The sequence below is a fragment of the Solea solea genome, chromosome 11 (genome assembly GCF_958295425.1).
Source record: "Solea solea chromosome 11, fSolSol10.1, whole genome shotgun sequence".
Taxonomy (NCBI): Eukaryota; Metazoa; Chordata; class Actinopteri; order Pleuronectiformes; family Soleidae; genus Solea; species Solea solea.
In genome coordinates, this window is record NC_081144.1 from 4,048,039 (window position 1) to 4,336,396 (window position 288,358).

Below are 288,358 nucleotides of genomic sequence, written 5' to 3' on the forward strand. Positions count from 1 at the left end.
AATGAACCACCTGTAATGATTATGAATTATCAAATTTTTTTTTTACCTGTTGGTAAAGTTTGGTTCAACTGATTATCTTAGTATTTAATGCAATTTAGAATTAGTCAAAGGTTATTACAAAAACCTGATCCATTCCATTCCAAATGTTGGCACCCTTCTGTTGGGGTACCTAGCACAGTCGACAGAGAATCATCACTTTTGAATCAGCTTAGGTTTTTTTTAGCTGTCCAGACTGCCAAAAGAAATCAAGCTAGATACAATCTGGTTATTCTTAAAAAACTATTTGAGCTGCAGTCCCAAATTGTCCCATCAGAAATGTAATTCTCTCTCTCCGGCCCTGGAACTCCGGTGTAGCTGCGTAGCTGTACCCTGTCCCTGTCAACTTCTGTTGTGTTAGAAAACATTTTGCATATAACCATATTTTTCTGTCCCCACTGTCGCAAAATTGAATTCTCATTAGCTTCATTAGCTTTATCACACTTTTGTGTGATAAAAGGAATGCAATGAGAAAAACCCCCAAACTGTGCCACCTTGCATTTCGACATAAAGACGATTCAGGGTTATTCCAAACGGCAACGTTCAGTAGAGCTCCCCCCAGTGTTTGTTCATTGAGCCATTTTGATATGTTTTAACAGGAAAACACTGGTGTAGAGGATCTCATTAGCGAGGGCTCTGTTCAGCTCACGTGAGTCAAGACAGTGGAACAGAGCAACGACAGTGGAACTCAGCCATCCTTAATGTACTATTAACACCTGTGATGTTTCCTTCTGTGACCTGTCAAAAACATTTCAGACTCTAAATTGAACATAGGTGTGAATGTGAGTGTTAAATGGTTGTTTGTCTCTGTATGATGGTAATTTGGAATTTCCGGACACACACACACGACAGTATTTTCTTAATTTCCCTCACTGGGCTCTGCTCAACTTTTATGTGATGATTTACTGCGTTAAAGAGTTGGTTATCAGTCTTATCATGCGATAAGAACAGATGGATACGTATCCCCAACAGAGATAGTTAGATAACATCATGAAAAAAAGATGCGCTTACCTGTTTTGCAGAAATCCCCCGTGGTGCAACACCACTGCTTGTTTTTGTTTCTGACTTTCCTCTGTCAGATGATATCAGGAGGCATCCTGAAAGGGTTTTGGCCTTGCAACTGTGAGCTGATCTATATTTTGTAAATCTGCTCCCATCAGTGGGGGAAATGGGATGTTAGGGGAAAAGGTGTGGATGGAGCTCCAGCTCCAGCTCAGGGAGGGGATGCCTTTTATGCCCTGTGAATAAAACATCAAGTTTAAAGCAACAGTCAACACCAACTAGAAAACAAAATGGAAATGAAGAGATTCAAAATCAAACCCTGCCTGACAAGGTGAGCGGAGAGCACTATTTCTAAGCTTTATTGCTGGAGAGTAAGATTTTCTTATAGCTGGAAAACGTACATTTTTCTCTAGAGATTTGAATATTTACAACTGGAATTAAAGGCAGTTAAATACAATATTGTGCTTCCCTTATCTAAATTTAAGGAAAATAAACAATTGATAACTAAATTCTTGATACAATGATTGTCTATTGAAAAGAACTCCCAGTTAAAGATGTTATGGCACATACACAGACTGCCTGCCAAGCAGAAAAAGCCCAGACCATCATCATTTTGAAGCCAAGGAATTTATAATAAACACTCGTCAAGATATATTATCTTACTTTCCAAAGTGATAATTTGGGAAACGACTCGGGTCAGACTTGACTGTGTGCAGCTGTCAGATCTGAAGGTTTGGTTTTTGGATTAAAATGAGAAACATTCAGGCCTTTGAATACTTCCACAAATGTATTTTTGATCTTGGAAAACAGAGACAAAGGCACAATTAACAACAGCCACAGTTATCGGCTGTACTGATTGAGGTGTTGATTGTGTTTTTAAAGCACTCAATCATTTGCAAAACCTTTCAACATGTTTTTCTTCGTTTGCTTTTAAACAACAACAACTGTTTTTTTTAAAGTCAATGGTGTCATTGACTTAAAGGGGACATATTATGCAAAATCAACTTTTTAACCATTCCAATACTTATATTTAGGACTCTGGAGGCCCTAGCAGTCGCCAAAGTGTGGAAAAAGAATACTTAGTCATGTTTTCGTGGTCCCCCTTAGTGTAAGTATAGGCGATAGAACACGCGATGTTGAATTCCCTGCGCTTATGACGGCAGCATGCGCATTTCACCGCGAATGTTACCACCCCACCAGTAAGTTTACCTCGAGAGCTCCACCTTAGCTCCACCTTAGCTCCACCTTGTCCCTGCGAGAGTGCAGGCGAGGGAGGAAGAGCGGTATTATGTCAATGCGGAGGGACAAGTGTGCTGTTGGTGGCTGCACAGTGGAGCACAGTGTTTTACACAAACTTCCAGCCTCAGAGGATTTTATATATGAAGCTAATGTGGCGGATAAAGTCAGCAAACGTGTGTTCGCACCACTTCGCATCAGACTGCGGCCAGCGGTCGCCGTATTTAGTCAGTGACCGTATTTCACTGACGTACAAACACATTTTTAAGAAAAGGTCACATAGAGCTCATAACTGACCATTCTGACACGTCCTAATTAAACATATTTGTTCAGTACGTCCTCCATGACCGGAGCACACACTCAGTCTGATACAGTCACATACAGCGGCAGTTTATGCAGCTCGCCGTTTGCCGCTGGCGGTGCTGTCCCTAAGTGTTTTTAAAGGCGACATAGACCGGAAGCTCCAATTAACGCTGCGTTTGTGTGTGTATCTGCGTCATTACCTCGTTTATGAAACCCTAAAGTCTCAGAACAAACAGTTCAGCCACTGCTGAGAAAATAGTGTTGTATTGTTTTCCTGGGCTCTGCGAAGCGGATCGGCACTTCCCTACGCTGATGATGTCATCAGAAAACCTCACCACTCCTCTCACCACCGTAGCGCCTCCTGGTGCGGGCACTAGTCCGGGCACATCCGGTTGCGTACATTCAACCGCAGAAGAAGAAGAACTACTCTCGTTGTAGCTGCTGAGATGCAGAGCATCCACCGTGCCAGAGGGGGAGCTGTGTATCTGAGAGCTGGCCTACCAATTACGTCACTTCCAGGTACCTGGCCAATCACAGGACAGTGGGAAAGCTCTCGTTGGCTGGCCAATCACAACACAGTCCACGTTCTGGGGGTGTGATTTTGGTCTGAAACAGCGTGGCTGACGAGAGCGTCAGTGAGGAGATATTTTGATCAGCTCGTTTGCAGCGATTAGGAGGATTTTAACCATGAAAACAAGTTAATATATGTAAGTAGACCTCCATAACTAACATATATGTGCTATACCAGCATTCGATGTCACCTTTAACTGATTTACAGTTCGGCACTGTTCGGCTTGATCCTTGTGTCGGACGTCTCTTCCTGTGACGGCACTCTCGCTGTTGGAGGAATGGAGCGGAGGGAACACGAGCTGAGCGAGTGAGCGCAGTAAAAAGGACAAATCAGAAACCCCCTGGAAGAAGTGGGTGTGTGTTTGCCTGTGGCCATTTGCATATAAAGGGACCACACACAAAACCGAGCGTTCTAAAAGGGGCGGTTTTGGCAGGGTTATTGAACTGCTATGGTGCTTCATCCTTATGGTATTTTGACCAAAGCATGTCACAGACATGTTCATTAGGACACCAGGGAACTATTTTAACTTGGGGAAATAGGGTATAATATGTCTCCTTTAAAAAGTCCGGATTACCAAGTGCTCTGACTTGGCATCTGTGGCAGGAGGTGGGTTCCCAAATCAAATTCTTTCTCCAAAAGGTCAGCGTGAAACCACGCTGTAGAGGAAACTTCACGGCATTCATTCAATCAATCTGGGGCTAAACAGGCTCTCAGCTAACAATAACATTACAATTCTGAGTGATGACCATCATCCCATAATGCATTTCTCGAGTTTATTGGATGACATTACCGCTTTCAGCAAGGCAGCAATGGTTATCCAGTGGTTTCATGATGAACGTGTCACTGCTGGACGTATGATGCCGTGTTCTCATAAGCCTGGTCACGGTTGATCATTTATAAGGGAAAACCTCACATGAGACAGCATTTCCAACCTGCAGCCCAATGATCACTCAAAGTAATTATTCTGTCAGTTGATTAGCACGGATTTTCTTCTCTGACAAATATCAGAAACATCCGGTATCATCATAGAGCCCAGTGTTTTTTCCCCCCTGCTTTTACAACATGCTTTATGTGTTAGATATGGATTTTCATTACTTAGCTCACTCTGGAAGCACTGGGAGAGAAAAAGGAGGTCCCTCAGGACCAAGGAACAACCTCTGCCTGCATCCTCTGCGCATAATTGAGCAAATTAGCTATGAGCAGCTGTTACCTGTTAAAATGACCCGCATTCATTTTTATCATCGAGGACAAGAGATCTGATAGCGTGTGCGCGCTACAGCTGACAGCCATTCTGATTAGCTTTCCCATTCTCGCTTTCACTATACGATGACAAACACAATTATCTCAACATCTAATTTTATGGATTCTGCAAATCGCTGGGCGCACAAAGCATGCCAAGTGCGTATCAATTACAGCTATCGTCTGCCTGTAGCCTTTCCAAATGGCTGCTTCAGCTTTGTTAAACCACATTCTCTTTACAAGAGAAAAGGTCTCTAACAGCAGCACGGTTCCTGTCCGGGCTCTGGTTACATTTGGAACCTTGTTGCTCTCAACAAAACTACACAACTTTCACAGCTGTTTGCGATTTTGAAAAGACTTGGGAGTTCACGCTCATCGACTGGTATTAGCAGGTTTTTTTTATGACGGCCGAAAGACTGGGGATCACACGTTTAATGACTTAGGGATCACAGGCTACATGATTTTGTCAAACCAACTGAAGCCAAGTGAACGCATCGAACTCTCGCGAGACTTTTGATATTTTCGGTTACTTCCTGTCATCTTCTAACAGTGTTTCCTGTTGCACACAGTTGTGGTTTGTTTTGGGTCGGGTGATGCCGGTGATGTTTAAATGCAAAAAAACAGTGTTTCCATTACACGTTTGCAATAAACTTTTAGATCGACACGTCTGAAGAACCACCTCATGAGAGGTTAAATGTGTTAGCGATATTTGAGACGTTTTCCCGAAATGTAGCTGTTTCCATTACCTGTTTTTTTTATTGCGATATTTAGGTTCTATGCAATTGGAGGGGTAATGGAAACCCAACTATTGAATACGACATCCCCTGCCGTGGCAAAACTCAGTAAACATTACTGTAATGTCTTTTTTCTACGGACACCTTGTCCTCCAAAATGTTAAAAGCAAGTGTGATGCATTAGCGTGCAGTGCTAATAAAGAGCTAACACTGTCACATAAGAAAAAAAAAAAAAAGATACACACACATTAAACCATAAAACACTACAACATGCTCATGTGTTTCCAAAGGTTGTGAAGAGAATGAAAGTTGACATTTGTAATCCATTTCTACTACGGGCACCGCAACAACACGGCAGTGATTAATGTTGTAATTTACACAATTGAGAATTGTTTGCAGTCTGAGGTCCGTTTGCGTCACGACCGTTTCCTCGCAGCTCGCGTAATTTCACACAACGAGTAAAGGAGGGCATATGGAACGGGTTTGGAAAAAATGTGATATACTGCACCCTATTCCCTGACTCAAATGGTGTCTCTTCTCGCAGAGCAAATCATCCACCTCCTTGATTATGTGGTCACACAGTGCAGTGCACCAATCAACAGCTGACCTTTTACTGCAGACGCAGCCATAAACACAGCAGGGGGGAGGGGGGGGATATGGATTTGATGCACATCTTCATCAAGGAGTGGGGGAGATTTGGAATAGATACGTGGATAAAAAAAAACAAAGCCGAAACTTCGTGTCCTAGAGGCCGCAGTGATTACACAAACCATCATGAAATTTAGTTAACTCAGTAGAAATATAAAACAAGCCAAAGGAAGATAGAGACGCAATTTGTCAAGTCCCTCATGAGGGAGACTGTAAACTCTTGAGGCGTCATCTTGCATGGTAATGAGGAAAATGGAAGATTTGGAGCCGAGTGTGAGAATACAGAGGGGATTTGCATGTGAGACAATTCATACCCGGCAAAACAATAAGAACATTTTTAACTGTCGTGGGTCCTCCCAGTCTGTCTTTTGCAAAGTACTTCTCCAATTGTGAACACTGTATCTCCAGATTAATGTTTCAGATTTTCGTCATGAAAGCAAAGCATTTATTCGGGCGCTAAGATCTCATAAATCAAGCGTGTCACTTTAATGGGGGAATAAATCGTCTAGATGTGGATTGTTTTATTTATTATTAATACTACTGTGTGTGTGTGTGTGTATGTGTGTTGACGCAGAGGCGATGTCGGAGCAATACTGTAGCTGCGGCAGTGGCTCCATCGGGGCAATATCTTGAAGGTCTGTCGAGGTAAGTACTGACAGATGGTCGGATCATGTTGACAGTGTATGTGTCTGTGTGAGTGATAGATAGATACTCTGTGAATAGCTGTGGAGTGTAATATGATTTCGGTGTTGGAATGGAATCTAAATCTGATTTCAGGGAGTACTATGGGCCCAGAGCTTCACTCCTTTATCTTTGTCCCTCGCCAGCTATAATGTGGTCAGCTGCAGTTGTTCTCTCTGGGGTGTGGTCTCACTGACCCAGAAGGAAACATTATCACTTCCAATCCCGGCTTTTAGATGCCTCTCTGCCTCTTTGAAACGACTCCGCTCACATCATTCCACTCATCATCCCTACCTGCCCCTGCCAACCAAACTGTGGGCTCTTTACAAAGCTCCGTATGAATCAGATATCTTTTGTTGACGCGGTGACCCGTGGAACGACCAGTGCACAGTTCCAGGATTGTTTCCCTGCATGGTTTTGTGGTTCTCTTGACTGTTTGAACCCTCTCTCATTTCTCCGGAGAGCCCACTCCTCCCCTGCAGTACGGTTACTCTCTGTGAAAGGATTAGACGACGAGTTCACCACAGGGGCATCGGGCAATCTACATACAATAGCCCACCGTGGCGGAAAATAAATCACAATTGCTGTGAGACCATAAAGCCAATGTGGTGAGGCTGTTTGTTTATTCTTATCGCACTTTGGTTCATTTGGAGTAAATATGTTGCTTTCAGATGACTCACGACACAGACCGCCCCTGCTATTTCTACAGCACACAGCTATATACAGTATGTGCGCTATGCACGGGTCCAGAGGCAGCCCAGCAGTCCACTAAAGCTGCCATTAGATGGTTTTCCAGACAGTCAGACCTGGACCATTCAGTCTTTCCCGCATCCTCTTCTGTCCCTCACATCCTCAGGCTATAATAGAGGAAATGAAAGTCACTGATGGAGAATATAAGGATATCATATGGGTAGATGGATGACTGGTCGTACTGTGTCTACAGAGTCCCCAGAGGCAAGATGCATAATAGTATATATACCCTCACCTGTGCATATGCAAACATTAGATCAAACATCTAAGTGCAAATCTGTGAAGTTTATAAAACTCCTACAAAAGTGTTGAAAAACAAAATCGTCTACACGGCCTCTCCAATACATTTTGTCATCCATCCAGACTCTGGGAATAACTGAGTCTAATATTATCTTGTCTGGTAAATAAATGATAAATGCATGCATTTGGGGATAAACTACAAATATTGGATCGTTGGACTGAAGCAACTTGCATAAACATGCAGGCAATGTTTTCATTGCACCGCCATGTGACTCCCTTGGCGTTTATGTGCAATAATTCAATATTCAGATCCTAAAACACACATATCCAATGGTGGAAGCAGGCTAAGCATATTTACCGAAGTTTGGTCAGACAACTAACGTTTGGGTCCCAGCCAACGATTCTGAATGTCGGCTGTTTGCTTGTTAGAGAGCGTATGCGTTATGTGGCATGACTACTTTTACTTAAGTAAAATGGTACTTCTGGAGTTAGGAGAAGAAGAAAAGAAAATTTATCTCAGCTGTATTTATTTATTTATTTTTTTGCTGACTGTGCCCCTTTTTAATCCACACACATCATATTTAATTGAATCCACCACTTGATATGACAGATTTCCCCTTGTAGGCATCATTTGGTCTCAGGTTTAGATCCATTACGCTAACACATGGAGTTTCATATAAGTACCACTCGTGTGTTTTATGATGATAAGTATGTTGACAGAGAGATTAGGGCATTATGTAGCTTAATTAATGATGTCATTAGCATAGCCCGCTATGTTTAATTAATCAATGTGACTGTGGTGGGGACACGGACTAACCCAAACTTATAGCTTGATTCATGGACGCACGGTTCTGATTCAAAGCATTTGTGGTCCCTGATCAATCTGTGACAACTTCAAATAATGACTTGTGTCATTCACAGGGGAAGAAAAGGACTTAAGATAAGGGAAATAAGATAAGGCCAATATATTCTACCACTTTATCCTCCACATGAGGGTCACAGGGAGCTGGAGACAATCCCAGCTGACGTAGGGTGAAAGACCAACGTACAGAGACCAACAACCTTTCACTCTCACATTCACACCTACACACAATTTATTTACACTGTCTAATTAACCGTTTCATGTTTTTGGGCTGTGCGAGGATGATGGAGTCGAGAAAACACAAGCGTACGGTCTGGGCCGAACCAGGCCGTGAGGCGACAGTGCTCACCACTACACCACAGCGAGTGTCGTCACTGGAAGAGCCATGAGCACGGCGTCCGACACAGGAATCAAACCGAACAATGCCAAACTGTAGATCATTTAGAAAGACTTAAAAATGTGTTAATTCTCCCTATTAACATATTTAGTATTATAGTATTAGTATAACTTGCCAAATATACAGTATTTAAGTCATAATTCATAGCAGGACATTATTCATCGGCGTCAACAACGTGATGCAACAGTGCTCTGTATTTCTCTAAATAATAATACATTTAAATAAATAACTTGACTCTTTTGGTGTCACTTACAGACAATAGCTGTGTCTCGGGTCCTCACAAGTGTGGATTTGTCATCCAGATGTTGACATGGGCTGTCCCAGCTGTCATGTGAATCGTCAGCTCCTTCGAATGCCACCGACCACGTCCCAATTCAGGGGCAGAGCAAAAAAAGGCGGTGGAAATGCACCTTACAGCCATGGAAACCTAACAAAGAAGAATTTTTTTTCAACAACAACAACAACAACAACTTACTAAGTAATTTAATTTTTCACGTTATTTAAACAGGGTTTAGTTGTGCATAATCGTTTGTTGAAGAAGAATTTGACCTAATCAAACCTGTATTTGTTCTCATACTTCATGTTGAAAATGAATGATTAATAATAATTACCGCGTGGACTGCATTGGTTGAATAGTTTGAATAGAATAGAATTAAATAAAGTCATACTATTACGAGAATAAAGTTGTAATATTATGAGAATAAAGTTTCTATTTTATCATTATCTAATGTATTATCATTATTATTATTATTATTATTAATAAATAGCAGCAGCACGCAGATATAACCAGCGTTATCCACCAGAAAAAGATGATTTGTGTCATTCTGATGCCAATGATAATGTGGTGCCAAAAAGATTAAAAAGTATTTCTTTAATTGTGAAGTCCCAATCAAAATAACTTCACGAAATACTCCGCATCATACATCTTGATGTAGGTTGCAGCTGATCATCTGAGATTTTGCTTCAATATTAATTACGACTTTATTCTCAACAAATTTGGCCCTAAAACTCAAGGGGCAGGAAGAACTGTGACCTTTGAACTGTGGAGATTATCATAAAACGGTAAATCGGTGTACAACCTGCTGACATATATTAGGAGAAGAAGAAGAAGAAGAAAGGGAATTTGTGAGTCGTCTCGTCTCCGCCGATGGAGTGGCCTCTTCTGTCGACTTCACACTCGTGAAGATCCCGCCCTTGGATTGAGACACAGCTCATTACAGTGGAGCGAAAACAGAACAAACACAGGAAGCAAAAACTATACATGCAACTACAAAATAAAACAAGACACAGGGAAAACAGAAAAGCAGCAAAAAGCAGGACAAAAAGAACTGAAAAGCCTCAATTCATGAAAACAACAAATCCTGCAGAAGTCGAAAACTGAATAAATGTCATCCAGGACCTGAGGTCAGAGATCATGACAGCATGTGCAGGAAAACAGACTTCCTGAACTTCCACTATAAGCTTCATTTCCCTCTCTGCAAGAAAGCAAATAAACACATCAAACCTGCCGACACATGGCAAACTGCTTTTCAGACAAGTCTGGCATTTTAAATGGAATTAACTTCAAGTGCAGAAAGTAGCTGTGCAGAGAAACAGGTAACTTCACCTCGCTCCCCACACCCCACGTCTTTAACACGGGTTCAAATTTCAGCACGGGGTTCTCCCAATAACCACGTGACAGCGAGTAGAATGAATCCATTTGACTCGTGCTGTCGACCGCACGGTGCGGAAAGCGAGAGGGCAGGTTTTCTTGTTGTTCGACGAGAGCGATTTCTGCATTCATCTGTGCTCGTGTGAGCGGTGTGTAACAGCGGGGCTCGTTCTGTCTGCGTGTGCACTCACATGCTCCGACAGGTTAATCAATGAGGAGGAGACGCAGGCCGCTCCTGGTTCATTGACCCGCTGTGCTTAAATAGATCAAGTAAGGGTTGACTCATCCGCCCGCCTTCCACCACGCTGTCTTTACGGCCAGATTTATTTCCTATGTTTCCACATTTTACCCCTATTTCTTCAGCGGCCATTGCTGAAGGAAATGTCAGTAAAGTACAGAATGTGCCAATCAAGGTGAAGTAGCTACGGTGGCCCTGAAGTCCAAATCACCAACACGGCAACAAATAACTAAACACAACTGCCCATCGCAAAACACATTGTGGTTGTGTTTTATTGTTTTTTTCAAGTTTTCTACTTTTGTCATTGTGTGTTTTCTGCTTTAGTATTTTGTTTTGTGACTTTTCTGCTTTTGTCGTTGTGTTTATTTGTTGTTCTCCTGTTTTCTGTGTTTGTTGCGTTTTCTGTTTGCGGTGTGTGTTTTGCAATTTTGCAGTTGTGTTTAGTTTGCGTGTGCGTTTTGTTATTTGTTGTTGTGTTTTCCTATTTGTGGCAATTCAGGGCCACCGTAAAGGACAGTTGGTTTCATGATACCAACTGTCCTTTATCATGTATCGTGCATAATTAATAAAAAATGTGTTACCACAAAAAGGGAGTTCCAGGATTTCTCAGTCAAGGCTCTATATTTATAAATGTGGGCGTGTCATTATAAAAACCTTTAGTATTGGTCCAGTAGATTGGTTCGGTGTGCGTTAACTGCTATATCCTCTGTTACGTCCACTAAAAGAGCTTGTTTTCAGGTAAATGAGTGTCACTCATCTCTCGCCCAAGTCTTGCTTCATGAAAAACAGCCTAACAAGTTTGAATCCAGTTCACGACAGCAGCTGCACACATTATACTGCACAGAAACGCAGCCGTGCGCCTCTGTTTTAAATGTGCGTGGTTGACATTTGCAGCACAACATTCTTAATACAGATGGCATTGAAGCAAAATAAAAAAAAGCAGGAAAGTAGGAAATTAAATTCACCTCTTGTCTATTTTCACACTGACTTCTTCAGTCAGCTTAAAAAACCCACACACATACACACACATCAGTTATTTACAAGGTGACAAATAAACAGCTTTAATTCAGTTGATCATTTACGCTTGTGTTTGTTCATGGCTGCTATTACCATGTAATTCTCCACGTATAAACAGAGGCACAAAACAATTTCCAACACTCTGCATTTCTTCCCTCATGGAAAACATTGGATTAATGGACGGATGGACATTTTTACACAGCACAAAGTTACCTGACCTGAAAAAGAAGAGACAGGAGCCAGTGTTCTTATAAGGAGGGGAAATGTTTATTTATAACACATGGTGCTGACAGGGAGTCTCCAGCTCAGCGTCTATTTTACAAGGTTGATCTGCAAGGCTGCGCATGTACTGTACGGTATTTGGAAACCAAGATTGCAGTGGCACTAAAAACACGCTCGAAACAACAGACTCTTTCCATTTTTCTCTTTTTTTCTCTATCTTTTCTTACAAAACGGTACAAACAACAATACAAAATATTTGTGCTGTTGACAATTTACAAAAGAAGTCTTTTGATAACTGTGCAATTTTTTTTTCCACTTTTTTTTATTATTTATTTATATATATATTTATATATATATATATATATATATATAGCCTCCATTTTAAACTATGTGAGTATGGTAAACCGGAATCCCTTCTGAACTGCAACCTCGGTCATGCGGGCTGCGACACATTTTAAACTGTTGTATGATTACTGATTACTGCAGAACTCTGTCTGTCCATTATAAAAAGACACATGCAAAAAGCTCCAATTGTACAGTTACAGTTTGCCTAACTCAGTCTGTTCAGCTTCAAGCAAAAACTACATTATGTACACTTGGACTGGAGCAGTATTGGGAGAACTCGTACGAAACACTGCCGACTGTCGTCGTCGTTCTGGCCCAAACGGGACAAAAGTCTGGCTTCTGCTGGAGCCTCCCGTCATGTGCGTGTCCACGGTCAGGCAGTGAGTGTCCAGAGTGAGACCAAGCGTCCTTTAACTAACACCAGTCCGAGAAGCAAAAGGAGCCGTCGTCGACGCGGCCACAAAAACAGGGGCGGACAACAACAGTGCAATAGTTCCTCCTTCGTTCTCCCCTCGCGTTATGCAATCGAGCATCAATAAGACAAGTGGACCAAATACGGGACCAGTAATGAACAACCTGCCTCCGTTTCCACGCACAAATTGCATTTTAATGGGGGTCAAATTTGACCGACTCCACTGGTGATTTGCTGCCGTGTGTCACTGCGAGTCTGCAATAACATTCAGTACAATAATGGCATTGTGTCATGTATGTGTGACACAGTTTAGAAAGGTCAGTTTACACTGTGTGTGTGTGTGTGTGTGTGTGGAGCCTCCTCCCACGTATGGCCCTGAATCTGGTCTAAACGTTTAATAAAGGAGAAGGAACCTTTCATGAGGCGTGTCTTTATCCTGTGAATGCTGGACGGCCTTCAGTAATGCACGAGCTCTGAAAGGGCTCCGACATTATAGAACACTCACGTATATACAGTAAGGCCTAAAGGAGTGAGTGTGTGCTCATGTTGACTGTACAAGTTGCTCTGCAATGGAACGCTTCACCACGACAAACATGAACAGAGACGCGACTGACTATGGCTCTAAGCTCATTTAGAATCGCACAGATTCCCTTGAACGCTCATGGCTTTCTGCGGCGATATATTCCATACGATAGTTTTCAAAAAGAAAGAAAAGAAAAGAGCGAAAGAAAAGGGAGAGACCACACAGACATCATTTCACCTCATGTATATAAAAGAAAAAGTTCCGTTTATACAACATTTATATGTCAGAAATAATCACAAATAGTAGAAAGTAACAGCTGTGTTTATTTTGTGAAGATATTCTGTGACGGGAGAGATAAAAACGTATCCAGCTGAGAGCAGTGAAACCCAGCTCGTGTCTTCTGTCTCTGCTCTCAGCCTGAAAAATCACTGTTTCTTTACTGCAAGGTGCAACTTCAAGCCATTTGTCTGTGAAACTAAATCAAGAGATTCCTACCCTGTTCGCCTTATGAATCGCACTCTGACCTTCCCTTTCCTTGTTTATAGTCACCTCACACTTTCATCCTCATCTCTTTTTAATGGCATGATGAATATTTACATTTGTATCCTGTCGATATCTCCCCCCCCCCCCCCCCCCCCACAGTTGGCTCATTTTGACCACTTGTGTGACGACGTACAGCACATGGGGAAACTACAGATTGTTTAAACGGAAACCCTCGCAGGTGGGGAACAGTTGAAAAGCTGCGGGATACAAAAGGAGGGGGAGCGGGGGAACTCCTCTCATCACATCATCTGAAGAACATTTTCATTATGCACATTTCCTCCACTTATTCATATTCATATTCATAATTAATAGAAGATCTGGTCAATCCACATCAAGATGAAACTGGCTACCACCGTGAAGTATTTCAATGGGCACTCAGAAGATCAGGAATGATTAAATCATTCTATCACTCACAGCATCTCCCTGGTCCCTTCATGAAATGGTTTGCATATTTAAATAATTTAACACAAAGTCTACAGCTCTTTTTCCCCCCTCCAGTTCTCTGTGTATGTGTCGTCCTGGGAGCCTGAAATATGATTAAAAAAAGCCCACGGAAGTGGTGCTTTTTTCCTCATTAAGTCAAAACACAACTGTCCTTCTAAACGTCTGTCCTTTAAAGCACAATTACTGAAGCTTTAGCTGTTTTTCCAGTCTGCTCTGATAAAGTGCGGCACTTCATAACAGACTTTTCCCCCCTTCCGTCTAACTTCTTTTTTAAAAACCTCTTCAACTTGCAGCCAAAAATTTCAGGAGAAAATTTCCGATGAATGAAATGCTGCCTGAAGAGAGACAGATTGTGAAGGCGCTAAATCCCTGGCTGAGGCTTATTTTCCCCTCCTCTCCGTGACAACGACCGGCACCGAAGTTCTGTACGTTACAAAAGTTGGTGGAGAAACAACAGCGAGTCAACAAAAAGGGAAAAAAGAGAGAAAAAGAAACAGAGCAAAAGAGGAAGGGTCTCAAAACGAGGCTCAGAGCAGCTCACAATTCTGTGTGCAATGATATTAACATCATCTAGTGTTTTGTTTTCCCTCGTTTGTTTGTACAGATTAAATATTTCCCCTTTGACACATTCACCACACAATAACTGGTGCCATGTTAATAACCGTCGGGCGCAGGAGTAAACATGCAAACCTTAAAGCTGCAGTGCGTAACCTTTGGCGACTTTCTGCCTCGGTTTGGTCTCGGTCACGGACGGAAACAATGTTAAAACATTATTTTTGCGACTATCATCTGAAAACAACACTATCAGTCCCGACTGAGGGAGCATCCGTGTGTATACAGAAGTCTTCATCCCGTCAAACTACTTCAACGACAACAATCGCTCCCGGAACGTTTGTGTTTGCAGTGAGACTCCGGCCTGCAGCCGTCTCGCTACACTGGCACAAAGAGTTGCTGTTGTCTCATGAAACAAATTGTTTCCTGTGTGCAGGGCAGGAATGTTGCTGAGCGCTCTATGTTGAGAAACTCAGAGGGAGTGGCGTGGAGCTGATAGACTCCATGTCAAAGTCACGCACTACAGCTTTACAATGATCTTCAAAGGTAAAGTCTCCTTGAATCACCCTCATATGAACGTCATATACAGTAACATAATAGAGGTAACACACTCGTTACACCTTAAATCCAGTAACGAGCCTTTATGTGCAAATACTGATCGCTCAAAACAAACACAGCTGCTATCGAAGCCACGACAAACAAAGACACGCGATGCATTTCTTCTCTCGACACAGTCCCGTCGCGTATTTCTTGTGATTCTCAGAAACCACATTCCGGTTGGCTGTGACCTGGGAGCACACATAAGCCCGACTTGAAGAGATAATGATTTTGTCCATAACTTACAGACTCACTCTCGGCCTATATACAGTACGTCTACGTAAAGCGCCCTGCTAAGCCAGTCAATGCTCCTCTGAAGCCCACCGACGACACCTCGCACAGCTACCGCAGCTCTGCAGAATGACATAAATGACAAGGGAAGGTCTGAGTTAAAGGGTCAGGGGTCATGTGGGGGCATGTAAGCCCGGACAATGGCAACCAATCCTGAGTTAGCGGGAGTCTGCTAAGATACGCACCACTGAAGGCACTTTTTAAACAACAGTGCTTCTGTTCTAAGTAATTCAAGTTCAAGAAAGAATAAACCAGGGCCCTCCGTGCAGGAAGGGCTTTCATATCTGTGTTGTTCCGTTTTTTTTTTCTTTTCTCCTTTTGTTCCTCTCAGACAAAGCAAGAAGCTCAACCTAAAGCTTCTGCAGAGAGGCAGGCGGGGGCTGACAGCGAGGGAGAAGTGAAAACCCCTTAGGAATCGACTCGACTCAAAAGGGAGTGAGGACAGAAAAAAAAGCTGCAAAAAAAAAAAAGCTGCAAAAACTTAAAAGAAACCAAATCAGACGGAAGTTACTTGAACTTACATTGAGCATAAACCCTAAACTGAAACAGCCTGAAAATACAAACTAGGAGACGCCTGAAATTCAGGGCTTCTGTTTCAGTGTAAGACAGACTTAGAGCAGGTGACCTGTGGACTCTGTGGTGACTAATTTGATCGGTCGGTCGGTCGGTTGGTCGGTGTGAAGTAGTCATTGTTAACGTGTGTTCAATAAGGGTGTCGTAGCCCCCGGACATAAGCGGGATAGAGCATGGCAGGCCAGCTGACGGGACAAGCTTGTGTTTATGTACGTGTGTGTGTGTGCGTGTGTTTGTGTGTGTGTGTGTGTGTGTGTGAGAGAGAGAGTGTGTGTAACCGGGCAGATTTAGTCCTCATCCCCGCCGCCGTACATGTCGGCGAGCTTCTTGAAGCGCGGGCCCCAGTCATTGAGGTAGTCATAGTCCTGGTCCCCTGTGCTGGAGGAGTTGAGTGAGCTGACGGAGCCGGCGGTGGAGCCGCTGCCCTCGTAGTCAAACACCAGCAGGGAGTCGTAAGGAGGAGCAGTGGGGTCGTTGTCTGCCGCTCGCAGACCCTGCACAGGACGAAGGACAAGGAAGACCATGGTCATGTCAACAGAGGGAAAAATAGTAAAAAGTTTGTTTGTCCGGTCACAAGATGTTGGAAACTTCCTTCACATTAAAAATGACAGTTCAAACATGTCCATCCGTCCATTTATGAGGGTTGTGAGGGATGCTGGTGCTAATCCCAGCTGACATAGGGCAAATTACATTACCTAGTCCCCCAAAATCTGCATTTTTTTGGACTGCCAGACATTAAAACATTTTTTCTGATCATGAACTACCTCGTCCTGCCTACAGGTGTGTTGTAACAATGTTAGTTCAGTGTGTAACCATGGCATTTTGTGTTAAAGTTGTTGTTAGCAAGCCCCGGAAGGAAAATCCACGCAGATGACACATCACTATGACATCATCCTAATCTGACTGTTATAACCCATGTGCATATACAGTATTGGTTTGTTTGAGGGTGAAGGAGGAGGGCGTATGTTTGCTTCAAAATAAAAAATTATTTGGGTTTCGTGGCCAAATTGGAATCTGTTTTTTTTACACATACGTTCGGTAAAGGCCATGCTTTTTTATGGATGCTGTCGTCTTGCATTGCCATATTTCTACAGCAGCTGGGACAGATGTACATTAAGTGCTCTGGAAAGGATGCTTTCCACACAAAAGACGGACTCCATCAACATAAACCTGAACAAGCAGGAAATGACAGAGAGAGTGGGAGAGAGGAACAGGGTTGTTTCGCAACGGTTTGTGCTATCGGAATGATTCCAACGGTTTCTGAAAGCTGAGAAGTTGCAAGTCAAAGCCAACATGTGGTTATTACAGTAATTTCCCTTGTCCTGTTGCAGGAAACTGGTAAATCAGCATACATAGTTTCCATTTTTTGGCCTGTTTTTGCATATTGAGGCAAAGACTCAGACAAATGTTACTTTAATTATGTTTTACACTGGAAAAATGGGCAAAAATGGGCAAAAACACATACTCACAGGACATTTTATGGTTTCACTTGTATGGTTATGGTTAAAATAAGCACAAAAGTACAGATGCACATTTTGAGGCTTCGGCGTTAAAGGGTTAAGATTTCACGATCTGCATTTTTTTTTGTCTACGAGGGTTGATTGAATTTAAGGGGACGGCTGGGTTTTAACAGAGCTGTGTGCTCTCCAGCCACAAGTACGTGTGTGTTTTGATACACACTTGTGTGGGTATTTGAAAAGTCTAAAACAATGCATCATCTTTCACAAGTTGACATTATCACGAGGTCGACAGTGTTATACGTGCACGGCGCTAAAGTGGTGCCGTGCTATTTTAAGTCAAGTACTTCAACAAATGCACTTGGAGCAGTTGTTTGCTGCCGCTGACATTTATCAGTTCTGTCTCTCTTATAACCCCCCGAAAAGCATATATGCGCTCTAAAATAAGAAAAACACACTGTGCATAGAAATACATTATGTAAAATGTTTTGCTCATGTTTAATGAAAAAGAATAGCGTGTTATTTTTGTCGCTGTATACTTCAGGTTTCAGAAATCACATGTGCGAGTATTTCTGCATTACATCGTCCCTTTAAAGGCAGGAGGCGCAGTGTCTGCATAAATTGTCCCGGCTCACGTATATAGATTCATAAATAAAGAGCTCCATTCGCTCACGTTCTTGTTAATAATGTGTGATCAAACCTGCATCAATATTTTATTACTGTTTTACGAACGAGATGTAAAGTGGTGCGCGCGTCGTCTGTCTCCCACTATGACAAATGAATGCCATTGACCCGGAGGTTGGGAAACTAGAGGGGGGAATTTGACTTTATCCACTTCACTGGAAAACGGGGGGAGATGATGCTACAGATGGAAAGCGAGAAAGAGCCTCAGCCCCCAGGGGTGTAGTGTGTGGCAGGCAGGAACACCGTGTGTTCGCCGTGTTTGTGTTTCACCGGGCTGCTGCAGCGCTATCAGGTGAGTACATGTGTGAGTGAGGGGGGGGGGGGGGGGGGGAGGGGGAGGGGGAGAGGGAGAGAGGGAAAGAGGAAAGTCAAGGCTGGATGGATCAAAGCTGAACAGCTGCTGACACCCCTCGAGTGTGAATGTGTTGTCATGAGTCTGTCAATCAGCATTTTCTAGCATCACTGTGCCAACGCTGTAGTTGTACGTGTGACAGGTGTGTGTGTGTGTGTGTGTGTGTGTGTGTGTAAATAAACCTGACACAGTGAGAGCAAAAGGGACAAGAAAACACTGTTTCCATCACCTTACATATCAAACAGCCTGCACAAATTAGTAATCATATTACATATCAGATCGAAGAGAAGCGAAAGCGAGAGGCCACCATCTCACCGGCTGAGCCGTAATATAATGTGAGGTGGAACACGTGTGCTTGTATGTGTAATATCACCTCATGGATAAAGTCCCCGATGTCTCCAGGATGGGGAACGACAGGTCTAATTGGATACTGGGACTCGGGGATTATGGGACGCTCGTCCACCCTGCGCACGCCAGGCGGTTTGCTGATGATGTGCTCCAAGGAGTCGGGCTGCTGCAACTGGCTGAGGTCGTAGTCCTACACAGACACAGGGGCACACAGAGGCGACGTGAGCGGGACAACAGGTCGACAGAGAAGGAGTGCATGCACCACACACGCGGGTGTCTCTTGAGACGTCACCTGGTCCTCTTCTCCTCCTCCCTCTTCATCGTATTTGAGGATGTTGTCCCTGACATCGTCCTCGGGGTCGATGAGCAGCTGCTTTGTCTGCCTCTCCTTCTCTCTGCGCTTGATCCACACCACGAACAATAGCACCATGCCTGCAGCGCGCGCACACACACACACACACACACAAACAAAAATGCATCAAAACTCAATAAGAACACAGAACAACAAGTGCAAGTTTTAACATTGGTCATAAAGTAATAGAAAGATCACATATTTTACCCCAAAAGACAATAACTAGTGTGAAATGTGAGACATTTCCGTACCTTGAGACATGAGCACTCAACAGGAAACTGTACACGTGAGTAAACTAAGATGCAAATTTACGCCAACAAGATTTGCAATCAGCACAATCTATAACAGGACTTTTTAAGACCATTTAAGAGCAACATTAAGCACAAGAGACAGAAAGCAATATCCAAGAATAATGTTGTTTTAAATGAATTCACCTAAGCTGTATTAATAAATCCTAAATAAATAAGTATATGTGTATATATGAATACATTAAACGTTGAAATGAATGTATCCACATATCCCAAACCACTCTCCTTTTGCACATTATGCACTTGGCTTAATAACTTTAAGCGGCTGCTAAATGTGTTATTTCCCAGCAAAGAATTCCCCATAACTGGAGAGAGGGTAGAAAGTAGTAGAAATCGTGACCTGGCTGTTAACAGGCTCCGTTTATAAGTTCCATGTTGGGGTTTTCAGGTTTCCATGTCCTTCCCTTGTTTCTTGCTACCCCAGTGTTGCCTCACACTGCTGCTTTCCTAGATCAGAGTCTAACAGGCTCCAAATGTTTTTCAGTGTTTAATTATGACGAGTTTTCCTGACTGAAGTAGAGTTAAATGAGGTCCAGTGTTTAAGAATTTCAATAAAATCCACTGGTCGCAGTACCGCGAGTCGGGCTGGCTCAGTTGCGGAAGGTCGTAGTGGATACGCAGCATGTAAATTGGTGTAGCTGTGCGGACTGTGGTGGCCTTTGCATACCAGAAAGGATGTTGTTCTTCCTCACAGTTGTGAGTTAGCCACTAAAAATGGCTAACTCACACTCTTTTTGTCCATTTGGGCTACTGTAGAATCATGGTAGTGCAAGATTGTGGCCTCCATCAAGGCTGTAGAGAATGGCCTTTACCTATAGTACACATAAGAGGCGTTTTCCAACGCTTCTAAAACATTACACCTATTATTTTAACCAAAATAATTCTTCTTAAATCCCAAGCAGAAACCCTGCTGTATTTATTTTTGCTGACTGTGAATAGGTGGCAGTAACATGATGTCACTATAACAGACACTGAGACACTGCTTCTCATATTCTGATTTTAGTCATCAGTAAAGTAAACCTCAGCAAAATATGAACTATTTCTGCTTCCGCACGTCACAGCTGCAGCTCTATTCGTCTGCGGGACTTGTCGGTGTGCGTGAACAATGCGGCTCAAAGCAACCAAATAAGCCAGCGGCATGAATCAGCGGCTGGATGGATGGCAGCGGAGATTTATTCTACGAGGAAAAGAAGACAAAAACACCTTGTTGAAAGATGGCGGAGAAGAGTCCAGCAGTCGAGACATTCATCCATTATACTATTGTGCACGGTGTTGTATTACAGCATAGCCAGTGTTGAATGGCTGCGCCCTAAACGGCACTTGGTATGGTCGAGAGGAAATTCACATATAAGTGTGTGTGTGTGTGTGTGTGTCACGTGAAATGCCTCTTTTGCACTAAGTAGTTGTTTTTTTCACTCCTGTGTGTGACATGTGACATCACATATGAGGTTAGAGGAAGAGGAAAACCGTGATGTCGTTTTTTTTACGCACAACACAAACGAGCAAAGCAGTTCTTTTCAATTTTTAGAATCATTAGAATCAGTTAACTAAAAAGATGTGTTCAGTATTTCCTGCATGACCGGAGTCACTGAGCTAAAATAAGGTGAAAGGGGTTTGTGATGCGACTCACGATCGCCGACTGTCAGCAGTTCTGTCGCAAAAATACACCAGACACTCTTCTTGAATTTTTGTTTCGATGTTAGAAATGCTCAATGTCTGAGATGAACGCATATTTTCGTGATTTTTAACTGATCTACAGTCCGGCATTGTCGGAACAACATGGCGTCACATTTTAGTATTGGCTCAGCTCGCTTGGAACCTCACTAGAACAGGTACTAAAAAAGTACCAGGTACTAGGCACTAGGGAAAATAAACCGAGTAGAGTCGAGCCGTGCTGTGCCGAGTCGGGCCGAACCCAGGTCTTGCTTTCACACCTATGCCGATAAAACCCCACAAGCGTTGCAGTCATTTGATTTGGGAGTAAATGCCACATAAACACATTCCCACTGATCAAAATCCTGTTTTTTGATGGTGTGGTAATAGGGTATTAGAGTCGTAAAGTGTCAGTGGAGGAACTTGATACTTACAAAGCAGTATGATGATACAGATCAGGATGGAGATAATGGCTCCAGTTCCCAGGCCCGCGGCTGCGACTGCACCGAGAGTGGTGCAGTCTCCATTTTCATCGCAGGGACACACCTTCACTTTGATGACTGACTTATTGGACAGTGGAGGGTTCCCTGAATCTGACACAACCACAGGGACCTCATACACCCCCGGCTCCAAATAGATCTGGTACCGCAAGCCCAGTCGGGCATAGTTGCCTGTGTCAAGAGGAAAGAAGAAAGGTGGGATGTTATTAATAGAGGTTTGAGCTCGTGTTTTTTGTTGCACCACATCCTTTAAAAACATTCACTTCTCTCCTCACCACTGATCCGGGAGATTGTCCAGTTGCGTCGGATGGTGGCGGGGAAGTTGGGGAGCTCGAAGACGAAAGGTCCAGCGTTGGGTTCGGTGTCGGCATCGGCAGCGGTGATGTTGACACCGTTGATGTTTCTGTTCACCCGCTCGCAGATCTGCGACTCCTTGGGTAAGAGCGCTGGAGGGTTGTCGTTAATATCTATGAGATAGATCTGCAACGTGCCTGTGCCGCTGGCTGCAGGGAAGCCTGGGAGTAAGGAGAGAGAAAAAGAAAGGATCATGATGATGTAAGAAATGAAAGGGACACTAGAGAGGGGACTAGGGATAAGAATTCAAGGCCCAAAAGAGGGGAGGCAAATAATGAAAGAATAAAAATAAGAGAAGGAATATAAGAATAGTGTTTATTTAGAGTGTGAGAGGTGATTTTGTTGAAGCGCCGGAGGAGAATTCCAGCTGTTGACAGAAAATACTTCAGGCATTTGTGCTTTCCTGCTCTTCCTTTAGCCTCACAGACAAACCCCAAACCAGCTCAGTCAATCCAGACGCATTGCACGGCACATCCAATCACCAAGAGAGCGGCTGTAAGGAACAGTAATGATGACTGTAATACAATCAAACTAATCCTTGTCTGAGTGTATTTATGCCGTTCCATGAGAGCCACATGTATGATTCAGTAGCTAAAGGCTCATGTCTCTGCAATATGAACTATTTATTTGTGGAGAGGAGAACTGGGCTTTCTCATCAGACATCTAGTCTCTCACATACACAGTCAACGCACACATTGTTTTGTTGGTGTTGTTGTTGTTGTTGTTGTTGTTGTGTGTTCAAAGCATTACTCTCTTTTTCCCACGTAATGAATCACTCTTAAGAGTGAGTTACTCTGTTGTTAAATGTGTGAGGGAAACAGCAGTTGTGGATTTCCCCCTCAGTGCAGAATAGTGTCCAATTATGTAGAGTATATTTTATACTTTAGCTGCTGTTTGACCAGCTACTGCATTCACTGGCTTTTTTAGTCCTCTCTTGTTTCACTGGTACATTTTGTCACGCTCTTGTCTAATTAGCGCGAGGTTCATTCTCTCCATTTAATAAACACTGGTGATGGATGGAAAATCAGGCAGTGGGCGGAGTTCCTCTCAGAGGAGAGTGTTTAGTCATTCTTTAAGCACCATTTTTTAACATTTAACAAACACAGTTAATGTGTATTACTAGAGTTTTATTAACCCTGAGAACACAGAGCATTTAGGCTGCTTTTTTCCCCCATTACAGTGTTCAAACGTATATACAGAGGCTATAAGAATGTACAATATAGAGTGTCTTATATGTAACCTGGAGGCATTCTGATTTTGTTTTCATTCTCACCAATTCACAATTGTGAAATTTGGAAAAACATCACAGTTTAAAGTTTTTATGTTTTTATGAACAAAAGTAAAAGAAAAATGTTACTCCTGGTTTATAAGAAAAAAAGGTAACAATATAAAAGTAATCATAGCTTTGACTCAGCATCACATAAGACGACAAAAAAATGCATTTAAAGATGTGACCTATAAACACCGCCGGAGTTGTGTATTATTCCCTCGGTAATTTATCAAGGGTTTACCAAGTAGGGCACTTTGTAATTCACCAATACTGATGATCAGCAAAATGCCGAATATCGGACTCCAATAATGAACCAGGTTGAAAACTGGTCGACCCCTAACGGGTTCATTCTGTGGTAATAGAAACAACAATTCATGCGTTGAGGTGATTGAACACAACAAAAACATCGATATGATTATTTTATATTCCATTTCAGCCAAATGGAAATCATTTCATTTAACTCCTACAGTACACAATGTACCTTCAAAACAACCCGAGAGCAAACTAGCAGTGTGGGGAGAAGAATGCATGTCTGTGTTTGTGTGGCACGGTGCTGTGACACAAATGTGAAATCTGGAAGAGGAAAAAAATAAAGAGTACTTCGTAGTATAAAGCTCAGAGCTGTTTATGGAGTGTGTGTCAAGGGGTGATGACACTTAGCTGCCTCCAATTACGACTCATTTCCCCGCCATGCCCCACTGGCTGAACCATTGGAATCAAACGCCCCAAGGGCCCATCTCTGGGATGAGATAAGGGCGATGTAATTTACAAAGATTTATGCAAAGCTGACAGATCTGCCAATTAAACATGGCAACAGAGCAAGACATTTGCCACACGAAGAGAGAGACAGAGAAAGAGAGACTGAGTTTAGGTTCCTTTCCTGGCATTTATTATAAACTCATCGCTCTTCCTTAAAATTATACATTTAAGAGGTTTGTTTTTTTCCAGTTGAAAAAATAACGTCATCGTCTTAAAATGGCATAGCTTTACCTCATGTGACATTCGTCATTATATTGAATTGAATTGAATTGAATTGAATTGAATTGAATTGAATTGAATTGAATTGAACTATAGTCCTCCCCCAGGGGGGAAACACACATTCACAACAGCTCAGTTAAGAAATGAGAATAGAATAAAAAATAAAATAAAATAAAATAAAATAAAATAAAATAAAATAAAATAAAATAAAATAAAATAAAATAAAATAAAATAAAATAAAAATAAAAATAAAAATAAGAATAAAAAATAAAAATAAAAATAAAAATAAAATACAATACAATACAATACAATACAATAGTGAGAAAATTACAAAAAATAAAGGTAAAAAAGATAAAATGACACTTAGGACCCACAAACCCCTCATTTCTTGAATACATGGTTGAAACGTACACTAACTCTGAAGATGGAAAAGAAGAGCAGGGTTTGCCTGGGAACACATACTGCTGTTGTATTTTGTGTGTCACAAAGATTAAAACACGGTAACGTGAGCCTACGGATTGAATGACTAATAGCGTGTTGCTAATATTGCATAAATCTTTGCCACAGCTCTCCAGCGCTGACTTAGCTCTACAAGATAACCGGGCTTGCAAATTACAGATTAGCTGCTACACCTGGCTTCTCGTGTAATACCCTTTATAATGCTGCAGAGGTTCTGGATGTAATATACAAAACGTCACTGCAGCTGCAGCTTCAAACACTCACATACTCTGACCATGTGTTCTCATACTGATGCCCATAAAATGGCTGAATGAATGTATACTATGATAACCTTGATTTACAAAAGGGGGAGTGTGTTTTGTCTAGTCATGTGTTAAACAAATGTCAAGAAAACAATACAGTTTCTAAGATGATCGCCATAGAAGGTGACATTAGTGTCAGCAGACTTTAACATGAAATATTAGATTCATATGATAAAACAATGTAGTGCTTTAATTACATTTACAAACAGTTTCCTTGACACTATCTTTTTATCATCTCAGGAATAGATTTTGTTCCTGTGGCTACATTGGTCTGAACTAACAGTATGTGCTTATTTATCATTAAAACATCTCTTACATTGAAGTCTAACATAATTTAGGTTGTCACAACATGTATAATACGTTGGACTGCACACACACACACACACACACACACACACATCGAGGCTTCACTCCACTTTCGCTCATACCATGCTAATCCTAGCCATGTATGGGGGACATGTGGAAGCAGCTTGCCACAGCTGATAGGAGAATTATGTGGGTTTTAACCAGCTAAATAAATAATTATGTTTGTGTAAGTTCCTCAAAAGGATTTGTATTAACTCCATTTTTTAAACGCTGGCTCAAAGATGCGGAGCACGGAGGAAAAGACTTGCTCCAAACCTACCGTATGTTCTTTGAATAGCGCTCACAGACACATAAACAACCACCAAAGGTGTCTGAAATGGGAAAGTGTGTGTCCGACGCGGAGAGCACGTGTTGGAGGGCAACATAAAAGTATGGCCGTTGCATCATGTCAATTCCTTTCTCTACTATACGACACCATCGCTATTAAGTCTCACACTTGAGCTGCTTGTGCCTCATCTTTGAGACTTTCTGCAGTCCATCAAACCTATGCAGGCCGAGAGAAGAAGAGGTGAATGCTGCTTCAAGGAAGAAGGTAACACAGTGAAATGATTGTGAAAACCGGGGAACTGCAAGGGAGATCAACAACAAGGGTGTAAATGAGATGTTTACTGGGTCTAAACAACCTCTAATCATGCCGCCGCTTCCATCCAATCATCGCGGCAGGTTACGCATCACGGTGTCTGACATCAGTCGACGCAAATTCATGTAGAGAAACACGCACACATGTGTTAGAAATAGGTGAATTTATACATGCTCACACACCTATAAATAACTTAATGTCACCCTACAGTAAACACACTAGTGTTCTGCATGTCACTGATAAGGCAAGTATTCTTGTTCTTTACTTGAGAAAACTTTTTCACTTCTACTTGGGAAAACAGGGACTTATTTGTTTGCCGTGATCGAGTTTGTGCTCAGTTAAGCTTGATTTTTGTTTTTTTTACTTTGAAGCAGAGCAAATAATAGATGTTGGACGAATTCAGAAAACGGGAGGGGAGGAGAGGAGAGGAGAGGGGAGGGGAGGGGAGGCCGGCTGCATTGCGCTTGAATGCTGTTTCCTTGGTCTCACAACCTTATAAAGTCATGCAAATGTCTTCATTTTTATGAAGCACTTTCAAGAAGCTCAAGTTAAAGATCATATTTTAGAAAATCTAGAGGTTTTCAGGCTTCATAATCCCCGAGCGTGAGATGCATCCACACAATATGCTTCAAAGTTAATTAGAGCAACTTCCAGCATGATTCATGAAACGCTCTGTTTGTGCATTACATAACAATGTTGTGCCAAATAAGGGTTTGAACAAATCCGAATAGTTTTGAGAATGACGACTAAGAAACGAGTGTAATAACAACAGGTGGCCGTTTAAAAACTGTGAAAATATCTCATACATGACGCATGATCAGCACAACAATGAGTAAAATACGTGGATGGATTCAGGGCAAATAAATGATATAATTATATAATCTTTATAAAAAAAACTAATATATATAATTAATATTTTTAATGAATGAATGTTATTTAATTTATAATTTAAATCATTTTCAGCATCATGTTTTTGAGGCTATAAAATGTATGTTTGAACACATTAGATATGAAGATAATAACATTTTAATAACAGCACATGTGACACAGGAATCAATTTAAAAGGTCCAGTGTGAAAATGTAAGTTGAAGAATTGTTGTTTTTCTTATTACCCATGTTTTTCTATAATACATATGTATATATATACATATATATATATATATATATATAACTATTTTGGACGCCCACAATAGACAAACTAAACATCTTTTGGTGATCACTGAAGGCAACATAAAGTCTCCTGTGTTCTGCTGTAACATGCAAACTCCACCAATACATGTTATAGATTTTACACACTGTAAAAAAAAAAAAGAAAAGAAAAGAAAAGAAAAGAAAAGAAAAGAATAAAAAACTCTTACCATTATCTGTTGCCAGGAACGTGGCTTCATAAATATTGTTTTTGACGTATATGGACTCCCGGTCGAGTATTGCGGTGGTCACTATCTGACCGTTGGTTCTGTTGATGGACAACCAGTCAGCCGGGTCGTTCAGCTTTGCATACCTAAAGACACAAGGACGGATCGATGAAGAAGTTAGAGCCATGGCTTTCCGTGTTTACAAGCACTTATAAATTTTCTCCTGCGTCCGTGCATACTTAGATTGCCTGCACATACACACCTGCACAAAATCACAACAGCCTGACCTTCACACAGTTTAATTCTTCATTGACTTCTCCTCCAGAGCCTGCAGCCTACAGTCAATTTCACCTCATTTTTCACTCCTGTGTACCAGGCACTGAAGTCAATTACCTCCCTTGTTAAGCATTGCCTGTGTGTGTGTGTGTGTGTGTGTGTTTGTGTGTTTGTGTGTCACATGCACATACAGCATAATGCAGAAAACTCCCTGACAGTTAGACACACGGATGTGTTAGTCCATGCATGTTTGCAAACGTTTCTGCGGGTCTATAAGACATCAGTGTATCTGCTGTAGACAGGATGATAGCATCTTAGAACTGATCGTCACACAGGAAAGTGGATGTGGTAGCAGGTGGCGACCCTCCCCTGGGATAAAGGACAGGGAAGGAAAAGGGGATCATCGCCAGCATTGAGTCTCAATCTCACTCGGATCTAACCATTCTCGTTTCTCTGGCGCTTGTCTCGTTCGCCTCGTTCTGCACTTTCGATTTTTATCTGATCTCGCTCACCCCGCGCCGCCTCGCCTAATCTCGCTGTGCTTTTGTATTCATACATTTTCTTATCCCCCGTCTGTGTCATCTCATTCCCTCTGTGACACGGAGTTCATAAACTGCCACCTATTCCCACTTTCGAATGTGAAACATCATCCGCGGACATGCGACTCCTTGGCCTTACACACCGAGGGTTCTCCAACAATCCAAATTCATTTACTGAATGTCAGTTTGGGCAATAAGGCCATGTTATTATATGGCATACACTCCAAGCTTTTAAATCCATCCAAATTGAAATGGATTTGCCCTTAACCCTGCTTTTATAGTTATTGAATCGTTGTGTACTTACTGGCAGTATACAGCCCACCTGTTTATTTGTGTTTGATTAAATACCGGATGCACATTTCTACTTACAGTACATGCTGGAGAATAGAAGCCTAGAGGGTTTGGTGGCGATTGGGGGGGGGACGGGGTTGACAGAGAGTATAATCTCTCTCCTGCAGTGAAGGAGGTGGGATTTTCCCAGCAGGCAGTGGGCATGATCCCAGGCATAGCACAGAGCAGGGAAAGGGATCACAGAGATGACATTCCCACACTCTAGATGGTTTCACATAAACTCGCCAAAAAACCTTCAGCCACTAACGGGCGGACTGTGAAATCACCATGAGGACTCCAGTGCAGTCCATCACAGTGGGAGGGCGCGATGAAAGGGTGAGAGAGGAGAGAGGAGCTGGGAGAGGCGGCATTTGGATGTAGGAGCGTGGCGGTATGATCTGGTTTGAAGGTCCTCATTAAGACTGACTTGATACCGACAGATATTCAGTGTCCAACTGCTTCTCAGTTGGCCAAATGGACTCTCACGGTCTCCACTAAAAGAAAAGACTGTCTCTCTGTCTTTTTTTGGTGGACATCAGAGGGATATAAAAGGGTCAATTTACCCAAATCCCAAGAAAACGGTTTGAAATAATAGTCTGACCTTTTGTGACACGTGTTAAACCTTCAGGAGTCCAAAATAAAAGAACCTGCCAACCGACCAGCGCCTGTAAAAGTCACTGACACAGCATAATGTGTTTTGTTTGCTTAAAATTGTACAGAAATTGTAGTGTGAAGCCAACAGTCTGGACGTTCTGCACATTGCTTGGCAGCCTCACCGTCATGGCAATCCAACCACTGCACTGACCACCTCGCATGTCTCGCGCCTCCTGTTGCGCAAAGTAAATTCAAAACCTCTTTCTTCACAATTATATCAACGACTTCATGAAATATATTGATTTTCAGTAGATGTAGATGCAAACAAACAAGCTGTCAGAAGGATAAACTGATCAGGATGACACAGGCTGGATGGAGGTGGACGGTGGTGCATGGTTGGTTGCCACGGAAACAAGGGAAAGCTTCCGTTGCAACATATGTATTGAAAATGTGTAAATTGATATGTTTTGTTGGGCAACAAGTACGAAAAGTATAAATAAGGCTTAGAGACGTGCTCCCCAGAAGACACTGATTTAGGGCGAATTTAAACTAGTTTGATTGGGCGGGAAATGACGAAAAACGTCACCCTTTATTTGATTTGGTTCACTTTTGTGGACCAAACCGCCCAGACAATGTCACACAATCACAACGGATGCTCGTATCGCCCGCAAAGCATGAGGAAGAAGAAGAAAACCCGACTCATCCATTGTCCAGGACTGAAAACAGAAAAAATCTAGTATTTTTCCTCAGCAATAGTCTCTAAACTACCACTGGAAACTTTCCCTCTCCTTTGCATTAAGCCCAATAACACGAGCGATGCACAAAAGCAGTGTCACAACCAGACTTTAATGAAGTCTCCTAAACAGCCCCTCAGCGCAAATGTAATAAACTTGATACGAACAAAAGGAATGAACCGACCATGCAGCTGAGCTCGTTTCCAACGCTCTGACGACACATCACCTCGATATTATCCGTTTAAACTCTCGTCTTTGAAGCTCCAAATTGACAGATGGTTTGGTTCATACACTGGAGTTCTCTATGTATGGCTCATGCAGTTCTTCTGCACCCTGTAGAGGACGGAGCTTTTTTGGTCATTAGAATGTTCCTGCAAAAGAACCCAGTGTTTTTGTTTACACGTCCCAACTGTCATCAGCATTACTGGTGGCAATTGGCAGTCCCTAACGCTAACTTTTTAATGAAGTGTTGTGCCAATATTTTCTCTAGTTGGAAGGGTTCTTTCTGTTTACTCCAGTGAGTTTGGGATCATAATAAAACAAATATAAATGTAAATGATATACTGTACGTTATCTCTTTCTGTGTCGTGTTTTCTGTGCTTTACCGAGAGCTCATCTTCTTGAAGGTTGCTCTCATTTGGGTGTTGGATGGTGTGTGAGTACAGCTGAATATATGATTAGGGCTGGCAGGTTAGTGATCTTAGCAAGCAGCAGGGAGCAGGATGACATTTATTTTTTAAACCCCCCCCCGACCCTGAGGATGAAAAATGCATGTCTCAGGCTTAGCCAAGGCGGTTTGGGTAATCATTTATGCCAGTGTCTCCAGTCCCATGTTTCGACCTTACTGTTTGGGTGTCTGACAGGTGATGCATGATTCCTCGCTCCCGCTCCCCTGGCCCTTATTCCTGTCCACATTCCCTCCTCCCACACTCAAACAGGATGCTGCTGGACTGTCTCTCCTTTGATGAGCACCTGTCAGGTTCAAACCTTGACCCGGAGTCAGCTCGCCATCCACAGTTCCCATCTGCCCTCCCTCCACAGTCTTTCCTCGCCTTACTTGTGACTCTTACAGCTCCCTCTTATGTATGTCTCCTCCATGTCTCTCTTCATGTTTCCCTGCGAACCATTTACAAAGACATACAGCTCTTTGTCATGCGCAAAGACGTGAATAATAGATCACGTATGAGACATGCAGTAACGTCAAACAGAAAAGTCTAGATCTTTCACAGATCTTTGCATGGGGCAAATATCTGTGAAAGGAGTTTTCGGCTTTACTACATTGGTTTTAGCTGATTGGAAAGCAAGAGTCTCTGAATAAACCCCTGACTTTCTACTGGTTCTTTTGAGTACGGGAGATTCAAGAGATGGCTGTGATTAGTATTCTTGCACCGCAGTCGTGAGAAGACACCTCTTATAGAACGGGTAAAGCCGGGGGATTGATGGTGATCCTGCCCAGATGGATCCAAATGACTGAGGTGGTGGTTTGCCATCTCTCTAAAATCCTCCTTCCTCTGATGGTGAGAGCGGAGGAAGGAGATTTGGTCCGTGTTGATGGAGAACACGATAGACCAAACTTAATGCCAAGAATTTACAGACAGCACTAGAGCCTCGCACAGTTCATGGCAAAACAAAGGAGGAAACCAAAGAGGTCAAAGTGAACTCAACAGGGAGTGAGGATGAGAGCGAAAGAGGGGGTGGGGCCCACGCTGGTGACTTTGTCGTCTATCTAAATTAAAACTTACACCCAATTTACTCTAATTTGCTGTGAAATTAGCTGGGAAATTTGTTTAGACCATTTCCCCCGAGAAAATTAGAAGGAAGGGGCTGCTGAAGTGTGAGGTGGTTGGAGGAAGGTTGTGTTAATGTCACATTGAGAAAGTCACGTTATCAACTCAAATATATATATATATATATATATATATATACAGCATTAATACATGTACTAAGCATTCCATTCAACTACATTCTATTTCTTTTGTATGTGGTTTTAAACATCAACATATTTTCATAGTTTTAACTCCACAACTCTTTACTCTAAACATGTCATGTTTGTGTTCTCAGCTCTCAGCCACTATTTTCCAACATATAAAATGTGTGAAGACATTCAGAAACGCTGCATTTGCATTATGGGATCTGTAATGAAAATGTTAATCTGGCACTTTGACGAGGAAGCTTCACTTATATTGTAACCAATGGAAACGTGGTAATCTAAAATAATAGAGACATAATGACCACATTGTTACATACATGGAATTTGAATTATATTTTCAACGGTACTTTGATATACTTACAGCAAGTCGATATATTGTGATTTATTATGAAGTGGTAAAAATAACCATTTATATAAAATGCTGTCAAGAACATATCCATATTGATACGGCGCTTCGGAGCATCAATACAGTGTCACGCCATGAAATCTTCCCAAACTGTAGTGCATCCATATTTCCCCGCACCCCTCGATGCGAGTATTTGTTTATTTAAAACAGCTACCGTGACTGACACGCTGCCATATAAACCAAACAATGCTGACAATTTCTTCCACGCTGGCAGTCGGAAACACAGCCCTCTGCACTCTCCATTGTATTCATTTGCATTAAACGCGGTGACAAGTTTACGCCCCTGTAGTGCCACAACGACAGCAGGACTGTGGAAAGGTCTGCTCGTCATTTAAAGGTTGGTTTACATTTCAAATCCGGAGAGGCTTAGCAGAGAGTAAGAACACTGCAGGTGGACATTATGCTGTGTCAGGCATTTGATCTTGAGCCAGCTGTTCTCTTTGTCCTCCCTCTGTGTATGTGTGTACCTGCATGCATGTGTTCATGCAAACTCCTATACACCACAGACACACCTCTGATTACCCAGAGGCTATTGCTCCCTATTAACCTTCTTACCCTCCTTAGACAAGAGTTCTCTGCTGGCTCATAATATTTCACACAGCAGGACTTTGAGAGATGGGTAATGCCAAAATATAGTTCCCTTGTTGAACTTTGACTTCTAACTACTGACATGGAACCTATCCAAGAGGTGCTTTTAGTCCAATTCTGGTGCACATGAGGGGGGGATTCCTGCCAAGCTTGTACTTACAATGCACTGAGCAAGACTTATTTGCCCCAATTACCCCCATTAGGCCTTTCACACAGTACCTGATTATCTGCTGCATCTGCAGTCGGTCAGGATCTGAGGCGGAGAAGGTCGTCAGGCTGGTGCCGGCAGGAACGCCCTCCTCGAAGCGGATGTGTTTTGGATTCGTGGGGAAATACGGGGGTTCGTTGACGTCCTGGACGGATATGGTGACACCCGCCGTGGACTGGAGCGAAGACTGGATGCCACTGGCCAGATGGGCCTGGTTGGAGACGACCACTGTCAGCATGAAGGCGCGGTTCATCTCAAAGTCGACAGGCTGGAGAAAGAAAGGACATGTGAGCGGTAGGTAAAAAACACTAGAACTCAAGCGGTTTAGACATTATTTTTATTTTTATTGTATGACTTGTTTATTTGTGTGTTGATGTCTTTTTTTTCTTCTTTCTATTGTATTTTATTGTTTGTTTGTTTTTCGGTCTTTGTTTTACTTATCTCTGATGCGCAGCACTTTGTTTGAGCCGTTGTTGTTTTTTAAAGTGCTTTATAAATAAAGTTGGACTGGATTGGTAAGTAACGACGCACAAGTGATCTATAAATATGATGTTAATTTCAGTGTTAAAACCCTCTGTCAACATGTTTCTCCCGCAGGCTCAGGACTCTGTGTTGAGCCGTGTTGACGATGGAGGACATGAAGAATAAACAGATATCGTGTCATGTGGAGCAACACACGTGCAAACACACACGCACACACACAGCATGTCTACATGGCTCTGCCTTTTTGAATGAGTGCACTTACAGTATATGTCTTCTCTGCCAGATGAGCCTAAACCAGCCTGACAGTTCCGTGCTCTCCTAATGAAGACTACGCAGCCGCGTTCAGATGACAACGACGCCAAGCAAGGAAATGAAAAAGGCAACAATTACACCGCTTGTAGGTACGGCTGTCCCGTTTCTGCACAAGCAAGATGACGCTTAGTGCTGCGAGGCTTGTGTCTCTCGTGTTTGACTGTGATGTTAATGACAGTGAGCACGTCTCCATGTTGCGTTGCCTCATGCACAGTTAAGTTGAGCTCGAGTATAGGCCATTTAATGGGACTGCTGTCTTTGCCCAAGCAGACAAGCAGTAATGGGGGAATCAGTTTATTGAGTTAAGTGCGTCTGACCCCGCTACACTAGGTGGCGATACGTCCGCTTGCAGCTTGTTAATATCAGGCAGTTTCTGGTTTAGATAGCAGCTCGTGAAGTCATTCCAGGTCACGATGCATGGATTTGAAAATATTAAATTCTTTAAGCTGACAGACAAATCTGTATCCTCATCAGTCCAACAAATGGACCAGTTTTTGTCACTGTTGTTTTATTTCTTCTTCTACTGCTCTACATGCACAGAGCACCCAACCCGGCTTAGGTCCAACTGAACGTATACAGGCAATAGTCATTTCATTCACAATCTCGTTATGTGTGTGTGTTAGTTTGACTCAAAGACATTCAATTAAGTACACACCAACATTTTTACATGTAACAAATAACTAGGTTTTCTTGTGTTATCCATGAACAGTGATGCACCAAACAGCAGCACAGGAGTGGATACTCCATGTCTGTGATATTTTCTATGCACATAGGTTTAAATGAAATCACATGAGTGTGGATTCGTGTATGACCCCATGATGCACTGGGGAACCCATTTACAAGCTAACCACACTCAGGGCTCTTTGATCTACTGCCAGCGGTATTCGGAGCACAGGGAGGTCTAGAGTATAGCTGTAGGCTAAGTGAAACACACATGCATGTCTACCTCGAGGGAAACCAGGGGAGTGAGAGGTCAATAACATGGTTTCCATCTTTTGCTCATGAGCCATCACATTTTGCATCTCCTCACTGCATTCATTTGTCTCTTTCCCTTTTACCTAATTTGTTCCGCCATACTCCATACTTACTCCAAACTCCTCCCCCCTCTGCAAACTAGTCTCTCTGCAGTCTGCAGCTCTCCATCCATGGAAATCTTGTCTTTCTGTCGCCTCTCTTCACTCCCCCCCCCCCCCCCTGTCATCGTCAGTGTTTATCATAAGCAGTGATTTCCATATCCTAATGACTCAAGCGAGTCTGTTTGTGTGTTTTCTCTCCACGCTTGTTTGCCAACCGGCTTTATTAACACGGAGCGGAATGAGACTACATCGCTTAAATTCCCCAGAGAGAGAGAATCCCCCAGTAAACGTGTGACATGTTCTGGTTAAGACCTCAGCCCTTGTTTACAGAGGAGCCCAGGTCCCTTCTGGGAAACTGCGGCAAACCCGGGTGTCAATGTGTCTGCGCTAGTCGCCGCGGATATCTTGTTAAAAAATAAGAACACCGGGGTAACATGTTTTTTGTACGGCTTCATGATTTTACCTATCGGATTTTGTCAGATGTGAACCGTTGTGGGTCTCTTTCCCTGGAGCAAGCTTAAGCCACTCTGTTTACATGTTGAGACAGTCTATTTCATATTTCTTCCCAGGAGGTGTCCTGTCTCTTATTTTCTGATTTCCTGATAACCTCCCATGGGTCTCTGTGAAAGCTTACGGCTACCCGGCTGCCTGCTGACTTTTACATAAGGGTGTCAGAGGAACGGATTATGAAAGGCAGTCATCTAGAGATAATGAAGAGAAGCAAAATGCCAATGCTTGGTGCTCTTGGGGTACTGTGGGAATTACAAGGAGATGTTATTTAAAGCGTAGCCTTATTGTAGCTGTGGTTTTGCAGGAGTCAGACACACGAGGATAATACACCTGGGTCATCAGGGTCACAAAAATAAACAAGTTATTTCAGCAAAGCCCCCCCGTATGCAACATGATGACCACATTCACTGAGCACACAAACACACACCGTTCAACAGCATGTGTATTACACACAGCAAACAAGATGAACATCACATTGTGTTTTTTTTCTCTCTTGTCCATTTCCAGTGTATTGCGCTGAATGTTTTAATAAAAACCCTGAACAAGCTCAGTCTGAGAGGTTAAACACGAACACAGAAGGTTGTTACAAGACATAGCTTTGTTGTTGCTGTCATTTACCACAGCAGCGAGCACATTATGAGTGTATAAAACCCGCTGCCTTTGTAATTGAGGAATCAATATGTAATTTGCTACAGCCATTGTGTTTAAGGCTGTGTGTGAGTGTATGAGCCGTTTCTGAAGGGTGCAGCGGCCTACAATCCCTCATTTGGACATAAAGGGGCACATGAAAGGCAAACACCTCCGTCTGTCCCCATTTAACTCGGTTGTCTTATGCTTACGCTTTAAACCCAGAGGCTATCGGACATTCAACGGGAAAAAAACTGAACATTTAAACTGAACATTCCTCCGTACTGAGCTCCATGAAGCGACAGGATGAGCACGTTTTAAAAGGTACAGCGCCGTCATAATCACCACGTTCTGCATCTGCGGAGAGCCGCTTAGTGTTTTTTTATGTGCCCACAATGCCGTTCAAACCTGAAAGAGGCCCAGAGTCAGCGTGGCCTTCCATGCAAGAGTACGCGATGTCATATTCCATCCAACTCGTGCCCATTTCACAATTCTGTGTGTGGGACTTCCAGCTTCCTAACATCACATGACTCGAACCCTACGAACCCCCATAATGACCGGACTGTGGCTGGATTTAACCTGTCACAGTTCACTGTGCACTTTAAATCCACGGAGATCGGCCAATACATCGCAAAACTTGACAGACTGAGTATATCTGATGCTTATACTGTCCCTGCATGCTTTTTACGAGTATGGAAACAGCCAGAGAGGACATTACTCCGGACGCACAGTATCCTGACATCTTCAACTTCCTGATTAACTTCCCTTTATCTCACTCCAGAGAGTCACTAAAAGTTTACAAGAGCCTGGAGGGGAAACAAATGAACGCGATTTCTAAAGATAGCGTTGTTGTCACCGTCATCAACCATGATAAACGATGAAATCTGTTTCTGGTTCCCATCACTCCATCTTCTTCTGCTCGACGTGAGCATGTTTCCTCCTCCACCGTCTCTCAGGATCTGCTGGGATCTGGTAAAACTTTCTCCCGTTAGCCTGTCTCTGGCTGTTTTGGCACAACATCTATCCACCATGTTATCTTTTATGATGAAAACAGCAACGAGCTGAGCAACAATAGAAGTGAACGGTGTAGAATCCTGCCAGAGGGCATTGTGTGATGTCAGCTACCAGAGTTCTACTGGACTTGGAGAGTGTTGAGCAGTTGGTGCATACGATCCACAGGTATGTGTCAATTCATCCATGGAGGCTCCCCGTGGACAAAACTTACCTCCTTATTCATGGAATGTTAGACCTGGCCCTCAGACTCCAGCCATTTCCCACGCCTGTCACTATACAGTGGTTGCATACCATAAAGGTTGTTTGTATAATATGTTTCCGCTTCAAAATATGAAAAAAACAAACTTCCTTGGGGTAGCATATTCAGTTTATACCAATGAATCCTCCTAAATGCCGGAAGCTGGACCTTTAAATGTGAAATTTTCCATAATGTGCACAAATATACGTCATATTTACACATGGACACAGTGTAATATACACATTTGTCCTAACCACTGAAACGTTAAGAGAATGGCGTCTGACCTTAACCACGGTGACCATGCCATCATTGGTGACAGGGTCAGTGCGGATGGTGAAGTGTCCAGACGGGTCTCCGCTGATGATTCTGTAGATTGCGTTCCAGTTCGGCGAGTGTGGTTGATCGGCGTCCACCACCGTCAGGTTCGCCACCACGACACCCACTCGATTCTCTGGGACCTCGCCTGAAAACTGCAGAATTAAGAGGGAAAAAAAAAAAGTTACTTTGTAAAATGCTGCTGCAAAACATCTTTATTTCCACTCTCGCTGACATTCTGTGGGATCCATTGAGCTGTATGAGTGCAGCAATTTTAGCAAAAAGCCACTGAGTGCCTATCATTATTTTTTTTATTTATTTGTGTTTTTACAGAGCCGGTGATACTTTTTATGGTTTTCAGGTAGAGTAAGTTTAATGCTCCTGCTCTTACCACGACAGAGTTGTAAACAAGAAGTAAAACCATTTGCGCACCAGCAAGCACATCCACACAGGGGCAACAGTTCCATTTTCAATTACTTTTTTCCTGCATTGCCCATGTGAGCAACATTTCCTTTCTCTCCTTTGAAATCCAGAGTGACAAAGGAGGACAGAAGGACACCAGCAGTGGGGACAGTTAAAACAATAGATTGAGCACTGTCTCCATGCTGCAAAAAACACATGTGCTTTGTCCCGATAAGCCTGATGAGGAGGGAGCTGCTGCCTGTCATGTGTCTCTCACGGTGGGGATTGATCAAAGCAGAGGCTCAGGGGATGAGACCCACAAAAACAAGAGCCAACAACAGAAATAATGCACCGCTTCACTGTTAAACACGAGCTGCCAACTGCTCCACGTACACAGACAACCAGTCAACTCGTGCGGGGGGTCAGAGGGGGCGTTGATACGTCTTCACCTGATCCCGAGGCAACAGGCATGTAGCACAGTACACAGTCACTGTGTCACCACGGGTAACAGGCATGGAATAGCCTCTGAGCCGCTTATGTGGGTGTAGGATATCAAAGAGCAAAGCCCCAGACCAAACACTCCAACAGACCATAATACCCTGCCTGGCACCCATCGCATCCTCCAGCCAGCGGCAGCAGGCTGATTAGGGGGCTGCGTCAGGAGAGCTGTTCAGAGACTAAGTGACATTCTTAAGACAACAGACAAGTCGGGGTGGTCCTGCTGCACTGCCTACACTGGATAAGTAGGCAGGCTGTTGTATGTCTGTGCCAGAGTAAATGTGTTTATGTGCATGTGTGTGCATGTGTGTTTTATTCCAATTCAATAGAATAAACAGAAGGAGACCCTTGCAGCTCTGATTATCAGGATTCATTCTCTCATCATTTCCTTGTAAAGTGTGAGGGCTGGATGGGATTACACCAGGTATCCGACATTTAGGTGAGAAATAACAAAAAAAATGTAATAGGCATCCGGTTTTAATTCCCTACACATAATCTTCAGGAAGAAGAAGAAGAGCTGAGATTTAAAGTCACATCAGTCACCCTGTCCAGTGCCAAAGCTCCTCCCTCGAATCTCACCACAGAAGAGAGGGTGCGGGGCGCTGACATAATCTCCAGATTATCACATCGTACTGTCCATCGTACTTGACACTCGAGACTGACTAGTCTTCTCGGTGATACAGCCACTTAACCAGTAACTAACTAAACTTGTGGTTCCCAGTCATCTTATAGGACAAACAATCACAACTTAATTCATAATATAAATGGGATGAAACATAAAGTTTCTGATGATTTTTACAGCCATTTTTGTAACACCTAGTATTATTACAGACACATGAAACACAACTTCATTTTATACTTGTTCTTGACAGAAATCTTCAATTAAAAGCTGCAAAAATCAGCCACGGCTCATCTGTGGGTCCCAAGTGGAACCTCATTCACTGTCATTTGATATCAAATTATGGAATTATGCCACATTTGCTGCTCTAATCTGCTGTGTTGCAGTAATAAGGCCGTGCTCCCTAACTTTTAAACAGGAAAATAATCTGTATAATTCTGAGTAAGGTGTAGTTTTCCAAACTTGTGTCACCCGGTAACATTCCCATGCTCCACGACATGGATGTGCAGCAGTCTGATGGAATAAAATGCTTATTGCATCTGCGTAGTGGAGGGGTGGGAGTTTCAACGTCACCGAGGCATACGTCATGTCGAGGCACAGTCACAGTTCATAATTCCTCGGGGGGGGGCCACAGAAGTTACACGGTGGAAATGAAAAATGTCTTTCAATATAACAACATAAAAACTGAAAGTGGAAATATTTTACCTGTTCCCCTAATTCTAATTCTTCAGTTGCCTTTCCTTTCTCTTAGAGACCGTTATTTTTATAAACTGTCGGAGTCAATATTGCACCATGATGAATCTTTTGTGAGTTCTAACAGCAGAGCATTAGCATCTCTTTTTGAAGGCTGTTCTCTTCCTTTCACTTCTTGCCTGGATACTGTATGGAATTAGATGTGTGTCACTACTTTCAAACAACACTTTTCACTAAGCAAACGATGATTCAATCATTCAAAACTATTGTATTTTACTGTTTGAAAATGGATTGTTCTTTGAACTCCGTGATTTGTTCTCTGCGCCATGGTTTTTTGTTTGCGATTCTGACCATGGGCGGGCCTTAGGAAGCTGCCCGCCTTATAATCTGACCAATGTTAGATAATTAAAATGATAAGTTCCAGGCAGACAGCGACTAAAGCCCGTGACTACTTCCGGTCCATTGGGCTGTCGCTCCAAAAATCAGTAGCCAATCAGCAGGCAGCTTCCTAAGGCCCGCCCATGGTCAGAATCACAAACAAAAAACCACGGCGCAAAGAACAAGTGTATTTTAAGACAATAAAATACAATATTTTTGAATGATTAAATCAACTGCTGCCTCTTAGTGCAGACTCAGACTGATCCGGTATATTTTCCTCTCTCTTATACTGTATCTGTATCCATCTGGTGACTGAAGGAGGTGGGAGCTCTTTGTGATTGTGACTGGCACAGAGTGCAGTTGACTTTCTCACAGCACTTGACAAAACACCTCTTGCCAACACCCTCACCCTCCTGTCACAGTTTTGGCAGTCGGGAGAGACTAAAGCCGGCAAGGGGAGGTGAGAGGAGAGAGAGGAGAAGTGACAGGATACTTCATCATAGCAACTTTGCAGGGACGGTAAAGGAAGGAGAGCACTGCAGTAAATTCACCGTGGCGGCTCCTCTATTCATAATTACAAAACATCATGTTAAAAATATGAGACACAGTGCAGTCATTGCTTCAGTAGACTGAACTGTATGCCTAAACAAACAGAGGGGAGAAAGAAGTTATTCGCTTTATTTCAACCCTCTGCGTCCCAGAACTAATGCGACGCAGCCCCTGAATAAGCACCCGCTGCCTTCTTATCTGAACTTACACGCCAGCATTTGCCGCCTTGGAAAAAAAATAGGCCAACCTCTGATAGGCATGATGAAATATTAATCATCAACATTAAAGACAAATTCCCCAAACTTTATATTTCTGGGACACATTGAAAGATCTATGTGGTTTATTGCAAACACTAAGTATCTGCATAATGGCTCGCATTCTCAACAAAATAGCTTTTATGTTATCCCGCCACTGAAATGGCTGATTTATGAAAGGACTGGATAAAAGTGCTCGGCTCATCCTGACTCTAAAACCTCCACCAAAATGTATCATTAATATCCATGATGTGCCAATGGAAGCGCACTTAAACACGGTGGAATACAGTTAGGGGATATTAATCTGGTACTGGCTGCTATCATCAATACACCGCCATCAGTAGAGAATCCTAATGCAGGAGGGGATGCCAAGACAGGAAAGGCCTCTGATTTACAACGGGACATGTCGATGCTTTATCACGGCTGTGGTAGAAAATAGCTCCTTTGACTAAATAATCCTTCATTCTTCCTTCTCTACCCATCATTCACCCCCTCTCCATTTTTCATCTCGGAGTCTGGTGGTGGTCCAGACACCGACCCCTCTCTCTTTGTTGCTCACCCTCCCTCCTCGTACACGCGATGCTCCATTGATAACTCATCATGATCAGGGATCTTAATGGTTCCCAGGGCAAATGCTAATGCTAATGCTAAGTGCTCTCATTTAAAGTGGCACGTCGACAGCGCTTCGTCTGCTTCCCGTGCAGTTACAGAGCGGCGGCACTGAAGCTACCCAAGAGGACTGCGCTCTCATCACTCCTGATCGGAGAGCACACACGCTGAATAAATACCGACACCTGAAGCCATACTGACACATGGGTAGATTTTTCTTACACTGAAACTAAACTGAAGACAAACACACTCACCTTTTGACCATCTCAAGGGCGCTGCATCAATTCAGGCAAAGCAAACTATTGCCCGGGGCCCTGGATGGCTGAGGAGTTAGTCCACAGCTGTGGTGGTTTCATGTACATGAGATTGCAACAACACCATGGGTCAGAGAACCGGCCGGGTTCAGACCTGGTACTAATATCTGTCTACAGTTGGCACCATCTGGTGTCCTCTGTCCTCCTTTATCCAAATGCACAATGACGTCACAGTGCTTGTCCACGAGAACAATCATTTTAATTGATTTAATTTAATTGTACAGACGTGTGTGATGTCAACGCGTGACTTAAAGCTCTACTCATGCTGCTGCAATATGAAACCACGTGGCAATCACTTTACAAATAAATGAATGTATTTAGTGTAAAAATAACTGTAAAACTGCATCCTCTGAGGATGCATTCAGGATTGATTGAGAGTGTTCAAACCTGAACTTCACTCAGGATTCAGTCACCTGAATCTGAATTTCGACACAATGTCACAACACTACAATCATGGGTTGTGTTGAATCCCCTAAAGCACTTTCCCTCCTCAACAAACATACAGACTTAGCGCCTTCAATTAAAGCTTGACCTTTAAACCGCGCAAATAATCAAAACAAAACAAACAAAGAGAGTCAGAGTGGAGTAAAGTTTGTTTAGTGATGATGGTGCTGAATTCCAAAACCAGTGATATGATACATTATATTCAGTACATTACGCCGGGCATTTAAATTTAACTCTGCTCTTATTAATGACCTTCTGTGATGCAATCATCGCTCTAAATATCACAGTCACGACAACAATCATTAACGAATTGCTGGCTCTTGTGTTTTCTGCTGATGAAAGTCAATGATATGGATTCATTTGTCTGTGTGTGTGTGTGTGTGTGTGTGAGATATTTTGTGCATTCCCTACAAGGAAATTAAAACGTGCCCTTTGCACTTCATAACCCTCCCTCGCTGTCCTTGTGTAAATCTTCCTGCGTAACAACACAAGCGTTATAATCCTTTCCTCATTTCATTGCTCTCTCTCTCCCTCTCTTTCACTCTTCCCCACCACTCACTTCAACCTTCTTTAGTGCTTTTCTCTCTCTCTACCCTTTCATAAAAAAAGAAGTTGTTACTCTTGTCATAGTCATAATTTTAATAATTTCCCTCTTCTCTGAACCAAAACCCTCTCCTTCGAGATGCAGTCACCCTTTCCCCTCCACCCTCCACCGCCCTTATGTGTAGTGACTCACAGTTCTGGAGGTCAGCATGGGAGGGTTGTCGTTGATGTCCGTGACAGTGATGATGGCGGTGGCCGTGTTGGAGAGGCCGAAGTTCAGGTTGCCTTCCATGTCTGTGGCCTGCACAATGATGGTATACTGGGACACTTTCTGTAAACAGTAGACACAGAAAAAGACAACAGCGTGCAGTTATTGGTCAGCTCAGCAGAAAGCTTTCATTTTTCCCCCGAGTCTGCAGCAGCAGCAGCAGCAGCAGCAGCAGCAGCAGCAGCAGCAGCAGCAGCAGCAGCAGCAGCAGCACCAGTTAGGGAGTGTGATTCCCACAGGGAGAAGAGACCAAGCCTGTGTTGTGTTCCATTGTCACCATCCATGGACTTATGTGAAGTCTTTTATTCGACTGAGTTGTGCGACATATCCAGACTTCACACCATCTGCAGAGGCTGCCCTTTATGGGTGTGGCAATCAAAGATATCACTTATATGCTCCTGATGGACAGATGTGAAGACAATGATCCAGCTGACAGAGATTAATAAGACCATCGATGGGGAAATAATATGAGACGATGACAAATGACATCTTTTCAAAAATGACACAGTGTTGCTTCACTGGAAGCTGAAAAATGGTTCTCTTTTTTTTTTTAAATCTTGTACTTCTGAGTGCGTCTAGCTCGTCCACCTTTCCTCCACGGCTCCTCTCTCTTCTCTGGCATCCCCTGTCACATCCTCTGTCCCAGGGTGCAGTTAATGGGCTGCAGGGAGGGACGGAGCCCAGGAGCCGCCTGTCTGGATAATGCGTCCCATCACTGAGATTCCCAATTACATTCCCAGTCTCTCCCTAACACTCACCTGCTAATTACCACGTAAATATCCCAATTAGACGAGGATGCCACATCAGGGGGGGGGGGGGGTAAAAAGCTCCTCTCTGTACCTCTCATCTCGACGCGAGACAAGATGGTGAACTTCGACCTCGCACACACTCTCATTAACACCCATAGTCACACACCACATAAACACACCCACACGTGTGCACGTCTCTCCCCCCCCTCCCCCCCCGCCTCCATATCTTGTTTAAAAGCAGCACTCGCCTGACTGTCCCATCAGCCCGTGTACAGCGTGTACACAACACTCTCGCTAATTAGACAAGGGAGTAATTATGGAGAGCTCCTCTGAACCTCTCAGCATTGCAACAACACCACAGCGTAACCAGGTTCCTCTGGAGAACTGAGGTCTGCTGCTGTCAACAAGCCTTTTAAAAGTCCAGCGGAAAACCTTCAGAAGAGAACCAGTGTGGGAGTTTATAAAGGAGAGGAAGAAGACATTTCAAAAGTAAAGAACAGAGAGACAGCAGGGGATGCAGCCGAGGCACGAGGGAGGAGGGTTACCAAAAATAGACGTGTGTTTTTATGTTTTTTTTTTGGAGCAACTTAATACCTCTGACACCCCTGCTTGAAGAGACAAGGGAGATGCAGAAACTCTCAAAGTTACCGAGGTGCATAATGCTGACTAAGGAAGAACTGCAGAGAGCTGCATCCTCCTGTTAAGTTTATGTGCAACAATCAAGGTTTTAATTTAAAGGTGTTACAAGAAAAGAGAGGGATGTGTATTTTCTGTAGTTTCTTTAGTTGAAGAAAGTAACATCTTTTTTTTTGGAAAACCGGTCTTTATTACGAGTCAGATTTTTATTACAATCAACTTCCATTATAATGAATTCAATTCATTTCAAAAAGTTAATTTATCCCCAGGTATACTGTATATTATTCTGGAAACTGTCTATAATCTCCTTTTTATAGTCATATTGTTAATATCTTTCTGTATTGTACTTTCTTGGAAACACACGTTTATTATTTATTAAAAAAATATCTATCTGACTAGATTATCTTATATGACATTTAAGAACATTTAAGATTAATGATTTTAACAAGCACTTAACAAATTCCTCTTCTTTTCTTCAATTTCTGCCAAATGAAAATAATTTCACCTACATTTTACACACTGGACTATATACTGTCAATCCCTCGCTGTCATTTGCCAGGGTGTCAATGGTGTGATCAAAGACTCTATAATGACTATTATTCTATTATTATTCTATAATACATCATTTTTTTGTCTCTCCTGACTAAAACAAAATGTTAGAATAAATCCCATATAAATTCCTAGTATAGCCACACTCAATGTCCAAATGGTTAAAAACACAGAAGTCTGTGAATTCTTAAGTCGACAGATGAATTAATGATTCAGTAAAACACTTTTAAAGTGTTGATTCCAGCTTCACTGAAATGAGAAAGACGATTTATGAAAAGATTTTATTAAAGACGTCGCGTGTCTGATTTCATTTGTTTGGATGCTCCGATCCCAAAGGCTCAATCACTCTGAGTGATCGCAGTGTTAATGCATTTTAGAGTAGCAGAAGCACAGTTTCACTTCTCCACCACTTGATAAATAAACCATTTGCACCTGTTATTAACACGTGTTCATTAAGGTAATGACATCTGTTCATGTCAAGCATCCTCTCCGTATTGTGACCTGACCTCAAAGTGCAAATTCTGTAGGTGCAGGAGCATCTTTGCACATCTCGAAATTAAATTCTTTCTAAGAATATTTCCCATCTGTCCTACAATTACAACATGCACAGACATGGAGCTGAGCCTCAACAACATGACAACTGTCATGTCCATCAGTATAACCCGAGTTTCCCTCATCTCTCTCTCCGGCTCTCCAATGTCACTCACCCGATCTTCTTCTTTTTGCAAAGCTCACACACACACACACACACACACATAGACACACACTTACTCCAGCTTCATTGTAATATACAACTACCACCAGCTCAGTTTTCCTTCTATTGCTCCCTTTACAGTTTTCTTTCTTCACAACTTGCCTGTGCTTTATCGAGTGTAGATGTGATTATATGGGCTTTTGTGTTTGTCTGACAGGCGTCAAGGGCATTCTGTCTTATATACTTCCTCTCTATCTTTAACACACACACACACGTGCGCACACACACACACACACACACTCTTCGAGGTGAGCAGCCCATTGATGTGTTGTTAATGGGTCTGTCAGTGGTGACAGTTTGGGATGATGATTTGTCTGTGAGATTTCTTTGGCATGTCCATGTCGCATGAATACACACATTTGGATCTTGTCACAACTTTTTTAAAGCTCCATAAACAAGGTGACCGAAGACGGCGGTAATTTTATTTAAAAAAAAAAAAAATAAAATAAAATAAATAGCCTGATCTGATGTGTGTGTGTGTGTGAGTTTCAAGTCATCAAAGCTACACCATACAGATATCGACTAACCCCAGATGTACCAACATGTTGGTGCCCATTTAGATGGAAATTTTGTCGCAGTGTGTTTCTGACACAGTGTTAGTATAAAACGGGAAACAGGAAAACTGTGTGTGAGTGAACAATTCATTGTTTTAAAATGCAATTTCGAAACAATGCAATTAGCAAAACGCAAAGGCTGCAAATGAATCCTACTTTCTTTGATTGTTCTGCGGTCCGTGCCAATTTAAAAAATAAAATAAAAAATAAAAAAATGCAATACATAAATGTGGAGGGTATGGGAAAGCAGGAGGAAACGCGCCGTAAGCCATTGATTCTGAATCCTCTTGTGTTTCATGCAGCAGTTGTAATCCAGGTAGAGAGTTTGACTGTCACACCTCACTAGAGGTTTGTGGGCATGTGGTTTGTGTCGTGATCGGCGAGCAAAAACTTAACGCTTTGGAGTGGAAATAAGAACCCACCTCTCGGTCAAGACCGGGCGCCACCGTGATGATGTCCCCCGTCTCACTGTTGATCGTGAACATGTTGGGGATGGGGCTGTGCGGCGTCTGGGACAGGATTCGATAGCGCACCATTCCGTTCGCAGTGGTGTTGTCGTCGGCATCGAACGCCGACAGGTGCATCACATACGTTCCTGGGAGAGAAAAGAAAGCGGTTCACGACGTATGAACACAGGCAAACTCAGTGTGTAACTTTTGGTGACTTATGCTGTTGATGTTATTTCTCTGCCTCTGCTTTAGTCTGTTTAGTCATCTGAAAACTGGCTCCGTCAACCAATACGACCTGATATCACACCTGAATAAGGGAGTGTTGGTGTGTATAATACATCAGCAGCTCAGGGGCAGGTGGGGACAGAAACGCATTTATCCAGTCAACCCGCTGAATGAGTTGTATTTAGGAGACGTTTCAGAATTCACCGGGGACGACCCAGGACACGACCCAGGACACGACCCAGGACACGACCCAGGACACGACCCAGGACACGCTATCTCTCAGCTGGCCTGGGAACGCCCTGGAATCCCCCCAGAGGAGCTAGTAGAAGTGGCCAGGGATAAGGTTGTCAGGGTTTCCTTGCTAAGGCTGCTGCCCCCGTGACCCGGACCCGGATAAGCGGAAGAAAACAGCACCTTATTCCTCAACATGCTTGTGCACAAAGTGCAATGCTGTTGTTGTCTTACTTCCTGTGTGCAGCGTGGGGACGTCATTGGACGATGCACGACCTGAAACTAAACTGAGGAACACAGAGAGAGCTGTGTGGAGCTGAGTCAGCATCGTGTGAACTCATCTGACAACGGTTGGACTGTAACATTTTACATTTATTTAAATTTAAAAGTTTTAATAAACGCAGAGCGGATTCCTCTGAATGCCGATTGTTTCATTACAATAATCCCATCCCTGAAATAAATGACCCAGTCTCGACTTAGTGAACTGATCATTTTGTGCATGACAGTTTTTAACGGCACAGTTCCACCGCCGTGCTCTCCTTAACCGACCGTCCTCGGAACAGGATTTAATAACATTCATCAGCAATAAAACACACTGACGCTGAGTAACGTGTTGATGCAAGTGGCAAATGAACCAATAACATGTTCCACAACACTGTGACAACACTTCGCATGGCGTTAATTAACCTCTAAAGATTTGTGGCAGCAGAGAAACGCTGGCCGTCGCAGAATATGTCGCGCGTAATATCATCATCAACATGCAGCGGCAAGCACAGACGTATAGTTAATGCAGATATAAGATCAATCGCACATAACGCCGTATTTTGCATTATTCCGGCGACAGGCGTCGATGATGTTAATCACATTTTGATATTGATCGACGCGCGAGTGACGAATCAGGATGCTTGATAACACTTGTTTACATGCATCTATGTAGATTTATGGCAAACAGTTGGGAACACACTCTGCAAAAGACAAGCGGAAAGTGTAGATGCAGATCTGTGGCAAAAAAAAATCGCCTCTCTAGTGAAGGCACCGCTGCATAAACACCCAATCTCTCCATCCATCTCTCTCTCTCTCTCTCTCCCTCTTGCTCTCCTTCCCTTGTGGCTGATTGTAATTGCTGGAGATAGTGATATCATCCCAGTGACAGCCCCTGTCCGAGGATAATTGTAACCGCAGCTCCCATTTCAAACTTCATTACATTTCAAAGCAGCATTTGTCAATGACTCGGCCAGAGGGAGCACTCTGAAGGCCTCTCAGCGAGGAGAGAAATAAAAGCCAGCAGCAGGAGCGAGGGAGAGGGAGAGGGAGAGGGAGAAAAAGAAAAAGAAAAGCAGAGGACAGACTCCATATTTGGTTTGCTTCCAAGTGACTACCAGTCCTCCAGCTATCACTTTTTCTTTCTTTTCCTTTTTTACTAGATGGAGGGATAGAAAGGGAGGTGAAGAATCAGAATGGCATCACATCAACGGGGGTAATTTCATTACGCTGCACTCTTAGGGGGCTTAAAGTGGACCCTTTGTGCAGGCGTCCTAAGCTGTGCCTGACAGGATTAGGTCCATAATGACTCTTTAATTTGCAAACTAATTCAAGTCTGTAATTGGCCTTCCACAGAAACTACTGGAGCTCCTAATTCCAGCACACCCATTTTAAACAAAAAAATATTATTATTGTTTAGTAGGATGTCATGCTGTTCGTGGGAGACAAAGAAAAGGAAGAAAGAATGAAAGAAAGAGAGAGTAAGTTCTTTATTGTGCCCCCGGCGCAATAAACTTGGGCTCATCATCAGGCTCACACACATGCGCGCACACCGTGAGCTCGTCTTCGAGAGTCTTTCGCTCTGAGGTTGGACATAAAGTGACCCAGTGGTGCGACAGCATGGTACATTTAATCCTCAATCTCCTCTCCAGCCTGAACACCCTCTTTGGTTTATGGCCACGGCTGCAGCCGGCTAAATGAAAAGCCGCTGCAGGAGACAGAATCTCTGTCTCTATGATTCTCACTCTTTACGGATAAACAAGTCATTATCAGTCCACTCCCATCATCACCGCACCCCTTTAAATCTTCTAAATCCTTAATGACGTCCACCCTGTAATTGCATCCGTGTCACATGACGCATTTTCGCTCTTCTTCTTCTTTATCATCTTCTTCTCCTTCTAATAATCCATGTGTGAATACCTGGTTTGGAGCCTTCGTCCACAGAGCCGTTGTAGATCTGGTTTTTGAACTCGGGCCTGTTGTCGTTCATGTCGATGACGAAGATGTACAGGTCGATGGGGTTCTCAACCTGGTTCCCGTTCATGTCCACGGCATGGGCGCGCAACTGGGGAACATAAAAAAAAAACCACAACAACAATTAAAGCCATGGTTATTATTGCAGGAGCGGAGAGTGAATGAATATATTAATAATTCATAATGAGCTTGATGAGATCTTGTAATGGTTACATGGAGAAAACATTAAGGTAAAATTAAAAACGTTGCACGACAGAATGATTAAATCTATCCGTCTCATAACGCTTGTTTCTCTTCCAAATCTTGAAGGGATAAGTTAATAAAAATGTTTATGATGATGATGTTTGTGCCGTGTCGAGCACATGAGACGTTATATGCACTGAATGGTAGTGGAAACTACTTTAGGGCTTTAGGTATAAGACAATGTTTGTGGAACAAAGACTGATTTTGGTGGCTCGAATTAAAGTTCACTACGTAGTGTACTCTGTTTTAGTTAAACAAAAAGTCTACATGAGAATAAAATAACTCTCACAGGCATTTAGACCATGTTTTTGTCTTTCGATAGACATCTAAAGTGCCAGGTTAAGGGGTTATTATTGATTTTCAACATGGATAATTGTTCATAAAATAATAAAACGTCACTTCAATAAACCTGTTATTTCTCTTAAATGTAATTTTCTTTAAAAAGCATCAACAATACTACAAAAAACAAGTTTCTGAAAGTCAACATGTGGTTATTACGGTCATTTCAGTCGAGCTGTTGCAGGAAGCCAGAGAATCAGCGTCCTGACCCTAACCCATTTTGTTTTATACTATTGAAATTTGAAATTTAACACCCAAAATCTGGTGTTTCTTCTCAATGAGAACGTTTTTCTTCATTTTAAATTGCTAATAAACTATTTTAACATGCGTTTCATTGTAAATAACTGCCAGATATTGAAAGTTATTCTGGGAAAATGGGCAAAAGCACTCACTCACAGGAGAGTTTCATGGTTAAAATAAGCAAAAAAAAGTCCAGATGGACATTTTGAGGCTTAGGTGTTAAAGGGTTAAAATGTGAAAATCAATTCTGGCATATACACCCTCATCTTTATATTGTCTCTGAACTCAAAAAATAAAAAAATAAAATAAAACACCAACAAGAGAATAGTTTTTATGCTTCCAAGTGAATACTTTCAAAGCACCTCTAAAGCTAAAATATCTACACAGCGTTCTTTGAATCTATCATTTAACCGTGCTCCATTATTTAATTACACGGTACTAAAGCGTCAAAAAGACAGAAACGACCCGTGCTATTATAAACTTTCTCCACACTTCTTATCGCTATCTCCACTTTGTCCCCCAGAAATGTTTATAATAGCAGGAAACAAAACTGGAGACATTTTATTGCAAAGGCGAGGCGTCTGCTCCAGCATCGCAACGTTCAATCCCAGGCCAACATTCTGTTTGATTTCATTCGAGGCAGAAGTCTTGAAATCTCTTCACTTCTCTCCGACTCTTCACTAAAACACCGAGCACTTTCAAATTCAACGGCGCTGTGCTCACACGAGACGAATCACCAAACAGGATTTCTCACAAAAGTTTGGACATGAAGTTATTACTGGAATCGATATGTGATATAAAAACCAGCGCCGACTGCTTTTCTCTCGTTAGGTCAAAGAGGGAAAAATAAAGAAAGTGAGCGAATGAAAACAGGGGCTGAGAAAACGACTAAATTATCAATGAAATGTGGAGTTTAAATAAATATTTGCGGTTTGTTTTTTTCACCCTCCCCATTCGCGAAGGTCAGAAACAGACTTATGTGGCATCTTAAAATGAACCGCTCGCTTCAGTTTAAGGCTGTTTTGATTTCCTTCACCTTACCTGGGAATGTTTATATCCCCGAACATGACTTATTCAGTGATATACCTGTCAGGTGGAAGCACTGGGGATATGTTTAGTTCACACTGAGAAGGAGAAAAAAGATAATTCAGATACCATCTAGATCGTGCTCCTCACAATACGAGGCTGATAAATATTTATTCCATTAAAATGTCAGCAATCAATTTCAAGCCATGGACCATCCGACCTCTTTGACACTAAGGAGATCCATCTGTGGGGAGGATGGGGGAGAGAGGGGAGATACAAACATTCGAGAAACAGACTGTAACGCGAGCGGCGTGTACGGAGAACGGACACGACGGTGGTCTTCTGAACCGCTGTGAGCCTAATGGGAAACATGCAACCTGGCCACTGCAACAGCATGAGAGTCAGATAAGTGAAAAGGCCTCCAGGCTCATTTTAGCAGGAAATAGAATAAAAAGCATTCTCTATCGACTTCTGCTCCTCAGAGAGGTGAAGATCTTCTCCGCTGCCGTCTGCCCCTCTCCTCTCCACCAGCTACTTCCACTCCACACCTCTCCACTCTTGCTGAAATTGTGTTTTCAGATCTCCCTGAGGTTAATTTGACTTCACTTTTTCCCCCACCCCATTGTCTGATCTGTCCTGCACCCAATATCCGCGCGCGGTAACAGGCTCCGAAACCAGGTGCCTTATCTCCACAGACCCCCCCTCATCCCTCAATCCCGCGTGCACCAGCACCCTAATTCAATAACAGCAGGAGTCAGAGATTACCGCCATGTTTAAAGAAGGCAAAATGTAATTGTGGGTCCACATTAAAGTTATTATCTTGAAAGGCAGGGGGAGAGAAAACACAGTGTACCACGCAGTGCTCTGCATTTGGCAAAGATGAAGCATCCTGATAGAGATAAGAGCAGACCAGATGCTCCCAGGTTTTTCTTCTTCATCTTCTCCCTCTTCCTCCCTCACAAGAATGTGTCTTGGTGCTTGGCTAGTTTTGAATTTCAGAGAGCTCGTTCTTTTTTAAAGAACCAGACCATAACTTTTGCTCCGTCCTTGCATGAAATATGAAGTAAACAAATGAAAGAACACAACTTTGGCTTTTTTAGGTAAAGTTGCATAAGTACACATAATGCCTAACTTTTGGCGATTTTCGATGTTACTCTTCCGCCTCTGTTAAGTTGTTGTGAACTCTTTATGCTGCGTTCGTCATCTGAAAACTTGCTGTACACATGCCGAGGGCAAGAGGCATGTATCCCATTAAAGGGCTTTGTTTATGCAACAGAATTCCCTTTCTGTGAAACTTTGTTGTGGATGCGTGTGTTGTGTTTTCAGTCACATTCCAGCCTGCCGCCATCTGTTTTGACGTAAAACAAATCACTTCCCATGTGTAGCTCGCTATTATTGTTGCCAGGCGACACAAAATCTAAACAGCGCTCTACTGAGAAACACAGAGAGAGTCAGGTGAAGCTGACAGGGTTCGTGAGCACTGTGTGAACTGATGCTGCCTTCACGTGCATGTGCGGCCCTGTGTGAACTGATGCTGCCTTCACGTGCATGTGCGGCCCTGTGTGAACTGATGCTGCCTTCACGTGCATGTGCGGCCCTGTGTGAACTGATGCTGCCTTCACGTGCATGTGCGGCCCTGTGAGAACTGATGCTGCCTTCACGTGCATGTGCGGCACTGTGTGAACTGATGCTGCCTTCACGTGCATGTGCGGCACTGTGAGAACTGATGCTGCCTTCACGTGCGTGTGCGGCACTGTGAGAACTGATGCTGCCTTCACGTGCATGTGCGGCACTGTGTGAACTGATGCTGCCTTCACGTGCATGTGCGGCACTGTGTGAACTGGTGCTGCCTTCACGTGCATGTGCGGCCCTGTGTGAACTGATGCTGCCTTCACGTGCATGTGCGGCCCTGTGTGAACTGGTGCTGCCTTCACGTGCGTGTGCGGCACTGTGTGAACTGATGCTGCCTTCACGTGTGTGTGCTTAATCGGAAAGACGGAAACTATGAGGGCGTAACGTTCAAGTGCTTTCGTTGTTTCGAGCAAAATAGAAAATGTCTGACACATGGTTAACTCTTACCTGCTTCTTGTGTAAACCAATATTTATGAATTAAACACTATAATTATTGTGGCAATTGTATAAATATTATAATAATTATAAAATACACTAAACAAACTACACTCATCCTCACTTTATTGCTAACTATAGTATATATTTCCAGATTCTCTACTTTATTATTGTATTATTATTTTTATCTAATATTTTATTTCATTCCACCTTACTTCCTATTTTACTGTTTTTATATCCATATCTTATGCCTTGTTTCCACTGCTGTATTTCTATTTCTTTGCACGGAGCATCTGGAACAAAAACAATTTCCCCCCGGGGATTAATAAAGTATTCTGATCTTGATTCTGATAATTATAATAAAGGAATTATTTACCGCACTCTTGCCTTTGCAGCAAGAAAACCTGTGTTTGAGACCCGGTCAGAACAGTGGGCCTTTAGTTTGCATGTCCTCCCTGTGTGTGCGTGGGTTTCCTCCCACTATCCAAAAACATGCAGATTTGGGGATTAGGTCAATTGGACACTCGTAGGTTGCAAGTGACTGTAGGTGTGAATGTGAGAGTCAGTGGTTGTTTGTCTCTATGTGTCCCTGTGATTGACTGCCGACCTGTCACCTGTCCAGGCTCTACCCCGCCTATCGCCCTACGTCATGAGATTGTGCCCTGAGAGGCAGAATGTGTGTGCAGGTCAAAGAGAAAGTTGTTATTGTTGCTGTTTTGACCTCGTTTCTATTTCACCATCACCATCACCAGGTGTGAAGTTTCATTGGCTACACACCTGGTGAGTAAAGAGCCTGTCCCGTCACCTGTGCCAGTGGATCTGGGTGTGTGGGAGAGAGAGTGGGCAGAGGAGAGAGCTGCAGGGATGGATGGTGTTGGAGGGTGCTATCCAAGTCTCAGTGAGAGCAAGGAAGGTCTAAGCATTGCTCTGTAGCAAATTGGCTCCTTGTCTCAGGAGCTTTTGATACTCGGAAAATTATCCCACTGGAAATCACGACGTGATCTGGCGTTCATGTGCATTTTGCACGTCGGGAACTCATATTTACCATAATTCCGATGAAACGCGTGAAGAGAGCATAATTCTACACTGTTGAATGAATCTAACGGACACTTAAATGTTTGAAGGTAATTCAATACAGCGTTACATTTCTCAGACACTGACAGTAGTGTGAAAGGACTTTGTCTCCTCATCGTTCCTGCCTTTGGTTTGTTTCCCAACACTTTACAACAAACACAGAGTTTAACGAGAGCACCCTTTAGAAAGCTTTTATTAACAAATCACCCCAATCGACCGCAGCTTCTCATGAGCATCAATCTGCTCAGCTCCCAATAAAAGATTTGACTTAACATTTCTGCATTTGGATTTGGAAAGAAATCAGATGCAGAGAGTTAAGTGACTAATCCAAATGTAGAGACTCGTGGAAAAACAAGCTCAAACCGAAATGCTATAAATTGGCACTTTATTAAATTTTAAACGCGCTTTGCCTGACTGCTTGACATTTCCATTCTAAAAAAGTGCACACACTGTGCAAACGCAAGAGAGGAAGTGGAGAGCGATGGCGGCTTTATTCAAATGAAGTGGAGCCGTGATGACAGGTGATGGGAAAATTGTTTTAGACCTACACGGTATGCTTCGAGCAAAGACGGCCATGTATGTTACAAGAGGACAGAAACCTTATTACGTTTCAATTTATATTCAGGTTGAGGAAACGGTGGAAGAAGAAGGAGTGTTCATTCATCATCTGAGCGGCAGTTTTTTTTTTTTCAGACCGTATTAAAAAAAAGGTAATGTGACTGGCCGTGAAGTCAATGATTAATCATCACATTGTCTGACGCCGTACTTCACTTCATCCAGATGCTTTGCACACATCGTGCCGCCACACCTTATAAAAAAAAAAAAAAAGAGATGCCGCAAATTGGAAATTCCATCATTCATCCTGACATCAAGTGCGATAAAAAAAGTGTAATTGGTCCTCGCGGCGATCAAAGCGCAAGAACGCACGGGGAACGATTTTAGCTCACTGTGATTCAGTGAGTTCATGCTTAATAATGTAGCGCGATATCATTATGTAATGTTTATTGGTCGGGCTTAATTAAATGGTTTGTAAAGCTGATTTGCCCGACCGTAATTTGCTCTCCAACATCTATTATGCAGAACTACACTAATTCCGCTCTGACCCGCTCTCTGTTGTGGGAGTAAAGGAACCGGATGGACGTGTCAAAGGGATAAACACAGCTGTGCGATAACGTTCATGGGCTTCAGCGCAAAGGTCAGAGCTGTTGTGTGTGAATGAGTGAGAGAGACACAGAGAGAGTGTGTGTGTGTGTGTACTCGTGAACCAGTAGAACAGGGGACTTCGGTGTCGTTACACACTCACAAAGAGGGGACTCCACGTTGAACAGGGGACATTTTTCAGGTCCCCTCTTTGTCATGCTTTAAATCAACCTAAAATCATGTCTAAGATGCACTGGTGAATTTTTTTTTAATATTAAGCAAAGTGGGGACTTGGAAGTGTGTGAGTGTTAAAGTTCATACTCAGCAGCGCTCCTGCTGGCTGGAGCAGGGATATTAACACCTCATTCACACACGTGTGTGTGTGCTTGTGTGTGCTGGACACTCACGTGGTACGAAGAGCGATGTTCTCGATCAAGAGGTTTGGTGACAAACATCTTCCCGAGCACCGGGTCGATATTGAACACCTCATTGGGCGGTTGATCTGCTCCCACCCCAGTGATGCTGTACCGGATTGAGATGTCCTGGTCCTGGTCTGAACGAATCTGCATCAAATCAGACGGAGAAACACACAAATCAATCATAATACTTCTATGAGAAAATGCACTCGTACATCGAAACGTGACACAAACACATTGATCTCGTGGCCGATTTGATGTTTTAAGAAGCAGACTGCGAAATACAAAACACAAACGTGGAATCATTTCGACCATAAGCAATGTTTACTTTTATTTTTTTACCGCCACAACCACCGTGTGTACCCAAAAACAGACGCTGCACCTTTAAATCTCTAAATGTGCACTTTTCTACGGGTGTTTTGATAAAAAAAATGTGAGCTAATCTAAAAATGTCATTCAGTGGAAACATGCACAAGCACACACACACGCATGGAAACCAGGCACCCACACATCACTCACATCACAGCTTTGCATTTCTAGGTAGCACATACTCAAGGATTCCATTAGTGCTGCCACAGGGAGCACTATACATTCTGTTTAGGCAGAATTGGAAAGAGAGAAAGTGGAATTCAATATTTCTGCAAGGGAGACCCTGGATCAACATATTTACTGTTCATTTTAACAGTTTGGGACTGATTTATATGGACTTAAAAGGAACTGGGGATACAGACAAATGTGACAATTAAGTAGGTGAGTGAGAATATGATGCAATAAGAGTGTAATAAGATATATTATAATAACATACTGCCAAAATGTTGTTTTTTCGGGGGGGAAAAATAAGCCAGGGGAAATAGGTTTTCAATTTTGGTTCAGCTTTATTTGCCATTAGTCAGGAAATAGAATACTCTACGACTGATTTAGTCTCAAGCATATATTGGAAAATATTGTGAAGGAGTTTTTCCAAATTAGTGGCCAAATAGTCCAAACCCCCTGAAGCATACTATCTCTTTCCGGTAACTACATGACAACCCATGAACATCAGCTGGTGTATGAAAACGATTCAATCATACAACAGTATACGCGGACATGCACGCTACACCGCCTGTCTGTTAAATGACTGTTTCAGTGGAGATCCGGAGTGCACCGGGAGAGGAAGACTGTCCAAAGTTGTCTCCATCTTTCACCACTCTTGGAACCAATTTAGCTCCACTTTTGACACACCAGAAAATCTGCCCTGCTGAGAGAACTGCTGCAGCGATGAACAAGGACAAGATAAGGACATACACTATTAGACAGGTGTCACCCCGACTCTTCCTACTGGTGGAACCATAAAAAAAGAGAGAAGAAAAACTGTCACCGTCACAACACTGCCATTATGACAATTCTCCTTCTGTTGTCTTAACATCACCATCAGCTCCCTCTCTTAGACGCGCACTGTCAAGGTGTGTCTTAATAATCAAACAAGAACAATCACTTATAGACACTTCAGCTGTGAGAATGCAAAGAGAAGCTGTCACAACAGCTCACTAATGCTATTTGTGCTTGTCTCTATGTTTGTGTTTTCTTTGGGGAATAGCGGGAGAAGAATGTCAGCGTGCGCCGCACATATCTCTGCAAATTACCGCTGACAACTATGATAATTAACGAGCTGCAGGCATCGACTGCTATTACTTCAAAGAAGATCTACCAGTTAAACACCAACAAACAAACACATATCCAGCTCGCAGCTCTGCTGAACCCCTAATGTTCTGCCATTAGCCTCCTGTACAGGCACAGCAGCGAGAGCGCGGCACGGTGACTCTGTCTGCCGCTCCTGTCGCATTAGAAAACACAAGCCATTTCTTCACATCCGCCTGCCAAACTATCTCCCTTTCTCCCCCCCCCCCCCCTCCTTGTCTCTTCCTTCCTCTACCTCTACCCTCCCTTCTCCTTGCCTCTCATCTTCACTCCTCCCCTTTCCTCTCATCTCCCCACCCACCTCTCTCTTTCTTCGCTTCAGGTCTCTGTGGGGACAGAAGTCATGCATAAGAAATGAAATTACTTCAATCCGTTGGCCCTGGCAGTGGTGTCTAACTCCTCACCAGTTAGGAAGTGATCGCTCTCCATAATTCCATTTGGGTTTTCCCCGCCCCTCAGCTTTCCCACCCATTTCCATGTTGTTCTGGTGGTGGGTGGGTGGGTGGGGGGCAATTCAGTTCAATTTTTCCACAGTCTTTCCGCCATTTAGCCCTCATTCCCACCATGTTCACGTATACATTTTTTCCTCATCCAGTTTCCTCTATTTTTACCAAATATTAATGCATGGCTGCATGTGTACACATTCACTTATGCAAAATGTGGTCAAAACATTTTATTTTTATATACAGGGGTGTCAAACTCATTTTAGTTCAGGGAGCACAATTTGATGTCATGTGGGCCGGACCACTCAAATCATAGCATAATAACCTATAAACAACAAGATCTCCAAGATTTTTCCCTTTGTTTTAAACTTAATGAAGTATCTTTTTCTGAAATGTATTGAGAAAAATGAGTGAAATTTCAACAACATTTTGTCAAACTTAACATTTACATGTGCATAACAACCAGATTGGACCGTTGCGTGGGGCCAGTTCTGGCCCACGGGCTGTATGTTTGACACTGTATTAAAGCACAGCATCAAGTCTATTTGCATACAGAACATGGAATAAAAAGAAACATGATAAATAAACAGAAGGTTTTGCAAACAGAAAAATAAACCACTTCAAATTGTGATTCCATTAAAATGATCATTGAATATACACAGTACGTATATACACTTTTATCACAGGGCAATTCATTTCAGTGCTGAGTAGCTTTCAATGTCATTTTGCCACATTTTTAGCTTCTGAGTGGGAAGTAAGTGGTGAAATCGCATGACATGAACATGGAGAGCTTCTCAACTGCATCACTGCCTTTTATTTCCTGTAATGAAGAGAGGGGACTTCTCTCTGTTCCGCCACTATCTTCAGCTCCATATGCAAAACAGCACATTTCAAAATGTCTCCTCTGGGTGATGAATAATGAAGAAATTCACTCTCAAAATGCCAATAATGATGTCTGTTTCTAGTTTTTCCTTTGGTCCTTTTCCGTTTTTCGACTGTCTCTGATTTCTTTTGTTGATTGTCTTGATAATGTGTGTGTATGCGAGTCTGTGGGGGAAAGAGACTGGACGAGAAGCAACCGAGAGGAACGAGAGAAGGAAACACACAGAGAGAGAGAGAGAGAGAGAATCTCTGTCTGTATCATTTGGCATCAGAAACTCGACACTGTCTAAACGACCTATTTGTCAACAGATCAGAGTAATTCCCGTTGTTACTGACAACTTGTCTCACTTCTTAAGAGGATCTTATCAGTGAGCTTAGCTCCGTTTCCACCTGGCAAAACTAACTCGGGTGATGAACGACCGTGCCACTGGGTCTACGGGGAAACACTGAGACGTGGAAATGGAGCAAAGGGAGGCTCCGTTCTACCGACACAGTCACTGGGGTGCAAAATGATCACTCAAGAATTCATGTTAAATAACACTAACTAAGTACTCAAACCACATGACTGCAATGCATGTCGAGATTAACTCATCGTATGAATAAAATATGTAGTACAGTAGGCAACATACATATATTTTAATCATGTATAATTTAATAATAGACTACATATTAAATATAGTGCTCACTTTATTAGGTACATCTGTTAAACTACTTTTAAATGCATATATCCAATCAACAAACCAAGCAAATTTTGTTTTAAAGTCTTTTGGGATTTGCCTCGACAACCATGTCTAGGCTTTTTACCGTAAATGTGTCCCAAATACGAGGGAAAATATCATGTAAGCATCTGTACTCTGGGTGAATAATGACCATAGAAATGCAACAGTATAACTGAAATAACCACTCCTTGAAACTATAAAGAAGAGCATCAATGAAAACACTTCGATCAGCTCTACGGAGAGATTACAAAGATACTGAGAGATGAAGTTTGAGTTAAGTGCTTTTTACGCATTTGGCACTCGTTCCCACAACATTTACCTTTAAGCTGAATGAATATAATTTTCCCTTTTTCACCGTTCTGCTGGGAGCGTCTGCCCTTTAACATGCAAATATTAATTTTAATTGCCTACACTATGGGCCCAAGGCTGTGCCAAACAGCTGCCACAGCAGTATGAAGTTGGGGGAATAGGTTGAGGTACTTTTGCTTGTGTGTATTTAAGTTCATTTTGCAGGTTGTTTTGATGCAGTTTTTGGAGCCATTTCATACACTCCAATGTTTAGCAGTGGCTCATTTTGTAGAGCACCCCTTACATTGCACTTAGTGCTGTTATGTTCCAACATTGTACTGTTATTACCTTTAAGGCCACATTTAATTCATTTCTAACACATGGGTCCAATTTCTCTTTTTCAGGAGGTAAAGAAAATGTGTATGTCCCGTTTCTCCCATTCTGCCTCCTGTATCGCAGATTCAGGCAGCGCTACTTGGAGTCAGCGTGGCTCATCTCGGCTCGCTCGATTTTCCAGGTGTTTCAAATTGAAAGTGAGGCAACGCTGGCTCTTTCTGCTTTATTAAAACTGCTTTTCTTTGCCTTCGAATTGAAGCTTTTCTTCTGTCCACACAACTCCTGCCATGGCAAATTAGGAAAGAAGGCACTTTACTGTCTGTAAACAAAACAGAGGCAAAATGTTGATGCTGTGAGCTCCAGTACACACAATTGAAAATAGAATTGGCTGCGTTCACTGGCACCATCGCGACAACTACATTCATTATGTTTGTCGGCCTATCCTCCACACTAGAGGGTATGAGAAGTGAAAAAAGAATGTTGGATCTAAACCATGTCACAGACAGAATGTAGATTCAGCAAACCTACGGGAGGAGACTGTAGTTTTATTGGAGTCTACAGAGATTAAAGTGTATCAGTCACATTGATTATCTTATATAATAAATAGTCACCTTTTTTTTTCTTCCTTTTTTTAAAACTTGCCATCCATCCATCCATCCATCCATCAAGCTTATGCTCAAAAGCTGTCATAAAACATTTCACTCTGGATTATTAAAATCAAACATCCCAATGTCGTCATGGATACGGTACATTAAAGAGAAAAGAGACGCTGACCACTGACAACTCACAGCAAAAAACGTCATCTAACATTAAAAGACCAATAAATATGGTGTGTGACACAGTGTCTATAGTGGACTACACTGTTAAGTGTATGGAACAGTTACAATAAGGCATAAATAATACTTAGTCGGGTTTAGAACATGATTTGTTGACCTATGACCTATAATCTATCCATATCCATCAACCTAATAGCTCTTTACACGCCCCGATTTTACTTCCTCATAAATTCTGTGGCTGACATTAAATTGTAACTACAAGTTGCTTCTACAGAGAACCTTTGCGTGACTTTTTAAAGGACAGTCTCTTAAAATCAATGCATTGTGCGTCACATGTAGTACAAAAAAACAGTGTCTATATAAAGTACAGAAACAGATTTGAACCGGGATCTTTTCTTACTGTAAGGCACCAGAGGCTCCTACACCACGCTGTCCACTTGATTTTTTCCGCACCACAGTTTAAGTCTAAGTGAAGTCACTCATGATTTATTCACTTCCCCAAATTTGCATTTAGCAGCGAAACACTGACGCAGCAGATACAGCTGTCTCTGGTGCTCAGCGAGTTCAAAGTCTGAGGATGTTTCTGTTGTTGCACTCAGCTGGTGTCACAATGGCTCTTTTATTTTTTTATCAAGAAGCAATTTAAATCGCAGTTAGAGCGGAAACATATGCCTCATAGACAAAAGCGCCGAGCGATAATATCTACAGACCGTCTTGTGATGGGATCACACAGCTGCCGCGCCCACCGCCACGTTGTTGTCCCAACCTAAAGGTGAACTCAGAACATTATGACACGAATAAAACAATGGGTGGGAATGGGTAGGGGAAAAAAAACCCAAAAACATCTGGTCAAACTGCTTATCTAGTGGTGACAATTTGGAGTCATGTCCTCAGGATTTGGCACGCGTACTTCTCATTACCGTACACTCCACAGCACCCCACCCCCCCCGCGCGATCCTCGCGTGGAGGATAAAGCCGTAGGAGTAGAAGACGGATGGATAGAAAAGCAGAGAAATACAGCTTTGCGCCCATATACTTGTCATTACGGTAGAACCTCTGGACTTCCACGGAACGACCGTCCAATCACAGACGTCAGCTTCTCAGCGCCATAATTCCTAAACGGTTGAATAACTGCCAGATATCGAAATTGAAAGTCATCTTGGGGGAAAAGGGGAAGAAGCACTCACTTTTTTGACAATTCTACAGCCATAATATCTAAATAAATGTCATGATTTGACTCCAATTTCCTGAAAAACACGGTTACCACATAACATAAAATAGAAGACATATCAGATATGGCGCAAATGTGTCAGACATTGGTTTTAACGTGGAAATAAATGAGCTTCATGTTAATGGTCGTGCCAGAGAATGGTGCACTTTAGAAACACGGTTCAATACCATGTCTCTAAATCATTTTGCATTAAGCTGAATAAAAACCTAGATCTCTAAAACATTAAATGGAAGGTGTTCTTTCAGCTCGACTCGTCACAGAGTTCTCTGCATTATATTTTTTTATACACCTTGAAATGGTTGGCAGGCTGCCTCTGTGCGGAAGACACCAAGGATTTATAGATGAATGAAAATCATTTTTACTGCACACGGTTCAACAAAAAAATAAAACAAAGCACATGGCAGGAGGATACGACTATACATATATCTATGTATCTGGCATCCTTATACATTTATGTATGAATACGGTTAACACAACACAAACAAACCCCACTATCTTGAGGTGGAGAGAAAAAAAATGTGACTCAAAGATGCTTCGAGTAAGTGAGTTCCAGAGAAAAGGCTTGAAGGAAAAATGATCAATATCTGCACACAGGAAAACACAACTCCCACACAAACACACAGAGGCCACACGCGTGAGTTAGGGGCGGAGACGTGTGACCGGAGAATGACACTGATGCCAGCGAGGAGTTTGTCACTTTCAGACGGCACAGCGAGAGCCAGCGAGCGAGCGAGCGCCTAAAGAGGTGAAAGCCGGGCATTTTGCAGCCAAACACGGAGGCATCGTTTCTCCAAACCAAACGCAGACAAACCAACGAGAGACGCTGCCTGTTCTTTCAGCAGTGAAGCCAAACTGCTGTCGGCTAACAGGTCACAAACCCTCAAGAGGAAAACACTACAAGAGAAAGCTTTTTAGGTGGCATTACTTATCTCACACACAGTCCATCTGTCAAATGCTCTCCGCTGTAAACACAAAGACACCTTGTATGTTTTGCTGTGAGTCAGTAAAGGTGCTTGCATTAAGAGCTTTCCTGTGGCCTTTCAAAGGTAAAGAATGTTGCTCAGACTTTAATGTTGTGCACTGTATCTCTTCAAAAAGGAATTGTGGGATTGATGTTGACTTATCGGAGCGTATGAATGTGTGGGGCTTTTCAAAGGTGCTCTTACTTACTCACTTATGTACTTACATAAAACATAAAGCACTCGTTGCATCACATCTCGTATTAATTAGCTGGTGAGGAATGCACAGTCTGCGCGAACAGATGTACACGCTCTGTATTTAAGAATAATGGCATGTGACTGTGTCTCTTTTAAGTCGAATGAATATGAAAATGTTTATGAACAATGAACATTGGGGCCAGATGTAGACACAGGCATGGGGGAAATGTCCCAACTGATCATTCTGCTGCTAAATTAAAAACATAACTGAGAAGTGCTTGGTGCATTATTAGCTTATAGATAAAACAGTACATGTTTTTCTCTGGGAGTAGTTTGGCAGTAAGGGACCAAGGAAATGTAAAAACCATCCTCCCTAGAAAATAAAAGGTGAGTTTGTCACTGAGATACATGGAAATAAAGGATTTCAAACACCTAAGTCACAAAATGACACATTTAAATTTGCTGGTGGAGGCAGCGGTGGTTAAAGAAAAATACTTCTCAACTGATTCTGGCGAGGAGAGTGACGCAAGCTTCAATTTACCGTTGAAAAATGCCGTCTATAGCAGCGAGACAAAGCAGTACACGGTTCTTTTTCATCAGCGTACTGCGTCTGCGTTTCCTACTTCATCTGCCATGAGCCGAAGAATAACACCTTGAACGTCGACAGGGTTCGTTTACTCCACTCTCATATCAACGCGAACATATAGTCAGCGACGACAGATAATGCAGTGTAAAAAAAATCAAGTTACATCGCAGAACCACATAAAAATAAGACATAAAACAGATCATAAAGGGTAGTGACATAATCTATACATCAGAAATGATATATGTGGATGATAACATAAACTTAACACGTACACTTAAAGCTATAGTGCAACACTTTTAGATACAAACAAATGTCCATTACATTCCAGAGCCCTCTAATAGGCTTGAGAAGTGAATGTTCTGCTCAAAAACCAGGTGGTTCAGCAGTTTGCACCTGCACCTGCACCTGCCCCTGCACCTGCACCTGCACCTGCACCTGCCACGTCACACTCTCGCTGACACAGCCACCGGGGCACACCGCACAGGGCTTTACTGTTCCAAACCCCACTGTACTGTAAGTTCAGGGGGCACGCTCAGTGTGAGGTGTGCACAAGACACTGGATATATCACACACTTCAAATAATATGAACTACTATACCTTTCAGGCTAATTAGTAAGTATAGCACAGTAAGACACAAACAAATAAGCCTGCTTAACATCTGTGTAGTACCGATGTCAGCATTTACCTCAAAGCACCGCTGTGCCTAAGAAGCCTCACGACGGACTTCTGAGGTGATTACTCACGTCAAAGCCTCTTCTTTCTCCTCTTTTGGGTTCACCAACAACAAATTTATGTTCTGCAGTATATTAAACGGCTGGAACTGCGATGGCCGAACCTCATTGTGTCCTCAACGGTGTCTGCAGTCACCTCTATTGTGTTTTCGATATAAACAAACACTTGATTTAGTTGTTTTTGAGTCCTTTTTTTTTGTCTGATAAATCGTCCGGCAGGAATAACAACTTTTACGGTGGCTCATAAACGCTGTGCGGCAACATTAATCTTAGAGCACTATTGTATGATTGCGAAAATTGAAAAAAATAAAATAAAAATAAATATATATATACAGTAGTTTTGACAAAAATGTAATTATAAACGCATGATAAAAAAGAAGCTTTTAAACTGTTGCCGAGCGAACATGCTTTACATCATTACACTTTGAATGTGACATGATTTAGATTTTAAAGTGAACTCATTTTTTAAAATGTATCCATCTTAATGTACGTTATGGGCTAAATGAGAGCTGGAAGTGATGCTGATGAGATTACAGAAGATAATCCACACAGTGGAACATTAGCGAGAATAACGTCCTAAGGTAAGTTAAGCAGTGATTATTGCAGTGTTACAGGAGTCTGGTGTTTAATAGTGCAATCTTATGGCAAATTAGAGGTGCTGTTCTCCCCGGAGGTAACAATGAAATGATTTGCCCTATATGCACTCCCTTATTCTAGGCAGGGAGAATGAAAATAAGGCAGCTATTGAAGAGGAGTCCCACCCCTTGGCTTTGGCTTGGCAGTGAGAAGGTGTGAGGCTGCCATGTCACAATTACCCCTGACTTCCTCGCACTTTCTGTCTTTTGTGAGGTGATTGATTAAATTGTGAAATCGGGAGTGTGATGGATGCATGAATGACTAATCCAAGTCGCTCCCTCAGGCTTTTGAAAAAGGACAACATCAAGGACCCGATGGTATTCCCCTCTTCCACCCTCGTACCCTCATCCCCAGGAAGCTCAATCTGGGTAATTAGAGTGAAGAGTGTTGGAGATTTGTAAAGGACAGAGAAGTTGGGTGAGAAAGAGAAAGTGTCACAAAATCTGCTGTGACAGCAATTTTCCTCGCCATTTACCCGACCAGCCAAACTACATACACACACACACACACACACACACACAATATTTTGCAACGTCCGCCTGTCACACGCCACCATCTCCTTCCACCCTCTCGCTCTTTTTTTCTCCTCACTTTCTAAAACCATCAGGCTGCAGTGGAGATGAGAAATGCAGACGAGAGGGAAAATGAAGGGAAGAAAAAAGAAAGATGAGAGCAAAAAATGAAAAAAAAGTGGCTGTGAATTCACTGCATCAGCAGACACTCTGCAGCAGAGCACGAGCTTTTTGGATGGAAACCTGGAAACAGGAAGTGCGGCGGGGCGGCCAGGAGTTGTTTGACTGGACATCCGTTTGGCAGGATGGATCTACAGTATAGCGCAAAAAAAGAAGATAGAGTTTTATTCCCAATTCACCAGACACGTGACCTTTGTGGGATCCTGTTCCACCGGAGGGGAAAAAAAAACTAAAAACTACCCTGCACTGTCTGTAGTCAGAGAAACATCCAGTTACATCATTGTTGGGAGACACATTCGCAGTGGACACAGCTGAAGGGCTGTTTGGAAAGAAAGGCATACAGTGCATCCCCTCCCAGCCTGCAGGGACAAACACTTTGGAAGCATTGCGAGGTAAACAGATGTCTAAGGACCCAGATGTGAGTGCAAAGGCGAAGGAGGAAAGGTGCTGTTGGTGGAGGCGGGCGCAGTATGCACGTTTGATGTTGACTGGAAGCCTGACAAAATGGGCTGCTCCCTGCCAAGCCTGTCCCTGCCAAGCACAGGCAGAAACTGAAGAGGGGCTGGACCTTGCCATGCTGCTGCTGGCTGTTTTAAAAAGTTGCACACACACACATATGTGCACACACACCAGCACGAACACACACATGTACATGCGCATACGCACACACACACTCACACACAGACCCACTGCCGCCTCTAAGTGTGTGTCAGAATGTTTCCCAGGATGTTCTGGCTCCCACTAACCAAGCGAGGGATTCAGCTTGGCAAACTCCACCTCAGCAAGAGTCCAGCTGTCATTTTGACAAATGAACCTTGGAAGAGTGAGGCGGTGTGTGTGTGCATGTGTGTGTGTGTGTGCATGTGTGTGTGTGTTTGTGCAGCCCAGCCATGCATGTGTGTCTGCGGATACAAGCCTGTGTAATTTCTGCTGGATCATAAGCATATGTGTTATAAGAATGACATACAGATGGTCGATGTACATGTGTTTTGTGTGTGTTTTTAGAGGCAGCAGATTTGCCATTTGATCCATACAGATCAGGAAAAAGATCTGAATTTTCAATTTTGAAACGGTTCATTCCTTTGTCTGGTTCTGGAAGTCATCAAGAAAACATTACTGAAAAATCAGAAAAATCCCCTGCCTGCTCAAACCACTTGGCTTATTTTAAAGTGACACATTCAGAAAGCAGGACAAATCACCTCACATAAAGAAATGTTTTGCGCAGCCTCAGATGAACCGTAGACTAATCCCCTGTATACCGCAATGCCAGGTGCTGTGCAAAGAGCTATGCATCACTGTGGTTTTATTAACAGTGTGGGGTGTTAAAGCTTTTATAGAACATTAGTAGGAAATGTTCTTTTCTACTGAAAACGAAGAGCCAATAAAAATGTGTGAAGCAGCATAGGGGAATATTGGTGGGGGATGTCTTTCACTTACACATGAGTAGCAATAAGAAGTCCACATAAATAATACACTCATTTAAAAAAATACTGACAGCTCTTAATTTGGTGCTTTATTGTTTATCGTTGTCGTGTTGTGAGCCTAATAGTTTTAGGTTTGTTTGGACTTCACTTCCAAACTTTACCTAGTTATAGTCTCTGACACGATGCATTTGTTTTCCTTAGCGTCCATTCTGTCGCATCTGTCATTTCCACGGGAGCAGAGTCAAACACTGTTTGCGTTCCGCTCTTAGTCAACACCTGTGATTGCTGGCATGAATCCAGGCGGCATCCATTCGGGTACAGTGGGCGCGCACGTGATGCTGCTCGACAGGGAGTTGATTCTCTCCTTTGCTGTTGTTTGCTAAGTTCTAAAAACGAGATTCAACAATTGTGGGAAAAGAACAGGGATTTGAAAGTGAAAGTATATTTTTTAATGGAGCTTTTCATTCGTAGCAAGTAGGCAAGCTGTGGCCAAAAAAAAAACCCAAACCAGTGCATTTCTGCTGGTCCAGACTAAAATGAAGCCAGTTGTGTTTTCAAGCTTCCTAAAATGCTGTGGTAATGTGGACAGTCAGAGTATTAGGAGCAGAATGCAGGCATGCAGAGCCAATATGACATTCAGCGTCGGTATACACTGGTCACAATCACTGGATCACATAAAAGAAGGAGAAAAGAACTCCTAAAACTCTAAATGTGACATACATGGTTCACAAAGCACAGCCTGTGAAGACAGACATGCAGTCATGTGACCAGAATGTCAGTTAGACATGTCTGCCACACTGCACTGAACATCAGCTGCATATGTATTGGTACTCAAGGATGTGATATTGGTATCGAACCATCTTGAGGAGGTTTAAATTCCATACAGCTTTCACCATACGCCATGCCTGCCGAGCACGAATGCAAAAAGAAATAATCAAATACACGTCTCCTACCAGTGCTGCACTGCTTGTGTCCAATGTTTGTCTGCGCTAGTGCATGTGGGAGTGAGCGTGTTGAGGTTCGTTCGGCAATATATAAAAACACAATCATTTTTTCTTACATGAATAGATTCTGAACGAGGCCTTTCATTGTACACGACACAGTAAACGGGATCAGATTATTCTGGTGCAGGCCTCATTTTTGATTTGCCTCACATTTTACCTCCAGGAATGAAAGAACCAAAGAGGTGGAAAGAGAGGGAAAAAAAAAATAGAAGCACATTAAAGCCAGATTAGAATTTACATCACATGACTTGCATTCAAGTGCTTCAATTCAATCTCACGCCCTAAGACTTTCACCCCCAAAATGACTCTTTTCTTCCATTTTCTCTGTAACGCTCCTGCCCTTGCATTGAATCACATTGTATTTTTTTAAAGTCTTGTCTCTCAGGGCAAACATGAAGACATTAGTGGCAAGGTGGGAGGACAGGATCACCTGGCGGGGCGACAGCAATATCTGCGTGTCTTCTCCGTCTGGTTGATCTACTTTAGTTTTGTCCTGCCGTCTGTCTGACTGCCAACTTGTCCGTCAACCCGTCCTTTCTGTTTGACCGACCTTGTCTCATACCGCCAACAATCACTGCCACCCACAGCCCCTCACTTCATCACCGGTCCCCACTTCCCCGAGTCCCCGTCCGAAAATCTTTCTTCCAATTTCACTGCACATTATTTTTTCATGTCTACAGAGGAATAGATTCTTGGCTCTCCTTCATACTGATCCACAGGGTCGCTGAGGCCAACCTCCAGGGGACCAGACAGAGGCTGTTTGTTAAGCTGTTATTTATCTCCTTCATAAAGTCCTCCTCATCTCCTATTAAGGAGCCCAGAACTGTTGCCCTTGACTCACACATAACTCTTGTGTCTTTTGGTGAGATGATTTACTGTTTAATTTAACACCAACTGAACCCAGGAGGGAAGCCGCCTGATGCTGCCTGATGTCATATCAGAGAGGGATGTGTTGAGGGGGGGATTTGTGAACGTGAATGTGTGAATGTGCGTGTGTATGAGTGAGTGGGTGTTTAAGGCAAGTTTTTTTTTGTTGTTGTTTATTTTGTTACTCTAAAGCCTAAGTAGCTCCGGGCCTGCTTGTAAGCAGCAAGGCCACATTTTTTTTCCCTCTCTTGATAAAGAAACCTAAAGAGCCCCATCCACGACATGGGAAATACTAATACGTTCCCATGCAATACTAATTCATAACCACGAAATAGGCAAAATGTGTGCATGAAATACTAATTCGCTCCCATGAAATAGGTAAAACGTGAGAACAAAATACTAATTAGTTCCCACGAAATAGGTAAAACGTGACCACAAAATAGGTAAAACGTGTGTAAGAAATACTAATTCGTTCCCACAAAATACTACTTCATTCCCACGAAATAGATAAAATGTGTGAAGGAAATACTAATTTGTTCAGACAAAATACTAATTTGTTCCCACGAAATAGGTAAAACGTCCCTGTGTGTGTGTGTGTGTGTGGGATTTCTCCTGGTTCTCCAGTTTCTTCCCACAGACCAAAAACATGCAATATGGGGATTAGGCAAATTGGACGGTCAACCTATGGAATGCCTACACACCTGTGGTTGACCATAGGTGTGAATGTGAGAGTGGATGGTTGTTTGTCTCTATGAGGTCCTGTGATGGACTGAGACCTGATCTGTTAAGGGTGTGACCCTGCCTATCGCCCCATGTCAGCTGAGACTGGCACAGTGCCCCCCGCGACCATCATGTGGAGGATAAAGCAGTAGGGTTAGCGCTATTTTCTCCCATGTCATATATGGGGCTCCGTAGAAACCGCAGTATGCCAGATAGATGAACATTTTAACCAAGACTTCACGCAACTAATTTAAGAAAAAAGAAAACAAGATATTAAACAGTGAAAATTACATTTCAGTCTCACTTCCCTGAACATGTGAGGAAACAAAGGCCAAACACTGTTGACTAATATATGTAGTAACAATTTATTTTTCTCATCAATACCAGGAGATTAGGAGACTCCATTTCCTGAGCCTGATAAGATGTAATTATATTGACCTTGCTAATTTCATTAGAGTAAAGGAAATGCAGTTCATGAATGATTTGTTATTTGCCAAGACAAGGGTGTGGCTCTTTGGAAAATGGCAGATGCTTAAAAGGGGAAACCAAGAGTCAGGATTAATACAGAAATGGAACTGTCAAAGAAAAGAATGAAAAGCTATCCCCTTCATAATTCATGAATGCCCTTGATCACCTCCTTGCGTGAGATATTAATGTTCCCTCAGATGCTCACCTCTTATCTTAAATACCTGAGTCGAACACTATTCAGAAAATTGTCAAATGTTTTATTAATTATCTGACCTGTCAAAAACCGACAGAAGCGCTCTATGCTTCACCGTCACAAAGACTCAATTAGATGGAGTAACATAGTAAAGCACTCTCAACTTCATCCCACCAGCTATTCAGCCTTTATCCCAGTTTTTACAAGAACTGGAATCTTTTGGAAAAAGAAATCAATGAGTAGTCAGTACACGTGAATACTTCTTTTTTCTTTACACTTGAGAGCTCTAACGCAGGACCAAAGCAGGTCATAAATGAGCTTTTTTTTATGAGGTTATTTTTACTCCACAAAACCACTACACTCGTCAATATCTGTTATAAAATTCATGGCATTAAATGCAATAGTTGTAATACTATATTAGACAACCATTCCGCCATCATTCATTGAAAACAGATCTTTGTTTCAGCTGTTGTTGCTTTTTAACATGCTTTATAACCCTGAGAACACAGAGGGTTTTGGCTGCTTTTTTCCATTCCTATGTTTAAACGTACGTTATATACAGAGGCTATAAGATGATGGATGGAACACAACTATATAAACCATCTATATAAACACACCTGAGCAAAAAAGTACTCAATAGGTGTAAAATTGGATTGAATTTGTGAAATTTGGAAATATGTCAAAATTGACTTCTGCACAATTATTGTTACTTTATATCACTACTAAAAATGTGATTAATAATTAATAATCATGACTTTAACAAAAAACCAAAACATTTTTGTGACTTATATGGATTATTCTCACGGCAAATTACCATGGGTGCACCTGCGGCATAGATCCATGCCGCATTAGCACTAAGGGATAAATAAAGTTGGATTGGATTCATTACTTTTTATCAGTGGGAGGAGCGGGGTGTAGTGGAAAAAAGGACAGTGGGGATATCAATCTCAAACGGTTTGTTTCTAATTTACAACACTAAGTGCAACAACAAATATGTCGACACACTACATTTAACATCCTTTCAACATGGCATAAACTGTTGATTCAGTTGACCACCCTTCCTCTCTACGCCAACAAACACCAATCTATAAATCAAAACAGCTCAAGGTCACAAATGTTGCGAGTCTCTCCCGACAGGAACCGAAAGACCAATCTCAAAATATCAGAGACTTTCCAGTTTGTTCTCCTTTGCATGGTTTCCAAGGTGATGGACAAGAGAGAGTGATGAGGCAGTTATTTACACGTTTGTTTCCACGTTTAACTGCACTTCAAAACCTGCTGGATGTGCTAAAAAATGTAGAGCTGTAAGAAACCCCCGGGGTAATACCAGTTATTGAGTAAATGTGACCAGCCACCAGAAAACCAGCACACGTTTCGTATTTTGCAGAATATGCAAGTTGAAATCCTGAAGAAGCCACTCCATGCTTCAAAAAGCAGTATTAAAGGTGGCATCGAATGCAGGTATAGCACTTATATGTTAGTTATGGAGGTCTACTTGCATATATTAACTTGTTTTCATGGTTAAAAACCTCCTAGTCGCTGCAAACAAGCCGATCAAAATATCTCCTCACTGACGTTCTCGTCAGCTGCGCTGTTTCAGACCAAAATCACACCCCCAGAACGTGGACTGTGTTGTGATTGGCCAGCCAACGAGAGCTTTCGCACTGTCCTGTGATTGGCCAGGGACCTGGAAGTGACGTAATTAGTAGGCCAGCTCTCAGATACACAGCTCCCCCTCTGGCACGATGGATGCTCTGCATCTCAGCAGCTACAACGAGAGTAGTTCTTCTTCTTCTGCGGTTGAATGTACGCAACCGGATGTGCCCGGACTAGTGTCCGCACCAGGAGGCGCTACGGTGGTGAGAGGAGTGGTGAGGTTTTCTGATGACATCATCAGCATAGGGAAGTGCCGATCCCAGGAAAACAATACAACACTATTTTCTCAGCAGTGGCTGAACTGTTTGTTCTGAAACTTTAGGGTTTCATAAACGAGGTAATGACGCAGATACACACACAAACTTCCGGTCTATGTCGCCTTTAAGGGTTCTTAAAACCATACACTTTGTACTGTACTGAGTTTCGTTGGCTATTCAAGTGATTTTGTTCTTTTTTTTTTGGCCGATCAGCTGCACGCCAAAGAGGTACCACATGGCTACTTTACATGCAGCTGCCCGTGCATATAAAGTAGGCTAGTAACTGTTACTGCTAGTTCTAGAAGCTGCGTGCGTTTGCATCACTGAATGAAGATGGAGCAGGAAAAATGCATCGCAGAACTAAATTGTGGCTGTTACAGCGCATATAACACAGCGCCTCACTTCTGATTCTTTTTGATTGATCTTCAGGTGGCTTCCTTCACTCCTCTTTCAAAGGATCCATGTTAACCTGGGGTAACCATCACTCAACAGAGGAGGTGGACCTTAGACACAAACTATCAGCCACCTACAATGCTGGGCTGAGCTCTCTTCCAAAAAGAATCGACAAGCAAACACAGAACGACAACAGTGAAGTCCAACACCTACACAACAGAAGACCGGTGACCCCCTAACAACCTTGTCTCAGGTGAAACCCATAACCTGAAACTAGGAGGGGTGGACGATCTGCATCGTTCAACTTCATAAATCTAGACCGGTATCAGCCTCAGAGGTTAAATAACTGGTTCTTCTCACTAGATAGTCAGGACTGAAGAAGCCTCTTCTCAAGCAAGTCCAGGCGCCCACAGCGAACTACTGAAGAAGATCATGACCTGGATGACTGAGAACCTTCACCGACACTTCCGATTCTGAACCAGAAATAGAAGTAATGGTATGAGGGTTATTAATCTCATGTTAATCTGAATGACGACAGACTAATAGTGCAGCTATAGAGCAGTGCAGCGAGCACGGTTGGCCAGCGGATCTAGAACGTCTGCTGGAATAAAAGTCAAGGGAAACCAAGCAAAAAAAAAAAGGAGCGTAAAGTGGCCGAGGCATGTTTTCTAAAGCGAATAAAGCGCTGACATGACTGTTTGTGCTCTCTCTCCCCATCCATTTTTTTTCCACCCCCTTCATACTTAACAGTAGGTCCACCCAGTCCTCAAAGAAGTTTATTTTGTCTTTTATTTACTGCCCTTGCTAGTGTGAAGCGAGCGCATGTATGTTGCGGATGTTTCGCCTGCCAAGAGAGAGAGGACTTTGGCAGCGCACAAGAACCTCGAAAGAATGCGAGGAAAAAAAAAACCCACCCAAAACATCGCCCCAAACCAAAATACGCCTGAACACATACACAGCAGTGCACATCCAGCACAGTTTATGTTTGATAGACTTAGTGTATCCACACAGTTAAGTGTTATAACAGCAATGATTTTTTCTTTTTTTTAAGTTGCAGCTCAACATTCATGAAACGTTCCATATGGGCAGCGGAGTGGTTTCCCACTGACCGAGCTCTGGATTGGACCGTGAGCCTTAAATACTCACATCCCTTGGTTTCACCATCCTGCGGTTTCTCTGGTGGACGAGGTTAAAAAAAAACAAAACACACACTCATAAACACACACACACACACACATAAAATGGAGTCCTATTTTCTCTTCTTTGTTCAGGGATAAAGCAGAAATGTGACCAAACAATGAGCACGTACACAGGCAACAATGCAGCACATGCGCTTTACAGATCCTTTGTTTGTCGCCTGTGTAGGACAAGTCGTTTCTCTCTGTGCCTGTGTGTGCATATGCAAGTTTGTTTGTCATACGTGTGTGTGTGTGTGTGTTTGTTTGTGTCTCAGCAAGAGTAAGTGGAGAGGATGAAGGGGGCAGACTGGAGCTGCGGTGCTGGGGTGGGCAGATGCCAGAAGGCTTCATTAGACTCAAAGGAAGAGGCTGTGAACGACATTTCTGCGGGAGACACGTCTGTAATCCCAGTGTAGCCCTGCATTCCCCTCTCTTGCTCCCTTCTTTTCTCTTCTTCTCCCTAAATCATACTCTTTGTCCCGCCCACAAATTCATCTCCAGCTCACATGTGCAATTATTTATATATTTATTTTTATTTTGTCAGTCTTTTCGGGTGTTTTTTTGTTGACGCCGTGTCTGTCAGCGAAGCGGAGCAGTCGTTAATCACCAGTAAACATACGCAGAGGAGAAAGCAGACACTCCCGAGGGGCGAGTTCTCACATTCTGCTCAAAAAAAAAAGAAAAAAGAAGAAGCTTTCTGCAATGTTCATGCTCAATGGAGAAAGATTTAAATATGGGAGCACAGGTGTTGCAGAAAGTACAATAAACACAACCAGATGCACAGCAACAAATACCGTAACGGATACTTTTTTGAAAAAAAGAATTTTGCGCTCCGCTTAACTTGCTGCCTCCAACGCTTCTAGAAGGAAATAAATACCTTCTACACATTATAGGAACAAATGGCTTGTCGATAAAAGTGCAGGGTATCAAATAGAATTCTTTCTCTTCATATCGGTCAATAAAGAGCTTAGAGACAAGTACCCATTTATTTGGCTTATTGCTCTCACTGCTGCTGTGTCACACTATGGTATTCCCGTCGATATAATGTCCTGTGATTATTGAAGAAAGCCGCTGCACTTTATTGAAATATCTGGCCTCTCACACTCAAGAACAGCCAAAAGGCAAAAGAGAAATTCCTCTAAAGAGATACTGTCCAATGAAACACTAAAGCTGAAATTGCAGTGCTTTCCACATCCCTTTTTTCAGCTCTTAAAATAAATGTGCTTTTTTAAAAAAAAAAAAAAAGAAATGTTTTTACTCTAAATAATATCTTTCTTAGACAACACTAAAGTAGCATTATACGAAGAAGGAAAGGAAAATGGAACAAGGGGACGGTTAGAAAATTGATGGTGAGAAAGAAGAGAGTAAAAGTTGCCGGGAAATAGCTGTAGATGTTTAACACAAACATCGGCTATTACAATGTGACGGAAATGGAAATATAAGTGTAGTTTATTCACTTTCTCAGAAGTTAAGAGAGAACAACTGATGTTTTCTTTATAAACATGTCCATTAGATATAACATTAGAAAGCAGTCTGAAGCAGGGGTGTCAAACTACTCATTTTAGTTCAGGGGTCACAAACAGCACAATTTGACCCCAGAAATAATAGCATCATAACCTATAAACAACAAGAACTCCAAATCTTTCCCTTTGTTTTACATTTTGAATGAAGTATCTTTTCACAAAACATATTAGGAACAACTTGAAGTTGAATATTTTTTTACTAAGCCTGTTTACTATGCACACACGTGGATTACAACTTCTAGCCACAAGTATCTGGAACTGAAAAATATAGTATTTTCACCTTTTTTTCATCCTGCGGACCGGATTTGACCCTCCGGAGGACAGATTCTACGTTTGTCACTCCTGGTCTAAAGCTCACTTTTGTAATGTTAATTAAGAAGAAAGATATAACGTGTTAAACAGAGAGCTTTTTGGTAGATTGGTTTATTTATTTAGGTAATAAATCACTGCGTGTCTATACTTGTGTCAGTTGTTAGATTTTGATATTTACTCTTAGTTTAAATGACATTAAAGGGGATAGATGAAAGATTTGTAAGGAGAGTAAAAGACACTGAAGAGTGTTGTTACAGTTTATTGACAACACTTACCCTTCATCTCCACGGACTTGACATTGCCAGATACTTTAAAGATCCTCTCACACATGAACCAAAAGACGAGGAGCTACAATTATACATTTAACTTTTTCCACAACATAAACCTAAACGGACTTTACATGCATGCTGTAAATTCAATTTGAAATTGTGAATATAGTGGCTGTACTGTTGTTTTCACGTTTCCTTAATCTCTGATGACCTGATATCTTGGTCATTTTATGACAGCACCTTGAATAATTACACATTCAAAAGGTATTTAATAGTAATATAGTGATACAAAGATGTTTACCACATCTCTTACTGTGTCGTGTTCTCACAGCTGGTCCAGTGTCATTGAAAAGTGCAACGGCAAAGGTGATTTACAGGACAAACATTTATTCATACTCCATTTTGTTCCCTGGCTAAATAGTCGTTTCATCAGGGTTTTGTTCATTCTTTTTCTTTTTTTCTGCTGATGCTTGTTCTAAAAGGGGGTTAAGGGAGTTGGGTGGTGATGGGGGACGGCTACGTTGAGTCTTTATTTACCCGAGCAAAAGAAATCGATGTGTCTCTGCCGTAGGAGAAGTGTGCGGATCAATGTAAGGTTTCAAAAAGCCTCTGTGAAAAATCAATGTGCCTTACATTGTATTGATGGCTGTTTGGCTGCAGAAGAAAGAGAACGACAAAAAAAACACCTGTTTATTGTGAAAAATGACTCCCTGCACTTTTGGCTTCAGTCTCTCTGCATCTCCTCTTCTCTTTGTTGTCTCTAAAACGATCAACTTGCTCTCTTTGCTATAGAATCACATTTAAACGTATCTATTTATTTTTACTATTTTGTAAAAAGTAATAGTGTTGTAGTGCTGAAATGGATGCTGCTACAGTCAGTTAAACAAATAATAATCATAAAAAAACCACGTTTAATATAAATCTTTGCACGATACGTGGCATGGGAGGATATGAAAATGAACTGTTGGGATTTTTCGTGACCAAAATGCAAAAATGCACCTTTAAATGTTGATTTTTTTTTTTCTTTAGTGCCAATTTTCTGAAAGCTTATGGATTTCTAATAGGCTAACAATCTCATAGGCTATTACCTTTATGACTTCCTAACATCTGTTCAAGGACTACAGATGAAAAATAGGCTAATTTACACACATTTACAGTTATGTTTATTAATATCCATTGTACCCTAACCAATAAAATAAAAAAAAAACCTAATATTACAAGCTACAAGCTAATAAGATACTCAGTCCTACAGTGGTTAGAATCACTCGATAAAGGAAAGGAAAATCTGTTCCATAATTCCTAAATATCACATAATAATATATTGGTATAAATTCAAGATATCAGAAAAAAAGTAGTATCTATTCAAACCTTACTCCCATTACTGGCTAAATGTAGTAATATTAGTATATTAGTAATATTACAAAACAATTGTGTCTAAGGACACATACTGTTGTTTGCTATTGAACATTTTAAAATAGTAATAAATCAGAGTTTTTAAAGCACAGTGTGTTATTTCCGCAAATACACAATACAAAAATACAGAAACAAAACAATTATAGGGGAGTCGAGTGCACGTGTTGTTCCCTGTTGTGACGCTCGTTAATAACACTCAAAGTTCTGTAAAACCTCCGTGGTCATTTCACGATAGCGACGGGGAAAGCAGATGACGTCATTAATAGGAGAACAAAATAATCAATCTGCCTGTTAGAATGAATATAAATACGAATTTCGATTGATGTAAAGAGTCTTGGAAACAGTTTGGCCAAGACTTGAGAAAATACAGCAAAGGTCTTTTTGTTTATTTGACATTTCAATGTATAAATGTTACATATTATATCTTCAAATCTGATTTTCTCCATTGATGATCAATATAAACACAATACGATCATCAAAATAGTATGTTTGTGCCATCTGTGCTGCACACTAACGTTGGTGTGGAGCCGTTATTTCAACGCTGCTATTAATATACAGCAGTCAATAAAACCTCACTGAGGACTCTGACACCGTCTTGGCTTCAGAGAACGGTGGCAGTACAGTTCTGCCAAGACTTTACTGGAGCAGTCAACATTTCCCTCGAGCCATGTCAGGCTGCGAGCTCAGAGGCCAGTCAGCGGGGGCCTCTGTCCTGACATCTGCCTGATCCCGTGCCGGCCTGATCAAAGTGACAGTGCTGCAGACCTGCGGAGATGCAGGTGAGGGCTGCTGTCACCCCGCCTGTCCAACTGACGGCAGCGCGGTCCGGGCAGGGAGAAAAGTGGTGGGAGGGATGGCGAGTAGAGCCGCTGCTTGCATGTCACTCATCGCCGCACCGGATGACAGGACAGCCCATTAGGGACGGAACTGACTTCACAGGCCATTAGTGGGAGGCGCCGTGCAGCCACAGCGCACAGAGCACTGAGCAGAAGCACTGCAAGCTCCACTTTGAAAGAAGTTAAAATAGCAATTAACGTATTAAACGTCAGACGAATTCAAGCCACAGTCCAAATAAACGAGAGGTTATAAAATTTGACTCGACACAAAAAAACAATAGCGAATGACCAACTCATCCACCTGTCATTCACCCCCCGCCCCCCAGAGCTGTCTCCTTGTTAAAATCAGCAGCTCTCCGTAAGGCCCTGCCTGCCCTCCAGTCATCATTAAAGGAAAAGACAGGAACCTGAGAGCTCAACCGAAGACTCATCACGCATCGCTTCTCCGCCGCTTCTAAACACCCACTCTGACCAGTCCACCAGCCCCTGACCAACTTACTTACTGCACTAAGTGGATCGTGTTTAGTTGAACACAATACTTCCAAATGTTTCTTTGATACGCTCCCTTTTTTCCTCCCTTGTCCAGTCGCTCGGCCTCGCTTCTGTCTGAAACAGCAGGACTGTCTGGCCAGTTTATGGCTGGGTGAAGGGTAGTGCTCATGAATGGCTCAGTGGGTTCACAAAAACCAAATGCCACGCTGTAGCAGGCTAATGGGATGAATTCCAGCTGTAGACAAACTCCAAAAACAAAGACGTATAAACTCGGTCCTTTCTGACTTGATGTTTTTGGATGTTTTGTTTTGCCAAAAAAAGAAAGGGCATATAAAGAAGAAAAAGTTTTCCTTTAAGCAGCTCCACAGGCATTTCCCTGGGGTTTTGGATGAAACCCGGCTGAAAAACAGAAAACCGTTACAAAAAAAAGGTTGTTTTGCACAATTTAGGACCCAAAAGAGATAAACTGTGAGAGTTTTGTAAACAGCAAGGAAAGGCTGATGGCTACATATTTCGGATAAAGGAGAAAATCCAAGTGGGAGCAAGGAACGAAGCAGCATTCTCCTGGAATGATGTTCTTTTTTTTTTTTGATGAATTACAGAATTCAGCTCATTCTGTTCCCACAGAAGCTCAGAATTTTAAGGCTTTTACACAACAGCACATTTACACTCAAACTCGTTCTCTAATATTCCCCATGTTGTGTTTAATATCTTGCACTGATCAAAACTAGTGGTTTTGCAGAAATGGAATTTGCTCGTCGTCACGTTTCAAATGAGAACAGGTTTGTGGAATAATACTCGGGCATCTGCAGTTGTGCGAGTTACTACTGCCGACATGGTCCACACATACATGCAGGACGAGGCTGCTGTAGTCGGGTCATTTGTCACGTTGTAAACTCTGATTTATTTAAGTAGTAAAGTCTTTAGTGGGGCACAGAGGAGTGAACCACAGCGAAGAGAATAGCAGCTTTCACGCTTTCTCCTTCTATTTTACAGGAGTATAATTTCAGCAATGGTTAGAGAGCAGCCGTTCATAAATGTCTGATAAAGGAATTAACCATTTGTTTCAGTGTAAACCCACACGGAGCACACGCCGTGGGAGAATTTAGCTGAATCCCGCCTGCTCTATGTATGAAGGGTAAACTTCCCGGCGCCAATCAGGACAGTTTAAATACCCCAGGATTGACTGTAGCTGTAATTACAACAGCATAACACAGGAATGTGGAGAGCAAACTGTTTATGTTAATGCATTTCTGTTCTTCATCAACGTCCATCACACGAGCCCCCAACCGCCCAACCAGCGTTAGCCGTGAAGTGCCCCCAAGACATCCCCAGCTGTAAATTCAGAACAAATCAGCGATGCGGCTCATCAAAGCTGTCACTTACGCTGACGAGCATCTGAGGGAATGGTCCTCGGGAGTTTTCCGCCACGTTGATTGGTGGGATCACCCAGTCCCTCTTCTGCCTCCGTAGCCCCCTGGAGCCGTTCACGCCAGACCCAGAGAACTTGATGACGAGAGGCGGCGCTTGGAACGCGTCGCTCTTCTCGTCTCTCGCGGTGTCTTTCCCGTCTTCCTTTGTGACCTTGAAGACAACACAGGGCTTTATTTAGAAACAGTGGAAGTGCTAGTTATGATAACAAATAAATTAAAAAAAAACTCCCAAACACTTGATATATCGTTCTTCAGGTTAAACTGACACGTCTAAATCACCTTTGTGACTTCCTTTTTCGCAGTTGGGCGATTACAAATGAGTGTTTAGGCTCATTAAAATAATTAGTGGCTGAAGCACCTAGTGAAGTCAAGTGGTCTGTTTTTTTTTTTAATGGCAGGAAGCAACAGCAACTGTCGCTGCTCGGGCTGAGCGATCAAAACTGTAATCACAGTTTAAAACAAGGCAATTAGCAGATTCACAAAGCTGCACTGAGGATCCACCTTATCTGACCCAAGTCATCATTTTCTCATCCTCACATTAGAATACAGAGTGGTATCTCATGTGGTTCTGGAGTTATGATGCTATAACACAACGACTATTCAAATAACTGACTTATCATACCTCAAATCAAACTGAAATATCAGGCAGAAAAAAATCACAGCTAAATATTTTCTATAGATATATGGAACAGTGATATAGGGAGTAACTTTTCCAGTTGTCCAGTATTTCATCTCTACAGACGATGTGTGATGTTACTATGGAAACATAAAAGACCTAATAGAACCCACTCTCACACAGATTCTCTCACTTGGCTACCTGACAGACTCTCCGCTTGTTTCCTTCTCTTCCTGCAACTAAAAAAGAACGACACAGACGTACAGGGCTGGATAAAAAAGCAACGCGAAATATGAAGATTCAAGATTTTATTTTAAAAAATACCACGTAGAGACATCATTCTTATTTATCATTCTGATGAGACCCCCTCGCAAATCCCTGTAGCTGTAGGTTTAAGGTAATTGCATGAAGTTAATGGTCTATTGACTGAACAAGAGCAAAGACGGTTTTCAAAAATTATATAATTGGAGAGCCGGACAAAGTGCACATAATTGATGGTCTAGTTTAATAATTCAAAGTTACTTAGATTTGTGGAGGGAAGCTCTAAGACCCAGGCATTTTTTCCCACATGAAATAATTTTAAAAGCATTATATTTTCTATTTCATTGTCTTATGATGAGTTTTGAGATGACAGAATGTTTTCAACAAACGGCAGAGTTGGGGAGTTGTTTAATATGAATTAAAGTGGGGTTTACTGTGATAATTCCAAGATCCTGATTTACTCACACAGTTGATATCATACGTCATACAAACCGACAAATGGGAAACACCTAATAGTAAAAGTGGGGAGTTACCTAAGGTAGTTTCATTCCTGCTCTCATGCATCACAGCTGAGCAGGACACAGTTGTAAAAGTACCAGCGCAGACTGTACGTGTAAAGTCGGTGAATTATTTGTATATATATGCATGTGTGTGTGAATATATACTGTACTGAAGAGACCATCAACTTCAGACTTTGTCATTTACACCAGATATAAAAATCCTATTAACAGAGAGCAAGTCTGAGGCTTTCGGATTTACAGGCGCTTTCAATATACAGTGACAGCTGAGTCACAGGCACATACTTCAATCATACAGTATTCTCCCATCATGCACTTCCCTCACACGCTCCCCTGCAGCCAAAGAGAAATTACCAACACAAACCTGTCCTTTTGACAGATGCTCAAATAAAGAATTTGAAAGAGCCCATTTTCAATCTCCTCATGAACATTAACTCACCCATGAGTCACAGGAGCTACATCAAACACTGAACCTATCAAGCGTATCACCTGCCTAACATAATGTCCTTATTTGGAAATAGTGCAAAACACATTCAAGTGAACTACGGAGAGTCGCGGACGCTTGCAGGGTCAGCAGAGACCAGAGGTGGAAAGATGACTCTACTCACATAAAAGTACTTTATTGGAGTAAAAGTGGTTTTTTTTTTAACAGCAGGTGAGTAGGTGTCTTCTTTTAGGACAGTGGCTCACATTAACATTTAAAATAGACAACATTTAGGGCCGGGTCATTCTTTCCGCACCCACAGAAGTCTGCTAGGGTCTGCATGATGTAAATGTATGATCTCATAAAGGAGAAAAAACAGCATTTCATTGTGTTTCCTGTCCAACATTATGCTGGTCCATGCTGGTCTGTGCTGGTCCAGCAGCATCATTATACTGGTCTATGCGGGTCCATGCTGGTCTATGCTGGTCTATGCTGGTCTTTACTGGTCTGTGCTAGTCCAGCAGCATCATTATACTGGTCATTGCTGGTCTATGCGGGTCCATACTGGTCTATGCTGGTCTATGCTGGTCTATGCTGGTCCATACTGGTCTTTGCTGGTTCATGCTGGTCTATGTTGGTCTATGCTGGTCTATGCTAGTCCAGCAGCACCATTATACTGGTCTTTGCTGGTTCATGCTGATCTACGTTGGTCTATGCTGGTATATGCTGGTCTATGCTGGTCCAGCAGCATCATTATACTGGTCTTTGCTGGTTAATGCTGGTCTATGTTGGTCTATGCTGGTATATGCTGGTCCATGCTGGTCTATGCTGGTCTATGCTGGTCCAGAAGCATCATTATACAGGTATTTGCTGGTCTATGCTGGTCCAGCAGCATCATTATACAGGTATTTGCTGGTCCATGCTGGTCTTTGCTGGTCTATGTTGGTCTATGCTGGTCTATGCTAGTCCAGCAGCACCATTATACTGGTCTTTGCTGGTTCATGCTGATCTACGTTGGTCTATGCTGGTATATGCTGGTCTATGCTGGTCCAGCAGCATCATTATACATGTATTTGCTGGTCTATGCTGGTCCAGCAGCATCATTATACAGGTATTTGCTGGTCCATGCTAGTATATGCTGGTCCATGCTGGTCTATGCTGGTCTATGCTGGTCCAGCAGCATCATTATGCTGGTCAATGCTGGTCTATGCTGATCCATGCTGGTGCCAACACCCCACACAAGACAATCCAGACTTTTTTGTACGCTGGTGGAATGACGTACCGAGCACTACCTGTGCATCTTCAAGAAGCTCTTGAAGACCCAGCTCTTCCAAGAGCATCTCATGCCCTAGCACCTTACCTTTACCCCCTCCCCTACATGATCTCCTTCTGCACTTGAATCCACATCTGCACTCTCACTCTCTGTCAGTCCACTGTTCCTATCTATCCAAGACTTCTTCTATCTATCTTCTATGTAGCTATTTCCTCTTTTGTATGTGACACCTTTCAGTCCAGTTGATGGTGCCTTCTCCCTTCTCCCACACATGTGTAGCCCATCACTACAAAAATACCCACAAATGAGGGTGAACTTAAGGTGTGAAACTGCAGCTAATGAAATGGAATGTGAGAATTACGCCTGAGAAAAAAACATCTGACTGACGCGGAGCCTCACCTGACGATGACAAAGAACTTCAAAGGGCAAATTCTGTTTTCACCCAACCAGTGAAACGTCTGCCACAGGCATCTTCTGACATATGAAGAATCAACATTCTTGTCAGCCAACACACACCGAAGCATAACCTGGCGACTGTATTTTGTTGGACACACCAAAAGCACAGCATTTTTGTTATTTATTGAAATTGTCATTGATATTTAGTTTTATGCACCGACTTCTTGACACATTTAATGACAATCTAAATGTACAAGTTGGCAAAATGTGTCACTTAAGTCCCATTTTGAGTGATTGAGGAGTTATGAGCTAAATATTACAATCAATCGATGCTGTGAACATCACTAACATCTTTTTGTATTTATATTTACTGAAATCATAATGAATTCATTTAGGGTTTAATTTGTTTGCATTTTTTTTTTCCATTTCACACACACACTATATATATATATATATATATATATATATATATATATATATATAAATGTATATATGTATGTATATATATATACGTACATACGTATGTATAACTACCTCTCCACCTCTGACAGAGAGAAACATATGTCAATGAAAATACAGTGAGTATACAGTAAGCTTTAATTGTATGGCCCAGGGCTAGTTAAAGCAATGAAGTCTCGATAATCAGACTTGCTACTTTGAACATATTACACATACAAGGTTACACGGGGTCCTTCATTTCACTGGGCTTAGTACTTAACCACCACGTTGGGTGTCCCAGGGGCTCCGGTCGATGGGCTGTATATCGTCATCTTAAGGTTATGTTAAATTGACATTCTGGAGAGTTGTTCTACACTAAGTTTACCAACATATCTCAAGGTCACAAGCCAGAACAAACATGTCAGGAATTCAGTCACGAACATCATCGCTGTAGCCTGTACACCAGTTGCCCTCTCTGTCTCCCATCACTTTTCCCTTAGCTATCCCTTGCTCCCATGCTTTTCTCCTCCAGTGTTATTGTTTCTCTTCGATTCCTCTCCCAGTGAGGACTGAAAACCTGTCCCCCTTTAACCTTGATTCCTCATGAAATGGGCTTTAGGGTGATGGTGCAGGAGGAGGAAGGTAAGACAGCAGCGCACAGAAGTTCACCGACAGTACAAAACACTGCCAGCATCCCAACATTCTTAATTCATGTCTCTGTCTTGTCTGCTTCAGGGAAAGGGATTGAAATAATATTCAACCAGATCTATGGTTGGGTCAAAAACAACATTTCACTTTCTCATTTTAATAAACATTGAAATATTGCGATAAAACACAAGAGGTTTAATAGCGTGGTCAAATCGGCAGTGAAGTTTGAATCCAGCCATATTTACTTAAAGTCTAGTCAATGTCAAACATTCAAACATCATTCATAAGGCCAATGTTTATCCAATTAATTTTTTAATCTGGCAGAGACATCAGGTGATCCAGATTCAATTTCATAAAGGTTATTTTATTAGAGTGGAGCCAAAGCATTTACACAGCAATGTCCGGTTCAGGCCCAGTAAACCAGGGAGAAGAAGTCTGCAATAGAGATGATGCAACTGCATAAATATCATAAATATTTTCTACATCATAGAACCATTGTCCTTTCCTCTACTTGATGTTCTGTCTTTGACCCTCTTGTGACCATAATTATAACCAGGTCGTCTGGATTTATTTTGATTTTATGGCTGTAGAATTATCAAAAAAAAAATGTTCAATGAGTGAGTGCTTCTGCCCCTTTTTCCAAGATAATTTCAACCTTCAATATCAGGCAGTTATTCAATATGACTGTGCAATAACGGTTTAAAGGAATAAAAGACAAGTAACAGATTTGGATGTTTCAAGTTCAGAACTAAATAGGAACTCTAAAATGACGTAAACAAACAATTTCACATTTACAATTTGAACTTTCAACTATTTTACATATGTACAAACATTTCTATCAGTCCTGGACTTCTAGTTTTCAAGTTTCTGACAGTTTCTCTGCTGTCCGGTAGTTTTTGAACCGTCTAGGACAGGGGTGTCAAACATACGGCCCGGGGGCCAGAACCGGCCCGCCAGAGGGTCCAATCCGGCCCACAGGATGAATTTGTTAAAATTTCACACTACGATTACAATCTAAACGTAATGTCAAATACCATATTTTTCTCTTCCAGATGCCTGTGACTAAATGTTTGTGCCTTTTTAGATCCAGTGTAATGTGTAAATAGTACATTTAGGCACGATATTGTTGAAATTGCACTTATATTTCTCAAGAAATGTCATGTTTTGTAAAAAATATCCTTCATTAAATGTAAAACAAAGGAGAAAAAAAGCAAGGAGTTCTTGTTGTTCATAGGTTATTATGCTATTATTTTTACTATTTTTACTGGTCCGGCCCACTTGAGATCAAATTGTGCTGTATGTGGCCCCTGAACAAAAATGAGTTTGACACCTCTGGTCTAGGAGCATTGTAAATGGTAGATGGTCACAGAAGGGTTAAAGATGTGTTAAAAAAGAAAAACGTTTAAAGGAAACAGAACATCTTATATATGAACTCAAACACAAAAACACTCCGTCACCTTACAGCGAAAAGACCCTGGTTTGCGAGTGTGTGGGTTTTTTGTTCTCCAGTTTCCTCCCGCAGTTCGAAAACATGCAGCGGTTAATTGGACACACAGGTGTGAATGTGAATGGTTTGCTCGTCTCTGTGTGTGTGTGTGTGTGTTGGCCCTGCGATGCACTGGCAACCTGCCCAGGGTGTGACCCCACCTTTTGCCCTCTGTCAGCTGGGATTGGCTCCAGCAGCCTCACAACCCTCACGTGAAGGCTACAGCAAATGTGAATGAATAAATGAAAAAAAAAAAAAAATGCAATTACAACCAAGTGCTAAAAAACATCTCTCCTGTCTAGATAATAAGTCTTTAAAAGAGTGTGTGCAGCCTATGTATTTAATTACCTGAGCGGTTGTGGGCCGTAAATCAGTGGGTGGACCAGAAGTGATTTATGTTTACATGTAACTATGAGAAAAGGGGTTGGACCTGGAATGGAGGGGGAAAAAAAGGGTTTGGCACTCAAATATGAGAATAGTGCTGGTGTTACTGTGTGCCTTCACAGAACACAATGGAGAAAAACAACAGCGCAAAATATGCTGCGATGGAAACAAAAGACACAAAACAATGTTTGGATTGGAAAGCACTCAACGGCGCTGACGAAAAACAGTTACATTTCATTGTGGCTAAGAGACGAAACAGTGTAAACAGAATGGAGTTTATACAGATATATATGCATGCAATCATGTCTTTATGTGTTTGCTTGATATCACTGTATGTGTATGTGTAAGAAAGAGAGAGAGAGGTTGGGTGATGATGCCAGAGAATAAGAAATATCTGAATTCAGAAGCACAAGAAAAAAAAAGTTCAATCATACATTTACATATAAAGAGGTTAGTGTTTTTAATACTTCTTCCACTTTTTCCATTTTCTATTACTTATACGCAATATTATGTACCCACACAGTTCCTCACTATAGCAGCTGACATTTAAGAGTAAAAATAAAACACAACACAGGGGCAGGCTACAGTACAGTTGGGAAGACGGCAATGGCTTCTGGCACATGCTGAAAGTTGAGGGTTTCTGTACAATGCGGTCTATAAAAAGGGTTTTCTCTTTGTCTCTCTCCGCCTGGTCAAGGTCCCCCCCGAGAGTTGGCTTGTATCTGCCAGCGGAAACAATGCTTTCAAGGCTGACTTCATTAGATAGATGCCCAGGAGAAAAGCTTTTAAGGCTGCTTTAAAGGAAATGTGTCAAGCAACTTGGCATACTGTACGTTCTCCTCGTGTTTGCGTGGGTGGGTTGGCCCGAGCGGCATGGGCGAGGATGTCATGTTCAGTTTCATTAACCCAGCGCTACGTTTCAGACAATGTACCGCGCGGCGCGGGACACCGGAGAGGTGGTTACACTTGCAGGTAGATGTATGAGAGATGAAAGGAGAAACGATGGGGTTTTTTTTCTTCGTGACATAGGAAACACATCTTGGTCTCGCAGAAAACAAACCAAAATAAACAGAAAACCAAAAATCTCTTGACATTTTACTTTTCTCTGAACTCTGGGAAACATTACATTTACATGACTTCTCCCGTGTTGTGTATCAGTGTGAGGTTATTTCATATCTGTCATATCAGCTTTTGTAAACTGATGCTTTTCACTAGTATTTAGGGCAAAATGTTCAAATATGGAAAGATGACTGCTGAGACAAAGTGTCAGGAGAGGAGGACAGATGCCTTTTGTGTCTTTTCTGTAACGTGTAAAACGTATTCTTTGCTTCTTGGTGTAACGTTGTTAAATGATGCCGTCTTTACGGGGAAACTTTTAGAAAACGGAAAAAGAAAGAGATCCTTTACGTTTCGTGCCGTTTCCTTGTTGTCACAAAGTTTGACAAGGGCATCTACATATCTAAGAAAATATAAATAGTGAAATTTCATTTGCCGCATAAAAAAATACTACATTGGTTGTTACTAGTAAACAGTTAATTGTTCACCCATTAAACAGATAGTGAAGCTGAGTAATAATTTGGACTAAAAGTCCACTATTCACTCTCCTCTTAGCTCTGTTTTTGGTCTCCACAAACTCTGAGGGGAAATATCTACCTCTTAAATGCTCCACTATGTTCCATCAGCCAGTCAATAATGTATTCTGTTTGGTATTGGGCAGCGCACAGTATAGCAGCTTTGAAAATATCTATTATTTCAGTCTCCAGATGCAGTGACTTTAGGCTACAATTAAGTTAATGAAATTGCACACGAAAATCTTCTACTATCAACAATTGCAACTGTGAAGACCCAGATGATCATGTGATGCAATCAAAAACTTCAGAACGGACCTTGCGCAGATATCAAAAAATAAATGTAATCTTATTTTGAAAAAAAAACACAGTAGAGTAGAGAGAAATCAAAGGTTTTAGTACAACACCTACAAAGTAGGATTATAATTATTATGCTGTCATGTCCATGAAATGTGGATTTATTATTAAAATACAAGTTGATGAAATTCACAAGTTCTCTGATTACTGCTTGAGGGAATGAAGCACCTCTTAACGTGGCCACTAGGGGCTCTATAACCTCTGCAACAGACAAAACCTACAGTCCTGAGCCAACGGCAGCTTGTTTTCTCGCTCATGGCTGAAAAAGCATCCGTGCCGTGCTACCAGTCTGCACGAGAAGCCGTCCATCCAAACACACACACACACACACGTTGCATGATCACTGTACTATGTGACAGCTGGGTCACTGAAACATGCACATGATCCTTTGCATGTGTCCATATTCAGAAGAGCGGCCTTGGCCAAGTGCAACATGCCCGTGTGCACAAACAGGGTTTGTCAGCAGAGCAGGAAGAGACAGATGTGAGGCTGCTTTTGGACAAATGTATTCTTTTTCTTCTGAGGGAGGGAGGCTTAGTGGGGCTGACTGCAGGGGATGGCTGCTCCACATCTCACCCAGCGTTGTGAGGGGAGGCAGAGGTGGAGTGAGGCATGTTTGGGATGGAGTGAGGGGGATGAAGAGAGAGGCTGTCAGTGGCAGATGTGCGCCCCACCCCCCCCCCACCTAAATAAGTCATGCTCCACATCCTTTTATCTACACATGCTAACAGGTAATAGTGAGTTCCCCCGAGGAGAGATGTAAAAGAGAGAATGGTGCGGAGGAATAAAAACAGAGAAAGGGAAACAGACAAGAGATGGAGAAAGATCTGTGCCCTTCACTGCTCCAAAGGGCTTAAGTGGGCTTTTCTCAAGTCATGGAGTAATTCTGAATGCCGCAGCTTTTGGTTCGCTCTCTTATATTCACACCCACATAGAGAAAGACGATGGAAGGCGATGAAATTAGAAATAAAAAAAGGTTACGCAAAGTTGTCCGCACACTTATTCAAACTATTATAAAAGATAGAGGATAAGGAGCCCAACCAAAGCGGATTAGGATATAATAATTTATTTCAAAAACCTTCACAAATTCAACAGATTTTAAGATTGTGTTACAGCCCGTAATCCCTCACAGAGTGGGCATTTTTTTTTGATATGCAGCCTTGTGCTGGTTTAACCTGAAGGCTCCATGCATTAGACACTTCACACCCTAAAGGAGAAAACCACACAGACCATTCACAATAATTAAAACGTTACGCATATTTAGCATAGTTCACACTTGATCCAGCATAATCTCCTTCGGAAAAATCTAAAAAATCCTACACACACAGAGATCCATATGCATGCTTAAGCACACTAACACTATGTGAACAGGAATCAGTGAGTGTGAAATGGATGCAGCCCCCCAACCCTGGTGCCATCAGCCTCAGCCAGCTGGCAGTCGTCCCAGCTCTACCCCTCCATGCTACTGCCTCCCAAAAATCCTGCATGCTTTGATATCAGCCAGCCCTTGGCTACCCAGACATCTGGAAGTTATTATTCAACAGAGCACGCCACAAAGCACCATTTCCATAATGAAACAACACATTTTGTTTCAGAACCCGACTCTCTACTTCTGCCCTGCCTATATATACACACGTTTGAGTGGGAGCAGAGCATGTTTCTAACCTCTTTCCTCAGCAATCAGGTTATCACTGATTCAACACTTCATACGTTATAACCTGTGAATCACTTGAACCTGAATTATAAAAGTGTCAAAATGAAAGGCCAAGCTATTCAGAGCCAGAAAAAAAACATAGACTACTTTATACACCCTCTCTCCGAATAACAGATGCTTTATTAGCTGATGTTCTACTCCAAATCTCTATTCGGTTCCAAAAGAACAAAAACAACAATCCGAAAACAAATTATGTTCTGATTCTAAATAAAGCCAGCACTAGAAGTTTGAATAACGTGGAAAAGTCAGAAAAAGTCAGTTTTTTAAATCTTCAGGGGAACAGGGAAATTTTATACTCATTTTATTTTTTTGTTTTGCTTTCAAAGAAATCCTAGGTTCACATTTAAGAAGCTAAAAAAAAACCCAACTTTTATTATTTATAACATATTTACCTGGAACAGTTAGAATGGAAACGCAGCCACTGGGCAAATGACGAGGACTTACAGGCCACCGTAGTTCCCTGACAATCTTGGGCATAGGAGCGGTTTGTCTCACCAAAACTTTTAAACACTTGACTTTTAATCCAATTAACACAAATTCTCTTTTTTAAACAGAAACAGTTCAAACTTTTATTAAGCTGATTTCTTTGCCACACAGCTGCCGCTTATACGTCCAACATCAACAGAGTACAATTAGTACACAAAAGTCTTACATTTACTGTTGTGTTAACTATTTTTTGTGTTTGTTTTTTTTTAACCAACTCCTAAAGGAAATATCTGGCTCCTTAAATGTTCCACTTTTTTCACCAACTGGCTGTGAAATCTCTTTGCCAGTGCTGGCCAACTTAGTGTGCTGTGGGTTTATAGAACTGCTGCAGCCAAAAGCAACACTACGAGAGTGGGAGAATTAATCAACACATTTAAGTTGTGTGCCACAAAACCAACAATGTAATGAAAGACACTATGAAAGCCTGTGGAGTCGGGTTGTAATTCTTCATGTGTTTGTCCGTAAAGGAACACCTTAAATAGATATTTGATTCATGCATACATTATTACCTTACAGTATTATACTGTGCTTAATCCTGAGTGAGGTGAGGTCAAATGGTGAATGTGTTAAATCAGCGTTCACTCGCAGATGCAAATGACTGATAAAGGTGACGTAGGGGTGAAAGAAACACTGTTAATCACCACTTTGTTCTCCTAAAAATCCTGGCTACACCTGCTAATTCTAGCGTGAACGCAGCTTTAGGAATAGCACCTTGAAGTGTAACTGTTTAAACTTTGTCAGCTGATTTCCAAGAGTTTTATTCCGTTTCCACGCCCGTGAAGAGACATCCGACGCCTCTCCAAAAAAGAAAAACTAACTACATAAATAAATAAATAATTGCCTAACGAGGCTCAGTTCATTTTGTCTCGTGTCCCCTGCATGTCCCGCATTATCTGCAGATTCGGTGTGTTACCGAATCGGATTAACGTGTGCTGATAGTGACGATGTTGCCCAGTGTGGTTCTGCAGTCATGGGGCCAATTGAGTTAAAGGCTGCTTCATCCTTCTCTGACCACTGACAGCTTTTAAATAGATGAGGAAGAGTCAAGGACCCCTGGGTTATCCAAGGCACAGGATGTTTTCCAATAACAGCTTATGGCTTAAGGGAATCGCACCCTCCCCTTGCGGCAATGTGATTCTATCATATTTTTTTTTAACCATGTGCTGTACCCGTACATCTCTGTGCTTTCTATCTCTCTCTCCCTCTTCAAAACCCCATCGAGGTTTGACCTAATTCTTGGCTGTTTCTATCACCAGACCACTAGAGAAATTGTGGTAGGAGGACGGAACTCTGGGATCATAATTGAAATTTGAAGCATGATATTTGTGCTTGCGCCCACCAAGTGCGTCACTCACCTCATTTTCATTTTGTTGAGTTGTTGGCGGGTCAATCAGTGCCAGCTGCACCACAGTCTCCCAGACGTGTGTCTGTGGGCCACTTGCTGTCAGTTTAAACTGGACCGGTTCTTCCAGGCTAGCGCCGTCTCCCTGGGCGAAGATGGACCCATCTGTCCGCACGGTGAAGACGGGGTTGCTGCTGTGGAAAACCACCGCCTCGTTCCCCATGCAGTCATCAAACTTCACTGTAGACGAGGAGAAGGGAGGAGATTTTAATATAAAGTTCATCAAAGCAGCTGGTTACAGTGATAATGGAATAGGCACGGAGTACACGGCGGCCTGTGGGACTGTAAGTGACACAGTCACAGTACATATATAGTGAGTGCACACATCTCATAAGCAGCAATATAGGTTTTTGGTTTGATAATGTTCAATTTCCATGGGACTCCTGAGAGTTGTTGTGAAAAGCTCCATACTGAACAAAAAACCCATTTATTCTGGCGTTATTAAACACGTTCTAAATAGAATATGTTTCACGACACACAATTAACTTCTATAATTATATATTATGGCGTTTTTTAAGAAAGCAAAGGGAATTAATGTAACTGCACAAATGCGGCTCATTGACGATGATTCCTCAAGTTTACAAGTGTGTTAACGACATGAACTTGAACTTTTTCTGCAAATACAGAGTCAACCACTGGGTTCTGAAGGTTTGATCTTTACAATGATCTCTGCTTTGCAAGCCAATGCCAAATCATCACAGATTTTCTCATTTTCTCAACCATGACTTCATCCTGGCCATGATTGCCTCACATGTCATCACATCCTCTTCTTTTCACAGTTTTTGGATTCACCGAGACATAAACCACAGACGAATACTGTGGCGCGGTGCTTTAATGTCACATCATTGTCTCAAACAATATATATATATATATATATATTAGGAGAATGGCTTGAAGTCAGGTTCATTGTGTTCCATTTTCATCACCGTACATACTTTTGTACTGCCCTCAACATTTACCGGATCTGAATCCAATAAAACACTTTTGGAATCCGGGTAGAACTGAACAACGCTGCTCACGTTATGTGACGCAATCATGTCAACATCTACTGGAATCCATACCATACCAGCAATGTAAACATAAAATGTCCCAAAACACACATTTGTATTCAATTTCTCAAAATAATGTTCATCACTATCCATTTTAAACCCCTTTTTTTCTTGGAAAAACAATATCTCCGCTTTGTCTATATAAGGTTACACCAATTAGGCTGAAAATAAAAGTCTGCTGGGATGAACCGAAAAAGGAAACTGGAGTCTCAATCTTCAGAGCATCCTTGCATCCTGCAACGATTAGAGCTAAAGATCGGAAACTGGGCCTAATGTGCAGCAACTGAAATAAAACATGTCCCCGTGTGCTCGTATGTAATTGGAATGAGTTATAGTAAGTTACGGTGAGAGCGCGGTCAGCACGGAAACAAGGCTTGTGTTCTGTGGCATATATTAAATACTGTCACATTAAGAAGGACGTGCTTTACACTACAGAGATACGGCGCTTCCTGCTTTGTTGTCTATGAAAACTGAGCTTCATGGAAAGACACAGTGTGTGTCAGTCGTCCCTATGTGGGATTACGATGCCTTCGCAGCACAACATAATAAAAACCTTGAGCCAAAAACCATCGCACACACTCTGGATCTCTCCCTCTTCCACTTTTCACACCTGAATCAAGGCTTTCATTACAGAGACTACACTGCGAGTAAGTGCACCCCGTTTTTGTTCTGTCTGTCCCTAAATATGCCTGTGACCATGTCAGTGCTCTTCTCTCCAAGGCCAGATGTCCAGACAGCCCCTTGGAGCTCAGTCAGGTGGGACAGCTGCTCAACAGTACTGCGCGAGGCCGGTGCTGCAGAGGTGTCCACAAGATGGATTACATCAAGCCAAGCTTCTTCTGTTCATCAGATTGCTTCTCTCTCTCTTTGTATTTCCGAACATTTCTATCCCAAATAAAGGCCTTGAACATGTTCCTTGCTTTCGTCTGTTCGTCTGATTCCTTCCTTTTGTCTAATCTCATTTCTTGCACCATTATTATTTTCCCTTCAAAGATTAGATTTTGTAAAGTGAGGGGTGAGAACAACAAAAAGCACTGTTGGCACACATGTGCCTGTGCAAATAGAGTTTTGGCATGCGATGTGATTATATTAACGATGAGAAGTCAAAAACAAAGCTCAAACTCGACTTTATTGCATTTTTAAATACTGTGAAAACAGTCAAACAGTGTGTGTCTCTCTCCGAGTGTATCGAGATGGTGTTGTGACCCTGGTAAGTACAGACCTTTAAGCTGAAACTTCACACTAAGTTGGGTAATCAAGGCACACGTCATTAACCATAAAACATGTATGTTTGGGTTTTAATGTCTGTATTAAATGGTTCATTAGTTGTGGTCTTTTAGTGGCAGGAAGTATTTCATCAGAGCTGAAATGATTGTTTAATCAGTCAGTAATTAAGTATTTTAACTTATACATTCTTAAGCAAAGATTTCCTTCCAACTTCCAAAAGTCAATGAACTAAAGTCAATTTCACACGTCTTTTTTACAGGAAACTGAACACTGTCTCTATTGTCATAATTAAAAGATCAGAGGATTAATTGATTACTCAAGAATGTAACTACTGAACCCAACCCTGAATCCAGTTCTTTCTGTATCTTATTTATTTTCTTTGTCTTGACATTTATCAGTTTGTTCTCTTAAATACTCAGAGGTAATATTAGTATGTCAAGAAGTAGGATTGATCTCTCCAGTGGAGTTAAACATAATAAAACTCTGATACAGTTAAAGGGTAAGTCTATTTCCACGTAACATCTATGATATGTATAAATCTGGAGTTGTGTAGATGAATGGCATTGTAAAGGTCCAGTAGATCCCCTCCGTTGGACACCGTAACTTGGTGACAGTGGCCACCTTTAGCTTCAGGAGCAACGGCAAACCGTCCACAGAAAGTGCTTTGTTTCCCCCTACTAATAAAATACTTTAAAATTAAATTATTTAGTGATTTTCTCCAACTTTCTCTCTCACTAAAGAGTTCCTGCAACAACCCAAGTCTCACGAGAGATGCGTGGGACACTGAGTGCGATATGTGTAACTGTGCCTGGCAAAATGAGTTAATCTTAGCAAAGCCAATAAGACTGAATACAAATAAAAATCACTTTTACAATGGCCCTTACTGTAAGGATTACATTGTAACCACTGGCACTACGTTGAGGTGATGTTATGGACCGTTCTTTAGCACACCTAGTCTTATGAACAAAGGGCAGTGACTGGCAAAAAAGGGAGGGGGGGGGGGGGGGGGGGGCAGCATAACCCCCCTTTAACTTCTCAATTCAGTAGTTTGCTCAATACACAAACAGCATGAAGGACGGACACATTTAGCTAAAAAGAAGCATCAATGTGTGTGTGTACTATATCTGTGAGGTCCCCAAAACTTTAAAGGGGCCTTTTTAGGGTTAAGACCTGGTTTTAGGGTGAAGGGGGCTAGGGAATGCATTATGTCAATGATGTGTCCTCACTTTGATATAAAAACAACTCTGTGTGTGCGCCTGCATCTCTCAGCATTGACAAGCTGAAGTAAGTAAACCGATGCCAAGACAAAAATGAGGTGACAGGCTGCAGAGAATACCCAGGGGGCCTTGTTCTTCCATCAGTTAAAAAATAAGACAGTGCCAATTTCACCTCTTCATCAACACACACTCTCTCTCTCTCTCTCTCTCTCACACACACACACACACACACACAGCTTCTCTTTCACTCACTTGGGTCAATACTACTGTAAGAGAGAGTATAAAAATTGGCCAACAAGAGAACAACGCGGCCCCAGCGACACGGGACTGCACATTAAACAAGTCGTCTAAAGCGCTGGTCGTGCATTGATCTGGAAAATGACACCGACACCCCAGTGTGCCAAGCAGCCAGTCCAGCACTTTCACACGGTGCAGACACAAAGTGTGCCTTTGCCCACAGGGCAGGGTAATATATTTCACGTTTTTTATTTAATGACTAATACGTGGAGGGCGGGGTCGTTGATGTGGCGCCTGAGTAATACATCTTCACTTTTCTCGCCTCTTTTTTAATTAAAGTTCTCCTCTCCTCCCTGCAAGACAAGGACAAGGGTGAGAGAGGGATACTTGCAAGGAGGTGTGACCTTCTCGTGGTCGTGCTTTGGCCATGCAGCCTGACAGGAAGTATAGGTGACAAGTGTTGAAAGGGAAGTGAGAAAGGGATACAATCAGGGGAGAAGGGACAGAAGGAGGCACAGGAGTGACGGAGAGAGGGCGAGAGGAGAGGGGGAGGAAGAAAGAAAGAAGGCACGGGCAGACAGGAACACAGAGATGAGAGGTTAGAGAAGTGTGTGGAGGTGGCGAGCGGGGAGTTAAAAGAACGAGTGGAAGAACATTAAAGAATCAAATGGAAAGAAGCTCAAAGGCAGATTGCCATCACTGAAGTGAAGCTCTCCAGGGGCTGTAGCCGTTTTTTTATTATATGGTTCTTTGAGTGTTTCAGTTGTCACCCTGCTCTGAAAAACAATATAGGACATATTTTTAAATCTCCTCTGTCGGCCTAATCCCTGTTTTAATCAGGCCCTCTGAGGACAAGAGAGGAGGAAGCAAAAACAGGGGGATAAGAGGAAAGGAAGAATGAGAAAAAGGAGGGACTGGGAGGATGTGGAGGCTGGAGAGGGCAGTGGATGAGGGCCTGGCACTGAAATCCTGGCTCAGTGAACTGGCTCTGTCTCACACAGCCACACTGGAATGGATGGGAGGCTCAGATGGCTGTTTAAACAGGTTAATTGTGCTGGCCTCCCCGAGAGATTGGGACAGATGGATAGACGAATGGAACGAGGGAGGAGAGAAAGGGAGTGCAAAGGAGCAACGGAGAGGTAGAAACAGAGGACGGAATGAAGAGATGGACGGTGAGCGACGAGCATGGCCGCTGATCAGAGGCACAATTGGAGTGTGTAGTCATAATGTGGGCTAAACATCAGAGCCCCCCCCCCCCAAATGCAGAGAAAATAAGTCAATGAGCCAATCCCAGCTAACACAGGACGTGTAAGTGTATTTTGTCATCACAAGTAGAATCTTAAGGAACAAAATGTGTCGCCACAATGACCTTGAGCTTTGACCTTTCCCCATGTTTGACCATCCGGGTCTTGATGACCCCTCAGTGCCATTAACCCGTTCACTCACGCGTTCATACAGGGCATCTGTGTTTCTATCAAACACCTTTCGTCACAGCCTCAGTCAGGAGCATCGTGGGGTCAAGGGTCATGCCCAGTGACACACAGAAATGTAGACAAGCTCGACCCACGACCCTCCGGTTGAAAGATGACTCGCTCTACCGCTGATCCACTTCGCCCACATGTGGGTGCCGACAGACGGACAAGCGATCAAAACACATGGCGCCACATCCGTCAGTGGCCTGGCATTAAACCACTTTTAATGAGGACACTGCTAATGTTATTCACGGCTTGACAAAGTTTGCCGTTTGACTGTTCCCCTTCAACGGTCACAGACTGCCAGTTTATTTGGCTGGGAGGACATAAGAGGAAATGAGTATTCCTGTATCCATCATTTAATTACCTACATGTTTACAGTAAATAAAATAAACTAGAAAGAAGGGGGAAAAAAAATCTCCTAAACCATAAAAAAATAATGATTCAGTTCTGGGATGCTAAATATATTCAGATTTTAAACTTTGGCCACATAACAACTTTGTTGTTTCCCAGTTTGTATTCCTCTAAACTTTCTCTGTATTGCTTATACAGCAAAATAGTACTGTATGTCTGCAGAGGACTGCGTACCATGAACTGAATGTAAATGTGTGTCCTGGATATGGATGGCCTGTGGTGTCTTATGTAAAATTAAGCAACTTTGCTTTTTTTTTGTTTTGTTCGGTTGAACACAGATATGCTTTTTTTTCCCCCCTCACCACTCAACTATTTCTGGGTGAAAATCCAAAATGCCAGTGCGACACACGAGGATGGAGATGGATCTTGGCCATTCTTCAGCCCCTAACACTTCTCTCGGTTTGCTAGAAAACACTACTGGTTATTACTTAACCACATAAATAAAATATGGCATAGAGTAAAAAAAACAAGGGCTTCAAGAAAACACAAAGCTATTGGCAAGTATGCGCGCATTACTGTGATATACATTATGTGCATATCTTGAGGGCACTCCTACCAGTGTGGAGGTCATATATTTACATTCATAAAATATTCTGTCAGCTGTAAGCAGCCTCGTCTTATAAGTATGTGTATGTGTGTGTTCACTGCATACATTTTATCTTTGAAAGTAACATTTCTTTAATTTAAATTGACTTGGAGTTCTTTTATCTGAATACTATTACTTGCCAGAAAGCTTTACAGCACAACATTTGCCACGATTCCGATGAAAATAACAAGGCAATGCTCTAACACTGTGAGCGTGAACTGTTAATTGTGTTGTTTAGCCAGCACTGCAGTCTTTATAGGCCCTGTTGTACGGCTGACAAGGGGCTGTTGCCACGACCACGACCGATTCCTGATGAAAGGAGATCATAGAGTGCTAAAAGTCTAACCTCAGAGACGCTGGGTAATTCCAGCAAATTATCTTTGGCTAAATACACTGACTTCAGCATTACTTTGGGTTGGAAACCCCGGAATGAATTAGGGCCATCTGGATAAAAGTATTTTTTCTTCAGTAGTTCGCTGTGGGCGACTGGACCAAGGAAGCATTTCTTTAGGTTTGTCAACCAGTTTATATGTTGAGGGGCTCGCTGTATCGTAATATGCACAATAGCCGATATATCGGGAGTGCTTGGGGTCGCAACAATACCGACATATATACTTCTAAAGCAGGGGTGTCAAACTCAAATGACCTGGGGGCCAATGAGCATCTAGTCTGGTCAAGCAGGGGCCGACATAGAGGAAAAAAAGTGGAACAAACAACTATTTAGTAGCCGGTGGGCAATATAAGATATTCATTATGCTATTAGACAAGTAAAAGTGCTTGTTTTGATATAAAATGATTCACAATAAAAGCATATTTATGATGCATAAAAACGGAGAATTAAATTGAAAATTTAGCAAATAATGACGAGGACAATTGTGATTAAAACAGCTTAAATATATGTACTTTCATGTTTAGTGTAATACATTTAATAAAGCAATGATTACAACCGAATGTCTTATTACAATTATAAAAATATTGCCGGCAAATGCATTTAGTCTTATATTCTGTCTCTATTCCATCACCTTGCACAGGGGTGGGCGGGCCACATGCATGGTCATTTAGTGTCTTCTGTAGTGAGATTAACATAATATTTTTCATACTCATGTCGCAGCAGATGTGGATATGTAATATCTTTATTGTGCAAAATAAATGAGCATCAACAAATAATAGCTGTAGGTTTGCCGATATCCGATAATACATCGTAAAGCCAATATCTGCTGCTACCGATATGGTGCTGATAATATCGTGCCTCCCTAGTATAAACAGCAATCAAATCGACATGAAGAAGACTTTGACTTATCAGTTTCTGATTCATCATGGAGAAACTGATAAGACATAACTGCAAACTTAGTATGCATCCAAACATGCACAGAAACGCTTAATTGGCCTTCATCAATTCTCAGTCATGTCACACAGCAAGGCTCAACTCAACTGTTGCCTGAGCTGGCATCAGGAGTCCAATCAATCACTCACAGTGTGCCAGTGCCTGTATGAATCCGTGACCACGACTGAAATGAAGCTGTCATGAAAAATGACTCATCAAACCGACACGAAACTCTCACCACGACCACACAAGATATCACCGGTTAGTTGCACGTCCGTCATGCTGTGTGTCCCTGTCGTGCAAAACAAAAACTCATATTTTCCTCATTTTGTGTTGTTATTTTAATAAACATTAATTTCCCCCCAGTTCCTGTCGTCTGCACTGTTGCAAAATATGTACAATTGAGAACAGGCTAAAAGAAAGTGATCCAGTAAAAGAGAGGAAATCTTTATTTTTGGCAATTACGGCTGACTTCAGTCGTGATTAGGAGAGAAGGCGGCAAAAGAGAGAAAGGGATCAGGCAGAGAAAAGGATCTCCTAGGAAGGGAAAAGTCAGCAGTTCCCCAAGTTTTCTTTTTTGTTGTTTTCGGAGTTGCTGGTTGTTACGTTGCCTGACAGCAACTCTAAATATAGCTGGGGGGGGGGGCATCATTATGCATAGCCCCTCATCCTAACCTTAAACATCTCAACTGAATGCATTCCAGCTCTTATCCTGATACGAACCACAACCCTCAACAGGCCAAAGATGTATATGCTTTTAAAACACAATTGTTCATCCCAAGCGGAGAGTCCTGTGTACTCACAGACATACACTCAACACATCCCCCACGCTCCTCTCGGTCTTTGGGTCTTTTACCCTGCCGTTCTGTGGTTACCCGGGGAAAACCAACTCTGAAATGCCCGGGTGGGTTGTGGTTCACTGCGATTTCTGGATCGATAGCAAATGGATTTGATACGTACAGTATAAGTTACTGTTCCCAAGGGCTTTGGCCCAGATTTGGTATCACTCCTGTTTGCACTGTTGCACTGAGACATCGTTCTAAAGCCCTGCAGCAAGAGATCTGATACAGTCTGACCGATGGACCTTCACACGGATGAGGGGAGCACACCGAGGTCAGTGCGTATGAGCTGGTGTAATACAGGCTGGCCGTCTGCAGGACTACTCATGCCTCTTGAGGATGACTGTGTTGATTGTGTTAAGTTACAGAGGATACATGTGGAAAATACCTATCTGACAATGATGTGGACTATTGCTGTCAACATTAAAGCATAGTCTACCCATTTGGTCTCTGCAGCTCATCTTCTAAAAAAACCACCACAATTCAGGTGCCAATGATTTCAAGGTCAGCATATTGTTGTATCTGTGTGTGTGTGTTTGTGTCCTTTCCTCCCCAATCATTATATCTGTCAACCTCCCCCTGGAACAGCTCCCGGACATCATCCACTCCAAGATCCACTTCACCAGCCCCTGCATCTCTTTATCTTTTCTGTCACAATAAAAAAAAAAAAGTATAAAAAAAGACAACTTAGTACAGACCATAAAAAAACAAAGCCTTCAACTTTGCCTTCATTCGAGTGTTTGCCTGCAAGCATCAAATATGCTTGTTGTAAAGAAAAGAAATCATTTTCATATTGTTTTCTCAAGCTTCCCCAAGGAAGGAAACAGCACAAAATTGCTTTCCCCTACTGCTGGAGGAAATACAGGCTGCGTTTCTCGAATCTAATCAACATCTCTCCATCAAAAACTTTCAGAAAAGGTTGTGTTTTTCCAATTATAGAGGTCAGAGCATAGAAAGCAGCAACCAGAGAAACTCCTCTTGCCTTTAAACCATGGAAAACATACATGTAATTACACAATCTGTACAGAGGATAAGGAACGCTGCTTTTCAGTAGGAGGAAGACGGATCAGTTCTTTTTTCCCCCCCCTGGTGAGATAGCCATCAAGCTGTGATACTTAAATTCCTGGGGATGATGGTGGACTTCGATGGCTGAACGGTGCAATTAGTGGTTCTGAAGTTTCACTGAGCTGGAAGTTCAACAAGCAGCCGAATAAGGGAGACGACTCAAAGGATGACAAAAACACTACAACCACAGTGCTGTCATTAAAAAAGTGGAACTTTAATGTACATGCGAGAATGTTTCGCTTTTTATTAACCCTATGGATGATATTTTATAATCTGTTTTTTGTTACATTTCAATTGCATGTTTCCGAGTCGCTGCTCACAAGCAGTTGCTGTTAACGCTGTCATTTGTTAGTTAGTTGTTAGTTATCCACTCTCCTTTTCACTATATATCATACTCCTTATACTTGACCCCCTAACCCCCTTCATCTTTTTATCTTTGATAGCATTCCGGCAGTAATTACGAGCTTGTTCTCTAGCGCATGATCCTACATACACCACTACAGTCAAATATTTTCATGCAGTGACCCTTTATGACACAACAGTCAGTGATTCAAAAAAAAAAAGTGTGTTTGTCGGCACACGCAGGATTGCGTCTGCGAGAGTGCGGTGTCACAGAGCGAGCTAAGGAAGAAACATTAGTCACTGATGATTCGTGGCAAGATATTCCTTCAGGGCATCTGTGTTATTATGTGTGTGAGCACGAGGTGTTATTTCTATTACAGGGAAGCACTGAACCTTCTTGTGGGCTGAATGTGAGCCCTTTACAGAGAAGTGAGTGAGGGATGGCTCTTAAAACTGTCAACTAAATTTGTCTTTGGGATTGCAGACTATAACAGAGTCCTACACAAAGAAAGGCCACGTCCGAGTGGTTTCACTGCTACTTGTGTGTGTGTGTGTGCGGACACACGGGTTGAGTGGTCCTAATATTTCTTCTTTAAGAGACGGTATGAACTACAGGAAAGGTTTACTGCAGCTGGTGATGCGGCGCACACTGATATGACAAGTCTGCTAACCACTCTTCAGATCTCTCAAACACACACACACACACACACACACACACACACACACACACACACACACACACACTCAGCTCGAGGCGGACAGAGGTTGGCAGCCAACGGCTCCCAGAGGTACAAACAGACAGCAGTGCAACCGCCCACCTTCTTTCCCCTACCGCACCGGAAACAAATTCTCAAGCAAACACGCAAACAAACACACATGTTTATGCACATTTATCATGATTCAGACTCCTGGAGATGGTGCATTAACCTTTATTGGAGCTAATTGTTTTGCAATCCAAAAGTAAAAGGCCCCGGAGCTGTATTGGAGAAGCCATGTGTCACAGGATGTGATGCAAGTGTATGCAGAGGTGGGAAAGGGGTTGTATCTAGGTGTGGTGTACGACGTCATGGTGAGATTGTGTGTGTGTGTGTGTGTGTGTGTGGTCTGCTTATGGTACAGTATGCTTTGTGTGTGCCGGGGCTAGTAAATTAGCAGTGCTAGCAGGTTGCTCTGACAAGTCCTGTTAATGAGAACATCCTCCGGAGCCTTTTGGGCTGGGGAGCAAAAGCAGAGGCCGTGATCATCTGTTCAGTCTGGAAGATGGCATGGAGCGAGGGAGGGATGGTGCCAAACAGCAAAAAGCCTGCACGATTAGACCACACCATCTGCACGAGAGGTGCAAATGTGTGGTTGGAACGAACCGTATACTGTCGGAAAAAAGAGGACCCCAGTGGAGTGTTAAGTTTTACATAGCTGCCTGAATGTAGGCTTAAGTAGGGTAAGCTTTTGCATTTACTCTGGACATCTGCACACTGCGCTCTCATAATACTAAAAATAAGCATATGCCACTTTAAAAAGGGAGACAACGTCTAGCAAGCGAGCTTTAGTCATAGCACTGCAGCAAAGTCAAAGCTACATAAGGGAGGTTTGTTTCCACAGGGTGTTGGAATTGGGAGTTAAACAATTATAGGACAATGTTAGAATAGTTTTTTGAAAGTGCAGGAGGACAAATAATACAATACTTTGAAAAATCATGCAGCTTTATGTCAATGGACATCTGTATGTGTGTGATCAAATATGATTGGTTGCACACACACACGTACTTGTGATAAGTTGCCAATTTGGTTACAGCTGACTCACCTGCACCAGGCTTAGTGAGGCAAAGCCAACTGGCTCCTTATGAGTTTGGAAAATCACAGACCAAGGAGTGGGGTTTAGAGATGCATGAGGCGCTTCGCTGTGTAGCATTACCATGATTCATCTTCACAAAACTGCAAAAAGCTTGTGATAATCGCTTTAGCTAATCCTTGTACGCTTCAGGCAAACACGTATGGTGAGAGAGAAGGGGGTGGTTCTTAAAGCCTGGGAGGGTGGACTGAGCTGATGCTGCTGGTGTAGGTGCACTGGTTGTGAAGTGTGTGCAGTGCTTGGGAATTCTCAGTTCAGTATCGTCGTGGATATCTGGACTTTGATGCCGATTCCTGAATGATACTTTTTTTTTTAGGTAACAATTACATTAAACGACAATTATACAACATACTCAACATACCTTACACAGACACACAGTAATGAGATTATCTCCTTTAGAAATTTGACATTGAACGACAACACAGACAACACAGAGTGTATCGCTGACATGGCAATTTGCATTACTGTGATTACGCGACAGTTTGTGCTATCGGAAAACAATACAACATTTTTGCAAATATGTTTTATACTGTTCAAATTTCAAATTTAACATCTGCAGTGTTTTTTCCTAAATAGACGTTTTTGTTTTATTTGTTAATATACTATTTTAAGAAAAGTTATTCTGGAAAAATTTCATTTTCTGGCCCTTTTTGAGATTAAAATACATAAAAAAGTCCAGACGAACATTTCGAGGCTTAGGTATTCAACGGTGATACCCAGTCAAAACCACAGAAGTATACCCATGTGTTTTTAATACGGTGGAAAGTGGAAATGTGTGACTGTAGATGTAAAGCGAGAAAATCATTTTATATTATTGGTGCTTTGGATTTGTGGCAGCCTCTGAATACATGTTTCAGTTTAGGATTATTTGGATTTGGCAATTGAATTGTGCACACGTGTGCAAAGAGGACGTGTCTGCATATCTTCATGACACTAGGTTAAATCTGTCTCTTTTCAGGCATATCCATCACTATCTATCACTCTTTTGACACAAACATCTCATGCATTTCTCAGTTCTGTCTGTTTGCAAAGCTTTCACCTGCGCTGCTTCTATTTCTAGAAACTGGATGCTTCCAGTAGAGTGAAAGCGCAAAGGTTTACAACCAGACTGACACCTTCCTGCGATATGGACTATAGACATGGCCACAGGATCACCTCATTAGCATCAGAAGATGCTCTCATCCCTGACAAGTGAGACTTCACTGCACCGCTCTCACAAAAAATAATGAGCAAATATAACCTCTAATGGCTAAATATAGGTAACCACGGTCTCAAAAGACTTTGGAGCAGAAACCGCACACTGTGAGAGGTGACTGGGGCCTTTCGAAGTTTCGCTGTGGAGTGGGCGTGAAGAGTGCACAAAGTAAACAAAAGACTTTAAGAGGGGGAAGTGATAGTTGAACAGTGTTTGATGAGAGCTCTTAGCCTGTAGCTATAGCACATTAGGCAGATGAGCCACAGCCAGCTCCCACACTGTTAATGTGCAACACATTACAACTGCACAATGAGTTATGATTGCCATTAAATAGCAAATGATCCAGACTACACAGCTGGATTTAGAGGGATGACGCTGTTGCGCCCTGTCCTTTCTCCTTCCTGCCCACACATACTTCACACACTCAGGTGACAATCATTCCACTGGATTCGCCTGGCTGATTGTGTCACTCGCATCTGTTCTCCTGTTCTGGGATTGCACGGTTCTCGCTTCTCTAATGCAGGAACAATTACTGTTAACATTGTAAATGTAAAGTCTTGTCTGTATGAAAGAAGCCTTAGCTCTTAGCAACAGCAATTTATTAATGTTACAAAGCCCCTCCAACACTGAGAACAAAATGAATATTACAATTTGAATAATGGCACAAGTTAGAGGCAAAGAAAGCACAAAAGACAATGGAATTAAATTACTACTAAATGTGGTTTTGTGTGTCAGAGTTAGCAAGCTTTCCAGGTAAATAATATCAAAATAAAATAGCATTTCAGAAACAACAATTTTTCTTATTTTGAAATGCCTTAAGTGCTTCAGGCAAATAATTTGGACTTGAGACGTGTACAACAATAACATAAACACTTCAAAGCATTAAATCTCCGCAGCTTAGCATGTCTCGGGAGCATTCATTAAAGCAGAATAAGTCTTGCCAGAGTCTGGTTTGAAGACGCAATGAAGGAGTAACTGCAGAACAGCTCAATTCAACTGAGTCGTAACAGTTAAAGCTGAAGCATCAACCCAATAATAGTGCATTGAGATTAATAAAGGTCAATACAGTAGCCCACTAGGCTTCCGTTGTCTTCCGCTTACTGTGGGTCATGAGGGCAGCAGCCTTAGCAAGGCCAGCAACTTCCTCCGAGGGGAGCCCAAGGCCTTCCCAGGCCGGCCGAGAGATAATGTGTGCCCGGGGTCGGCAGCGAGGTCTCGGGAAGGACATGTCCAAAACACCCAGGAGGCACCAGAACCACCTCAGCTGGCTCCTCCCGACGTGGAACAGAAGCGGTTCTACTCTGTATTTGTGATCTGGTTCTCTCAGAGGTATCAATGTATGTTTATTTTACTATATCTCTTAACTGCTCCACCTTAAGTATGTAGGCAGCCTCAGGCCTCAGGCTGCATGACTTGCATGATTACACTGACTGTGTTCGACATGATAATGAGGTAGTTTGTGCCCCTCACAGACTTTAAGTGAGCTTAACAAACTTTCTCTTGAAACATCCCGATTCTTTTTCTCCGTCAGCCTTCTATAGTGCTAGTAGGAGTCCTTAAAATGACACCATTCATTTTGGTACGCCATATGGGAGCGGTACATGGGGACTAGTGGGGAGAGAGAAAGGTAGAAGTATGTTCGAAGCCAAAGAGACCTCTAATTGATCTCCCTCTCTCTCTCTCTCTGTGTCTCTCAGCCCAGGAGTCTTGCTGTGAAATAAATGAGAGGTAAAGCATGGGCAGACTCTTACGTTAAGATAATGATGCTGCTTTGTTAGTCCTGTCCTAAAGCTCTGTCTTTAGCCACAATAAAAAAAAAAAAAGATGACGGTAAAGACGGTGTGGCTGTAAACTAACAGGGCCGAGCGCGTCTACAGGCGTCAGCCACAGCCAGGACAAAAAAAGCATTTGGATTCAGCAGCATGATCCCGACAAACACAGCTAACAGGGTAAGAGAGCTTTCACACTGTATCAAGGGTGTCAGTGGTCAGAAACCTCAAACGCTTCTCTCCATCTACACTGCAGTTAGGGAAAGCTGTGAGCAATTACAGCAAAGGAAAAGTTTCTCCCCAAGACCATGTAATGAGACGTATTCGAGGAAGAAGACAATTTTTACAGTCTGTTTTAAAATGTGGACCCAAGTGAGCTGGCCTCGGCCGCTGTGGAGAAAATAAAGAGGAAAAAAAAAAGGATCCTGCATTTTGTTATTGGAGCAGGATTTTAACTGTGAAAACTTAACCAAATGAAACCATCAAAGCAACGATTGGTACTAATTACCACTGCTGTTTAACATCAGAGAAACAAAACAAACAAACAAAAAAAGAAAACCCACACTGCAAATATTAAATGTGTTCTCCATGGATAAACTGAGCCTCATTTATTTTAAGTCCTGCTGGAACATGATTTGTGACTGTGAACATGCATGCTGTGCATCAGATACCCAGCAGATGCTTAGTTACGACTTAAACAGTAAAGACACTTAATGGTAATGGAGGTGGTGGTGGTGGGGGGGGCGGTGTAGAAAAACAATAAAAAATCATAAAGTGCAAAGCTTTGAAAACAGATAATTAGATTTGTGACAACAGAGAACAATAACGGTGTCAGCGGGGATGGAAATGCCTGCATTGCCCGAGACAACAGCACAATGTGCCTGTCTGAACCATTCTTACATATATCATATGGAGTTGGAGCTGGAGTCAGGATTTTGCATCACAACAGTTGCTAATATGAATAACGATGCCGCGATGAAGAAACGAAAAGTTAACTGTTCAATACATCACTGATTTTTTTGATTTTTTTTAAGTCAAGTCTCTCCCTGAGTCATGGAGTTTTCTCGCTCGGTCGCAGCCGATCACTGACTGAGCAACAGCACAGTCAGAGACAAAAGCGCTGTCAGTGCCTCATTAGGCTGCTCATTAGGAAGCTGGCTGTATATTCAAACATTCTCCACGGCTGACCATTTGAGTCAAGGCTAAGTCATATCTCTTGCTCTTGCTTACAAGGCAGAGGGCTCGGGGTCGGCAGAGTCCGTCATTATTAGTTCCGTTACATTTTCTCTGACTGGTTTGGATGCGTTGACCACCTGATCCAGGGGTCAGACAGCTTCAGGCCTTGTCTGCACATGTAACCTTCTCTCGTCTAAGATCCAACTTTGCATTCATCATAAAACTGTTTATCACTTCCTCCCATTTTGGTACAGGCAGGCTCCTGACACTGTAATTGGACCTGGAAAACACATTTTTGATTATTCAACCGTGAGCATTATTTTTCTGATGTGGATCTGTCGTTTACTTAATCGAATTATGGTCAATAAAATGTTCAAACTGTGAAAATGAAAGAACTCTGTTTTGCCGGTCTGAGACTATGTTTCTGTTGATGTTCAAGTTTGGCTGCAGGTCCTGCAAACTGCTGTCCTGGCTGTGGTTAAGAATGGACATGAGGAGCTGGTAGCACTGCCTGCTACTGCCAGGATAAGCTTTCTGCAGTAACAGTTGGCACATGCCTATCTGGCAGCTGAGCTATACTCACTTTGTATAAAAGCTTCCATCTTTATCTTTTCCTAAATATTCCATGTTCGCATTGGTAATTATAGCTGACAGAACTAGTAGCACTCACTCATTATAAAATACATCCGAGGTCTCACTTATTACTCATAACGTCTTAGACTTGTTCAACTCACCCTTTCTGTCTGACTAAGTGCTGCCGTAAAACAATAGTGTATCTATTAATAAGTGTGCCCTTATTTTTGATGGGGCAGCACAACACAACACATCAGATCAGCTTCACTTCTCCTTGTTATAATTCTCAACGTCTCTGAAATTGTGGGCGGTGTAGTTGTGCAGCGGTTAGGACTGATGCCTCAAAGTCAGACGTTTCTCAGTGAGGATGCTGGAAACTTTCCGTGTAGAGTATGATTGGTCGATTGGTCGTGGGCAGGAATGTCAGTGTGAATGTTTGTTAGTGTGTAGCCTGCCTATCACTCAATGTTAAAGTCCTGAGACCCTCAGAAAATCTAATGACCTGAGGAAGTAATATCGCTATGTGTGGAACATTTTTAATTCTAGTGGACAGATAATTCCAGAAGATAATCCCTTCATTGAGTACATGATGACTAATAACACCTACAGATTGCCATTCAGTGGTGCCTTGGTATCTGCACTTTGCTATGACTCAGAAACACTTTCATATGCATCAAACCACCCAGTGAAAAATCTGCCATGTTTCTCCACTCAGTTATTCAGCTTTAACCTTCAGTGTGTCCCCTAAACAGGGAGAGCAAGTCAATATAAATTGGGTCAGCATCTAATATTATGGTGAATTAAAGGGAAAATAAGGGCTTAGGAAATGACTCAAACACATTTCTAGTGTTGCAGAAAAGCCCCTTAAAAGCAACATAGTCAAAACACTCTTTTTTGACAGAACACTCAGTAAAAGGCAGTGGTTTCAAATGTATCTGAAAGGTTTTTACAACGGTGATACAAGGTCAAAGCCCTTTTCCATTTCCATTTGGAAAACCAAGTACCCCAATTACACTGAATTGGATTGTCACACGGTAATATTGAATAAGAGTAGAGAATTGTAGAATCCTAATATGTGTGCTCACTTGTTTATGTGTTTTTTCCTCGTTTAATCGGCTTTTTTCCCCCGCTTCACAGTGGGTTGAAACAGTGGCTCACACTTACAGAGAGATAATGGGTATATCTTTGTGCCACAATTACTGGGTGCAACAGCAACTGTCGATAAACTTGAAAGGATGAACTTCCGCATACACACGAGTATAAAGACACGGGCATAAATACACTGAGTTGCGCACACACACACACAGACACAGAACTGCACTGGGAGCAGAAAGCATAAATGGCTTTCATACGATCATTGATCTGTCAATTCAGCAGCTTCACAGTCGGACAAGAGATGAAAACTGCACTTTTGTTTATGCTGCTATAAATGGTGAGCTTGTGTGCAAAGAAGGGGGGGGGGGGGAGTTGAAGGCCACATCGATATCAGCCAAATGGCTATTTCTTGTTTCAGTCCAGATACCTGTTTGTGAGACGGCAGACAATAGGCCTTGACAGCTAAAGTGCCGGAGGGAAAATCAAATTGATATGTTTCACAATAGGATTAACCATTGGCTCAATTACTAAATGAAGATTTAGTGATTTGTTGTAAAAGAAAATGTAAGTGTGCTGCTATATTGTTAAGACCATGTGTTTTTATGTTGCCCTTTGGGTATGCTATACTTAGCATACGGTGCAGTCACAGACCTTCATTTATATATTGATCCTTGGACAACAGTCGCTATAGGAAATACGGTGAGTATTCTCAGTATTTGGTACAACCTCACATTAACGCTGGGGCATGTGTGTCTGGAAGAGCTAGCAGTAGCAGGCTACCTTTTGAGCTAGCTTTGTAGCTAGGGGTGGGTACTGAAAACTACTGTTATAGTGATACCAGTTCCTCAATCATTGGTCAATGTTGAAGTACTGTATCAATGTGTCTAGGTAAACAATAATGCTATTGATATGTATGTTACATTTACTATTACTTTGCCTTAGAATGTGTGGAAATTTAAAATTCGAGCATTTTCCACTTCCCAACCAACCCCTAATGATAACCAAGTTGCATCATGGTGGACCAGCACTAAAACGTTTGGGCTCACTGTGCTAAATTCATTGACAACCAAGTGATTTGTAGGTGCGAGTAAACAGTAGCCACCCCACAAAATACTGACAAATACTAACAAATACAAAAATGTTTTTTTTTCTTGAGAATCCATCAAAAAGCCAAGAACACAAGACAATGCAATGACCACAACAGCTAAAACAGATGCACCTCCAATAATAGTGGTGTCATCTGCATACAATGGAATGACATGGCTGAGCCAACAGTTTCCCAATTGATCATGCTTAAAGCAAGCAAAAATCATACACGTTTTTCATAAATGGAAGATGAAGATGGTCCATGGGGACCTCATCTCTACCGCTTTCTCCTGCACATGAGGGTCACAGAGGGCGCTGGTGCCAATAGGGCGAAAGGTGGGGTCCACCTTGGACAGGTCACCAGTATTTTACAAAAAATCTACAGGTGAAGGGTATTTATTTGTCAGTTGTTTTTGCCCTCAAGAAAGAAGGATATGAATCTACTGCAGCAAAGAGACCAGTTCATTTTGTGTCCTTCTGAGGGCTTGGGAACACTGGAGAATAGAGCTGTCACTGACAAACCAGTTGGACACTTCTGCACACCAGGAAAAGACTCAAACACCTGCCTCTGCCTCATACAAACAGAGACTGATGAATTAAATATGAGCACAGAGAAAGGTTCTAAAAAGCAATCTCTTGCAAAACTGGACTGCTGGACAGGGCAGGGTTTTGAGACGATGGCACAGTGATGGTGTGGAACAAGAGGGACAAAGCACACAAATTCTGCATTTTTCATCTTTATTTCTGCCCCTTGAGGGTCCTGTTAGTGTTCAAGAATGAAGAAAATGTGCGAGTGTGTGAGAGAGAGAGAGAGAAAAAAACCCCACAAAACATAAAAGTGCTGCAGATAGACGAGGGTAGATGTGTGGTCTATCGGTGGGAGCGTAATCAGAGGGAGAGAGGCGCATCATTATTCAGAGAGAGAAGCCAGCGGTGAGACGGTGAGAGGTGAACTACTTGATGGAGGAGCCTACGATTCCCTTACTCCCCTCCGGTGCTGCTCCCAAATCCACCCCTGTTAAACCCTGAATCTGGAGCTGAGGAACGAGGAGTGCCCAGCAGCAGCCGCAGTTCTACTCATCACTATCACGATGGGGGACATGGTGCCACATTTATTCTTAAATTAGACCTACAAATACACACGTACATACACACCTGTGTATGTGTCTTTGTGTGTGTCATGAAAGAAGACTTCAATGTACGGATGATCCATTGAAAAGCAGCGTGTGCTTGAAAGCTACAGTAAAAACTAATAGTTCCATGATTCTATAATAGCATATCTAGCTATGTCCTTGTTAATTAAAAGGATATAACATGTGTTGTAAATGAGTTTTGACTGCAAAACTTATGTCGGCTTCACATCTTCAATCATATAAAGCAGCTTCACCTGGGAACACACACAACTGAAGTATACAAATGGCATCTTCAGAATAAACGGATAAAAGTAAAAGCAGATGAAGTACGCAAAGTAAACAGATGGCTTCAAAGTGAATCAGTGTGCTTTGTATCCGCATCTATATGATGTCAATAGAGATTAATTGAAGAGATGTGCCCTGATTCATTCCTGGATTGTCCTTGCACTGGATCTCAGGATCCAAAATAATTACAGGCTACACTAGAACAATTAAGTCTGCCTCCTGTCCAGATGCTATCTGAGCTACACACAGTAAACAAGAGCAGATAGCAGCAGGCCTCAGGAACTGAAATGAATCACAGTCTACGTCTGATACAGATGCTCCGCTCTCCCTTCCATGCACAGATGAAAAACACAGCACAGCTCCAGCGCTCATGTCTCCTGCTTGCATCCAGCCTTGGAGCATCACGGGCGTCTATTTTCAATTGGCTACAATATTCTTTCTTAAATGGAAAGACCTCCAGACATAAAACTCTGATTAGCCTGGCATCCACTGCGTGTTAAAGAGTGGTCTAAATGTGTGTGTGTGTGCATGTGCATGCCGAGCAAGCCGGTCTGAATCTTTATTTAAGGTTCCCATGAGCGTGTGTCCTCCTGTCAGTGCCTGCATGTGTGTTTGTGGGCTTCTCCACCGTACATAAGCTATACCACGATAGAGATGACATGTGGGCAGACAGTCAGCGGTGAGATAGGCTCTGTCAGCCCAGAGGTGGCTGTCTCTGCTGCTTCACACGTCTTCCAGCTTCTTCTTTTTTCCCCCCCCTCAGTAGATTAACTGTCTGGAATCCTCAGATCAGCTCTGGAACTGACAAATGCCACTCTAAATACTATTCGTGGCATGTGATTGATTCGCGAGCGCTCATCCGCCCTGCCAAAAGTGCACATAAAGGCAAGCCCCTCAGCATTTGATTCCCTTTAAAAGGCATGTTTTGTCGGGTTTTACCAGAGTCGCTGGTTTAAACTAACTTCGCTAAGAGCCAGAGAGTTAAAGCAACTGTGCGTAGAAAGAGGTGACGGAGATCAAATGGCTCAAAGCAGTAATGGCGTCGTTAGTCGAGCGAGGCCCGGACTCATTTGCTCTTCACCCCATGTATTTATGTGTATATTAATCATCGCGCTGTGGCTCTGCAGGAAATCGCTGGCAAATTGATCTTGGAAGATATAACCTCTGTAAAACATGTTTCAGGGTGAACATTAGGCTCAGATTACATGTACATTAATGTAAGAAGTGTGAGTGCTGCTCATATTCTCCCCCCCCCCCCCCCCCACTGATATCTGGCAGGGTGAGCACAGTTTGTACCTCATCACAATATTGTCCCTGACATCAGCCGCACTCAAAGCGCCGCATCATGAACGGCAGAGTAACGTTTCGTCACTGTTGTGCAGAGGCACTGCCTGTGCTTGGTAATGCTGCCGCTGCCTTCAGTAGTACAGGGAACAGCATGCAGTTGTAGACCTGTGAACTCTTGTCATCCTTTATTGAAGATGACATGTACTTTTAGCACACATCGCTCCCAGGCTTTCTCCCCCTGCACTGCCAGTTTTAAACATACAACTGGGAGCGCTCGCCGAAAAAACAGAGAGCACTACAGACACACATAAAACACAGAGGAGTTCATAGTCTTTGATTCAGGCAACATAAAACAAGCTTAGATACAGACGCTCACCGTACACACACACGCAGACACATACTGATTTAAGTGTCTCCTGGGTCGTCCGTCTCTGTGCTATCATCCTTGTTAGAGATGCAGAGGCGTTGTAATGACAGCCATAACCATTCTGAAGCAGTTAGTGCTGGTACCACCTCAACCCCCGAGTCAGCTGGGAAGCCTACTTTACACACTCTTTTATTACCTTCATGACCATTAGTAACTCTAATTTTATTGCTGTCATCGTCACCGTTTTTCCTGACAAACGCAGCCTCAGCAGGATTTCTCGTCTCTCTCTCTCTCTCTTTATCTCCCCTTGTCTCCCTCACAATACGGCACAGACCAATTAAAACCTTTTTTTTTCCCCCCTCATTTGGTTTGATAGATTTTTGTAAAATGATATGGTTAAACAACAAATCCTCTATAAGATTTATTAAAAGACGATCACAGTTTATTCTTCTGAAAACGGAGAACCATTAGGGTTAGGGTCTTACTTTACATCACGTGACATCGTAGTTGGGCCAGGTGATGACACTTTTGGAGGAGATAATGACTCAGACGTAGTAGAAGTGTTTGTTTTACAATTAACAGATTTCAACTTACCCAAAGTCTTGATTATTTTACATTTACTACGATAACTCTCTACCAATTAGAATTTTTTTTTTATTGTAATCAATTGGCCATATCACCTGATGTATATTTTCATTTAATTAACATACTAATTGTTTTCCACCATAAGGCTCACAGGCTGGGTCAGGGAAGTTGCTTATCTCAAACTATACATATCGCTCAGATGAGAGTGTTTGGGGCGGCCAAACCAAACCTGCTCATGTGTCTCTCCTGTCGTAGCGTTTCCAAGTCTCTGGAAATAAAAAGATAGTGATGCAGTGTGGATCATGTAGTGCTGAGATCAATACTGACGTTAGTGTGCTGACAGGCCACTGCACATTTCTCTGAGGACCCTCATGTCTGGCCTCTGGCCTGATAACTGCTGACATTTAGAAACATGACACTACTGTGATGGACATGTGTGTGTGTGTGTGTGTGAGGAGGGATGTGACCACATCTCCAGGGCTGCTCTGATCTATCCAGGAGATTTCTGTGTACAGTATTGGTGGTGGCAGTTGTTAAGCCCCGTCTGTCCGTACGTCTCAGATGCTGAGGACATACTGTCCTTCCCCTATACTCAATGTAATCCATGACAAACTGCTCTTCCTGTGGCTCAGTGGTGATATGATGTGATAACTTACTGCATATTAGTGGCACAATTGTGTAGAGTAGACAATATTAAAAGTGATGCTATGTACAAAAGCATTTCTATTTTCGGACAAAAAATGATTCCGCAATTACTGCCCTTTGACCTACTTTCGCTGCAGAGGTGATTGAACAAATTGAAACTTCCTGAGCTACATTTTCAGTGGTTGTTATGGTAAAAATATGAAAAGAGAAAGCTGTGGCTGGGGCACAAATCCAGGTCACTGCAGGATAACAAGGTGCGACATGTAAATAAAGAGTGCGAAGAGTTTTGTTATTGGAGTAATATTTGCTTTTTGCACTTAGTGGAGTTCTGTGTTGGTTTCCTCGTCAGTTCACACACTCCTCCTCGCACCTACTGTGTCCTCAGTGTCGGCTTTTTCTGCAGTTCGGCAAAAAACGAGGGAAGTTTCAGTCCCGTGATTTCTAAACGTCCCCTTTTATTTTTGCTGAAAGTGTTTCCAGTGCAGTTATTCACATCTACCTTTTATTGATACGCCAACTTTTCCACCTCCCTCAAGCATAAAAACTTTAAAGTGATATTTCAAGACTTCTGTGTTTTTTTTTATGTGCAAATCAATTATGCACATAAACACGGAAATCCACCTGGAGACTCGAGGAGTTAAGTGTCTTTGAGATTAGATTTGAAAGTAGCTAAGTGTCCATATATCAGACGACGTATGGAATTCCTGGCTCCAATTTGAAGATCTATTTAATATAGACAGCACATACTCCGAGTGAACCAATGTGAAATTAGTATATGGATTCAATTAAATCATGCTAATTGGCGTACAACTCCCTCATTTTGGGTGCATTAGCAGTAATTGTATGAATAATATTCAGCAGCATACACAAGCTACAGCTTTTCCTGGTTCAGGAAACAGAATCTGCAATAATAAGCAATGCCTGCTGCTGCTGCTGCTGCTACTGCTGCTGCTGTCGTCCTAAAAGTAGAACTAGAATTTAAAATAATAGATTTTCCATGTCAAAGGTGAATGTTGTGCCTCGGGCCGTCCTCGCTTCCTCCTCAGCCAGAGGATCACATTTGAACGTTGGTTACACAACACATCGTTACTGTATCTTAGCCGCAACCCTTTGATCTCTTCTGTATCAAGGGTGTATTCACTAAATGTGTGTCATTACTTTGTCAACTCGGCTTTCAAACTCTCACTAATGCACTTCTCTGAAAGAAACCTCATAGCGCGGTGGAGCTGCGGATTTCTCGCTGGTTTAACCGTCTTTCTCTCACGCACACCACGTTCTCTGTTGTGTTTTTCTTCCCAAACCTGCCTATAACAGCCTTCGTGCTAATTGATTTTCCATTATGTTTTCCATTAAGCGTTATAAATCACTTTTCTTTACAACAACACTCAGGCATTTGTTTCTCTGCAAAGGTGATTGCGGGGTTATCCTAAATCATTTTCAACAAACAAAGACAACTGCGGTGAAATAGCTGAATAATTCATTAAAACATTACAATATACAGTTTATGAATAACCATCCATTTGGCCGTTTAACAAGTAAATGTTAAAGTTACATTTAGGAAACTCATTTTCAAGAAATTAATGAAAACGTTTCCATACTGAATTTCAAAATGTGGCTTTTGGATTCAATCATGGAATTATATTTTATAAAACAGTTTTATTTATTGAATTTCAGCAGGAAGAGGATTCAAGCCAAATTGGAAAACAGCCTGACTTCTGAAATTAAAGTCAGAATTCTGACTTTATTCTCAGAATTCTAAGATTAAAGTCCGGATATTTCTTGGAGCCGGAACGAGTGTGTGTGTGTGTGTGTGCGTGTGTGCGTGTGTGTGTGTGCGTGCGTGCGCATCGGGACGGAACTCTGCTGCGTGCAATACAGAAAGCAGAGGAGAATTGTAAACGTGCGACCACGTAGACACAGAAATGATGTGTATAAATAAACACAAGGCTATTGAGTTTGTTTAGCCCTTAGTGCTCATGCGGCACGGATCTGTGCCCCAGGTGCACCCTTGGTAAATTGCCATGGGAATAATATACAACTCCTTGGGGTCACATCCTGGGGGTGTGTGTTTATAGGTCACATAGTCAGGCTTTAAAAGAATGTTTTTTTCAGTCAAAGTTATTATTCATTTTTTTTATATTTTTTGTAGTGATATAAAGTAGCAATAGAGCGTTTTTCTTTCCTTTTTGTTCATAAAAACAAGCCAAGTGAACTTTGAACTGTGGCGTATTTCCAAATCTCACAAATTCAATCAGATTTTACACATTTTAAGCTCTTTTTGATCAGGTGTGTTTATAGAGTTTGGTGAATTTTTTATTTTTTTTTCATCAGATTGCCTACGTTGTGCTGAAAAAAAGGATATAAGACACGTTATATTGCACATTCTTATAGCCTTGGTATTTACCGTACGTTTAAACATAGAAAAGCAAAGGTTACGGGTTAATAAAAGGAAAGGTAACCTTAAATGACTTCTATTGTCATCTGGCACTTTAATAGAAAAATACAATTAAAGAAAATTAACTTGACCTTCAAGGGGAGGGGGTGGGGGCGGGGGATGCTGTTGGAGCAAGTTCAGCTCTGTTCCATAGCACATGTGTTTAGACAGAGAGAGGAACACACTTTCATGTGCACTGTAAGTCCGAGAATAGATCGACAGAGGGAATAGTGAGCACAGAACCTGTGCACATGAGCAATGTTGATAAGAACTGTCACGTCGGGAGGAAGACGTGAGGAAAAGAACTCTTTTCTCGCCCATCCTGTTCCTACCATGGCTTTGCAGGGAGGGCTTTGTTCAGCCACGTTATTACATTATCAGTCCACAGACAATTTGCTTGACAGTACTTGTAGAGAGAATTGTGTATATTGTAATGTGCAGTACACACACTCACACACACTGCTTCATCCCCCCCCCCCCTTTTCCTGGTTTCAGTTAAGACTTTTCTGCTCTCTAAAGCAAGCAGTGTTGTGTTACATCTGTCTTTTCACTCAGTCAAGGACAGAGTATTAGGAATCTGCTGAGGTGGGAGGTTTGCTCACACGTTAATTGCTTAGAAGAGAAGTAAGTTAGACATATAAGAAATGGTTGATGGGGGGGAAATAAAGAAAAAATCTTTTCATGTTGCTATCCACACATCTTAACAGGGTTAACAGCTTTGTACTTTTATATTGTCAAAGGTAAGGTGCTGCAGACAGCAGTATAGGAGTTACATTCCCATGTTTCTCTGGGTCCCCTGCATGTGATTCTGTAACCTGCGAGTGCTGTGAGACCCGGTCAGTGCTAATTACCTGTTGACCTATTCCCTCTCATACTGTCACTGCAGCAATAAGACATCCATTATAGATATTTCAAATGACAAGTCAGGAGAATGTCAGAGGAAGACACGGACCTTGTTTCCAATGGCTTTCCCCTTAAATATAGTTATACTATTTCATTAAATTACAAAGACTGTGGCCCCACAACTGTTTCATAAGAAAGCCAAAAAAAGCACAGCTCTCATATGAACGTAAAAGATCTACAACGTATATTTCATGATGTTGCTTTATTGTTGAGCTGTGCTCAGCACTCAGCTCCTCCTTGCCCTGCTGTTGCTCTCTCTCTCTCGGCACACAACACATTCATCAGTCACAGTCAGACTGACTGCCAGGAGCACTGGTAAAAAAAATAAAAAAAATCCTGCGGGATTGTTTCTCATCCATCTATAGTAGGAATTATGTGTAAAACAGTGGCTACCAAACACCAAAGCACAGAGGTAATGGATTAATATTCCAGATAGAGAGAACCTCCTCGAGCAAAGGTCCAGAACACAATGAAGAGAAGTGTTGTGTTTAAGTGCACTGTACATTTAAATGTTTCATATTAATAACACCGACCGCATCGCACCACGGCGCGTTTGCACTTTACGTTACTGTAATTATGCGACGGTTTGTGCTATCGGAAAAATACCAGTGGTTTCTAATCATTGAGACGTTGCACGTCAAAACTGACGTGTGGTTATTACGGTAAATTTCATTCGGGCTGTTGCAGGAAGCCGGCAAATCAGAGTCTTTGTCGCCAGAGAGGAGAGAGTTGGAAAAACACCTGTACATAACACATGTAACACATGTTACTTTCAATATGTTTTTGTTTTTTCTTCATTTAAAATGTTTAATACACTAATTTAACATGCAGTAACACGCTGAGATTCGGCAACAATGCCAGCCACTTCTCTGCCGTCGGTCCTCTCTCACAATTTTCACATTGAATTGAAAGGATTGAAAAATAAGCACTCTAAAAGGATGCTCTTTTTTATGCTTAATTTAAGAAAGTGCAAGGTATGAAAGGTTTAATTAAGTCAGTAAATTACATCAAATTGAGTTATCCTTCTTCTTTGTATTGACTAAAAACAGTTTGCGCTCGTTGTAAATCTCAGTGCTGTCGACATTTCACTTCTAAGATCAGACTTTGCTTACTTTCTCTGATTATCAGTACTATCAGTTGGTCTGCATGTGATTGGCTGAGTGGTGTCATGTGATGATTTGCAGCATATGTATCACATACACAGCTTCACTGGTCAAAACAATCCGTGGAAACAGGTCTCGGCCCAAATTGCAATGATTCGTCTCTGAATAAAACCACCGTATTTACACCGCATCAGTCTCGTTTGATCCCTTTTAGGCGTACAAGTGCAGAAGCAGACACATAAAAAACACACACACACACACAAGGATATAAACACTGTGGCTGTACTGCATGCTCTGAACGACAGAGCTGTACAGATTCTGCATGAAGAATACAGATAATTTAGTCAGATAGCAAGAAGAAGTGATGTCAAACAGACAGGCCTTCAGATGAGGCACTGAGCCGCTCTCACTGAACTGACAGCCTCTGGCCTGAGATTCAAGCAGCATCAGGACGTCAAACTCCGCTATGTTTTGACACCCGTTGCTGTCCTCAGCAAAAAGGGAGAGAGGCAAAACAGAAGCAAGGGCTTGTGAAAATCCACAGCCCATTAGTGTTAGAGTTCCTACTGAATGCACAAACAGAACTCGCACAGAGGCGCACAAAAAAATGGAAAAACAAAACAAGAAGAGACACAGGAGAGAAGGCCAGTATTTTTAGATATTTAAAGACATTCTTTAAAGATTTTAGGAAATAAAAGGAAAGTTTACGATATATAGTATTTTGTTTTGGTAAGAAAGTTATTATAGAGAAAATGCTTTGTAATGTGTAAACATTGAATCACAACCACCAGTAACTGGACAGGCTGGACTTGAGCAATTACTCAACAGCAAAGTCAATATTCCAAATGACCAATTAAGAAGGAGAGGGCCAATATTCCCAAAGTCTTGTATGGGTTGTATGGGGTCAGTCCCACTGCTTTATTTGTACAGAACAAACAGAAATGTTGTGTCGCTGTGGATGGGTTTCCTCTCACGGTTACTGTATTTTTTATCAGTGCAGCGTTTTCAGACTTATTAAATGCCATTCACCTCAGTGTGGAATCCTGAAAGTAATCTTTAATAAATGTGACTGGAGAAAAAGTAGAGAAAAAAAAACAGAAAAAAGAAGTGGGAGTGAGATAGGAAGAAATTTAGAATGATTGGGCGCTTCCTAGAGAGGATGGGGAACAGGGGGGTCCATTCATGTGGCTCTCATCCCAATAGAAGAGATAAGGGAGTAGAACTCAACTACCTCTGTAATTACAGTGCATTCCTTGGTCCTTGGAGAGTTTATTTCTGCGAACCCCCTCCGACAGACGTGGCAAGGGTTAAAAATAAGAGTCTAAACTAATCCTGAACACACTGTGTCACCTCTGCCATCTGTAAATCCTGTCAGGATATACAGTAACGTATGTTTCCAGGAAGATGGCGTGCGTGTGTGTTACACCATATGGCAAAGCCTAATCTTGGCCCCCAGAGGTGCGTTTGAATATTTGTCTTCTCTAGCTTCCTAGAATGGTCTCCATGCCATCTACTGTCACAGGAGCGCTGCATTTTGTGATGTGGTTTGAGTGATTTTTTCAGTGGGGAACCGTGTCTCCAACCACCACTGGCACATCTCCAGGTTTAGTGTATAGCCCACCTGAGACGGAGTCAAATCAGAGTAATGAAGTATGCAGCACACCACTGGCAAAGGCAGATGACAGCGAAAGGATAGACAACAGAGGCTGAGTATAGCAGCAGCAGCAGAAAAAAAAAAGCAATATAGGAAAAGCACGGCAATGGGGGAGCAATGAAATATCGCACAAGCGTACAAAAATAGAGAGAAAGTAAAATAAATCTGTCTGAGTAAATGGGTGTGGGAAAGAAGAACAGGCCCAATAATTTAGGCCGGATATACCCTTTATGGACAGTGTCTCCTTGGGTTCCCCTCTGTGACAGCTCATTAAAGTTGCATACAAAAAACCAGTCAGTATTAGCAAGGCATTTTCAGGGGAAATATGGGAAGAGAGTCAAGTTCTCGTTGCCATGGCGACCAGAGAGGACACAGATGAACGTGGTCAGCAAAAATACTCGTACCTGTTGTTCCATTAAAGTTTACAAAACTACGTATGAAAAAAAATATTTTTCAATTTTCTTTTTTTTTTTTTTTCATTCACAAAACACGTAAGGCAAAAAAAACCTTTCCAAAGGTGAAACTACTGCTCTATATATTATTATATGTGATAGATGTTAAGATGATGATGATCTCCAGGCTGTGTGCAGTTTGTCATCAGTCAGACATCATAGCACTGTTTGTTTGTTTGTCTGACCTTTATTTTATTCCATTTCCCCGATCATCAGAACGGTTAACGACCTACAAACTAGTGTGTGAAATAAAGACACTCGAGCTGTTCCTGCCGTACTTGTTCTGGTTACCCTTTCCAGAGGGGAGTTTATTTCGCAGTAGTGATCAGTATAGTAAAAGTCTGGCTATTCCCCTTTTTCCTTATCGTCACAGTACAAAGACACAATTGGGATCAATGGCTTTTTGAAACTCTTATTGTGAAGAAAATATCCTCAGGTATTTCCTCTCCATTGACAAGTGGGGGAGAAAGTGATGATTGCATTAAAAATCTTAATATAGGGCTTAATATAAAGTCGTCTGTCTGTCTGTGACATGGAAAGCAGGAAAAACTGTGGCACCATAATGATGCCCAACTGTTGTGAGTGACAAATGTCATCCTGTGCTCTTTCATCCGTGTCTCCAGCTCTTCCTGTCGACCCTTTGAAAAGGTTGTTTGACGCCACAACCAAGGAGTTAACAATCACATCATCTAACCTTTTATTTTTTTGGCTTCAAGTGGGAAAATCAAAGACCGTGAACCAATGATTCAGAGGAGGTGATTGAGACGAGGGGGGTTTAAAAAGGGGGGAGAATAGTTCAAGAGAGAGGTGAGAGACGTGATTGACAGGGAAAAGACGGAGGTGACAGGGCGCTCTTTATTTCACGGGGCGTTCAAGGGGTTGTTGTGAAAAAGTACAGAAACAGCGGGATGTCAGGAGAATTGACAGGCCAATTAGTTACGTCTGAAGTTTAAAATCATCTTTCAATGATGCTATTCTGTCACGTGATCATAGACCAGGGGGGCAAAAGAACAACTAACGCATGGCAGCGCAAGACGGCGGACCCCAAAATGTCTAAAGGACGTATAAAGGCGTAGTCTATGGCAACAAAAACCCCAGACATTCAAAAGTGTGAAACCTCATGTAACATTAGCAGCCTTCTCATCTTTACCCGGCCGTGATACATATAGTAATCCGTCTCCCAAGAGAGTTTGTAAAATACAGCCAGATATATACTCGTCATTTCAGAGGAAAAGTCCATTTATTGCCATGATGCTCGATGTAACTATAGCTAATAATGAGCTTTGCCGTCTCGCTGCAGTATAAGAGTCTCGTTTGAAGTATTTATAAATAAATGTTGTTAATCAGCTATCCAATATTGTACACATGCATAATCAGGGCCAGGTGTTCTCAGGTCCACACGATGTTAAACAGACACAGGAAGCCTCTATTTTACTCTTGTTTAGTTCATACTGAAGTGTCCTCCAGCAAGTTGATAAGAGTTAATTTAATAAGAGGGTGGACTTTACGAGATGCTTCTTTCATGTGGCGTTAGGTTTAAACACAAATTAAACAAGCATGCAAATGGAATTATGTCTGAGGCGGTAATCTCACTGGGGCTGGTTGGGAAATGTATGAGTGCACTGAGCAAGCACATCTAATTTCACTCTTTACAGACTATCCACTCAACTGCCTTTGATCTGCCAATATCCATCTCCACAGCTGCACACAAGGGCAGGACCATAGACTAAATAAGACACGCACACTTGCTGTTTCACGTCCTCTTGTTCAATCAGTGTACATTCGGGGGAGTTTCTGAAAATACCTAATGATAAGAAGGTGAGTCAGTACTCTACGGCATTAGCTTGTGCCCTGGTTTTAAGTTAAGAGGAGGAGAACGTGTGGGTTGTAAAATTGTCTTTACTTTCACTGCTGCTGGCAAACGAAAGGCAGGGAGAAAAAGTTTAAATTTGGACGTTAAAAATCAGCCTCTTCAGGGGGAAAAATAAACAGGAGAACGTGTGCGTTTGAGTGTGCTTTTATAGCGACTGCAGGACGAGGATCTGATACACTGGGACTTGGCATCTCCTCTTTAATGAGCATCTCTGGAGATGGCAGGTGCATGATCAGCCATTCTTTTACAAGCTCAGCAACAAACAGGCCTGTCCACTCAGTCCCACTGCAATTACCTCTGTCATTAACACAATCAAATTATCAACAACACTGAACAAGTGATATTGCTAATACACACACACACACACACACTGCATTGACGTCCATTCATATAGACATAAATTCTTAATGTAAGCAAATTTATTTTACTTAACTTATTAAAATACTTGGGAATTAAAAAAAGAAATCAACCCTACATTGTTATTGGAGGATATAACAAGATGTTTTCCTGCTCCATCACACCTGATTGATTTCATCAAGGAAGCATCATTAGTTTTCGGATATTACTGTAGATGCAGGAGAAGACGGAGCTTTGTTTTGGGCATCGCAGGTCTTCACCCATGGGTCAAGGTTCACGATAATAATTTTTCTGACATGAAATCCACGCGTTCCTAAGATCTCGCCGTAACGCTCGCTAAAGCGGGTTTCGGATGTGTCTGCGGAAGTTACCAAATATACTTCTTTGTCCGGTCAAGGGTTAAGCCGTCGTCAAATGAGTTCAGACGCTCTCATGTCACTCGTGTCACACTGGCTCGGTGTCAGGACAGATGAAGGCAAACGCGACATTGTGCTCGCCGAGCGCGACTATGAAGACGAAAAAGTTTCAGAAGCGAATATTCAGGTTTTTCAGGTTCATAAGACACCACACAAACAACATTACATCGAGGCAGAATACAATCAACAACAGAAAAATGACCAAAAGTTACTCATTTTTCATCTTTACTTAATAGTCATTGAATTGCCTTTTCATATCTTACTCTAATGTTCCCTAAGTTGTCTAATTTTTTCCCCCTTTTAATTAAATTCCCTCCATTCTGTGATATAATAGTCACTTAATGTGCTCTGAAAGTGCCTATAATAATAATAATAATAATGATGATGGTGTTGATGATGCACGGTTAGTGGTATTGCTATAGTAACAGTGGTGTCATAAATAGCAGAGTGGTTTTCACCGTTATTTCAACTATTACCACCAAAATATAGTTAATAAAGCAGTTATATAAAGCTGTGCTTTCCCACTGAATGTGACTGGGTTCTCCACAAAGCCCCAGACACCAACAGGTGAGCATGATTATTATGTTTACACTTTAAAGCCAGAGTGGTAGCTGGGGAAATCATCGACTCTTCTATTTCATTGCAAATTTCTCCCTCTCTTTGTTTTCCCACTGCGGCTCGACTTTGTTCCTTAGACTATAGATAGCAAATGCCTCCTCTGAGGTGCAGGCAAGCATTTCAGAACCAAATAATGAACATATTTGGAATTTAAAACTGCAAAGGAAAGCAAATCAGTAGTGGCGTGCGCAGAACTTTCATCAGCTATTTCAGGTTTCAAGGTGAGGGTGAGTTTGTGGCCCATTGGGAAAACCACAGTATGGATTACTTGGTGTTTTTCTGCATGTGTGTGTGTGTGTACTTTTATTTGAGACCTGTGGCATAAACTTTGAATTTGTCGGGAACAGTGGTCCTCATAGAGACCAAAACCTGGTCCTATCGAGGTGGAACCCCCTTTCTGAGCCCCTGGTTAAGTTTAGAGTTAGGAATAAGACTGTTTTAGGCAAATGAACGCAAGTCAATGCAAGTCGGTCTGGTAAGATAAAAGGTAATCACTCCGGGGCACAAGATGAGAAATGGAGAAAAAAAAGGCATCTGTCATTATTGGTAGATTGATCTCTGATTGAGTTAAAGTCTCGTTAACATCGAGTCATGCAGCCAGATTCAGTATGAGAAACGCAGATAGAGCACTTAAAGCCGTTGTAAATGAGTTCATCTTTTAGCAAACCATTGGCTTTAATTTCCTGTTCGTAGCTGTCGCCAGCATCACCCTCCTCCCTCCATGCATCACCTCATAGACGTGTTTAAGGAGTTATTCGGGACAAATGGCCAAACTCGACGAGCAGCAACGACCACTTTCTTCAACTGCAGATTTACTTGCCGACCCCTGACAGTATTTAAAGTCCTGGACTACTTTAACAAAGTTTATTCTCTCCTCTGAATTCATTTGAAATGCTAAATGATTTTAAAGTGCCGTGTGCTGCTGAATCCTTGAAAAGTGGTGTTTTTTGTTTTTGTTTTTACACAAGCGTTCAGAAGGTTTCAGGATGATTTAAGTTTTAAAAGCCTTATATTTATGCAAACATTCTGATTTTTTTGTCACTGAAATAAAACGTTGTTTTGTTTTGTTTTGTTAACTGCCACGTATCCCTTCTACATATTATGATTTTACTGAAGTTTGGGGAACAAGTGCTTCAGGATGGTGGCATATTGATTTTAAACGACGCACAGTTTAACTGAGATGTGTTCAACTCCTCTGGCTGTCGCTGACAGATAACACTGAAGAATCACTGTGTTCAAAAATATAACAACATGCTATGCAAACGTAAAAATGTGGAGCCAAGGCAATCCTGGGGTTGGTTAAACTGTTCACCCAGCTGGAGATGCACAAAGCAGTGGAACCATTAGCCACACTGTGTGCTCACTTCGAGATTGAACATCAAAACTCCAGCACACAGACATAGAGCCACTGCCCACCTCTCCACTGGGGTCTGCGATTCATCCAAGCAGGAGTGGAGAGGGAGGAGAAGGTTATTGGGCGTTCATCTCTTTCAACTCCAGCAGAGAGGCTGGGGTCGAAGTCTGCTTGGTGTTTTCTGCCGTCACAGCTTGCCTGAGGCCACGAGGAGCTTTATTTACTGGAGTTGACACACCAGGGGCGGCAGAGAGCCCTGATTGCTTCACGGCCTCCTTGAGCCGTGCGATGCGTCCACTCTGAACATGGAAATTACAGGATCCATGCTGTGAGTGTTGTCCATGTCCTCTTTTAAGGACGAGCCTGACGCACATCTGCGAGGAGGAACGCCGCTGGCACAGAAACAGCGCTCTGTGTGCAGGTGTGACTGAGGTCTCTAATGGCTCCACTCCATCAAAATACCAGAGAGAGCTTAAGCACGCCACACAACACTAACACTCAAACACCAGGCACAACTGAGAACTGCCCCGCAGTTTCCCCCACCACTTCTTTTAATGCTTCATAAAATGATGAGGAAGCCATTAGTAAAATCTCATCTTTGTTACACATTACGATGATGCACGGGCAAACTAAAGAGAGCGTGGAACATTATGCTGATCCACTCGCACTGCTCTGATACTGCATAAACCCCGGTTTAATCAAGTCTAATTGTCGAGATTATGAGGACTTGTGTATGTTAATGCCTCGACAAACACCAACACTGGAGCAAGTGTTGTCCCTCCGGGAGGGTTTACATATTTTCCTCTGCTATTAGTACATGTTAAGCTCTGAATCAGCTGAAAACAAATACGATAATAACTGGTGGGTCGGACGTTATCTACGACTGCCAATATCAAATGTTGTCATCTGCATTAGTTAGTTAGTTAGTTAGTTAATTAGTTAGCACAGGACTGTCCGAGGAGCCAACAGACTCGCCTGTAAATAACATTACAGACATTCTTCAGACACTTCTGAACATTTTCATTCACGCTAATAAATAATAAAAGATTCACTCCAACCTGGAATTATATCCCCCCCCAATAGTGTTTCTATTAATGTTGATCGACCCGGCATAGCTCATTCATTGCCACTGCGACACGGCTCACCGCTCACCCTGTCCCTTCTTAGGTGCCACTGCTGGTTAGCTGATATATGAATAATTCCCGGTGGACATTAACAGTAAGAAGTAGGGCAGCGGATTCGGCTCCTCTTCCCACCCTCGCTCTCAATCCCCTCATCAGCAGGCTGTTAATATTTAATTATACAAGCTTCATTTCACACACTCCAGCTGAAACCATGAGGTAGAGACGGAGGTGCACGGAACCACTATGAGGGAAGTGATGAAATGGAATACCGGGGGTTTGTCGAGGGTACGAAAAGGGAAAGAGGGAAAGAGGGAAAGCAGTGAAGCGTGGAGGAGTAAGATGCAAGTGTCAATACGCCTGCGAGTTTAAACAGGCAAGTACGTTAACATCACTGCAGTCAGTGTGTGGTGTTGGAGTGACACAATTAGAGAGTGTGTTTAACATTTTCAATGTCGAGGTGGAATCAACACCATTCCAGAAATGTATTTAACAGTAAGTTGCATTAAAACAGTTGAGTTGAACACAATATCAGAGTCCATTTAACTCTATCCACACGGAATTACACGCAAATATTTTTTTTTTCATTGTCATTTTGAAAAAAAAAGAATCCGTAAGTGGAAGAGAATTATTATTAATTAATTATTTGGCCTTCTCTGGATTAACAACTTACATTTCTATAAGCACAAACCTAACAACTCAGAACAGACCAGCTGAAACTGGCAAATCCACCCATAATTTGTCTACAGAGTGTTCCTCATTATATATCTTTGCTGAACCTAACCTAATGGGTAAAGGACCGATAACTCGACCACACAGTCCTCCCCAAGCTCGACTCTAGGTATCAGCAGAGGAAGGTGCCAGACAGTCAAAGTCGTATTATTATCTGACATCTATAAATGACACTGACACATGCCTCTATTACATAAGAAGCACTATAACCCCTGTTTTTGATGAAATGAGTGATTATATCCTGGTATAAATGTTCACTTTCATCCTTTTTTAATTGTCTCTTTTTTATTTGATGTGAAAAACTTTGTCTCCTTATTTATTTATTTTTTAACTCCACTTATAAGTCTGAGAGTGCTTTTCTTGACCAATGAGCACTTTCTGAAACTTTTTTGTGAAGTTTCAAACATAAACTACAGTCATCGCAGAGTTGGAACAGAAAGCTTCTTATCTTAGCACCATAATTAATTCCAAATAACAGGCGATAACTGGATGCACGTGTCCCTAAAAATGTTTATATGTTCTCATTTTCTTACCCTCCATTTTATTAGCAGATAAGTGCTATGGCTTTTCACTGATTATCTGACAGGGGAAAGACTTTAATGATCCAAACAGACAAATTAGGCTGCTGTGCACATTCCTCTCTGTCTGCCTCCACACTCTGTTTACAATTTATACATGACCAATTTAAGACTATAAATCTCCTGCCAAGTGCCACACGCTAATGATGAGTAGGTTCAAGGCACTGCAAGAACTTTCTAGCAATGTGGAGGTCACGTGTGCACTTTTTTAAAATAATTATTCCAGTACTTTGCAGAGTATTTAATGTTGAAAATGTATCCTAATATTAGACCTTTGGGCTATTTCCTTTTTTAACAAATCTTGTAGGAGTGAGATCTTGCAGATGAAGTGGTAGATCATTAATAATTTATGTGTGGGCCTTTTTATAGAGTACAGCCCATGAGATTCATAATTCCGTTCACATTAGGCCTCAGAAATAATCTTAAGTTTTAATAAATAGGTGTTAAAACTTTAACTGATATTAATAGCACCAATTAAATGGCACATTGTTAAGTTATGCGTCATTTCTGTACGTTTGGAGTGGGAAAGCCACTCTGCAGAACCTCCCCCAGGCTCCGTGTGTCTTTCACTCTCCTTATTCTCACACTTTTTTCACTTTGTCACTGTCTTCCTTTATAAATAAGATTAGGACACAATGAATTGACACTCCATTGCGGCAGTTGTGCTTAAACATTAACATCTGTGCAAAAGGTTCAGTCTCCGATAAATGCACGCGCCGGAGCAGTTCACTCCACCTCATCATTCCATAATCAATTCACTGAACATTACTATGACAAGATGAGAACTTCTGACCATCCGTGGTTGTGATTGATGAATCATTTGTCTTGTCTCCCACATCATCGTTTCCTCCTGTGTGCCAGGTCAAATGGTGTGTGTTAGTCATTCATTTCAGTTTATGAAGCGGAACCTGTGCTGGACGCCACATGCCATTAAATGCATTAGCATGCACTTTTCTTTTTTTTTTTCGAACGTATGCATGTTGAACAGCTTTAACCAACGCTTTATTTCACATGTGAACGAAAGTATCTGCACGCGTGTTACAGTACTGCTGCTTCTCCCCACTGGCTCAGCAACTTTCCTCATCACATACAGCACCTCTCTCACAGTTTTTAGTTTGTTCTGATGCAGCGATGGTGTGAGGAAGAAAAGGAAAACGCGTTTCCTTTGTTCTGCAGTCCTGAACTCAGGATTCTCATTTTCGTGCTGGAGCAAAACAAGAGAAGCAGTTGACTTCAATCAAAATAGCTCTGCGTGTTCTAATTTGTGCAGGGATTTAACCTGCTGCTTGGCTAGTGTGACGCTATAGAGCGTCAGAAAGGAAACAGACGGAGAAACGGCAGAATGGTTGCTACTTTTTGCTCCAGTGGTTTCCAATGACACTGATTCCCATACCTCCAGAGAGCCACAGCTGTACTGCGTTCTCCCCCTTCATCCCAACTCCCTTACAAACATGTCCAGAGGATGAATGATCTACACATTTCCCATGAGAACCACTGACCGGTACATGCATCGGTGACTCCCAGTCCTCACAGACACGCCGAGGATACAGGAAAGGGGTGGATGGATAGAGAGAAAGAAGCGATCAAAGCTGGCGATGAGGAGAGAGAAAGTCAAAGACAGTGTTCAAAAAAAAGAGTCAAAGATGCGAGTGTGGCAGCAGATGGAGGTGGGCAGGTGAAGGTAGTAGGAGGGGATGATAGAGGTGATGAGTTAGTGTATTAAATGTAGGCAGGGGAGTGAAGTGTGACGTTAAAAAAAAGATTAGGGAATCCCCCATGAAAGAAATGGAGAGCAGATGGAGAATGAGGCTCAGGGAGCCTGTGTGTGTGTGTGTGTGTGTGTGTGTGTGTGTATGGGGCGTTATAGGCTTTGCCACCAAATAGCACACAGGGAGGCAATCAGCACTGTGCCTGTGGTTTCAACCCTGTAGTTCACCGCTGCTCTCCCGGGGGATAGGTGTCACTCGTGTGGAGAAAGAGAGCAGCCACTTTAATGAATGGAGCTCTTTATCTGAGCCTGAACAGCAAGTTATTACCTACTGAGTAGACACTACAAAACAGGTTCTATTTTCACAGCAGTGATCCCCAGGGTGTGTGTGTGTTGGGAGGGGGGAGCAAAATGGCGAGATGGGGGATGGAGAGATGAAGGAAGTTCTTATTTGGTGCCTTATTTTGTAACAGGGTATGACATCTCCGGCCTCCATGCCATAACAAAGCCCCGGAGCGTGGTCGAGCATCACTGACGAGTGGAGCATTAGCGTAGAAGGCTGCAGCAAAACCACACAATAATAACACCCACTGGGAAGGCCTGGAACTGTGTGGAAGCTCGGTTATGTCTTTCCGCATTTCAGTGAGAGCTTTTTGAATGTTTTAAAAGAGACTCATATAGCACTACTTCTCTTTTCTTACATTATTATTATTATTTTTTTTTTTTTAAGGTCAAGTTAAAGTTGCAGTGTGTAAATTTGCATCAGACTTGAATTATGGAGCGTTTGTGTGTGTATACGGTGGCAGCACAGGGACAAAAACCATTTAACCCATCAAACAACTGAGTAGAATTCACTTGTCAAACTCTCCGTGGGCACTTATTTGTGTTTTGTGTTATTCTTCTCCATCTCACAAAACAGAGAGAGCCGTGCGGTGCTAATGAGTTTAATCCACATTATGTAAACTAATTTGACAACAGTTTGACTGTTTTTTAAAGCTGAATAGATTATTTTGCCAATAATCTTTCTTACACATTTCAGCTTGGAAAGAGGTGAAGTGTATTCATTAGTAAAGTAAAGTAAAACATACTGTATGTAGCACATTTTCTCCAAAAAGCCTGTGGGAATCAATCTCCTCCAGCCCCAAAAGTGGGAGAAAGGATTTTGAAGAACCCTTGAAAATTAACAATGAACATTATCACTCTGTAGTAAACTGAGTGGGCTTCTGCCCACTGTATACTCAAATCCAGCCCCTTGTGACTGTGCTCGGTGATGATTATCAACATCAATATTAATGTCAACTAAAACAAAAAAAAAAGGAAGGACATAAAACATATAAGCAGAATTTCCAATTACACTGAAGCATTTCGTGGTGTGTGTACATGTAATTGCTCCAAAAGCCCTTTTCCACCTGTCTGCAGGCAGCAGAGAGCTGAAGGAGGAGGAGGAGGATGGAGGATGGAGGATGGAGCCAGTCTAAACCCTCTATTCTCCAGCTCCGCAGGCTCTGAGAGCAACCTGGTTCCACTGACACAGCCTGATCGCTTTAATTGGTCTCCTCTGGCTAGGAGAGGAGCACAGGAACACTTATGGCACTAATGGAGTGAGCTGCAGCAAGATTGATAGCACATATGTGCGCTCAGGCAGACGCACGTCAGTATGTGCATTTGTCTGTTTGAGCAAAGCTATGCACAAACAACACACACACACACACACTTTTGATATATGCACCGTTACATACAGTACATGTACAAAGTAAGCACATAATCCACCTGGGAACTCCTCCAAACTCTTTCACACTTCTGTATGCGCCGAGACATAAATCCACACGCCTGAAGACCAGCAAGTGAGTGATTTCTACCTGTTTGAAGGTAGCGTTAAGGGACTCTTTCCCTCATCCAAGCACGAGTTAAAGGAAAAGAATCACTACCACAGATCTCGAGACTGGGAACACACTGCCACTTTTCCCTAGTTTTGTGTGAGTCACATCTGGTGGTCTGTAAAAAATATATCAAAAGATTTGGCAAGAAAGAAAGAGAGAGGGAAATAAAGAAAAGAAAGAAAGAAAGAAAATGTTGATGGAATAAAATTCATATAGTTAAAAGTTAAAAAGAAAAAAGGGTCTGTTTTCCTCTGTTAATTCTCTCGGGAATGTTTAAAGATGTTATTACTCTTATGAACAGATGCTGTTTGTACTGAGTAGACGATCTCCAGAGTATTGCAAGATGAGAAAGAAAGACAGAAGAATGTAGCCCGACAGCGAAACCACTGGTTTAACTAACGAGCATCCTACAGACGGAGACAAAGACCACTCCGATCTTGCATCGCTTCCTGGGGATTACAGGGTTGAGGGTGAGGGAAATGCTTAAAGTGAAATCAACATACCACACACACTGCAACTCCCCATTGCCTCAAAAAAAAAAAGAAAAACAGAAATAAATACATGAAAGGTAAGCAAAAAAAGAAGAAAAAAGGCTGAGGGTAAACGGGAGGCAAAGTCAACGTGCAAATGATGTAGTTAAAAGAGCCAAAACGCAGCCATACCGTGGGAGTGCGATCCTCTTTAGCATTTAAGCTGCACGCATTTACCGAGTAAATGAGAGTTCACGTCTCCTGTACGTACGAAGCACCGACACAGACACAATCAATCAACAGAATTCAACACATCTCTGCACCGGCTGTCATTCAAAGTGCCTCCCTCTGCCGTCATCTTAAGCATCAACCATGCAAATGCGGCACCAGGTTATTATACAGGTTATGGATCTACGTCTAATGAGCATTTCTTTATGTAGTGCCTATACCTACAGACCCTCTGTGGGGGGAGTTAAGCTGTGTACAGCTTTTCTTTTGCCAATACGACACAGAGTTCCAATCTGGTTTCTCAATGGTCTAAGCAGTGTTTACTTTTCAAAGACTTCCACATGAATTATTGATGGCTGCGAGCGGAGTTGTGCTTGGAATTAGCCTAGAATAATCCATCTGTGCCTATACTTCACTTCTTAGGTGCCATGCCTCTCTCCGGGGTAAACAGACTGATTGGAAACTTGTGTAGATTTAAAGAGTAATTTGTTATCCTGAAATTTTGCTGAGTGTAAAGTGGATATTTTAAAGTGGCAAGAAGGACTGTGCGGCTTTCAGAGTTCAGGCGCTGCGAGCATGGCGGTGAAGTCTAGTTTAGTTTTCTCACGGAAAGCCAAGACATGCATGCATGATGCAAAAGAATAAATTAGAAGTGCTTTAATTGATTTGTAATTCAAACTTATTTAGTCTACTGGTCACGTTTATTTTGATACTCTCCCGGATAATTCATCTTCTACCGCCTTTATCCTCAGCTGACATAGGGAGCGATAAGCAGGGTGCAAGTCCATCACAGGGCCACACAGAGACAAACAACCATCCACTCTCACGGTCAATTAAGAGTGTCCAATTTGCCTCATCCCCAAATCAGCATGTCTTTGGACTGTGGGAGGAAACCGGAAAAAAGAAACCCACGCACACACGGGGAGAACATGCAGACTCCATGCAGAAAGGCCCTTGTTCTGACCGGGTCGAGAACCCGGGTCTTCTTGCTGCAAAGGCAAGAGCGCTAACCACTACTAATCCATAATCCCATCAGGTCTTTATGGCTCCAAGAAAGGAGAGCAACATTCCCAAATGAACCTGATTGCTCTCCTAATTATGCTCTCCCCTCACCCATGTCCCATTTGCAAGTAATTATAATGCAATTTAATAAATTACTCAATTACCGAGATATTCCCCCTCTCTTACTCCTACAGTGGTCTTCACTTGAGAACACCTGGCAACTCTGTGACACGCCTTGGGACTTCTGGGATGTGTGGAGAAGAGGATGTGAGGACTGAATACCTGATTGCAGCAAACACACATTAAATATGATCCTATCTCTAAGTCTTATTATTGGTAAACCAGCCATATTTACAAAATGGATTGCTCTCAACGTGAATGTGTATTGGCTTGCACTGTAAAATACACACTTGGCAGTTTCCACTGTGACTGTGTGAATGGTAAGAATTAGGAGCTGAGATAAGATGAAGGAAGACACAGCGTCTGTGTCTGAGTGATGCCACATTGGCCCGATCCTGATTCATATTCCTGGGGAAAGGTAAAGTTTGGTCATCAACACTTGGATTAACTCCCGAGACAGAACGTCGGAACCAGCCTGAGCAAAGAATGAAGACACATTTCGTCGGCAGTCTGTCGCACACATCTGCTTATGCTTTCGTTCCTGATTTAATTTTTTCTTAACCATTTCAACCTACTTGAAATACTTTTTTGGGGCGCAGAATACCCATCTGCCCTGACGGTGGTGACATGCTTTTGAGCAGCTGATGAGGTTTGAGAGTGCAGCACTGTGGAGTGGAAAAGTCTGCATAATTAGTGTTACTGTGGATTCGGAAGATGTGTTTATCTCATTATGGGCATTTGAATGAATATTCACACGTCTTTGCTCAGACTTTTTACAGCCATTTAAAAAAAAAAAAAATAATAAATAAATAAATAAAAGAAAGAGGAAAAACTATTTCAAAAGATAACGTGAAGTATGATGTTTGATGTGTCGCTGATTAGTTTGGCTCTGCTTTTAACACCAATGGCAAAAGTATTGGGTCTGTATTGTGCACGAGTGAATGGGAATGAGACTCGCCATGATTCCCTCAGGTGTGTACTGAGCAGAGATTGATGTACTTCCACTCCCGGTTTGTCCCTCCCCATCTGTATCCATCTGTTTCACCCTGCTGAGCTAATCCAATCTGGCCAAATCCCTCTGCTAAGCAGGCCTACATAGGAGTGATCCTACTGAGAGCAATATGCCGCCCGCTTCGCTGGCAATGCCAGCCCTATAGGACTTCAAGCCCAACTGTGGTGTTTTGTCAGGAAACACACGAAGATATATCAATCATCTAAGTGACTTAGAGCAGATAGTCGTATGATAAAATCATGTTGTTGAATCATGGGAAAAGAGATATTTGACACCACACAGCAACACACGCAACTCTGGGGAGGCAGGCGCTAATCTTCCAGATACCTGCCACACGCCATCAGGTACAAAGCTGATTCGCCTTTTAAATGGAGCTGCTTTGCCACAGAGAGAACAGTTATGATAAGCTGCCGTCTATTACACTATGGCCCCCGATGGAAGGCCTGAAAACTCCATCCTCCAATGTGATCAGTGTTGCACCTGACTCAGCAGAACACACAATATTAAATTAAGTCCATCCATCAAGAGAACAGTCCGCCCTTGTATCTAATTGGCAGGTGAGGCTTAAGAACCAGATTCTGTAAGAGAGAGTGGTCATCGGTTCACTCTGTTATACTTTTATCTTCTCTCTGTCTTTGCCGGAGAATTGTTTCAAAGCGCGGTCGGCCTTAATGAGTCTAAGATGTGGGTCTGCCGAGGCTGTCTTTGTGTGGTTTGGTCTTTATCTCTGGCTAACGCTCAATTGGATCTGTTGCAGGGTTTTGCCTGGGAAACAAAACACATTATCAGCCTCCTGTGTTAGCGTGCAGCCTTTCAAAAGTAGTTATTAAAAAAAAAAAAAGCAACTACTTTCTGTTTCATGTGCAGGAGACAATGCTCACAACCCTTGACTTTTCCAACAATCCTGTCACAGAGCTTTCTGATACGGAGTCTGCACTGAAAGCTGCAGTGTCTTCTGTTGGCATTTAAATCCCATATATGCTGAAACTTATTAGTTGGCCTGAGGGATGCAATATAGACAAGATCACAATGACCCCTCTCTCCTACAAAGGAGACACAGCTGAATTAAAAAAAGGGGGGAGGGGGGGGAGACAAAAATCAAAGGTCAAACTAATCATGCTTCTCTTTGCAGGGATTCTGAGTAGCATGAACGAGACTTGTACATTTGCACATACTCATTCAGTCATTACTACTACACAGGAAGCCTCTTACTTGAGGACACACTGGCTTTTCAGTGATTCGGATGGATGAATGGATGAATGGATGGATGTACTGTGATGCCTAATCATCATGAGGAGAGGACTTGAGATAAGAACATTCAGAAATAAACAAGGTTTGCACCAGCTTACTTTAGAACTAAATCCAAACCATACATGGACCAGGCTGCTGTTGGAACACATACCAATTATGTAATATGTAATTATTCCATTAATCAACAAAATAAATCACATCAATAATCAAATGGGTTGCTATGCATCCACTGCCTGTCTAGATATTAACACACAAAAAGTCCATCCATCCATCTGCTACCACAGGAGGGTCGCGGGGGGAGCTGTGCCAATCTCTGCTGACATCGGGGTGATAGGCGGGGTCACACCCTGGACAGTTCACGGCACCACATTCCCCCACAATGACCCTTTTCTCGTACACACTTGGAAGAAAAGGGTGAGATGATGGATATTCATGTCAATATTGAGAACATATGTCTCTTTATGTAGCAACACTGAATGAATGAATACAATCTCTTCTGAAACTGACACACAGTAAAGTGTTGCCAGGTCGTAAAACATGTGATTCAAATAAACAAAGAACCACACAAATTATATTCATATTCAAATGACTTGCCAAGTAATTTATTATTTGATTTAAAAATAACGATAATCATCACGTGTATGTTGTATTACAAAGCAATTATTTTAAACTATAAAAAAACATGTCATTAAGCAAAGTACATAAGAGTTGAAGTTGTGGAAATGACACAAATAATATTTCACTCATCCATTGGGAACAAATGGTGATGGATGAGTAAATACTGCTCATCTAATCCAATAAAGTTTGATAATTAAAAGATGTTACAGAAGAATGCACTGAGATAAAATTTGGTTTTTCCTTCACTTTAAAACTGGGATTAATCTCACGGTCAACTTGTTGAAGCTACTCTGGTGCACCAACTATAATGTGAACACAGAAAATATCCACTTTCTATTGAGGTATCGTATGTGAGTGAAGAGTTGTTACTTAAGAAAGCAAAAAATATGGTTTCAATAAGATTTTGCCAGATAAGATCTCTCACACGTGATCATTTACAACCCAGCTAGAAGTCAATTTAATGTCTATTAATGACTCTCTCGGAACGATACTGCAAAATAATCGCACTCTGATGTAACCGTAGCATCACAGAGGCTTTTTAGAGATGGATTTATGAGGCTGGTAAACACTAAAATAGATCACACGAGGATTACAGTATTGTTATTATCATTTGATAGTTGTGATAATTTGTCTCTGAAAATTTCTTAATTCTGTGCGGATCAGTGAGTTGCTCTTTTACATATTAAAATGTGTATTTGGATTTATTTGGTGTAAATTCAGAGTGTTTTCCAATCGGATTAAGCCTTTAAATTGTCCTCAAGACCATGAAGATGTGACCTTTAGCCTCACTGCATGACTGTCGGTGTGACGAGTATAGAACTCCAACCACTTCATCAACATCATTTCCTGAATCCTCAGTGGTTATTTTATGTAAAACAAGAAGAACTCTGTACAACTAACTTATCTTCCTTGTAACTTTGCTCCTCAGATGTGAAAAAAAAACTACACTTTCAAATAGTTCCCGATAGTACTTAAGGAAGCTTTGCAGACCAAACGGAAATGTGGGAGAACGGGGAGCATCAGTCACACTGGTAGAAATGTTCAAAAGTCTGTGTCTTAAGTCTCCTCAACTGGAGCTAAACGGGGTATTTCACAAGACGGGGAGAAAGTGCTGGTGTGAGGACAGAATACGGTTCCAATTTAGCAGTTGGAAGGAAGATGTTGAAGAAAATGTAATGAGCAAAGGATCTGGAAGTTTAGAAATTATACAAAACTAAAATAAACGAGGGCTGGAGAAAGAGTCAGACGGAAGAAGAAGAAGAAGAAGAAGAAGTTGACAAGAGTAGTTTCCGTGTGTGGATGTAAGTTGACGGGTAAATTAGCCTGTGTGGCTAATGGGGTAAAAAGAGGCCAAGTCCTTGTTGGCACCCTGTCACCCAGGCAAACAGGCAGCCCGTTGACCCAACTATCGCCTCTGTCAGTCTGACAGCATCTAAACACACAAACAAATACCCTTAAATGTGACACGGACACACTAACTGACACGTTGACAACACGCACTGCGGCACAAGAACACATTTGTGTGCCACGTGACGGCACCGAGAGGAGAACTTAATTCGAGGAGGAATCTTGAAATGTTCAAAAAGGTTCTGAGATGCTGGCCTTTTGATTGATCTTCTGTCACGCTTTTTGGCAGAAGTGAAATGCACTGACAGAATCGTGGATCAGAGCATGCATCTCGAATAGCATATGATGAGTTGTTTACAACCTGCTCATCAAGGCGAGGGTGGGGGGTAAATCTCACATCTCTTTTTTCCTCCACCTTTCCACGGGAATAAATAGCCCCGCTAGCTTTCTCTCTGAGCCGCTCTGTCATTCAGATTTGTTCCAATCACTTACGCCACTGATGTCACGCTGCAATCATAAATCCACAGCTTTGCAAAGAGGGAGGAGCGAAATATTACTCCGCCGTATGTTTACATAACGCACGCGTGTACATGCATCCCAGAAAAATCCCAGTTCATGATTGCCACATATCAGCGTGCCCGTCTTCTCGTAGCTGGTGTGAATATCTCATCTCATCATTAAACACTGACAGGCTCCACAGATAACACCACTGATCCCCGTCAGAGGAATGCAAGGCCTGACTTCATTAGCCCTGTTAGTGCTAAGCTGCTCTAGCCTCACCCACGTCTGGCTTCACCTGTGCAGCGATAAAAGGTAAAAAAGAGGGGTGAAACAAAAGGAAAAGGCTGGGGCAGACGCGTTTAATGAGCAAAGTCAAGGTGCCAAAGTCAGGTTACAAAGGATGAGGAAGTAAGAAAGGCGAGGGGAGTGAGGAGTCACGGAGCGTGTGAACCTTGAGTTTGACTTAAAGCTCAAAGTGGTGTTTGAACTGTGAGGGGATTTACCCACGGACAAGGGAAGAAAGGAAAACAATCAATGAACTTGTGTTGCAATTAATCAATTATCACGCTCACACACTGACAGGCAAACGTTCAAGATTCCAGCCCGAGGCTCCACTGCACTGAAGAATTAGTGCACGTTCCACATGCGTCCACACTCATGTAAGCTTCCACATATTATGCATCTAAGCACCTAAAGTTATGCACACACATGTTTGGTCTCGGCGTATTTCTCCAGTCAGTACCTTCATTTGGTTTCCCTTTTCTACCAGAAACCCCCCCCCTCCCCCCCCCCCACACACACACACACCCCCCGCTCTCTCTCCATCTTCTACTCCTGCCAGCAGTGTTTTTTTGGCCGGCTTAAATACGCCCACAAGCCCCAGAGGGACAGCCCATGACGGATGGCACTGCGTGCGACTCCAATTCGATTCAGCCCATTTGATAAATTTATTGCTGGCATTTTGAAAATGAAATTAGAGGGATGTCTCCAAGAGACTGTTTTTCCAGTGCAGGTGCCATAAATACACTTCATTTGGCAGAAGACGGGAGGGGGGGGGGGGGGGGCAGTGTGAGAGGGAGGAAAGGTGTTGGATAAAGGATGGCATGGTGTGGGGGGGGGGGGGGGGGGCAGATAGTGGGGATTCTCTGCAGAAGTAGAGAACTCAAGAATAAGGTCACGTTATGATGGGGTTCTGTATTAATCATGATATTGGAGCGGCACAACAATAAAGGTCATTCAGCCACAGTTTGGATACTAACCTGCTCAAAGTCGACCAATAGGAGTTTGCCTGTGGCCCAATGTCTTAGAAAACCTCATATCTTAGAAAATATAACGACTGAATGCTACTCGACATAAACATGTATTGAGGACCACTGACAGTTTGTCTGATATATTTTAAATGAGAAAACTTTTAAATGATTTGACTTGAATTAAATAAATACCTGTATGTACTTAGACAGAAAAAGCTAAATGCTGTCCTTGTCACTTTATGTACACTATACTGTCCTGTTGTTCTCCGTTAACACGTGTACGAGCCGCTTCTGTCGCGTCGGAACATTGACGGTTTGTCGACGACGCAAATGTGCACAAAGGTGCCGCTTTCTCCGTCTTCCATGAAAAGACACAGCAAATGCGGCGCGTATGCACACAGGTACTCAAACGCATCAGTCTTTTAAAAGACGCGAAAGCACGAGCTCATGGTTAATGTGCATTATCTTTGCCTCAAGGCCCCGTGGCTCTTCAGCTCTTCATCTATATAACTCTATATGACTCCGGCTCACTATTTCTCTCCATGACACTTCCAATGTGTGTATTGTTTATGTTTCTTCATCAAAGGATTTGATAATTGCATATCAGCCAGGGAGCGAACGAATCGGTCGGGGATCCATTCACCGGCAGGATTGTGTGGTTTTATTCAGGAACATATATAAGTGTAGCTATGGAGACGTGATGTATGCCGAGGCCTTTCCTGTTGTTCAACATTCATCAGCGAGCGAGGCCGGAGCAACCCACCATCTCTTAGGTTTATAGGCCCATCTGACAGCACTGCACTCACGCATTGTACCTTTGTACCTGACGTGAAGCTGCATCCTGTTGTTTAGCCCCCCCCACCCCTGAAAACACACGCCGTGTGCATTACACCAGACGCAAATGACAATCAAAGCCTTCACCCCTCGTCTCCGTACGGCTCTGCCCGCGCCAAAACATTTCTTCTTATGGTTCTTATGGTCACAGCGTGGAATCAAAGAAAGTTTCAATGAAATCAGCGGGGATTTCTCCCGAGTGATTGTCTACTTCTGCTTTGCAATCACAGAGTGTGACTCACCCCGTGCCATTACTGTATCTCCATGATGAAGAGCAGAGGGGCTGGGACTGCTCGCCGCATACACCTGCAGGCTGTCGCTCAGAACAACACCCCTGGAGCTGTTTAGACAGGCTGACTGTCTGGCCTCATCAAATTACAATATCACAACAGCCTTGAGGTACTTTCCTCAAAACACGCCTTCCTTCTATCCCTGAAGATCCACCACGCAAAACAATCACCTCTCTCCACCTCACATTAACATACCGATGTTAATGATTACTCTGAACAGACTCCGCGCAGAGAGCCGCGCACACACACACACACACACACACCGTGGGCTGTCAATCACTGTGGGTGAACAGGAAAATCTAGTCGAGGTGTCAGTGGGTGTGAGTGATTGACTCCGTAATCAAACAGATTGTTCAAAAGCGAAAACACCGAATGACTCAATTTCAAATCAACACCAACAACTCCATGAAATGTTACTCATCTCATTAGCAAAAACACAGCAAACACACACACACACACACACACACACACACACGCGCTGCCTCGCACGTATCCACAGGTGAGTGAGTGAGTGAGTGAGTGAGTGAGTGCTGTCTTACCTTTTTGTGATGATACTGTGGTATCTGTAGATAAAAGAGAGGAGACACAGAAGAATGCTTTAAGAGTTGACAGGCTGCTGTATGGCAGACACATAAAAAGCACGAGATGACAGCCAAAGGAAGTGATTTGCTGGGAGGGAAACAAGCCACCTGAGAGGATAAACAGTTTACAACTTCTCTCATCTCAGACCTGCAGAGAATAATCTATTTTGCATACTCGTTCACACGTCGCCGTGCCTGGGTAATCATACAGCGGGTGTACGACTGAGCGCTACCCACAAATATACACAGCATCTGAGCAGAAACATGAGAGTCTCCAGACCCCGTGGAATCCTCTCGCACACTTTACCTGGAGTGAGCCTTCTAATAAGTAAAAGCAATGTCGATGAGGTGCGGCGATCAAATCCTCTTCTTACTCGGAGGATGTTACAGCCACGCCAGTTTTAGAACGCGCTGAATATTTACAAGAAATGGTCAATCTTGTTTATTGTTGTCGCCACAATGTATTTATCAGAACAGGTTTTGACTTTCATGTTACTTTTATTTGGAAACTAAGAGGGACGGAGCTTTTCAAGACTGTGGAATTCCCTGTGAGAGTCAAAATGACAGTATATACTGTTAATGTTCTGCATTACCAGGTTTTACTGAACTGTAGTTGTTATAGTTTCTTCATGCACATGTTTTGTTTTGGTTTTTTTGAAGCACTTGCCGTGTTTCCACTGCATGTTCCCAGCTCGACTCGACTCCATTACAAAATAGTACCTCCTCAACGTGGGGCGGAGTCATCACAGCACGACACACACAAACGAGTGACGCGTAAAGCGGTTGTTTTCAGTGTCACTGAATCAATAGAATCAGTTAAAAATTAAAAAATATTTGTTCAGTACTTCCTCCCTGACCGGAGCACGTAGACAGTCTCACGAACAACTGTCTCACTAACTAATTAAGAGTGTCGGCAGGCGAGTGTAGCTGTGGCAGGCAGGTTAACTAGTGTGTGTGAATGTTTATTGTGTGTGTGCAATGAAACTTTCCAGAGGAGAGTTTATTAAGCTATAGCAGGTAGTTTAGTAAAAGTCTGACACAGTCACTGCGATGCAACACAGCGACAGGGTCTGTGATGTCTGGACCGGGTACTATCGCGAGTGGAAACCCAAAATAACTGTACCACGGCGATGCGAGGCGTGCTAGTTTAGAGCAGTGCTATATAAAAGAAGATTATTATGATCATAATTATTTCAGAGACAAACTTGCAATGATACAATGTCATTTTATACTAACTTTTTTTTTTGTTCAAATCAGATTTAATCCGTTTTCCATGTGCCAAAAAAGCCCACATGGCCACAGACATGGCAGAGGGAATAATTGAAATCCTGGGCTGAGAAAAAGATAATCCAAAAGCTATGCCTAATTGCCAGAGCAAAGATGGCGTCCACAGAGCGGGTGGCATTGGTGTTTATCAAGGCAGTGTGGCGTGAGATTGGACCGAGTATTAGTGCTTAACACACTTTTGTTTTGTGAGGTGTTACAGTGGATTTGAGAAAACATTGGCTCTCCGGTTATTACGTGGTCTGATTGTCTGCTGTGCGACTGTCCATAAGCTCTGCATGTCTGCCCTAATCTGAGAAGAGACTTGGAATAATTAGTCAGTCAAGCACTCTCACAGCCCAGTGCAGTCAACCTTATCACTAAAAGAAAATCCTTGGTCCATTTCCTTTTCACCCTAAAGGCTTACAAACTCTCGACACTGTTAAAACCCCTCAGGGTAACTGAACAGCTGATAAAATACTATCCAACATGTCATAACCAACACTTTTTGTCAAGGGTTGCAAAAAGAAAAAAAAAATCTGGTGAAAAGTGCTTTTTGAAAAATCGTCTGAAAATATTAAGGCTAAGTGCAGATGATCATTTCCTGAACATTGAGGTTTTTTTTTGTTTGCTTTTTCACTCAGTGGTGACTAACAAGTCCAATTTACTGTTCAAAATTTCAATTTATTTTCAACATCCACCGTGGATAATGAAAATATTACACTCATGGTGAGGGGTAACCAACCTGTTGAGCTATTAGTGTAACTTAATTGGAATAAAACACAGTAGAGTGAAACACAATGAGGCGGTGAAGCTTTCTGGAACAGCCCAATGCCAAATACAAAAAGCTGGAGACAAAGCAACTTAACTGTGATTTAATTTTAATACAACAAGACATCATTCAAATGAAGGACTAATTAATTGTTCCTATGCACGGCTTCATGCCGTAAAAAAAGCAGGGTGCAGCAGTGTGTGCCACTGTATGTCTACACACTGATATACCAATAATAATAATAATAATAACACGCCTCCCCAAAATGAAGGTTCCACACCAAACTGCATTCTCAAATCTGTTTTGAAAAGAAAAACATTTTGTCTCAGTTTGTCTGCAAGATGTTCACCAACGGGCCATAAACGGCAGAAGATTTATTGTGGATCTTTGTGTCCCTATGAGGACAAAAAAAACCTGTTTCTAGCACGAACCGGGCACTTCTTATGTCTAGATTTAATCATATTCATAAACGGGAAATAACTTCCTTCATTTGTGGTTAGAACATTATTGTGTCAGTATGTCTGACTGCAGACATGAAAATAATAAACAAATGTTAGAAGACTGGTTGGATTTTTAACCCTATAACACCGAGTGTATCGCACACGACACGTTTGCGAAGTCGAAGCCAACATTATGATAATTGCACTCGCGCCGCTGTAAATAGCCAGCAAATCAGTGTCTTTGTCACCAGAGAGGAGACATAAAGGAATAGGAAACATAGTTTACATTTTTTGGCCTGTTTCTGGACATTGAGACAAAAACTCAAACAAATGTTACTTTAAATATGTTTTATAGTTTCAAAATTTCTAATTTAAGACAAAAGCTGGTGTTTGTTCACAACTACAGTATTTCTTTTAAATAAAATGTTTGTTTTTTTCTTTATTTTGCAGTAAATTACATTACATTACATGTCATTTAGCAGACACTTTTATCCAAAGCGACTTACAATGGAATTGAGTACAATCAGCCAGGGGTGGTGTTGAACTTGCGACCATTGTGACCATGATGTCTTTTCGCACACAGGGTACCGGTCTTAACCACTAAGCCACTCCACCCCCAAATTGTAAATAACTGCCAGATATTGAATGTTATTCTGGAAAAATGGGCAAAAGCACTTTTATTTTCAGGCCCTTTCATGGTTACAATAAACAAAAAAAGTCCTTTTTGTGGCTTTCTGTGGCTTAGGTGTTAAGGGGTCAAATATAATTTCTAATGTTCTCTGGTAACATTGTGTCAATAATGACAAATACTGAAGACACACCAGTTTAATGATAATAAACACTGTTTAAAACGTGTAGGGTTGGAGCAGTCACCATGCTGGTTGGTGTAAGTACATATTAACTCTGCTGTTTAGTTCTAGCTAAAAGAAAACCACTGCTACTGATCATTGCCTTTTATCCAGCTATCATTCGGCCGTGTAGATTTGGAAACTAATTTGCAGTCTTGATGCTCCCACAGCAATAACCCTGCAGGCTTGAGAACTATCCGAAATCGGCCGTATGTCAATACAGGTTCCCACTGCAAGTGATATATGCGAGCTTAATACTCCTGTCCAAAAGCACGCCAAAGGACATAAAACATACATTCTAAAGACACATTTACTAACTGGCAGAACTGTCAAAAGGTACAAGAAAAGAAGAGCAATGGACGGAGGATGCATTATTAATCGAATTAAACGTGTATCCTCTGCGTCCGTTATGTAATATGTTTAATGGTTTAATCATTGAGCAGGCAAACAAATAAGCACAATTAAGACATGCATTAAAATAAAGTGTCATCATTTGATTTAATCAAAATGAATTCAAATCAGCAGAAAGGAAATGAAACATCCAGGCAAGTTAAAATTTATGAGCCTGAATTAGTGAAAGTTTTGTGGAAAAGCAAGTTTACAAAAGCCTTGAATGGATGGAATCATGATATCTGTCAGCCATCAATAGCCTAGTTCGTCTGCACTACTCTACAGTTCCTACTAAGGTTCAATGCCAGATCACCACCACCAGGATTTTACAGTATGGGGGCACATTTACAGAAAAATAACTCATGAAATAAACACTATTGCGCTTTCACACACAGAGCCGTTTGGTCTGGTTTGATTAGGTTTTAAACACCAAAGTAGTCCCTGTTTTAGTACCTTGCTTTAGAGACGAGGAGAAAAGTGACCAGAAGAGTGAGCTCCTTCAGCATGGCTCCTGTAGTTGCCATGGACAAGAGGAAGGAAGTTTGAGCAACCATGGAAACAACATTCATGCACTTTCTGCTTCTTCAAGAGGGCCCAAATGCAAAATGTGAAAAACACACCTGCTTTTTAAAAAGGTAGCTAGTGCTTTTACATAATTACATGGTTTTACTGTAACTACCTAAAAAAAAAAAAACGAGTTGTGAAATTTCTGTTGACATCGGCTGGATAGATTTGATTTTTTTTCTTTCGACATTTTAGAGCAAGAGGTAAAAGAAAAATGAATTTCTCTCAAGCTGAAGTTGCATTTTCAAACTATTCTCGCATGACAAATAACACAAAAGTGGCCAAACATGCTGTGTTGTGGAAATTGTCAAACACTATAGGCGTATAAAAGACTGCCAGCGTCAGTTTGTCAGCACTTCTCTTGCACTTTGGCACGACTTGTCACATGTGGGCATCGAAATGTTCAACATCGTACGCTGCGCAAGCTTCAACGTGATGGAGCGACTTCTCTGCAGCCGTGATGCATGTCGAAATAAAAAATTGGCCGACCCGCACGAGTCAAGATTGGAGCCATAAACATTGTGTGATGGATTCATCTAAAGTTAATGATGATAGTGAGAAATACGGCGGGGGAAAGAGTGGCTTGAAAAATAGGTGCAAATTTGCTAGACGGCGCGATCAAATGTCGTCTCTTTGACTAAAATAGTGGTTTTAAAGTTGTAAGAAAGCCACTGCGTCTGAATTAAAAAAGGGAGACTGCTGCTCTGCATGTATGAAGTTATACAGCTGAACATCAGAGATCCTTGATGCTCTGGGGTGATTGGACTCAAACTAAGCACAGGATACGGGGAACAGATTTAAACCTGTTGATGATTAGTGTTAACAAACCGTCATGGATATCAGGTACAGGTGAGAGAGTAGATGAACGCTGCTTTTAGTTTATTGAGGAATCATTAACATACACTTTACATCCCAGACTGATTGAATTAGACTGCTATTGGAAACGTGTCATCTATTGACCTCTTAAAGTTGTGGCCTTGCAGCAGCCTGCTATGGGAATACTTTTAATTATGGCCAGAAATAAGGTTCGATTCCATCCCCATCATGAAGTGAGGAATCCCTACAGCTAATCATCGCTTTGAAGAGAGAAGGAAAACAATATCATTACGAGGAATCGCTGCTCCTGTATGAGTGTTTGACTGCACGTATCTACATGTTAAATACGCCGACAACAACAGCTGTCTTCACGTGATCTGCCTGCTATTGATATAGTGTCATCACTAAAATGTAATTAGGATCAATTCTGTGTCTCTTCATCTCTTAATCATACTTACTGGTGACCCGAGCAGATCAACAGTCACAGTTTTAAAATGAATGACGCCATTAAGTGACGGATGGCGTCACCAGCGAGTTGTGACCACTGACACGGACGTTAATGATTCTGTGGAGACTCGGCGACAGTTCATGCACCACATACATGACAAGAGGTGGCTTTTCATCATATATCTATATTAATGGGCATTTCTGATTTGAAGAACCCAATTATTACTACAATAATGAATTGAGGAGCTATGACACATGACGGTATATCGCTCTGTAATAATATCTACTGCTTATTTTAGTGACCCATTGTTTGCTTTACAGCTGACAAAGGAAACACTGATCTATGTGTGTTTTTGTTCAGGGAATCTTAAAGTTTGGGATACATTTTAATTAAAACCTGACTAACGACAGAGGGTTTCCGCAAACCAGTTTTAGACAGCGATGTGGAAGTCTGTCGACAAATAGCTGGTCGTCGTGTGTTATTTGCTCGGCGATATTAGCCCATTTTTGTTTGTACATACACACTGCAAATAAAAACACTATTACGGCATTTCAGTTTTGCGTAATTATCGCATTTCCGTGTTCTAGTTTGTAGAATGTGTGCATAAATAACCGAGAAATTAGCTTCCCCCTGTTTCAAAGACCAGCAACCACCACTGGGCTACACATGCTTTAGAGAAGGGGTGTCAAACATACGGCCCGGGGGCCAGAACCGGCCCGCCAGAGGGTCCAATCCGGCCCACAGGATGAATTTGTTAAAATTTCACACTAATCTAAACGTAATGTCAAATGCTCCAGATTCCCGTGACTAAATGTTTGTGCCTTTATAGATCCAGTGTGCTCTGTAAATAGTAAATTTAGGCATGATATTGTTGAAATTGCACTTATATTTCTCAAGAAATTTCATGTTTTGTAAAATTATCCTTCATTAAATGTAAAACAAAGGAGAAAAAAAAAGGAGTTCTTGTTGTTCATAGGTTATTATTCTATTATTTTACTATTTTTACTGGTCCGGTCCCCTTGAGATCAAATTGTGCTGTATGTGGCCCCTGAACAAAAATGAGTTTGACACCCCTGCTTTAGAGCGTTTGCGTCATCCTTAATTCCTTCACCCACTCACATGGACATTGTCATGTTTGACTTTACATTAGCACGTGAGTATTTGTATTGCATTTCCCACTTGGTATGTACAGCAATAACACAGCATGGTCCATGAAACTCAAATTTAAAAACAAATAAAAAAACTAAATGCATGTGCTGTTTTCAGAAGGAGAAAATGAGGAGACGGACCACAATCCTAAGTTTTAATTAGATGAGTATTGTGCATGCTCATCTGCTATGTACTGCACAGGGAGAGCAGGGAGCGCTGCCTTCTTGCTCATTATGTACTAATGAGTTGTCTATTAATGAAAATGGAAAGCATTTATTTTGTGAGCACAAAGGGTTCAGCTGGATTAATTACTGCACTACAGCAACAAAATGAAAACAGAAAGTACAGCATCACTCTTCTGTGGCACATTACCCATTAACCAACTGTTATCAAGGCCCGGCGCATGGTGCTGCATAGCACACAGAAACTGTTCACACAGCCCATTAAAATGCCCGTTTGATCTCTCCTACACACCGTCTACGATGCCGTACGATTATTCCCACAGAAGGCAACAACATCATCATCATCTTATTAGTAATAACAGCAGCATTTGAAATAAAAGGTTATTGGGCAGGGAGGTGGGGGTTGAAGACTTTTTAAGGATGATGTGTTCATAGAGACAAAAGTGGCTTTTTTCCTGAATTAAAGGTCCAGTGTATACTTTTTATGAATATGTATGGATAAAAATTGCATAATTGTATAATTACTTTAAAATAACAATTGTTATAGCCTTAAATGTGCCTTTTATACAGTTTGCAGTGCATAGTTGGTGTGTTCATGCAAACATTATCTGCATGCTGCGTTCTTCCATCTGAGGACGGGCTGACTAAGGGAGTGTTTTTTTGCTGTTGCCTCCGTCACTTTAACATAAAAGTAAATCACTTCCTGTGTGCAGCTCAGGAATGTTGCGGGCAACAGAAAGACAGAGTGTGGAGCTGATTGGTTATGTTTAAACATTGCATACAACTATTTTGTGGTGAGGGTCAGGGGCTTGCTTTACATCTTGAGACGACATGTTTCTACAGCAGCCCGGACAGATTTGAAAGTGGAAAGAGTCTCACAATTAGAAATCAATATCATTTTCACCAATTCTTACACACTGCACCATGCTAAATTGTCATGGGAATAATACACAACTCCTTATATGGACATCCTGTGTGTGTGTGTTTATAGGTCACATATTCAGGCTTCAAAAGAATGTCTTCTTATGTGTTTATATACACTGTTTTTCTTTTGCTTTTGTTAATAAAAACAAGCAAAGTGAACTTTGAACTTGACATTTTTTTCAAATTTCACACATTCAAAATGATATTTAACAACATTTTCTTGGTGAAAAACGATTTTTTTTTCCCCATCAGGTTGTGCTGAAGAAAAGGATATAAGACACATAATATTGCAGATTCTTATAGCCTCTGTATATACTGTACATTTTAACATAGTAATGGGGAAAAAGCAGCCAAAAAGGAGCAAGTAGGATTCTAATGTACTATTGTTTAGTTGCACTGCATTTCTTCTTAAATGGTGATCAGGCTTACTTAAATAGACCACTAACAGCTTGATTTCCCTTTGGACTGTCCTTGGAGAGGTCAGCGTGTGGGCTCTGGCAACCTCAGCAGATGGTTCATGATCAGATATTAAAGGCTGGGCATCTAAGGTCGTCTAGCCATGAGCGTTCTGTCCTGCCCGGGGGGGAAACAACCCAGTCAGAACCTCCGGCTCCAGCTCTGCTTCGAGGTCCAGCTGAATAACTCTGACAAAAGGGACATTGGAGCAGTGACAGACTGCTGTCCTTAGGCCTTTTGACAATCTGGGCAAAGGAAGGAAACTCGGAAACATGCTGTCTGCTGTCATTTATTTCCCTCCAGGAATTTATTTCACCATATTTTGGCTGTATATAATAGAAGACAATTGGTTATGTAATCCCTACTCTTTTCTATTCGCTTGTGGGAATGATACAAATGATGTTGAAAAATAATTTTAAAAAAATACAAATCCCCTCACTCCCATTGCTCACTATTCCTACTGCAGCAGTGTCTGGATGAAAGACAAACCATCAGTGATTTAAAACATCACTAGTACTTTTTCGTTGAGAAAACAAAGCATTCATGTGGAGACGCACTTTTATAACATAAATCCTTCTTAGATAATTCCAAATCAACTATTGACATTCCCTTTTAATTCCTTCAGTCTGCCTCATTTGTCTGTCGCTACCTCCTCCATCGATAGAGTGGGAATAAACATGGCCACCTGAGATTTGTTTATCCCTTCCCCTGCTACAGTGGCAGTCTTAAATGGCAGAGCTTTGGATGTGACCTTCACTTAAAGTGCTTCTCCATCACTCACTGCTGCCACCCACAGATCAGACAGTGGACAAGAAGCACCTTCCATCCACCTACCCATCTCTACCCACTGCTGATATTCCTCTTATTTTTACTCGCCTCTTTACTTGCCTTCCCAAATTGTGTTTTATTTTTTGTTCTCAGTGTACCTATTTCTTTTGATGATTCTTCCCTCATAACTTTGACCTATTATTGCAAATTTCAAATATTTCAACAAATGATATCAACTGATTTTAAATGTTCTATCATGATAACCTTTTTGGCCACCCAGACGCACACCTCAGTAAAACTACCACAATTAGGAGGGATAAATCGGGTAAACCGCTCCGGAGCCACCGCTATGTCCAGTTCCATGCGCTCCTGTGGCAGGTTATCCCCCTGACAGGTCACCCTACCCAGTAACCTGGGAGGGCAAGGTGAGGTAGTGAACCTGGTGGTCCCCGACCTGGCACCGGCTACGCGCAAACAAATTCATCCCCCCGGCTTCACCGGTCACCTCCTGTCGTCATGTGCGTACTATGCTGCTTCTTGACATCACAGGTGAAGACACACATCAACACAGCGCCGTGATCCATACTTCAAAATCCATAATCCCTAATCTTTACTGACATCGTCTGGCACATTCGGACGGGATTAAAATCACTGAGAAGGCCTGATAATAATTACTTTTCAGCCACCTCCTCAAGTCAAACTAATCCTCTCCGAATAGGACAATAGACTAAATAAAAAATATATAAAAAATGGATCCGGTCTGAAAATGGAAAATGGACTGGTCTAAATCTTTGTGAAAATGAGTTACATTCTCGCTTGATTCACAAAAGTAACCATTTTCCTAAGAAGTTAATGGTCTCAATCACTCTAACCAGTGTGATTGGCAGCTGGTATCGTCCAAAAACTTGGTCAAATTGACAAATCTCAAGGATTAAAAATAAAAGTTCATTATACAACCAGAAGAATACATCCATTTTAATACAGGAAGAAAAAATGTTAATAAATTGAGCAAAAATCACTGCCTTAGTTTGTGAGAACATAGGGAATATTACATGAGGGATGTTTTCTCATTATATAGCCATCAAATTACCCACCTTCATTATATTATGTGAAGGTAAGAAAAGAGAGGAGAAGTACAGTACAGGAGGGGCATGAGTCACAACTACGTCCTCACAGGGGCGGACCAAAGATGACCTTTAACCTGTTGTCTGATTATGTTTTATGTTACACACATACATAATGCTGTGATACTGGGCAGCTACACTTATTTAAAAAGCACACAATGACACAATACAAACATCATGGTACCTCAAGTTCTCCTAAATCATCTCAGACTTTATAAATCTAAGTACACGCTCCACTAACGATGTTGATAATGTGAAAAACAGCTCTTATTACGATGCTTATTAGGGCTAATTGACTGTGGAACACGTGTAATCCAGATTATTCGGACAGATATTGCGTTCGTCATTTGATCTGCAGTGCATTTTATTTGAACAGCATAGCTTCTATATTAATTATTTACCGCAGTAAATTTGAAACGTGATTGAGCATCACCACATGACACTACTCAATTATTTATTTACAGTCTATATTCCAATGCAAGGCGGAGAATTTAAAGACATGCATGACTTCATACATGTTTGTATTTTAAAGAAAGAAAGAAAGAAAGAAAGAAAGAAAGAACACACAGGAATCTTCAACAGCAAAACAACGACGACAACAAACAAATGTTTTCATTTGCTTTTGCTATTGATGAAAACATGAAATAAATTATAGTCGTGAGAAGATGTAATTTTCTTCCTTTTATAACCTTTGCCGTTCAAATTAAAATCAGATATTTGTTTCATCCGTTTATTTTTTCATTTTTAGTTGTTTTTTTTTCCCTCCTCTCACACAAACACACACACACACACACACACACACACACACACACACACACACACACACAGAAGAAAACCACTAAGCTTTAAATCACATTTAGATGGAAATGAAACCAGATGTTACAACAGGAATAGAAACTTTTAACTCAGTCATCTGTAACACATCTCCTGGATTGACAGAATGAGTTTTAGATTTAACAGCTGTGGTATATTAAGAGTGTCAGTATCTCGCAATCTACAATTAAGAAGCTTATGTTTCCGCCAAAGAATATCAATGAATGGAAAATTCAACACAGAAAAAGGTTTCACAATAAAATGTTTGGGTGAATCATTGGATTACTTTTTAAGAACCCATGGGCCTCTAATTTACAGCGTAATGACACAATCTAGGGTTGAGCGCGACACAAAAAAAGACACAGGCCCTGAGGTTACACTGTGCATCTCCATCCCATTCATTCAGTCAGAGCACACTTTGGGAATTAAGCATAATGTCCCATTCTATTATAAGTGCACTATTCTTGTCATTCATAAATGGAAAAAAAGCTTAATGAACTAGATGTTACTGAGGCGAAAAGGTCAGTGCTTTTAGTCTCTCAGAACAGCAGGAAGCATGTATCTATCATGTTAACATTTCCAGGGGACAATCATTGAAGATGCACACATGTGCCGCGAATAAAATGCAACAAAAGACTCCTCTGCATAGAAAATACACTGAGTACACTGCAAATAGTACAAGTAATGAGAATAACAACTGGAAAATTGACTAAAAACTTATGAAAGAAAATATACTGGAGGTCAAACCAAATTTGTTGCTTCAAAAAACAACAACAACTATTTATTCATACATGAACTGAATTTAGTTAATTTAGTTTACACTCAAAACAGAATGAATCCACACTTAAAGCCATGTTGTAGTCTCACATGAAACCACGGTGACTGAAGCAATAGCTTCTCCTGCTATAATAATGCATTTTTTTTACCTAAAGCTTGAACAACAATCATTTCCTCAAAGGGATGACCAACAACATAATCCTGTATCCCGTAGAGACAAGGGTATAAGAAAGCTGTAACTATTGTATTATTTCCTGTGCCTGTTCTACTTGTTTTTATTCTTATACTGTGCCACTATTGCATTTGTGTGTTTTACTAGTATTCATTCTTATTTCCCCTTGTTCTATTTTTCATTTATCAGAAATAATATCACACACTGCATGGGTACAGCAGATTTATTGTATGCTTCTTCACACTCAAAGTTCTTCTCATCATATGACTTATTTGTAGCTGCTTCCAGACAACTGAACTCGGAAGATTCTCCTGCAAGATCCAAAGTATCCAAATCAATGTTAACCCTTTAACACCGAAGCCTCAAAATGTCCTGCTTGTCCTCCAAATAAGTGATTTTTGACCATTTTTCCAGAATAACTTTGAATATGTGGCCGTTATTTAAAAATTTAAATAGATTTTAGGGGAAAAACCACTGCAGTTGTACACGAACAACAGATGTTGCATGTTAAATTAGAATTATGAGCAGTATAAAACATATTTACAATAACTCAATGTTTCAATGAGCAAAAACAGGCCAAAAAAATGGAAACTATGGACAGGCTTTTTTTCCCAAATCTCTCCTCTCTGGCGACGCTGATTCGCTGCAAGTGAAATTACAGTAATAACCGTTCACATGCAACTTCTCCGCTTTCAGAAACCTGTGGGTTTTTTTTCCGATAGCACAAACCGATGCACACAGTACAGTAATGCAAAGTGCGCTTGTGCAAACGTGTCACCGATGATACACTCGGTGTTAAAGGGTTAAAAGTGAGCTCATGTGAGAATCCACCAGGACAGAGTGAATGGCCAAGTGTTCCGTTTCCTGCATTCTCAAGCCAGACTTCACCCCTTGCCTGGATCCCACAAAGATCGCTGTTGTGAACACGTCTCGCCAAGACAATGTCTCGTCACAGCAACAACTGTTAGACCGCAATATTGTTACTCAACAACACTTCAATGTGAATGCACCTAAAGTGAGACATTTACATTCTGCAATCCACCGACATGAGAAAGATGCACAGGAGAGTTTCTGTGAAGCATTTGCAGTAAAACACTCACACATAGCAGGCTCAGAGCCAGCATGACACTAACTTTGAGCTGAATGTCTAATTCAGACCTGACGACAGCTTGGAAAGCTTGAGGAGTTTAAGATGGCTGGATAAGACAACATGCACTCTGACTGCTGCAGCCTATTGGCTGTTAAAGCCAGATTTAGTCTTACCTGTCAAGATATTCCAGTGGACCTGTCATTGGAGCTTCTAAGAAATGTATTCATAGTTCAGCATTAGATGGATATGACATGCACTGTGAATTCTCACTGTGCACTTATTAAACCTGGAATGTGTCTGCATTCTTTCATTCACTGTGATATACTGTTGAGCGACAGTTGCAAAGTTTAAGCAAGACAAGCACTATCGCATTACTATACTTAAGAATTAATTTTTTCCTCTCAATATACTACATTTCGCCCTTCGCCCATCACAGTCAACACGACCTATCCGTTTTAAAAACGTGAGGGAACACGTGTAGTTGAAACGACATCATCACTGTGTGCTTGCGGTTCCTCTAGTGGTATAATTGTGTCTTTTCGTGATGCATTTTTGGATCCCGCAGCACTTCTAGAAGCCACTGCAACAGCCGAATACGGAAGGATAAATCCAGCTTTAGACCTGGACACACCTGAGGCCCATCATCTTGTCATTGAAGCTTTAAATCTCCCAGTGTCTGGAAAGAATAGCAAGTCAGTGGGAAAGAAAAAGCCATGCAGCCAACAGCATGACAACAAAGGGCCAAGTGAATGAGTTCTGGTGAAGCTCAAATGCTGCGATTTGTGATCTCAGAAAGCTGATGGACATCCTGGGGTTTTCAAACATTCCCTTTTCTAATTTCCTCTATCCATTCTTACTTGAGTGCAGAAGCACTGTGTAATAGCAGAACAACCCTGCAGTTGTCCTATAATGATCTGCTCTCCCTGCTGTACTCTGCATGGTGCAACAAGCTTCATATTCATGATGGCGGTCATTCAAAATCAAAATCATGTGGAATTATTTTGCATTTGCTTTAATATTAAATACTTCACATTAACTAGGGTCAGGCCTTTCCAGCCAAATGCTATTTGAAAATGTTAATGTTCTAAACCCCAGCACATGAGAGCAAATGGAAGTAATGCAGGGTTCACTGCATGTTGAGCTAAGAGGAGCAGCTTAATTCAAAGACATTGGTTAATGTTGTCACTTCTGCAGGATCCTCTGCAAACATACATGAAGTCCACTAGCTAAATGCTTGATACTAATGCCCAGGTAGTCATGGGAGTAGAAAAAAAAATTGTTTTAATATGTAATAAATAGTCACAGTAACGATCAACTTCTTTTATAATCAAGCAAATAATCAAATACTCATCCATAACATTAACTTTGTAAACAAAATAGTAAAAATGCCCAAAACACTGATTCCAAGAACATTCTACTACACTGCAGTTCATTAATTAAGGAGAATTTTTTTTTTAAAAAAAAGTCCCTCAGCTGGACCGGGTCATGAACCTGGGTCTTTTCACTGAAAGGCAACAGTGCTAACCACTACGCCACTGTGTGGCCAACTAGTGGTCAGAGGCTTAAATACAACACCAACCACTGCCAGAAAACCATTGTCAAGAATATTTCCACTTCAGAGCATAAATCCTTCAATTAATATGAAATCAAGTTCATCGGAAGTACTTCAACCGAACATGGAGAAATCAACACAAGCATCCTCCAACAAACCTTTGGCACTTTTGTTTAGCCTCGAATCCTCTGAAGCACAATTTCTAATGACTAACAATGGCGACACCTGGGCACTTCACATAATAACATGCACGGTACCATCGCCAAAACACACACATGACAACTCTGCCCTCGTGGAGTCTTCTGGGAGCTCATTTTAATCACGGCATTAAACTTGTTACCACATGCACATATTAATCCATGCCAGCTTGTCCAGAAGTACACAGGCAAAGCTTTTAAGCAAATGGCAGTTGTGTAAACTAAAATGGCAATGTTGAAAGTCAATTCAATAATAGCTGAAAGCCATTACAACATTGTCATTAACAAGGTTGCTGGAAATGCAATTACCCCCCCTTACATTGCTCATGGCAGCAAGCAGGGAGACATTTCAATAAAATAAATAAATTATTAAATGAATTACAGGGAAAAAAAATAATGACAGCAGCACTCTCTAAAAATACAATAAGTGTTATATAATAATACAAGATGGTACAGAGAATAAATACATTTTAGTAGAGATACAGTAAAGTGCAAATGGAGATGAAGATATAAATACAAGCATGTATCCGCCTTTTAGCCCGAGCCATGAACACAAGACCACAACAGCAAAACACCGTGCAAGTCCTGACCTGCAGTAATCAATTTTATACACCCTGAAGCTGAGGGTAAAAACAAAGGCAGCAGGGAGGATGAAGCTGCAGCTATTTTTACAAAGATTAGGAGAAGTCTTTTTCTTCCCCCTGCTTCCAGTTTGTTTGCAATTGTTGAGACGTTATGTGAAGGAGGAAGAGGTCATGGCTAAATGAATGATAAGCATCACTGTCACACAGCAGACTTCCAGCAGGTCTCCTTGTAGATAAGAACCAGCTGTCTATCCCCAATACGCTGTCGTCAAGGTCAGTACTCTGCTTATAATGGAAAAGCCACTGCTCGTCGTAGTGAACACTGAATCGTGCCAACTTCTGTTCCTTTGATGGGGAAAGGCAACAACAACTTTCTACACTGTTGGTGCTACAACCAATCTTGCATTTATTAAATCTGTGTTACTGTCGTCGTGAAGGTTTGGGCACCAAAATATGCTCCCAAATGGCACTTGTCCAAATATGATACCCGAATTACAATGCATTCAGGTGCCTCACATCAGTGCCCCCACTGATGTGTGGTGGTGGAAGCGAGTTTGGCATGGAAGGCAGCAGCTGGAGATCAACCGTGTCCATCTTTGTTTGATCAGAACACAGGTCATCTGGCCGTGACAGGTGACAAAAACAAAACCCATGTTATTCGTGGCTATTTTGATTAAATATCAGCTCCCACTTGTAGTATTCAGGTCAGACACAAACCAGAACAATGATAATACATGGTCTGCGTTACTGTATATAAGTGTTTTACACTACAATTGAGCCATTCACCTATACACAGACGCATTTATACACATTTAATCTATAAACAGCACTGTTTCTATTCCATATCATTCACTACCATTTTCACACAGAACAGCCACTAGGAGCAATGTGGGGTTACATGTAGACAAGAAGAGCACGGTATATGGGATCAAACCCACAGCCACTCGATACTTCTTGAAAGAACAGGGTTTGTTGCAAGACATATTACATACATTTGTCTTACGCTTATCTGCACATCCGCGTCACAGCGGCAGCAGGAAGCCCAGACAGCCCTCTCCCCAGTCACTTCCATCACCATCAGCTCCTCCAGGGGGATCCCAAGCTGATCCCAGGCCAGCCAAGAGATATAGTTCCTCCAGGGTGTCCTGAGTCAGCCCTGAGGTCTCCTCCCAGAAGCACATGCCCAAAACACCTTTCCAGAGATGCGTCCTAACCAGATACTCAAACTAGAAGCATCCTAACCATATACCCAAACTAGAAGTGTCCTAACCAGATACCCAAACTAGAAGCATCCTTACCAGATACCCAAACTAGAAGCGTCCTAACCAGATAACCAAACTAGAAGCATCCTAACCAGATACCCAAACTAGAAGCATCCTAACCACATACCCAAACTAGAAGCATCCTAACCAGATACCCAAACTAGAAGCATCCTAACCAGATACCCAAACTAGAAGCATCCTAACCAGATACCCAAACTAGAAGCGTCCTAACCATATACCCAAACTAGAAGCATCCTAACCAGATACCCAAACTAGAAGCGTCCTAACCAGATACCCAAACTAGAAGCATCCTAACCAGATACCCATACCTCAGCTGGCTCCTCTCGACGTTGAGGAGCAGTGTTTCAACTCTGAGTCCCTCCAGGATGTCCAAGCTCTTCTCCGTATTTCTAAGCCTGAGCCTGGCCAACCTGTTACTGTGTGTGATTGAGTTAGGGTTTAGTATTTTTTCCATTTAATGTTCACATTTGCCTTAGCATTAAAAAGTAATTCTTTAATTTAACTCACGTCTGTGTTGTACCATTTGGCACATTTTTATTCAGTTCAGAACCAAAAGAAAATGATAGATCGAGAATTGAAACGTATCAAGGCTTTTTGCATGGTGTTGTCTAGTGAAGCTTTGTCTGAGATACAAACAAAAGTGAAAGGATCAATGCTGGCCTCACTTTGTGAGGAGTGCACCGACTGTAGCCTGTTCTATTTGGCACAGAGTGTTGTTCTTGTATGATGAAGGTGCATCCCAGCGCTGCACCAAGGCAGCAGACGGGAGGGTAATGAGGAGGCAAATATGATTAAGACCATCTCCTCAGGCTGCCTTGGACCTGCCATTAAACCAGCGGACACTCCTCATGCCTAATCCATCACACTGCTTAGCTCACAGTAAGAGCTAGAAGGGCGATTACTGTTTGTTACAACACTATCAAATGTCCAGTCGCTTCTCTCTAAAACATTACACTCCAGGAGACTCGCTCTTTATGAAAGACCTGCCACTGGTGCCTCTGGACATGGGTCCGGTTGTACTGGAGCAGCACATGATGATGTGAAAGTGAGACATTATGTGTCACAAATAAATGGTCTGGTTTTTGCTTTGTTTTTAAAATCAACGTTGGACAACCTGATTATAACGTATGAATGAACATTTATTTTTGATCCCATCAGATCCCCTGAATTCTGAAGTTTAGCACTGACCATAGAAAAACCCATACCGGTCGACCTCTGATTATGGGTACTGTAAATGGCTCAAGACAGACAGACTAGCTCAAGTTAAAAAAAATGAATAAACAGATAAAAAAACATACAGTAGCTGGCACCATCTAACCACAGTAAAGTGAAGACATTTGGTTAATAAAACAGCTACATTTACCAAATGATAGAGAACTGCTGCCAAAACAGCGACTGCCAGAAACACAAAATTTAATTAGCGCAAGTTAACATTCGAGATCATCACATCAGCCCCTTTCATAAACTCGTAAACGTCATCGACTGCCAGATAAAAAAATGAAGACGTTCTTGTAAAACCACAAAGCACATTATATTCATGACATCAATGCATTTGATTTGCAGTCTGCCAAGTGTCGGTCTGTTTCTGCCCTTTATGTGTTTATGTGCATAAACTCATTCGAATATTACACAGACTTTTAAACACGCAAGGTTAAGACCTTCAACTGATTTAGGTCATTTCTGTTCATGCATATATTGCGGTGCCTCTAGTTGGTGTCAGGAAAAGTTCAGGGTTGCACTGTGTGTCTAAAAGGGAGCTTTTGTGTGTGCAATTCTAACGAAACAAATTGCTTTAAAGAGTGTTGGACCATGGTCAGTGCAGCCATGCTGGTGTCTATTCTTTTCCTTGGCTAGTGACAGTAATGCTGATGTAGATATGACTAATCTCATCTTCTCTTCGCCACAGCCCATTTTTAATGACTCCTCTACACCACCAACTCCTGCAGTCAGATACTGAAACACCCCCATATAATCCCCTAAAGACATCAGAATCATGGATTACAGCTGGAAAGAATCCACAGGCGGCTTCACTGTTGAGCGGAACATGTTGGATTGTTGTGCAAAAAAGCCTGTAGGATAATTATCAACAGGAAGCACAGCCTGTGGAGAAATAAGGCATCTTGTGCCCTAGGCCCTTTAAATGAGCCCCGCAGACCAGCTGAAAGATGCTGATGCCTCTCTTTATTGAGGAAATGAGAGGCACTTCCATTAAATGAATGAGGACTCCAGGGGAGCACAATCTGAGAGCAACACTGGATGCTCGAGTGCTGCATAAATATGACAGCAAACAGAAGGCTCACGTGAATGGCCAGTATTTACAGAAATAAGCAGCACCATTGTATCTTATTACACGAGTGTATCATTTACAGTTATATGTCAAATAGGGTTCAACAGACCAACCGTTGTACAACAGTGCTTATTGCAACTGAAGCTCGCACACTAACATATGTGTAAAAATGTCACAGAAAGCTACAGAAACACTGCAGTCAGAATTCCTCAGCTACAGATCAGTATTTCAGAGTGCAGCCAGAAGAAGCCCACCAGCTGGTGGTACAAGTACCACAGTTTGAGAACCATGGACGTATTTGACATAACGGTGCACAAATGCAACTGCAATGTGAATTAAAAGTTCAGTCACTCACTACAAACCACACTTGGACCTCAGAGCACATTGTGCTGACATGTCTCAGCCTTATAGACTCAGGCTAGATAGACTTAGTAACGCTATCAAGGGATGCCCACTTTCTGTGAAAGATTAGGTTTTTTGAAAACAGTACTGTATAATATCAAGGTCTTGGGATTTAGTTGGGTTTGTAAGATTCTATTTTCAAAAGAAGAGCAAAAATATCAGTAGTCTGTGCCTTTTGTCATAACAAAGCACAAACTGTAATGTAATTTGTTATCATAAATAAATAAATCATTGTCCACACTAAGAGCAATAAGGCAACACCTCTAATTTGAGTTGCAGACTAACTTTTTTAATCCGTAAGTTATTTTCTCGATTAAACAATTTGTTTTTTGGTGCATAAAATGTCAGCACATGTTGAAAAATGTTCCTCGGTGTTTCTAAACCTTGAAATGATGGTGTTCTCCGACGTCTCGTTTGGTCCACAAACTGCAATAATTCAGGTTTAACGATTTCCTAATTTAGTCATTCTTAATAATCATTCACTCATATAATCATTACAGCCCTAACATCCAATTCCATTAATTTACAGACTAATGATTTGTGCTGACACTTCAAGTATGCACACGGGAATCAATAAATGATGGCTGACAGCTTCGTCTTGAATGGCTCTTTAACCTAACTGGTTGTGTATTATCTCAACTTTGGGCTGAAAATAAAATCCTCTAGACCAAAAATTATTTTTGACTGAGGCAAATGATTCCCTTCCCTATTCCCTGACACTGTAGTCACCATTCAAGGTATTGAGGAGTATTAAGAGACTGTAATTAAGGTGCAGCACAACGCAGTCAGTCAGCCAGCTGATAGCAGAAGTGCTAGGACCAGAACACTCATTACCATCCCTGGCCTTCATGGACATTAAACCATCAAAGAAGATGTTGGAGCTGGTGGAGAAGATTGACCACTCTGTTTATATAGCTACAGGAAATGGGGAAGGTCTCTCATCCAAGTTTGGATTTGGACGTGTCCTACTCTGTGTTTAATGGGGAGTTGAGCACAGGGAGAAGATGGAGAGGGGTTTGTTTTACAGCTATTACTGGAACCAGAGCCATATGTTTGATTTGGATCTGATATCCTCCCTTCATGTAGGGGGTTCATAACTCAATTTTTACTGCCTAATGACGACAATCCAAGTATGTCACCTCTGTCAGAGTGGCTCTAGTGCCAATAGCAGGCCAAGTTTTCCATCTTAGGGGGTTGAGCATGTGTGCTGCTCAGAGAGCAAGCCGGTTTAGCTGGGACACAGAACGAGATGAGAGCCAGATAAGTACTAGACCTTAATGTTTTATGACACCCAAGGATGCTTTCATCTTCTCTGCACTGACTCACACAAAATATAAACACGGAACACAGAAGCATATGCGCACACACACACGCACACACACACTCTTCAACTGCCAGTTACAATTTAATTATTTCAGTCAAGCATTGCATTGCTTGTTCAATGAAGCATATCTCTCCATCTCTTTTTCTATTTCTTTCTTCACTTGGAAGGAATTTCAATTTTATGTGTGTGCTCACCACCACTCCGTCTATCTGTCTACTTTGGGGCAGCACTGTCTGTACTTCTTGATTTTGTTTCCATAGTGACTGCGACAGAACATTTCCTCAGCTCTGATGGATTCTAAACCAACGCAGCAGCCATGATGACACGCAGATCAAGTCTGCTGACAGCGGTGATAACTTTCTCCTGCTCAGACTCCAAACTCCATCTCCCGCACATACCCATTTTCTCATTTACATGTAAACATTTCTAGTGCTGATGGATAAGGATCTTACACAGTGAGCTGCGGTGCACGGCAGGCAGGCAGGCAGGCAGGCAGCAGTGAAATATCTAGTTACAGGCAAGAGTATAATCATCAAGCTTTCTGGTGTGCCATCAAAAGTACCGATGACAGGAAATGGATTCCACTCGTGAGTCAAGAAAAGCAACATGCACAGCAGTGAATATTTCTAATCTGCAGCTTCTGCAAGGGAAGCAATAAACCCCAAGAAGGATTTCCCTCATGCTTCTCTGCAAGGAGAGATTTACAGCTCGACAAAGTGAAAACTATGAGGCACATTAACATTTACATTCATTACCTTTCCACACCTACTGTACACCAGCAGACCCTTAGGTGACCTATATAGTTTGTTGTCAGTAATGAATCTGCCACTATTAATTATTTCTCCAGAGTTGGAAGAGGTACAGTATGAGTGCATGCTGCAGGGAACTAATGAGAAGTCTCCACTTCTCTGCACCTTTTCCTTTTGAAGTGGTAATAGGTTTAAGGTGCGTGTAATTCTGTGCCGATAGCGGATATGGGAGAGGGCCACACCTGGGTATGCAGGATAAGGAAGTGGGACTCTCCCAGCGGCACTGCTCACCATCCGCGCTATCGTGTGGCTGATAAAGGAGCAGGTGTGGCACTGAAGTAGGATACTGATAATACAAGAGCAGCGGCCGGGCATGGCAACACCGTGCAGTGAAGTTATGTTAAGTTAACAGTTGCTGAGATAATTAGAGCTACCGCTAACTGTGGGTGAATGAGGGAATAAACTGTATAACATATGATTCTAGAAAAGCACGTTTCAGAAAGTAAACTATTTCAGAGCATTGAGTATGGGACTGATTCCTTAGATGAGGTGTGCTATATATGTGTATATATATATTATTATTATATATTTTTTTATTTATATTTGATCCTGTAGCAAATACTATGTGTTTTCTGAGATACACCAGGGTGCAACAGTGTATTGATTGAGCATCCATGCTCTTCATAAAACTGCAGTGCATGGTAGAAATTCCATTTGCACCACAGCGTGTGCAGTGAAAGTTTAGGGGTAAGTAGGTGGCGAGCAGGATGGATGGCAGCGCCTGTGTCCTCTAAAGTCTCCTGTTGTAGGCCAGAGCTGAGTTCACCTTCATCTATCAGCAGCATCGCTGTGGCCACTATAACTCATCCTTACCTGCACAATAAGATACAGAGGGTAAATGTGGAGGTGGAGAGAGAAACAAAGTGTGGAAGAGGTAAAGGGGAAAATGGTGGCGGAGAAGATCGTCACTGGTGTCTTGCCATGGATACGAGATTGTGGTTTTTCTCCAATTAAAACTGCAGCGATTCACTTTCAAACCTAAACAGATGATAATTACTTTTACCACGTTGTCACACGAGTTCACACGATGCCGATTAAGCTCTCAGTATAGCCATGTTTAGATCGCATGTCAGCGAGCAGCATTTCCACACTGCAGGAAGTGATTTATTTTATGTCAAGACAGACAACAGCAACATTGTGGATCGTAAAGTGGGAAGTCACATGGTCCTTCAGCAGTTTGAGGGAAGAAATGAATGCGTCTTGCCTCCACCTGCCCCTGCACTGCTGGTGTATACACACAAACACTCCCTCAGTCAGGTATGGCAGGTTGCTGGTCAGAGCCTGTTTTCATATGAATGATGCAGGACACAAATAATCATCATTTCTGTTCATGGAGACCAAACAGAGGCGGAACAATAACATATGACTTACAAATATTACTCACCGCAGCTTTAAGCAAGTGTGCACATACTCTGTGCCTCTCACAACGAGCTGACGTTAACATTCACAGACAAACATGAAGACAGTGTGTGTCAGAGGCTGAGTCTATTGCATTACCTGAGGACACACTGTCTGTCTTTATTGCAGAAGTCCTTGTCGATTTAAGTTGCAGATAAATTGATTATCCCTGAAATCCACCTGCTGGGCGCCGTCTGGCAACAATCAGACTCAATAGCAAATCAATATTGCATGAACCCGTTACCATGGCCTACATCGATCTTATCAAGGAATATGAAGATAAAGATCAGTGCTGGAAAATATGATCAAGCAAAAGTGGACAGGGCTTGACCCGTCTCTTTGTATGAAGATCAAAATAAACAGTAACGGTAAACCCGTTGTTTGTTTAGGAAAAAAAAGGCTCTCTACTTACAGACAGGGGGGACTTTGTGTTGATAAGTTTGTGCACATGTGCAAATGAGTGTGCGTCTTCCTGTCCGAGCAGGTGCTCCCCATCTCCTGAGGAGTGTTCTACATACACTCAACCTTGGGCTGTGTCTGTCCTGCGACTGAACGCGGCGCAGTGGGACGACCTGACTGGCTAACTATAGGGGATTCCTGTTTATTCTCAGTGACAAGGATGCAGAAAGGAGCACTGAGAGAGAAAGACGGGCATAGGGGGGGAAAGGGCAAAGGAAAGAGGGAGAGAGCTAAAGAAAGAGGCGGGTTGGCAAGTAAGAGAACAGTCTAATGGAGGTGAGAACTTCAGGGAAAGACAGAGGGGCGACGCACTGCAGCGAGAGGGCAAAGAGTCCAAATACCTCACCTACAGGTTGCCAGAGGATGATGTATCATAGAAATACTGTCAGTGTTTGGAAGCAGTAAGAAATGTCTCACGGCAAACACACACAAAAGCACTGTCATATTATGAAAATGAAAATAAAATGGAATAAGGAGGGCAGAGTGGGCAGACAGGGGGACTGAATGGTCTCTATCCCGGTGTCCAACTTTCACCCTCACCCAGCAGATCCTGTCAGATGAGAGCAGGGAGCAGAGCTCTGAGTGGATGTGATTAGTGGAGCAGAAAGATGAACAGAGGAAGTGAGCAAGGGAAGCAAAAACAGCCACCTGAACCGCTCCTTCAGCCTCACATATGTTTTTAAAACTGGCATAAATCCTGTTTTAATTCAGAGGAAGACATTCCTGCCAAATGGTCTGTGATAATTCCACCTGTTTCCAATGCACCTTCACTTGATTTAGGTTGTTTTTATTTTCACTAAAAACAAGTGAAAATAGGGGCGTCACGATTCTACAAATCCTCCATTCCATTCCATTTACGAATTTAATATGAATGTAACAATAACCAGTAAATGCTTAAATCCTGTGTTTTCCACCACAGAATAAGGTTGCATGTCCTATAACGTTGAATTGTGAGGAGGTTTCGCTCCAAATGAGGACGAAAGCGGTGTCCGTGTTAACGGAGTCTACTTACACACTGCTGTTTTCTTGTCGCAAACAATGTTGCTGAAACTCACGGCGGAACGCAAACTATTTCCACACTGGTGATTTCAGAGAAGCGGGAGGAGGTTGACGTGCCAAACCAGCAGTTGCCATGGTTACTATTAATTGGCAGCAAGGAGGCGCGAGGAGGTAACGTGTGGTCGTGCTACAACGGCTACAACCACAACTTTTTTTTTTTTTCCCCCGTGACATGCACGCAGGACATCACACTGGGGGCGTGGTTAAATTCCACCTTTGCTTTGCTTGGTCGAGATTGTGACACCGTTTTCGATCGATATTCGATGAACAATCGACATCATGACACCCCTACGTGTAACTATCACACCTGAAAAAAGGCTTGATTATGAATTGTGTAACATGATTTCTGGCTGTGTAGAATAAGATGATTGGGCTACTGGATCAAAGTAAATGTTGGCTAAATGAAAAGAGACTTGATTGGGACAAAAAAAAGAACAGAAAGAGAAGAAGGAAGTATTAGAAGATGGAACTTAATGGAGTATCCACACACTAGTCATTTTGGTTCAGAAATCAGACATCTTTGGGTAGTTTTTCTGAGTAGTGATGGTGCAATAACGTCGGATTCATCGTCAAAGAGACAAGAGGTTCTGAAATGGCAGAGATACAGGCAGGTTACTGTAAAGATAAAGGGTGTACAAAAGAGATGCTCCCTTATCATGTTTCACGTGGCTGAGAGATGAGTTTCTGAGATGAGGCCCATCTGTTCAATAGTATCTATGAAGACGAACACCCCTGCCCTGAGACATGCTGTCTGTTCCTAATCTTTCACTTCCAAGTCTCTCCGTAGTCTTCGCCGTCTATGCAAGAAAAGAAAACGCAACCACAACATTTTATCTCCCCACAACCGGTGGCGTCGGCCCTCGGACGTGATATAGATGTTTTTACAGTGCAAAGCACAATGCCAAAGCCAACTCTTTAACCTCTCGCCCCAGTCCTACATAATTCAGTGCACCCCAGAAAAACAGGCCAACTTTACTCTCTAAAATGACAGCTATAAAATCCATGTCATTTGCCTTGGGCGTAATGTAACACCACATACCACTGTAAATGCCCGAGTTGTGCCATCTAGCAGAAACACGCCCCCCCCCCCCCCCCCGCTCCACCCTAGAATGCAATACGAGAAAACGTGCTTTTTTTTTTTTGTTATTCCATTCCCATTTCCATTAAAACTGACATTTCATCTAAAATGAAACCTCCAGGGGTAACTTAAGAGGTAGGGAGGAGATGAAGTAATAAAGATCTGTGTGTGTGTCCATGTAGATTTGTGTCTGCGCTGCACACGCACGCCGGCGCTGGAGAATGGGATGGCCTGGATGTGTGTGCGTGCGTGGAGGCAAATGTTTTGCTGTGTGTATGTCTGTGTGATATAATGGTTTTAAAAGGCATCATGAGCTTGGGTCAGAGCGCATGTAAGAGCCTGTGCGTGTGCCCCGGGGCCTCACAATCCATCCTGTTCTTCCCCTGGATCAAGAGAAATGTCATTATTTCTAGCCATCAGTAAGAAATCAATGCAATTATGTTTTGAGTCTCCACTCAGCTCTTGCCTATAGTGCATAATTTGCAAAGTCATAAATGCCATTAACACATTCTCCCTCCAGAACTCTTCTCTCTTAACCCTTGATGGTATGATCTCCTTTGAAGGAAAATTAATTATTCTGTTTGCTGTGGAGCCTCCAGAAATCCTCCTGCCTTCTCTCCACAGAGATGGAGTTTTGGGATGTTAGACTGGGAGACCAACGGTCTAGGAAATAGGTCTTTGTGTTTTAAGGAGCAGATGAGTGACAGGGGGGGAAATGCAACAAATATACACTCAGACATGCACATACAGCACATTCAGACACATATATGAATGGAGGATGTGGAGCAAAGCTCAATGCACAGTTAATAGACAAAATTACACTTTGTTGCGGGGCTACTGTACGACATGCTTCCTCAGGTGAAACTATTGTTTTAAAAAAGACTGAAAAGATGCACATCAATTTGTTATGGGTGTGAGCGAGCACTGAAATGTGATACTTCTACAATAGAATGAAAAGAAAAAGAGATACAGTGACAATCAATACTTAGGTCACACCCACAATAACAGGTTTTACTTTTTTTTACAACACATCACCTTTAATACACCTGGCATCCACATGACCCCAGAGCTGTCAAGCCCAAATGCTGCTGGTCCAATTTTAGTTTGAAAACTGCAAAGATTGTGTTCAGATTTGGACAAGCAGACACTGAGATACTTAGACGTCCACATTCACCTCTTGACTGGGCCTTAATGGTCATGTCTCCACTGACAGCAGTGTTTGCAAAGCACAGTTCCATTACAGCCACAACACTGTTGCTCTCAATGGTTCATGGCTAACAGCTATGCTAAATCCTGGAGGACAATTTACATTGCTGCCTAAATTGAACAAGATGAAGCAAACATTGCTGTGTGTTCACCTGGGTCGATAAAAACACATGTGCATTGTAGAGCCATTTGGATCAATACCAATTCAACAAAATCCCAGAATTACACTGGTTTTCTGACATGTGGCAATAGCCGTTGGGAGCATATCCATCTCAGACTGATGACAGAACGCCCAAAAGATGCAAAGGCTAAAATATCATTAAAGAAATAAATGATATTTACAGAATTACAGCCAAACGTGGTGGCTTTCTGCTCGTAAAATCCCAGCCTCAGTCACTGGTTAGCTGGCAGCAATGCTAACTGGTAAGTGTCTGAGGTGTAGGCGTTATTGTTGTTCCACAGATAATAGATGGGGGGTGACTTGCCCCTTTTGCAAAACAACACTTGGAAAACAGCAAGAGACTAACCCTCTTGTTTCCCTCAGCCACTGGAGCACTCGAGTTCAAAATGAGACGAAGGCTCAAAAGAAGCATAACAACACAGCAGGACACCAAGGAGCCATTGTGTGAGCTTGTGGACAATCATATCTCGGCCTGTGTGACTCACAACTTGTAGCAACAGCCGTGGTGGGAATGTTTGTCTCACCAAAGGACATTAAATCATGACTCGGCTGAAATTGATGTCGTGCCTGTCAGCAGCTGTGGCACACGCAGCACCCTACAGGTTGTCGGTCAGTGTAGCCGACCGATTTTTCATGTTTCAAGGAGAGCAAGGTAAAGTGAGTGGAATACGAGAGGAGACATGATCGCTAAGTTTGAGGGAGAAGGGCCAGGATAAGTGAACCTACTACCCGACTAAATCTTATCTTATCATCTTATCTTATTTTATCACTTAAATATTAAATCAAAATGAGGCTAAACAGGGTTCCCACCCTTTGGTGGACATCAAATTCAAGGACCGAATGTTAAGATGGGAGGGCAACTTGTAAGAACTGCTTCGTCCATGGCGTCCACTTTTATTAATTTGCAGGACACGCTGCATCTGGACAAGTGATTGTCCCTGGGATCTTGGACAAGCCAGTCTTTGTAATTTTCTTTGGTGAGCCAGAGATCTTTAAATTAATGTTCCTACATTTACCTAAATATCAACTAGATTTCTTTCTTGCACAAAACTCAAGCACTTTCAATGACCCATGTCTATTTAGGGCAATTTTCAAGATACACGTTGCAAATTCACAAACATTCAAGGGTTTTTTAAGGACCCGGGGGAACCCGGGCTGTATAATTTAGACATATTGTCGAGCAGTTCCAGACAATAATCTTATATTACAGTCATTCTCTACATTCTCATCATATTCCGATAATGTAGTCACATTACATTTAGTCTCTGGATGGAAGCTCTCATCCACAAATGGCACACTACGAAAGCTTCCTTCAAACACAGCCTGGGGGAAGAGACTGGGAAAAGTACATTCAATTCCCGAGGCAATACATGATAAAGGTAGATACACAGAGACACAGATAAAATAATCCACTGTGGGATTGCAGGAGTCGACTCAGAATGAACAAAACTAAGTCAGAATATTAAAAAAAAGGCAACATATTTGATTATATTTGAATTATCCTGTGGTGAACACAATGAATGCTACCTTACGCCGCCGTTTCCACGCACAACGCCCATGCTGAACTTGGTCTGTAAATGAGGTGTGGTCATTGTTTGGCACAAAGCTGGTCTACAGACAGTGGCGTAGTATTTAGTGTAAAGCTTGCTTTACACTGCACGTCCACTCTGCTTGCACACAGGGACGTGCTTCAGCAGTCCTCCTCTTCCCCGTCCTCACCAGTTAAAGGCAGGTCGAATGTCGGTGCAGTCCCTGTGCAGTCTAATGGAGATGTTGGACAGAGGATTGGTGGATGGCAGAGGCAGACCAAGGACGCACCCTCAGTGAACAGTACACCCTGATGCACTTGCACCACACTGTGCTATATATTGTTGTTCTCACACTAGGACAATTTTAAATCTTCCGTTTTAGCTTACATAAAAAGGATGACTTCTGTCATTATTTTATTTCTTTATTTACGAGTGTTTTTTTTATAAGCTTTCTATTAACTACAACAGCAAGTGACAGCAGGTGGCATTCAGAGAGGCAGCGTCAGTTGTGGATTCACTAAACCACAGGGACAGCTGTCTAATTTATTCATGTGTATACAAATGGTTTATAATTCATGACCACATGTTCCCTTATAAAAACAAAATGCGAGAATGCTGGTAGGCTTTTTCATGTACTACAGTGTGCTTACAGGAATTATCACACATTTCAGATGTCAACTCAGATTTAAACAACAACGCAAATCCATTCAAGACTTTTGTCTTTTTTTTTTTCAATTGAAGACGACATAAGTGAGGACGGCGCTGAAATACCATGGACTGAGAAATAATTTAACGTGGAAGAGGGGAATGCAAGGACTGTGAGGAGATCAGGTCATTCAGTTAATGCTTAATGGAGGATAAATTAGTGGACTGAGGGGTACAGGTAATTAAGAGTGACTCAGACTAGCATAAGTCTAACTTAATAATTCATCATATTTATGTCAATTATTCATTGAAAATGGCCGCCAGCCTCTTTTAGTGAAAGCAGCAACACACACACACACACACATTCACCTACACTGTATGCACACACATAAAAGAAAAACTTAACAAACCAACGCAGATTATAATTCAGCTGAAAAAATGTCTTTGCATAGCATTATGGAGCATTTACATCTTACGTGAAGGGAAGTAATTGCACTTTCCTCCTCGAAATGAAAGTTTTTTTTATCTGCAAAACTTCCACACAGTTACATTATGTTTATGAAATGGCTGCTAATAGCTACAGTAGGTGGTTAATGCACCAGTATAAATGTCTTATTAGCAGCTTGTGTTGGGTATGAAGGGTTAGATACGTCCTTTTGAATGAAGAAACCGCCTAAACCTTTCCTCTTTTGAGTTTTAATTCCCCGATAACAGCTTGGATGTGTTCCATCACATTTCTTTTATCACAAGCGAACTGAGCCCAGTTTCTGATGCACGCCTTCAAAAAAAGTGTTGATAAGAATCAAGATCTCGTCCAAACTACTTAAAATTCCACCCTCATTCCACCTAAAATATTTTATTAACCGTGTCAGATTCTGAAGCTTCACCTTTATTTGACTGCGGTGGCAAAGCAAAGCGAGGGCCCTCACATCTCTGCTGCACTTTCACTCTCTTCCTCTAATTTCCCCCCAACCACGTTGTCTCAGATAAGTAATGTAATCTTGGAAAAGGTTACGTCTCTAAAACAGGGCAATCATATTAAACACTAATGGATACATAAAATTAAGAGCTCATAGGTGATGATTAATCAACTTCAGAAATGCACTGGGTTTAAATCAGTTTAGACTGAATTAATCCCCAACCAGCCACTGTTCTTCTCCTCTGGGCAATTTAGTGAGAAAATACAATTATGACCTCAGAGTCACACCTCACTGGTTCATCTCACCCTCGTGTTTCTCCAGCGAGCCAAGTATGAACCTCCCACTGCCCTGTAGCTAAGTAGTGACATGATTAAAAAGAGGAAAATATCACGTTTTGTTTTTTTTCTGAAAGTAAAATGTTTATTTTAAGACCTTTCGTGGCCACTTGTCACTCAGGTGAAGACAGTCTCTGCTGAACGAGAGGATTTAATCTACACTTGGATATCTGGCAGTTATTCAACCGTTTAGGAATAAGCTGACGTCACAGAGTGGTGTAACGTGTGGAAGCTCTTTGTAGATACTGGACTAAAAAAACTACATGCATTACTGCACTTGGTTGCCACAAGAAGAATAAGCTGCTCCACATAAATCATTTACCTATAAATCCCAACACACCGGCTGACCACAGCAGGTCCCTACATTAGTGCTACAGTGGCCGTTACAAATGATGTGTCCGAGTTGCTGTAAATCTAAATGTAACCTGTAATAATACATTTGAACTCCAGCTCCTGCAAATCTCACTTCATCAACAGCAGTTGCCACCCTTGAGTGAGACAACAAACTGCTTTTGGCTTCAGTCATGAGATCATGATCATTAAAATACATATAAAATTTACATTCAAAACACAAAGATCAGTCAACATAAAAAAATGAATAAAATGTTTTAGTTTTAAATAAGTTATTTGAGCAGTGACGTGAGCAAAAATCTATACTTTTTTCCTCTTGAAATCAAAGATTGTTTCAATGTTGAATACCTGGCTTTTACACACTCCACAAAGAATGGTCAAAATTGTAAGATTTAAAGGAATGTCTCCTCGACACACATTTACCTCTCTCCTCTCACTCGTAATTCTTTGCGTGTTTTTCTCGCACAGACCTTCAGTCGGGCTCAAAAAAATAGATATACAGACGCTTGTTTTCACCCTTTGTGCTGCTTGACATGAATGGATATGCAAATGTTTGTGTGCGTACATTACATTTACTATGTATTGGTTGCTATACTGTGTCAATGGGACGGGAGAGTGTGTTCTCAAGTGTGTAGTCATTCCATCAGTCTGGTTCCAGCTCTCTCAGATGCCCACTGAGAGAAGCAAATCCACTTAGAGAAACAAATAGTCCCCCTGTTGTGAGTTTGAAGTGGCCTTAAAGAGAAAGGGCTGAGTGAGAAACAAAGGACTGAGAGGGAGGGAGAGAAATTGTGGGAGTGAGAGTGAGAGAGAGAGAGAGAGAGGTAAGTGTTTACAAGTGTGAGCATTTGTTAGGCCAGGTAAAACATATGCCCTCACTCTCTCTTCCATCATGTATCCATCCTTATAGTTGCATGGGAAAAACATCCCCATGTGGGAATGAATTTCAGCATCTCTGAATATAAATATACCAGTGATTTGCTGAGGAATCTGTTTATCCTTAAGAAAATTCCGGAACTCACCTCCAGCTTGCTTAAAAACACAGATAATAGCACAGACTGTTGAGTTGGGAGGTTTCTAGTTTGGATCTGCTGGTGATATCACTGTGGTCAGTCCCTTTTGTACCAAGATCCATATTCAAATATTGGGGATTTATGGGTATTGATGTTTTCAACCTTTTTTTCTGCTGACATATTAGAATTCAAAATAGCATTCCCTGGTAATGGCAAAGCAGTGATGCAAAGGCATATTTTATGGATACTGTTTGAATGGGGGGGTGAAAAAACCACCAGCACAGCACAAGAGACGGAAGCATAAACAAAGAGGGGGAGGTAAAACGCTGAGACAAAGACAAAGTGAGTAACAAAGACAAAAAGAAAGAAACTAAACTAACTAAAGGTGTGTTTTTATGTCTATATTTGCATGACAGTGGCTCAATAATCCGGGGACATCAAATAAAAATGTAACTGCACCTTAAATATACTCCCTTTTCCTTTCATCGACTCCTATTTTGAACTCAATTTTGTCGTCTCTCATGAGCATGGCTAAACAGCTGCAAATGAATTCAGTAGGTGCTGGTGTGTGTCGAGTACTGCATGCAATAATGCATACTAAAGTTCAATGACTGGAGTCTAATTAGAGAGTTAATAATCTCAAAACTAATGCACCCTTCTGTGACGATGAGTAAGCAGAAGCAGCCTCACTAAAGGTACAGTAGAGGTGGTTTCAACAGCTCATCTCACATCAAATTTGACTCTTTTTTGTTTCTCTGCTTGGTTCTCAGAGGATTTCTGGCAAAGGTCGGGCATTAAAAATCTGTGCCACCAGATTGGCACCATTTCCGATACAACTGGTATCTAACAGACGGATTTACAGTACAAATGTCTCTCAGGTCGGTGCCTGAGCTATTTGCATGAGCCCCCTTTTCATCCACATCTGCTCATTTGCTTCACAGCTCAACACAATGTCGCGCAGATCTCCGATTCTGGCAAGGGATGATGGGACACACAGGCGGTGGCCAGCGACGTGTTCCTGTGTGTCTGCGTTTGATCAGAATCCAGATCACTGGGTCACGGCAAGTACTGAAGAAAAAGAAAGTCACCGTTCAGGACTGAGCGATGGACACAAATGAGGATGTGAGGCGAGACGTGATATTCCAGTTTGCTGTTAAAGCTTTATAAAAAATAATCAAATCATTGTCAAATGAGTTCACACACGGTAAATGAAGCCTATCAGCTTAATACGACTCTATGTGTGACTCTCTTTATCTCTGTCAGTATCCTCATGTGGAAGACGGATGGATGGAGGGAAAGCCGAGAAATACAGCTTTGCGGTGGCCATATACTTGTCATTACGGTAGAACATCAGGACTTCCGTGGAAAGACGAGATTCACCAGCACGTTACACCACTTTGTGACGTCAGCTTATTCCTAAACGGCTGAATAACTGCCAGATATCGAAAGTGAAAGTTATCTTGGAAAATGGAGCAGAAAGGGACAGAAGCACTCACTCATTGAACATTTTTTGAGCCATAAAATCAATATAAACCCAGGCATTATCTTGATGGTTAGGGATAACACTTTGAATGGAATTAAATGAGAGTCAATAAAAAGATAGCTGCGTGAACCTGTGTGTGTGTTTGTGTTTGTGTATGTACGAGAAAGACAAGAGTGCTTTGGTAATCATAGTTAGACACTGAAGCTTTAACCTTAGAAATAAAAAAAAATAATTTAATATCGATGACATTTGCAAAAAAAAACTGTTAAATTAAAAAAATTAAATGACACCCAACCCTTCTCCTGACTCCGTTCAGCCCTGTCACCCAGAGACTCGACCCGTCTCTGAAGAGTAATATGTCTTTCTCCCATTACTATCAAAATGACAAGATAAACTGAGCATCCGTGATGGACATAATTAATCTAAATGTGTCAGATTCAGTCATAAAAGCCTCAATGATCACAGGCTATTCAGGTGTTAATGAAAAAGTGTTTTCCTTCCCTTCTCCCTTTAAATGCATCATTAGCACCGGGCATTACAGTATAACACCATGCACACAGGAGCACTATCCCCTCTTTCCATTCCAAATGGACATGAAACTAATGGAGTGATGCTGGCAGTGTACGGACCGTACACCTCGTCTACTACTCGGCTCACTTTCATTCCGTCAGCAGTAAACTGCTAACACTTTCGGCACCATGTCCCAGATTAGGACCATTTGCATAAGTTGCCATCTTAAATTATTCACAGCTGCTGTCCTGGCTTTTTCTGACTAATTATAATTTCAGACTTTCTTTGCTTTTGTTCTCACGTTTAGCCAAGAGGAAGTCCCGACACCAGAAACCTGCACACATCACCAAGAAAACAGCAAATACACTGCAAATGTGACGTGCGTGCGTGTTCAGTGTGAGTGCAATGCGTTGCTTTGTTTTTAAAGATATTCGTGACCTATCAGAGTCCCTTTACTGCCTACTCATTGAATTTGTACTTTATCAATAATTTAGTGGATTGCGTCCAATCCAGAGCACGATGATTGAAGTGGCCGTGCAGAATGTTTTTTTTTTCGTTATTGTCGTTGTTTTAACATTTACTGGAATAATTTAGTTAAAGGGCAATGGAAAAAACAACACATGTAGACAGATATATCACATTCCCAATTTTGCCACGACCCACCCTCTGCCAAACCTTGACAGATGATGCTCCTTTGGTATATGTTACAAAAACACAGGTGGGTAATCACACTCCTGCTTTAGCGTCGAGAGAAAACAATAACACCCTCCTCCACAACACCATAGTGTAAATATCAATACTCACTACACTTCAATAATCAAGCAGCAGGTCTGATGCAGAATTGACACTATAGGCTTTGTGAATCAACAGCCTGAGTGAGAGGAGAGACACAAATTCTGTCTACGACAAAAGAAAATCTCAACCAAACACAGACGCCCTTCGCCGTGAGCATGTATTCAGCTTCTGAACAACAAATCAGACTTGTGTTATTCCTGTTCACACACTCGCCCTCTCTTTAAAACCTCAACGTTTGCTTTCCTCATTATCAACTAATCTGATTTCAATAGTTGAATTCAACACAACTTGACAATTCCTTGATGAAGATGATGTTCTCCTCATCCCTCTGAGCTAATACTAATTTATACTTTCATTAAAGGGCATTGAGTATCCCATTATTTCCCCGTCCTTTCCGTCTCTTGTGGTTGCCAATGTGTTAGTGTTCTTTGTATACATTTTTTTAATATATTCTATGATGTGCATATAAAGATGATGTACTGTATCAGTGCAAATGTGCAGCCGAAGGGGCAACCACAAATGTTCTAGACGTGCAGATGTTTACTTCCCATTGGAAACCCCCTTTTTATCTAATCTGGGGCGAGTTCCTGCAATAAATATGTGAAATGTTAATTTGTTCCCACATGGAGACAGGAGCTCGTCACACTAGCCTTGCATATTTCCACATTACCACATTCCTGATTTCAATTATATGGCAACCAAACCTTTTGTGACCCTCATAGAACCTCACACATTGGCAGGTTAGGATTAACCCCAACCTAACGCCACAGATTCTCCATATTACCCCCGGATTGTGCGGACTACACACACATTTTACTGCCTGCTTACCTGCTTTGTTATGCAAGGTCCAAGCACCAGAATTAAATATTAAACCTAAAAGCCAATAAGTGAAAACCACAATTTTTAACGCCATTTTTAGTTGCGGCGGGGAAAAAAAATGGAGTAATAATTTATGGGTCTTCAATCTATATAAATGTTGGAGTGGAATAAAGGGCAGCCAGAAGGCGTGTGAGTGAGCGCACAGTGTGAAGCCACCTTCATAAATCCTTCTGTTTACCACTGATGACACGCATGTATCTCATTCATCAGTCTCAATCCATCACTTGATATAAAATATGTCTGGGTGGGATGATAAAGCTGCTGATGTCTCGGGCAACAATCACCTTGTGTGACTGTGGGAGTGTGGAAACAGGAAGGTGGGCCATTCCTTCCAAAATTGCATTTTGTTGAGAGAACAAATAGACTTTGAAGACACCACAACTGACACTACTATACAAAATAAGCTCTTTTTCTTTAAATGACTCAGACCTGACAAGATTCTTCTATCACAACAGAACTCTGTGAACACACCGTCACTGCAGCTGTAGGTTTAATCATCCTTTCATGCTACAGCATTTGTGGGTGATGTGTTGTCATCTGTGTCAGACCTGATTCTGTCACAACACTGATAAGAATATGATTCGCATCTCTGGACATTTAGCAGGTGGCTCAAGACTGTGTCTGCTGACTAGCATATCATTGAATGTAGAATATTGTCATATGACTCAAGGGTAACTAAACCCCTCTTCTGAGGCTAATTCCTAAGCCCAATAACTGAAAATGCCAAGTCGTTGGGCTGAGAGCTGAGTGAGGGAAAGGAGGAGGGAGGTAGAGGGAGGCGTTGTTTGGTAGTGAAATTAACAGAGTTGCATCTGGGTGGAAAATCCCTGCCACAGGCGTTTAGGGAGACAAGCCTCTCAATCGCTCACCGTGGTGGAGAAAGAAAAAAAAGGCAACGCAGCGAAAGCTCTGGTGTTTGTAAAAAGGGGAGGAGTCTGGGGCAATGAGTCTCACGCAAATTTGACAAAAGCATGTGGCGCAAGAGTTGACTAAAGCCCTATTTGGACTGGATTAGTTTTACATGAGGAGGTTGGTGTAAAGTAACTATGATCAGAGCTTTTCAATGATTTTAGTCCCGCCCGAATGTGCCATGATTATGGCGACTTTTACGACTTTTACCTGGGATAAAAAGGTGCAGTAAAATACGGGAAAGGGTTCGTGGGAAAGAAGGGGCCACCAATTGTGGTAGTTTTACTGAGATTTCTTATCCATTAACATTACAGATGATCACGTCACATCATAATGTCAATATATTAACCTAACATGTGGTGTTTAGGGGTTTAGTTACACTTTAAACAATAACTATAATAATATCACTAAGTGCACTTTATTTGGCAGAAGATATTGAGTTGCAATCTCTGATCCAGGCATGTGAGAATAGTACTGGTCCTCTTCACTTCTGTGAGTGTGACTGACAGTTTGGTAAGACAGCTGATGTTACACTTTGTCATTGTTTACTTTGAGTGTTGGCCCGAGTCAGACCCTTTAGATGGCACTTATGTCTCTTGTACAGGACACACAGAGACTTTGGTTGATTCAAGGAGAGTGGAGGAGGGTTTCTGGCCACACACCAAACATGACAGCGAGACATCACAACAACATCACAGTATTTAAGTTGAGACAGGGACGTATCGGAAAGCACTAAAAATGTCTCGGTTTCCATCCAGCTTATTTTTAACACCCCAAAGTGAAGCAATCAAGTGCAATCCAGGATACTCTCAAACATTATCTGAGTGCCAACATTTAACCCAAACACTTGTAAGCAGAACATTCCCTCTCTAAGCTGCTGAGAAGTCACTACTTGTGTAAAAATAAACACATGCCAGATTAGAGTAAGTATTATCATTCATGCAAAGGAATCCGGAATGTCACTATTTACTTTCTGCAAGAAAATGTGATACATTGTGGCTGAAACCAGTGTACATTCAACAGTCTGCTACGTAATGATCACACATTGTTGCGTTGGTTGATTCATGGTAAAAAAAAAAAGGGGGGAGGGGGGGGGGGGGGGGGGGGGATATCTAAATAGGGTGAGGGCAAGAAAATGAAGTATACATTGTAATGCCCCCACTTCCCCGACTAATAATATACCGAAAGTGGTTTCTCCAGGGAGTCTTTCCAACCTTTACTCCTCCCTAAATAATAGCTCTATTGCCAGCTAGTTCCAACTCTGTAATCTAAATATAATTGGAGGGGGAGCAGCGCTTCCTTAGCAGGGAATACTGGAGGAGTCTTAATAGCTAGTATCTTCAAATTAAACCTTCCCTGCTGCATACGGCGTCTGATCAGTCCTGCCTTAAAAGCAGCCAGAAGCGATGATATCATCTGTAAGCTATTGTTGCTTTACGCTTTCTGTGTGTCTTTTTTCTTTTTCTTTTTTTTACTTCCAACTGCATTTCCACCCATCGCACATCTTGGATTTGTTGTTTTAGCAATGCTGTGATGACCATATAGTGTAATTATGTCTCAATCACTTTATTGGAACTGTGGGAAATGTGTATGCACTTGAGAAAAACAGCTTCTACAGGTTAAAGTGTGAAGTATTTAGTGTGACTTATTCTTACACTAGAACAATAGCACGACCCTGGCTCTCTAAATAATGTTAATGTAACACCTGTGTTTGTCCGACTGTTTCATGTTGAGAAATATCAGCCGTGAATACGGATTATGCAAATGAGGTGGGCACATTTTTTTTTTCATACATATATGTGTATATATATATATAAATATATATATATATATATATATATAATAAATATATATGTATATATATATATATATATTCATTTATTTGCAATAAAAATGATAATAACATTTCAGCACAATGTGAATCAAGTGTCAGGAGAGAGAACTTGACTTTCCAAGAGACTTTGACCAATCTCTTCACATCCCATAAGTGAAAAGGTTGCTCATTTGTAACTGAAGAGGATGACCTTTAAAAGGTGCTTATGTAAAAATGAGTGACATCTAATGGAGAGTCTGCAATCCTAGAAAGGATGTCATTTGAACAGTAAAATTTTCCTTAAAAAAAAAACCACACACACTCTACTGTAGAAACAAGGCAGCGCAAGACGGCAGCCTCTAGAAGGCAAGGCTTCTGCCTGGAATACACCTAGAAAATGCTTATTTTAAGCCTTGAAAACACAAACAATTTATATTATAACAATTTATAAGGAATATATTGAAATTGTTCCAATATACCCTCCTGTAGTTGACACCCTGGACCATTAGAAAATTGAGATTTCAGAGATGGAGATGGAGATGGTACATTATGTCTGTCTGGGCTTATTTGGCAGGTGGGCGTCTCAGGAACAAACCTCAAAGTGCCTACAGTACGTCCAACAATTATTATAAGAAGTTACCTTTCACTACATTACACATTATACTATACATTGTAGGAGATGTAGAGAAGTTTGCATAATTGTTTAACGTGTGTTTGTGTCTTTAGAATCTCTATTCATCGCTCATGTCTTCATTCAGTGAGGCCTTTTTCAGAATAAGTGACGAGAAGGCCTTCCAATCGTGTATCAAACCTCCACAACCTCTTCTCTCCTCAGCCCAAAGTCCAAAATCAATGGCTGTCATGACTTTACACTGCTGTTAGCACTGACATTTGTTGGCCCTAACTTCCTTTATCATTTCCTCTGGGGAGGCTGCTGCTGTAGGAGACGGTGAGAGTGAAGGAAGAAGAAAGGGCGGATAAGGCCATTATCTGGTAAAGAAATAAATAGCTTTATTCTTACCTGGTTTGGAAGTAGCCAGCAGGGTGGAAGACAGACATATAAAAAGACAGAAATAAGTTTGCGTTAGGAATGCATTTATAAAAAAAGATGCAGTTGCAGCAGAGTTGTGTTATATTTGTTTATCTCTCTCTTGGAAGATACACGGGCAGCTGAGCTCTGGCAACATCGAGACGGTGTGAGATCAAATCCCGTGTCTTCGGTTTTCTCAGTTTTGTTTCTTCACTCTTGTTGCTCTCACTCTTTCATTCCCTTTCACTCAAATGTACCTCTCAAATATTCTGATACAGAACACTCAACCATGCAGCACCTAAACAGCACAAAGTACCACTGTGAATGATGTATAATCGTTGCTTGTAACATTGGAGCTTAGTGTATGTTTTCTTATGTTCTATCAAGACAGATATCGCAGTTGCTCCATTAGCTGGTGGTGGACAGATTGTTATTTACATTGTGCAGCCATGCAGCACTATTCTCCAGACTGGACGGAGGGCTAATGGAGGCACACACGCAGCTTTTATTAGCTGTGAAATCCAATGGCATCAAATATTAAACACTTCATTATGGAGCACCGCTTGTCTTGTTCCACAGAGCAGCCACTTAAACCTACAACAGCCAGAAGAAAATAAAGAGAAAAGGAATATGTGATGACAGCCGTAATTACTGGAAATCTATTTTATAAGACTTGTTTGTGATGGGAAATTGCAGCGTGTGCGCGTGTGTGTGCGTGTGTGTGTGTATTGTGCGCGCGTGCACAACAACCTGTGTACTCATATTACCGGCACATCAGCTTTCAATAAGCATAATGTCATTTGTTAATAATTAATCCCCGTATATCAAAACAACAACAGTTTTCTCAGTGGACAGGGAGCCGCGTGTTTAATGAAATGAAATGGTCCCATTACATCTGACATCATAGACTGTTGACTGAACAGCTTAGTGGGCAGCAGTGAAGAAAGGCCCAAAACAGGCAGGAGAAGAGACACGAGGAGTTTGGACAGTTTCCTGAAGGGCTTAATGGAATACTTAGCTTTGTATTACTAGAATACTACGTAGTGTTTCCCAACCTCAGTTTCCTCTGAGTCGAGAAATATCTTCATTCTTCAGGGGAAACTGAGGTTGCGAAGCACCATTTTTCAGAAACACTACCCCTATTCTAGTAATACAAAACTAAATGCAAATCTGTGAAGTATTCCTTTAAGTGACATCCCAAATGTCTCCAAATGTGGGACTGGACTGTAACTTTGTCATGCCTGCCCCCAGGTCAAATTTATAGAAAAGTGAAGAAAGGGTGGACAAGGCCATGTGTCAACCTGACGGAACACAACATTACAAGGCTGAAGCTTACAAGGTATTTCAGGGGTGAATCCTCTGTGAACAACGAAGCCGTACTTGTGAATGTGTTTTTCCTCAGATCACTCCTTATTGCATTCTCCATGTGTGAAAAAGCAAACCAAAGAAAATCTGCAGACATAAATTACCCCGGACTTGCCCTTGATGTTGTGCTTCAAAACAACTTGTGACTGAAAGAGGGCGGGGACGAAGGAAGATGGGCAGCTTACAGACAGAAGGAGAAGGAAAACAATGGACAGACGACAAGAGAATGAGACAGGGAATTGAAGAAGAACCAGACGGGCATTCGTAAGCGCGCATGAGTGACAGCTTCAGCGACGACCTCTGAATGATTTCTCCGTGGACATTCTTCTGTCTATCAGAGCATCAGGGGCCATTAACATCAGAGAAAGCAGAGAGTTGGGACAGGATGGAGCCTTGTCTCATCTGTCATTACTTAAAAGTTGACCCTCAGAACAGAGGGACAGACATTTTCCCTCAATGTCCTCTAATATGCAAACATTTCTCCTAGGAACAGTGACTCTGAGGTAAAGGTCTGTCCATTTTTCTTTCTCCTTCTCATAAAAAATGAAAATCAAAACCCTTTGCAGTGTAAAACTTAAATCAATTGTAATCTGGTCCCCCATGACCACCGTATCATGGAGCCTGAGGAATTTGATTTGACTTTAAAAAGTGCAGGGCCTCACTCTGAATCCCAAGCATGCTTGATATTCATGGAGTTCTTCTTTCTTGCACCTCATATGTGTCTGCTGCAGCAGGGGTTAAAGCTCGCAGAGAAAAACAGCTTACAAAGAGTTTTAACTTTGTGGCTGTTTTATTCATTAATACACTTTACATTGTTGAAGAAAGTAAGCAAGCCCTTCGGTCTTTAGTATCAGAAAAATAAAGCAAATCTGTGCCAAGACGGGGATCTCAACCCCGGCAGCTGTGAAGCAGATTTTACAGAAAAGACCACTTTCTCTGTAAATGTACAAATGAGGAAAAACAGCACAGCACCGATCCTTGTATTGTTTAGATATTCTGAGTTATTCTCAAACACTTTCACCAGCCAGATTCATGGCAGAAAAAAAAGATCTCTAAATTGAGGGTGCACCGATTTAACGGCTGAATATTTATCTACAGTAGCTCGTTGAAAATGACATTCACTCGTGTCAGTGGCTGACTTTTTATTCTGTTTTCTTCACACAGAGTTTCCAACACAATGGTTCACAATATCAGCCTCGACTGTCGACCATACACTGCTTTTGTATTTTATCATTTATGGTTGGCATGGAGAGGTAGAGGGAGAGAGGGAGAGAGGGAGAGGGAGAGAGGGAGAGGGAGAGAGAGAAGCGGACAACTGTGATTGTTACTGTCAGTGCAATAAAAAAAGAATATGCTTTACACAGCCACAGACTGTTGGACAGGCTCACGGCAAATTGAAAGCTGTCTATACAATCTGTGGCCTGTTCATGTCAGTTTGCCATGAATCTTAAAGGTAGACTAATGTGTGAATTAACTACTCGCCGAAACAAAGCGGTGTCTCCTTTGTTTACCTGCAGGCAGTTAATCACATCAGCAGCAGAGGGAGGAAGAGTGGAGGAAGTGATCCTCACTGATGTGTTCCTCATTCCTTCCAAACCATCAGAGAACGTGTTCATTTGCCATTATTGTTTGTTATTTTATTTTGACTGCTGTTGTAAAACTACTGTAGCTATAATTGATTCATAGCATATAAATTATTTACAATCCTAAACACTACATTTTTTAATAATGAAAAACAACTAGAAGGCTTTTGTCACAGTTCCCCCCGCCCCCAAAAAAAATTCGTTGTCATGATAAAGCTATTCTGTTTCTAGGGGGGAAAAATGTAAATGTATAAGAGAAATTAATTACAACAAAGTAAACAAACAAACAAACAAACAGAAGTATCACTTCAAAGTTTCACAATCAGTGCATCCCTAATTAAAACAGTAATAGGATAACAGCAATTTAGCCCACGGCCATGGAAGAGATGGAACCACGAGAGATAAAAGTGATGAGGAGGAGAGAGGATGTACAGAAAAAGAAGAAAAAGACGAAATGTTGTGCTGTCATAATTGTCGTGTTGAGTTTTAAGCCACCTCTGCAGAGCAGGTGGGAGGTGCCGTGGCGTAGATGAAAGATGGGGGTTAAACAGGAGGAGGGAGCATTTCGGATTGAATTAGCCTTCCCTCTCCGTGTAAGAGCAGGACATGGCTGACAGGTGGAGGGGAAGGCAGGGAGGCTGACGGCGACAGACATCCTTTTCTCTACAGAAAGCAGGTGACACCTCAGGAGACTGCAGAAAATGCATAGGCTTGTTAGGAACATGCTGTTGTTTGCACCGTTGTGTTGAAATGAATACACCCCTCTGAATCTAAATATAAAACATAAACCTCACGTCTCACAGAACACTCGCTTAACGTCCGCCTGTCCCAAACAATACCTCCCTCACTACCCGACATGCCTCTTTAGCGTTGGTATGGGCGCTTACGCAATACTTCCTCTAGAGGGCAGTGCTGAGTGCCACGCTGCAGGCATCAACAAACAGGGCGGCCATTGAAAAGGATATTTTATTGTGTATTGCCACATATAGAGACAAACAACCATACACTCTCACACCTTTAGAGTGTCTAATTCACCTAATCCCCATATTGCATGTTTTTGGACAGCGGGGGGAAACCTGGAGCCTGGAGAAAACCTACGCACACACGGGGAGATCATGCAAATCCAATCCAAATTTATTTGTTAAGCACTTTAAAACAAACCACAGTGGACCAAACTATATGCAGAAAGACCCTTGTTCTGACCGGGTCTTGAACACGGGTCTTCTTGCTGCAAAGGAGTGCTAACCTCCACACCAACCACGTGTCTGGAACGTAAGATCGCTGAATGTAATTAACAGCATTCTCAATATTTCCGTATGTCCGTCGCAACTTTGAACAACTTGCCTCACAGCGAGGGAAGCCGAGCACTTGGCAGTTATGTTCTGTGGCTGCAGGGATAAGCCAGCATGCCCTGGCAGCCAGTTTTAAATGTTCGCACAGACGGTTTCCTGACTGACTGGAATCCCCCCACGAATTCCAGTGGTATTGCCGTACGTCATTGTAAGTACGGACGAAAGGCCCCGTCTGTACTTTGCATTCATTTAGAATCTTTTATATAGAATACAAATGGCCTATTTCCCAGTATTCATCACCTAACTAGTCTGTTTATTGTCAAATAATAATAATAAAAAAAACAGCAATAAGATTGTTAGATAAATAGTTTCCATATCCCTGATTGGGACAGCCCTATTATGATGAAGTCGGGACAAAGATGGAAGATGGAAAAAGAGCCCTTAAACACTGATGCCAAGAGTCGCTGGCAAAGTTTGAACACTTTCAACCTAATCACTTAAATATAAAGTGAACACTGGACAACAAGACCTGACCTGAGGAGGGAGTGGATTATGGTGTTGCACCTCAATGAATAATTTGGACAGAGCCAATAATGAAGTCATAAACAGGCTTCATCCCATGCCCTCAGATCAGTTAGGAGCAAGCAGAGATAGCAACCATTGATTTTCTCCACGGCCCTGGATGTTTCGTGGATCTTTTCTGCAGACTGCCAACTATGTGCGTCAATACAGACGTGATGTGCTTCGCCAATGGCACCCTTCAAAAGCTGGGGGGGGGGGAGGTGGGAGCCTGTTTGTGTCCAAGGGTCATTCTTGGAAGACATTACTTGCCCCAGTCGATGATAAACTTTGTGTCTTCAAGCAGATAAAGTCAATTGCGTGTGTGTCTGTGTGTTTGTTTAACACTCTGCAGCGATGTAATCAAAAATGCAACAGAACAACCAAACTAGTATTTTATTTACAACACTATTTGTAACAAACTATTATTTCCTTAAACCCATGTATGACTTTAAGTCCTATGATCTATTCATGAAAATATCACATTTGAAGGTAAGGAAGTATACTTGGATGGAACAATTATAAAATACTCACAATGAACACTGAATGTCGGTGTACTACATAATTTAAACCAACACCTTAATGTATGGATCCAATATGTCTAAAAATGTTCTCAGTTACAAATAAGCAAAGACTTAAATCTAAATAGCACTGTCATCATCATTATTAATATTATTATTATTACGCGTACAGCTTTTTCGACCAAGACGCAGCTCGAGTGTCTCCAGCTGTGCTTAAGAGACTCTGGACGTCTTTCATTAGATCTCTAATCAAGCTCAACCAAGTAAGAGTGCACTACCTAATCAACCTTGTCACTACACACATCACGACTGCTGTTTACATTTTCAATTAGGCGTCTCACTCGCACACAACGTGCGTGTGTGTGTGTGTGTGTGTGTGTGTGTGTGTCTGAACCAATCACCTGCACAGGTTGCTGTGCTCGGCACTCAGCAGGTAATCATGGGACTGTCAGTGACGAGCCATCTCTGATGGGCATCTACCATTAATATTTATGGTGCTCTACATCAGCTGCACACTGAGCTTTGTGACAGCAATCACCCCAGTTTTTTGTTTTGTTTTTATATCCCGATCCAGATCAATTCTGATTAGCATTTCAAGCCTTTGCTGGAGCCACGCTGTCCAGTGAACTTCTCCTTTTTTTCGCAGAGATGAAGAGAGATGCAGAGGAGGAGGGAGGGAGGGAGGGAGGGAGGAGAGTAAAATACTGTTAAGACTAAGTTAAACCAGGAATGAAATGTTTGCCATTCCAGCAACAAAGACAGACTGATGTATTGTTCTTTAATAACAACAATAATAACGATAATAATAATAATAAAAAACCAGAGGAAACAATAAATAAAAATAAAACAGTAGGAAAACCAGATGTAAAACTGCGACAAACGCACCTGGGTATGAATTTGCATGCCTTTATTATAGATATGAGAAGTGACATTTTCTAAGCTTTACAGGGAGGCTTTACAGGCTCCTGTGAGCTCGGTCTCTCTTCTACCGCCGCGCTGCTGCCATTTTAGAAACCTTTGTGTGGACTGAGCTCCTTTTGTCTTCACCAAAAGACAAACCAATCTGCTTATCTCGAAATCCAGCGGGTGCGAAGGCGTTCGCTTCTGCAGATCGAAATAGTACGCGGGCGAGGATAGTAACCTTCTGCACAAGCGAATAGGTGGGAGGAGGCAGATGAGGTGACGACGCTTGCAGAAGTGTACATCGCTGCATCTGTGTTATCAAATGTGCTTATGTGTACGAGGAAAGCCTCGTCTGGCCTTGAAGAACCCACACAGATGTTCATTTGTAGTGACAGCAAGGTTTGTTCTCCCCGTGTTCCCATTTATCACACCGAGCTGATTGTATGGCTGTGGCCAGATCCCACAGAGAGGACACAATCACCGCCCTGACAGATATGCACGAGTAAGCCATGCAGCTCTATGAATTTACACACATGATCTATCAGTTCGGATCAGCAGTCCTCCCGGAGAAAAATTAAAACAAGCGAAGAGGGCGTAGCAGACCGTGCCCTGAATATGGAACGTTAATGTGTTTTTTTTTTTTTGGTTTTTTTAAACAATACATAATTAATGAGGGATTCAAACCTTATGTATATTCACTGAGCTGCCATGTATTATAAAGTCACGTGAAAAACAAACAAATGACAAGACACGAGGCTGGGGGAAGAGGAACAAGGAGGAGATACTGTAGCAGGTAGAACCTTCTCCTTTGGGGAAAGAAATGCTCTTTGCAGCTCCAGTGAAAATAATGACTCCCCAAATGGAGCACTTTAAGGAGATTCACACTCAACCCTCTCGGCTCTCTCATTCTTCTCCCTTCTCCCTGATTTCCATTCTTCCCTCTCACTACTGTTACATTGTCTTTTCACCTTAAATAGGGGAAGTCAAAAGGCTCAAAAAAAGCACAGTTGGAGACTGTCATCACACACACACGCACACACACACGCACACACGCGTAGGTACTGCTAGGTGGCGCACCTGCAAATCCCCAGTGTGAATCTTGACCTTTTCACATGAGTCATGTATCCCATAAATATCTTCTTTGTGTGCTTGCTTTTCAAAGTGTCTATATATGTGTACTTGTCTGTCTATATTGTGTGTGTGTGTGTGTGTGCGCTTCAGAGCGTCTGTGTGTGTGTGTGTGTGTGTGTGTGGCGCTCTATCTCTCTGTGTGTTTCACTGCAGAGTTGACCTTTCCGTCCCTGCTTTGTCCCAGATTAGAACTGACACCACCCTCTGCTGCAGACCAAACTGATACACATACTGACAACACACACACACACACACACAATTAATGAAAACTCACATTCATGCGGGTGGTGATGGGTAGAAATGTCCAAAAATGTCACACGCTAAAGACCGCCATTAAAGCTTGATTAAAGATTCCTCGACATATTTTATTAGAATTTCTCTAATAGGATTTAAACGGGCCTGATGATTTTTTCGACTCTCAGAAGCACATTTTCCACTTCGTTCAACAACATTAAGACTTGATCCCATTTCACCTCTTGTCCTTACACCTTTGCCCTCTTGTTTTTCAACATTTATGTGGGGTGAAGAATAAGGGCTAAATGGCCCTTCAAATCAGGGACACACTTCAAAATTGATGAGATTTTCACACCTAAGCCTCAAAATGTCCATCTGGACTTTTTTGCTTATTTTAACCATAAATGGACCAGAAATTGTCCTGTGAGGAAGTCTCTTTGCCCAATTTCGCCAGAATAACCTTCAATATTTGGCATTTATTCACATTAAAAATTTAAAATGAAGCAAAAGAAAAAGTGTTATTCAGAAAAACACTTTAGTTATACAAGAACACCAGACTTTGCAAGTTAAATTTGAAATTTTAACAGCATAACACCTATTTAAAACAACGTTTGTTTGAGTTTGTGTCTCGATGTGCAAAAACAGGCCAAAAAATGGCCACTGTGTACAGGCGTTTTTGCAAATCTTTCCTCTCTAGTGACAAAGACGCTGAATTGCCGGGTTGAGTGAAATTACAAAATGTCAGAGTTCAGTTGTACGATATGTATTTTTGTTGTGTTTCCATACGGAATAGTACCAAAATAACCGGCTTCAACCGGGGTACGAGTGTAAAATGGTTTGGTCGGGGTGGATCCACCCGTGAAAGTCGGCTGATTAGGCGACAGAGAAAGCATCACTCCCTTGTGAAAGCACCCGCAGTCTATTCTCATACAAAGCCGGACGTCTTGTTGAGACAGACAAAGAACTACTAAAAAAAAAAAAAAGAGCTGAATGTCTCCCATTGTTCTCTGTTGTGTTGTTGTCATGTTTCGCTGTCGTCGCACCAGTACGACACCACGCTACTTGCCCATCAGGCACAGCCCACACCCCGCCTACCAACTAAAGGTACTGCTCTCAGTCGAAATGCAAGCCATGAAATTGGATCGGGCTTAAATCTACAAACATGCTGAAGGCTTTTTTTCTACGGTGTGATCCAACATCACCTGCAAACACAAGAGACCAATTATCAAACACCATGTTGACTTTGTTAACCACCATTCTTCAGCGTGCCAGCATTTGCTACTTAGCACTATGCACAGCTGTGGCTGCATGGCGGGAGCGGCGGACACTTGGTCACGCACACTTACCAACACTAGAGGAAGTCCTTAAGAGATGACCAGCTCATCATGAACGTCTGGAACAAAGTCATTTGCAATTCACCCGATAGTTGTCAAGAGTCTAGATTTCATGGAAGTGTTCGAGGAAAGATTAGGAAAGCATGGCCAAAGTCATTAGGACTTATCTCTCTGGGGCCGGGGCAATCTGCAGAAACGTAACCCAATAGTCAGTGGATATATAAAACACAACAAAACAAACCAAATTATCTGATGTTAGCTGTAAACAAAGCATCCAGGCTAAATGAACTCCATTCTCCGGGGACCATGATTGTCTTGCACAATTAAAGGTTCATGGGCAACTCACTCAATAATGTGTCCAGTGTTTCAGTCTGGATTAAAATGAGCAATCAAGTGACAAAAGGGACAGATGTTTATTATTATATTATTAAAAAAAGGCAACCATAACATATACTGACTGATTGCAATGTCTACTAGAGCTGAATAATAATTTATTTCACATATCACAGTTACCAAATCAAAGGCCTCCTGTTTGATTAAACTATTTAATTTTTTGATTGTTCTATTTTATGTAAATGTCGCTCATACATATTCAAAACAATTCATATTGATATGTTTTCATCCTGGAATTAAAAAAAAGAGCATAGCTTTGAAGGTGAACTGTAAGAAGTTATAAATCAAATAATAGTTATAAAGAAATATAGATATTTTCACTATTATCTACTAATGCAGATACAATGAAGGCAAAAAACATTCATCAACACAAAAGCAGCAGCACCTGGTCTGTGTGGTGTTGGTGGATGTGTCTCTGCGTCAGTGGGAGAGAGAGACCAGAGTCTGCAGCTCAGACAGAGCAACACTCCATTTCACTGATCACTGAGCAGCCTCTCAGCCTCGCAGCCTCTCAGCCACTGCCACAGGGGGATAAGCTCCCTTACCTGACCAGAATGCGTGTGTGTGCACGTTTCTATTTATCTCCATCCATCCATGGTTTAGTGTCTGATACTGTTCTATCATTCCATCTGAGTACATGAGGATACACGTGTCACACACAGACACACACACACACACACAGGTGTTGATGGATGAATTTGACCAAATGTGAGCCTGCTTCACTCTGTGGTGACTGTGAACACATGACTAGCTGCTCGCTTCTCGGGTAAAAGACCAGACATTTTTTGAGCCTGGTCATTTAACCTAAGTACTGACCCTAATCGCTCATTGCTCCGGTGACGGCAGAGGGGGGGGGGGCAAAGAAGTCAAAACCTCTTGATTGCACAAGGTTCAGTCTGCGTGACCATCGAGTTTCATGTATTTGTTAAAAACACACATCAGACAGAGAGGAACGATGAAGGAAAACTCTCCTTGCATTAACACTTGTGCCCGTTTCATCTGAGGAACACGAGCTGGCCACTTTACTACAGAACATGTGCAGGTGCGAGGGTTTTTAACAAGCTGTGTTCATTTAAAGTTTCTATGGAGACTACACGAGGAGGGGAAAACCAAAGTAGCTTCTAACACATCACATCTCTCGCCAACACGCAACAATTCCATATAACCTCAATACATACATGGTATCTGTGACACATATAATTGGTCAATGTAAAAATTGTTTTCACAACTGGTCGGAGCTCGCCTTGACTCGCCTCAGCTCGCCTCACCTCAACGTGGGCGGAGCCATCACTGCACGGCTGCATGAAACTGATCGCTACATACGCCAGAATCCTCTGTTAAATATTGAGATTGTATGTCATTGTTGGAGACTAACCCACGTTTTTAAGATTGTTAAGTCTTTTTAACTGAGCTACAGTTCGGCTTTATTCATCGGATGTCTTGCTCACGCATCTTCCTGTGATGGCACGCTTCGGCTCGCTTTGGAACCTCGCCAGAACCATGTCGTTCGAAATTATTTCCATCTTTGTGTAAAGGTTAATGTAGAAGTATGAAGTATGTAGAAGCTCTTGAACTGAAATGTCACTGTTTTAATGCTAAATTATAATAAATATTGTCATCCATGAATTTTCAAATTTTCCGTGTTACAAAAGCGCATTATTATTTCTTGATTAAGATGTTAAATTATAGTATTTTACATCTTGCATTCCTGAACAGAAAAATGTGTTTCAGTGGTTGAATGTTATGCTTGATTCATTTCTGACTTCTCAGAGAAGAAACCCAGTGAGTCCTCTTGTATTTCAAACTGTATATAAAGGGATATTTTTTTCTAAGTGGCCTCAAATAAATGTCGATATGAGTGTGTGCTACAACCCTGACAGCTGATGTATTCGCCCATGCAGCCATTCTACTGGTGCAGCTCCAAGTGCTATTCACAACTCGCGTATTACAACATGCACAGGGTGAAATGTTAGGAACCACCAGGGAGAAGTTACACGTCTGTGGGACAAACAAACATTTACACTCCTAAAAGCTACATCTACTATCAACTTCACTTAATCTGGACTAAAAGGAAACTGAAGCATCTGGAGGCGCGTGACACAGCCACGGGGAAAGCTTTAAAACCTCACACTTGTGTTAGGTTTGGACCACATGACCGCGTTCTTGTAAAGTGACATCATTTTTAAAGCACACGTACCACAAGCTGTGACACACACACACACACAGCAATTTCACACATATCCACACACATAAAAAATGCAGATGCGACCGTTTGGTACTGTATTGGTACTGTAAAGCCACAGCCTGCAAAAGTGATACTACTCAGCCATTAAGGGACTAAACGGATGAGAGTGGTGAATATGTAATATGCATGAAAATGAGAAAACAGTAAAGGATCACAACACAGATGGAGAGGTTTGAGGAGGGGAAGGAGTAGACGTCCATCTTTCGTTGATTCTTTTATTTGTATGCCGTGTCCTCAGTCAAACTCTTAACAGATATTTGTTTTCTATTAAGGTTATACAGTAAGGTTTAAAATTGGAAGTATCAAACCAGCTGCCTTCAATGTCTGGTGCAACAGGGGGGCATGAGGGTATTATATACTGCCTATGAGGAAGACTAGGGCTGTGCAATTAATGGAAACTTGTGTTTCAGTTAAAAAACAAATACTCGTAAAACAAAACGCACTTTTAATGATGTACGACTTCCTGTACCGCTTGTCATCCGGCAGCAAAAATAGAACACAGGCATTCAGTGGAGTTAAGGTAAAGTTAAAGGTAAATTATAAAGGTTAATTTCAAAATTTCATTTCAAAAAAATATTTTACCAATAGATATCGTATTGGTAAAATAATTACCAGCAAAGGTCCTCGCTCTTCAGTATCTGGAGACTATGCTTCAATTTGTTTTTATTAGTAAGTATTGTTATTTTGCACACCACAGTTTAGGATTCAAGTAAAAACCCTCCAGACAATACACTGAGGTCAGCAAATGACTGTTTAATATCACTGTGTTAGGACACCATGAACACAAAAAGCACAGATTAAAAAAGCGGAAGAGGGGGAAATAAAAAAAAAAGAAATGGTGTGACTGATGAGGAGCTCTTATAAACATGCTGATTCATTCATCTGCAAGCACGAGGAAGCACTTCCTCTGGGAGAGAAGGGTCAAACACATTAGCTCCCTGCATTGAGCAAGTGTAGCGCTTTTAGGGAATTGCTACAGTGTGAACCTGTCAGAGATGCATCACCTCGCCGCCGTCGCCACCGCGCGACTTTCAGAACAGCGACAGAACACAACGAAGTAAACTCAGGAAAACAAATGAAAGAAAACTTAGTTTTCCACTCGTTTGACTTCAACTTTATTAGAAAACTACACGTTACCTGCAGGTATTCAGGTGCCACACTGTATTGATGCACACCCACATGCACGTAGAGGGCAAGAAATATTAATACAATATTCTTAAAAACAATAAATTCCACAGGGATGCAAACACTGTTGTTGTTTTTTATTATTACAGCAGCTCTGTAAGCACATGTGTAAAATGGCACTGTGATATTTAGAAATAATCAACTTTTCATATTACTTTTATGTTTCATGCATTTTTCACAATTCCCCACAGTCCTCTATCAAAGGCCTGGAGGTTTTCCTAATCAAAGCCCATGCTTTTATGAACACATCAATATTAATAGGAAAACAGAAGCATGGATTAACCAAACTTTAATGCCTGCTGATTCAAGTGATTTTTGTGGGTCTGGTATAATTAACGGAAAGGATTGTAGTTTATATTGCATGTTAACATTCCCCTTAGGAGTTTGCATGAGTCACACATTCAGTGGAGCTATTAAAATAGTGTAATTAAGTCCAAACACTCTGGACACATACACTCTCTTGTGTGTGCGCACACACACACTTGGAAAAACACGACATGAAGTTTCCGATCTTCACAATTCCTATAAATACCATCACACCCTGCATGGATATTTTACACATGCATTCACAGGATACAGTAGGCCAAGAAAAGAAATCGCACTTTCTGAAATGAAATCCAACACGCAGAGCTTACACAGACAGCATGAATACTTTAGGGTAATTTAACATTTACTCTCAAATGATGTATTATTTCTCCAAACTAAATATGCAGAACCTGTTGGCCAGGGACGAGACCTTGGACGATTGTGGGCATGTGTGCAAGGTTTGGATTGCCCGCAGGTGAAAACGTCTGCTTCGACTGTGACACACTGACCAAAATGTCAAAGCAAAACTATTCATCCATCCATTTTCTACCCCTTTCTCCACATGAGGGTCGACATAACTAACATAGGGGTACATGCCAGTCCATCGCAGGGTCAATTTAGAGTGTCCAATTGACCTAATCCCCATATTGCATGTTTTTGGACTGTGAGGAGAACACAGAGAAAACACCCACACACACACACACATGGGGAGAACATGCAGACTCCATGCAGAAAGGCCCTTGTTCCGACCAGGTCTCGAACCTGGGTCTTCTTGCTGCAAAGGAGAACCACCTCAGCAACCCTGCGGCCCCAAAGCAAAACTACCAGCTCTTTAATTAATCTGCAAACAGCCGGGATGGCCCCAATCATTGGTCCAATCGCGGTCAAAATCACTGGATAAGAAAAACTTTGAATCCCACACGATCCACAAAGTTTAAATATCTATTACTGCGGCAAATACAATCTCCACAAATGCATTTCTAACAGCTTAGCGGCTCCAAAAGACGTACAACAACTATATCAGTAATTAGTTCACCAAAAGCCCCCAAATATTAGCTGTTGCCCTGAGAGGTAAATCTATCACCCTGTGATATAAAGTAGATGATGGGTTCCCAGATTTGTAACCAAGCTATTACAATATGCACATTCAATGTGAAAAGAAAACTAAAAAAAAAGTGTTAATGAACCACTATATGGTTTCAAGGGGTGAAGCCATGGCTTCTACTTAAGCTATAGTTGTCTGAATACATTATCTTGTCAAGAAAGAGAAACAGCAGGAGCGGGTGAATAAGTGCTAGATTTGTGCTCCATTCACCCTGAAAATTATTATTGAAGTGTGGGCCCGTGCTCTATCTCGCTGATTTACTGACAAGCAGTAACTGTATGGAATAATTCATTACAATCTGTATTATTTTAACATGCCTAACTATGACAGCCTCACTGTGGGTCATTTATTACTCTTGCTGAACTGCTTTGCATAAGGTACTGTTAAAATACTTTGCTCATGTTTAAGTATTAATGTATTTTGCAGAGGGAAAAGATTTCCATCACGAATAGTTTCAAAGCGGCGGGAACAATCTCCTTTTTCACTTAGCCCTATAATTCAACGTGTTATGCGTTAACAATCGCCGGATAAATGAGTGCAAGTCGTCTAATTCTAATAATTCTACTTTATTGAAGGCAAAATGATCCCATTTCCCCGCCAGTCAAACGTGCCAACAGTCGGCCATGCTGTGGAGCCGGGAGTATTCACTGCACACATCTCACATCTATGCTTCAGCACCACGGCCCAAAGCAGGAAACCAAATTACCACGGAAAACATCCCTTTGTTACAGCGAAGTAAACAATGTCCTCGGAGAAAATATAGATCTCATTCATTACATCTTATTCAAATGTGACATTATGCCCAATGGGCAACTATAACCGCGCTGTCTACGGCGGAAACAAGTGCAGGTGAGATTGGATATTGCTTTCAGAATGGCTCTCTGGAGGAGCGCTGGAACCATTCTGGTCCACAGGATTGATTAGAACTGCACATCTGCGTCTTCTTTGTTTTTAGTTACACGTGCGTTCGCTGGGGTTTGTGAGCATGTGTGCGTGTGTGTGTGTGTGTGTGTGTCTGACAGTAGGTGGACAAAGGGTGATGGTGGTGGTGCAGGGTAGAGCAGGAGGGGGAGGAGGGGGTGGCTCACGCCGTCTGAATCATTAAATATCATCATTAATATTTTCATCACTGCACCTGTGAGCCGTTTCAAAAAAAGAAAGAAAGGGAAAAAAAAGAAGGATCCGACAGGCTAAGACGAGGTCACGGTGCTAAACTTCATGTCACTTCCCATTTTCCGTGTAACAGGTCTGTGGGCAATGTTATCACAAAGCCTCTGGAGCTCGAATGGACGTATAATCAGCTGGCGAAAATGATTTTGGAAATTGCCTTTTATTATTAGAAACACCCCATTACATCATGATATAAATATATTAACTGCACTGTATGAAAGGTGTTAATGTTCCCCTCCTCCTCCTCCTCCTCCTCCTCCTCGTCCTCCTCGTCCTCTGGCCCCCTCCTCCAAACACTGCACTCTTCAAGCCAGAGTCTCCAAAAAAACTCTGTCCGTGCAAAATTTACTGGATGCGTTGACACTGCGCCTCGGCCGGGTCGACGGCTAAATGCAGAGGTAGGAAATTAAACAAATTAATTCTGCTCTCTGACTGGCTGACAGCCTTGGTGCTTGCCACGTTTTGATTTGTGGAACGCTTGGAGGGAGGATGAGAGAGGCCCGTGGTGGAGGCTCCAGATCGTGGACATCGACGGCCAAGTCCGGACAAAACACCGATCGCAGAGACGGCAGATCAGACACCAAAGTTGAGGACAAATGCAGGACGGAGTGAGACGCACAGAAGACGGCGAGGGAGGGAAACCAGGAAAATAAAGACAGAATGGAAGAGGAATAAACTTAAAGGGAAAAGGATGTTGGAGAGAATACGGGAAGACTTCAAAGTGTTAAAGCCGTTGAAATTTATTGCAAATAACTGCTCCTGATGCTCCGCCGTTTCAATTTCACACAACACAATCCACAGCTCTGGAGCAAATGTGTCCCTGTCAGTATCACTTAGGCTTCTGCTGCTCTCTGTCTCACACCCCTCCCTCTTGCCTCTCCTTCTCTCCCGCTATCTCTCTCTTCCACCAACTTCTCTCACCTTAGCCCCCCCCCCCCCCCCCCCATCTCTTTTTAATGTACTTTCTTAAATGGTTAGGCTTCTGCACACAGACCAAAATAGAGAGAGAGGTGGGAAATGGGCAGTGACTGAGTGAGGAGAAAGACAATAGACAATGGAGAAAATGGATGAGGAGGAAACTAAGGGCAGAGAGACGATGAGGAAATTAAATGATGTGCAAAAACTTCCATTCTCTTATTGACTTTATTTTAACTCCAAGAGAAAATCGAAAGACACTAGATTAAAAAAAAAAAAAAGGAAGAAGGGGGTCCATCGTAATATTCAAACCCGCGTTGAAGCACAAATGAGATGTTCAGAAACCAACGGACGCCTATCAAAGCGATGGTAACAAAGCACTTCCTGTGTGATTAGTGGGGATGACAACAAACTGTTCTTTCTTCAAAGTTCTGAGACAAAACACTCACCACACCACGGTCCCCCTCCTTCTACCCCCCCACCAGCATGGGAGAGGCAGCATGAAGGGGCGTATAAAGGGATGCAAGGAGGGTTAAGAAGAATAATATTCATTTGGGCCAAGTTGTGAATAATTTATCGATAGGATGAAGAGCAGCTCTGGATTCATAATGAGGCAGAGACCTCGTGTTTAGAAGACTTTCATCCTCCACTGTCTCAAGACCCATTATTCTTGCCTTAAATAACCCAAACACATGCTACTCTGCAACTTCTAACCGTCTGTCTCTAAAAAAACGGAGTTGAATTAGTTCAAACTGATGCTTTTGCTAAAAGTTATCATCATCATCATCATCGTCATCTCACTGTAGTACACTCCAGTTGGATTAGCACGGTTTGCTTCACCGGCGGCAGGAAGAGTCAGTCGGGATGAGACTGAGAGACGAGTGCTGAGGCAGAGAGAGGGAGAGAGAGGGAGAGAGAGGGAGAGAGACCGAGGAGACGCAAAGACAAGAACGCACGGAAAGAGAGAGAAAGAGCAAAAAACAGAGCTCCACTCCAGTCTGCAGTGGTTTGATAAGAGTCTTTACTTCATTATCTCTCCCTGGGCCTAGTCCCTAGTCCTCAGCTGGCAAACGCAGGTACGAGCACGAGCACGTGCGCAAACACAAACACACACTGTACACATACAGTTACACATGCACACACATGTGCGCACAGAACAGATAGAGGGGAAGAGAGAGAGCGAGAGGAGAGCGAGTGCAGATTAAGGAAAACTTAATGAGGAGGATGAGGGATAAGGAAAACAGGCCACAGAGCACTTATCACCACCAGCCTATTTATTCTCCTCGGCTTCATCGTTTGCTCTCACACACAATTTCTCTGGTGAACTCGGTTCCTGGACGTGTGAAGATCAGTTTGTGGAGACATTGGTGTCCTTTTATGGGATTGACTGATGTTCCAAAACGCCAGAAATCTGACTTTGATGCAAACACGTTTCCTCTCAGCTTTTTAAAAACTTTCAAAGGCGGAGTTAAGTCAGCGCTGTGAGGAAATTCACTATTTCATTTCTGCCATCATCTTAGAGGACCAGTTTAAGGCAACTTGGATTTAATTCAAAGAGTGGTGGGCTGTTTGATGTGTGTACCTTATCCTCAGTGTGATGTGTGTCCCCATTAGGGATTTATTTGTCCCGTTGTCTGGCATGGATCCAAATCGAGGCTGCAGGCTTCTCTTCTTAAACCTCCAAACGTTGTCACTGTCAAGCTTGGAATTCAAACTATAGGCAACACGGTTGACAGCGCAAAGTCATTGGCTTTGTGACAACTGCAACTTACGATTTGAAGAATTGAGATCATATTTGAATTCTGAGCACCGTGTTTATGATAAATATTGAAACAGATGAAGCCATTTTATTCTTCAAATGGAAAAGCCGGGAGTCAGAAAAGGGTCATATCAATATCATAGCAGTGACCTGCATCTAACAGAGCAGTGACAGACGAGGAAAAACATACCGACATATCGGGGGCATGTCAATAAAAGGCGTGACAACAGATGTAAACGCTCTTATACGAGCTTGTGTCCTTCCACTTGTAATATCCTCTATTGTTAAAATACTGCATGACACATGTTAGATTGTTTAACACAGGACATAGTCCTACTTTTAACTGGCTGACCATCACCTGAGGTAAACCTGGCCTTTTAAATATAGTGTGATAAAACCTTAAAAAAGTCCAAGGTAAGTTTCTTTGAAAATTTGGATTTTAAAAAAAAAAGATGCTTTCAGTGAATTTAGGTTTCAGGTTTAGCTCATTTAAAGACTACTCTACAAAACTGGTTACTGGAAGTGGAAGTTCTGAAAAGAGACAATAGCAAACAAAGTAGATTTTTTTTTCACATCAGATTAAATTCTCTCTTCAGTTTGAGCCTTTAAACTAATAACTGACATCTATTCTATACACTAACAGATGAGACGTTACAGACGTTGAAATGGACACTTGTAATGTATAATATGACCTTGTCTCAGTCTGTGTTATTACCTGCTTGTTGCATCTGGTGCTTGTGTGACAAGTTTCCACCCGACACAACAAACGCAAAATCAATTCAATGCAAATGCCGTGGATCGGACACGTCACACTGCTCGGCTGACAGACGCTGTGGATTCATCTCACCCCTCCATGTGCTTTTCTCTGACATCGTATTTTCACATTCACAGTGAGATGTGAGAAGGAGACGTGATAGGGAATGAGTTGAAGAAACAGAATTCGGAGGGGGGGGGGGGGGTATAAGACGATTCTCCTACTCGATGAGACCGACTGATGATGACGCACAGCTGGATCGGCTGTCAGTGAGTCTGTATTTGCGCGGATGAATGTGACGGACCATCAGAATAGTGAGAGTGCACAGATAGCTCTGGTTGTTTCTGTTCTGCTGTGTCCACCCACACGGAAAGAGGAAGCCGTCCGGAAAAGAAACTGCTGGTGTGGAACATTTTCATCATTCTGGTCATTCACTTAAAAATGAAGGAAGAGAGCCGTCTGTAAATATAGTAGGATAATGTCATGCGATAATCTAAACAACCATTTGTGAGAACTTAATGAGTCAGACGGCACTTAATGAGATACTAGGGGTGTAAGGATATGAATCACCGATCACGATGCATGTCCCACCTTTTAATGTTCTCAGTACGGTATAACGCAGGTGCTATGCTGTTACTTTCTAACTGCGACACTTCAAACTGGCGTGAAAACCCTTGGAAGACTCTTGCTTGTGAAACTCACGATGCCTGTGAAAGTTGCGTCGCTTGCAACAAACTCACAACTCTTCCAAGATTCGTTATATGCTTGCCAGACTAAATTCTGTTGTATTGGTATCCTGCTGTCGTTTAACCTTAGGCTGAAATTGATTTTGAAACGGAATGTGTCTGATGTGCCGATTCATAAACTGTGAACCTGCCACAAAATTCAAAATAAACCATTGAATCTGTGAATCCTAGTCCTCTTGTAGCTACTGTTGTTTGACTTGCCCTGGTCAGCCACCATTTACTGGACCATAATAAGCACATATTCACTCACTGAAAAAGGAAACAAGTCTGCTTTCACATAGGATGTAATTCCATTATAATTTCTTTTTTCTCCAGTAAACATTTTCTTGCTCTTCCAAGACGGATGAACGAAGGAAATTTGAAAATATGGTGATTTATTTTTTATTTTTTTTCATAACAAAAGGAAACTGGATCGAGCATATGGAGCCATCACAGAGGATATGTGCATTTCCTGTTAAGTGTTGGACGGGCACACGAGCAGAGTGAAAAGGTAGGTAATTAAGAGGGTGGGCAGGGTGGAGGCTGGGATCATCGCGAAACAATTGTGCTTGATTGACTGGGTGTTGCTGTGACACATTCATGGACAGACAAGCACTTGGCCACTTATACAGACAGGGATCTTTAAGTGCCAGCTGCGAGACTGCGACAGTAAAAGCTTTGACATTTTTGCAAAGCCATTTTTATGAAGCTTTACAAAGTTCCAGGTACAAAGGTGTTAGAAGCTGCAAAGAGAAAGGAAGACTATTTGAATGACTCCCTGGGACAGAATGTGCACTGCAATTATGATTAAAAAAAACAAAAAAAATGTTGAAGATGAAGAGTAAACTATTGAAATCTTTTTTTTTTTTTACTCGTTTAAATGAGCATGGGCTTTACAGTCGTGTTCTCTCGTGTCACCTACCTCCTTCTCTGTGTCCCTGGGGAAGGTTGAGCTCAGGGGAGGGACGGTGGCGCTTGGCAGAAACCATGCGGTCATGCTCAGCCCTTCATACTTCATTAGTGTCTGCTGTTTGTTCCCTAACCTTTTTCTCCATTCCCTCCCATTCCACAGCCATACTGACCTCATTTATCGCCACAATCTCCTGGGGAACTAGCCCCCCCCCCCCCCAGAGATGTCCAACAAAGAAAAAGGTGTTTGCGTGTGAGCGAGTGCATGTGTATGTGTGTTTACACCCTGCACCTGAGCTATAGAGCACCACTGCATTGTTTAAGCCTATAAATTCTATGTTCCCAAGGTCCCCTTGATCATGCTGTGTGCTTTGTATCTCCCTCTTCTTCATTCCTCACTTACTCATGTGCAGTGCATCTTAGGTTGAGGGTATGAATGGCACAGAGATGTGTCATTCCTAAGGTGCCACAGCTTGGGATTCCTCTCTCTCTCTCTCTCTCTCTCAAACAAACCAAACTAAGCCTTCATGCCATTGCTGCTACACTTGGGGGTTCATCTGCAGTACAAAATAATTAAAAAGACAAACACAGATACACACATACTGAAAGGGGGATAAGAAGTCCTCTTCGACTCGGAGAAAAAATCTGTCTCTCTCACGCCGCCTCCTCTCAAGAGAAAAATGGATCTGTGGTTGAGCATTGCAGATCAGCTTCTGTGAACCTTTTAGCACCTCTTTCACTCACAGTCACTCAGTTTCTCATTTTTTCTCCAGCGTCCTCATCCCTCACTCTACTTTCCCAGAAGCCCCTTGACTATCTAGAATCGTGGGTAAACAGCTGGATTAGTAGCACTAACAGCTGATGCTGCAGCAGCAGCAGCAGCAGCAGCAGCAGCAGCAGCAGCTGGTTTTCGGGGTCACAGCATGTAAGTAATGCCAACGCATTGTGAGTTTAATGAAACACAATGAAAAGGAAATGCATAAACTCTAGTGCCGCACACTGGTAAGATGTATTGAAACAGGTTTCTTAAAAAAAGGCTGATGGTTGAATTAATTTACTGCACTTTCTGCACAAGGGAGACAAAGAGAGACATTAGACAGACAACAAATGGTCTTCCCACAGATGAAGCGTTTGATATAAGTCTTGTCACAACATCCACTCTTACTCCAAGTGCTCCATTCCTAAAAATACCCAAAAGGCTTAACTGCTCTCCATTGTACTACAGCGTTAAAACTTCAAGTGGTCTGTGCCCACAACTTTCCCAGTGCTTCCAACCATGAGAAAACATTCAAACAGCAGAGAACAATCCCACAACTTGTCCCCGCGCCACAGGGAAAACTGGTCACGTTGGACTCTATCACTTCCCCATAGAGCAAAACATGTCCCATGGTCCCGCAAGGAAAACTGAATACCCACAATGTAATTATAGAGGGAGTGAATATGTCAAAAAAACAAATGTTTACTTGCCATGTTATACATGACTGTCACCAGGGATACATTAAGGGGTCCGAGCCAATGAAACACAAGGGATTTCTTTAATATTGTACATAAGGTGGCTTTTAGCAGATGGTACCTTTACTGTGGGACCGAAGCCAAGGCCTTGTCACTGAGATAGATCTGTGATTACAGTATAAAGCAGACCAAGGAGAATTTGCCCATGAGAAACAAAGGCAGCCACACAGGGAAGATCAAGGATGAGAGCAATAACGTAATGAAGAACGAGAGCGGAGAGGGAGGGACGAACGCGCAGCTGAACAGATTGAAAGTGTCAGCACCCCTCTTTACAGCAGATGGGGATTTCACGATGCGCAGCTCTCCTCTCGTTCTCTATTTACAATTCTCCCACTTAGGCTTAGCGAGAAGCAACTCTTTAGTGAGTCTGTCATGGCTCTTGTCTAAACACATCCACATTCGCTGCACAAACAAGAGCAACACAATTCGCTGCACTGATATGAATTTGTCAGCAGAAATATACGGTTAGTTGTGTCTATAAGAATAAATAACCGCAAACACGGGTGCAAAATATTCTCATCAAGCAGAGGAAACGAGACGCATTACAGCATAATTGGCTTGATCCACACACTCAAACACACACACACACATCCTGCTGTCTCCATCCTCAAGGACTGCTGTGGGTTCAGGCGTAGAGCACCCGGCTTGGTAATGAGGGAGAAAACTAATATTTGGAGTGCATTAATATTGTTGATCTGAGGTGGCGCCGAGGCTAAGCACACCAGCCAATGCTGGTTTGTGCAATTTGCTGGTGTTTGTATATTGGTAGTGCAGTGGTAGCCAGGCGGGGGAACATCATTCAGCCATACAGTGGGCAGGTGAACCATAAGACCGCCACTGCAATCCATCCTCGACCCTTCATTGCGTGTATAGTTATGCCTGTTTGAGTCCATGCAAACGCAGGCATACATTATAAGCACACGCAGGCCAACCTCATTTACAGAGTAGGAAGAAGAAATTGAACCAATTTGCATGTTTGCTGATGTACATCATCACCCTCCCTCCCTCTCCTTCCAATGAAAAGCTGATTATTATCCAAAACGCATGCAATCAGTTCTTAAGTTCATCTTTCTGTATGTAAAAGCACTTTGTAAATAGCTGTTTTTAAAAGTGCTATATAAATAAAGCTTTACTTACTTTACTTACTTACTTAAACTACATATCCTGGGAGTTTTACTTGGGAATCCCTTTAGATTAAAAGTCAAAAACAGTTACAGATACAGCAAAGAAAAGAACTGCACCAGAACAGACCACAGGGTGGCATAGCAATCAGCGATGTTGACATGCAGCAACAAGATGTGGGATCGCATCTAAATTGAGGTGCGAGTGTGAATGTGAATGGTTGGTTTGTGTTGTGCCCGGCGGTGGACTGGCAACCCGTTCAGAGTCCCCTGCCTTTCGGGCCTATGTCAGCTGGGATTGCTATAGCGCCCCCTGCGACCTTCGTGTGGAGGATAAAGCGGTAGGGAATGAAGGAATGATGCAGCAGATAACATCATACACACTTTTGAAAATTAGAGTCACAGTGATATACGATGTATGATTCTCTCCGGCTAATATGCCACGGCTCCGTGGTCTTTTGAACAACAGAGGGGATTTGAAAGGCTTTAAAGTACAGCGGTCCCCCCGCTGTGACAGGCAGCAGAGCCGTGGAGGTGCTGATACTCTGTGGGGAATTTCGCCCGAGGTCACTTGAAGGGATCCAGGAGGATACACGGGGTGTCACTTCCATTTATTGCTGGCTCCAACCGTGCGGTGTACAGTGTTACGGTGAAGCTGCTGCACAGTGTGAGGGAGGGAAAACATGAAGCGAGGAAGAGGAGCGTTGGAGCCAGAGCTATTTCTGCACCAAGAATGAACTTTTCGAGACTCAATCGTGTAACATGATTTCTAATGATGCTCCACAACAACGCTTTTGTTTGTAACAGGAGGATGACCTGCTGCCTCCATTGTCTCCTCGTCTCAATCATCAGTGTGTCACTGAGGCCAGTGCCAGGGCACGCACACACAAATTTGTCTTGTGCCTGCGCCAAAATAAAGGTGACAGGGTTAATGTCAAAACAAGGATGACTCACCCTTTCAAGCTAAGGACAACAACATCGGCCTTTTACATTTGCCAGCCGTAGAATAATTACTTTCTACTGGGGACATTTAGTTTTTATCACTGACTCAGTACAATTCTTACTTTGTTTGTCCCTACTGCAGGGCATCCAGAGCCTGGTGGACAGTGTTTGTCTCCACCGTATTAATAACTGTTATTTTAGCTGCCTTACCTCACTGGACTGCCTGATTAAAAATGAAATGAAAAGTCTAATGGACCTGGAATCTCGCTTGCAATCAAAATTTCCCCAGTGTGGAAATGTGGGAAAGCCCCCCAATACCTCACACACATACTCCTCCCATGCTCAGGAGCACAATACCACACTATCTCAGCAGAGTCATCCTGGCAACCACAGCTTCCGTCCAGATTGCGTCTCCAGTGCAGCAGTGTCGGGGCTGCACCGTGGCCTGGTGCAGGCATAAGCACATGTGGCTAACCAGGGAGGCTGCAGATTAAATTATGAGTCTGCCTCATGTGGGTGGAAAGAGCAGAAACACATGTGTCGCTGTTACTGATTTAATGAGCACATTAAGCACATCAGCACGCTCACCATAAAGCGTCTGCACAGACATCTGCATGTTGTCGTGATGAAAAATCCTTTCACGGCATAAGTGAAACCAAAGCCTCTTTTTATTTATATATATATTTATTTTTAAATAATATATAATATATAAAAATAAATACAATTTATGTATATATACACATATATACATAAATTGTATATATATGTATATATATATATACATATATACACATTATATATATATGTATAAATAATGTATATATATACTTTAAGTAAGTTTAAGTTAATAAATAAGACCTGTTTTTCTTGAACATGTTGTTTTTAATCAATATTATCATCTAATATACTATTAACAAGAGCAAGAACAACAGACCTTTCGATGATTTTACAAACACATTTTTGAAGATTGCGAAATCTCGCCAATTATCCCAAAAATTCCCAAAAAATATCGGGATATTGATTTTCATCAATATCGCACACCCCAAATAGAGGTCGGGACAAAATGTTGAAGAACATGTGTTTTAAATTTAAGGGTTTAAGGAAACAAAAAAAAATGTCTGAATATGCCACACTAGTGCAAAACGAATAGAAATCTGCAAGGTGAAGTTTCATTATAGCATGCACAAAGTGGAGTGAGTGATACACACCAGCAACAGTGGGGACAATGTTTTAGCACAATAGCTCCTTAGCTAGGAAGCTTCACTTGTTCCAAATCAATACTTATTTACTCCCTCCAACTGGCTGGGGACAAAAAGAGCAAGAGAGAGCAACTGCACATGTGTGAGTGAAGCAGATATGCTGAGTAACAAGGCAATCCATTTCAGCTGTTACAAAAAAAACTAAAAAAAAACTAGGTCCAGTGCTGCAAGGAAATGAGAAAAATATCTGAAGTAAAAAGCAACTAATAAATGTCAAACAATGAGTTCTTGTGTAATCACTTCATCCGTCTTGCTCCATACGCTGCATATGCCGTCTGGAGGAAAGCAATCACGTAGATCCTCGGTCATGCTAACGTACGATGGGGTGCTTTAGAAAAGAAATGCCCGCGATAATCTCCAGACTGAATGAGGAAGCAGGGTCCTCGAAAAGGTATGTGTGTGTGTCCTTGTGCACGTGTGTGTGTGTGTGATTGTATCTATGAGTGTGTGCTCTGAAGCCTGTGTGAGGAGGTGTGTTTGGTAGGAGAAGGGTTGCAAAAATGGACTCTGTTGGCAAGCATGGACTAAGAGAAACTGAGATGGCGAGAGCAAGGAGATAAGCGAGTGCAGCAAACAGCAAGTCAGACCAAGTAATGGAAAAAGGAGGGGTTGAGGGGAGCCTGAGAGAGGTAACGGGGTGGGGATGAATACCTGGGACATTCAGACTGCCTCGCCCTGACATACAGTCGAGCAGTGAACTGATGTTGCACTGTCATGTTTGGCTGTAAAAGCCTCAGACACGGCGTGGACAGACATTAGGGGTCACACACTGCGCTACAACACCACTCCTATAATTGAATCTAAATTAGAGCCAGTCAAATAATCTGAATAACCCGCCGACAGATCATTGCCGAGTGTGTTACAACCAGAGCCGGAGCTCTGTGCCGCGCAGTACATTAAAACCCTTCATTACCATGCATAAATCGCTCAAAAAGATATGAAAAGTGCCACTCCACATTGGATTTGCTTCTGTGCAAGGAGAACCAAATGTACCCAGAGGGAGAGGGAGAGGGAGAGGGAGACGGGGCAGAGAGGGGGGGAGGGGAGGGAGAAGCAAGAGACTCCAACGACTGTCAGTGACTATGAATTATGCATGAGTTGTAGTTTTAACACTGTCTGTTCACTTTGCCGCTTTGTCACTATTAAATATTCACACAAACATCTCTGTAGGCCACTGTTAATTACTCATCACAGCAACAAAAGGTCTCAGCCGGAAATTGCCAATGCCAAACTCCATTAGTATTTGTCTGAAGCTTGGTGAACGATCAGATCAGATAGAAGTGTGGCGTGTTTTCCTTCTTTTTTTTCTAGGCACACACCAATAAAAAATAAAAAATAAAAACATTAATGTAAACCGGCAAAAGCAAAATGGTGAGAATGAGCCTGGTTGAGCTGTGCAGAAATTAGGATTCATAAAAGTGAATTCTTAATGCCGACGCCAGGTTTAATTTGGATTATAAGACCAAAACAATGTCAGACACGGATGACTAACACTAATAGAAACTACAAAAATTAAATATCAACCTAAACCAAGGAAATATTGCTTTTGTGTTGTTGATTTTGTTTGTTTTTTTCATTTTGTGTTTGCTTCTCACTGCAACTGAAGTCGTAAACCCTGAACTACAAACAGCACAATAAACACATCAACAAAAGATGATTTGGATCAGAAAAGGAAACGTATCAAGCAACTAAATTGACTGATAATCATTTAGTTGATTTATTTATTGTGCTGTTTGTAGCTCAGGCTTTATGTCTTCTGTAGCTCACAGCTCTGTAGTGAGAAGCAAACAAAACTACTTTGGTAAAAAAAAAATGAATAAATAAATAAATGATTATCAACTAAATAAATTGCTTGATATTTTTTTTTCTGGATGCAAAAAAAATTGAAGCCATCAGAACCAATCAAATGTAATTAAAGTGTATATGAAGTCTATTTATTTAACTGATAATTTTATAAAAAACTGGAAGCTCTGACTGCATGCGGTGACTATGTAACGATGTTGTTTCTCATTAGAGCTGTCATGCATTCTGCATATTGATACTAACTGGAGTCAATGACTTGAACTTGCGATTAATAATTCATCACATTTTCATTCTCAGAAACTTGATAAATGCTGCTTAATTACTAAAGCTTTCATTCAAAAGTTTATTTGTCAAAGATAAGGCCTTTTAATGACCCCTTTCATGTATTAAATATTCAGTTTTATCAAAAATATATGAGTACACTGCAGTGCAGACACAACATTGAGTTTCATCCAATGAACTGTATCCACTCACATGGAAGGAAAAGAGAAAATCAGCTGTGATTGTTAATGATTGGCATCAGCCATTCTGACACCAGGTAAAACAACATCTTCTTTTAACAATCCAGCAACATCAGATATGAGAGACAGAAGACAAATACTCTTTAAAGACGGCTTTCTCACCAAAAGGGAGAGAACAAAGTCAGCGGGCAACACAAGTTTCTGCCCCCAGACACTGAAATGTCCACACTTTAATCCTGAGCTGAGCGGCAGCACACAGGAACCTTGAGCTGTGTGGCTTTACTCTGCTGGCCTGGCTAACAAGGCTGCAGGGACACACCGGAAAGTTACAAAGCAGAAAGTGCCATAAAAATAATAAATAAATAAAAATGCCTCTTACAAGTGCAATCTGTATTTTGTCACATCCAGTGCAGAAAGTACATCCGTGCAAGCAAATTTTGTTTTGTATTATCATGTTTAGTTGTGTCAGCCGCTGACCAAAGTAAGGGGATGTGTGTGGTGATTGTGGTGGTAGTGAGGGGAGGGATGGGTGTGTGTGTGCGCGTGTGTGTGTGTGAGTGTGTGTGGATGGTGTAAACACACCAGCCTACATGGATTGGGCTAATATCCAGTTTGTTCCCTCTCGCCTCAGCTCCACGGTGGCTGCAACGCAATTTCTTCCAATTGACCTCCCTGCCACCGGCACAATCACTCTCACAACGGCCCCGGAATACGGAGCAGCCAGCAGCGCTAGCCCCGGCGCTGGAGGAGCCGGCAGTGGAAGGAGGTGGGGACTGAACCCACCACGAGGTGGAAATGAGATGAATTAGAGAGCGAGATGGGGGAAGGCATGGGGGAGGTGAGAGAGTGAATTTATTCTGTGGTGTAGTGGCAGTGACAAAGCACAAGCATTTAGAGATCAGCTAAGGAGGAAATTAGAAGCATTACAGGCAGCCGCGCTTGTTTCCGCACTTTCGCTCTATCTCTCCTTCTGACCTTTATTTGTTTCGGTCCAAATCGCACCAATGAAGTTGTGGAAGTATAAGGTAACTTATTAAAAACGATACATAACAGTCTGACCTCAGGTGAGAACTTGTAATTGAATGATAAGAAACATTATGGCGATCATAAGCATTTTGTAAGCACACAAATGCCAATACGTAACCTTGCAATAACTTGAGGAAATCGCCCAAAGACCAGGAACTAGATTTACGAGAGCAATAGCCCAGCCAAAGGCTAAAAGGCTTTATAACAGCAAAGGATTTCCAATAAAAGTGAGGTTGGAGCCCTCTAAGAGCAGCACTCTCAAGTAATAGGATTAGTAGAAGTCAAGAGCACGGCCATCTTAACTCTTTATGTTGCAGAAATCGCTGAGAAGCATCTCTGCCCCGGCGAGTACGGCTGTGCTGAGGGTGCAGGAAAAACCCTACGCCTCCTCCGTGATGACGCTTTTCAATTCGAACGCACAAACATTTGCGTGTATTACACCGGTGAAGAAAGAGCAGGAGACTTCGCCGACCCGTGTCACACCCGTGCTCAGCGGGGGAAAGACCAACGAGCAGAGCTGTAAAGGAATAGTTAAAATGAGTAATATGTAGAGGGAAAAAAAAAAAATTGATGGCTCCTCGCTTATCTCATTTTCACTCTATTCAACACAAACTGCTGACTGCACGATGTAGCCTGCCCACCCCCCCCACCCCCCCCCAGCTCCTCCCTCCCCTCCACACACCTTGCCCACGGCAACTCTTGGGGACCCGTTCTTTTCATTTCTTTAAATGTTAAATGAAATTAGTGCAATGCATCAGTGCGTTCATTTTTTATTTTTTTTTATTTGCTCGGCACATGAAAGGAAGGCGTCGGGGCACCTGAAGGTCGCCCACGTGTCTGTGCTCACCACGCATTTCCCTTTCTCAAACAAAATAGTGCAATCATTATTTCTTTATTTTTGGATATACCACCCCGCAGACGTTTTCCTGGCTTTTTCTCTCTCTAGCTCTCCGCTTTGCCTCTCTGCGCTGCTTAGATGACTTTGAAAGAGGCAGTGTGTTTGGCGCGCCACTAAAGTCCCGGAGTCAGCAGATGAGTAGGAGCATCGGTGTGTTTCTGTGAACACGGACTCTGCCTATGAACTTCCTTTGTTAACGTGCGGCGTTCCATTTTGTTCATGTGTCATGAAGTAGCAGCCGTACAACTGGACTTCATAAGGTTGGAGCACAGTTTATTTAACAGTATGTTAAATAAACGGAACTCAACTCCAGAACATTACAGTGCACAGGTATATTACACACAGGTGCTGGTACCCACACATTTTCCTCTCACTAGCCCTTGAGTGAGTATAGGCTGCTCTTTTGCCCACAATTCCAAGCAGGCTCATTTATGCACCTTTACCATACCACCCCCCAATGGGTTAATGGGTCTTTCAGTTCCAGTTCTCTCAGTTTAAATCACCACACCAGTGTCCCTGTGTGCCGCTGTAAAAAGAGCACCACCGGAGCTTTTCTGAGAACATTCACAATGCCCTCTGCTTCCTTTCCCCTGCAGAGACAAACTCTACTGCAGAAGTTGTAACCACCGCTGGGAATTCAGCAGCAGGAAGGAGAAAGTGGAGGAGAGCAATGGGTGATGGACTTGCACAGAGATTGAATTCACCTCTTAGGGAAATGGCATCTTAATGTATATAAATGCACCACAAAGAGAGGAATGAAGTAAGAAAGAAAGAAAGAAAGGCGGGGGATAATCAAGGCTACTCCACAAATGTGCATGATGACTCAATACATTACGACCCTCGTATGAAAACAGAGCTTAAACGCTGAAGAGGGCATTTATTTACTGTTGCTGCTGCTGCTGCTGCTGCTGTTACTGCTGCTGCTGTTGCTGCTGCTGCTGCTGCTGCTGTTACTGCTGCTGCTGTTGCTGCTGCTGCTGCTGCAGGGGCCATGAAGAGACAATGTCTTATGACAGAAAGAGATTTTTCTTTCCTTTTGTTGGAGTTGTTTAGAAGTCAAATCACATAGCTTTGCTTAACAAATACCTTATGTTGTATAAGCATCAGCCCCAAAGGGGTTGCAGTCCTTTCAGTTTTCATGTTTTAATGGTAAAATCAAACACGAGGCTTTCATTTCAGTGACTACATAACTTGATCATATACTAGGGTTGTCCCAGATACTTGTGGCAGTCGATCAATACTGGTTTTACTAATGCCAATGCTGTTTAATGAATTTATTGTTTGTTTTGGCTGATAATTTTGGCCAGTTTTGTTTTATTTCTCTTCCATCTGCTATTATATAAAGAAGATAACAGTTTAATAGTGCACCGTATATGTTAAAAGGAAATAATGTTTGAATGCAACATTAAAACGATAACGAGTGACAACTGGCACGATTAATATGGAGACAGTTAATAAGCTGACCTCTGTGTTGCAGTATTGAGCGTTTTCTATGAATATTTATCTAAAAAAGAATCAAAAATAAATCTACACTTGCAGTTACAAGATGGCTTAGTTGTAAATGCAGTTGAGGACGCACGTCTGTCCGTCCTGGGAGAGGGATCCCTCCACTGTGGCTCTTCTTAAAGGAACGTTTCTCCCATTCCCATCCCTATTTTTACTTTATAAGGGTTTTTATGAGTTTTTCCTCATTCAATATGAGGGTCTAAGCAAAAAAAGGTGTCACTATTCAGGTGATTTTACAAACTCATAGTGGAAACTTTCTTTTTTTTCATATTCAAGCCGTAAAATAAAGAGATAATTACTTCATCTTTTGTGGTCTACACCAAGGACAGGATTGTTGGCTCTGTGGCTTTCTAGTAAATCCTCCATGTGATGCCCAGACAGCGCTGCCAGCCAACGCACGCTGACCAACTACTGAAATCCACCAGGAATGTGCAGACAGTAGAATAGAATAGAATAGAATAGAATAGAATAGAATAGAATAGAATAGAATGGGGATGAATAAAGTATTTCTATTCTATTCTATTCTATTCTACTGTCGGCACATTCCTGGTGGATTTCCCCTTCTTCCTCTTCCGACTTGAGACTACAGTTGAGTTTCATCCACGTCGTGCGTACAGCACAGTCACTGTCCCCCCCCCCGCCTATGGCCACCAGAGCGTCAGGTCTGGAGCATGCTATGACATTCAGGCCCAGCTTTCATTCCTCCCTCACACACTGACACTTTGTTCACTGTCACACTCCGCCAGGACGTGCTGAGAAAACAAAACTTAGACTGTTCATTCACTGCTTTCCCAATGTGCAAACAGACACACCTATACAGGGACAAACACTACACACTCTCACACTGACAAATGCACAAACACACACACTCACATCCACACACATATATATATATATATATATATATATATATATAAATATATTTACCCCCATTTTATAATCTACACAGCTGAAAGAATACCTTTTCAGTAATTATTTGATCAGAAAAACTCTGACAGAAAGAGTGAAACTAGGTCCAGATAAAGAATTGCAGGAATATAGGGAACAAGACTAGAGTGAGAGCTCATAAATAGACAGAGAGAGAGCAACAGTGATATGTGGAACAGAAGAAAGAGGCTGGGGGGGATATCAGAGCATCAGTCTTTGCTGGTCCATTTGGCATTCCTCTCTCTGTCCTGCCTATGTCTTGTCCAGCTACTTAACTGTGCAGCTCAGCTATCCCAAAGCCTCTCACATAGCCTTTCACATTGGGCTACAACATTTTCTTGCACTTCCTCCTACTTCATCTTCCTCTGCCTGTCTCCCCCCATCTCTTAACCCCCTGCTGTCACCTCAGCTCGTCTGAGTGTATCTGTCCACCAACACTTACGGTGGAAGTTCCTGCATAATCTAAGTGCTTTCACATCACCTCTCGATTCCAGTTTCTTTCCAGGGGATGTAACGCAGGTATATGCAAACATTTCTGACACTCTTGACCTCGCTCAGTGCGCATCATGAATACACGTGCGATCCTCCTGTCCGCGCGTCATCTTTCAATTCGACAATAACCTCATCCAACAACAACATCTAATGAAGTGTGGCAAGAACACTCCTGCGTTCTTAAAGGCGTGGGGTGAGTTTAATTAAACAATGCTAATGAGCTACTAATTAAAAGCTTTCCAATCAAAATAAGCCAGTAATTACCTGGAGCAGAGATGGGTAATGAGCACGCTACAATAACTGGCAGACAGGCAAACCCACAGAGACCCGAGTAGATCAATTCTCTGCGTATTAATGACCGCTCTCTCTTCTCCGTCTTCCTTTCCTCTCGGTCTGTCTCGGCTCTAAGTCTTTCAATAAGTCAAACCATAGAGAGGATGAATGAGGGCGGATGTGAAGCCTAGAAGGGTACTCTCGAGGAAATACTGTAGCTTGAGTGTTGAGAGACACATCAAGCATAACCAGCCTCTGTAATTTTAGTGGTACATTAAATAAAACAGTGAAAGTGAAGACAGCCACATGACCTCAGATGAGTACATCTAGGGTTGCAAAATTTGCTATGGAAATTTCCACATTTGAAAAAAAACTCCCCTCTGTGACACTACAGGAAATTGCAAGAAGAAATCACCTTTTCTTAACCCCATTGATGCCATAGGATGTAACCATGACACACGTCATGCTGTTTCCCATCCAGGCGTGCTTGCATACAGTGGGAGAAAGTAAGTCGGGCTGGCAGGTGAGAGGAGGAAGGCATGAAACACTGGAGTGTGAGTGTGAAATTTGCTGATAGAAAAAGCAGCCCGAAGGCCTGTTAGATGAGACTGAGAAGCGCAGGAATGTGGTCGGGGAAGAGAAGAAAGGAGCAAAATGTGGAGACAAAAGAGCGAGGAAGTGATCAGAATGCACACTTGAACAGGGATATGATGAATGGCCAGAAAGAATGAGGCAGTACATGTGGGATAGGCGGAGACAGATCCAGCAACGGGGAAGAAAGAGAGATAAATAGATGGACAGATAGCGATGGCCTCTCAGCATTTTTCTTTCTTTTGATCCTCTCCTCACAACTAAAAGGATTATCAGTTTCTCTGAAATGTCTCAGTAAACAGGAAACAGTCAGCATCATCCGTTTTCCTCCGCTCTCCTTTTCTTCTCTCTCAAGCAACTCAAAAGGAATGCTTTTTTAATGCATGTTGCCGTTCATCTCTATACATCTAATGCAGCATGCAACGACGGTTGTAATGAAAAATCCATTTGTCATGCTCAGACAGGCATTATGCCGTTTTATGCTGTACAATGATAACACATGACAGGCATTCTTAATGAAAAAACTGTCCACTGTCTATACCGTTTAATATACCATTATTATTGGTTTCTTAAATGTATTTTTTTTTGCAATTACCCTTCCCTGACATTGCAACACACACACACACACACTGAGCTTTATCCTCCTTACACTCTCTAGATGTGTGAACCATTTAACCAAGTGAGCAGATCAAAACAGAACCTGCTGTGAGCTACAACATCAACTCCCCCAATGCCCATTACATAGAAATCCCATATAAATGTTGGCTGAAATGTTGACAGAAGCACATTCATAATAAAGCACTGGATAGAAAAATACAGCCTCTATGTGAAAGACATATTTCTATATAGATATATATAAAAAATGTGTATTAAAAGTTCCTTCTTATTCAATTGATGATAATAATCATTTATGAATGTATTAATATATGAATTGTTATTATTTATTGAGGTGAAGTGGATTTCTATTTAAAGTGGAAATAAGTGATTGTAGTGTCAAAAAGAAAAATGTTGAATTTTTGGCCTGCATTTGAAGCCTTCAGCTGATATCACAACCAAAATATTGTGTTAGCAAAGCAGGGTGAAGAGGAACAAGGCTGCATTCAGACAATCATTTTGAAAGCCACACTCGGAATGCAAAAATAAGTCATTCAGTGGATTTTGTCAAACCAGTGCACACAAAACCTAAGCCAGTCATTTCTAACAACAGTGGTCAAGCACCAAGTACAGTATTAAAACTGTGCAGGACAGATTGTGATGACAGGTGGATTAACTTTAACAAAGCCCAAGTTCTTTGACGAAAAGCCACTTGAAATGACCACACCACAAGGAAATGGATTAGCGTCAGTTCATGTGAGTACTAAGGAAAAAAATGTTCTCCTCCAATACCGTTACTGGAATATGTGTTTAGTGATCTATTCTGCAATTCTTATACATATTCCTATAAGATATACTGTACTATAGGTTTTTGATCCCAAAAACAAGAACCCAAGCAATACACCGAAAGGCCATATGAAATAAAATAAAAATAAAATGTGTTGATGACTATATACACATGAACCCAACCTTAATTTCCTGTCAAAGTGAAAAGTGCAATAATAGGGTGTTGGATGGATCAATGTAGGAAGCTATGGCTAATGGCAGAAACGATAATATGACATGCAATAAAGGAGGAGGCTCAATATTGAACGGTGGGCCACATGAAATGGACTTGAGGGCCGCATGTAGGCCACGAGTTTGAGACCTCTGCTTTTTGGCGGCAGCACAATAAAGAAGCTACCATAACATAGAGACTATTGCAGGTATTGTCCAAGATGACCTGGAATTATCCTCCAATCAAGCACGTTGGTCAACCTTGGTTGTTTTTTAAGTGTGCTCTAGAAATGAAGTTGACTTGACTTGCTACGTCCAAGGAGACCTGTGGCTTTAACCAGCCCTGATGATCAGTTCATTCAGCTTCTTTTAAACCCCACTGCAGCAGCAATGTCAATGCCCCCAGCAGACTGCAAACTGCAAAGAAGATGCCAATGCAAACACTGAGTCGTGAAAACCTCTGGAGGGCTCCCTGTACGTTGAAGGACCTTTGAGTCCTCACTGGCTCCTGCTTTAAGATTTGATCTGAAGATTCTTGGATGTCACAGCTGTCTGGTGTAAGAGAACTCTGACATTTGTGTGTGTGTGTGGAGGGGGGGAGGTCCAATGATCTTAAAATAATGTGTGGTAGTAGATAGTCCAGCGATAGCTGAGGGTCCATAATATACAGATGGGTCAATTCTTGAAAAACATTGTCTTTCTATTCATCATGAATTGTTTATTATTTGTAATAGGGTCTAATGGAGATTCTGTGTACCTCTATGTGTTTGATGGACTGTAGTGGTGACCTGGATTTGTGCTTTCCAGTGTAGATCTGAAGCTTCAGCCTCTGCAGGACAAAGCAGCAGACTCTGGCAGAAAGCTACCTCACATCACACTACATGTATCTGCCCCCTCCCCACCCCTCTCTCGCATGCTCTCATCTCCTGTCCTCACTTTTCTCCCCTTTCTGGGAGGAAGGGGGAGGGAACACAGATAAGGCTGCTTCCTCAGAAAATTACCTATCACAGTTTGGTGATGTGTTCAGCATTACTGTCTGAGAAACGCTGAATTTGCCAATCCAGTTGAACTGAAAGGAATATGTGAGCTCAGTTTGAGCAGCTGTTTTAAATGAGGATATCAGAGTGTATGGAGCACAGTGAAAATGGGCAACACATCATCCTCTGCAGCTTTTATTTGCATTTTTTTTTAAACTGAGATTAACCCAAAGTAAAGACCTTCATAACCTACTATCAGAGGACATTCATCACCACCAGCTAAAAGGGACTGATTTGTATCTAGGTAAGATTGCTCTCTGGGGCTGTACAGCAGTCTCCCTCAGCTGCATACTACAGTAGATATATAACTCCTGGTTCTCTGCAGTTGTGCTATGAAAGACCGCAATAAATTACCATAAAACAGAATGGCAAGACATAGCACAGCACTATTACCAAATCTGTGGTAATAAAGCACATAAGTAATTGTGGATAACATGTATTTATTACTAACAGACCAAAGAGGGACTTCTTATTTATTATCATCTCACATCAGCACATTTCTTTTGGGAGTTGCAGACGACGCACCCACGTTATCTTCATACCCGTAGCTTGAATCATGGAACACCTCTAGCAAGCAACACTCCTCAAACCTCAAGTAATGAACTATTCTGTCTAAGTTCTCATCCAATATCAAGTGAACCTCCAGCCCTCGGGGGCCTCTCATTCACAAAGACAATTTCTGTGACGTTCAGGAGCTACAATCATTCTCCTATTCAGCAGAGCTCGTACTTTAGTTCGACTGTTTATAAGAACTGTCTGCCTGCTCTGTTCTGTCTCTGTGTATGCCTTGGAGAGATGAAGCGCTGCTGTGTTGCATTGATGTTTTATGCTCTATCTGGGACACATCTCTAAGTAACGTGCCACAACCTAATGGTATCTCAAATATGGTGATATGACTGGAGTTAACTCACAATTATACGGGCTTCCTGTTATGGTGCAGAGTAAGACTTCAAATGATAAAAAATGCCAAAAAGGCAACAAATGCAACGGGAAGAGTCCATATTCATTCAGCTAGCATATCGTGGGATTATATAAAAGTAACCAAACATTATTGAAAAGGTTTTGATTCACCTTGAATCCTTTTAATCAGACAGTATTTGTGAAAGTTCTAACCATTTAAAAACACTGACACAAGCCACTCTGACACTCCTTTGTACTTATGAAAGAGAAGCTGATGCTTCCCCCCCACTCAAGTCCATACACCAAGCATATCTACGATCCACTGTGGCTTTAAAGCATAATTGCCTTCAAAGAATCAACACCCCGGGGTCCACTGTGATGATTCTAAAGACTTACTGTATTTTCTCTACCACTCTTTATCCTAGGTGAGACCACGCTGGCATGAAGCGTTCACTAGTTTTATAGATACTGATTAAAACCTCCACTTGGAACGTGGCAAACTGGGTGATTAGTCTACAACTTACCTTTTTATCTCAAACGGGACATAAAAGTGTAGATGTGCTGCTAGGGTGAACAGCGTGGACAGAGAGACTAATGTAACATCTGGTACTACAGGACTGAGTGTGACACCTGGGAAAAGGGCTGTGCTGTTCACATTACCCCTCTCCAATCAGGGAGACATTTCTCTCATGGCACAAGCAGATACAATTCTCGATTATCACCCACCAGCATCCCTAAATGTCAGGCCTGATTTGTAAATGATATGCTACACCTAATTACGCTGATATTTCCAAGAGCAAAACAAACCTCTCTACTTCACTCGTCTCTGCCATCAAATGCCTAGAATGCCTCTCTTCCTTATTTCTCTTTTCTTTCCTTGTAATGTTTCAAATTGCACTGCCTTTCGGAGGAGAGAAGACCAATTCCATTATCGTGAGAGGCACTTAAATCTAACATTTAAGAATTCCCCAGGAACAGGTGTCCTTTCACTTCCTGCGGTAGCAATGTCCTAAAGCTTAGAATAACTGTCTGTTACAATCACAGTCAGTCACCAACACAAATCCTGAGACAGAGTGGGTGAAAAAAAAAAAAATGGAGGTGGTGGAAATGAGTGAGTAAAACAAACCATTCTCTAAAGAATTTGAACACAGCTGCAAAACTTCGGCTGATGTAATGGAGCTGTCACAAATTCACCTGCTGCATCTATTACAACACAGCGGCATCACAGAAAAATGTCAGCCCAGAGTGACTGCAAGAGTGCAATCACTCCACAGAACTTTTCCACAGTGTATATACCCTTATTGTTCCAAAACAAATCCCATGGTTGGATTGGAATTGCTGGTAATGTTGGCCACCATTTGAATATTTAAGTATTTAAGTTCTGCGTTAAGTAGGGATGCGCGGTAATATCGGCACAATATCGGAATTGGAAGATATTGGCTATAAAATGTATTATCGGATATCGCCAAAAACCAGGATCTGCCAATATGACTAATGACTACAAAAGGGTAGGCTAAAAGGCTGCTACCTCCTTGACTTCTATGCTGACAACCTCTACAACTACTATTTACTATTTAACTAATATTTATTTATCTGCTGCAGCATGAGCAAGCAAAATATTATGTAAATTAATCTACATAGTAGTCTAAATGAGTTGGGCACAGGGAAAAATATGTATATATATATATATATATACACACACATGTACATATATATATATTGGTATTCGCTATTGGTCCAAGCACTCCTGATATCAGCAGAAGTTGGATATCAGCAGAAAGTCCAATATGATAATATCATGTATCCCTTGCGTTAATGGTTGTATAGATGTAAAATGGTGATATATGAGTTTACCATAGGGGTCAGGACAGCCTCTGAGCTATGTCAAATGAGTCTTCTGGCTCCAATAGGAAGCAGTGGCCCCGAGGGTCAAAGAATAGGTCATGCCAAGACATCTCACAGGAGATGAAAGATCGTCTCAACATCATAACCCACTGGGTATGACTATCATCATTAGAAATGTTTTTCACAACATGGCCTTGGGATAGAATAAATGAGGCTTTAGACAGAATAAATGACTGGTCTGAAGAAGGCCCTTACTTTATCACTGTAAGGGCAGAGCTCCATGAGTCCCCAGCCTCCATTAGAGGAGACAATGTGATTCTCTTCTGTGGCCTCCCTGTGGCCCTCTCTCAGTGTGAGATGAGTTGAGGCTTCAGCCGCAGCCACCAGAGAGACAAACAGACAGCCATACTAACTTTAGCTGTACTGCCATGCAGACATGGCGGCTCAATGAAAAAAAAAAGTTGGCACATTTGAAAGACACTATGTCCGGAGAGCATTCGGGCTCCAGACCGTCTGGAAGAGAAGCGTGGGCTAGTCAGTCCGGATCTGAGATCCCCTACAAAGAGCCAGCAATTGCAGGGCAGACTCAGGCATCCCATTAGCCTTTGAGTCTAAATGTCAGTGTCTCCACTGGCCTAGTTCAGCAGGCTATTTGCCTCTTCCCTCTGAGAGTGCAAAAATATAAGCATAAGCTAGAAAAATAAGTCAAATGTCACACACAAACAATCTTTGCCTCATTTGAGTCTCCTGTTTTTGTTTTGTTTTTCCATTTCCGTCAGCTTATTGCTTTTTTTCCCCTAACATCATCAAACTAAGCAAGAATTCGACTGTATGTCTTTTTTGTGTGTGTGTGTGTGTTCTCATACATATATGTAGAAGCTCATGTGCGAGTGATCTTATCGTATGTGTGAATTGTGTTCATCCTGATTGCTGCAGACTGGGGACCCTGATAGTGACCCTTGATGCCTGAGTGCTCTGTCTGACATTGGAATGGAAACAAAAGCTTCTCCATATGGAGTAAAATCACAAAACCTCTACATTCCACGATGTAATGACCTCATCCGTTACTCTTCACAGTCCTCTCAGTTGTGATCTTTGTAAATGTATGTGTTTTAGCGTGTTAAAACAAAAGGAGACATAAATTATACAAAATATGGACGAAATGTGCATTTAAAATGGGGTAGGGGATCCTATTTGTTGGCTGGTTGTGGTTCTGCCTTTTTCTGGATTTTAATCACCCATCCCATCCTTCCTTTCTCACCAGGACAGCAGCTTGGGTTGAGTTCAGGTCGTAAATTAAGACATACTTTTATGAGGTGTGCTGCACAGGTTCACTCTCGTAACAGTCGGTGTCACCGTGTCACTGCACATACTGCTATGCAATAAGGGCTGTGACTGTATTGTTGTGACATCGTAAATAAAGCCCTGATGGCTCGCTTTAAGAAAGTTCCTGCATAGGCTAATGTTGGGCAGATGATTGATTGACAGAGATGAACATAGCGTGGAGTCACCATTGCTCCCGCCGTAATGTAAAGTATATTAATTATTTATTCTGCTTTGCTACCTTTCACTAGTGTGGGTCTGCATACAACAGACTACTATGCAGGCTAAGCCTTCAGTCTCCCAAAACTTGAATGGGAACAGAACATTTGGAAAAGTCTTAAAAGACTGTATGAGAGTTTTTGGGCTTGAGTTGGTGTGCCAATAAAATCTAGATGTGAATAAGTGCAATGGACATTTAGAAACCAGGGGATTGAAATGTCCCTCTGACGTCCTAATTTAGCTGAACTGCAAAAATAGGAGAAACCACAAATGCAGCAGGCGAGGGGGAGTGTGTGAACAGATGAGGAAACCACAACATTCCTTGACTTGGTGCAAAAAGAGAAAAATGACACTGCAACAGAACTCCCTTCCTCTTTATTATTAAGAAATAATGAATGGTAAATGTGAAATGATCTAACATGTAATGTCACCAAGGTGGATTCTTTTAAGCACAGATCACACACCCATTGTGAGACACTGGCTACATGAGGAAGGGTCATGGTGATTTCATCATTAATCATCATGTTTTACAGCACAAATTGCGCAGACCTGAAGTGGGATGTGTTCATTTCTTCAGGAATTGAGTGAAAGAACAAGAAAACACCCTCCACCTTCTTGCCAACTTCCCAGGATTAAGTGCTCAGTGAACTATAGACTCCAGATTTTCAGTCTGCTATTACTTCTCCAATGTGTTCTATTCTCAGTCCTCTTAACTACTGAATGGCTGGCCAAGCCTTATGCATGCAAATAGGCCGGTTACAGGGGAAATCATTTTACTTAATTTTATGTAAACCTCTGCAAAGCAACCTATTCCAGACAGATACTAAAGTTGGTCCATTAAGAACCCACAACTTAGGAAACAAACGAACAATGGAGAGGGCAGTTTGTGAGCCAACACACAACCAAGTACCAATTTGAGTACCAGCTCTAAAAATGGCAACAGAAGCTAAATGGTGCCAAAAGTCTGGCACCGCACATGACGGACATGCAGAGCACTTGCTCTCTTTGTCTCTGCCTCTGAACCAACGACATGCATGCTGTTTAAGCAGGCAAGAGTATACTCCATTCAAATTGTTGGACAATAGAATCTCATTAATGGCATTCTGCATTGTGCTGTCTTCCCAAATCCATACTGTGCTCACAGCATTCAATTGTATGTCCATTACCTTATTACCTTGAATACGCTCTCCTTGTTTTGACTCTCTCTACATACGGCAACTTAGGAATCTGGTGTAAATGAAATAGTGGGATAAATTAATCATTAATGGCTTGGGTTTTTTTGTTTTCGTTTTTTTTTTCCTACATTGCTCACTTGGTTTCCATCCACATTCCGAAAGGGCAAAAACAGTTGGAGTCATCCTCCATCCTTGCACTCCCATCCTCCACAGTCATCCATCATGTTCCATCTTATCTCATCCTATCCCAAATAGCAATTAGCTAACAGAGGCCTCCACATTCCAAATCACGTCCAGCATCTCACTCCGACTGTGGTTCACTATCCCATTACACACAATCCATGCAACTACACACTGTTACATCCTCACCCCCTCTCCCCACGTACTCGCATGCCACCAGTGAGGTTGAGGGTCTGGGTTTGAGGTTAACCTATTTTCACCATCAGATGTGCTCTGCAGTGTAGTGTGAAGGCTTTACAAAACCAAAGAGAGCCTGAGACCCACAGCCATTAAGACACCAGTGTTGTCATAATGTTTTTAGCTTTAGCTTTAGAGTGGCAGTCCTGAAACACAGTTACTATACACTCAGTTAAAAGGAGTGTGGCAAAGGACACAAAAGACATAATGTATCAGTACTTTAATACTGTGAATAAATACCCTTTTAAATGTCAAAAAAGTGCCTGCGGTTTATCTGCAATTCCTTCTAGCTGTTGTTGGACGTTTGATTACCTTTAGCAACTTTAAATAGACCGCATCATTCAAATGAAATACAGTAACACAGACTGTACATCATCAGGGCTCAATTACCCCTCGACACACGCACATATCCACAATCACACGCAAGGAGAAAGACACATTCAGACAACACATTCAGACTGATGAAAAATGCAGGAAGTTGGTCGCCCACAATTGTTGGCTTTCATATTGAGAGAGACAATGAGTTCAGCTTCATTGAGCTCGACAAAGCCAGTGAAGCACAGTAATTACCATGGTTCAAAACATCTAGCAAATACACTCACATAGACACGTTTACATTAAGTTCATTATTTGACTGATGCAAACAGGCAGAAAGGGGAAAATATACAGTAGCAAAGTAGAGATTATTCTTTGGCCCACGGAGCATAAGAAGAGTAGAGGCTGTTGCAATTGCAAGTGATAGAGGCAGATAAACAATATTACCAAGGTATGTGCAACAGAAAAGCAACTCATAGACTGAGAAGTATGGAAAAAATGAGGAATGAGTATCTCCAAACAATCTAATCTGTCCTTGAGTGTCCTCCTACTGCAGCATTGTCCTGTCAGAGTCAGATAAGTTGGGAGGCGCTGCAGTGAGTGAACAGAGGAGAGGAGAGAAAAGGGAAAATCAATGATAAGAGTCTCCACTTGCCACAGTGAAGTACTAACGTGGAGGAAGGAGTTGGGGCAACCAAAGGGGACAGAATGAATAAGGAGGAGGTTGCCACAATAAATGTCTGACTTGCATGGATACAAGGGACAACTATGCAGGACAATTAGGTGCATATCTGGCAAGGTTCTCAGTCATCCAGGTCAATGTGACATCAGGAGTGCAGACGTCCAGAATATTAGACATGTCCCGTCACTTTCTGCAATGTTTAATTTTAATCCTTCTCTGTGGCCAATTAATAGGTGACCGGGAGAAAAGGAGCCCATTTCTCCAAGTGCAAGATAAGCAAATCCCTTTTCCCCAGATGACGACGTGAGAATAGTTTATGCTTAATGTGCAGACGTCCCATCAGATAGTTGTAATATATACAACCTCTTTGTCTGCCACCTCAGGTCACCTATCAGGGCCTGTTTAATTCATTCAAAAGCTATCTTAAGTGTCGAACTGACGGACTCCCATTATTCAAAAAGTTTCAGACCCAGTCCTCCAACACTTTTACCTCTGAGCACTGGAATCTCAATTAAAGTCAAATATTTAGAAAATATTGCTAGATGGACATGGATGGATAGTTATATGTAGTCATTTCAAAGATAAATCTGACTGCAAACAGATGTAGAAGAAAATAATTTGCCCTGACTTTGTACAGAATTTCCTCAGCACTGTGGAGCCCTCTGTCTAAACATTCCACATTAGGAACAAAGGAATCCTCATATATTTTCAAAATCTAAAAACCCTCTCACACATAACACTTTCATCCATGTGAGGAAACTTGTGGACGTGATGCTTTCTCTACCTCAATGCCTAAACTTTACCAATTACAAGCCTAGACCATACTCTGGAGCTAACCCTAAACCATCATGGTACAGTATGGTTAGGGTTTGGAACGGTAAGGCCCTCTGGCAGGCTTGCGTTTTGACTGGGAACGGTACCTTTACTTGGTGGGCTAGTGTGTGCTGTATGGCCAACAAATGTAACGAAACCCAATCACCGCGGAACCCAATGGTAGGGTACCATTACTCTGGTAGCCCAAGGCAAAGGTAGTGAACGTCCTTACGATTCCTAATAGAAACTCAAAAAATACGTACCGTACCGACCCGCTCCACTCGGTGGAATCACGCCATAAGTCAGAGTCTTAACTTATCAACATCCCTATGAAATTGTAAGTACAAGCAATATGTCCTTACTCCATAAGGTCAATTAGTCCACAGCCCTCACAAAGGTATATATACAGAACACACACAGGGCCTGATGGTGGATATCCAATATGACAGGGACCTTTGTTGTTCGGGAGAAACATGGACTATACTAAGAGCAGAGAGAGGGCCAGCTCTATTCATATGTAGAATATTAAATCTCCTCAGACATTGAGGTATTAAAAAAAGGATGCTGGCTAGACTGATGGGAGAGCGAAGAAAATCACTCATTGATTCATTCCATCAATAATACTGACTGTGATTCAGTTTGGAGAAGTGGGAGGCAGTTGATAGCCTTTGCACTGCGAGTCCACAAACCTTGTGGTCTGACAAGGCTCAGACATTTGCATTGTTTTATAACTCCATCAAAGAGTGTAAGTTCAAACTATCTCTGTACTATCTCTGAGAGGTTGCATTTCAGCGACAGAAAACTGACAAGGACGCTCCGTCATTCTTCAACACACAAAGTTCCACTAACTGAATAAACTACCCATCGGTATGTTGTATACATATATGATGAAAAACATTGTGTCGCCCTGCTTTACTGAGGCCGAATGGCCGAACCAGCCACTGTGCCCAAAACAAAGAGCTACATCCTTTCTGGTACACAAAGGCCACCATAGCTTCCTGATGTGCTTGGAAAAAGGAGGAGTCAGTTGAATAGTTCTCCATTTGCTGCAATCTGCAGTCTCACCATTAGATGTCACTAATTCTGACACACTGGAACTTTAACAACTAGAATAAAAACGACATAGGAACATGACAGTTAAAATACATCACTCATGGTTGTCTTTATCGAAGCTGGGCTGGCCACTGCCAGGCTACTTTAATTATAACTGTGAATGGTTTCCAGACAGAAACTGTCTGTCTGTCTCTGTCTTTCTGACTAGAATATCTATCTTTTATCCGACGCATTAAACCTGCGCTCCCACACCCAAGGTACACACACACACACAGAGCATGTTCCGTTAAGCAGAAGTTTCTTGGTGTTTGGCACAGACTCGTGCTTCAGCTGTGAGGAACAGCCCAATTTGTCAAATAAGAGTGCATGGAACTAATCACATCAAAGGAGCTGCTACCAAGGATAATATCAGCCCACATGCACAACACCTCAGTCATTAGTCTGCATCTGCAAGACAAATCACCACAAACTGTACACAAAATCACGCTAAACACTTGCAGTGTATTATTGACATTAGATACTGCAACATATTTGTTAAGTTGAATTAAATCAGACTTGATATTTAACTTTCTGAATTGTCTTCTGCTCAATGGCTCACACCATAAATCTGCACATAGTGAAGTGGTGCTGCATGCACATTGTGGCAACTGTGTCTATGCAAATGCGCTCGCTTCGAAGAAAAATGGCTTTTCTCGTTGGCACCGTTACGTCTAGAGTGCACTCGCCTCTCGTCGGCTTGAGTGGAAATATGGATCAAATGGATGAAAGAGAAGGAGAGGACAGCTATGAAAAGCATTCTTCCTGCTCAGCTAAAGCAGACCAGAGCGTTTGTCTCTTTTCTGTCCAGTGGATATCTCATCCAACTTGGCATCTCAGCACACCCTCATGTGAGAAAACATGCCCTCTGTGGGCCTGTGCTGGACAGAGGCACAATGGCATTGGAGGTAGACAACCACCGATATAAATTATTTGGGCTTAACTGGTGCCAATTGCTGGTTGGGAACCAAACCACTAGCATTTGTATTTACTTAACACAGTCATTACAATTATACTGCAGCATGTCGACCACAAGCGGCTCAAAAGAAGTCTTTTATTTGGAAAGTCTCGATTCTATCAAGAAAAGAACATCATGTCTGGGATGAGCGTGTGTGTGTGTGTGTACACCGCTGCTTACATGCATACCTAATAAGGTGGATATCAGTAGGAGAACAAAGCTGTATTGTCTCTCTGACTGGCAGCTAATTCAAGCTTACACGTGTTGCCTTTTACGTGGCTGAGACGGTGTTATTATGCTTTGCTTCTGTTCCTTTATTTACTTTTCATTGTAGATGCTGACAATGTTGTTGTGAGGTGATCTAGCATGATGGAGGGGGGGGGGGACACAAGCCTTTTATCACCATTCCACCGAGTCGAGTCTCTTTACTTGGTTTTTCTATTTCATTTCTGTTGCATGGAAGTAAACAAACTTCCTCACGTTCACTCTAACTCGCTCATCGTCTTCTACCGCTTTATCCTCCACATGAGGGTTGCGGGGGGTCAGCTGACATGGGGCAAAAGGCGGGGTGCACCCCTGGAGGTAAGAACAGGTGAGAAACAACCATCCACTCTCACAGTCACACCTACAGTCAATTAAGAGTGTCTAATTTGCCAAATCCCCTCCTCAAGTTCAACTGTAACCAATCAGCACCTACGATTTCACACACGTGCACCTACGTGTTTTAAAGGGACACGCACCTACTCTGATGTGCAGAGAAACAAACAAAGAACATAACTTGCTTTCCAAACCTCCCTTTTTCCTCCTTAAAAAACACATCAGGGACTGTCAAATTGCTGTCTCTAAACTTTGTGATTTGCCAAACTATGAATAATTTGTACATAAATTAAGTGAGGGGTAATGAGAAATGCCAGGCGTCTGTGATGAGAGGAAATGGAACGCAGCAGTGGCCAATCAACTCATGAATATTGGAAATAGAATCAACAACCCTCACCTAACGTGGGAAACATGCTGGGATGAAAATCCTGAATGCAGAGTCAATAAGCTCCCACAGCTCTTGTGTGTGACCAGCTGTAAATTGAGGGGCAGGGGCTTCTGGGTGGACATGTGGAGATGGGCCAGTAAAGATAAGATAAACTGCTCCATCCCTCCTCGCTGGGGGGATTCTGTTCTGTTTCTCTGTTTTCTCCCGAGCTTTGAAGATCTAATTCCTCTGATCTGTCATGCCTCGCCTCCCGTGATGCCCAGTGTGCCTCTGCTCATGAGCAGGACAATGTGACAGCGATCACGCCAGAGCACAGTGTGAAAGTCGGCCCTTTGGAACAGGCAGACGCCGCTAATGTATATTCATTAACGGAAAATGGTTGTGATGAAACAGTACATCTATCGCTACACACTGTACTTCTAAAGTGTAAGAATTTTAAAAAAAGAAAGAAAGAAAGAAAGAAAGAATTTATTGGTGGTGTATGCTGACATTTTCATGCAGGTTTTTTTTCATTTATTGTGCCAAATAATTTTTCATGTGGAATGAATTGGCCACAAGTAAGACAGTGAGAGATCCTCTCTGCTGAGACTTCCGGGGATCAAGGTTTTATTAGGTGCTGGTGGTTGGTCAGCAGCGGCACTGAAATGCACAGGGTGAAGACCCAGACAATATTACAATAATCTCCTTATGCTCCCACATCCTCTCTCCGTCTTCAAATCTCCCCTCCCTCCCACACCATGGGAGCGTCTGCCTGGGAGGCACATCAGCATATATCTCCCTACAGTCTGTCTCTCTGCTACTGTGGCAAATCAATTCTTAATAAACCATCCTTTGCTATACCTTTCGTTTCCCCCTCCTTAAAGCTGCAGGGCAAATCAGCCTGCCAAGAGGATGAGAGGGGAGCGAGCAGCTGAAGGAAGACACAAAGTGGGGGATGAAAACAACGACCCATCACCTACAATTAAATTAACAAATCACTGTTCTTAATTAATCAGGGAATTTTCAAGCACAACTGTGGGCTTGAGACGTGACTGACATGGCTAGCGCTCCCTGAATCTACTTCTGTCGGTGCTGCTGTGGTGGGGAAGCACGGGGAGGTAAAGGACGAGAGGAAAGGCAGATAAAAGCTTAATAAAAACTCTCTGCAGAGCTCCCTGAGCAGAATGGCGAGGCTGTTACCCCCTCTTTGGTTTCCTCTTACTCCCACTCCTTTATATCCTCATTATTACTCCCTTTCTCCCCTCCCACTAATACAATATATATATCTCACCTTTTCCACCCTCCTTCACTCTCTACCCCTTTTTTTCCCTTTCGACTCTCTGCTGCTTCTGAAACCTATGTTTGCTAATGAGGTGTGGGATTGACAGCTGGATTACACCTTTGCTTTCTAATTCAATCATTTCTGTGTTTAGGACAATCACCAGAGCAGGGCATCGCTGTCCTCCTCTTGGGAAGAAAAGTCATCAATGTATGTGTGTGTGTGCGAGTGTGCATGTTATCAAAGCCCATACATGTGCCGTATCCTATTGTGCGACTAACCTTTTCCGAATCCAAATTCATGGGAGGACAATAAAACACTCATTATCTCCACTGTACACTGTGACCAACAACATGCCAGTCATTATGCACACCCACCAACACTCTGTAAAATGGTTCATAAAGCAATGAATGCTACAGAGTAAACCCATCTCCCTGCCTGTCCGAGTCCTGACTCGGCGCCAAGAATGTATGAAGCGCCTGTCTGCAGCTACTCATCCTTTTTTTTTTTTTACCTCAGAGATGAGCAAACCATGTCTACTCCTGTGAGTGTGGCTGCTCCTCTCAGCGTTCTCCTCATCCTCACTCTCTCCTACCCTACCCCTATCCCTCGGCGGAGCTCTGCGGCCAAAAGGATTCACTTTGTTTTTGATCATTCACAGACTCAGATCTCGACAACTTATCTGCTTCTCTACAGTCTACTGGGCCCAGAGGAAAAAAGTGGGGCCTTTTATTACCCTCGCTCTGTGTCTCCTCCTCTGATGTGCTGAAAAAGACAATAGATGGATGGATGGGGAGGAGGAGGAGAAGAAAGGGATTCTGACCAGTGTGCTTTTAAAAGCATGGCGGTCCCAAGGCCTAAAACTGCTGTTCGGTCGCCAGCCTACGTCTACTCATGAAGTACCATAATAACAACCATAATAATATTACAACACCCTCTGTAGCCCCACAAACGCTGTACTGTCACACAACAAGCATTCTGTTTTTGACACACAGCAAAAGCATAATTGCACAAGGGCTGTCACATTTAAGGGATTTTCACAGAGTTTAATTAAAGTGACTTAACATCTCCTGCAGGTTATTAACCACAACAGTTAAAAACAGCAAAATGAGTCAACACTGTACCAGCACGTCAGCTCTTAAATGGCGTTAGCACCTTTTTCCCCATCTGACTACAAGGTTGTACAGTCTTTTACGGTGGCCTCGTTCCCACCGCGGCGTTTCATTGTCCCCCACAAACTGAAAATGAACAAAAGTTTATCTCGTGGATGTTCAGTGTGCCTCTGACTCTTCGGTGTCGGGGAATAATTCCCTGCACATATAAAAGCAAAAATGACTCTTCTTGCTCAGTTTGTTAAAAGCAAATTACATCCTGCAAATCCTGGAAAGATGTTTTTTCTTTATGTGGCACAGCACCACAGTGTGTTTGAAATAAAAACACTGCAAACAGACTTCATGCAGCACCGTGAACTTCACTGTAAAGGTTAGCATTCGGTGTACGACAGAGCGAGAAAGTGTTCACTATTAACACTCCAAGACAAGACAGCCATTGCCACGACAACATTGTTCAGTTTTTGACAACTCCTTGACAAAAAACTCCACCAGATTAATTAAATAAAACAACCAGGAGCCGCATCACCTTCAGAAAATAAAATGTTCTTTCGGAAATTCTCACACATACAGCATTAAATGACAGTGAGGCAGATTTAATGCTCTTGTAAAACCTGCTTCACCACACCATAATCTTCAAACGCTCTAACTGCAAAGGGCAATGCATTTTCATCCCTTGTGCTCGTAGCTTGCTTTTGTGCTATATTTACTCACATGCATTGATTTTGGCAATACACCAAACTGCAAAGTTTGCCGTAGAACATTTGAAGAAAAAAAATAAATAAATCTGGATGCCCTACATAGATGCGTGCTCTCATCACATCCGCACTCTTTTAATAAGTCACATTAATATTTCATATTTCGTAAGCATTGATTGACAGGTTTATCATGTTGTCTCAATGTTGTCTCATCTTCTTAAGAGTCGCTCATTTCTCCACCGTCGATCAACACACTGGGAATATAAATGAATGCCGCACTTATCGTCTTGCAGTGAGGACTCACAGTTACGGCAAAAGCTGAAATAGGCAACTGGGTCAGAAACATGTCATTATGCTGATAAAACACAACGCACAGAGTAATGACACTCGAAAGCAACACTATCTGCATTTATATTGGTTGCCATTAAACCTTGCTTTTTGCTAGAATGACTCCATTTACAGCACAGAGGCACTGGGTTATACAAGTAACAATTGAAATGTTCTACGTTTATGTATGTCATTTATTTAACTTGTTCTTTATTTAGAATTCCACAAAATGGGTTGTCCATTGTGTGGAGTGTGGAAGTGTTTGAGATGTGTATTCCTTCATCTGCCCCTAATATAATAAACATGTCTCACACATTACCGTATATGAATCTCGCCTATGGGAAAATCAATCACAGTCAAAAAAAGCCAACATCTATCTCGACATGAACGATCAGAGGGTTTGTAAAGATCAGAGGTCCCTTTGTTAGGCCCTTATTAGCTTTTAGCCTGTTGTGTAGCATAGGCCCAGCCACTGAGGGACTCATCATTGTCTTTGATTAATTAACATTTCTGGCACTCTGTTTGTCGACCCTCAACTCCGCCGCTCGCTTCTCCCTCTGGCCCCTGTGTTCCTGCACAGCTTCCTTGTTCCGAGGCAATGATTCGACTGCGTGCTGAACTTAAGAACTTAATGGGGAACATTCACAGCGAGTTCAGGACACAATTAGTGATTACCAGACAGTCGTGTCTTCTGAGGGCTTCCATACTCCGTTTCATCCTTCCTTAACAAAGGCGAGGGATCTTCAGGCAAAGGGAATAGCACATGAGGCTGTGATGCTCGTGGATTTGTCATGCCCACATTCTCAGAAAAGACCGTAGCCCTCTACTGGCTGATAAACACAGCGTGAGAAGAAACGGACACAAGTCTCTTTAATTAACAATAACGATCCGATTTCAGCTTGGTGAAAACCAGCCAGCGTGGACGGATAATAGAGAGCCGAGTTAGAGGTGAGGATAATGAAACCTTACATTTAGCACATTCTTTTTTTTTTCTTGTTAGAGGTTTTCATAACAATGGTTATAAAAAAGCTTTTCTTTAATTATGTCATATTACATGTAGCAGAAAACTTTGTTTTAAGGATCTAGCTGCATTTTTAATTTACCCAGCAGTAGATTTTGACACACACACTAACCACAAAAATGTTGTCACCGGTGTCTCCTGCACCACCACTGCCAGTATGTATTTGTCACAGCACCCCAGCTAAATATAAAGAGATGGATCCCTGCTAGCTGAATCATCACTTTAGCAGTTGCCTTCACAGTGCATGCATTTCTAACTGAATCAATTAGGCGCTAATTAAAATGCTGCCACAGACAAACAGTGGCAGTGGAGAACTAAGGAGTGAGTGGGCAGGAGGAGGACACCACAGAGTTTGGGCCCGGGCCCAAGTTATACTGGAGGAGCAGTCAGTCAGGTAGTGAAAATCTGGGTATCATTTATACGCGAGTGCCTTAAAGGCTTTTTGTTTATGCATTGCTTTGCATGATTGAGCGTGCTCGCTTCATTAGGATAAAGAACCCTTATATTTCCTGGAGCCTGTTAAGAGGAAAGTGTCTTTATCCTTCCACGCCACCTCTGATTTATCCCCCCCTTCCTGTGACTGAAGCCAAGTTGAAGGACATGGTAAGTGTGGCTCTCGAGCTAAGAGAAAACAGCCATGTAAAGGTAATCTTTATCCCGCTGGTCTAATCCCCGTCTACCACATCTTAGCGAAAGAGCAGCCCAGTGGACGCCTTGCATCACTCTTGCTACTCACGACAAACTATTTTAGCAGAGACAGCAGGGACACCTCACAACAGCTTAAACACAGTCTGTCCGACATTAACACAGGGAGAAAAAACACACAAACAAAACAAAAACAGACAATATGTGCATGAGCGTGTCTGAGTGAGACAAAGAGAAACATAGAGCTAACAGTGCCCCCTTGTCATCTTACAGCCTTCACAGCCCATCAGACCATCTGTGCATTAAAGAGCTAGAGTCCGAGCAAAGTATTCAAATGGGTTTAATGTCTTTGGGAGGGCCATAACCTTGGTCCTGCAGGAGCCCAGAAGCCCCATCATCCCGAGGTAGGAGGTCTCTTAATGTACCAAGCAGATGACAGGGATGCAGAGTTCACACACACACACACACACACGCACACACACACACACACACACACACACACACACACGTACGCAGAATGCAGGGTAATTCAAACTGCAGGAAGTCACCCCCATTTTTTGTTCCATCCACATTCCTCTGCCCTCCCTCCTCACCTCCTTTGTCCCTCCTTTCAAAACAAAAGGGAGAAGATGTCAGAAATCTCATTAAAATATAATGGCCTCCACCCGCTTTCTTTCCTTCTTTTCTTTTTTTCCCCATTCTCTCCTGCTTGCCTTTCTAATGACCAGCTTAAATAAACCTGGAGGATGTCCACGACGCACACGGCACACCGGACAGCGACCTTAGAGCACAGCATGTTCAACCACAAAAACACACACACACACACACACACACACACACACACACACACACACACACACACGACTGCTCCACAGCGTGTTTTCCCCAAGCCTAACAGCCTAATCAAAAACAACTCCTGCAGGTGTAACACCCGCCTGCACTGCTTATCTCATAAACCACTCATGTGTGGACCTTAAAAGGGAGAGAAACACAACTATAGGACTAAATCATCTATACGAGCCTCTCTGGAAACCCCTCACACAATTCTTTCAAACTACTGGACATATACATCTGGTCTGAGGTCACACATTAAGTAAACATGTGTCAACTGACTATTTGTAACTGCTCCCTGGAGCCAGATTAGCCGTTGGCCCGCGGATCATGAACGAGAAGCTCGGCTACAGCCGCACGTCTGTCTTCATCGCCTCACAAGACATTCAACAAATGTCATCCTCTTGCATTTGTGTATTTAAAAACCATGAATGAAAGGATGTGTCTGTGGTTGTCACCGGGACTGAATACCCTCGCAAGAATTAGCCATAAACCATGTAATGGATCAAACAGATGGCGAAGCGAGAAAAGCAATTTGTGCTGTTATTCTGCATTATAACAGAGATTTGGTTGGTATTATGAGAGCGGCGGGGGGTTGCAGAGACAAAACTAGATCAAGAGAGAGTCAAAGACGTATGGAACTTTGTGAAATAATGTCAGATACCATGACTCAAAATGTTTTAAGAGACAAAGAAAACAATGACAAAGGTTTAGGCAAAGGAGGCTGCCCTTCTGCTATCAACCCAGATAAGACAGATTGAGTGTCAAGAGATTTTGGGCAAAAGTTAAACAGGAATCCAAAAGACTCTAATTCTGTTAGTGGGTGAAGAGGAGGAGGAAACGGTACTGTCCTTCCCTACAGAGTGTGTTAAAAGAAGAGGCATCTTTTATTCAGGCTCCTATGAGTGGGCTTCTGTCGCCGCATCAGCACTACAGAGACCGTGTGTCAAATCTGCTTTTGGGAAGAAGGAAAGTACATGGGGAATCCAACGTTATTAATTAATACCAAAGGCAGAAAACCTTGTAGGTTTATTTATGCGATTGAACCCTTTTTTGGGTTTTTTTTTCCCCCATGTGAAAAATAGTTAGGTGCATTAAATCGAGAGTGAAAACTACTGTGGAACTTCTGCACTTGCAAGTTTGAAAGCTGATGTTCTGAATACAAAGCCTGCAGCTAAGTAACAGCTCAGCTACCGGGTTCTAAAGAATCACCTAAAGCCTCACAGGAAAGCTTCACCAACCAATGCAAGTGAGACTCATCACCTCGGGCCATGTGGGTGCCCACTGGAAGAGGTTTTTTATTGTAAAAAAAATCATCCTGAAGAACATTGCAGCTCTTTATTCAGAGGCACAGTTCTCTTGTTTTGTTTCCATTCTCAAGCAGGCAACAGTCAGAATATGCCAGAATATGCTGTGAACGCGTTACATATGTGGTGGCACTGAAGATCTAGTTCAGAGATGCAAGGTGTGTGAGGAGGGAGTACTGATCATCTGATCACTCTACTCTTACATGAGGAGGTTTGAGTTCAGAATATACCAGCCTACGAGCATTTAAGACACCTAACATGAGCATGTGTAAGAGTAATAGGGTGAAAATTCAAGGAGCTTTGAAGGAGTGCATGTCAAGTAATATTTGTTTGTAAAAAAAATAAAAATAAATACATAAAGCTGATAGACAGACAGACAGAAGGAGCTGCAATAATACAACAGTGTGGCCAAGGACAGAAAGAATCATCTGAATACATACAGACGTTCACAGTGACTTAAGAGATCACCTCACCAACAACCAAGCAACAACCACAGGAAGAAGTATAGAAAGTGAGGGCTGCCCAAAACCGACAGGAACCAAAGGACCAGGACAGCAAAGTGGACTCACTGAGCTGAAACCTGACTTTGCCTGACTTTCATTACCAGGATCAGAATCAGAGGAGGAGACACAGGCGCACACGTGACCCTCATGTGCAGGATAAAGACAATGAATGAATGAATGAAATAGACGTTAACAAAACAGGAAATAGGTTTTAATAATTATACAACAGAACAATAATTGCAAAACAGTTTCTCTCTCTGTGTGTGTAAGAACAGGCAGCCATAACAGACCTAGTGGAGCTTGACCTCAAATGATGCCCTAAGTGAGAGAGTGGTAAATAAGCCATCATAAAAGGCAGCAGGCACCCTCAGCTCTGGCTGTATCGTTTATATATGGTTGCTACTTCTCACCCATAGAAGCCCATTATCTAAACCCTGTTGTATGTACTTTAATATTCAAACTGTCACTTATTTACTGCTAAAAAAAATAAAAAAGCTAATTCAATTTTTTCCAGTGTTTAATGTCAGACCTCACTACCAATATGCAGTATTAGAAGACAACTTATATAATCAGAACTCAGCTCTGTTTTGTCCTTTTCAGACATTAACTTTCATAACTGCCAAGAGTTTTAGAGATGCGTATTAAAGATTTAATTCACTCAGCAGGAACAATGCAGTAATGTTTACCAATGACGCTCTTTTTATCAGAAAGGGATCAAAATAGGCAGTGCTCATTAAAGGAAGATTAATCAGAAGCAAAGTCGGTGCAGACTGGAGATGACTTACGATAAGGGAGAAAATTAAAATGGCTAATAAATGCATTAGAGAAACATGAGAAAAGTTGTTGCTTTTCAACCAACACAATGCAAAAATGATATGGGAACAATAAAAAATGCAATGTGGCCTGATTTAGCCAAAGTGTGACCAAAAGCAAGTCATTTTACTTGCTTTTGGTTTCAAATAACAATATTGTGCTCTGACACGATGTAATGCTGTGCATCAGATTGACTTAAAATGATAAAAAGTAAAATCTAAGGCTCTACTCCTCCTCCTCCTCCTCCTCCTCCTCCTCCTCCTCCTCCTCCTCTTCCTCCTCCTCCTCCTCCCTGCTGACCTGCTGTGGGGAACCCAACATCCCCCTTATCATGGCCATGGTCCTAGATCTGTCCTTCCCATTATTCCCCTGATGGCTAACATGAATATACAGTATATATATATATATATATACACATATATATGTTCATGTGTGTGTGTGTGTGTGTGTGTGAGAGAGCGAGTGCATGTGTGCATGACTGGGTGTCATTACTCCAGCCCCCATATGACGGTTTTGGGTTAAACAATGTTATTATTAAAGCCCTTCCAGAGTCGCTTTGTGCCCCCCTCCAGTGACACCCTTACCGTCTATAAATCAACTGCCTGAGCCCTAAGTCATGTACCGTGTGTGTGTGTGTGTGTGTGTGTGTCTTGCCACAGCAGCTGTACTCTCCAGATGCACGTGGAGATGACACTGCAGCTGTCACGGCAAATATGAGCACCTAACTTTTAGCCCTTCAACAGATAACAAATGATAAATGTGAAACTAAATGCTTTTCATTGTGATTCAGGGGGGGGAATAATGTACCTGAAAGTGATCTTTATGTTTAATGAGTGGGAACTATCATGGTTTATTTGGTGTGACTGCACAGCAATATTTGAAGCAAAACAAAACCAAAAAAAATTGTGCAATCAAATCACACTAATGCATCTGTTGTAAGTAGTTAAATTGATTTGCAAATAGTGAAAACAATCCTGCGACACGTCAGCAAATGAGTTTATGTCGGGAATGAGAAGACACAAAGACAATTTCATCACCCTGAAACCAAACCAGATGAAGAATGCTCTTTGAAATAAATGGCTCCTGTGCGGCACCAGTGGCTCCTTGTGTGATTGTTTGTGACTGTGTTGACACCCCCTGCTGGGCTGAAGACATCACTACCACACTTAGAACAAGCTCCACATCCCTGTCCCACATCCAACCGCATTGCCAGTCAGGTTACCATACACTTAAGTTAATGAAACACTCGCACTGATACCCTTCAGACTCATATCAATCAAGCCACTGACAGACACAAATGAAAAGATGAGAAAGGAATGAAGTAAAAACAATGTACCCTACACAGTCCAGCTGTACATCCTTAATCTAAAATACTTTATGTCCACGTGCACGTCATCACACACACTCAATAGAGAGAGTCTAGACAGCTGTATTCACACCATGTCTCTCACGGCTAAGTAGAGTGAGAAATAAACACTGAGCAGTTGACCCACAAAAGAGCTATTGTGCGCCCACAGCAAAACAATACAGCTTAGCTGAGCTATGAGAAAAAAAGAGAAAAAAAACATTGGGATCAATAGAGAATTGCAATTAGTCCACATTGGCAGGAGCGATGCTAGATTAGACACAGGATGTCGATTCCATTTCCTGCACTATCGGGGCCCTTGAACTTGGTCAGCTCCACGTGTAATCGGGGTAACACATATTCAACTGCAAAACCTGGTGTAAATGTGCAGATTACGTGAGATCGAATGAAGAAAGCAGTGATTATGTCAATGTTGGGGATGTGGAGGAGTGTCAGAAAAGCAAAAAATGAATACGAGGTGATGCACATTTATGTGGTGCCATAACTGAACCCCTTCTTCACTACAATAGCAGACTGTTCACGGGACCTAATCTATTTTATTCATGTTTTCTCCGCTGTTGTGGAAGTTTCACAAGCTGAAAATGACAGTGTAGGAAAAGAAAACACCAGTCTCGGTAGAGATGAGGCTCTTATTAGCGCTGTCGAACGTCTTTACAAAATGTAAAAGAACCCAACACGTTGATGAAAGGTCTTACCTTTACGTATGCCCTGGCCTTGCAATACATCCTTTGAAATCAGCACAGAGTAGAAGCTTTGAGAGAAGCCCGGTCGGCAGGGACCTTTGGCAACATGCTCCCCATTACTCCTCTGGAAAGGAAGAGAACACAGTGCAAGGCATCAATAAACATGGCCTTCGAAAACTCTGAAACGAAGCTCCAGATGCACCATATACACATTATATGTATGTGTATATATATATATATATATATACACACATTATATGTATGTGTATATGTATATATGTATATACACACACATTATATATACATATACACATATATACATATAATGTGTGTATATATATATATATATATATATATATATATATATACACACACACACATTATATACATATATATACATTATATGTATGTATGTATATGGGAAAACACGTTTAATACCCTCACACTCTTATGCATGTGACACAAATTGAACTGTGTAACAAAGAATTCAGATGAAATGAAGTGTTTAACTCGCGCGCGCGCGCACACACACACACACACACACACACCAAAAGAAAACTGCAGCATTTTCTCACTTCACTGTTAATCTAGCAAAGGAAGGTCCGGGGGGGTTAGATTGATTTGACCCACTACGACCACTTATCGCGCGTGTACACGCACAAACGCACAAACACACACACACACACACACACACACAGAGAGTGAGAGAGACTGGTGCCAGGGCAAACTGGAGTCTGAATAAAGAGGAGTCATCAGGGACTGAAGCTCCTCTTCACTTGTAAGAGAATAAAGCAGCTCTGACATTTCGATGCCGTTTACCACACATTTACATGAGAGCAGTGTTTTAGTAACAAAAGCAGCCAAAGCCAAAGATTCTTGGCGAGACGTTAAGAATAATCCACCGGCGCCGAGTTGATTCTCCTTTTATTGACGAAACGGTGAGGAAGAAATGTTACAACTTCGAATTGAACTTCTTGCTCGCTATCGCTTTCGGTCAAGGGAAACCATTTAAATCTCTATATCCCATGGCTGCTGCTGCTGCTGCTGCTGCTGCTGCTAAATTACGCACAACCACTAAAAGACTTTAAAAGGCATCACACCACTGGCGATCAAAGTGCTCAATGTTCTTAACTTGAGTGAGACGCAGCAGCCCCAGTCATGAACCCGCAGCCATGTAGATACCACCACTGTTCACTTTCCACCCCCCCACACACTGTAATTCATGATGGGACTAATTAGCGGACTTGCAGGGGGAATACAGCTGCGTTGCAGCAGCCTGCTCTGACACTGACTCCATCCGGCTGTACGCGACTTTATTAAAGCTTTTGTGTGCCTGTGCCGGTGCCGCCGCCGCCGCGGCCGCTGCCGCAGCTTTGAAAGCCCTGCACCTCAGAGACGCCGCATCTCTCGTACAGTCTCCCAACTCCTCTCCGCACATCACACGCTGCACCAAATAAGAGAAATCTCACCCAGAATGTGTCGAGAAGAAGGGCTGCTGTCAGGACCAGAGCCAAGTCAGTTCTCATGGTGGCGTGTGCGCGCGTCAGGGCTTCTGCCTGGACGAGGAAACCAGAGACAGGGTTCGCTTTGATTCTCCTCCGGAGATTTGTTTTATTCCCGCTCTCTTCCTCTGGCAGACTGTGCGTTAGGTCCGTGTTTGCGCTCCGCGAGTGTGCTGCAGCTCTGTCCCGAGTTTCCCCGGCTCTCTCATCTGCAGGTGAGCGCTCCGCTCAGCACCAAGGCGCAGCCAGCGTCACTCTCTCCAACCCCTCCTATCACCCGGTGCAGGAAAACTCCCCACACTCACTTAAAGAAACACTCGTTAGTGAGCTCGACAGACGTGGAACTTATCCACTTTATTTCCATTACTTTATTCACTCATTTGCAAACATGTGGCTTCAACATGTTGCCTTTAGTGAATTTAATGCATTTCCCTGTTACTAATTATCGTGTGCGTGTGTTTCTGATTTGTTCCATCATGGTTGTGTGTACACTATTACATTGTGGTGGATTATTAAGAGGTTTGTGTGAGTGTTGTTTCTTTTTATTTTGTACTGTTGGTTTTGTTGAGATTATACATATTCTTTAAAAAACATGTTTTATTTTTGTGTTAAAACCCCACTAATTTAAATCCAGACTAACTGACATTACAGTGAGTGTAACAAGCTGCAGGTGATCAGCAATTAAAAAAGAGAGAGAGCGAAAAAGCCTTTCTAATGCTTCCTAATCATTTTTGACAGAACCCAGATCATTAAAAGATATGAAAACTGAGCACAAAAAGTAAAGATTATCTCTTTGTTGTAACAATTACTTTTTGGCAATGAACCTTAAACCGTTGGAAAGCCTGTTTATTTCCTTTTTAAATGGCGCCACATTTGTAAGGAAAATGCATTTGTGGGTTGAGCAGCAGAGTTGAGTCTGTGGGTTGAGCCCATGAAAAACTTGCCAAATGTTTCCTGCCAATGTCAAACAGCTTATTCTGCTTTTCACTCTTTGGTGTCGTTTTATTGGATTGGACGATTGGAAGTCTGAGGAAACAAGATATGTTTATTTTTAATTGAATTTCAATTAAACTATTTAGAGAGATGTCGAGATGAGATTCTACAACCAGTGGCAAAACCCCATACATCCACTGTCTGGGACTGAACTCTATCCTCCAAGATGACAACACTCGCCCCCTACAGAGCGCGGTTCATCAGAGACTACCTCCAGAAGTTGGGAGTGGAGAGGATGAATGGCTTACCCAACCCCATTAAACACTGGTGGCATCATCTTGGGCTGATTTACGACAAACGCTGCAGTGTGTGTCCAAGCTGGTGACCAGTGGCTGTGTATGGTTCCTCCACATGCTACTGAGGCCCCGGTTTGTGAAATGAATACATACTAACCCAGACTTCAATCATCCAATCCAATGAACGACACCAAACAAGAGTCAAATGCAGAATAAGCTGTTCTGGCAAGTGTTTCATGGGCGCAACCCACATACTCAACTCTGCTGCTCAACCCACAAATGCATTTTCCTTTGAAATACAAACATTTAAAGGGGAAATAAACCGGCTTTCCAACAGTATAAGATTTGTTGCAAAGAAGCACTGTTACAACAAAGAAATAATCAGCCAAACACAAACGTCCTTACTTTTTATGCTAAGTTTATATTATAACTATTATTATGGTGCAGTGATTAACACATTATGAGCCAGATTTTTAAGTGTTCTGGTTGTTAGAGGTTACTTTGGTGAAACACCATTAGTGGATGTTAGTGGTGTGTAGTAATGGAGGCACTTTTGAATTATTTATTTTCTTTGTTTTGGTACCACAGTGTGCCACACTAACTAAACCAAAGTTGCTAAAGTTTTGATGGGATCTTTTTTTTTATCTACTGATGGGCACATTTTCATTTTGGAGAGATTAAGAGTATGACGCAAACCATCAATACTCTTTTACCTTTTTTACCAGACCGAACATTGTCTATAAGACTGTGAAAATAAAAGAAACATTTCCATCAAAAGAAAAGCAAAAAAAAAAGGGTTAATTTCAAATGCTTTCCAATGTGAATTCAAATGATCTCACAAAAACTGAACTTCACATCCTTTAAACTAAGCTTCTCTCTCCACAAAATGTCCTCTGATACAAAAGGTTGACATGGCTACGTATTTATAACCTTGTATCCGTGTTCATGTGGTTCAATGTTACCTATTTCCACTGGCGCTATGTCTGAATATTGTCTCGTAGCTGCATAAAAACCTTTCCTTGAACATAAAACATGCATAATGTGGTTTACCTGTATCTATCTGGCCTTTTTGAGCAACTAAATATTTGAATATTCTGTTGGTTCTGACTGACAGGCTGGTCTGCTTAGAGTGAGCCAGAAGGCTTTAATCCTATTAAAAAATATGACTCTGCATTAGTGGGTGGCTGCTCAGACAATTTTCTCAGTGTGACATGCAGACATTTTACCACCTCTCTTTTACCAATCCCTCGGTCCCAAGAATGAGCTCCAACACTCTTAACCAAAGTCCTTTTCTTATTCCTGATGGCCCACAAGACGTGGGTATAGCTGTCCATTGGAGGACTCAATGGTAAAGCCAGAATGTGAAACCTGAAACTACTAGGATTCAAATCTGACTAAAAATAGTGAAAAAGGGTATCATGATTTTAAAATGTTCGAGTTTGTGGGGATATTCATTCAGACTTCATTGTATGTATTTGCCTTATGGAAGCAGAGGGTCAACATTTTTACACCGAACAGCAGCGGAAGACATTGTTTCCCTCAATGATGCAGTGGAGCTAAACTGGTCCGCACACCACCTGTTGCATGAACCTTTTCATCCATCTCACTGTGGCTGTTTCTTCTTGTTGTCGTGCCTCCCTGCAATATAACAATAATGGTACATTTGACTCATAATACACTTGTTATTGGGGAAAAAATATCTCAAAATGTTACAAAGATACATGAAATTGCATCAGTTTAACCCTTAGAACACAGAATGTATACAGTTACAGAGGCTATAAGAATGTGCAATACAGAGTTTCTTATATACAACACACCTGAGCATAAAGAACTCAAAATGTTTAAATTCGGATTGAATTTGTGAAATTCTTTAAATGCGTCAATTTTGCGATCTATTTTGTGACTTCTGCTGAATTATTGCTGCTTTATAGCACCATTCTATAAGACAGAAAACACAGGTTTGGCTAAAGGAACAAAGGCTAAATAGATATTAAGATAGATAATAATTTATTTCCTATGCTTTCAGACATTTTTCATACTTCCCTTTTAGGGACTGACGTATCAGAATAATTTAGTTGAATGTGACAAAATAGTGAATGTCCTCCATTGCATCCACTGATATGACTTAAGCATTGTAAGGGGAAAAATAACCTTTAACTTACAACAAATTGGTTTTATTTGTCCAAGTAGAGTGAAAGCTCCAGCTAAGTCATGTATGCTCTCTGAAATTAATAACTCTCAGAGCCATTTTTGGACCATTGTTCATGTTCTTGAATAAACTTTGAATTAATATAGACGCAGCCTACTATACAGAATATGATTTTCTATTGTTGAGCTGTTCGCTTTAATTTTACTTTCTATAGTGAAGGGTTTTCAAAAAGACTGCTACATAGCACTGGGCTGAATAAATGCCAGCAATTGCTTTAAGTCTTTTATTGTTACTCATGTCTCCCTGATACATATGGACTAGTCTGATTATGCTCCAGAAAGTAGTGTAATGTATGCAATAAAGCACAATTTTATGACTGTGTTTGTGTTTAGTATAATATTTACAAGGATGTCTAGAAAGTTGGGAAGAGCACAACTCAGAGTTGAAACATAAGAAAAAGTTTCATTCTTCTTAATATTTCAATTTGTTGCGGAATGTATTTTCAACTTTGTATTGATTTCTTTCAATTCTGTCTCTGTGTTGTTTTTAATGTCGCTGTACTGCACCTTGAATCTAACTTTGTGTGTGAAAACAACTAAATAAAGAACACTACCTTGCCTTTTTGGCTGCTCCAACAGTGTGATGACATTTGACTTTGGAAATAACTGTCTCTCGAGCTCTGGATGTCACGTGACTCATTCTGTTTACTCCGCCATGTTGGCAGGAAAAGCTTCTGCAATAATGGATGGCACCAGTTATTCCACAGAGATCAAGCAATATACAGTATCGCAGAACTTGACAGATTGAATAAATCTGACCCTTACAATGCCGTTGTGTGCTTTTCACGTGCATGGAAACACCCAGCAGCATATGTTATTCTAGACCTGCAGAAACCCAGCATCAACTTACAGGTAAATTGTCCCTTATCCTACATCAGAGAACGCTTACACATCAAAATAATAGCATGGAAGATAAGCAAGACAGATCATTCGCGTCAGATCTCTACAAAAGCAGAATCCATTGACTCGATCTTCTACTCTGCTGTCTCTCGGGATCTTTGGTGATCCAGTGAAATGCTTCTCTTGTTTCTGACTGTTTTGGAATCCTGGCGCACAACATCCACCAACTTCATTTTTATCAAAACAGCTGGAGTTGCTTGACATACAGTATTACCATATTGCTGTTGCTGGTTATGTCTTTGATCAGAACTGCTTCCTGCCAAAATGGCATTGGTTTTGGTGTTGCATGATGGAACTGTGTGACGTCAGCTACTGGAGTTCGACTTTTACCTCATGACAAGTGTCTCTGTGTACACAGGTTTCCTGGATGTGCAGAGGACTTGCAGAGATCCCCCTATTTTAATGAACTGGCTGTCATGGCCAGCTCTGTAGCAAGTCTAACCAGCAACGGGAAGTGTTCTTATCCCTATAGCTCTAATTGGACGGTGTAATATTTAAGCTAAATGCATGAACATAATTTGATTAGTTAGCACCTGTGTTGGAATATTATTTTATTATTTTTATTTATTATATATAATATTATACATTACATGATTTCATTAGCTGGGGCTCATGCTGCCACACTGTGCAGTGTAAGCCAAATGCAGTGGAATGCATGACGCCAACGTCACTCACAGTAAATAAGAAGCATTTCAGTTGATGCCTCCTCCACCTGTGTGACTCCCCCTGTTAGCAAGCTAACATTTGTGTCAAAGCAGGAGCAGGAGAATACAAAATATTGTGTGTAGTGTTGCACAAAAATACCACAACATACTATTATATTTGACTCCGCCTATGGCTATAGTTCAGACATTTACTGTCTGAAATACAAAGTGGCCACTGTTTGCAGCCATGTAGTCTATATTAGCAATGAAACAATGAGAAGACGTTACAGTTACATTTTTTGACACATTTTGGTTCACTTTTTGTGACTTCACCAAAAGGGGAAAGAACTCAACAGATAAATCACAGATGGACCAAATGATATTAACAATGCCTCAATTCCATTTATACCAATGAGCCAGGAACACTTCCTGTGTCTTATAAGTTACACAACAAAATGTCATGTAGGAAATGTAGTTATTATGTCCGTTGGAACTGGCAATGGAAAGTTACAAATTCATTCAGGTGAGTATGTCCCTATATTGTATGACATACTCATTTGAGACAAGGCTAATACTACACACACACAAATAGAGTATACAAACTATGATGAGGTATTTGTATTTGTTTTAATATGTTAACATTTTTTCAGAAGGTTTGTGTGCATTTCAAAGTTAAGACTGGTATTGTAGAAAACTGTTTATTAAAGGCATTTCGCAGCAGTTATAACTGACAAAAAACATTTTTCAATCAATGCTACATTCTATTCCTATGCTATAAGTGACCTCCTGCACCACTAACTAAATGTAAATGTATGTTTCAGCTCAAAGGTTTTATGGTCTCTTTGAGAGGAACTGTATTACTGTGCAGTTGCAAATTTCTACATTTCAGCATACGAGATAGCATACCAAAAAGTGCATTTGTATTTAAGATACTAGTTTAATTTAAAGTACCATCTAAAACAAATTAACATTTGTGAACAAAACTCTTGAAGGACCAATTTAAAAGCAGGAATTGCCAAACAGTATAAATGACTGCACTTACACAGACTGTCAGCAGAAGTTTATAGGAGCTGAGAGCAGTGGGAACCCTTATTACCTCAAAAAACAGCATCCATTTGCCAAGCTCCCATTGAGACTTGCCACTGTACTGTGTACTGGGCTGCTTCATCGCGTCAACTTGTATTACCACATTTACAATACTCAAAAAACTCAAGCCCAGGCAGGAGTAAACAGCCAGACAGCCTGGGTCTAATGGCAGTAAAAGAAAGTAAGGGAGACAGGCAGCTCTGCTCTTAGTCTCCTGTAAGCATATTTTAAGGGCCCCAGTCATCTACTCTCCTGATAATGATGCTTTCATTAGCCAGAAGGATGCCAGGAATGTCCCATACACTAAAATCAATCATTAGGCATTTCTCTACGTGTCCCTCTCAGTGAACTGTTGCAGTACGGGGTTTCATGTTTCTGTTCTGATCTCCACTTAAAGTATAAACTTAGAGTGGTAGTGCAAAGACTGAACCCACATAGTTACCAGCATTTACTATTTAACCATTAAAGTATTCTTTTTTTTTCCTCTGTGTTTTATTAGTCACTGAAGACAGGGTTGTTGTTTTTTTGGTCACATGCACGATGACACATACAAGGATATGATTCCATCCTTTTCATCTGGATTATGTGAGTGTTGGGGTTTCCTTGTCTTGACCCTGGTGTCTTGTGATACTGCCTGTGGTTTACACAGGAGGCAGGACTCTCAAAGACTGATGATGGATTTACAGACTGGCTGACATCTCTGAAACAATGACCCAGACAGGGATCAAGGAAATTGTGGGCTTGGAGCAATACAGAATATCATTGTTTGATTTCCCATCTCTGATGGACAGTGGAAGGAAAATGCAGCTGGATATCCCCAGTGCCAAAGCACTGGCACCATGTTATTCAGACATCATAAAGGCAGCTGCAAAGTGGTCAATAGAACAATGTGGAGCGGCAGCTCCCACAGCGTGTGAAATTCACAAGAATAAAGGTCAGGGACATGTGGCATTGTGCCATGCAGATTTATTCATTTCTGTAATAAGTGGTGCAAAAAGCTCTGGTGTGTTAAAGAGCGCCTTCAAAGTCCTAATTTTTTAATAATATGTGAGATGTGGAGGCTTCAAATAATTGCAGTGGACTGGCCCTCCCTAAATCTTTGTATTTTTTTTTGCATATTCTATTATACAAAAGCTACCTTATATCAGGCTATATCTGTATTATTTGGAAAACCCTAAACTGACAGTGTGCATCAGGATTAAAGGAGGACTAGAAACCCGATTTGAACAGAGCTGCATAGTTTGGAGCGTAATGCAGCTGTCAGTTGCACTGTATTTCTTCTGTTAATGGAGCTGGACTGAGAGGACAGACCAAATCACCAAATGCAAACTATCTTCATTTCTCTTTCTATTTCATTAACTATCAAATATTGTTGCTGCCAGAGCGAGTGCATGGATCTCTGGAACATGCGCAGGTGCTTTCATGTGCAGCAGGCACGATGCATGTCCAATGAATGGTAAAAAACGTGACAGCTATGAGAGGAGAGGTGTTAAAGTGAATCCTAGCCAGGGAGAATTTTTAGCAGCCATGGGAGGCACTCAGTGGAGATGCCCCTAAGGCTGATAGGACGCTTTGATCAGAGATGGAAGGACACGCCTGTTAAAAACCAGCAGCCACCCGTTCCCCCTCTATCTCTTTGTATTCCTCTTTCTCTATCCCTCTTTCTACTTCTCGATCTCTTCATTTTGCATCCCTTCCTCTCCCCCTTGATATTTTCCCCATACCTTTTCCCCAATCTGTCTCTCTCTCTGTCTCTCCCATTACAACTTTTTTCTTTCTCGCTCACAGAGAAGGGTCAGTGCAGCTGTCTTGTTTGCAGTATGCTTCAGCCCATTCCAGCTCCCTATAGGTGGGTGTATTGTCATGCCCACTGGAGAGGCTAGAACTGGACAGATGGTCCATATCACTCTCTTAAACCCATCATAGCCACACGACAGGCTGCGGTAAAAAACACACACAAAGGCATGTACACAACTTCCCACAAAAATATCATCCAGATATAATGACTAAACAAGGCAGAGAAAAAAAAAAATACTGCTGCAGCTTTAGGCTTGTTGCACCCAAATTTATGTGCTATTCAATTTGATATTTCAATATCTTTGATTTCATGGCGGCATATTTATTTCTGAAAACACTTATATGCAGTAATTCGGTTTTGTGGTTCCCTTTATGTCTTTTCCAGGGTTAGAGACGTGTTGGGGGATTCTCTGACACTGAGCAACAGTCGTGAGTAAATTATTTCACTCCATTATCTGAGCATTTGCTCAATATAAATACCATCTGTGTGCTTGAAATAGATTAGTTTAAGGCCATGCTAAATTATTAAACTATTCCCAGTGAACGAGTCCCCATTCCCCTTTAAATGAGGCAGACGTATGGGGTTCATACCAAGTATGGTCGTCGCATGCACTCTGCACTTGAATTGTGTCGGTCTGGAACACGGTGACAGGATTCCCGATAGGAACATTAAAAACAAGCATTTGACCCACACTTTTTTTTTCCACTGCCCAAACAGTTAACCCATTTCCCAGACTAAATGGCCTGACCTAACTAGCATGAGGTCTGGAATAAAAGAAAAATATGCATGGAAAAGCTATAACTCTGGATTGGGTGGGTTATGAAATATTTTCTCTCTGATTCTGGTACATTACTCTCTAGACCATAATGTGTTTGGCAGAGAGAGTTCTCTAACACACTTCCACATGACCTCGATCACTCCTCCCCGCACAACAGTGAGAAAGTGTTTCTCATTTATTTGGCACACTCCCTAAAGAGTCCAAATCAAAATCTCAACATATGGCTGCACTGCTCTGTGCTGACATCCCTATCATGTGTCCCGACACGATGCTTTTTGAGAGCTCCGTCGCTTTGGCAGTATACACAGCAACACACAGAACACCCCCAACAGCTTTCGGCTCCACGTTAGAGGACTTTTACCTGTTGTATGACTGATGGAACACTCGTAAAATGTCCTTCCTAGAACATGTTAGCCACCTTGCCACATATCTGAGGCAGCTAAACTAATGTGAAACGTTATACTAGAGGACAAAACCCGAGTTTTGTGTTCTGAAGGCAAAAATTGGAAAGTTGTTTAAAAATGTATTTAACTTGGAGAGTTATATTTATGAGTAACTCAATTTTGAATCTTTTTTTGTGAATTACAATTAGTAATTTTTGCACACAGCAATTAGTGATAGTGAATGTGACCTCTGCATTTACCCATCTTTTTTTGCACCTGGGGAGCAATGGTGATTGGGTGCCTTGCTCAGGGGCACCCCAGCCCTTGACCAGTCCCGGGATTTGAACTGGTGACGTTTTGGTTACAAGTACAACTGCTTTCCTTTTGGCCCACGGGCTGTGTAAGTATTGCCACCATAGCATCTTAGGAGGCAGGTAAAAATAAACTACGCAAAAGATACTGCCGAAAAGTAACTTTAAGGACTGAGAAGTTCAAGTTTAGATCCAGTGTGCAATCTTTGAGGCAGAATCTCAAAACTATGTGGTCTCTATGACCATGTTTTCTACTTTGTTATAATCTGTCTTTTAACATTATTTTTTTTACTTCCAGTAAACTTGGAGCTGCGTGGTGACGGAAACAGCAGCACATGTGATTGACACATGACAGCTGTTCAGTTTTTGACCTCAAATGAAGGCAAAATAATATGATTAAAATATTAAATTTAGTCCTACTGAAGATCCAGGGTGGATTTTATTTAGCAATATAATTCAATAAAACATACTTTTCATCTGAGCTTCTTATTGTTTTCAGCCACAGTGCTGCTGTATTGAAATTGTCGCAATTTACTCATTTGATAATGGTTTGAATGCAACAGATTTTGTTATATTTAGAAGTTACACACATTAGATTAAAATCATAGACAAATGTTTGTATACTGTGGGCTTTTATTTTGATGCCTGTCCAACCTTTTTCCAGTTTTTTATAGAAAACTGATGTCAAATAACTAGCTGATACAAGTGGTTTGTCGCTTTTCTGGACCCAGGGCTTGTCTCTGTAGACGCAAGCACTTCACTGGGTGTCTTTTGCAGATCATAGGGTCCACATGTCCTTTACAATAACATTGCCCTATTCATCACGTCCAAATGAAACACAAAAGCCAAAGCACTGTTACCAGATTTCTATAAACCACAGCTGAGACACTCCATCAATGTCACGATCAAATCATCAAAACACACTTTCAAAGAAATGTAATGTCCTCAGTTTTATTGCAGATCATGAGAGCCAGCTTTCCACAAATATAAAGGAAATAATGAAAAGGCTATTTCATCCCTCGGTCAAATTACCGTTACCGAGGTCAATGCTATCACTACTCTGTATAAAATGGGGCTGTAAACACTGAGATACAGACTTCTAGGTTCCTGGGGTAAGACCAGAATAAAGGGACAGTGCCACAACTCAAAGTCATAGTAGTATATTTTTCTTCCGATTCTAATTCAAACCACATCTGGAGGTGGTTTGAAACATGATTTAAATCACTTTTTTACAGTCTGAATGCTTGGGCTGCTCCAATGACATTTCAAATTGTCCCACCTGAACTGAAAGTAACGCAACTCTCAAAGTTTGGCCATGACTACAGCATGCCGCGGCACTTTCCCTGTGCCGTGAGTCTTGCTCCATGACTTGACAGAGAGATTGCATTCTTTTCCTGCAAGGATTTTCTTTTATTACAAGACAAGGTGAAACTGAAACCGAAGCAAAGCTGATAGCTGAGTTGCGGATCAGCTGAGAAATGAACGGTAAACTGCGTCAGCCTCTTCCAAGCTGGATTTGCTTACGTTTAAAATGGTGACTTTTGTTTTTGTCACATAAAAAAAATTCAACTTTGTACATTATGCGATGGCAATGCATGACATTGTGACTATTTTTTCGTCTGCCTTGAAATATATGTACAAACATCAATGCAGAGCCAACACTGTGATACTGTCCTTCAGTGGCCAACGGTTTTTCAAAAGGATTGACCTTATCTTTTCCATGGTTTTGATATAAATCCTTTTATTAAACACACACACACAATTCGATAGACCAAAAATAATATTAAATCATGTAGTGGGATATTGGAAAAAAAACGTAAAACTTTACTGCACACAGTGTTTTATAACTTGTGTACAAAAAAAAGCTCTGTAGTTAACATTTGAAACTTAAGAATCTCATTTAGGGCACCTGCACAGTATTGCTGATGCTGTTTTGATCACTGCAAACACCGGTACCACAGAAATGGAGCTCTGTGTTATTTGGTGAAATTTGTTCTTTGCACAAGTTCTCTTTGTAGGAACGTCAGCAATTTGGAAAACTGTCATTTCTTGAAGCGCAAGCAAACACTGTACATTTGGCTGCAGCTCTGTGGCGATTGTGACAGCTTCGCAAACACCTTGATCCAACTACTTTGACTTCGACATGAAAGAATGAGAGAAAAAATGTGAGGAAAAAGGCAGCATCGACAAATCATTTCCCCAAAATGAAGCAAACACTGACACAGCACGACAACACAAACAATAGCGCAGCTAAAAGAGAAACGACTGAGCACAGATGAGTTTCTCCCGTCACCTAAACGTGGATATGAATGAATAAATTAATGAATTACATTATGCTATATTTTTTATTATAATGTTCCAACAACTAACAAGCCAACAGAACAACCAGTCTAATGAAACACACTCACGCAGCAATGCAGTCACTTAACTGACATCAAAAAGTGTTCTGTAATTATTTTTTCTTTTCTTTTTGTGTTTTCCAGGCATTTTCTTTCAAGCCACAGGTCACTGGCACCAGTGGATATTACTCTCTGTAAATAATATTCACACAGCCATGTATTTAAATTTTGGATGTCAGAGTTAATTTGGTTAATTCTGCGGTTCTCATGTCTGCACATGTAAACTTTTGCACAAAACTTGGGCAGCAGCAGCAACACAGCATGAGTCTAATTTCATTCACCCAGCGATCCAGCTCGGATTTAACACGCTTCAAATTATCACTTTTATCCCTGCATGCCTGACTGGGGTTGTTGGATTTGTTTATCACCTGAGCAATCTGACTGGTGCAGAATTTATTTCAGTCCTTACCTGTTAGTTTTCCTTTTTTTTTTTTCCCCTCTAAAGCAAATTCAACTCCAAATAGCACTTATTCTTTTAGGCATGTAAGTAAATCAAGATCCTGAATGCCTGTGGTGTCGACCACAGCACGAACAGGAACATTTAAGTTTTCTTCACTTCACTTTCTCCACTCAAAGTTTAATTTTTTCAAAAGCAGTGTTTTTGTGCAGCATGTATTGATTGTTTGTACATTCTTTGTTTACTGTTTTTTTTGTGTGTGTGTTTGCATGCACAGTGCATTGATTAACCCTTTCATGTCTATCTATGAATAGCCCACCCTCTCTGAATCAAAACATAATCATGTGTGGGACGAAGGACTGTTGACTTTCCCCCACAGAGTAGACAGCCAGCAGAGCTGAAATTAACAGCTAATACAAATGGATAACAATGTTAACTCTTCACCTCTGACACTGCCTCAGTCTAAATGAATAATGAAAAATGTGCTTTCAAAGACTCAAAAGGCTCGTCCTGGAAATCCATAAAAACAGTCTGGACCAGAAATATGATGTATTGTTGAAATGAAATAAAGTAAGCGGATGTAACTTTTGCTGCTGGACCTGACTCTGGCAGATGGAGTTCTTTCTTTAACTTCACTGCAGTCTTTGTGAGGGAGGAAAACAACGTTTCTACTTCAGACATGGTTTTTTAGAGGGCTATTCTCCACTCCGACAAAACAAACAACAACAAACTTCAGTGCATGAGAGCTAGTGAAAGTAGTGAGTTCACAGCATGTTGAGCCGTAAGGAGCAGCTTCAAGATGCATTCAAGAAACCTTGTAGATTTCATGAGTTTTAGAAATCTTGACCATTAGAACACAAAGCATTTTGGCTCTTTTTTCCATTACTATGTTAAAACGTACAGTATATACAGAGGGTATAAGAATGTGCAATATAGAGTTTCTTATATCCTTTTTTTCAGCACAACCTATGCAAATCTAATGAAAAATGTCTTTAATTTTCACCAACTATATACGTAAACATACCTGAGCAAAAAGTACTCAACATGTTTGAAATCGAATTGAATGTGTGAAATTTGGAAATACTTTTATGAACAAAAATAAAATAAAAATGATCTAATTGTGTGACTTCTGCTGAATTTACACATGGGAAAGTCCAAAAAGCCTTGCATAAATGCAATATTATGTAATCTATTCATTGTTGACCAATTTATCCAACAAAGTCCAACAAAAATGCATCTGCTCTTGCACTTTATTTTGTTATAAAGGTAATATTTTGGTGACAGTGCAGTACAAAAATGTGTGGTTAGATTGTGGAAGCCTTATTTTTACCTGGAAAAAAAAACATGAATTGCAATATTCTGAGGAGGTTGATAACACTCTAGCCTGGAATTAAGGAGAAACTTTGCCTCAAACCTCTGTTGGATGGTGATAGACTCTATCATACATAAGCTGCCTCGGCTCATACCAGTAAAGAGTAAACATGCATATAGGGATGTACTGGCCCTCTTTCCATGAATTATGCATATTGTGTAGTTTTAAAGAACTTCGACCAATTTTACACTTTGCTGGGATAGTTTAACATCCAGATCTGGCTACTTTCCCCTGTCAGCACTGTCCCCTATCGTCTACATCTCAATATAAAAATGTAAAGCTCTAAAGATAGTGCTGTGCAGCACTACAGGGGATGTAGGTGCATACTGTATGGTAACATAATGAACTTGGCAGACCTACGGAACTGTGAACAGCTTCTGTTCTTGCTCTGGTATACCTGCGGCAGCATGCTGCTGAGCTGCACATATATAGATAATTATAACACAATAAACAAACCCAGTCGTGCTTATAAGTAATCTGCTATTAAAATAATAATGCATCAATTAGCAATCGTTTATGTAATTATCATATTCCAAACGAAACATTTGCATTACTAATTCTCAGAGCATGTTCAGAGGCTGTTAGGTGGAGAAAGGTAATGCAAAGGTGAATTCAGTAAAAATCCTTATTGTAAAACCTCTATTTCCCCCTGTGGACATAATGAGCAATTACAAAAACACTGACTTACTGCTTCTCTCTGCCCTCCAACCCTGCTCTCTCTTATGTTATGGGGTCTTGCTTGTTGTCCCCATGAGAAGATAAGTCCCCATAAAGTGACTGTGTAAACAGATTTAGGTCCCCACAATATTAGCAACAAATATGTGGACCACCCACCGACACACACACACACACACAGGAAGAGAGAACTAGAGCTCTGCCTTTTGCTGTGCAAGTCGTGTGAACACCAGTGTGCTTGACAGCTGGTATTGTCCAATGACGCCTGGTTGCAGATGATTTTCCTTGAATTTCCAGTTTCAATAATTGAAACCGACAAATTGTAAAAATGTTTAGGCTACAATGGGAGTTTGTGTTGCAACCAAAGGCCCATGTTTCACACAATCTATGTGATGACATATAGCAGCAGACACGCAGCGTGTCCCAGTCACTGCAAAAGTCACTTTTTTGTGATTGGCCTGGTTGGTTCTAGGATGACATTTTGTTGTCGCTAATGTTTATAGAACGAAAGCAGACAGGTGTGTGAGGTCAACACCATGTCTCTTCGTTGTGTGTGTGTGTGTGATTAACCCACATGGCATCCGTATCTCGGGCTGAACTCAGGTCGGTGACACCCTTGTCAGTGATTGTTAACCTAGTTGGTGTCTGTGACTCTGGTTACTTAATGCCTGAACTTGGAACAGTAATTAGTGCGTGGCGACCCACCTGTGAAGCTGAACTCAGGTCATTTGGACAGCCTGTCCAATCGGTAATAACAGGTAATAACAGGTAATAACACACACACACCAATTTCCCTCTGTGTGCTCTTGTATTACTTTGACCCCATGCTGCAGGTTGTATGTGAAGACAAAGCGCTCGGTCTGCTACTTAGAGTTGAACACTATTTTTTTTTTGTGTGAAATGACAATCGAAACTTTAGAAATAAACTCAGCGTTGCAAGGAGAGATGACTGCAGGGTGCATTCACATAAAATATGCAGTGAACATAATATGTGTGTTCATGATTCATATAAAGTCAGTGTACGTGCATGTGGTTGTGAATATTACCATGTCCTTTAAATACCTCTTTCCTGGTAAGTTTACCCCAGCATGTGGTTACATAAAAGTAAGAAAATGTTCGTTCCATATGTAATAAGACATAATAGGCACAGCGTTTGCAATAAAAAGAGTGACGAATGACTAAATTTAGATTATGTTTTCATCCTAAAGTGAGGAATAATCTTCAGCCACCATTCGATTTGCTGTTTTAACCCTTTAACACCGAACGTATCGCGGGCGACACGTTTGCGCAAGCGCACTTTGCATTACCGTAATTATGCGACGGTTTGTGCTGTTGGAATAATTCCAACGCTTTCTAACAGCTGAGAAGTTGTAAGTCAAATACATCATATGGTTTTACGGTATTTTCACCCGCACTGTTGCAGGAAGCCGACGAATCAGTGTCTTTGTCACGATAGGAGAGAGTGAGAAAAACACCTGTACATAGTTTCCATTTTTTGGCCTGTTCTTGGACATTGAGACAAAAACTCAAACAAATGTTATTTTATATATGTTTTATATCTTTCAAATTTAAAATGTGACAAAATCTGGTGTTCATGCACAACTACAGGGTTTTTCCTTCATTTTAAATTGTCAATACACCATTTTAACATGCAGTAAATTGTAAATAAGTTATCCTGGAAAAATGAGCAAAAGCAGTTAGTTACAGGACATTTTCTGAGCCTTTTATGGTTAAAATAAGCACAAAAAGGCTTAGGTGTTAAAGGGTTAAAAATCCTTTAATGACTATATATAATTATATATTAGTTTTTATTGTTTATTTCTTATACTTTTCTTTGTCAAAGGAAATCTTAATAACGCAAAAAAAACCCCACAACAACCTTGAACAGCAGCAGACCACTGTGTTTATCCTACTGTTAATGTTCAAAGTGGCTGCTGTAAAAAAAGAAAGAGTCTATTTTATCAGGTTTATTCAAAACAATCTTGAGCATTTCATACACACAGGTTTATCTCACTGGACGCTTGCTAATATATGAGACCAACCTTTCAACCACATCATTCCATTTAAAATGCCAAACACCACAGAGTTTGACCGACAGGAAATCATAATTTTGCATCGACAATGACAAGAAACAAAGTGCGTGGTGGACTAAGACCTTTGCTGTAACTGTGCAAATTTAAAACACGTTATAATATTAGGTTCCTCAGTCGCAGTGGCTCTGATCAACCCCACAATGTCGGTTGTATAATGACAATAAAAAAAAATTTCCTTGAAGCAGTCAGTGCAACCACACCTCACCAAACTCATGCAAATGATTATTCAAACTACATCAGTGTGCCACGACGCCTGTTTCATACATTGTGTGTTTCCTGTGTCACCTTAACACGTTTTAGCAGACGATTGAATACATCTTGTGCGAGTGCTATGACGGTGGTATGAGTGCGGGGATATGCACAAATAAGGAATGGAAAATGACCTGGCAGAGCTATGACATGAGATTACACCAGGAAACAAGAAGAAATAGGTATGAAGGTTGCTTTTAAGACTTGAAAATGAGTTATTCATGCTTTTTTTGGCTAGTGAAAAGGATTGAATTGGCCATATATTTGCCACTTCCCCCGTCATTAACTTAGCAAACGAAAATCAAATAAAAAAAAAAAGTTCCTATGTTGAAGAAAATCTGTTTTTGCTACTGGATATAATCTCCTGCCTTCATTTCATGCTCAGCTGTGTGAAGTTTCATCAGTCTCCATTTGACTTAGCAAGTCACACAGAATCCTGTATTTATACTGATAAAAACTACAACAAATGTTCAAATGTTGAATTTGAGAAGAGGACAAATTACGCAGACTGCTGTCCTCAGTTGCCGCCATGACAAAAGGCTTTGATTGCATCCAGATATTTCTTTTATAACAGATGGTCTTGGTTTCCCTTTACAACCACACCTTAACAATCAGCTGTTTTTTTCTTCTTCATGTAATTTGTATCGACATCATAATGGTCAGAAAGCTCAAAAGACAGGAATAATCTTCCTCTTTAAATCATGCTGTGTAGTTGTGTGGAAATGTATCTTTTCAAAGTGGTATACACATCAGACCCACACACACACATACAGAGGTCAATTATAAAACGCATGGTTCTGAATTCATAATTACAAATTGAAAAAAGGTTATTTCATTTGGTATTAAAAACGTGGCTTCCCCTTTAACCTGCTTTCTATAAATACATTCCAATTGCTTCTGCTTGTTCCCTATTTATTGTTGTACTACTGAAAAAAAACTCTCTTAAACCCTGAATTTTACATTTCAGTTTTGTTCAATTCACTTGAATTGTTTTTGAAATCCCTTGCCTACATAAGAGCCGGATCATTTGACATTGAATGCAGCATAAAATCACTTTAAAGCATCACGGGGATACAAAGCAAACATCCTATCTCCACAAGTTATGTGAAAAAGCAAAGTGTGTATTTAACAGGCTTCATTTAAAAGAAAAAACATGAAAATCAACTCTTATTGAAACACTTTTAAGTGTCAAACGATTCAGCCCACACAGATTTTGAATTACAGATGAAATCATTTCAAAAGAACACAGGAAGTGGATGAAGAATGACAGACTCAGTAATTAACGGCGAGAAGTGTGTGTACTCAAAAGTTTGGATAGTGAATAGCACAAACTCTCCAGGGCATGGGAAGAGAAAAGAAATAACAAAGAGAAGCAAATGAGTGATTAACATTCTCCTTTACAGCTTTACAGCTAAAAATCTAATACCACACTATACTATACTATACTATACCATGATTTCCAACAAGTCCACTCACAATATGTTGCATTGGAAACACATGTCTTTTTTTGGCAACACCAATGCAATTGTTGTTCCCCTCCCACCATACTGAATGGATTTGGCTGCCTTCATGCAACTTTTTACATAAAATCAAAATCCTGACTGAGACGTTTGCACAGTGCAGGAGATCAGGAGTGCGCTGCAGATGTTGCCTGACAATCTTACAGGACAGGAGACTTCAAGGCGGCAGTGTTCCAAGCATGGCAGGAGGGCAGGGAGCTGTGCATTCCTGCACTATGTGACTGCTTTGAAGGCTCAGTGGCGGCTGAATTTAAATGAGGGAAGATTTTTGTTTGTTCTCTCGAAAAATTTCGATTTTGTTTTGTTATCTTCAGTCAGGAGATTGTTCTGCCCTCTGTCCAGCGGGTAAAAAACACAGAGTGTTATTATAGTGTAGGTGGACTTTTAAAATTTGAATTTGAAGAATCGTTATGAGTAACAACATTCGTTGCCACATGTTCTTACTCATCCTTATTCATACAGAACAACTCAGTTTTGCTATTATGTAACTCAAGTCTTTAACCCTTAGTGCTCACACGGCACAGATCTGTACCGCAGGTGCACCCATGGTAAATTGCCTTGGGAATAATACACAACTCCTTATATGGACATCCAGGGGTATGTGTTTATAGGTCACATATTCAGGCTTTAAAAAAATGTTTTTTTTTCTGTCTTCTTTTGTGTTGTTGAGTCAAAGTTACGATTCATTTTATGTTACATTTTCAGTAGTGATACAAAGTAGCAATAATTGTGCAGAAGTCACAAAATAGACCGCTTTTAAATTTACTTTTGTTCATAAAAAACGAACCAAGTGAACTTTGAAATGTTACGTATTTCCAGATTTCACAAATTATATACAATTTTGAACATTTTGCTCAAGTGTTTGTATAATTTTTTTTTTCATCAGATTGTCTTGGTGGGTTGTGCTGAAAAAAAGGATGTAAGACACTCATTGCACATTCTTATAACCTCTGTATATACTATACGTTTAAACATAGTAATGGGAAAAAAAGCAGCCAAAATGCTCTACGCTCTTAAAAAAGGACCATATGCAAGATATTTAAGTGTTTAAAAATGGTCCTGCGGTCAGAATGAAAAATACTGGAGAGCATTGTCCCCCCCTCCCCCTCGTCACCAGAGACTTGAAGTTGCCAGGTAGTTTGAGGCCACAGTTTTTTCACAACATAAACATGAACAGAATTTGCGGGTGGTAAATTTGTAACGTAACAGGACTGGACCCAAATGCAGGATGGTGGTAAGTAAAAGGTTTATTTCAAACAGTTCACAAAAAGCAGAGGAAAAAACACGAGGAATCTGAAGACGAAGACAAACTCACAATCAGACAAGGAAGAGGGAGCAGTTATATACACTAAGGAATTAGGGAGACGACGAACAGCTGTGATGAACAAGACACAGGTGAAACGGGTTGGGCAAAAGTACACAGACTAAAAGTGCACACAGACAAGGGACGGAAAAGACTTCAAAATAAGAGGGAATTTCACAATAAAATGACATGGACGACAGAACATGACAGAATTGAATTTAAAATTGTGGATGTACTGACAGACCACAGAGTGGAATAGTGGTTAGTCTTACAACAGAAAGAGCCGACTGTGGGCCTTCTGCAGGTTTCCCCCGGGTACTCCGGTTTCCTCCCACAGTCCAAAAAACATAATTGAACACATTCAAACCCAATGATTTTTTTATTTGTGCATCGGCCCTGCGACTTGTCAAGGGTGTACTCTTTACCTTTCACCTAATGGCTCGCGATCCTCACGTGGAGGATAAAGTGGTGGACAATGAATGAATGAATGAATAAATAAATATACCGGCTGTACAATCCATCTATAAACCCAAGGCACGTCTGTCTGTCTGCTAATCAAATAACTGTCCAATGGGTTCGCTTGACAGCCTTCAAACCTGGTGATTTACTGACAGGGCACCAGCACTGACTGAGATAGTGATAAATAAATGAATTAATAAATGTAATCAGTGTTTGCACAGATACAAACTTTAAAAAGTTTCTTACAAACTCAGAGGCCTCTCACAGATATATATATATATATATATATATCTTAATTTACTTGATGATAGAATAATGACACCAGAAAAAGTTCCTCCTGCACTCTTCAAGTGTCTCAAGTGGAGGAAGGAGACGTTATAAAATACAAGTAGTGTTGATTATGGTGAGAAACACCAATAGGTGCTAAGTTCTAATCGGTAAGAGTTCCTGAGAGGCGGTGAGGTAAGTGTGACTTACCTAACTTCTTTTTTCTATCGTATCTAAAAGCATGAGAATTTGAAGCCTTTGCTTTGTGATGTGCTTTAAACTTTTCTATACCTCGCCACTTCCTTACACTCTACAGTATAACCTCAGTATTAAGAACACAAATTCATAAGACCAAGCCTGAAAAACAAGAGTCTTCAGGCAAAATGATGCCTTCATAATTGTAGAATGAGTATTAGATCTCACCTTGCTCACTTGTCTTATCAGATCCTGTAAGTCCCAGGTTTGATGCTTCATTCCCTGACACATTTGCAGCCGCGCAGCATCACGGCGAGCTGCGCTGTCTGTGCTGCTTCCCGTCACGCGCCTCCCTGTGACCTAAACTAAACACAGTGTCACACCTGAGGCACAGGGACAATAAAGAGCACTAATCGGCAGATGCCAGGGTGTTTTGCACAAAGTGCTCCACTATGTCGGTCTGTTCCCTGTGTAATTACTGCATCTTGGTTGGTACCATTAAATATTCATCTGCCATTGGCTGGAAGCTGCTCCAACTCTCCAGTGGCAGCTATTTTCACACAGAGAAGCGTAATGCACCATTTTCTTTTGTATTCGCTTGCTCTCTTTTTTTTTTTTCCCACATATAAACTTTTTTGCTTTAATCTTTGCACCCAAGTTTCCTTTTGTTTATACCTCGCTTCTGTTGCAAGGGGCTTTTTTTTCTAAGAACCCTTCTTACGGAGAACTCCTGTAACATTTTATGCAACACTCTCAAAAAACAATTCAATCAAAACAACCTGAAATTGGTTATTTTAGGGCTGCGGAAGAGGAAAAACAGATGGTAATGATGTGAGATGCGGCCCACACTAATGCCTCTTAAAGACTGTGAGATGGCAGCAATCTATGATCATTAGAAGTCACACTATGTGACATGTAACTAAAAAAAACCTGTATGACGCAGACTGTGTGACGCTGACACAGACAGAGACGTATAGGCTATAACACAAGTCATCAGTTGCAAAGTCATAAGCATGTGCCAGTGGTAAAAAGCAGAAAATTAACGACAAATATTGGCATTTTTTTTGTGTATGAATAAAAGACACTGTATCCCATACTACCATTCCAAATCAGTGACAGTTGCTGGTCTTTGAAACAGGGGAAGCTCATGTCAGGCCCAGTTATTTTTACATAAATTCTGCAAACGAACTAAGAAGAAGGAAACGCGATAATTATGTAAAACTGAAATGCTAAAATAGTGTTTTTATTTTACAGGGTGAACGTACAAATGATAATGATCCATATATCGCCGAGCAAATAACACATACAGAAGACTGAGGCAGAAAAGACTCCGCTTTTGTGTGTGTTTCTATAACGCTGTCAATCAAACACCTGGTTTCACCTTTCAGACAGCTCCTCCAATCATCAGGCAGAAGCCCAGTGAAGCTGAGCATCTGCGGAAGTGACATTTTTAGCCACATTTGTCACCATCACCGCCAAAAGAATTCTATTCTGTGCTCTGAGAACAATAGAAGCCAAGCAAGTGGTTTTAATGCGGACGCTGCTCCGTGTCAAAACTAGCGACACATTCTTATCCCGTTCTAGTGCAAGTTTAGTATTGAAATGTAAATACAACACAGTACATATTTGACAACATTTTAGAGGAAGATGAGCGCCACTGTTCCAAATGATCAATTACGTCCATTGCATTTCACGTGTCGTGCTGAATAATACATGATTTCATGGTGCATTTTCACTGGTTCGTCGACTCATACTGTAGATCGTAGCAGCACGTCATCCCAAAATTCAAGCTGTCTTTAAACCTTTATCACAGCATGACAAAGGGCCAATGTTTGGGAGCCACTATCAAAGAAGTTGCCCCAATTGTTTCGCGTCGGGGAAAATCATACAATGTAGACTACGCTGAAGAGGACAAGAGAGGGAAGACGTGAACCTTTGTCAGGGCAGCTCTCTCCGCCATGATTCACACAGCAGCTAAATCCCCATAGGATTAAGTCTGAGAATTACTATAGCATGGGTAGCACTTGGCTTAAACCAATGTGCGAGAGGTGCATTTAATATCAGAGATGGGTCAATTCAATATACTTGGTTTTATTACTCCTCGTGTGTCTTTAAAAAACAAACCTGCAGTTTAAGCCAGGGGACAGCGGTGGAGTTAAAGATCAGAGAGGTATTTGCTCATGTTAGGAAAATTACTCTCAACAACTGCATCAAACACCCACGAAGCCGCCGATATTAAATAACAGAGAGTGGACTAAAGAAAGAAAATCACTCTCCAGCGTGAAAGTCATTGCATTAAATTGTAGTTTCAATATTATTTCTGGATGAACACACTTTGGGGTTTAATGAACATGTAAGAATGTAGAACAAAGGTTAATGTGGCAAACATGGTTTCCTTGCGTTCTTATTTTGTGTTGTAGTCAACGGCTTGTCCATTTAGGCTGCTGTAGAATCACCGCAGCACAAGATGGTGACATCTGTAAAGCAAATATAGATATAAATGTTTATTCTAAAGCTGCAGACACCAAACAACTTTATTGAAAAAGCGATAACACACTTATACGAGCATACTCATGAGTAGCATATTCTGTTTCTGACAATAAACCCTCCTAAATGTTACACACTGGACCATTAAACATCATATAATCAACAATTATCATATAATCCTGTCATTAATTTTACTGAACACATTTCCTCCCCTGACGGGAATAGCCTCTTTTTTTATTATAATTGTTTTATTATTATTAATAGACAATGATTATGACCTCCAGTGTTGCACCAAGATTTACTCTTTTAGCTCAGGTTGTTTTAGTCAACTCCACTATTTACAACATTTGCTTTAATATCACTCTTTCTGTAACAGATGGGACTGGATGAAAGGTTAGACAACTAAATATGATGCAGCTTAATGAGTGCAGTCATAAAACACACAAGAAATTATACATTTAATGACAGACTTGTGGTCGGAGGCCAATATTAAATGCTGGCTTGTGGAAAAACCGGTTTCACAAATTAAAATTACTTTAAAATACACCGTTTTAAGACCAAGACAGTTAATGTTCACATGCAGTGCCGAACTGGTCACATAATGTCAACACTGTGAGAAAGGCTGCAAATCTGGATACATAAATTGTGATGACGCAACTGTCCTTGAAATGGAAACTAATGGTGCAGCTCAGAAAAACATTATTAGACTCAACATCAGGAGCAAAGACGAAGGCCATCTGACACCGCAGAGGATATTTTTTGACACATCTTATTTCCCATTCCAATTACTGACTCGCTGCTGTGTTTAGTGCCGTGAATATGTCAGAGACAGAAAGTCACAAGGCCTTGATGCCACAGGAGCTGTATAACACAGGAGCAATGCCAAACATTAAAAACTGGGAGTTTTTTAAACAGCTTAGCTCAATAACAGGTTTATTTATTTGCATCAAACCAAAGTGTGTGACAATATGTAAAATCACAACAAGCTGAATACAGCCGCGCTGTCAAAGGTTTCCGAGATCACATTGTGCTCACCTCGTGGCAGCCGACGCAACCCAAACAAAACACAATAATGCAAATGAGAATGACTTGAACTTGTTATTTGTAAGCGTGTTTTTTTTCCTGCCATTATAACTAGCTGGTTCTGGGTCTAAAAGGTGGCACCTCAAAGCGGAAGGAAAATAAGAAACTATGCTGAGAGTTTTCTGTTGAGTTTTGCTGTCATTTTTTGGTTTTGCTGGCTTTTATCTTCTCCTCTGCATGTTTGAAAAGGGGCAGGGCTCAACTCATAATGTTGCACACTGAATAAAAACATACAGCACAGCAATGAGGTCATGGTGGAGTTAGACAACTTATTTTAAAAACAAAAGTTGCTTTTCACTTGTGTGCTAAATGGCAAATTTCCATGTAAGAGGTGGTTCGGGCTTCTGACCAGGATTGCCTGCAGCATGTCTCCCTGGGGAGGTGTTTTGGGGCATGCCCAACAGGAAGGAGGGCAGACCCAGGACACGCCAGAGAGATTAGATCTCTCGGGTGGCCGAGGATCGCCTCGGTGTCCCACAGGGAGAGCTGCTTGAGGTGGCTGGGTAGAGGAGTGCCTGGGGCCTCGCATGCTGAGACTGACTGCTGCCCCCACGACCTGGACCCAGATTAGTGGTAGAAAATGAGTAAAAAGAAAAGCTTGCGATGTCAGATCTATCTGAAGTTTTAACACGTGGCAAGTCCTTGTAAACCAATCAATTGTACTCCTGTTTTGAATTTATTGATAAAAAAAAAATTGAAAATGCACGATGCATGATGGATTGCTGACTGCTGACTGAGTACCACACCACCAGAAAAACTTCTGAAACAGATAGTTGGTCTAACTCACTTGGTCTGAACTGTTTAGGTCTACCTAAGCAAACTAAGATTCTGATGGAGCAGTCACTGAGTTGTTAACTGTCTGCATCTGTTTTTGGTGAATTGGAGCAAAGGTCAGGGTGTCAACATATTTTGGAATGACACAGAAAGAAAAAAAAACAAAGGGGGAGATTGATTTCTGATTGCTTCTTTGGAAATAATATGTATCTGTGATGAAAGTGTGGCTCCAGGGAAAAGCATGACATGAATATGAGGCTAAAGAGTGAGAATGTTGGCCAATGAAAATGAAAATGTCCATATTTAACAGCAGCACTGGTTGAATAACATCTTCCAAATCTACACAAACATAATTAATACACACGTATATACTTTACTGAATACTGTACGTCAATTATCAGCTGTGTATAACACAGTGAAAAACTTAAGAAGAATTTAGATTACAATACAATTCAATTCAATTCAATTTTATTTGTATCGCGCCGAATCACAACATACATTATTATTATTATTAGGCACTGTACATATAACATCATGGAGAGCAGAGAAACCCAACAATTCACACAGTGACCAAGCACTAGTCATTAGTGGAGAGAAAAAAACTCCTGGAGAAAGGAGAAATTGGGGACAGAGGAGAGGAGGGGGGAGAAAGGACAAGAGGGAGCAACTTTAATTATAGCGTAATAATAATGGTGATGATATGAAATGAATGATTACAATAATAATAATAACCTCAAAACTGGATCTGGATCCTGCAACCAGCAAGATGAGGACTCAGAGATTGTTTCATCACGTTACAACACTTTGTCAACCTTAGACAGCCTTTATTCAAAATAAAAAAAACTAAAATTTGCTCTACCACACCAATATCCATAGAGAAAATTTATGTTTTTAAAGGCGGACCAGGGTCACGGAATCTGTTTGGTAAGTTTGCTGCTTTGGTAAATCCATACAAAGGATTTCAAACAAGTCAAAGAAGTCATAAAAAATAACACTTTTGAACTGTGATGAAGGCAGCAGTGGAGCAACATCACCTATGATGTACAATCACGGATTTTCTCTCTGGACTTTGTGTGCTACACTAACCCCACAAACTTTACTTTTCTGTCAGAAAGGAGAACAAACAGTCAACATATTCTTGAAATATCATAGATTTTACAAAGTGAGACATTTGTTAAGTAGCTTAAATGTATTTTTCTTTCCTCTTGTCAGCTGGCTGTTGTGTTGTTGGTGGTGCACACAGCAAAAGCAGTACTGACTACATGCCAGTGCCTTGTACCCTGAACTCTACCTGTAAACCTGCAGCTAAATGGAGGAGCGTATCTTGCACTGTTTTATTTTTGTGGCAGAATTAAGTCAGACACATGTCATTTGCAGGCAGATTTGTAAAAACTTGCTGCATGCCTTCTTCTTTTTCCTCGCCTCTCAGGATGTCAGCTACATGACAGGTGGGAAGAGTTAAACTTCCCAAACTAGTTAAAAGCAATTTTAATCACTCAGTGCCTCCTTTGGTGACAGATTCAATCTCATTTCAAACTGAGACTTAGCTCTGCATCCAACATCACACGCACAGCATGCACACACCTGGGCATCCCAGCTTGGTGTCACCTTTGCATGCATTATTCAAATCCCTCCTCCACCTATTTTCATACATCTCTGCTCTGCCCTCGACCTTTACTGGAGTTTGCTCACAGGTGTAATAAAAGCAGTACTGCTTTTTCCTTTAATGGAGGGCGCTTTGCATGAACATGAAAAGGCTGCGGGCCTGCCACAGTCGAGTTTGAACTTCAGCACAGATGACAGATGTCGCGACATCGAAAATGGGATTTCATCTCTCTGTATGTGTGAATATTTTAGGAAAACAGGGAGATGGAGGTCAAGCTAAACAAAAATGAGGCAAGTCGAACGACTCAATTACACACAGCAGGACAACAAATATGTCAGATCAATTGTTTTCTACACCTAATTAAAAAAAACACCAAGATAGTTTTTTACATACTACATTTTTTAGGCATTTCATACTTACTTATTTCATATATTGTTTCATCATTTCAATTTTAGTGTTTCATTTCACCAGATTCAATTATCTAACTTGCATTTGAATGTGATAATGTACATAAGTGATGTTAGAAAATGATTAGAACAAGATTTATATAAATGACTTATATATTATATATTAAAATCATTTAAATATGGTGCCTGAGATACAACATTAAGCTTTTAGAATTATCTAGCCAAGCCTTGACTGTAATAAATCCTTTTTTTAATGCTTCTTTGTCAAGAAAATCAATTTCATTTGATATCCTATCCATATCTATGATATATGTCAGCTAAATAAAACACATATTAAAATGCCCCTCTGTGTATTCAGATAATAGTTGTCTTCCATTGACTGTTTTGGGAAATGAACAGAAAGCATCCAGTGAGGAGTTCTCTCTGTTCTCCCGGCTGTAATAAATTGGCTGTTTATTACGTTACAAGAAATTAAACAATGGCCAAGGAAAGGCTGCACGTTCAATTTAAACTCCTGAGGAGAAGAAGAGGTTTAAAAGGCCAATAAAGTCACTCCACAATTCCTCCAAAGGAGCGCGAGACGCCTAAAAAGAAACAGCCTTTGTCTTGCTGATTGCATTTTTCTCTCTTTTATTTCTTTAATGTCAAATGCACTCCCGTATTTTAATCTTCATTACGAGAATTATTCTGCTCAATTCTGATCCCTAATGACTTACAGGAGCCGGCTGCAACACTTAGTGTTTCAGCTTTGAGAGCTACGTGTCAAACAGCATTCAGTGTTTTGATGATAACGCACACTTTTCAGCACCCAAAGGTGCTGCTGCGACAGCGCAATTACCTTTTTGTCTGTTGTCAAGAACACCGAGCAGAATAGCTCCGTGCTTTTTCCGTGTACATTATGAAGTAATGAACAAGTCATGGAATGAAATGCGTGGATCTGTTAGAGTTTCCCGCATGGCAGACAACAGAAACATTCGGGGCTGAAACTACATGGTGAAAATAAAAATAACGTTCCTAAAAGAAAATGGAAAACAGGTCTAAAAGTGAATCAGACAATAAATGCAATAAAACGTGTGTCAGTGTTGGCAGGACATTGCAGAAGATGGAGAGATTGCCTGGAGTCATCTGTCACATATGATGCGGATGTGTCTGTCAACTTCCTACCATAGCTTTAATGTATTTTCATTATGTCTTTTTTTAATCTCTTTGCTGCATTGCTCTCTTCTTCTTCTTTAGTTTTAGTCTTTTTACCATACTGTTCTTGATCAAAGGTACAGTGTGTATAATGTATTAACATTCACTGGTGAAGTTGCACGCTGCTTATCTTCAAGTTTCTGCCATTTCTGCCAAAAGTAAAAGGACTTCCCTTAGATTTTACACACTTAGACCTTTAACTTTCTTCCCATTTTATGTATTATTATGTCATTTTATTTAGACAGGGACAGTGCATGATTAACCCTTAGAACACAGAGCATTTCGGCTGCTTTTTTTTTAATTACTTGACTAAATGTACAGTATATACAGAGGCTATAAGAATGTGCAATATAGAGTGAATTATATCATTTTTTTCCAGCACAACCTGGAATTTTTTGTTTTTCACCAACTATATAAACACACCTGAGCAGAAAGTACTGAAAATGTTTAAAATCAGATTGATTGACTTTGTGAAATTTGGAAATACGTCACAGTTCAAAGTTCACTTGGCTCGTTTTTATGAACAAAAAGAAAAGAACAAAAAGTTTATTTTATGACTTCTGCACAATTATTGCTACTTTATATCACGACTAAAAATTAAATATAATGTGAATCATAACTTTGACTCAACAACACATAAGAAGATGGAAAACATTCATTTTTAAAGCCTGAATATGTGACAAGTTATCATCTATCCACATTAGGGATCCCAGATTTCCTTCATTACACATAGGTGAAGATCACTGGTCTCTTTCCACTCTTATACAGTGCAGACCAAAGCAAAAAGAAAGTGATGATTTTTCTTTTTTTCTCCGATAGAAATAACAAGTCATTCAGGAATAATGTGGGTCTTTAAGGGTGATTGTGGAGTGGGCTGTTCACGCAGAGCCTCAGTAGAGGATGGAGCGATGTAGAATGGCAAAGCTGGTCATGAATAAATGTGACACCACATTTTTCCTTCTCCTTATCGAGGTTGCCGGGAGAGCGGTGGAAAAGGAAGCACACTGATTAGAGCAACTGCTGCTGTAGCTCTGACAGCAGATGTCTTGTTGATGATAGGGCACATGACTACATGAAGGAAATATACAAATCCATTGAGAGGTGGCATAAAACACCGTAGCACTGTGGTTATAGTGAAGCTGACCATTAGGTTGTATGATTCTGCGTGAATAAAGACATAATATTCAGCATCCCAGTGGTGTCCTTGAATATTCTCTCTGGATTTCAGATCATTTCTTGGATATTTGCAGGCCGTATATTCCTGCGGTTTGTGGGTTTCATAGCACAGCATAGCTGCTGCATCCATCAGAGTGTATGTTAGTATGCAATACTGGGTAAATTCTTGCTGAATTTCAATTAACATAATCTTTTTTTCTTTCCCCGAACAGATGTTGGTTCAAATGCAAACAAAACAAAAAACAAAAAAAAACAACATACAGATTTAAATATCAAGATCTGAAAACAGCCATCTCACAAAGCAGTGCACCGGGATACTGCTGTGTGTGCATCTGCCCATTTGCATGATGATCTCCCGCTGTGTCCGAGAGGCTTAACAGGAACTAAGTGTACTCTGCTGAATTGAATGAATCTAAAAAAAGGAAAGAAAACAAAGAGGACGACAAACATGTCAGAGGAAGGAAAACAAAGATAGGCTGCTGCTGCTGCTGCTGCTGCTGGTGGATGAAATGTATGAAAGAAAAAGAAAAAAAGGTGTTTAATGCTCAGGCGGTGTAATATAAACACGGCCAGGCTTTGCAGTGCTCCTCTATGGGCTATTCTCAGCTCACCATAATGCTCATCAGCTCCTTCTGCTCCTTGACGCTCTCTCAAACATACTAACAGTCACTCCCACACATTCAGCTCATGCATTTTCTCGCTTTGTTTTACTTTTTAATGTTATATTGTTTTGCTGGTTTTTTTTTGTTACCCTTTTCCTCTCGCTTACTATGTCCCCACAGTGACAAAATTGATTGACGCAGCATTTAGCAGTAAACAACACTTCATATGCAGAAATGTGCTCCATTGACTGTATAAAAATGGACAGGGCCTTAACGTTTTCTTGGTGAAGTCACTCAAGAAGTAAGAATATACTGAATAGTCACCAGGGGAGACTAATGAAAGTCTTCTCACTTGATGTATAAGATCCGACATGGTATAATGGTCTTCTTCAGACTTCTTCAGTCAATTTTGTAAATTAATTCTCCATTATGAGGAAAATAGTCGATCATGTGAGTGGACATCAGTGTGATTGACAGCTAGTATTGTCCATTGGGAGACTGGTTGCAGGTGATGCCTCTGAATTTCCAGTTGCAAAATGGAGCCGGCCAAATCACAATTCTGGTGGCTTCACTTGATGAACTGGTAGTATTTTAGAACTGTAGTACGGATCTTTTAAATATAAACAAATGTCCGAAACATTCCGACAACCCTGGGGGGCCACGTCCAGTGAACTCCTCATGTCACTCCCAAGCCCGGATAAATGGGCCAAATCAAATAAGGGTAGTATGGAGGTGATACTGCATGTAGGGACTATGACTGGCAAAGGCAGAGCGCTGGATGATCTAATGGAGAGAAGGTAGATATATTGTGTGTGCAAGAGACCGGCTGAAAGGGAAGCAAGGTCAGGATCATCAGAGGTGGATTCAAACTGTTCTACCGTGATTTAGATAGAAAGGGAAATGGGGTCGACAGAATCGGATGGTGGTCTCTAGGATGACTTTGGAAACCAGGAAGCAGAAGTCAGTGAAGGGAGAGCCAAGGACTAAACATGGAAGCTGAAAAGGGAAGAATGCTGTGAAGAGTTCAGGGAGGGGTTGCGACAGGCTCTGGGAGGGAGTTACCAGATTGAGTGGGGAAGTATAGCTAAACTGGTGAGGGGTAGCCTACAGCTAAGAAGACATTTGGTGTATCCTCTGGACAGGGGAAAGAGGATCAGGAAACTTGGTGGTGAAATGTGCAAGTGCAGGAAAATATCCAATGGAAAAAGTAAGACAGTCAGGAGAATAAAGAAAGTAGGCAGAAGTTCTGGGAGTTTAGGTGTGCGGCAAAGCGAGAGGTGGCAAAGGCTTATAATGAGTTGTATGAGAGGCTGGACACGAAAGAAGGAGAGAAGACTTGTTTCAATTGTCTAGACAGAGGGACAGAGCTGAAAAAGATAAAAGCCGATGGAAATGTACTCATCAGTGAACAGAGTGTGTTGAGAAGGTGGAAGGAGTATGTCAGGGAGCTGATGAGTGAGGAAAGTGAGAGAGAGCGCTGCAGTAATTATAGAGGTATAAAGTTGATCAACTCCACCATGAAGATGTGGAAGGAAAGAAGTGAAAATCAGTGAGCAGCAATATGGGCTCATGCTAAGAAAGAGTACCACAGATGCAATTTCTTCTTTACATGATAGAGGAGTATAGAGAAGGCCAGAAAGAGATGACATTATAATCCATACTGAGAGATGGGGACAAGTGGACGTATGCACTGGAGAGAAGAGCAATGAAGGTTAGTCAGAGCAAGCATTCAAGTGTGTGAATGAAGTGAGGCAGGTGGTACAGTGAGGACAGTTAGTGCAACACAAGAGGACACAGGTGATATTGCAAGTTAGGCAGATGGTCTGCTGTGGCAATAACTAAAGGGAGAGGCCAAAAGAAGAAGAAGACGGAGAAGTCTGATACATTCCAGCCATTGTCAAATGAGTTCATCCTCATGTTTAGTATAAAGAGGTTAATTTCTGCACACGGAAAGTGAATCATTTAATGTCAAGACAAACAGTGGCAACAACAACATTGCTCTAGTAAAGCCAAAGTTTGAGAACAATTTGGATTACGATTGAAAATACAAAATAGCTCCTAAGAAATGTTTAGAATTTAATTCCACGACTAAAAAAGCTGGTTATTCAGCACTTCCATGGGATAAACACCCGCCTGGCCCTGCACTGTCACTTTATACACAAATGCTCCCTCAGTCAGGTCTGATAGTGTTGCTCCACAGAGCCCATTTTCAGCAAACAGATCATGTGACATTATTTCTGTTCACAAAAACCAAACACATTTATTTCCACACTGCAGTTTTAAGACCACACAGACAAATCATTCAAGGTAAATGGCGTTATCTGGCATTTATTCCTTGCTAGCAATCATGTGGACAAAACATGTAAGGCCTGTAGCATATGCTGGTGGCTTTCACCTTTGAGTGATATGTTAGGAAATTGGATAACTTACTGTCAAGAGGAGGGACTGCATGAATAGCAAGCAGACGAATGAGTGTCAACATGACTGACACACTCGCGCAGTGAGACGCGTTGTGTATTTCTTTCTTACACAATGTACTGCTGAGGCGTCTGACGTTGATTGACCTCATCTGCACAAAAATCTCCTGTCACCAGCTCAGATTTTCTGGACATCACAAACAAGGTTGTTTATTTTAACCTGTATCTCTGATGTTGACCTGCTTTGTGCGGATGTTGTCGCTGCTGAGGTTGCTGTCGCTTACTCCTCTGTCTGGTGTGTAGTGCACTCCAGGGTGTTGCTCATGATTATCCGAACACTTCTCTATTTCCATTTCTGGTCATGCTGTATGAGACTTTGACCTGGATGTCACAGAAGATGAAAGGATGCAGAAACATGTGACGGAGAAGTGGCAATGATTTGCCATGAAATTCAACCTCGTTGTTAACCCTACACATTATTAACCCTAACTTTGCTGAGCACACTGCCGGCTCACTCTCACTGATAACAAGCAGGGACAGAATGGAAAACAGAATAAAATCTACATCTGCTTATGTCTACGTTGTCTTATTCGTTTGCAATTTTATTCCTCTGCATTTTCCTGTTGAAAACTGAAGTTTGTGCAATAAACTCTATCGAGAAAATCAACAATTTTTCATCACAGTACACAGGAGTTGTTTATTCAATGATGCGCCCATCATTAAATCTAAATATGTCATCTTGTGACTTAATCCTTTGCTCAGTTTTACCTAAATGACACAAACTTCCCCAACAAGGCGGCAGAAGACCAGCTCCTGTGTGTTCCTGTGAGCTAAAAACCCTGATTTCTATTATGGATGTTAGTGTGGGAGAGTGAGTGGTTGAGAAATGTCAGAATATTCAGAATATTCAGCCTAACAATGAGATAAAGAACTTTTTTTTTAAAGTATACAACATAAGCAGGCCTGTTTCTTTAAATCAGTGAACACTCAGCTACCATCAGAAACAATGTCTCAGCATAGTTCATAGAAACAGTGGCACGCTCATGTACATTCTCAGTGAAGTCACTGTTGATAACGTGTCGAAAACCTGATTTATCCCTTTAATACTAAGACTGCAACATACGCCAACTGACTTTATTAAATTGCCTGAAGATTTCGAAGGCAACAACTTCATAAAGTGGCCCCCCATAAACAGAGCGATAGAAGTTATTGTTAAATAAAAAAAACATACATACTGAGATATGCCATGCACGTCAAAAGATCTTAAAATGGAGACGTGATTTGAATTTGCCTTAAATGTTTACAACTGTGCCCTGATGAATTGATGATGCGCTTCAAACCAGCCTTTATTGATTAGCTCTTAAGTTGCTGAATGTACCATTTTGCTATTTGGTGCTATAGAGAGGCGGTCGTGAGGACGATTTATACAAACACTCTGAAAACAGATGCCGCCTGTGGCGACACAAATCACATTTACTTTTATTTACGTTTTATTTTAACAGTCCCCAATAGGTTTTCCTCACTCGGCGTGGAGCTGATGTAAGAATACAAAGCTCTGAGCTCAGCTTAGACAATTAGATGCAAGGGGATTTCTCATCTCAACTTTGGATGTAAATCTATAAATCAGTGCTCCTAATCCTTGATCTCAACACCAATGTAGAGAGCAGATATGTCTTATCTTAGATCCTAATACGCACACTCAAAGGATAGTCTTAATCATTAGCCTGCTACCTAGATAAATTGCGGTGTAGAGCATTACCATCCTGAAACTCAGATGAGAGTAAGAGGATGGATCCCACAGCAAGGCATCCATCTAAGTGCACCTGTTATATCTGTTTTATCCATTTTATCTGTGAAGAGAGGAGAGGACTCGTTCTCTCATCTCTCCTGTGAATACCCCAGGTAAGATTCATTGGGTATGTGTCTATGGCTGTCTCATTAATGGGCACACTTCCCAATTAGGGGAACTGAGGATAATCAAAAGCCAGGAACAAGACCTCTATAGTGTAGTTCCTCTCCTCTGATGTCTGTCTTTCTTCTTCTTGAGGGAGGCCCGGTGTTTTTCTCAGAGCATCAACTAGCAAATGCCACGCTTGCATCAGAGTGACATTCATCTCCATTGTTGAGAGTCAGCGTTATTTGGATTTAGCTAAAAATGTGAATACTTCCCTCAAGGTTGACAGACGAAAGAATATGTATTATAGCAGCTCAGCCTCAAACTTCCGCTACTGAGGTTTCTGACTCCGGATGACCTGGTTGACGCGCTTTGCCTTGGCGATCGCTCTTTTGAACTCTGATTGAATGTCCACGCTGTTCGTTTCGTTGCAATATATTGGTTTTATTGCTGTGCGTTTTCTTTGCATGATGAAATTCCAACAAACAATCCAAACAGTCATGAGAAGCGCCTCCGCGGTACAGCGGTCGAAAACCGTTTGCCCTTCCGGTTCACAAACCTGACAATGACAGTGATAGTGCCACCTATATACACCTGAGCTCCCCCCTCTGAGAGCACAGCGACCCCACACACACATTGAGTGAATTACACCAAACCTCATAACACACATTCGGCTCCTATACACCGGCCCCTAATTGTTAATGGCAGCCTGACATAACAATTCAAACACAACAAGACAGGAGCAAATAATGTGTTGATACAGTTACATTAAAGTGCAGTACAGACAAATCTATATTCCATGTACCAAACAAAGTTTCGTCACTGGCCTTTCAATAATGTTGGCCCTTGTCTGTAACCTCACGGAACGCACCAGCCCTTGTTTATCTGGAAAAACCTCCAGAACCCTGCCAAGCAGCCATGAGAGGTTCCAGGCCATTGCATCCTCTGAGAGAATTCTGTTCCTGTAGGGTGGTGGTGTGTCGCTGCAGTGCCACCATATGGTTGTTAAGAGAAGTGTTCTGGTTCTCCAACTGCTTGATCTGGTCCTTCAACAGGCTGCTCTCTGTCTGCAGAGAGGCATTTACTGTCTTATGAGCAGTGGTTAGCTCGGCACGCAGTGCAACATTGAGTGCTTTGCTCTCCTGAAGCTTCTTATCCAGAGTGGAGATTTTCTCCTCCTTTATCATTGACTGTTGGACAGTTTCCTCCAGTCGAGACTCAAGTAGCCTGTACCTGCTGTCGTCCAGCGTTTCTTCGAGCTTGCACACAGAAATCCTGTTCACCATCGCCAAGGGCAGCTCCACCTCCAAAGCACCACTGTTTCCATTCAGTGGTCCGTTAACAACCCATCCAAGCACTGTCTTTATAGCATATGGGCCATTCCCGCTACTGTTAATGACCTCCAAGGGTTCTAAAATCCTGGGAGCGTTGGTTCCAATTAACAGGTCGACGTTTGCTTTTATGTTTGGGATGTTTACCTTGGACAAATATGGCCACTTTGCCAGTTCTTCAGATGTCACCATGTTGTTAACATTGACTGGCATTTGTGTTTGTGTGAGAACCTCTGGGAGAATATGAAAGTCATTGCTGTCCAGAGTAGATACCTCCAAGCCAATTAATGAATATGCTGGAACCACCGTTTTCTGCCCCATCGTGCTCAACAGGAAGTTGTTTTTTCTCCCTGTGATGTTTAGCTTCCGCATTAGTTGTTCTGAGCAGAATGTGGCTGAACTTCCTGGATCCAAAAAGGCATACGTTTTTATTATGTGATTTCCCTTTGCACTTTTGACCTTCACAGGCAGGATGGATAACACACACCGGTCCTTACCGGCCCCTGTATATCCACATGTTTTAGGTGAAGTTGGCTGGTGAGATGTTTCAGACTTTTCCGGGACTGGTTGCCTTTTAATATGAAGCACAGTGGGGTGGGTTTGACTACATATTTTACATGTCAAGCGATCTTCACAGTCACGACTCATGTGTCCCACACATAAACATGCAAAACAAACCCCCCTTTGCCTCAGAATCTGAATCTTTTCCTTGTGCTTCCAACCCTTGAACTGTTTGCAGTCCTCCAAAGAGTGGCTATGAGCACAGCAAAGGCATTCAGTCTTTTCTGGGCCTGCTGTGGGCTCCTCAACCTTTTCTGGCGCTTCCATAGATGTTATAGTGGTGGCCATGACATTTCCTTTCATATTGTATCGAGGTTGTGCTTTAAACCCAGTGACAGACTTTATCCCAGCAACACCAGATGACTCCTGTATCTCACCAAACAAAGGGTCAGAAAGAATCCTGACACGACGCTCAATGAACATGACCATATCCATGAAGCAAGCTGGTTGATTGGTTGTCTCCATTATGTCATGGGCTATGGTCCTCCATTGCTCCCTCATTCTGAATGGCAGCTTTGACACAATGGCTCTTATATTTACTGGCATATTCAGTTCCTGCATGTACTGAAGCTCTTCCATTACATTGCAGCATCCACGCAGAAATAATGAATAGGCTTGCAGAGTTCTTACGTCCTCAGATTTAACTGTCTGCCAGGCCAGAGCCTTTTCCATATAAGCACTTGCAATTTTGTACTGATTTCCAAAATGTTTCTGGAGAAGTTCCTTTGCCACTGCATAACCACGCTCTGGAGCCATATGCTGGCAGCTTCGCACCAGTTCACGTGGCTGTCCTCTTGTGAACTCTTCCAGATAGTACAAACAATCCGCTTGTCCTGCCTTTTCCTCTACTCCTTGCTCAAAGGCTTTGATGAACGTCCTGTAATGGAGAGGGTCCCCCTCAAATGTGGGAATATCTCGTGGTGGTAGTGTCATCATACGCTGTTGCTGTACCAGAGCTGCTGTTATTTCATTTTGCCTTTGCATTATGGTAAGTATGTCAGGTGGACTTTGGCCAATGTGGTGTTGTTGCATAGGTTGAGCAGTTGATGACTGGTGTTGAAAATGCGGCAATGTTTCAGATATGTTGACCTGTTGCTGCTCTTTTTGGCTGCACTGGTGCATTGAAGCAGCTTGGACCCATTGCTCAGTTTCCTTGGGTTGCACATCCTTTAATATGGTTTCCTTGGGTGGTAGTGACCATTTTGACAATACATTTTGTGTTGATTTCCATGCAACAGGACGGTACGTCTTTGCCATAGGGTTCAACGTGGTGACAGAGTTTTCAAGCCTTTTCTTTTTCTCCTTTTCCAAATAGGAATTCATGCCATTGCTGTGTGCTTGAGAAGAACCTCTCCGCTCTGAAGCCTGTAATACAGCCAGCTTAGCAGTGGATGCAGCTATTTCAGCTTGTAAATCAAGCTGTTCTCTTTTCCTTTTCAGCTGCTGTTCCTGTTCCTCCAAGTCATGCTTTTCTTTTAAAGCTGCAGCCAGAGCAACAAGCGCTGCCCTTTCTGCTTCAACCATTATGGCTGCAGAGGATACAGTACTTGATCTTACACTACTACGGCTCCTATGGCTCGAGTGCTTACTAATATTTGAAACACTGTCATTAGGATTAACTTCATCCACAACATTACCATTTTCGTTTGCAACACTGTCATCATTTGATACCCACATTTTTGTGTTAGCAATACACTCACTAATAGGCAACATTTTTGCCTTGAACCATATTTCATGTTTTTCCTTTTCCTCACATGGCAAAGAATCCAACAAATTAATATGCATGTATTTTGCTTCATAACAGACTTCCAACAATTCATCAAGAGCATCCTGTACCTTTGTTTTATCATTCTTTAGCATCAAATCTTGTATTGATTTTCTTATGATGGCTGTTTTATTTAACTTAGCTTTTCTGCCAGACTGCAACCTGTCTAATTCATTAACAAGCGCCTTTGCAGTGAGTTTAACCACACGTTTTTGAGTTTGCGTTTCAATACCGCCAGCCACACTACTAGATGTAATAACATTTTGCACATTAGTCCCAGCAGCTTCAATTGTGTCCGACATAGCGCTGCTTCTTCTCATGATGAATAGTCAGTTCAAAAACAGCCAGCAGCAATCAACGGATCCGTCGCAAAGTTTATTGTCCCCCTCGCTTCGGCGACCAATGCATTGGGTTTATGCCCGGCGATGTGTGCACACAATTTGAATGGCCATTTACCGGTGTAGCGCTACACATACCTCCGTGCGTTGGGCGCCATGCGGTAGTTCCATGGTCTGATGGTCCGATGATCCGATGCTCCAATGGTCCGATGATCCGATGCTCCACAGCCAGGTTCAGCTCCAGCACCGCCCGTCTTGCGTCTCGATATCCACGTCCAGACGCTCTCCACATTCCCTCAAATCCAAACCCCTTCCAGCAGCTCCCCCCGTCTTGCGCTCTCGTGAGCGGGTGCGATGACGGCGTTCACGGGATCTGGACCTCCGGCGTTCTCTTCGTTCCGTACCAAACGTGCCTTAAGTGTCCCACAAAGTTCCAACTGGTGCAGGTTTTCGACTAATATTATAGCAGCTCAGCCTCAAACTTCCGCTACTGAGGTTTCTGACTCCGGATGACCTGGTTGACGCGCTTTGCCTTGGCGATCGCTCTTTTGAACTCTGATTGAATGTCCACGCTGTTCGTTTCGTTGCAATATATTGGTTTTATTGCTGTGCGTTTTCTTTGCATGATGAAATTCCAACAAACAATCCAAACAGTCATGAGAAGCGCCTCCGCGGTACAGCGGTCGAAAACCGTTTGCCCTTCCGGTTCACAAACCTGACAATGACAGTGATAGTGCCACCTATATACACCTGAGCTCCCCCCTCTGAGAGCACAGCGACCCCACACACACATTGAGTGAATTACACCAAACCTCATAACACACATTCGGCTCCTATAATATGTTTTGCTGAAGCTCAAGAAAAAAAAGAACATCTGAAGGTTTTCCCAGGGAAAACATTCAGAATACTTATATTGTATAGATGCAAACAAACAATTAAACATTGAACTGACCTTCTGGTGGATGGGCAGCTGAATGTGTACTGTTCTTCATTATATTGAAGTATTACCATCTCATTTCTAATGCAATTTCCAGCTTGTTAAAAACAGTTGTAGTGGGGTAAAAGGGAGATAAAATTACAGTAAAATACATTATTTAAAGTACTGTAAAGTATTGCTTGGCAATGGGAATTATGATACATTCGTCAACAATGTTTGTTAATCAAAAATAGATAATTACCATTAAGTACATCTAAAATGTATCCTTCTTTGGTTATACCAAGCTATTACCTATTACAGCTACAGAAATTACATTGGTTTTAATATTGTATTACTTCCCTTTTACTTTACTCTTAAGTGTTACTGAAATAATGTATACCAAACTGATTTGACTTCTTTGCTTTGAGTAAAAAAAATAAAAAAGAAGACAGATATTCCACAGATCAAGGGACATGTTTTTGGACAAATGTGTCAAATTAGTATTTCCCACCAGTGTTTCACTTCTGAAAGGAACCACTGTCAGTAGTTGCGGCGTTAACTTTTATGGTAACTGTAATGGAGCACATAAAAACCCTGTATAGGTCACTAACATTGTGATTCAATACAAGCACCTTTTTTTTGTTTTGATGGTGTGATGGTTAATCATGGCTAAGAGTTTAGAGTTCTACTTTCAAGCACAACATCTAGGACACGCAATGCTGTTGCTGTAGTGAGAAAGTATCATAGAAAACCAGCTAAACTGTCCATTGACTTTGTCTCTGCACCTCAGAAACTACAGACATTTTCTCCAGTGTGCAGTTGTATTTCCCACTTAAACTAAGTTTGGCAGTCAGTCAGTACCACTGCTGTCACTCCAGAGAAGAAGAAACAGAATGGGCACTTTAAAGGCGACATAGACCAGAAGCTCCAATTAACGCTGCGTTTGTGTGTGTATCTGCGTCATTACCTCGTTTATGAAATCCTAAAGTTTCAGAACAAACAGTTCAGCCACTGCTGAGAAAATAGTGTTGTATTGTTTTCCTGGGATCGGCACTTCCTTATGCTGATGATGTCATCAGAAAACCTCACCACTCCTCTCACCACCGTAGCGCCTCCTGGTGCGGGCACTAGTCCGGGCACATCCGGTTGCGTACATTCAACCGCAGAAGAGGAAGAACTACTCTCGTTGTAGCTGCTGAGATGCAGAGCATCCACCGTGCCAGAGGCGGAGCTGTGTATCTGAGAGCTGGCCTACCAATTACGTCACTTCCAGGTACCTGGCCAATCACAGGACAGTGGGAAAGCTCTCGTTGGCTGGCCAATCACAACACAGTCCACGTTCTGGGGGTGTGACTTTGGTCTGAAACAGCGCGGCTGACGAGAGCGTCAGTGAGGAGATATTTCGATCGGCTCGTTTGCAGCGACTGGGAGGTTTTTAACCATGAAAACAAGTTAATATATGTAAGTAGACCTCCATAACTAACATATATGTGTGATACAAGCATTCGATGTCACCTTTAAAGCTTTAGCTCTGTAATGTCACCTTCTCCAACAAACCTCTGATGACAAGGTCCGCACAAAGTAGGCGCTGGAGGCCTAGTTTTAACACGCCATCCTAAAACTTCAGACGCCACTGATTATTTATTGACTTTGTTATTTAGCAGCAGTCTCGGTCGTTGCTCTTGTCGCAGTGAGACAGCGTTGGGGAGATGCAGTTAGATCTGGTGGTGACAAAACTGTAGATAATTTAAACACAGCAGAAGTCTGAGTCTGAGGAATGAGATGAGATTACAAAGCGCTTCAACAACTCTTACTGAAAGGCTTGTTCAAACTGATTTGTTCACCCGAAATCCTATGGAGAGACTTTTCATTTGGTCAGAAATGAATCCATAACAGAAGGCAAATAAGCACAATAGAGTACAATGGAGCATGGGGAACTGATGCACACAATCCCGTCATGTAGACGCAATCGAAATAATGGGAAACTGTGCAGGAGTCTGACATCTTCAACTCTTATCGTGCGGCTTGTTCAAAGTGATTTGTACACTGAACAGCTTTGCAGAGGCCTGGCTAAAGATACATATTTTGGCTTGGAACAAGAAGAGAATAAGTAGTGTATGAGTAGGACTGTATACAGTGCAACAGATGAGAAACTAAAGATGTTCTTGACTAGCCCAAAGCACAAAATAACCATTTGTTGGGATATAGGATACTGGATATTGGAGGAAAGACAATGGAACATTTCTGCAGTAATTAACTGAGAGTCGTTTTTCAACCAGTTCCTGGACTGGATGCTGTCCATGTGTACATTATGTTAATGAAACCTAATCATTGTAATCAGGGCTAAAGAGAGCATCTTATCATGGCCCACTGAGAGGCTTATCAATATCCCCGCTTCAAAGAAGAGGCCCAGTAATGAGAGCATGAGAAACATTTTCAAATTACTGCAATTGCACTAAGGAATATTTCTCTTAATAAAGGAGAATCCTGGGATAAATAATGAAACTGAATGACACCAAATAAGCCCGAAATCTATCTGAAATCCCCTGGCATGATTTTCCTTATATGAGATTAGAATATGCAGCATGATGGCTGACTTGTAAATGTGTTCTGCGCAGTTAATATAATCAACTGATTTTCTCGGATTAGCCGAAAACACCATAAAGCAGTTTTCTTTTCTTTTTTAATGTAGTATATCAATTATGCTCAGACCATATTCCTGCGACTGCTCGCACATGCACTCTGACAGCCACACAGAGATCTGAGGATAGCTTAATTGAGCATATTGGAGCGTATGACAAACTTGAGCTCCAATTATGCCACCCTTTGTTCTGTCACCTTCACCAGTGAACAGCTTAAGCTTATTGTTCATTGTAAATACAGGTTCATCTTTGATTTGAGCAGACTGAAAGGCAGATTCAAAAATTCTTACATAAATGCACGAGTGAATAATACACACGTACACGCGCTCGTGCACAGGCACAATTGGAGCTTTCAAGATTAAAGGTAAAGTAACAGCTTGTCAAAAATTGTTGATGTGGGAGTAGAATGATATTGGCACCTCTGTACCAAATAAGACACATTTACATGAAGTACTTCTTCTTGATGCATTTGCCTGTTTGTACTTGCCGAATGTTCCATCATGTTGAAAAACAAGAAGGGTGGAAAACATAAGAGTCTCCACTTCCATTCCACATAAACGTTAAAAATGTTTATTTGAACAAATCAGATATTCTTCATTATATCAACATGACATGATTTAATTACATCAGAACCACAACAGTATTTGTGTTTTTCTATTCTATCTCTAGTACAGTGTCATGACTGCCAAATGAAACAGGAGGACGACAGCACTCCACAAAATTCAGAAGTACATGCTGCGAGCTGTATTGACTGTCCGGCTGATTTTCTTTTGCTGCTGTGCATTAGTGTGCAAACTGCAAAATCAGGTCAGACAGTGACACAGGCAGGAGGCCAGTGGGTTGTTAGCAGTCTCTGTATTTAATAGTCTCTCTGTGTGCGATAGTGGATTCAATCTGTTAACAATCTATGACTTCAGTTCAACTTGGACTATGTTTCACCAGCATTTTCTTCCGTATTCATCATGAACAATCAGTTTAGGGTTAGTCTTTGGCCTAAGGTGGATCTGCACCTTCTCAAATACAGTTCATATTTGAGTCTGTGTTATCTGTGTCTTTACCCTTTGTTTGCGCTTGTGTTTTCCCCCTTCCTTTCCTGTTATACAGCTGTCTATTGTTCTGTCTCCTCATTTTACCTCCTACTAGCCACAATGCAATCATTGCAGGTGATTCTGTGGTTCAACCTTAAAACCTATAAGGTGACCGAGCCTTCTCACTTTTGGCCCCACAGTTGTAGAATGGTCTCCCGGAGGAGATAGGGGTTTTACAAACTTTACACCTTTTGATTGTTTTATTATTTTTATTGTATTGCAATTGTATAATTTCAATGTTGGTGTTGTTTATCCTCGCCGCTTATTGTGTTTGTAACTCTTGAAAAAAAATAGGTGTTATTGTTATGATCCGTGACACAAATCAGATTTGATGGTTCACGTGAACATGGCAGCCCCCTGACACGGCACGCATGCACACGCTGACATGTCATCAACAACATCAACAGCAGAGAGCATGTTAAAGTGGGACATAAATGCTCAGTGCATGTATATTGGCCATGGAAATGCACGGATTCTTATATGACTGTTCTCAATCATGCATCAGATCTAGGTGACACAAATCTGATTTAAAAAAAGCAGATGTCATCACATTCCGAAACAAAATCAGATCTGATCACATCAAAAGGAAAATCCAATAAGAGTCACATTGGCATGGTAACCTGAACCAGTTTGTGTCTGTTCACATGCTGTGAGAGTGTCCAGGCTGGGCGTGGCTGACCCACGTTCCTGCTCCTGCCAACCTACCAACACACCTGCTGCTCATCACTCTGATTGTGCTGCTGGGCCCTTTTGCACAGCAGCCATTTTGATGTGTTTTAGCAGGAAATGCACAGGTGTCACTAATCCAAGTGACGATGGCTCAGTCAGGACAGTGTGACACTGAGCCAGCATGTGCTCTGAAAGTGAGAAGGCTGAATGGAACGCCATTAATACCCAGTCATTCTCAACCCACTTTGTCTTGTCTTAGAACTTTCAGTAGAATTTAGTGAAGACGTACCTTTTGTTGAATTCCGAAACAGACACTATTACAGCAGATTGGGTGAGATTTAGAGTCTAGAGAACCACATTTTGCTGCACTTCTTTTGTGCAGTTTGATGATGTCAACACTCAGCACAACTGTATGAGCAAAAAAAATGCAATAATGCACATGTATCTCATCTAGGAGGTGGGTACTGAGGTGACACAAATCTGATTTGAAAAGTGGAAGTGACAGATTTGTTATGGTCACACATCACCTGCAGAAAAAAATCAGATATGAGTCACTTCAGCCTGGAAGTCTGAACATCGCCATAGCATGTTGCACAAGTCCCCACACATTTGTTACACTCAGAGGTCTATGTTTTCTTCTTTTATCTTGATCTATAGTTTTGTGTCTGCAGACTGTAACCGTCGGAAGACACTGTGTGCCATTTCTTCAGATGTTTGGCTCATTATGATATTGCAGGGTGAGCAACTGTTACTTGCCTACACTCTTCTCACTATTGATGTACGTCTTGCACAGTGTTGTCTTAATCATACGTCAAATGGTTAGTCCCATATCAAAGCTGAATCCTAAACGTTTCCAACTAAAGTTTACATTTTTGTTTGAGAAAACCACTCACTGACTTTTAAATGAATCAACGCGGTGGATGGAAAAATCTGACTTTATCATCTTTAGAGAGGCCACACACACGCTCGCAGAGGAGCAGCTGTCTGATTGGCTACTTATCACTGTGACATCAAGACATTTCAGTGGACACGGCTGCTGTCAAGTCGATTCTGTCCAAAGTTGACATCGTGTGTCAAAGGACGTCTGCTGCAAAACAATGAGCTGAGGAACATCGGGCCACGGCACAGAGAAATAACACAGTTTCTATGTTGTTTTTCGTTCTAAGATCACAGACTGTGTTTCCCCAGAGAGTCCACTCACTCACTCACTAATGTGCTCACTTATTTATGGATCTGGCTAAGCAACCAACAGAGAATTCACGTCAGCCTTCCTCATGAGGAACCCTGTCACATCTGCATATTTTTAATAGCTCATAACTCAAACAGTCCTGCACTTGACACGTTCCATCAAAAAGATGCACGGCTGACTGACATCTAACTTTCTGCTTAAAACCTTTGAGTGCATGTCCAATTAACCCTTCACTTACACCTGTCCAAACGCTTTTTACCTCTCTATACATCACAATGACCTTCATGTGCACGTGCATTAAAATAAATGGCCTGCCATTGCTTTTGATGTATAATGCGTTTCACCAGGCTGTTAGAGCGTCCCTAAACTTAAGTGGGATAAAATCATCCATAAACTATTGGTGTACATATCATGATTGATAATTAATTGCAGATAAAGGCTTGGCTTAGACAAAATAGCCATTAACTTCAACTTCTAGCAGGCAGAGTGTATGCCCCTTATCTATTCCTCCGTAGCTGGCCGCTTGCCATCTACGTATATTACTCCTCCACCAGCCCAGAGGATAAAATGGTTTTAACAGCCAAATGAATCAGGGACGCAAGAGCTTCCTGCCAGCTTTGATTTCAAGTCAATATTTACACCCAAGATTAAGGGAAGAGAAAAGCAGTGGCAGCTTGTAAACGGAGGATTTAGAGTCAGCACTTAAGACACACTTGCATTTTTCAAAAATATAGGTGGCGCTCAGAAAAAAGCTGAACATGCGAAAGGTCCGACTCCTGAAATCATAAAAGTTATACAGTTCAACACAGAAATCATTAGGAAAGTACAACTGCTACACAAACTTAATATAGAGGTTTAGTTTGGTTTATCTACATATCTTGCTATTATCGTGTTTAAACTCTCATCCCATTTGCAAAGAAAACACTTTAAAATAAACATTCAAATTTGAGACTATAACTGGGTTTATTCATAATTCGTAGTATTTTTAATTTGTTCACCTAAGCACAATAGACTCAGGCTATCTTTACATTATACCAGAGCTTTGTAATGTAATGTAAGCATCTTCCAGTTTCTTTATACTTTAAAACATTTGTCAGGCGAAACCCTGGCTTTTATTGTAAAGCAGCCACGGGAAAGCCAAAGTGTTCATCACATGGTCACAGCAGACAGCACTCATTCTTAAAAACAAACACAACACTGTTTGCATCATTTGTTTCTCCTGTAAAGATCTTTTTCAAATTCTTTCCCCCAAAGAAGCAGCAAGCCACGGTCAGGTGTTAGAGGAAGTCCTCACAAAAGTTACTTTTCTGTGAAGCAGGTTAAAAAAGTGCAATGGATAACATTTTTACTGTCACTGTTTGCTAATATGTGTCATTCCTTAGTTATTACTGTGATATTTCTCCCACTGCAAGGATTCTTATACACTATAAGACATGTAGCTTCAGGGGGAAGTTTAAGTAAAGCTAAGCTAAGCTAAGCTAGCAGAATTTGAAAAAAATATAAATAAGAATATAAAAAGAAACAATGACAATTTTTAATATACAATATAGACAGTATAAACGTGTGCATACTTGTGTGTGTATTTGCAACATTTTTACCATTTCTGGCTTAAACACTGACCTTGTGAGGACCAGTCGTCCTCATGGAAACCAAACCCTGGTGCTAATGAGGCAGAACTCGATTTCTGAGGAAGTTGAGAGGTAACATTTGAATTACGGTTAGGGTTAAGCATTGACTGGTTGTGTTTAAAGTTAGGGATAATGCTTCATTTAGGCTGGCAATGCAGTGTTCTACAAATAGCTGCACAACATGTCTCTGTGTGTGTGTGTGTGTGTGTGTGGACTGAATTATAATTAAAGCCAGGAGGACAGTGAAATAACTATGTTGTCATCAGCACAGTATAACTGAGAGTGGATCATCCATCAAACGCTGTGAACAAAGCCAGTCAGAACGTATGACACTAAATCATGTTACCGTGAGAAGCTTAGTGCTATGTGTGGTTAAGATTTATATTTATATTCATCGGTAGCTTCACTGAGCTGCTGGTGTTTCATGTGAACCCTTTGCCTGCCTCCCATCCAACAGCACTTCTGCACTATTTAATCAGATTATACTCTCAATGCGTTATTTAACGGGACAGCGTATACATGCGCGTGTGTTATTGAACACCAAACTAACACAATCTTGTCATCGTGCAATCACTTCATATTTCCTCGCTCAAGGAGCCAAGGAGTCTGACAGCGGTGAGCAGCAAGTTGGTGCTATGATATTAATGTTTTACAACCAATCAGACTCTGTTTAACCAAAACTTTTTCTATGTAAATCAATTGACTGCAAAGCATCGGAGTTGGTTTTTTGTTTTCTCTTTCTCCTCTTGCTCTTCCTTGGCCAGCAATGTGTGTGTGTGTGTGTGCCTAAAAGTCTGTGACCTATTTAACATGGTGCTTTATGTGTTTTTACAACACTATAAACTGTGAAGTCAATAACATCTGAACCTCAGGTACTGCATTTGATCCATAAACCATTAAGTCACTAAGACATCTACATTAGATAAAGCTTTATGTACTTCAAAATATGTGGATAAAAAGCATGTTGGGTTTTTTTTCTGTGAGACTTCCATAAAATTCTGATTTATTTACTTTAATATTCCTCACAGGTCAGTGTCAGGCGACATTTAATGTAGTTCTAAGGCGGCAGATATGGAATAAGGAAAAAATCTGCACCACAGAGAATGACATGATGCACATGAGAGCGGGAACAGGAAGCGATTGACTGAAATAATGTTTTTAAATACAAACAGAAACAAAGACAAACTAATTGCAATTAACAGTCACACCTGCTTTTTCAAAAGCAATCTGTTCACAGGGATGTAGTCGTGTTCCTAATTACATCAAAAACAACAACAAAGGACTCTGTTATAAATCATCTGCAGGTGAACCAGCACCTGGCGTTTTTGTCATTTCATAAACTGACACTTTTTGTTGTCCTTGTGGTATTTTGCTAAAAGCACAACCATATGTTGTCACGGCAACACACATTTAAAGTGAGGTAGCTTGTACGTCATCCTTTTCTGTCTGAACGGCAGAAGGGAATAGCTGCTGCTTGTTGGGAGACTTGATGGCCACAGCGTCGTGAGTCTTTGTCATTTTTGTGCCAATGCCCCACAGTATTTGATTTTATATTTGTGTTAATAATATCATTTTTTTTTGGTGATTCTGATAATATGTACACTCACAAGCTACAATTGTGTGAAACAATGTCATAACACTGTAGATATGATGTTCATATGATATCAAGAAAAAGACAATTAGACACACCTCACCTATCCCATAAAAACTATTTTTATATTGTATTATAATATATATTTATATGGATGTTCTGAAATGTAAAAGCTTTCTGCATCATGCCTGTATTCTGTGAAATATGTAAAAACAGCTTTTGGCTTAAAAGTCACAGAGGAGGGTTAAAAATCCACAGTTCCAATCCAAAGCACTGAGCTACTGAATTACTATAATTATTTGGGAGGATTACTTCCACAACTACGGAAGAGCATTAGGGCCAATTTCTTTGGAAACCAAATTTTTTTTTTTCTTAATTTTCTTCTGAGATTAAAGTCAGAAATCTGAATTGTTTTTCTTCCTCAGAAGTCAATTAAAGTTTAATAAATGATGTGTCAACAATATCAAACAACACATTTCACTTCTTAAAAAAAAGTGTTGCTTGCATCGTGAAAAGTGTTGTCTCATAATGTTGACAAACACCAATTCCATAATAAATGCAGAGAAAATCTTTCCTAAAAACTTCACACAATAACGGGTGTTTCTTTTAGTTTTAGTTCATCAACCTGATTCAGTGTCCTGCACTGAGAAAACAATATAAAAATACTATTTTGGTGTGATACAAACACAATTGTATAAAATAAACTGACTATATAAATGGATTGGAGCTTTTTCCTTTTTTAATCAGCAGGCAGCACTAGCACATTAGAAAGGTTTTTAACCTGCAGTGATCTGTGGCACGATGGCAATTTCGATATTCCCTGTGTCATTAAGTGCAAAGACTGACAATTCATTCTGTTCTCGGAGAGGGGAACATCAATGTGACGTTAATCATTGAAGTCATTTATTTCCCTTAAACTCCGGTTCCAG

General features: G+C 41.7%; 1 protein-coding gene across 1 annotated transcript; it reads right to left on the minus strand.

The window, feature by feature from the left end:
- Nucleotides 1-13,750: 13,750 nt before the first annotated feature.
- On the minus strand, nt 13,751-240,076 carry LOC131469035 (cadherin-4-like). Its single transcript, XM_058643864.1, has 17 exons — nt 239,773-240,076; nt 238,316-238,427; nt 142,128-142,151; nt 92,620-92,846; nt 80,649-80,846; nt 56,095-56,250; nt 49,505-49,649; nt 46,841-47,013; nt 43,102-43,239; nt 37,575-37,760; nt 33,042-33,298; nt 27,429-27,571; nt 22,037-22,276; nt 21,696-21,932; nt 19,241-19,380; nt 18,974-19,138; nt 13,751-16,601 (listed from the first exon to the last, which is right to left on the minus strand). Exons 1-17 carry the CDS (start codon nt 239,827-239,829, stop codon nt 16,395-16,397), a joined length of 2,805 nt encoding a protein of 934 aa, XP_058499847.1. The 5' UTR covers nt 239,830-240,076; the 3' UTR covers nt 13,751-16,394.
- Nucleotides 240,077-288,358: the final 48,282 nt, after the last annotated feature.

Coding starts and splice junctions, on each gene's coding strand:
- LOC131469035 (XM_058643864.1), bottom strand. CDS start 239,829: ATGAGAACTGACTTGGCTCTGGTCCTGACAGCAGCCCTTCTTCTCGAC. Junction 56,251..80,648: donor TCCCTCAGATGCTCGTCAGC/GTAAGTGACAGC, acceptor GATTTGATGCAG/ATTCGTTCAGACCAGGACCA. Junction 33,299..37,574: donor GCATGGTCACCGTGGTTAAG/GTCAGACGCCAT, acceptor TTCTTTCTCCAG/CCTGTCGACTTTGAGATGAA.